Here is a 288358-nt window from a genome sequence, read left to right as displayed (position 1 = left end):
AAAGGAACTTTGTACCGGTTGGGCAATTCTGGTGTAAAACAATGATACTGGTGCTGGGTATTTTCCCTGACACTGGTGAGAGGCCCTCGACTGACATGAGGATTTCCTCTCAACTCGAGGTTTCACCTGAATTTCGGACTTGGAAGCCTTTGATTTTGTTTTTTTGGTTTACTTGTTTGTTGTTCTTGTTCATGTTCTGGTTAGCATGGGTGATGTTGCACAAAGGACCACAGACTGAAAAAGTTATATGCATCATCGGGAAAAAAAATAATCAAGTTAAACGTAAATGGGCTACATAATCCGATTAAAAGGGGCAAAATAATAGCCAAAATGAAACGTGAGAAGCTGCATATAATTTTTTGGCAGGAGACACATTTATCTTCTTTAGAACATGAAAAATTGAAAAAACTTGGATTCCAGAATACCTATTACTCGTCACATAAATCAGGCCGCAAAAGAGGAGTAGCCATACTGATCCCCAATGCTGTTAACTTTGAATTGTATTCAGAGGTAAAGGACAAAGAAGGGATGTTCATTTTGGTAAAGGGTAAATTACAAGAGGAGGAAGTAACATTATTTAATGTATATGCCCCGCCAGGAAGCTCCAAATCCTTCTATAAGAAGCTATTTGATTTAGTGGTTTTGGAAACACGGGGAGTTTTGATTTTTGGTGGAGACCTTAATGTTCAACTCCAGCCAAAACTAGATTCATCCAACCACCGGCAAAATAAAAGTTTGAACGCTATTATGGTCCAACACATGCTTACAGAACTGGGTTTGATTGATGTGTGGAGAGCCTCTCATCCAGGGGATAAACAGTTTACCTATTATTCTGCGTGCCATTCAGTATATACTTGTATTGACTATTTTTTTATGTACAAATCAGACTGGCATAAGGTTGAGGAATGTAAAATAGGGGTCAGAGATTTATCTGATCATTCAGGTGTGTACCTAACCCTGCACCGTGCTAAACAGCGGACAAATACACTTTGGAGACTCAATACCAGTATTCTGAATGAGAAATCAGTACAAACACAAATCCAACAGGAATTTTAAACTTATCTACAAAATAACGACAATGGCAAGGTATCTCCAAATACTCTATGGGACGCAGCAAAAGTTGTCATTAGAGGTAAGATTATTGCCCTCACAGCTCACAGGAAAAAAGAAAATCAGAAAAGACTTGAGAAGCTACAGGAGGAATTGAAATCACTAGAGACTAGACATATTGACCAAAAAGATCCCCAGATATTGGCGAGAATGAACAAAATTAAACAAGATATAAACAATATAAACCCCTCAAATTTACAAAACAAAAGTATTATGAGACGGGATCTAGGGCGATGAAGCTTCTGTCGTGGAGGTTGCGAAAACAACAGGAAAAGAACAGAATTCATAACATCAGGAACCCTGAGTCACAAATTATTTGCAGTAAACTGGATGATATTCAACAGGCATTTGAACAGTATTACAAAGACCTATATACCCAACCTCCCATAGTAGAAAATACAATGATAAATGCCTTTCTAAACTCATTAGACTTACCATCTATAGGAGAATTGCAAAATAAAAAACTCATGACTGAGATAACTGCTGAAGAGCTGCATAAAGCCATTTCAAGGCTGAAGGCGAATAAGGCACCAGGCACAGACGGTTATCCGTCCGAATGGTATAAAGTATTTAGGACACCACACCAGTGCTGCTTAATTGCTTTAATCACACATTAAGAACAGGAGTAGCCCCACAATCTTGGAGAGAAGCAGTTATCTCAATTATCCCAAAAGACGGCAAAGATAAAAAAGAATGCAGCTCGTATAGGCCAATTTCCATCCTTAACGTGGACTATAAATTATTTGCTTCAATATTAGCTAAGAGACTGGAATCAATTATTCTGGAGCTGATAGACTTAGATCAGACAGGCTTTGTCTCAAATAGACAGACTCAAGATAACTTAAGGAGAACACTACAAGTGATGAATCATATAACATCAGAAAATATTAGTGCAATGTTGGTCAGCTTAGATGCCGAAAAGGCTTTCGATTCGGAGGGTTGGGAATATCTATTTAGGGTACTAGCAAGATTCGGATTCAAAGATGGCTTCATTAAATGTATTGAGGCACTGTATTACTCTCCAACAGCCAGGATCAGGATTAATGGACACCTGTCTCAAAATATTAACTTAGAATAGAATAGAATAGAATAATCCTTTAATTGTCCCACAAGGGGGAAATTTGGTACTTGAAGCGAGGGACACGCCAGGGCTGTCCCTTGAGCCCGTCCCTGTTTGCCTTGTACATTGAGCCTCTGGCTCAGGCTATTAGAGAAAACTCTGAAATACAAGGAATTATGATCAGGGGAGAAGAACACAAGACTTGTATGTTTGCAGATGATGTTCTTCTTTTTATTACAAATCCTGAATCAAGTTTGTTCCAATTGATGACCTTACTAAAAGCCTATAATCACTACTCTGGCTATAAACTAAATATTCAAAAAACTCAATCAATTATGGCCCCCTCAACAAAGAGATCAAATCTGACCTGACTCTGTGGTCTCTCCTCCCCATGGATATGAGTAATAGAATATAAATAATTAAAATGAACATTCTGCCTCAAATTCTCTATCTCTTCCAGTCACTGCCCCTGGAGATACCCCAAAAACAATTTGACGAATGGGATAGATGGATCTCACGGTTCATCTGGAACAGCAGAAGACCGAGGGTCCAGTACAAAACGTTACAACTGAAAAAAGAAGGAGGGAGAGCTTTGCCGTGCTTACAAGATTACTATTATGCCGCACAACTGAAACCCCTGGTAAACTGGTGTTCCCCAAATTATGAAGCTAAATGGAAAAATATGGAAATTGCTCAATTAGACCTCCCATTACAGTCTCTTTTAGGAAATAAAAACCAAGCTGAAAAATTTTACAAAGATTTGAACCATTTGACCCGGTTGACCCTGAAACTATGGTTCAGGGTAGTGAGGAAACTACAAATAGAAAAGCAGGCTAGGACCTTATGGATAGCTTATGACCTGGAATTTGTGCCTGCCAGGCTGGATGGGACCTTTAAACAGTGGACTCTGAGAGGAATTACTTCTTTTTGTTCACTAGCAACAAACAGGGGATTTCAAAGTTATAAAACTATTTCAGATACATACGGATTGGCAAAGCATGACTTCTATAGATACTTGCAAGTTAGAGACTATTACAACAAGACGTTACTATTCAGAGATGAAAACGAATACAACCTAATTCATATCTTTCAAGAGGCATACAAAAAAAAGGACTCTAAAAAGTTGGTCTCAAAAATATACGGCAGTATACAAGCCTCTAAAAATCACTCTCTACATTGTATATTAAGCAAAACTGGGAGAGGGAATCAGGCTCACAAATATCAGAGGACAGCTGGTGGAGAATATGTGAGTCTCAGGCTACCACTGCAAATTCAAGGTCCTTAAGAGAGTTTGGTTGGAAAAATGTTGAGAGACTTTATCACTCCTAAACTCACAGCTCGGCAAACAGGCTCACAGAGCCAGGGCCTATGTTGGAGAGGTTGTGGTACCCCCATGGCAAACCATTTCCATGTCTTCTGGGCCTGCCCAAGGATCCAGACATATTGGGGGGAGGTGGCCATTGAGATAAACAAAATAATCGGGATAAAAATAGACTATTCATTTGATACGTTGTATCTTGGCAATTTACCTAAGGCACTTCCACACAAAGATAATTATTTATTGAAAATACTTTTGACTAGCAGCAGAAAGGCCATAACCCGAAGATGGCTAAAGGCAGACCCTCCAACTCGGGCCCAGTTGCATGGGATAGTGGAAGAAAATTTTGGAATGGAAAGACTTACCTTTGTCCTTAGACTTGAGCTTGAGAAATTCAAGAAGCTCTGGGAAAAATGGATTGTGTACTCCCTTTGTACTGAACAATTGAATATTACCATGATGTAAGTAGATACTAATGTTGGGAATGTGTATGTCTTCCATACTGACCTAAAGTTTTGTATTCTCATACTGTAAATTGATTAATAAAAAGTTATAAAAAAAAAAGAAACTTAAAACAACCCAGGGCCGATGACATGTTGGATTTTATTTCTTTACTAACTCAACTAACTGAATGGTTAATTTTGTAAATGCATCATGTTTGATTATATTTTTAGTTGCAACTTAACAGCTGATAAGTGCAATGTGTCACCAGATATAACATCAAAACAACAAGAAGAAGTCTTGAAATTCAGCGATGAACGTTACCACCAATAGTTGAAGTTTAGTTGGTTGAATGTTTGGGGAGGAGTTCCTACAAAAGACGGGATTATCTGAATGCCTCTCATTAATAAAAAGACTGCAGCCCATTAGTAGAGTCAGAAAAACTCTTAAATAGCATCAGGTCTGATGAACTTAACTGGATTAGCGGTCTGTTCATTCATGAAGCATACGCCTTTCAAATCTTATCACTGAGAGGGATCAAGACTTGCTGCCAGCTTAATTGTAAAGGGAGGAGTGTTATCTGGATAAAAACAATCTACTGTGATTATATACTAAGTTAATTAAAAGCAATCCCCCTCGTTGCTCAGCCATGGAAATCATAATCTTTAAATATGAAAAAAGAAATACAGGCTGCTATTTTTTATTGCAAGGAAGGCCTGCTGCCTTCCACTAATAAAAGGATCCAAACTCTTAAGCCTCTAATTGCAGGACTGCTGCCCCGCCCACCCTTTGTGATGCGTGACATTCTGCAGAATTAATTGGACGGCTTTAACGGTAATAGAATAGCCAGAAGGCTCTGACAGCAGCCCTAACATGCTCCATTAATATAGAAAATGAGCTCAGAAAATATTTAAGTCAGATCTATGTCGGCATTGAGACTGGGAGAAATTAACACTGTGTCACACCAAACTCACCAGCCTGCAGCTCCACCCTCCTCAGGATGGAGCCTCAGCCTGTGTCTCAGAGTTATATCACTGAAATCAGCAAATGAAGTGATGTTGCCATGCAACAGAACCAACGGGCCAATCGGTCAATGAGGAATGATTTAGCAGGAAGGTCTTTAGGCTGTTTCACTGGGTACAAAAAAGCTTTTAGATCCAGAACGCTTCTCCACTGCTCAAGAGTCCAGTGTCGGCATGCTTTGCACTGCTGCATCAGTGCTTTGCATTGTACTTGGTAATGTAAGGCTTGGATGCAGCTGGTTGCCATGGAAACCCATTCCCTAAAGCTCTCCACACACTGAAGTTTGGAGGTCTGCAGCTATTCAGTGGAAAACGTTGGTGATCTCTTCACACTACGTGTCACAGCATTCACAGACCCCAGGCTGAGTTGGTGTCATTCCCAATCACTTCCACTTTGTTATAATCCCACTAACAATGGACTGGATTTGTTGCACAGGTGGCATTCTATCACGGTACCACACTGGAATTCACTGAGTGCCTGAGAGCACTTCTTTCACAGACGTGTGCACAAGCAGTCTGGATGCCTAGATGCTGATTTTATACACCTGTGACACCTATGGAAGTGATTGGAACACCTGAATTCAATGATTCAGATGGGTGAGTGAATACTTTTGGCAATATAGTGCATAATAGATGGAGAAAACCACAATGACATTACCCTTTCTGTTTTGGAGCCTCAGCCTGAGCCTTTTTGCTATGAAATAGTGATGGGATTTCCGGCTCTTTTTAGAGAACCCGCTCTTTCGGCTCGGCTCACTAACAAGAGCCGGCTCTTTTGACTCCCAACCGGCTCTTCAGGTTGTTTTGTTGTTTTAATTGATTTATTATTATGCACAAAACAGAGCTACCTAGATCACTTACACAATTGAAAGCATATGTGTATTGTTTGTGTATTTATACACAGACACTCATATATATTCAAATAATTAAAAAAAAAAAGTTCATTTACCTGTTACTACCACACACCACATCCGGTCATTGGTACTTCCTGGCTTGTGTAGCCACTAACAAAAGCTCAACACTGGGCCTAGCATTCTGGAGCACTTCTGTTGTGTTTTGTACGTGGTTTTGTAGTTTTTACGTGTTTTGTAGTTTTTACATGTTTTGTAGTTTTTACGTGTTTTGGAGTGAATATACTTTTATTTATTCACTCCACATAAAATGTAATAAATAAATCATATAATACAAAAACCAACTAGTCACTGTTCAACTTTTAACTATTTAAATTTTCAGTTTTTTCCTTTTAAACAAATTTAAAGTGAAACAACACAAAACACTGCAAACCACAACACAATTCAATATAAATTAAAATATGAAAACAAAAAGAACATGCACATTCTCTGTCATATGGGCCTGCTTGAATATACTTTCTGAATCCTTTATCATCCACAACTGAAAATAGTTGTGGATGATTACTATACCTTTCTATTTTTTTTATTGACATTTTGGAATCACTATACAATACCATCAAGTATCAGTCAGTACATATGTTTTTTTCTTTTTTTTTTTTATATTTAAACAACTAAAATATCCATACAATAAGAATGAAAGAAGAAGAAGAAAAGAAAAAGAAGCAAAACAGGAAACAAAAAACAAATAAATAAAAAATACATAAGGAAAAAGAAAAAAGAAAGAAAAATAAATAAATAAATAAATGTAGGGAGTGTGTTTTTGTTTCCATTAATGTAACTAATATTTCCTCTAGTCTTCTAGTAGAGTCAAAATCTAAAGCAAAAGCAAAAACTGGCCTGCGTTTTTTTAATGTAGTCCATCCATTTCTTCCATCGTGATACAAACAGGTCCCTCTTGTAGTTGCTGTGCTGTCATTTTCTCCATTCTGTAAATGTCCATTGTGATGTTCATCCACATGTTCATAGTTGGGATCTCTGAAGAAAGCCATTTTTGTGATGGCTTTTTTGCCTGTTGCCAGTAAAATATTAAACAAGTATTTATCGTTCTTTGTCCATCCTTCTGGCATAAGTCCAAAAAATAGAGTTTTACTTTCCAAAGGAAAAGCAGCACGGTGGCACGGTGGTTAGCACTGTTGCCGCACAGCAAGAAGGTCCTGAGTTCAATTCCAACATCAGGCCGGGGTCTTTCTGTGTGGAGTTTGCATGTTCTCCCCGTGTTTGCATGGGTTCCCTCCAGGTACTCCGGCTTCCTCTCACCGTCCAAAGACATGCAGCTTGTGGGGATAGGTTAATTGGATAATCCAAATTGTCACTAGGTATGAATGTGAGTGCGAATGGTTGTCTGTCCCTGTGTGTTGGCCCTGCGACAGACTGGCGACCTGTCCAGGGTGTACCCCGCCTCTCGCCCTATGACAGGTGGGATAGGCTCCAGCGCCCCCCTGCAACCCTGAAAAGGATAAGTGGAAGCGAATGGATGGATGGAGGTAAATATCTTCCAAATGTCTCTTGTATTGCTGCATGTATTTCCTTCCAATAAGTTTTAATAACATGACAGTCCCAGAAAATATGATAGTAATTTGCATTTGTATTTCCACAATTTCTCCAGCAAGCGGGAGGGTTACCTTCATAGTGAGATTTTTGGTGAGGTGTAATAAAATATCTTATCAGGCATTTCCACCCAAATTCCCTCCAGCTCTGTGAGCTGCTACATTTCCATTGATATGCCCATATTGTTGTCCATTCTACCTCCTTTATCTCTATTCCTCCCTCCATTTCCCATTTTGTTTTGATATATAAGGTTGAGTGTAATTTCATATTTGTTAATCCTTTATAGAGGTCACCTATAATACCTCTATTTTTATTTGAACTATATGCCCTTTTAAATATGTCTAGCAGCTGTTTACTTAATTCAGCCTTAGCTTTTATCTTTTTATTGACAAAATGCCTCATCTGTAGATATCTATAAAAATCCTGTGTTTCTAATAAATATTTATCTTTCATTTTATCAAAACTAATTAGTCTCCCTTCCTCCATTACCATACATAAAGCTGTTAATCCTTTATATGTCCAATCTTTGAATCTGGTGTCCAATTTATTTGGAGCAAAATGTGTGTCATATGCACACCACTTAAGAACTGCTATATCCTCTTCTAGTTTATATTATTTTATTACTGTTTCCCACATTTTAAAAGTCAACTTTATCCATGGATTTTCAATACTTTTTATTAAATCTTGCAGGCTGCTGTCTGCTATAATAGCTTGTATGGGGATGGAAGTCAGACCCTCCTCAATGACTTTCCATTGAGCATCGTATGAAGGATTACACCAGCATATCATAGGCCTTAATTGTGCTGCCCAATAATATTCCCTAAGAGAAGGTATACTATACCTTTCTAATGTGACGTTGTTGTCCCTGGCTCTCTGTCTCTCCCTCCCGCTCTGTTCCTGTGCTACTGAGAGTGTAACTACTAGTGATGTGCGGATCCCTCCGATACCAGTCATTTATGTTCTAGAATCGATTCTCATATTAAAATATCGACATTTTAGTAATGTAGGGTAAGTTTGTAGTTTATCATTAACAGGAACAGAGTGGAAAGAAACTATATCATTTGGAGGATTGGAAATTATACAGTTGGAAGGAGCTACTTCCTCTTCCGCCTTTAATAGTCATGTGCGAAATACAGCTGTATAATGTGTAGCAGCCCCTTGGCATGCGCACTCACAACAATGGCTGGGCGTAAATGGAGTAATGTGCGGACGTATTTTACCTCCACAAACAGCAAAAATGCGGTTTGCAATACATGTGGCAAGAAAGTGAGGTGTTATGGCAACACCATTTACCTCGTCAAACACCTCAGAGTAAATCATATCACAGAATATGAGGAGCGTATGTTGAGGCGAACTGAAGACGAGGAGAGGGACAGGTGCTGCTAGGGCGAGACAGACGTATCTCGAGGAGTCCTTTAGTGCTGCAGGCAGGCAACATGCTCAAATGGCACACAACTTCAGTTTTCTGTATGATAATTCTGCATTATTAAGTGATAAGAACAAGTAATCTGACGTCCTGTAATCATTATGAAGCTATAATTTGAGACACAATAAAAGATACACCTGAATTTTACTTGGTATCGGATCGGAAAGCAAATCAGTGGTATCGCACATCACTAGTAACTACCGCCCCTCCACCCTCTTCCCAGTGCAAAGCACAAGGCTTGCACTGAAGTGAAGCAGAAAAAAAGTGTGAGAGAGAGGATGAGAGAAGGACAAAAAAAAAAAACACGGCTCACAATAAGGAGCCGGCTCGTCATTCACGTCAAAGACCCGGCTCTAAGAGCCATTTCGTTCGCAACCGACACATCACTACATGCTTCGTGGTTTGTGTTTTGGAGTTTGTACGTGCTTTGTTTTTAGGGGCCACCGTAAATGTACTTTTATTTATTCACTCCACATAAAATGTAATAAACAAATCATATAATACAAAAACCAACTATTCGCAGTTCAACTTTTAACTTTTTAAATTTTTAGCTTTTTCCTTTTAAACAAATTTCAAGTGAAACAGCACAAAACACTGCAAACCACAACACAATTAAATATAAATATGAAAAAAATATTAGAACAAAAAGAACATGCACATTCTCTGTCATATGGACCTGCATGAATAAACTTTCTGAATCCTTTATCATCCGCAACTGAAAATAGTTGTGGATGATTACTATACCTTTCTAATGTGACGTTGTTGTCCCTGGCTCTCTTTCTCTCTCTTTCCCTCCCGCTCTGTTCCGGTGCTACTGCCAGTGTAACTACCGCCGCTCCCCCCTCTGCCCAGCACAAAGCACAAGGCTCGTGTGCGGAGTGAAAAAAGTGCGAGAGAGAGGGTGAGAGAAAGAAAAAAAAAACCACGGCTCCCAATAAGGAGTCGAATCGTTCACTTCAAAGACCTGGCTCTAACAGCCGTTTCGTTCGCGACTGACACATCACTACCATGAAAGTAAATTCAATGGAACAGAGCAGATGCAGGAAGACCTTTTTCACTGTAACAGGGACCATTATTAAAAACAGTTCCAGAGTCTAATCATTAGTCTAATCTGTAGACAGAAAGTCGGAACAATGTGCCTAGTATTTTTCAATTGGTAGTGGTATACATGCAATATGTGCTCAAATGGGGGGGGGGGGGGGGGGGGAGGGGCTTTTTTGGGAATAACAAAAGAAAAACAAAAGTGTTTCTATGAAAACCTTAAATAAGGTTTGGATGCATCAGAGTGGCTGACAAAAAAACAGATAAAACACTATTATAGGAAAAATATGAACAGTTAAACACATGATAGAGACTGAAAACACCGAAGCAAACAGCAGTTTCTGTAGTAAATAATGGGAAAAAGGGGACTATTCTGTCATTTAATTGTTTATCTATTACTTAACTTCTTTGTGTAGCATGAACAGCAATGCAGGTGAAATTTGTCAGCAAGTGCAAATAGGTGCTGTGCCTGTTGCATAAAGATTGATATATGACCATAAAACAGTTTTTAAAGCTGCAGTGCAGACAACTGTAAGCTGATGTGTTCAGACATTTTTGATAGCGCTGCTACAGTGTTACCACTGTCACATCACACCGAGAAGGTTCCTGGTTCAAAGCTCCAACTTAAGCTGGTAAACTTGATAAATGCAAAAACAAATGAACAGAGAGGTGGATGGTGATGGCCACTGGATATCTAAATCTTTTTTATCTCTATCTTGGAAGCAGTCACATTTACAAAATTACTAAGAAAAACGCCAACTCTATTCAATGGTTTTTAAAAAGAAACACTCTAATACATATCCACGTACAGCAGACACAGACTATCAGGAAAGAGTTGATAAAAAACATCGGGCTTAAGAAGCATCTTCTTTAGACCAGAGCGCAAAGCAGAGTGAATATTTATCTAATTGAATGTATTCAAAGTGGTCAAAAAATCTGACTCTGAATTTGCTACATGAGGATGTAAACTGGTTGCATTGTGTTCTGTATTGTCAACATATACAAAGTACAGCATAAAAATTTAACATATCATGTCACATTTGACCTCAGATTCTAACTGTTTAAGATAAGATAAGATAAAACTTTATTAATCCCTCGGGTGGGTTCCTCTGGGAAATTTGGTTTCCAAAAAAGCACAGCACCGACAGAAGTTTAAACACATTGCAGTATGAATACATGTATGATCTCACTGAAACAGAATTAGTTTTTAGAACAAAAAATAAACTTTTGTCATGTTGTATTTATTACTGATTTCACTAAACAATGAAAAGAAAGCTACATGTACATTATCCACATAAATAAAAAAATACAACATTAATAATCTCAAAATGACTTGTATTAAAATAGGTTTCAACAAGGCGTGCAGTTTGAAGAGAGTGAGCCGCCTTGGTTGAGGTTTCCGTTTGCTGACTGCTTTGTATTTTCTAATGTTTCTGACTTAAAATCAAAATGTGATGAAATGTTTTTTTCAACATGTAGGAAATGTGAGTCCCACAAAGCCTTCGTTGTCAGGCTGCACGACCACTGATACGATACGCTTTCACTACAGAGGCAAAAAAACTCGTGTAGTTGTGGCAGTGAATCCAGAGAGATAGTGGTGGGAAGGCTCTACACTACAGGAGCTGATTCATCAGTCAGACTGGGTTTGTCTTTAAAAACTAGTTGTGAGGGAGCGCATTAAATGACTAACAAAAAGAGTGTGTCATGTCGTGAAGCTGTTCTTTGACTCATGATGGATGGAAGGGCAGAACTAATGAAGGCAACTTTGATATGACAGTTTGGACTCAGGGGATCACCTCCTTACCACATCAAGGGCTTTTGTTCATGCGCACGAAATGCAGGAGGCAGACATGACACTGATTAATGACACAAGAATCAATTAGCTCTACAACATCAGTTTTTGTCCCGTTTGGTTACCGGCGCTCCGGCGATCAGACGTCAGAAGTAACTTTGAAATGTAAACGAGGCACCTCAGAAAAGCTCATGGAACCACTGAGGGCATGTCAAAACACGGCTGACATCTCTGCTAGTCATACGAGCTGCGGCATCAGCTGCTGTTATGCTCGATCTAGCTACAGTTAGCTCATTATTAATGGACCTCGCTCCATGAGTGTGCAGGCAGCAGATGGCAAACTCTTCACAAATCGTGAGTGTACAAGGCAAGCATCGATGTGCAAGGAGGAGGAGAAGAAGCAAAAGGCCCTCCTGGCTGCTTCGAGGGATTCCAAACGTGATGTCACGGCTAATCCCATCAGGAAAACACAGCTAAATCTGCTGCCACTGGGCCACAGTCATGCAGATTAGCCATGGCAGCAGCTACGGAAGGGATAGGCCTATAAATAGGACTGCAGAGCAGCAGCCTCTGGTGCTGTCAATGGGGACTGGGTGGCAGACGACTTTTATCCGATGGGGTGATCGCAGAGAGAGAGAGGAGTGGAGAGGATTCCCCCTGTGACTCAATGCCAAAATGCTCTTCCCCAATGTCATGCGCTCGCCCCAACATGCTCAGGCTGAGTGGCCGCGAGGTGCAGTGGCAGCAAACACGATGCTGGTTGGCTGTGACTTTGCAGGCTGTGAGGCTGCTGAGCTGAGAGTCGGCACACAACATCATTTTTTTCTCCTACTCTTCATACACAGTGTTGTAGGGATGCTAGTGTACAGTCAGTCTGTTGGCTTGCTGCGGGTAAAAATGTTGAGAGCAGGTTGTAATATCACAGTTAAACTTATGGAATCTATCCTGCATCTATGTTGCACTTACATTTTTCTGTAACATGTAAATTTAGCTGGAAGAACTGGCAAGAAATGCATGATGCATGATGGCTATTTGATTCTATAACTTTTTTTTTCCAAAGAAAGAAAAAAATGATTTTGAGGGAATATACTGCTCAAACCTACCTGGACCCTACAGAGGTTGCACAGGTAGTCCAACTCCTGGTAGTGGTACATTTCGATGTGCCATCCTGGAGAAGGTTTGTTGTGTCTCCCAGCACAGTCTCAAGACCACAGAGGAGATTCCAGGAGACAGGCAGTTACTCTAGGAGAGCTGAATAGGGCCCTGGAAGATCCTCAACCCAACAGGAGGATCTGAATCTGCTAGTTTGTGCAAAGAGGAACAACATTCATAAGTTTTATTTTTGGCTGATTCTAGTCACAGTCATAAAGGTAGCTGGCTGGTCAGAAGGTCAGGTCAGGACAATATATATCAACAATATAATGAATAAAATCTGATGGTCCATATGTAGAAAGTTCAAATCAGTCTTGTGGAGCTTCATGCAAACAGCTGCGGTTCAGATGGATGCTCAGGTCCTGAGAATATTTTGGCTTCTACTGTCAAAAAGCTGCCTTCTCTTTTCCGAAGTGAACTTCCACAACAACAACACAAAATGAAACAGCTGATTAGGAAGTCAGAATTCAGAGCTAAACAGCTTTTCCACCTAGTTGCAACTTTTTCTTAGTGACAGCACTGAATCCTCAGTGTGTTTAAGAACTTCCAGAAGACGGATTATGCAGATTCAGAACCATGCATCACAAATGTGAGTCTGCACACATTTGTGATGCCCTGCATACATTTATGTATGACTGCAGCCACACATGACTAAGTTACTAAATGGATTATTCACATGCGGGCATATGTGATTGAATAAGCTTGCTCTGGGAAACTCACACATGAAAGTGTTGAGAGATTATGTTCTTTGGTGGGGAAATCACCCCTGAAAATACTGCACACTGCTGCCATCCTGCAGAAATCCTACAGAGAATACACTGAAGGCACTAATACAAAACTGTCTTAGTAATTCATACTAATATGATACAAGAGCCACAATCTGAGGGCTGACTGGCACCGTTCAAGAAAACCTCATCATGAGCCCCTTTTTTTCTGTTTAACAGAAGATGGTTTAATTAATATTCTGATAAAGCAAATAAATAGAAACATGCATTGAGTCATACGCTCTTCTTTATGTTTTTTTCTTGAAACATATTTCAAATGTGCAGGTACAGGGTTATTTGTTAGTTTTGCCTTTAGCAACACATCGTATTTGTTCTCCTGTGTCCTGTGATCTGGCTGCAGGGTTACTGTGGTACTACAAAGAGCACTGAATGGAGCCCTCCCACTAAACACCGGATGTCAGTGTCAGTGGGTCAGTTGGTCAGTGACCAATTCTGGATATCTATGCGACGTCCAAACTACGTCCACTGGTTGGATATCCAACAATGGCCAAACTTGGAGGTCAACATGACGTTCAACATTTGAAGTTTGGACTGGGTCATTTTTTTGCATGTCATGTGGACGTCTATGACAGGGGCAGGGAATTTACATGATTAATAATTGTAATATTTTTATTTACAAATATCAACATTGTTGTTTTTAACATGACACATATGAAGGCAGATTATTTATAAACACACACAATTTATTATGTGTCAGCCTTTTGGTTTATTCTGTATATGCGGGTAATTTTTTTTGTCATTTTACATTTTCCTGTTTTTATTTAACTAGTTTACTTTTTTCAATTAATAAACTTCTATTATTTGTTTGTAACCAGGTTAAAGAGTGTTTGCATTATATATGGTTATATTTTTACTAGTAATCTGTTTTACTGTGAAGAGCTCAATAGTTGAATGTGATTTTGTGTATTCTCTCACCCCAACCAGTCTTGGCAGATGGACACCCCTCCCTGAGCCTGGTTCTGCCAGTGGTTTCTTTCTGTTATAAGGGAGATTTTCCTTCCCACTGTCGCCAAAGTGCTTGCTCATAGTGGGTCATGTGATTGTTGGGTTTTTCTCTGTATGTGTTATTGTAGAGTCTATGTTACAGTATAAAGCGCCTTGAGGTGACTGCTGTTGTGATTTGGTGGTGTATAAATAAAATTGAATTAAATTGAATGTGTTTGTGATCGGTAGCTACATTAAGTCTAAATTTAACATTGAAAAGACGTCCACAACAACCACATCTGGACTATAAATAGCCCGTATACGGAGGTCCTACGGACGTCAACACTAGAGGTGCAGTAGACATTTAAAAAAACACGACACCTGGCTTTACAAAACAACCCCATCAATGGACCAAAATTGGACATCCAAAAATGACATCATTCGGATGTAACTTTGACGAGGCACCATGCTGCTCCTAAACCAACAAACTCACTGTGTAGAGCTGGTGAACTTTTAAATTTCACTTATGAAAAATGACATATCTAACTGACCTCAGTTGCTGTTTGACACACTGATTGTGATGCCAGCAGGAGGCAGAATGGTTAAAATCAGAGCCCAAACAGCAGCTTTTTGTTCTCAGATTGTACATGCTGAACTCAAGATTCAAATTTCCTAACTGTGACAGGTGCATACATATACATGATACATACAGACATCATTGCAGTCTTATGATACTCCAGTCTTTGAACAATCTGGATGAATAAATGATTTTTAGAAGCACTTCCACAGACACACAAACAAAATGCAAAATGATGAAGAGTTGTGTGTTCTCATTAGTCTGAGGTTGAGCTGCTAATTTGTTTGCTGATTCCTGAATATTGCAGAAAAGGCTTTAATGAGTGCTAGGTCTTCAATGGCATCTTCCCCGGAGGACTTTATAACTTTGTAAGCTACAAAACAACAAATAAACGCTTATACTGCACTTCCTGTTGTTTCTACCACTAGTGGTTCATCATTTTTGACATGCATATTGTCTTAGCAGAACAAGCCAGATGTCACCCACATTAAGAACTCCGTGTCAGGAATACATGGACAACGACTGATAACATGAGACTGATGCAATACTACTATACAAGCTGTAGTATTGCATATAACTGGCAAACAGCCTGAAAGACTTGACAAACAAAACTGTTATGGTAAGATGAGAAGGTCAAAGCGTCTGTGAATTCGGAGAGCTTGTCATGCACCAGTCGGTAGTGCTAAGAGCCACCACACCCGCCAACAGACCTGTTTTCCCAGGTTTTGTCATCATTCCAAGGCCATGATTCCATTTTAGTTCTTCTGGGAAAACCTATGTAATTATGTAAATGTATTCATAAGTTTGGGAAACTTGCTGAAGCTACGCACATGGACAGAGTGTCTGAAACACCAAATGCAAAGAGAAGCAAATGGTGCAGCGTGATGCCATCTCCCAAACTCCTTACTGCCACCCAAAGAAAAATAATACGTTAAATTTTTATTAAAAATTCATTAAATTATCTAAACTTTGGTGGCTCCAAGTGTGAGTGCACTGTTTGCAGCAGATATTAGCCAGGGAATATGATAATATGCAGTACTGCATGAAACACTATTGCACTTTAGCCTTCATCAGCATAATAAATATACACTGTGCAATTAAAATTCACACTGATAATATCCGTTCCCATCTTCTTCCAAATTGTGCCGTTAGTGTGCTGTTCTTGCCTGTGCAGGCAAGCTGTATTTTCTGCATTCATATGGTGGCGTTTCTGTTCTCTCCTACTCTTTGAGACCTCTCTCTGCTCCCACAGCTTGTCGCCATAAAAACAGATGGCTCTCCTGCAGACTAGCATTCCTATTGCTTCTGCAGAGGATCGTAAATTGAGCCGCAGTGGATACAACACAGTTTCATCAGGGCCACAATATCTTGTCATGCGAACAGAACGTGGAGCTGAATAATAATACAACACAATGTCAGGCAATGACAGACACCTCTCCAGGGACCGGTCGTGTGACCCAGGAGATAGAGTGTGTTTATGTGAGTGTGTGGAGGGAAAAGTGTTTCACTGTCAGAGATAAACAGAAGGAAAGTAAACAAAAATGTTGATCTTAGTCTCTTTATACACACTAATGCTAATAAAGGTAAATGGAAATTAAAGCGAAGGCATAAAGCAGCATCTCACCTGTGCGCTATACTGCATAGCGCCCCTGTAAAAATCAATAGAGACACCAGATCTGAGCAGAATTCAGATGTTTAGTTTATTATTTTAAAGATATTTGACATTGTCAATAACAATGTGGCATATAGAATAGAATAGAATAGCCTTTATTGTCATTGTACAAAGTACAACGAAATTGGAGTGCCACTCCCTTGGTGCAAAATGCAAAATAAATATAAATGTAAAATATAAAAAGTACAATAAAACAACCGTAGTACTCAGACAATAATAAGTACAATATATACAGGATAGCAGCATAATGTAATGATAGTATGAATAGCAGCATAGTATAGTGACAATGGCAAGTATAGTTAAGCAGGTTTAATTGTCTTGTGCTTATTTACTACGGTGATAGCTCTGGGAAAGAAGCTATCCCTGAATCTGTTTGTCCTGGTTTTATGTGACCTGTATCGTCGGCCTGACGGTAATAGTTCAAACAGTTGATTACTGGGGTGAGAGTAGTCCTTAATGATATTGCCAGCTCTGCTGAGGTATCGGGAGTTCGCAATGGCCTCCAGGCTGGGCAGAGAGCAGCCGGTGATCTTCTGGGCTGTGTTGATGACCCTCTGCAGTCCTTTCCTGTCTGCAACTGAGCACCCTGCATACCATGTTGTTATGCCGTACGTTAGGATGCTCTCTATGGTGGCTCTATAGAATGTCACCAGCAGCCTCTCCTCCAGGTTGTTCCTCCTGAGCACTCTCAAAAAATGGAGACGCTGCTGGGCCTTTTTTACCACCGCCGTGGTATTTGCAGTCCAGGAGAGATCATCAGAGATCTGCACGCCCAGAAACCTCATGGAGTGTACCCTCTCCACACAGTTCCCGTGAATGTAGAGTGGGGCCGGGTCTGCTCTGCCCTTCCTGAAGTCCAAAATAAGTTCTTTAGTTTTTGTGGTGTTCAGTTAGAGGTTGTTAACTGAACACCACTCAGTCAATCTGTTAACCTCATCTCTGTAGTCCGACTCATCCCCCCTTGAGATGAGTCCAACCACTGTGGTGTCATCCGCAAACTTTATGATGGTGTTTGAGAGATGGGTAGGGGAGCAGTCGGATGTGTAGAGCGTAAACAAGAGGGGACTCAGAACACATCCTTGTGGAGACCCGGTGCTGAGTGTGATGGTGCTGGACAGGTGGGGGCCGAGTCTGACAGACTGTGGTCTATTTGTCAGGAAGTCCTTGATCCAGAGACAGATGGAGGTGGAGAGTCCCAGGTGAGACAGTTTCTGGACCAGGATCTCCGGGATGATGTGATTGAATGCTGAGCTGAAGTCCAGGAAGAGCATTCTCACATAGCTTCCTCGGTGCTCCAGGTGACTCAGCGCAGTGTGGAGCGCTATGGTGATGGCGTCCTCGGTGGATCGATTTGTCCTGTAGGCAAATTGGTGGGGGTCCAGAGTGGAAGGCAGACCGGCCCTGATGTGCTGACAGACCAGTCTCTCAAAGCACTTCATCACTACAGGCGTAAGTGCAACAGGCCTGTAGTCATTTGGGCTGTCCACAGCCGTCTTCTTAGCGATGGGGATGATGATTGAGGTTTTGAGGCAGGGTGGGACGGTGTTTAATGACAAGGAAAGGTTGAAGATTTTAGTGAAGACTCCGGTCAGTTCGTCAGCACATGCTCTGAGAACCTTTCCATGTATTCCATCAGGACCTGCCGCCTTCCTGGGATTCACTGACCTTAGAACACGCCTCACTTGATGCTCTCCAAATGTTAGTGTGCCGGTGCTAGAGGCGGGTGGAAGTGGTGTAACAGCTGAGGGCCTGGTCGTCTCAAAGCGGTCGAAGAAACGGTTTAGATCCTCAGCCAGCGAGGCATCAGTCCTAGATATCGCCTGGTTATTGCTTCTGTAGTAGGTAATGTGATTGATCTCCTGCCACATTTTTCTGGGGTCGTTGTCGACAGCAAAGTGATCTTCAATCCTCCTCCTATAGGCAGCCTTGGCTTTCTTGATGCCTCTACTCAGGTCTGCCCTGGCCGCCCTATACGCAGCCCTGTCCCCTGACTTGAAGGCAGTGTTACGGCTTTTTAGGGGGGATTGCACTTCGCTATTCATCCAGGGTTTTTGATTTGGAAACACCCTGACCCTTTTGTTAACGGTGACATTGTCAACACAGTTCCTGGTGTACGAGAGTACAGTGTCCGTGTACTCCTGGAGGTTGAGGCTGGAGAATAAATCCCGTACAGTTGTTGAGAAGCAGTCCTGCAGTTGAGAGAGGGCTCCTTCAGGCCAGGCTTTTATTGTCTTTGTCTGGGGCTTTGTTTTTCTCAGCAGGGGGGTGTAGGTGGGGGTGAGGGACATGCAGAGGTGGTCAGATCCAGCCAGATGGGGGAGGGGTGTCGCTCTGAAGGCATGCCTGATGTTTGAATAGACATGGTCCAAGGTGTTTTCTCCTCTCGTAGCAAAGTCCACAAACTGGACAAATTTGGGAAGCACAGTCTTTAGGCACGCTTTGTTAAAGTCGCCGGCGACAATAAAAACCCCATCGGGGTGGGCAAGCTGTTGTTTATTTATGGTGTTGAGCAAGAGGCTGAGAGCCATGCCCACGTTAGCATCCGGCGGTATATAAACAGCTATCACAATAACTACTGTAAACTCCCTCGGGATATAAAAAGGTCTGCACGAGACTGCCAGAACCTCCAAATCAGGAGAACAGTGTGTGTGAATGATCCTGCTGTTACAACACCATTCGTTATGCACGTAAACACATAGCCCCCCTCCTCTGCTTTTACCTCAGTTGCTGTTTCTGTCATGCCGGTGTAGCGTGCGGCCTGCTAACTCAACTGCAGCGTCGGGAATCAGCGGGTGAAGCCACGACTCCGTGATTAGAATAATGCTGCAGTTACGTGCAAAGCTCGTGGTGGCTATCTGTAGCTCCAGTTCGTCCAATTTGTGGGTGATGGATCTGGCGTTCGATAGGAAGAGGCTCGGAAGAGCTGGCCGGTATGGTTGTTTACGTAGCCTAGCATCTGGGCCCGACCGGCATCCTCTCTTTTGCTTTCTCTCCCTTCGTCGCCTCCTACGCTTGCTGGGCGGGCAGACCATCCACGGTGACCCTGGCGGTCTCGCTATCTCCCCCGGGATGTTGTGTGTTCGTTGATAGTCGCCAGAGACAGACAAACTATATTTGAAACCTAGGTCAATTAGGTTCTGGCGACTGTAAGAGATGGCGGCGTTGCAAACATTAAAAAATATACACAGTAAAAGTAAAAACAAGCACCAAACTGGAGAGCTAAGAGCCGCTGCACCCGAGCGCGCCGCCATCTTGCAAAACTTGCAAAACTTTTATATCTGGAAATCTCCTTCTGGGAGCTCTGACAATGGAACTGTTCGGGGGCAAAGCTGCACTGACAACAATATGACAGTAGTTTAAACTCCATACAAGTAACCTGATCATTGTTTGATAGAACACAATCTACAGCTCCCTGGATAACAATTTGTGACAGTATTAATATGTTATTCCTGTTATATACATGCAGAGAAAAGCACTGTGTGATTAATGTGCATGCACCATTGAGAAATAACATGTTTTCTTCATCACAGCTGCAAAGAGCATTTTAATGAACTTTATAAGACTTGCCAGACTTTCTGCTAGCAGATGGTCCTTACCAACTACAGCCAGTTTATTGCTATAGTTTTTGCATCGCTCCTACATCTCATATGAGAAGTTGACTGGATGGTGGCCTCCAGCTGTAAACCCTGAACGCTGAAGCAATGGGAAAGTGTCGGGTGACATAAGCCACAACTTGGCCACAGGGAAAAAGCAGACAGGGCCAAACAAAGGCAACAAGATTTCAGATCCAAGTAATGAAGATCGTAAAATCAGCAGTCGTGTGGGAAATGTACCTGTGTGGAGGGATTAAAGCCAAAAACAGCTCCATACAGTCAGAGGACACGGCAAGACCAGAGAGAGGAATCATTTGAACAGTGACACACACACATTTGGTATTGACTTTGTTCTGTTACTGTTATGTTTTTTTCTTTTCCCATTTTCAAAATGTTTGAAAAATATTTCAAAATATACCAAAATATAATACAAATGATTATTCTTAACCAAAATGACAAAGGTGGCACAAAAACACACTGATTTTACCACGGGTCATTTTTGACCCACTTATGGAAGCCTGTCTGGTCCAGTCACTCATGCATCTAAGGGTTCAATTTAATGCCAGTGTGTCATGCATCTATATGGACACTCACTACTGCTGAAACCCAGTTGTGCGACACTATGAGTAACAATACTCATGCAAAAAGTAACAACATTTTTGTTTGGTCAAATATTTCTTTGTTGTAACAATGCTTCTTAGTAAAAAAAAAAAAAAAAAAAAACTTATACCATTGGAATGTCTTCCTTTTAAGTGACATATTTGTAAGGAAAATGCATTGCCCTTACAAATGTGGATTGCATTTGCAACTCCAGATTGAAAACCGAGTTTAATATAACAGAGGATGTCAGAGACAGGTCACAAAGTAGGCGTCCCAAAAAGACGACACCACGACACAACCATTTCCTCACCCTGTCAGCACACAGGAAACGCAGGCAGTCTTCTACACATATGCAGTCAGGTGTGCAGGACAATATGGCCGACAGCTCTCTGTCCACACTGAACAGACTCCACAGCCAATCTCCAGTGTGAGCCACGACCACCCTTCACCATCAAAATCTCAAATTTATGCAAAAATGCAGAATTCAAGCAACACGTAAGTGGCATAATTTCTTATTTATTTCTGTGAAATGAATTGCTGAGATTAACATGTTTATTTACTAACATGGGTGAAGACCCTTTGTGCCGTTTTTACCTCTGCACCAGAAGTCACGGATATGCAGCAGCAAGCCTTCTGACTCTAAGCTAACACGGTTCGACAAGTATTAGGCAATCACTTCCTTTTCCTTGCAGAGGAGCTGTAATGTGTTTTGAAGGCTGTGAGTAAACTGATGGGATCATATCAAAGGCACAAAGCTGCTCGAAAGAAGCCTGTGAGCGAAACAAAGGCCCTCTGGTCCCCAAAGAAGCAAAGCTGCAGTGCTGTGACAACCCAGAGAAGGACAAGTCAAAATGAATTCCCCTCTCTGTGATTGACCTGCTGCAGAACTTGTCAGAGCTTGGCTATTGCAACCTTAAGACAGCATGGATCAGACATGGCTGGGAAAAAGACATCTAATCATTTGCTAAAAGAAGAAAGGAATATGGAAAAATGTGCAAGACAGAGAAAAGACGGTTTGATTTATGGAGCTTGATGGAGCTTATCAGCAGCAGACAAACAGTGAGGAGACATCAAGTTGACAAAGTAAAATTCAAACTGGGAGTCTCGTAGGAACGAATTGACAGTTAATTCCCGTAAGCTCTGGAGAATGAACATTTTGGACGGTGTGGAAAATCTCAAAGATGAAGCTGAAAGCTGAACTTGTTCCAACACTGTAAGGCGAGTTCTGTTGTGAACTGGATCTATAGAAACACAGTCAAACCGAGCTGAACTGCATCAAAATATAACGGGGTCGTTGGATTATGGGATGGTGACAGGATGGACAAGGAAGGTGAGACAGACGCCAGTCTATGAAATTAATATTTTAGTTGTACAAAACAATCATTTCTTTTTCTCTTTGGATGAAACATTCAGTAGTACAACAAATTTCAATTTACTTGTGTAACACTCAATATTTTTGGTATGGCAGGAAGGCAGAACACAGCACTAACATTAACAATGGATGAATATTAGTTTAATGACCCTGGTTTAGCAACAAAAAGACATTTTCATTTGTCAAAGCTGAAAAAAAAAAACACACACAGAAGGAACTAATGACATCATTGAGGGCTCAGCTCCATTCAAATGGTCCCCAACAGAAAATGAATGAAATCACTACTGTAGCACTGTGGGGCAGCAAAAGTGTCAGGATCAGCAGGGTGAAAGACACATGGAGTATAAAGGAAATTGGAAATCACTTAAAACCACATGTGTGAACGGGTTTTCTTTGGCTACACATTCATTGTCGTGAATAGCCGTGTGATGAATGCAGGAGAGGACCAAAGCGCAGGTTCACAGAGGCAAAAATAAACAAAAAATAGCAGCTTTATTGCTGGATGACAGAAAGACACGACAAGACAGAGGAAGCAAAACTAAACACACTGAACATGGAATGCGAGACTGTCGAAATAAAACAAGAACTTAGTGAGATATGAAACACATGACGGACTGGGGAGACAGGATGAAACACGGGAACAGGTAAGGGAGACAAAATAGAGATACTGCTAAAAGTGCGAGGGAAAGCGAGATGGGAACACAAAGGCGAGAGAGAACAAGGAACCTAGAAAGTCAAGAGAGCACAAGAGGGACATGTAGGGCTGGGGAAATGTGGGATAAACATGATAGATGGGGGAACATGGAATGAAACACACACGCAAACCCACATAAAGCCACAACCACAGAGAGGGATGCAGAGGACAAAGACACAGGGGGACCTAAGAACCAAGAAGCTAAAGAGAACAACCTAGGCATTAAAGAATACACTGAAGACTAAAAAAATTAACTTAAACATAAACCAAAATACAAAAATGACATCAACATACAAAAATACTCCGATCGCTGGGTCAAATGACCTAGGACCATGACACTCATACACAATATGAGGACAGTAAGAGCCACTGTGGAGGACATGCAGGGCAGCAAATGTGTGAATTTGATCAAAAACATTCACAGATCATGTATCAGTAGGCTTGCAGCGATGCATCATGTCTTTCCACTCTCCCTCTTGCAGTACTCTTTGTTTTGCATGTGTATGATCATGTTTCATGTCCCTCCCTTAATAAGATGGCCCTTGTAATCCCATCAGGACCTCCCCCACCTCCCATCCCCTTCTCCTGTCGCAGTAATGCACCGGATTGATCAGGGCAGATCCATACAATTATCCAGGCGTCAAAGCTTTTAAGTTAGTGTCCTTCATGTCGACTAATGCTGACTCAGTGTGCGCGCTCTGCCTTCAGCTGCACTGATGACAAACCAGCCAATGAGGCTGTATAAAAGACTCTGAGACTTTATTATTCCTGCAAGATTGTTTGAGATGGAGTTGCGGGAAATGACGTAGGCAGAAGTTTGAGGTACTGCGCTGTTACTCCAGAAGGGGAGATTGTATTTGCGGGTTAGGTCTGTGTTCACCTCATCGTGTGAGTTGCGCTCCTGTTCGCCATCCTTCACAGTGATGCTCCAAGTGCTAAGTTCATGACTCAAAACTGCTGGCAACACTGAGCATCTAGGTGGCAATAAAACAGCTGGCGGTGACAATCCAGCAAAGTGGAAGCCTCCTCCTTCCTGTATCCTAACCGATACACCATCTTGTTAGCTGCTGAACCTAAAGGAACTAGCCCTCACCTAATACTCCTGAACAGAGGCCATTTTTTCTTTGGCTTAACAGTTTTCTGTTTACAGATTTATTTCTCAGATGGATTATTATTTTACTTATTTGAATTCTTTGCAAGACTTGTTGTCAGTATTTGTATATGAAAGCACTGCTTCCAGTTGGCTAACAAAACTCACACTGGAAAGAGCTGGCCTGGCTGTAATGGGCAACAAAAGTGCCAACCAGGACAAAAAAGTACAAATCTCAAGATATAGCTTGTTTGTTTATACCAACCCATGGAAGCAGGAAATGCACATCTGGATATCTATGTGTGCATGGCTTCTTTCACTTCAGAAATCAGAGTTTCTTGGCACAGCCGGTGTTGGAGGCGTTGGCTTCATCTAGCAGTGACCTTGACCTCACACTGGGGTGGTTTGCAGTCGAGTGGCTGGAATGACAAGTAGCAGTTCAAAGTCTGAGGACGCGATTCTCAGCTGGAAAAGGTTGGAGTGTCCGCTCAAAGTTGGTATGAAAATGAAGCTGTTGATTTACATTCCTCCCCTCACTTGTGGTCATGAGCTCTGAGAAGTACCAGAAGACCACAGATACAGATGGTGGGACTGAAGCTTCCACCGAAGGGTGCTGAGGCTCAGCCTTAGAGCTAGACTGAGGCGCTTGGTGTGAGTCAAGCTGCTGCTCCTCCACCTCAAAAGGAGCCAGTGGTTTATCTGATCTGGTTTATTTATTTGAAATCAACCAATGGTTAAATGGCAATTTCCTCCAACTAAACTCTGATAAAACAGAAACTCTAATTATTGCTCCAGACCACATGGTCCCAGAAATCAGGCAGTATATGAGCTTCTTAGACCCCTATGTAAAATCGAGCCTTAGAAACCTCGGTGTCGTATTTGACAGCTCGATGTCACTCGAGCAGCATTCTAAGCAGCTGGACCAAAACTGTTTTTATCATTTACGGAATATTTCTAAACTCAGACTAATGGTATCAAAGCTTGAACTTGAGATGATTATTAATGCTTTTATTTCCTCTCGTTTAGACTACTGTTACGGCCTTTTTACTTGTTTTAACAAATCAGCCTTAAATCGTCTTCAGACTGTGCAGAATGCTGCAGCACGTCTCTTAACAGGCACCAAGAGAAGATCACATATTACTCCAGTTTTGGCCTCCCTTCACTGGTTGCCTGTAAGTTTTAGGTTTCATTTTAAAATTTTAGTTCTAACCTTTAGGGCCCTACATGGTCAAGCTCCTCAATATTTATCTGACCTTCTGAAACCACATTCATCTTTTCGAGCTTTAAGGTTATTAGATCAGAGACTGCTGGTGGTACCACACACTTGTTTTAAAACTCGTGGTGATCGGGCCTTTCAGACGGTGGCACCGCGGTTGTGGAATTCTCTTCCACTGTCTCTACGCTGCACGGACTCCATTGATTCTTTTAAAAAACAGCTGAAGACATTTTTATTTAGAAAAGCATTTGATTAATTTCCTCTTATGCTGTTTTTATAGTTTACATTGTTTTATTTGCTGTTTTATTTACCGTTATATTGTTTTATATTTCCATTTTCTGTGTTGTAAAGCACTTTGTGATTTTTTTATCTCTGAAAAGCACTATATAAATAAATTTTACTTACTTACTTTTACTTACCACAATGCCTCCTAGATGGCTTCTAGGAGAAATTACATTAAACCTCTCAGAATAGCTGGAGGAGGTGGCCGGGCTTAAACTGCTGCCTCCATGACCTGGACCTAAATAATGGTTGGATTAAACAGGTTTTTAGTGAAAAGAAGGCAATAAATTTTATTTTTTTAAAGCAACCCAAAAGACCATAAACAATGATATTTCTATCAATACTTTTTTTTTTTTACTATAATAGCTTCCCATTGGCTGACTGCAATTAAAAATCTTTAAAAAATCTAGTCCTTAAACAGCAAGCCAGAAATGACTCAGTGTATATGTTTATGGTAATCCTTTCATGCATTTCAGTTTTTTAGCTCTATTTCACAAAGGATTACACCGTCTGAGACACACATGAGATGTGTTCGTGACTATGACGTAATAAACAGGAAGTGAAGAACGCCCCGCAGGAAGCGAGAGCAGAGCAGAGAATGAAACGAAAGAGGGCAAATGAGGAGAGAGCAAAATACATTCATGTAAATGGCCTGAACTGCAACACCGACTGATCTGTTTAGAGTTAGATTTTATTTTGCTCCACGGTGAATCGTCAACATCCATCATCTGCTGCTGCTTTCAAACAATTTGCAAAGCTTTTAGTGTTTGACTCAGCTATTAAAACCCTTTCTCGAACAGGAATCAGTCACTTGAGGTTCATCTTGTATTCAAACACTGAGCTAACAAAATGAAAGGCTTGGGGAAAAAGCACATTTGGCCCTAAACAGCTTTTTGTAATATGTACATTAGAAGGAGCTTTTTAATACATTAGTGTTTATCATCTGGGCACAGATTTGAAAATATTTTTACCTCTGTCCAAATACAGAAAGACAAGCAGCAAACTCTGATTTATGTGAACAAAGCTGTAGATTTATCAGTGGTAGTAACACTTTACTGTAATGAATTTGTTCTGGGAACAGCCTAAGGAGCTTGGACTGTGAATCTGTCATCTGTTAAATTACTTTTTTCACTTCACTTTACTTCATGTCCTTTATGACTTTTCTGTATTTACTGATTATAGTTTCTATTTAGTGATTCTAACCACTGTCTGAAAATTATGGCCTTTTTTAAAAAATGTTCAAACTTTTAAATTGCATTCTTTTTTTTAATATTAAATCACTCGGTCACTGTCTTGATGTGTCGTTTGTGTTAATTACATAAATCAAGGACTACAGTTACAAATGAATTCTGGTCTCACTTGCTGTTGTTATTCATTTTCTAAGCAGTAAGGAAATAAGGAAGCAGTACAGCTGGGAAAGAAAAGCTTAAAACAGCAGATTTCATGTTTTTGTCTTCAGGAAGATTTGATGTCTGTTATTTGTTATTTAATCATTTTCTGGGAGTCTGATTTCTGATGGTTTACAGATAAATTCAGTAACACTAAGCAAATGTCCTGTCTTCAGATTCCTCATCTGTAATCGTCAATACCCTCACTGCTAAGATCAGAGGCGAGGTTTAAGGGCTTCTGTATCGCCACCTTTGAGGCTCACTGCTTGTTCAGCTGACTGATCTCTAACTCCCCAGTGAAACACTGCAGTGTGACAATCAGCACTACAGATCCATTTAGCATTTGTGTCATTACAGAAGAGTCTTAGTCATCAGTACAGTACACTCGAGTGTGCGTGTGTGTGTAAAAGCCCCAGCTCTCCGTCTCTCCAACCACACTTTACTTATCTTTACAAAGACATTGTAAGTGCAATGCAATCATGTCACCATCAGGCAGAGTAAATTACTTCTGAAGGCGGTCATTTTTCAGTTACACTGATATTTGGCAGCAGTCTGAGCTCTGCACTGCTGCTGCTCACAGAGAGGAGGTGAAATCCTCTACTGAAGCTGTGAAAACAGGTCATCAGAGCACAGAGAAACATTCAAAGTGGACTGTTTGTTTGTTTTGCATCTTCAGTCTGAATGCGGCCACTTATGCTGATGTAAGATTTTAGGAAAGCATCTTAATCTGCTTTCTTTCCTTTTCTTAGATTTGACCAAAGTCAAATATCATGTTTATTATTGAAACCATAAAAGAGGAAACATGAAAAATCATTTGACTGACTGATGTGCAGCTTTTTTCTTTTGTTGTTGTTGTTTGAAATCACCTTGTACAAATGTTAGTAAAAGATGTGTCTGTGCTTTCCTGTATGGAGCTTTGTGATGTGGACAGATGGATCCTAGTAGTTTTACTAGTTTTGTTGTTGCTAGGCAATGATAATGAAAAATGCAAGGTTGAGATGTGATTTGAAAGCAGGCATGAATGCAGATGTGCAAGACCCCAGAATGTTCAAAGTAAACTTCATTTTCATGAAACTTTAGATTAAGAATATTTTAGATTAATAATACAGACAGCTTATAATATGTTTTTTTTTTTTTTTTTTTACAAATCTTTAAACTAGAAACACTAAAACTGAGTATCGGTCTAGACTCAAGAGTTACTGACCGTCTCCGGGTCATTGTGAGCTTCGCTGGAATATTTGGCTTCATATGGCCATTGTGGCTCAGGAGCTTTAGTGAGGCATCTGTTGATCGGAAGGTCGGCGATTCGATTCCTGTCTGCTCCTTTCTGCATGCCAAATATCCTTGGGCAAGATACTAACGCCAAGTTGCTCTCTGATGCATCCATTAGAGTATGAATCTGTGGGATTGTTAAAGCACTTACATAGGAAACACATTTAATAAGACACTTTTACATGTTTGTGTTTGTTTCACTGCACTTCCATTACTTTATTGTTAGGCTGGGTTTTGATTTCATTATCATCTTAATCATTTTGGGTTGTAGCACATAGATGGTGTCTGTAGCTTGAAAATCTGCCTGTTGACTAAAACAAGAAACACTAAAAAATCATGTAACTGTAAATGGAAACAGGATCTTACAATGCATTTTTTTAGCATCTTGTAGCTTTTAGTCATCGCTTGGCTCAAAATTCAATAAAAATGCTCTCTGTGCAATAACATATAGGGAGAATCACTAATCATTTTCAGTTTAGCTACCACTGATGGATAGATTGCCATACCAAAGTACTCTCATTTAATCTTGCTGGCCACTTGAAACACTTGAGGCTACAAGTCACATTTTAACCGAACACTTAGCACATATCCTTACATGCATGTCTTTAGACTGTAGGAGGACACGGAGAGGCCTCAGCTGGGATTTGAACCAGGAGCCTTTCCCTTGTAAGGCGAGAGTCTTAAACATAGTGACACCTGAAAGATGAAGAACTTCATGCAATCTGTGCCAAGTTCCAGGTTTTTAACTTACTAGTACCCAGGCATGCACACACACAAACACACACACAGTGTTTCTGTTTTTCTCTTCCTTCTCCTGGATGAAAATATCGGGGGAACTCAATCAGTGTGCTGATAGTGAAATGCCGCCGAGCAAGGCTGGAGGGAATGCACCTGAGAGGCTCAGTGATTTATTGCAAGGCAAAGCTGAAGCCAAGTCGCCAACTCTAATTAGAAAATCCTGTGCAGGCAGCTGAGTGCAGCAGCCAGCCTTAAATCTCAGAGCCGTCAGCCTCACACTGCAGCACCATCCCGACTCAGTGTATAGGAAAGATCAGGTCCTCGCACCACAGAAAATGTTTGCCTGCTGCATTTAAACGTGAACATGGACAATGTTCTCGTGTGTGTGTGTGTGTGTGTGTGTGTGTGGAGGGGGCGTTACAGTACATTTGCATCTTCATACAAACGTGTCAATGCACAAGTGCTTCAATAAATGTGTGTGTTTGTGTTAGCTCTTATTGTGCTAGCCCTGAAAGGCAGATGACACTGAAGCTCCCTCATACACCAGGCCATCATGTACATAGACTCTCTCCTGTGCTTGGCATGCACTGTGCTGTCCTGCAGTGGACAAAGTTAACATGAGTCAGAATTTCTAGGTGTGCATCACAATCATAAAGGAAAAAAAATGAATAAAAATCTGGAGACCTGAATAGAAAAGAGCTGCTAAGATTATGTAATTATGAAAAAAGGTTAATGGGGTTATTAATCATAGTAAGGAAAAGAGCAATGGTGGACTTAATGTCATATCTATGAGCTTAAATATCATTATCTCCACTTGTCCAAACTGGTACTAGAAACAGGAAGGGTAATGATTCTGTTGGATTAGAGGAGTTTTTGTACCCTGAACTTTAGTTTCAGTTTATTTTCATTTGTCTTCTGGTTAGACTGGTTAGTTTTCTGGTTAGTTTCTGGGAACTGGTAAAGTGCAGACAAAGTAAAGTAGACTCTTCTTGAATTGTTTTAATTCCACCACACTGGAGGGTTTTCCAGCACCAACAATCTGTTTATGGTCATTCGCGCATCTCAGTCTGATTCGGCTAACCTCGGTTTTATTATTAGGGCTGTTCAGAGGTGGACCTCCTGTTGTGTTTTGGATCATTCCTTAGGGGCGGACAATGGCGCTCACCGTAGTTCACTGGAGTCCAGTTTCCAGACAGACAGATGTCAGTCTGTCTGTGATGTTTCTTTATTTCATTGTCAGTTGTTATAGTTGACATTACTATGAATTTAATGTTGAGGTTTTGTATGTTTATGACCGTGAACTTTACAATGAATTCAGTTTGGGTTAAAAAAAGAGCAATGTGTGTGCTGTCTGTTGTTAGATTTTTATAATCAGCTGTTAAATCTCATTCAGGGGAAGTTTCAGTAATTCTAAGACATCAATATTAAATAATTTTTTTCTCTTCTTTATTGAAGCTTTATCTCATAAAACCTTATCTCAACACTTCTGTAAGAATTAATATAAAAAATATATCAGTTGAAAATTGTGAGGGCAGGTTTTTTTGTATCTGATATTTTTAATTTAATATGACTACATAAATGTTTATATAGTAAATTTAGGGCAAAGACAGTGACAGATATTTCCTGCTCTGGTCAGGGTCATGCAGACTTCAGCTATTTTCACACATTCAAGGTTCAAGGTTCAAGGTTCTTTATTTGTCACATGCATAGTTATACTAGTATAACACACAGTGAAATGTAACCTGACACGCTCCTCGACATGTGCAAAAATGGGGGGGAGGAAGAACATTATATATATATATATAGTATATACACAGGAGTAGCATGGGTAATATAGTACGCTGGTGACGTGGCTGCCTCCATTTTTATCCAGGCAGGTCTCTCACATAAGAGAGTTTATGTTTCCAAAGGTCTGAACACGCATATGTGTGAAAAGGTCTGTAGGAAGATTTTGGAAATTGGACATTTATATTCAGTATTCTGTATTTATATTCTTTGGTTGCTAGCAGCGTGTCGTGGTTGCCTCTAGTTTGCATGGATGACACACTACTCCCCTTCAGAGTAAAAGTTCCACCTTTTGAAACATGTTGGTTTGAGTGGAAGGCACAGCTTTTACTTTGGAAGCAGATGTTCTTCATTTCCAGTTTCTATCACACTTTTTCAGGTTTCAGGGTGGTCAGTTATCCAGAGACAAGTCGGTGTCTTCCATTCAAACTACAGGTGACCACAGCAAGCAGTTAGTGACCAAAGCAATCACAGGAAGGTTTTTAGTGCAGACTTCTCTTTGCAACAGCCAGCAACCACTCACCAGCCAGTCAGGGAACACAGCCTGCCAGACGATTACCAACCAGCCTCTACACCTGTGTGACTGTGACATCTCCATAGACATAAGGTCAAAGAATGAAGTCTGAATGTGTGTTTGGGAGCTTATGTGTTTGTATGAATGAACACGTAAATGTACCTGCACGTGTAAGCTTCGTGTGTTTATCCTGCACATGCGTGCACATCATCGCGTGATTGTAAGCACCTGTGTCTAAATGGTGAAAGGTGTGTTTTCCAACCCGGATTGCAAAAGCCAAAGAAAAGGCAACGCAAAAGGTGACACATGTGACGTGTTTCATTGTCGGGCCTCCCTCTACTGCACACACACACACACACAAATCCACACACAATCACAAAAGATTCTCACTGAAGCAGAGCCGAGACTTCCGTTGTCTCGCTGAATGGCAGGAACGCTGGCAACTTGGCAAGTCTGTGAAATTATATTTAGATATGTCCTGACGCACACTCACACAGACACACACAAACACTCAGACACATGGCTGACAGCTCCTGTTCTCGCTAAAAAAACAGCAGTATCAATGGAAGCGCGCCGCGTCTGCTGAATTGTGTTTTGATGTCTGCTGCCGCGCAGAGAATACATTTAAACGTCTGTCCCAGTGCAGATAGAGCATGCACGCACGCACACACACACCAGTATTGTCAAATAATGGTCCACCAAATGCAAATTACCGACATTTTTCTCCATTCGGAGCTGTGCTTATCGGGACTCCTCACATATTTACACCTCAGGATCAGAATAATGTTTATTCAGCATGAGACTCCAGCCACCCAAATTACCTTATTCATTATTCTGAGGATTAATTTCACTTGTATTATGTTGCTGGAAGGGTGGTGGTGTAGGGAAGGGGCGGGGGTGTGTGTGTGTGTGTGGGGGGGGGGGGGCTGCACAGGAGAAACATGCCTGCCTAAAAGAGCAAATATTATCTACACATATTGGCTGGTTTCATAACAGTGCGGTGCATTGATTACTGTTTTCATGTGTGACCCATATTTTTTAAGTTAACCTTTTAATGTTTTGATGTTGTAATTTCCAGTACTGCTCACTCTATATTACTCTTTTTCTTATTAAGCTTTTATTGATGTTTGTTTTCTCTCTTGTGGTTTTTGGTCTTTCCCATTCTTTTTTCCGTCTCTCTCTCCTGCTCTCTTCTCTTATTCCTATCACAACCCCAAACAGTCATAGCCGACAGCATCTCCTCCCTGAGCCCAATTCTCCCAGATATCTCCTCTTCTCATAGCACATTCTTCCTCCCCACCGTTGCCAAGTGATGCTCATAGGAGATCCTTTGGCTCATAGTGGAAGCTCCTGGTAACATTTGCTGCTCCCGAGTAAAAAAACAAAGAATCAGTGCTCTTCCAAGCATTTTATTCATTTACAGCTAATGTTATGCTACACAACGCAACAGGAGACCAAGGGAGTATTCACTATATTCACAGCTGTTCTAGTCTTAGACTAAACTGCTGGCAAAAACACCAGTGCTTTAAAAATATATCAGTGTAATCCATCGTCTTCGCACAGTCATTACAAACAATGACTTGAATGTGTGCAGCCCTCAGTCACGCTGCCTCACCATCAACTCATCAAGACTTCTCTTATGAACTGCAGATATAGACTAATGTTTCTTTCCTAAATAAGTTACTGAAGGAGTCTGAAGGAGGATGTCATGGTCTTGGACCCAAAGTTTTGGGTTTTGTGTTGTTCTTAGCACAGCGTTCCCAGGTTCGTATTTTTACCGGTTTGGCTTCTGTACATGGATTCGATTTGTATTTTATTCGTTGTGTCTCTCTGTATTCCTGCCTCCCCTATGCTTCCATGTCCCTGTGTTTGTCTTTTTGTCCTTCTCTCTGTGTCAGCGATGATCCGTTGTTTAGTTATTTCCTGTTTTATTTTTTGTAACCTTTGTCTTGTGCATTTGCTTTTTCATATCCTTCCATGGTCTTATGTTTTATGATTAGTTTCAGCTGTGTTCCCCCCTTGTTTCCTCTTCCCTCATTACCTCTCTTTACCATATTTATTGTCTCCCCTTGTCCTTTGTCCAGTTGTCTCAAATAAAGTAGCTGTGCTTTCCCTGGGATCTCTTGTAGGTGTTGGAATTTGGTTTCCTGTTTCTGGAATGTGAGTTACTTTTGTCAATTGCCCAATAAACACTCACCCTTACATTTTTCTCCAAGTACTGCTTTCTGCATTTGGGTCTGCAAGCAACCACCACACTCTGCACCGCAAAACCTGACGATCTCACAAAGTAATAACTTTGCAGTTTGTCAACTACTGACAATCAATGGAGGTGAAAATCCACCTTTCCAAACCTTACCAGCATCATTTTGTTGTGGATCAGTTGTTGAACCAAGTCTGACAAACTACTTCATGAATGTAGATCCTGATACATTCATGGAGGCTACTTTCTGCTTAGAAAACTTAGCATCCAATAAAGTTTTGGAGATTCTTGCATCTCCAAAGCTCTGTTACATGGGTATCATGTTGAAATTCAGAAGGAGCAATTGAATGAAAGTGGCCAGATTAATGGAAAACACACCAGGTTTCATTTCCCCGCATTCCACCCTCACTGCTGAGCGTGCAGCAGAACCTCTTCTGCATTCAGATGCCGTATCACTACATATGGCTGCCATACAGGTTACTCTGAAGCCACTTGGGAAACACGAGGCGGTACATGAGGTGACCTCTGACCTTCATACACCTGGCAGCTTGTAATATTGCTAATCTAGAAAGTTCAACATGTTTTACTGTTGCACTTGTCGCGATTCACCGTGTGAGCTAAACACCTGAGACAGATGAGGCCATTTTAAAAATGCAAATGCTCACCTTGGATCAGCCTGTTAACAAATTCCCTCTCATCTGCATTCATCCAGCAGGCGGCTCACCTGACACAGGGCCGATTATATCTTTATTGTCTGCCACAGTGTGACCTCTACAAAGGTAATTCATAGGCGATTATGCTCTTTCCCCTGCTGTCTTGGTTAATTATTATAAAGACTAATGTAAAAGCTCCATTTCAATTGTTTCTCCTGCTTCTGTCCTGTATCATCACTACTGGCACGTCTTATCTTTAATATGACACGACAGAGATCAGCGGGTATGTCTGCATTGCAAATTAATATTACAGTTTTTCTTGTGTGTGTGTGCTGCTGAGGTGTTTGTACATATACACCTGAGACACTTGGATTTTCTCTTGGTTGTATGTGTTTTAGTTTTGTAGCTGAATCAAACCTTTCAATCTACAGTAACTATGGCTACCATCCTTTATAATCCTTCATATTTTACATACTCAATGTCCCAGTCGTAACCACGTGGCAGCTTTAAGGAATATTGATTTAAAATTAAAATTTCAGAAACAGCTCAGAGTTGAGAGACATGACCACATGCGTCTTGTGATGAGGCCTGTGTGTGTGGACAGAGTTCAGGAGGAATGTAATTAAAATGTGACTTTGATGGCTCTGTCTCTGTTATTGCAGCTCCCGCTGTGCTTTTTCCATCTGCTGTTTGTACATAATGTAATTAGGAACTTTAGTTAAAGACAGAATTCAGAATATTGCTTGTTGTAGATATGCAAAATTCATCTGAATAATTCAAGATCAACATGCATACTGTCTCATGCCTTTTCAGAGGAGGCTGTTTGACTTTTCACATAAATTTTTATATTTTTCAAGGGATTAAATATAAACGATACCTTTCTGCTGTTTTTTTTAAACAAGTTGGGCTGTAAAACAAGCCTCACTCACTCTAAAGACAGGCTTTACGCAAAAGTACAAAACACTCATAACAACACAAGCATCCAGCATTTAAATGTTTTAATAATTGCATTTATATAGCACTTTTCAAGACCCTCAAGGCATTTTACTCTCACATTCACACACTGGTAGAGGCAAGCTGCAGTTGTAGTTGTAGCCACAGCTGCCCTGGGGCAGACTGACAGAAGCGAGGCTGCCACATCGCACCAACACCAGTAGGCGGTAGGTAAAGTGTCTTGCCCAAGGACACAACGACCGAGACTGTCCAAGCCGGGGCTCGAACCGGCAACCTTTCGGTTACAAGACAAACTGCCAACTCTTTGAGCCACAATCGCCCCATGCATGTGTATCTAATGTAGCTGTGCTGTGTCTTTAGTTGGCTTGGATAATTTTTTTCTGTTTCAGAAATACATTTTTTCTAACTACAGTTGTGAAGATTATTTTATTTATACCAGAAGGAACAGAAGGATGCTCCAGCTTCCTCCCAAAGACATGCAGTTAGTGTCACGATTTACTGGGTACGACTCAAATGCAGGACTCTGAGCTGTGCAAGCAGAAAGGGGTTTATTTACTGCACCAGGTGAGATATGTACATATATACAGTGAATGTTGGGACAGGGTTCCAGGGGTCCCGAGAGAAGGTCCAGAGCTGGGGGACAGTCCATGATAATTAACACACCTGGTAGAGTCCAGTAAGGTCTGTACTAAGGAGATGGAGAATACAGGACAGATAAGGCCATAAGATAAGATAAGATAAGATAAGATAAGATAAGATAAGATAAGATAAGATAAGATAAGATAAGATGAGTAATGAGCGGAGGTAAGCTGCAGGTGAGTAGAGCGTGGGAGTGGAATCCAGGATGGCACAAATACCCAGTCGCCGCCCTGGTGGAGAAGGTGATGACAGCAACCAAGCTCATCCACATCCTCAAATGTGTTTTTTCTTTTTCTCAGCTAAGCAGAGGTGACAAAACACATTAGCTGAGAACCTCTTCAAATACCCACAAAGAGAATGGGAAGCAAGGTTGTCAGCTGCCAAAAGGCAAATGGTACCATAAGGCAAATGCAGCTGACCTTTGATGTCAACTTCAGTACCTTGACTTTCCAGACATATGATGTCTCCTTCCAGCAGCTGTGGTTTAAGTCTCTTTGTCTATGACAGTATAACGGAGGCAAACAGGGATGCTTAGAGGAAATGAGTTTTACTCTGGAATAAGGTTCCTTTAAAAATAAATAGATGAAATATCAGCATGGTTTTTGTATATTGGTCTGTAAGGTATGTGGATATCAACTCGACAGAGGATGTGCAGTAAACTGTCGACACCACATCAGTAATCCTGCATGTCACAACCCATTCTCCTGCTGACTCCATGTAGGCTTTGGAAATTTCACAGCTAAAAAGAAACCTGATGGTGAAACCTGGACTATGACTCATTCTCTACCGGACAATGTCCCTGCTCTGACTCTTGTTGCACATTAGTGAGTGAGATGGATGACAAATATATTTACAGCAGTGAGAACTATCCTGGTGAATCTGCCCTAAATCCTGAGCTAAGATCACCTCAACTTCTACTAAATTACTAGTAGAAATACTATATTTCATAACAGTACTCTTTGTCCCTGACCACTTGAATCATTATAAAATGCCAGCATCAGTTTTTCTTGTCTCTGTTGTTTAGTTTAGAAGTTTAGAATAACGTGAAAGTCTCGTAAATCTGATCAGGCATGTAAACCCAGTCACATGAGCTTCCGGACTTCTCCAATTACATGCTTACTGTGGGCTGAGTATGTACATTGCTTATTATGACATAGCCTAGAGGGTCAAGATATGCTCCAACAACCTGAGATCTGTTTGTAGAGGAAACAGGCATCCTATAAATATGCTCCAGGAAAGAGAAACAGACTGAAATTTTGAATAGGATGGGCTGCAAATCCAGCACAGCCTCAACAGTGAATGTCTGAGGCTGAGGATGTAAGGGAGGTGGGACTAGGAACAGCAAGCTTCAGAATATTTTCTACTGGGATTGAGTAATTAAATGTAATGCAGTCCTTAAGCCTAAAAAACGTCACAGTGTGGTCCAGGTCAGGTTTGACCCAGGCCAAGCATTTCCTCTTAGTGTGAATGCCATGAACTTTGAATTACAGATCTATATCTGACATCAATAAAGAGATGATCATCTCTTAATGTCTCAAAGAACAGGGAGAGTGTACAGAAATATTTTACATGAAAAATATTTACATGAAAACATAACAGCCGCAATGATTTAAATACATTTTATTGAAAGTTAATATTTAAAGAGTATTCTGGAATTGCTTCATTACATCTGTTAAATGCTGTCCTCACTACATCATGAAAACATTCTTATATATTTAAGCAAGCAAGCAATTTATTTATGTAGCACTTTCAGACAACCACCAGCTGAAAACAAAGTGCTGTGCACTTAACATGACAAACAAATGAATGATTCTGTTAGGAGACCTGGGCCGTCGACTCAGAGTTTTGAGTCTTTGATTTGCCTTTACTTATCATTTCTAGTCTTTTAGTTTCTTTGTCAGAGTTCTGCCTTCTGGTTACTGTTTTGTGTTCCATAGTTGCTCTTTCTCCCCTCTCTGCTGTATCCCCTTGTCAAGTCCACGTCTCTGTATTATGTTTCCTGTTTTACTTTGAAAGTCCATGCTTCAAGTTAATGTATCTGGTTTTGCTTCCCTTGTCTCGTTAGCCCTGATTTGTCCCAGGTGTGTTTCCCTCCTGTTTCCCATTCCCTGATTGCTCTCTATTTAAGCCCTGTGTTTTCTTTTCTTTCTTGTGTCATGATCTTCATCATCCCTTGCTGTGTGTTCCGCCCGCCCGCCCGCCCGCCCGCCCGCCTGCCTGCCTGCCTGCCTGCCTGCCTGCCTGCCTGCCTGCCTGCCTGCCTGCCTGCCAGCCTGCCAGTTTAGTTATCTTTATTCTCTGTTTATTTACTTTACTGTTCTGTTCTGCCATCCAGCAGTAAATGCTGAGTTTGAGTTCACGTTTGCCCCCATGAGTTTGCACTTTGGGTCCTCCTATCCTGCCTATACATAACCTTCACATGACAGACACATAAAATAAAACAAAATAAAAATAAAATAAATATAGTTTATTATCATTTTCAGTCTGCTTAAAATGTGCATTTAGAAATCGTATTATATTTCTCCTCTAAATTCGGCCTACAGCATTCTGGATTACGTGCCAGTCTCAACCAAAAGACTGAATTTAACTGCACAGGCCAAATATTGATCTGTCCCAAAGTGACAAATCCAGACTGTGATAACAGCTTTATGTTTACTTCAACAAGCGGGGACATGTTAGAACAGATTTAACACCACAGACCAAAAAAATAAAGTAAATACAAATATTTGAATTTTTTGTTTTTAGGCAGAGGTAGGAAAAACGTGTGGTGATATTTTAAGAGCTTATTTTTCAGTTTTGACAGTTTTGCAGATAAATCTCCAACAGTGCAGACTGACAAGCACAAAAACATTTTTATTAAACGAGCCATTTCTGAATCCAGGATGAAAAGTCCTTTGAGAAACCAACGTTATCGTACTGATGATGCATCAACTGTAAACTCAGACTGAAGGTGAATGAAAGGTTCATTTTCTGCCTTTGACTTTGTGTGAACGTCCACGTGATATTATCACGTCTCTAAACGGGCAGAAAGAGATTTCCTCACCTGTGCTGTGATCTCTACTCCTTCTGATGATAAGCACTCCTCACAGTGCTGATGATGACAAGGGAGCCAGAAAGTGACCTCATGTCAATGCAGTGACCTCACATATTCATGTGGTTGCGATTGTGATCCAGCATTTCAGAGCAGAACTAAAAGATTCTTCACCATATGACATAAGAGCAGTCCTCATTCGCCCGCGAGCATACGAGGGGAAAGAGCAGCAGAGACTCTGTTCTCTCCGTCGCTCTGTGTGTGTATGTGTGTGTCTTTTGCTGAGAACACACTGAAACGTCAGCTATTTCCGAGCGTCCAATATTTTCCGCCACAGTCAACAGTTGCCTCGAGGCACAGAGGAAGCTCCCGTTTGGCTCTGAGTCTCTGCTCCCCCCTTCATAGCCCTCCAACTGCAGACACACACAAACAAATAAAACCACACACATTCATGCACACACACAGCCTCACCTCCTTGGGTATAATTAAGTATTTGAAGAAAGTGCAGTCAATAACAGAGAACAGCCGTCTCTTAACTTTGATGGAGGCGCCGACACAGTACTCTTATTTTATTGGAAAGGTTAAAAAGAAAGGAGGATACACTCTACACAACAATATAAACAAAAAGGCTTCACTGTCTCCTCTGAAACAATTCTTCAAGCATACAACAGCAAACAAAACCTACGTTTAATCATTTGCAACCTGCTAAAAGCTAAAAGGAGGGGAAATTATAGATTTAATTGTTCTGTAATTGAAAATAGATTTTTTGGATTTTAAATTTAATCACAGGTTCTGAAACTCTACCAGCAAAATATCAAAAACCAGAATCTCCTCTCAAAGGTCACGTCCTCGTGCACCTCTGGGCCTCTTCCAGCATTACTGGTTTGCTGCTTCACTCACTCCCAGGCCCATTCTGACTGCTTGCACTTGTGTTCCTGCCATTTTACTATAGAACTCAAACTTGTACAGAGAGCATCAACCTCTGAACAATTTTCAGTGGGCAAGTCAAGGGCAGCGCTTTGTTCTTCTAGCTGTGCACTGTCATACAGTTAACACGGGCAGTTATTATTTAACACCTGAGGAGATGCAGTCATGAGAAAGTGAGGTGCACACCATGATGGCGTTGTACCCTCCTGTTCATGCACAGACTCATTAAAACCCACCAGTTCAGCACAACAGTTTAACTCACCAGATTTTGCTCCCTGCCACTTCTTCCACTTTCACCAAAATTAAATTCAAGGTGGAAAGCTGCTTGTTGACAGGACAAGGCCAGTCTGCATTGCAAACACATGAGCGCAAATGTACAGAATAGCAATGCCGGGAGCTTTTCCTGGGAAGACTAACTGTAGACGGAGACCAGCCAAATTTAAACTGCGTATGTTTTTTGAATGTGAAATAAACCTGGTGTAATGACAGAGTATAGCGTTTGGTGTAAGTCTTGCTCCAGCTGACTCATTCTCCTGCTCTCTCTGAAAGGTCAGGCTGAATAAGTAGCTAAACCCACTGACCCGACCTCAGCACAACATGGCTCCACATGCACAATCTTAATTGAATTTATCCATCTTGAATTATTCATAAGCCAAACCACCTCAGTGCAAACCATTTTTACGTGGTTTGCTCTGTTATTAACTCTGTCGTAATCTATCATAACTGTTACATCAGCATATGAATCCATTTCTATATTACGATGTTTTAGAAGACTTTTGGTGCCAAATGGTCTCCTTTCAGCCCCATCCCTCAGAATTGCTATTCTAACTACTTCTTCACTATTAAATCAGTTACAGATATCTAATAAATTGAAAGTAACATCTGTGGATTAAGGACTTGTTCACTCAAATAGTTATATCAGCCCACCCCCACATATCAAAAATGTTTTATATTTTAATATCTGTGTTTTTGTGAACGTGGGCCCCAAAAAAGCAGGAACAGAGGTTTTAAAAGACAACAGAGGCTTAAATCTACTGCAGACATTATGATTCAGGATGTAACTGAGCGAACAACCTGTGACTCTGTGTGGTGGCCACTGTCGTGTGTGGACATCTGTTTGACTTTTCCTGCAGCTTATATGAACAGATGTAGAGTGTCGGCCTCTCCGACCGATACGCCTCCTTTATGGAGATTGATACCAGGAGTTTTGCAGCAGCTGCAGAAAGCATGACCTGCACTGCATCTGCATAAGGCTTATTCGTGCTGGGCCACACAGGTCACACCGACTAATGAGGCCACAACGGAAAGTTAGAGAAGCTGCATACAGTGATCTCTGCTGTTCCTTTTACTATAAAAATAATCATGCCCACAAAAACAAAGCTGAGATTTTGACTCTTTATTTAAACCCATGTTTGGGCCCATCAAATTCTGATCATTCACCCAAGAAGATAAAAGTCCAAGCAAACATTCAGCATTTATTGGTGAATTACTGTCGGCTGCACGTCTTTTCTTGATGTTAAGTCTTGGTGAAAAAAAACATTCCAAAAAGAAAACGCTGATGTTACACTTTCAAGTATGAGAAAGGTTCTGTTGAAGAATAATTTTCTACTGTTTCCACATTAATTTAAAATTAAAAAATAAACAAAAAGATAGATGATTTATACGTCACTAATTGAATTAAGATCAAACAAAGAGTCTATGATGACAATGCTCGTCTCATAAAAAAGCTTCAGTAGCACCTGAAATCATTCTGTGGAAGTCTGTTCACCGTTGCATACTAACAATATTTTAAATTGTTTTTTATGTTTATATTTGTTTGCTTGTTTTAAAGAAAAAATAAATGTTTGTCTTTGGGTCAGTTTTTGCCATCGTGATCGATTTTAACCTGAGAGATTGTCAATTTGTTCATTCATCACAAACTTTCATCATATTTTTGATCAGAATCTGAATCTCGAGATATTTACGTGCCAATATTCAGTCACTCGTGGTGCCAGCTAGTGGCAACAAAGTAAATATTGTTTGGTCAATATTATCGAGTATAGAAACAATTGTAATTGTGGGTCTACATCAGCATGAGCTGTAGTTGGTGAATAGAAAGTGGTAAGTATTAAGTTCATGTCCAATCACAGCCAATTACAATCCTCAAATTAACATGTCCACTGACAGGAACCACCTCAGCTCAAGCGCATCTCAAAAGGTGCTAGGGCATGACCAAAGGTTTAACTTTAAACTGAAGCTTCCTCAGTACAAGAGCACAGCTTTCTAAGCTTGGCTATAGAAGTCCTTAATAAGCTCTTGACTGAATCATTGAAATCAATGAGAATTTTCAGAATGCTGTCTTATATGAAGTAAGTGTTGCCTTTGTCTCTGGCCAATAATAAAAACTGAGAATGAAGTGTAGAGCAACACAGCTGTAATTTGCACTTTTTGTTTGGTTGTGATCAAACATGAGCAAAAATCTAAGAAAAGAAGATGTTTTATTCCCACTTGTCTTATTTGCTGGTTGGTTAGTGTAGTTTCATAATTTAAAAAAAAAAAAAGCAGTATGCATATTACCCTCTCAATTGTGAACTTACAGATGCTGAAAGTGCACAACTTTTGTTACCCGCAGAGCTGGAATCAAACTTTGAATGTCATCCTGCAATGTTTGTGGAGCCAGCGCTTACATGAGACACCTCTTAATAATTATCTCCTGCAGACAGCCGTCTACCAGGCAGCACTTGCTGGCTCAAGTTGAAGAAACAGGCAGCAGCACAGCAATGCAGCAGCAGACCTCAGAGCAGCTCTATCTGATATGACTGCAGCTTCAATATCAGTTATTAGTTTTTACCAGTGACCTGATAATTGTACTGCAGTGTTGGGGAGTAACGGAATACATGTACCGCCGTTACGTATTTAAAATACAAAATATGAGTAACTGTATTCCGTTACAGTTACCGTTTAAAAAGGTGGTATTTAGAATACAGTTACTTTGTTGAAATAAATGGATTACACGGCAGTATTTTCCTGTTTCATATTGTGGCGGGTCAGGACTGTTTGGGTTTTGTTTGACAGCTACGTTCTGTTGTTCCAGGCGGCAGCGTTACGGTTGCCATGGTTACAGGGTGACGCTCTCTCTGCGACTTTGTATTTCCTGGGTGAGAGAGCGCCTTTTTGTTGTTGTTGTTGTTGTGCTAAGCTAATAGGCAGAATGCTACAGGCATAGCCCTAAAGAATGTAGCCTCATGGGCAGTGTAGTCCGTGCTGCAGGGAGAATGGACTGCCATACCTGTTATGTGTCTGTCTGTGAGCATGAGGAGGGAGAAAAAGGAGAGTGGAAAAGTATGAGTTGTCATTGAGCAGAAACGGGAGCTGGAAGTATGTAAATATAATAATAACCACTGCAGCCAAGAAGAGAGCCTGACGAGCCCAGTTGTAAGTAAGCTGTTAAGACTCGACTGTACACCGTGTTCATGTTTTCCTCCGAAACAATAAGTTCCGTTGGAGCAGCCTTTCAACACCTCTCTCTGTCTCTCGCTAGCAAAGTTGACCCAGACAAAGAAGTAAAGCTATTTTTCGGCTACAAACCCGACATATTAGCCACAGGTCCCTTTACTATGGTTAGGAGCCGCGGACCTCCAGTAATAGTAATAAATGTAGTTGTAAAACGCATGATAATATATTAAGTAATCCAAAGTATTCAGAATACTTTGGATTCAGAATATTGAGTAACGTAACGGAATACATTACAAAATACATTTTGGCGCATGTATTCTGTAATCTGTAGTGGAATACATTTTAAAAGTAACCTTCCCAACACTGTTGTACTGCTTCTTGACAATTCAAAGTAGATGGAGACTACACGGGTGGTTTTTACATGTTCAAGTTCTTTCACACAAACTGTATTTGTTATATTTCATTTTCAGTCATTTCACTTCAGCATTTAAAGAAGCCAGAATACTACAAAGACACAAACAGTGACAGAAAAATGGACCGGGGAAATAAAAACAGAAAAACAATCAGAACATAAAGTCGTATTTCAGGAAGTGATTTAAAAGGTGTCACCGTTTTCTCTCGGTCATGAAGACGCATGTTTAATACAAGACAGCACACAATTACATTCATTTCCCTCTGTTTGCTGTTTGTCCTTGATACGTTTTTATCTGAATGGACCAGCTGGGATTTTATTTTATTGTTATGGATTACCTCACATTCTCCGATAATGGCAGACAAATAATGACCTGCTCGGTACAGACGCACGACTTTATAGTTGTACCGTAACCACTTTTTCTGTCAATATTTCAGCTGATATTTTTAAATTTGATGTCAACCATGGATGAAACAAAGAAAATAACAAAACTTGCAAGCCGTCACATCACTGCTAGGAAGACGTTTAAACCAAGGACAGTCTTGTAAAGGTTGAATAAAAGAGCTGAGTGCAGCTCAGGAGCACACGTGAATGTTCACACGTGTCCTTCTAACCACATTAATCGCAAAGCCCTCGGCTCTTTGTCAGTCGGCCACTCAGTGCATTCAGTCGACCTCTGGCCTCTCCCTTCCAGATTCTTCCAGATCACACAAAAGAGGAGGAGGAGGAGTATAGTGATGACCAGAGGCCATATTACAGGAAAAAGAGGGAAAAAAAAGAATCATCCTCTATTGATGGCTCAGACTCTATAAACATCAAATCCTCCAGATGCTCAAGCCACGACACACCAGCTGAGGTCATGCGAATTCTGTCACAGTTAGCGCTCAGTGTTCGCACTGCACTAACTTCACAGGAGGAGGTGTTTCCAACGCGCAGCTCAACAGGCTGTGAGAACCATCATTTGGTTCTTACAACCAATAATAAAAAGTAAAATAACTCCTCCAGAGGTTCCATGGAGATCTTCCCAGGTAAAAAGACTTCAGTCTTTTCAGTGCTGCAGTTAGCAGACAGTTAGAGATAAGCATGTTTGGATTCAAGCTTCAGACCTTACTGCTGTTCATCTCTACAGCACACTCTGTTTGAACTCATCTGCCTTTAAGGCAACCTTTTTCTGGTCCTTAAATCACAAGGTTTAAACAGCCAAAGCCGTTGAGCCTAGAATGACCACATCAGGGATATCCTCTCTCTCTGACATCACAGAGATCCAAGGGTCGGAAAAACTGTCTCGGAGCTTTTCCTAAGGAAGGATTACCTGGTCGTAAGATGACCTCCTCATTTATATGGCAGAAAATAAGGAAAAGCATCATCAGAGCTAGAGCTGGGTGATAGAACGATAACGATATGTATTGCGAAATTACTTTTTCTCGATAGAAAAATGAAACTATTGCGATGGACCTCATCTCTGTCTTTCTTCCTCGCTTATAAAAAAAATGAATAGACAATACAAATTAAGCAGCACAGAGCCAAACCAATCACAGCCACAGCGTCATGTCACGTAACTTGTTACGTACAGCTCAAGTGCCAAGCCGCACATGTGTATTTGTTTGGGAAGCAGCCAGCCGCCGTGCAGCCGGGTAATGGAGGAAATGAGTGTGCCAACTAGAGAAAAATCAACCGAGAGTTTGGGTGACCAGGTTACCGAAGAGAACACAGATGACGGTTCCAATGCCGGAGAGATTGTCGATTGATTGATTGATTGATTGAATCTTTATTTTGAACATGTTAAAAAAGTACAACAGCATAAAATTAAAAGAGACAAATAAACAAAGCAAAACAAAAAGAAAACGAGCAACCACAACTACAAATAACTTTCATGTTCAAAAAGGAGCAGGAAGAAGCATGACCTTATTTAATCCCACCCCTTTTCCACTATCTAGTAATCTATAGACTACAGAAATACCTCCTTGCAATTACATTATATGTCATGTGTATTTTTTTTTAATTATTATTCTTTTATATACATATATATATATATATATATGTATATATATATATGTTTCTATCTATCCATACATACGTATATACACATACGCACATATACACATTTTCAATAACCCCATTAACACCTCAAAGGATACACAACCTACAAATATATATATACCCATACCAACATACCCGTGCACCCGCACACACATGAAAATATTAGACAAGAACACCCTATCAAATCTCTACCTCTTCCCTGTACCCTGTAAAAACCATCTCCTTAAACCGCTTTTTAAACTGCGCCATGCTCGGACATTGCTTTATATCTCGAAAGGAAAGGCCAGAGAAGTTCCGTAGTGTGGAGACATTTTGGCTATTTGAAGTCTGACAAAAAACAGAGTAACGCGCACTGTAAATTGTGCCGAAAGCATGTTCCCACAAAGTCTGGAAATACGACAAACCTTTTTTATCACCTGTAGCAGTGCCACCCACTAGAGCACGCTCAATCTCTGACTTGAAAGCGCTAATTCATCGTCGAAAACAAGCAGGGGAATCCCTGCGAAGCAGCAACAGTCAATTGAGTCGGCTTTCTCCAGCGTCTTACGATATGACAAAAAAGCTAAGAGACATGGCAACATAGCGAATGCCATAGCTTACTGTCTTGCTAAAGACATGCTACCAATAAACACGGTCGACAATGAAGGATTCAAGCAGCTAATTAAGGTAATGGATCCTTGTTACCAACTCCTTGGACATAAATATATCTCTCAGACAGCGCTTCCAAAGCAATATTATATAAGTTAGTCAATTTTGTCTCTTCTTCTGTAAAATAAACTAAGATTTATTTTTAGAATTAATATTTTGTTTTTAAGTGGAACTGACAATTTAGTAGTCTGTTTTGTTTGTTCTATTTTGAAACTTAAATGCTTTAGCGGCTACCTTTTGTGTAGTTTGTAATATTTGCCTTTATTTTGCCTAAACTGAAGCCTCATTTTAAGTACATGTGCCCTGTTGAATTTATGGGAAATAAATATTTAAATCAAAACAAGCTGCTGATTATTTCACATTTTACTTGTGAGCAACGGCACATTTAAATCGTACAAATATAGTTATTTGGCTTATATCGTGATATATATCGTTATCGCCTGAAATGAAAAAAGCATATTGTGATATGAAAAAATCTTATATCACCCAGCTCTTATCAGAGCACATCACCTGACATCTTAGTCGCTTCACTGAAAACATGCAAGCTGCTGTTTGTAACCTTCTCTGGAGAACACACTGATTTTACTGCGTTCTACATTTGTCATCCTAATTATTGGTGGGCGATGATCCACAATCAGTGGCTCGTATGCAACATTTCTCTGCCTGAATTCTGAGTTGAATGATTGAACTGAAAATCATCGACTCAGCGATGTACGACACGCAGCAGAAGAGGCAAAATGTAAGCAGCACCAGGAGGACGAGGAGAAGATGAAGCGCCATGACAAGCGCGTCACCCTCGCAGCATAATTAACAAAGGCTCGTGTCTGTGCCATTCACCTGTGGGATGATACGCTCACTATGCCTCATGTTCTCTCTTCCTCCTCCCTTTTTAATTTTCTTTTATCTACTGCAGATTTTGTTGCGATCTTTGTTGCTGCTCCCTTGACTGTCCTCTTTGAATCATGCCATTCATATTTCAGGATCTCTGTCTTTGTTTGACTCATGGCAGCTTTTTTTTCTCCGTCCAGCACTTTATTTTCTGTCGTTCAGTTTCACATTTATCTGATTTTCTCTGTCCATCTCTGTTTCTGCCAGCCGTTTAGAGTTCATAACACCACAGAGCTCAATTTTCCTCGTTTCTAAGAATCATTTCAGTGATTTTTCTTTATTTTCTTCTCATGTATTCTGTCCACTCGGCTTGTGTTTATATCTCCTTTGTGAATTCACTGATTGTTCGTTCTTCTTCTTCATCTCGTCTCTGCAGTTTTTGATCTTGCTTGTTGCACTTTTCCTTGTTATTCTCGGCTCTCGCACTCCCCTCTGCATTATTCTCTGTTTTTGTCTTGTTTTTTTTACACGTCTGTGTATTTCTCCATTTTGTTTTTTTTCTCTCATTTATTCACTGATTTCTCTCTAATCACACTTTACCTCCTGATGTCTTCTTTGTCCCCGTCTTTTCCTCCGTTCCTCATCATCTACCTTCACCAGTCATCCCTCTCTTTTCTGTGATCCAAGTGTTATTTCCCTCGAGGCGAGCACTCACCTGAGCCCATGAACGGCTGCTCTTCTCCTGCCTCATTGCATTAAAGCAAGAATGGTGCTAACCACCTCCTTCTTCCTGAGCTTTCCACAAATGCAGCGTACTCTTTCCTCTTTAGATGCTTTTAAGCATTTTTATAAATGTTTTGTTTGAGCTATTTTTCAGGCTTTGGCAGCACATGCAGCTGAAAACAAGAATTTACTGGCAGGATAAAAAAAAGAGGTGAACAACTTGAAATTTGATCCATTTTGCATGTTGTGGCACTTGTTAAATTGTGTTTCATATTTATATACAGTACTGTGCAAAGGTTTTAGGCAGGTGAGGAAAAATGCTGTAAACAAAGAATGCTTTCAAAAATGTAAGTGTTAATCATTTATTTTAATCAATCAACAAAATGCAGTGAATGAGCAAAAGAGAAATCTAAATCAAATCAGTATTTGCTGGGACCACCCTTTGCCTACTTCTGGGCACACTTGCACACAGTTTTTGAAGGAACTGTGCTGGTAGGTTGTTCCAAACATCTTGGAGAACTAACCACAGATTTTCTGTGGATGTAGGCTTCCTCACATCCTTCTCTCTCTTCTTGTAATCCCAGACACACTTGATGATGTTGAGACCTGCAGGGGTCGTACCATCACTTCCAGTATTTCTTGTTCTTCTTTACACTGAAGATAGTTCTTGATGACATTGGCTGTGTGTTTGTCCTGCTGCAGAATACATTTGGGGCCAATAAATAATCATTTATATTTCTGAACACATTCTTTGTTTACAGCATTTTTTTCACACCTGCCTAAAATTTTGGCACAGTACTGTATATAAATATGAAACACAATTTAACGAGTGCCACAACATGCAAAATGGATCAAATTTCGGGTTTAGGGTTACTGAAGTTGGGCTAGCTGGTACTGAATGATGCGCTAAGTGGTGGCTCGCTACACAGCTATGTTAGCATAACATAAACAAAGTAAAGCTGGAGGATGAACGCTAACTTTTTTCCACTCGATAAAAGTTAATGTGAGGGTTCCTGATGGTTAGGGACAAATGCAATGGCATGGCAGGATGCTGTAAACAGACCAAACTTCAGTCAGGAGAACAACTGAGATAATCCATCCACAATACGAGGTTTGTAATTAGTATACTGCTGCATGGTGTCACGTTCCTGGGTCTGCTGACCCAGCGTTTTGAGTTTTAGTTTATTTGGATGTTATGTTTAAGTTCTTTAGGGTAGCTAAGTTCATTTGCTTATTAGATTCCCTTTGTGTTTTCTACCCTTGTATTTAAGTTTCCCTCTCCCTTTATGTGTTTCATGCTGCGTGTCTTATGTTGTCAAGTTTATATTGTCATGTCTGTGTCTCATGTTTCCTGTTTTATTTTGAAGGTCTGCGTCCTATTTCAGTGTAGTAAAAATGCTTCCTTTGTCTCGTTATGTCAGACTAGTGTCAGCTGTTTCCCCATGTGTTTCCACTTCCCCTAATCACCCTTGTGTGTAGTTAGTCTGTGTGTTTCTGTTCATTCCTTGTCAAGTCATCTGTTGTCCTTTGTGCCACGTTTCCATGTTCTATGCTCCAGGTTTTAGGTATCCTTGTGTCCATGTTGAGTTTTATATTTAAGTTTTTTATGCTTTAGTTTCCCCAGTTTAGGTTCTCATTTAGCTTCATCTCTGCCTTTTGTTTTGTGTAGTGTTTACCAGCCTTAATAAACGGCTCGCTTTCTGTTAACATTCAAGTGTAATTCACGTTCCTTGGTGTCTGCGTTTTGGGTCCTTTTCGTCAATCCATACAGTCTGCCTCTGCCAGACTGTGACACATGGGCTGGGCTGTAGTTACATCGTAAGGTTTTAAAAACTGAGCTGCAAAACAAACAGTGGTAATAACAACTGAGAGAGGCCAGCAGTGATCACTGACTGTTTTTAGAGGCTTGTTCAGATTAAACGAGATACAAAGCATTAAAACATGTTAAACACAGAGTAGTTTGGATCCGGAAGCAGGGTTCATACGTCATCACTTAAAGACTGGATTTTTAAAGTTTGTCTGAAGGTATTCTAAATTTTTGTCCTTAAGTACCATAAACACATACACAGTAGTACTTGTACTCAAAGGTGACCACCGAAAATAGTCTCCTCACCCATCCCTGTGTTTGAGGTGCACGTTAATAGTTACAGCGCCCTCTGTCTCATTATCTGTGGACTTTGATTTTTAAAAATATGAAACTACAAAGTTATGACGCTTATTTAACGGTGGAATTGGTTGAAACATAATTTCTCTTAAAAAAAAAAGAAAACAAACAAACCGGATGACAGTTTACATTGAAGTCCTGTAAGTTGGTGCAACCAGTTCTATTTTTGTGCAGTTTGTTATTTCTCAGGAACCGCTCGACTCAGGCACAAATGAGAACGTTCCAAGTCTGCACCCTAAAATCTATTTTCAGCATCAGTTTGCCAAGCCAGGCTTTAAATCCTGTCCTAAAGGTTGGACTGAAGTGAAGTTTTACTTTAAGAAGAAAAAAATGTCAAAGAAACAAAGATTATAAGTTATAATATGGAGGTTTCATCACGTTAGCTGCAGTTTGATGTTGGGGACACATTTACGCCTAAAGTTCTTTTTAATCCCAGACTTACATTAACATTCAGCCTACTATAATCTCTGTTATCCTATTAGTGAGCATGGCACTTGGAATTGCTGCCAGTCTAATCTCAACTTTAATTTAAAACTTAGCAAACAGAGAAACCCCGCTGGTCTAATCTAATCATGATCTCATCCTGTTTGGGAATAACTGGATGGGTCATAAATGGTTTAAACCCAAGTCTGGGTCCCAACAATATCTTCAAACGACTGCAAAAAGTCGGTTCATCTCTAGTTTGAGGATAAACTTAAGTTTGGGTAAGCTTGAGCTCATTTGACCTTCACAGTCCAGTTCTTCTGACATCTGGCACATGCTGTGCCCTGGCCTGCTTGTAGAGTTAGTAACACTTGCTAGTAGCTGCCACCATGAAGATCACTGTGCTGTGTAACAGATACATTTATAAGACATGTGAGAGAAAAGTCTGTTACCACAGCCAAAGTCACAATTAATTTCACAATTAATCCATAAAATGCATAAATTTGTCTCTGTGCTCTGCTTACAGAAAGGAGCCACTGCACATTGAAGATATGGACTCCGGATCCACACAGTTTGTTTTGCTAACGGTTATTTCACCTGTCATCACATGGTTGCTACTCTCTTCCTGCTTGTACAGCCTGTGTGTGTGCGTGTGTGTGAAAGAGAGAGAGAGGTGTTACGTGTAAACACAGGCCAGCCGAGGATCTGGAGACAACTACGCTCAAGCATGGTAGCAACAGCCACCAAGGTGAATTAAAGGTTATTTTATCCAATATAAATCCAATAAATGGATGAGACACTTCTTACTCTGGAAAAAAAAAGGCATTGTTTAAAAAAAAAGAAAAAGAAGAATCATTTAACATGTGCAAAGTTGCAGGTATTGGTGCTGAGATTGGCTCTGCTGGGGGTTTTCCCACTGTTGCCAAGTGCTTGCTCACATGGGTTCATCTGATTGAAGTGCATCGGTATAACAAACAGGTGCAGGTAGATGTGTTTGATTATTTATTTATTTAATACAGAGGGCTAATGTTGTGAATTAGCAACTCTGAATTAAAACTATGAGGTTTTCCAAAACCCAACCAAGTGCTTTGTGCCTGTACTTAATGAAGAGGCTTGTAAAAGTAAAGTAAATCTCCAGTAAAAACAAAGCAAATTACAAAGTTCCTGAACTCCCATCCTCTGACTACAGACTGATAAATCTCAGCATTTATTGGGTAGTTTGCCATAAAATTGTTGAGTGCAGCACATAATTTGGCCCCAAACACAAAAAACAGGAAGTCGAACACACAAAAGGCAACTTTATAAAAACTGAGACGGGACTGTGCAGCACATGATGAGTGAACAGAAACTAACACACAGGGCTGAATGGTCACACAGAAACAGATAGGGCACATAAGGCCAAGGCAGGAAACAAGGTAACAGGAACGCATGAAACAGTTTCAAAATAAAACAAGAAACTGGGAACATCTTAAACTTCACAAAATCAATTTACGTTTTCAACATAATTTTATTTATGTTGCATCAAATCACAACAGTTGCCTATGGGTGCTTTGATTGTAAAGGTAAAGCCCTACAATAATACAGAGAAAAGCCCAACAGTCAGATGACAGCCTATGAGCAAGCTCTTTGGCAACAGTGGGAAGGAAAAACTGCCTTTTAACAGGAAGAAACCTCCAGCAGAACCAGGCTCAGGGAGGGGCGGCCATCTGCCGCCTCCAGCTGGTCGTGAGTGGAGGAAAACAGAGGGGAGAATTAGAAAATGTCTTTCATGAATTTCTGTTGATGATTACATTAAAAGTACAAAAAAATACAGAAAATTGTCTTTTTAATGATGAAATGAGTTTGGTTGTAACAGCTATAACTTACTAAATGCAAACCCATTATGGTATTTATTAACAATTATGTAAGAGAAAAATAAGAGACAGGCTGAAGAAGAGGTGAAAATGAAGAAGAGGACCAGAGGATCCTTGAAAGTGTTTGATGAACAACTGCAGCCTATTTTCAGCTTGAGACTCTTCACGGCTCATAAACTCACAGGAAGAGCAGAAACCATGTCTGTGTTCTCACTCAGGCCATCCCGTCGTCCCTCAGACATGCCCACTGTCTGTGCCCACCGACGTTTTCTTCCTTTTATTTTTTTGGATAAAAGAAGTGAGATGGCCTTCGTTTCATTCTTTTATTTTATTACTTTCATTTTCTTGTTTTTATGCGTTCTTTTCTCAGAGGAGTGCGATTCATCACGATGGAGGAGAGCAACAACAAAACGTAAACCGGGATGGTGGAGGATGATTTATCACTTCCCCTGCTCTCTCTCTCTCTCTCTCTCTCTCTCCTACCATTGCTTTCCTGTTCCCCAACCCCTTCCCTTTCTTGATTGTTCCAATAGAAAGAAAGCACGCACCCTGGAAGTGTGGTAAATGAGCTCAGCATAGTAAATGTAGATAGAGAAGCTAAAGCAATAGAGACACTTCACATTTCGATGCCAGTAGGGGTGGCTGCAAAGTTTACATTTACACCTACATTTTGGGGTTGATCATGTGCTGTGATTTATGAGGTGAAACAACAAAAGAGGCAGAGGGCTTTCTTTTTAACAGAGCACATCTGGTCTAATGTAGTAATACAGATAAATATACTGTTTCCCTGCTTTCTCCTCTCTGCAAGTCACTCTGAACCTCCCAGCCTTACACGGAGGCTGGGCTTTGTTGCGAGGTCAGAGAAACCTGGTTGATGTAATGCAGATGGTGTCATGAATGAGGCGGTGCAGAGATGGTAAAAAACATTGACTGTTTGGATTCAGTGACTGAAGCTTTGTGAAAAATGTGTTTATTAGTGCTGATGATGCTGTTGTTGATATTTCATTGAGCTGGAGAGCATGCTTGTGCCCATGTGCACAGAGATTTCTTTCTTCATCCTGTCTCAGAGTGATGCCCCTCCCTGATCCTGGTTCTGCTGGAGGTTTCTTCCTGTTAAAAGGGAGTTTTTCCTTCCCACTGTCGCCAAAGCGCTTGCTCATAGGGTGTCATCTGATTGTTGGGTTTTTCTCTGTATTATTGTAGAGTCTTTAGATTTAATAACATTTAATAGATTTTTTTAAATTTATTTACATTTTCAGGGTTTATTTGGAGATACCACCTCACCAGTTTGTGTGTGGAGCTTTACTCTCAGCCAGTCATCCTATCTCTAAGGATGAACCTAGACATCCTTCATAGGAAACACATTCTGAAGGAATATTTTCCATGTTTACAAGAAGGAAAGACTTTCTCTTTGACATGTCTAACATCACATATCTGTTTGAATCGTGTAGGAGGGACACTCAGTTTGGTTTTGGGGATTTTTTTGTTTTGTTTTATTGTTCACTGCAGAAGCTAGCAAGTAAAAGAGACAAATGATTGTGATACCAGAGGCTTACAGAAACATTGGAGTTGTCATCACTTTAAACAATAGGTTTTTCAAATGATTTATGAGGTAGAACATGTAGGATAACCACTCTACATTTTTGTCACACACTTTAAACTCTCCTCCAGTGCTGAAAATTAACAGCAAGCTTTCTGTAAGAGCATACCTGCCACCCTTGAAAATAATATGAATGATTTGTTCTCCCTTGTTTTTAATTTAGCAGACATATTATGAACTTTCAAGGAGATTTTTGCCCGGAGACCCTGCTAATTCCTGTCCCTGATTCAGTACATGCTTATGCACAAAGTACAGTATGAGATATCAGTGCCCATCTCTGGAGGGCCATTGTCCTTAATTAGAAGTGTGGTTATCTCCTTCGTTCTGCCCTTCATCATTAGCAGCTCCTCTGCTTCACACAGAGGCTATGGTTCACTTTCAGTTCAGTCCATTCAGCTGAAGATGCAAAAAAAATCTCCTTTAGTTCAGCTGCTGATTTGTTGGTGGTAGCAAAACCCCGGGTAGCTCATAAGAAGTGTTAGCAAACTGCTGTGTACCTGCAGTGTTTTGTAACGGAAAAGCAGCGTGAGGCCTACTCGCTGTCAAATAAATATTCATAAACACAGAGACGTGAGAATATACCGGACTATTCAAACAGGACCAGGACACACCATTAATCTCATCATTACACACCACACTGTGACTTTATGTGCTGATTGAGCTACCAAGTGTCTGCAGATGTCTCTCTGAGGCTTCTACCATGAGCTGCACAGCCAGCGTCCAAACGCTGTACCGCACCTGTGACCTTAACATACCTGCACAGGTCACAGGTGTTTCCAGTTACTCTGGCTAATTAAACCCCTCCTGAGGCCGACGTTGACTGAAGCTGTGATGGAAACTGGATGAACAAGCATTTTGTTTCATGCTAGTCGGACCAGAAGACACAGTGTGGACAGCACCACAGTTCGACTGTGGAGGACCGCGTGACGTGAAGTTCAGGTTTTGACTTTGTGAACCTGAATACACAAATTTGTGCTGCTGTCACTTTGAAAACATCTTTACAGTATAGAGCAATGCCGGCAGAACTCTCCTCTTTAAAATGTACCACAAAGCTCTGTTAGTGTGTGGTACAGTGTGTGTGGCAGTTCAGGGGCAAAACTATCCTGACCTGTTAAACACAGGGAACTGAAACTACAGTTAACTAGCACCTTCTCCTTGACATGCAAGCTATCATTAGGGAGCATTATATTTTCAGCTCATAGAGCCTATAAGTTTATCTAAATGTCAGACCATACACATTTAAGACCAAATATAGTTCTTCAGAATCAGGCTACGTACACGGGTATTTTTGAAAACAGAGATTTTCCGTTTACGTTTTAAAAAATAATCCCGTCCACACGTAAACGCAGAAATGAAGAAAAACGCTGCTAGGAACATGCCAAAGCAGCAGGTGGCGTGTAGAAATGTTGGCCAATCAGAAGTCTAAAAGCCTCGGTGGGAAATAGTAAACAAAGATGGGGCATAGAAGCAGAACCGAGTCGTATGTGTGGAGGGACAGTAACTGTGTGTGTATATGTAAGCATTTAAACACTGCAGAGAGAACAATTAACAGTATTGTAGAAATTCATTTCACCGAAACAATAACGTGGCGCACAGTTTGACATCAAAAAAGGCGCATATACGGTGGCCCTGAGAGGCCAAACGCACTGCAACTTCAGAAAACACTTGCAAAAAGAAAAATGCTGCAAAAAGAAAAAACACTTGCAAAAAGAAAAATGTTGCAAACAGAAAAATGCTGCAAAAAGAAAAATGCTGCAAAAAGAAAAAACACTTGCAAAAAGAAAAATGTTGCAAAAAGAAAAACACTTGCAAAAAGAAAAATGCTGCAAAAAGAAAAAAGCTGCAAAAGGAAAAATGCTGCAAAAAGAAAAACGCTGCAAAAAGAAAAATGCTACAAAAAGAAAAACGCTGCAAAAAGAAAAACGCTGCAAAAGCACACACAACACAACGGAAATAGGAAAAAAGACAACCTAAATGTTTCTGGGGAGACAATAACCGGACGGACCAGTTGCACGAACCAAAACATGCTAACAAGTGCACTGGGACTGGGAGACACTTCAAAGAAGTGGAAGCGGAGCGGCCAAAGAGTAAACTTTCAAAAGTAAGTTCAGAATATTATGTCACTTATTTATGTGCAAGTGTTTAATAATGAGGAACATTAAAACATTACTGTTGACCACATGCCGGCAAAGTTATGTGACATTAGCGATGTTTGTACTTTCACTGTTTACTTTGTTTTAAAGTCTTTACTTTATACGCCGTTCGATAGTCGACCTTAATCTTACAGAGTAGTGATGGGTCGTTCGCGAACGAAATGGCTCTTAGAGCCGGCTCTTTGACGTGAACGAAGCGAGCCGGCTCCTTATCGCGAGCCGTCACGTGGGTTTTTTTTTTTTTTTCTTTCTCTCAGCCTCTCTCTCGCACTTTTTTCCCGTACTCCGCACGCAGCCTTGTGCTTTACGCTGGGCAGAGGGGGGAGGGGCGGTAGTTACACTCAGTAGCACAGGAACAGAGGGAGAGAGAGAGAAAGAGAGCCAGGGACAACAACGTCACATTAGAAAGGTATAGTAATCATCCACAACTATTTTCAGTTGCAGATGATAAAGGATTCAGAAAGTTTTTTCATGCAGGCCCATATGACAGAGAATATGCATCTTCTTTTTGTTTTCATATTTTAATTTATATTTAATTGTGTTGTGGTTTGCAGTGTTTTGTGTTGTTTCACTTTAAATTTGTAAAAGGAAAAAGCTGAAAATTTAAATAGTTAAAATTTGAAATGTGAATAGTTGGTTTTTGTATTATATGATTTATTTATTAAATTTTATGTGGAGTGAATAAATAAAAGTATATTTACGGTGGCCCCTAGAGACAAAGCACATACAAACTCCAAAACACGTAAAAACACGTACAAACTTCAAAGCACGTACAAACTCCGAAGCACGTAAAAACTCAAAACACGTACAAAAGACAACAGAAGTGCTCCAGGATGCTGGCCGCAGTGTTGAGCTTTTGTTACCTAGTGGCTACACAAGCCAGCAAGTACCAACGGATTTGGTGTGTGGTAGTAACAGGTAAATGAACTTTTTTTTAAATTATTTGAATATATATGAGTGCCTGTGTATAAATACACAAACAGTACACACATGCTTTCAATTGTGTAATTTAAGTGATCTAGTAGCTCTGCTTTGGAAGTTCAGTTCATGCTAGAAATGTGTCTTGGAGTTTGTACGTATTTTGTCTCTAGGGGCCACCGCATATATTTATATATAAACATATATAAATAAAACCACTTTTTTTAACGTTAGTAATTCCTTTTGTGCATAATTTTATATTGTTGTTAATAATAAATTAATTAAAGCAACAAAACAACCTGAAGAGCCGGTTCGGAGCTGAAAGAGCCGGCTCTTTTTAGTGAGCCGAACCGAAAGAGCCGGATCTCTAAAAAGAGCCGGAAATCCCATCACTATTACAGAGAATGTGATGATTTTGTGGATAATAAAAGTCATTCATATATCCACAAACACAACAGGCTGAAAGTCAGTGATGCTGCTCGGTTTGCAGTCCTGAATATCACGGCACAAGCAGAATTCACTGCCCTGTTAATGTTAACTAAGTTATATTGCTGCCTCTGTTCGGTGGTGTTGAGCCAAACGGACTTTAAGGTGTGTTTGAACGAGCTGACGGTTCACTTGTTAAGCTGAAAGAAAGATGCTTTAATCACAGCAGTCACACATGTGTCCACTGTACCAGCTGGGAACTCTTCTTGTTCAGCACTCGTAATAACACAAACACTAAATCCTCCTGTTTGTAGCAGTGTGTACACCTGAGACTGTCACCTGTGTGTCTGTCCTGCACTCTCTCTCTGTTTCTTTCTCTCTGATTGTGGAATAAAAGTATGAACATGTATTTATAAGTTACACTTGTGTTTGAATCCTACAGCTTATCACACATTTGATTTCCATGTGTGACGATTGCAAGTGTCCAGAGTGAGGACAGACTGAGGGACCCACTGCTGCACATCATCTGTGAGGCTTTGCACCCCCAATGATCCACCAGGAGAAACTCAGCAGTGTGTGAGGAAGAGGAGGAGGAAGAGCCAGCAGCAGCTGACAGATGGAGAGAATAGACAGACTGTTCCCTGTTTGTGAAGGACTGCTAGGAAAGTTTAACATAACTAATTGTCTGTCCTGAATCAGTCTTATTAGGTAATGTTCAAATAATTTGATCATCCCAGTGTTTTCAGTGTGGGAGAAAGTACTCAGGGCCTTCAAGTTACACACTATGAAAGGCAGCAACAATAGAATAGAATAATCCTTTAAGTGTCCCACAAGGGGGAAATTTGGTAACAAGTTTAATGTTCAGAAACCTAAAGTATGTATCAGCAGCAGAATGGAGCTAAAAATAATTGTTTGTTTCAGTTCTATGAAGCTTTGAGTATTTTGGATTAGTAGTACTGCTGTGTTTGTTGCATCATATCGCTGTAATTGTTTATATGCTTTATATATTCTGAGGTAAGTTGATCTATAGTGTTACATCATATTCTATAAGGATGTTATGTGTTTGTTTACTTTCTGCCCAGTTTGACCCATTTAACAGAAGTCAGCCTGTTTAAGGCACTGATATCTATTCTGTAAGACTTAAAGCAGTTATGACATGGTCTGATTTTCTCACCCAATAAAGGAATATTCAATATATCAGTCTACTCTTCATTCTATCAGAAACAGTTATCACAGCTCGTACATTTGCTTCTTCCACACATATATAAGCATTGAGCCAAATTTAGTAATAATGCCAACATATTAAAAGAACAATATTTGTCTCTTATATATAATACATCTATATATACACTGTCACAGATACTTGAGTGTCTTTAAGGGAAGATTTAAGGTGATAGGAAATATAAATAAATGCAACTTGAATCTTTACTGAAGCTCAGTGTTTGACACAGAGTATACAAACACATAACATCCTTATAGAATATGATGTAACACTTCTTTTTGTAGCGTTTTTCTTTTTGCAGTGTTTTTCTTTTTGCAAGTTTTTTCCTTTTGCAGCATTTTTCTTTTTGCAGCATTTTTCTTTTTGCAAGTGTTTTCTGAAGTTGCAGTCCATTTGGCCTCTCAGGGCCACCATACGCACACCTTTGACGCTGCGTTTTCTCCGTTTTTCTAAAGTTTTCAAAAATATCCACCCTGGCCGGAGTTTTTAAAAATCTCTGTTTTCAGTGACCGAAAACGGCGTTTACACGTGGACGAAAGGTGCAAACGCATAGAAAAATCTGCGTTTTCAAAAATACAGTGGGGCAAAAAAGTATTTAGTCAGCCACCGATTGTGCAAGTTCCCCCACTTAAAATGATGACAGAGGTCAGTAATTTGCACCAGAGGTACACTTCAACTGTGAGAGACAGAATGTGAAACAAAAATCCATGAATTCACATGGTAGGATTTGTAAAGAATTTATTCGTAAATCAGGGTGGAAAATAAGTATTTGGTCACCTCAAACAAGGAAAATCCCTGGCTCTCACAGACCTGTAACGTCTTCTGTAAGAAGCTTTTCTGTCCCCCACTCGTTACCTGTATGAATGGCACCTGTTTGACCTCATCACCTGTATAAAAGACACCTGTCCACAGCCTCAACCAGTCAGACTCCAAACTCCGCCATGGCCAAGACCAAAGAGCTTTCGAAGGACACCAGGAAAAGAATTGTAGACCTGCACCAGACTGGGAAGAGTGAATCTACAATAGGCAAGCAGCTTGGTGTGAAAAAATCAACTGTGGGAGCAATCATCAGAAAATGGAAGACATACAAGACCACTGATAATCTCCCTCGATCTGGGGCTCCACGCAAGATCTCATCCCGTGGGGTCAAAATGATCATGAGAACGGTGAGCAAAGATCCCAGAACCACACGGGGGGACCTGGTGAATGACCTGCAGAGAGCTGGGACCAAAGTAACAAAGGTCACCATCAGTAACACACTACAACGGCAGGGAATCAAATCCCGCAGTGCCAGACGTGTTCCGCTGCTGAAGCCAGTGCATGTCCAGGCCCGTCTGAAGTTTGCCAGAGAGCACATGGATGATACAGCAGAGGATTGGGAGAATGTCATGTGGTCAGATGAAACCAAAGTAGAACTTTTTGGTATAAACTCAACTCGTCGTGTTTGGAGGAAGAAGAATACTGAGTTGCATCCCAAGAACACCATACCTACTGTGAAGCATGGGGGTGGAAACATCATGCTATGGGGCTGTTTTTCTGCCAAGGGGACAGGACGACTGATCCGTGTTAAGGACAGAATGAATGGGGCCAAGTATCGTGAGATTTTGAGCCAAAACCTCCTTCCATCAGTGAGAACTTTGAAGATGAAACGAGGCTGGGTCTTCCAACATGACAATGATCCAAAACACACCGCCCGGGCAACAAAGGAGTGGCTCCGTAAGAAGCATTTGAAAGTCCTGGAGTGGCCTAGCCAGTCTCCAGACCTCAACCCCATAGAAAATCTGTGGCGGGAGTTGAAAGTCCGTGTTGCTCGGCGACAGCCCCAAAACATCACTGCTCTTGAGAAGATCTGCATGGAGGAATGGGCCAAAATACCAGCTACTGTGTGTGCAAACCTGGTAAAGACCTATAGTAAACGTTTGACCTCTGTTATTGCCAACAAAGGTTATGTTACAAAGTATTGAGTTGTATTTTTGTTATTGACCAAATACTTATTTTCCACCCTGATTTACGAATAAATTCTTTACAAATCCTACCATGTGAATTCATGGATTTTTTTTTCACATTCTGTCTCTCACAGTTGAAGTGTACCTCTGGTGCAAATTACTGACCTCTGTCATCATTTTAAGTGGGGGAACTTGCACAATCGGTGGCTGACTAAATACTTTTTTGCCCCACTGTACGTGTGGACGTAGCCTCAGATACCATTTTTGGAAACTACTGTTTTTCTCAAATGTAATCAGTAAACTGAGCTGAAAGGGAGTACATGAGCTGAGATAGATACTCTGTTTGTACCCAACTGAGACGAATAACTCATCAACAATAGATGGCGTCTCTCAGGGAAAAGCCACTCCAGCGTTGTAGTTATACTGTAGGAGGAGCACAGCCTAGTCAACCAATCACTGCTCTTGGTTTCCCATAGTCCCATAGTCTGTGATGAAGCCATTAAAATGCCTGGCTGAGGCCAGATGGTCTGTCATTGTTGAGAGAGACAGAGGAGGATGGAAGGAAGGTGTGGAAGGAAGAAATCTCAGCTGGGAGAAATCAAAGGAGGGAGAGGGGGAATGAAAAAAGAAGGAATAAAGGGGGAAACAAAAGAGGTCATGTTTGAAGAGGGATGTCAACAATGGGGGATGAAGAGGAAAAAAGAAAATAAGGACATTTAGTATAGATGGAAGTATAAAAGTTGTATATGAGATTGGGAAAAACAGCTGGAGATGGAAATGTAAGGAAAAAGAGAAACTGAATTGCAGAGCGGGGGAAAGGGGAAGAAGAGGAAACAAAAAGAGTAAAATGGAAGAAAGAGGGAGAAAAGTTCCAAGATGAAAAATGTGTATGTAGAGGAAAACCAGCAGCATGTAGTTTAGTAAAACGGCTATTAATCAACATTTGTTAGTTTTGTACTAGATATATTTCTTCAGTTTTTCATAAAAGAAGACAAACTGTACATGGGTGACTAAATAAATAAATAAGAAAATAACCAAAGAAAATTGCTCCACCTGCATTTCTTTGTAAAGTTTATCGGTATAATAATGAAATATGCTCAGAAAAGCAGGAGAAAATGCAATCACTGTTAAATATCACAAAGAAAACATGAGGAACTGTTTAGAAAACCATTGTGGGATAGAGAATTTTACACTGGCCGTCTCCTGCACTGAGGAGAACCCACAGTCATCAAAAAATACACTACACCAGTGTAAATCACGCGGCACACGTCCAAACAAAAATATCACAAAAAGCATATTGATCATTTTTCCCCATGCAGCAGCCATTGTGAAATTGGCTTGGTTTGTCTCCAGTGTACATTTTTGCTTTCTTCTGACCACTACTCATGCTATGGCCTTCACGTGGGTCGGAGTTTTCTCCAGGACCCAGGTCAGACTGGCTACTTATTCTTTTCAAATATGTATCTATTGCTATTATGCACTGTTGTCTTACAGCATCACTATTATGTAATTTCTTCTTTGTCTTCTTCTGTTTTACTGGCAGTTGGCAACCCATTTAATTAGAGCAGGTAGTTGTACTGCCCTCTACGCGACCGGCATGAGTAATGGGCAGTACAGAGTACTAATCAGGTGAAAACCAGATAACCTTCCACAGCACACAGGTTGGGAAACACTGCACTATACTGCGAAAAGTATTTGCTCGCCTGCCTTCACACGTATTTGAACTTGAGTGACATCCAATTCTTAATCCACAGGGTTTAACGTGATGTCGGCCCACCCTTTGCAGCTTTAACAGCTACGTCTCTTCTTGGAAGGCTTTTCAAAATGTTTTGGCGTGATTATTGGAATTTTTGACCATTCTTCCAGAAATGGTAAAAAATGGTAAATGGCCTGTATTTATATAGCGCCTTACTAGTCCCTAAGGACCCCAAAGCGCTTTACATATCCAGTCATTCACCCATTCACACACTGGTGATGGCAAGCTACATTGTAGCCACAGCCACCCTGGGACGCACTGACAGAGGCGAGGCTGCCGGACACTGGCGCCACCGGGCCCTCTGACCACCACCAGTAGGCAACGGGTGAAGTGTCTCGCCCAAGGACACAACGACCGAGACTGTCCAAGCCGGGCCTCGAACCGGCAACCTTCCGATTACAAGGCGAACTCCCAACTCTTGAGCCACGATCGCCCAGAAGTACATCGTGAATCCTGACACTGATGTTGGAAAAGAAACACACACACAGACACGCAGAATATAAATACAAATCTGTGTACACAAATACACACTGTCTGGTGTATTTGTACGTGTATACTGGTGTTTGTGTGACTCATCACTCTGATGCATTGCATTGAGCTTGATAATGTAAGGCTTTGATGCAGTTGGTCCATTCCATGATGCGATTTATGCACTGTTCTTGAGCTAATCTGAAGACCACGTGAAATGTGGAGGTCTGTAGCTACTGCCTTTGTAGAAAGTTGGTGTTGTATTCACACTACGTGTCTCAGCATCAACTATTGTAATACCACTAACAGCTGACTGTGGAATATTCAGTAGTGGGTAAATTTCACAACTGGAATTGTTGCACAGGTGGCATCCTATCACGGTACCACACTGGAATTCACTGAGCTTCTGAAAGTGAGGATCTACCTGACAATTTAAGGCGACTTGTTGTGATTTAGTGCTGTATAAATAAAATTGAATTCAAATGAAATTGAATTGAAATAGAAGCAGTCTGCATGTCTAGGTGCTTGATTTCATACAACTGTGGACATGGAGGTGACTGGAACACCTGAATTCAATGATTTGGATGAGTGAGTGAATACTTTTGGCAGTATAATGTATGCCCCATTACCCTAATTTTAATATTAATAATAAAAATAAAAAACCTTAAAGATTAAAAGCACTATTTACTTCCTTTTGTGGTTTAAACTGGCATCTTCATTCAGCTTAGCATCTGTCTTTTTAAAGGTTTTTGATTGGCTCAATGGTTTGCTCCATTTTCTTCATTAGCTCAATGTGAACAAAAGAGGAAGAAAGCTGTTTTTCATTCACTGCTGTTCACTGAGTGAACACACACACACACACACACACACACACACACGGTTTATTTAGCATGCATGGATACATGGTAACTGATGGGGCTTTGCACTGCGGTCTGTTTAGCTGTCTGAGTGTGTAAACAGCAGAAAATATAGCCCTGCATCACAGATATGACAGCAGCTTCATATTACAAGCATGAAAGGATTAACAAGAGACTGCGTGAGTCAATGAAGTTACATTAATGATTTAGAAAAAAAAGCTTAATGATTGCTGTAGGGGAGGATGGAGTGTGTGTAAATGAAGGAACTGAGGTCTGATGGATTGAATGATTAGAGGTGTGTGTTGGACATCAGCTGACCTACAGAGTGAGGTACTTCATGTTTGTGTTCGAGCAAACAAATCAGTTCATGTGTTAGTGAACTGATGAATAAGCTGAGATATAAATTAATGAAAAAAGAAATGAATGGGGATGCAAATAATAAACTGCTGTAACAGGTAGCTGCTGTTCAAAAGCAAGAGAATTATGAGTCTCTAAGTGGTTAGAACGATGATTTAAATCAATAAACCGAGCCATCGGAGGACTGATGTATGACTGATGCTCGAGCAGCATCACTAAAAGTCTTTATTTGAATGTAAGGTGGAAGCTGAGTTCAGCTGGAGATTAGTGAAATTGGAAGTGGAGCAGAGGTCTGTGTGCCCGCTGTCAGCAGGGCCAGATGATGCTTTGCTGTATCAGGCAGGTCTGCAGGGAAAGGTGATTCAAGATGGGTGAAAAATTATTCTTTTAACCTCCTGTTAACTTTTCTCCACCTAGGCAGGGGCGGAGGTCTCATCTGCCGCCAACCTGGGGCTTCTGCTATCGCACCCTGACATGTATATATGTCAGCACTCTCTGTGTCCCCACATGAATGTGACCCGGATACATACCTAATCTGCTGTGGATCCACGAGGTTGAATCATGTGGAAATGATGTTACTGAGGTTACTGTGCTGTAATATTCCTGGGTAAGTGTGAAATAAGATGCCCTGTTTCACATACAAATAAACTCTAAATTTGTCTTTTAGAGTTTATGTGGATAGATTTATTAGTGCTGGACCCCCAAGAAGTTGATTCTGTTTATCTGGACAGTTCATCCAATGTTCGACTCTCCTTTCCAGCATCCTGACGTGTCAGTAGGATTAAGGAGGTCCTCGAAGTATTCCTTCCACCGCCCAACAATATCCTCAGTCGAAGTCAGCAGCACTCCATGTGCACTATACACAGGGTAGAGCACCACTTTCCCCTCCTGAGTCGCCTCACAGTTTTCCAGAATCTTCTTGAGGCAGTCCGCAAGTCTTTTTCCATGGCCTCGCCGAACACCTGCCACACCTGTGTTTTTGGTTCTCTTCACCTCTGGTGTCCATCATCTTGGGGGTTACCATCACACAAACACCTTGCGGTGGTTCAACAGCTTCAGCAATGGAAGTGCTGGACATGGTCCATTCGGACTCAATGTCCCCAGTCTCCCTCGGAATGCTTTCGGAGCTCTGGCGGAGGCGGGACGACCTCCTCATCTACAATCTTTTTGTGTTTTCTCTTTTAGCATCATACTGCAGTAATATAAAAAATACATCAACCATCTTTTTTTACAGAAAACTGGAGGAGATGACACAGCTGTTTTAAGCTTTTTGAGCTGCAATACTGTGCAAAAGTCTTCAGCCACCTCATTTCTTCATCACATTCCTTAAGCGGATCCATCTACTGTGATGGAGTATTAGAGCCACATTAAGAGAATAAAGCCATAATGTGGACATTAAAGCTGTTCTTTCAAGTCAAACAACTGCTGTGGCTGCTACATACTCCACGATGGCTTGAGTAAACGAGTTAGTGAAACAACTTGATGTTGAGCTGTCTTATTGTGTCCTTATACAACATCATACCCCCTCTGTACTGCATGAGAGTGTAACCATGGATATCCTTGCATCTGTCCATTACCAGCTGTTTCATTTTGTACAAATCTGGCCAACTCCTCAAAGTTTCTGTTGTTTTTCCTTCTGTCTTTATCACCACACTGTGTTCATGCGCTAAAAGGGAAATCATTTCCTCGATACTAAAAACAATTCTAAAGTTTAATTTCACTACACGAGGCATTAGTGAGATATAGCAGGCCCGACTGTTGTTTAGACTGAAATGCCAACTTTAATCTCTACATTTTGACTTTATTCTTAAAATAAACAATAATAATGAAGAAAATCCTTCTATTTTCATTTTCTTTATATAGCCCTAATTATCTGTTGTTATCTACTGTTCACTGAAGCTTTATCATACATGGTCCCAGTGACTGTCAAGAAGCCATTCTTAATTAAGGGAAACAGGGAGAAAAGGCTGAGATATAAAAATTACACACAAACTGGACTGATGGAGTGATGAATCCAAGTCATGGTCAGCATGTATGGAGGAGGTCTACATCTGTAAAACACGTTGGAGCTCTGTCATGGTATGGGCTGATTTCAGCCCGTGGTGTTGGAGATCGTGTCAAAATTGATGGAATTATGAATGCAGAAAGTCTTTAGTCTGTATGTGATCATTAGACTTTTGGTCTTTTCAGCATGTCTTTGATCTGTTATGTAGAAGGCACTCTGACATTCGAATATCCAGTATCCAAATATATCCAAAGACCCCACACTCTGGGATCTTCATCAAAATCAAAACCAAGATGCAACATCTGCAGATCCTCTAAGCGTGTGCTCCAAAAGCTTTTTTGGTTCTCCTCTTTGGTGCAGAATATTGCTACAAGTTACTGTTTATAATCTCTGACTAAAAGAGAACCGGGAACTATGCGACACACAGGACACTCAGCAGATGGCCAATTAGGTTGCCATTCAGTTGGACCCACGACTCAGACTGCTGTCACATTTCACTTTCATTTTCTATTCTCTTCAAGTCAAATATATGCAGAGGACTGGAAAGAGCAATTTAAAAAGAAACCATCCTCACCTCAATCTCCATACTTTCCATCTCTGTAAGCACAACTTTCAAGTTTCATTTCATTGTAAATTTATCTTAGGTTCACTTTAAATCTTTGAAAAAGCTGCACATCACTCTGGATGGTGGTCTGTTAAGTCCACTGCTAAAGAGAAATCCCATCTAAACCTGGATCCTCTGTTAGTTTTTGACTTTGCTTTCATTTTAATTCTCATGAATCTGCCTACAGCAGGCATCCACCTTCTGTGGCAGTGACATATATCCAATGGCAATTTAGGAGGCACTCAGACTCTAACTGTCATCCCACCACAAGGAGCCAGCTGAGATGGTTCTCTATCAGGCCCCGAGGCAGATCCAGGGTACAATGGAGAGATCATCTCTTGGCTAGCTTGGGAACACCATGGAAGAGAAGGCTGGGGTGCAGTAAGTGTGGTTAGCATATTGCCCCCGTGGCAGTCTAACCACCAACAATCAATAAAGCCCATAAACAAATATAGTTGACCTTCTATAACTTTGTCTCTAAAAAACCTGATTCTGTATATAAATCCATGGAAATTCAAGGCAAGGGAGTGTTTGTGCAGAATTTGGTGACATGGAAGTGGGTGGAAAGAGGACAACAACAGTTGTCTCAAGGCGCTTTATCACAGATTGGCAAAAGTCTATCAGATACTGTCTGCCAGAGATTGCTCTCTTTTAACCAAATGTTCTAAAATGTCTGTAGTTTTTGAAAAACTGTCCACTGCCCAGACTGACGGTGATTAAAGAAACAGCTAGTATGTGCTAAAGCAAACAATGCTTCTACAAACCCTTTGTTGTTTGTCATTCGGGACATCCGCCACAGCCACTGATTGTTTATCAAGCCTGGAATGATGGTGGAATCTCAAATGGCCTGGAGACCTTCAAAACCTTCAAAGGACAAAAGAGCCCATTGGAAGAAAAGGTGTGATTGGATCTTACTTATGAATCCGATTAAGACCAGCAACCTGTGATGAAGTTCAACTCATTTTCCCATCACCTCTTCAAATCTCACCCTGAGTGATCAGCTTTTATGCTTTGCATACAAAGCAGCTAGGCATGCTAGGAAGGATAGGATGAATTATGACCTCGTGAAAAAATATTTTGCAGAGCAATAACTTATTGATGAGTGTTTGTGTGGATTTCTGTTTATGTGAGTATTCACGATTAAACTGACCTTTCATGCATGTACACTTGAATATTTATATAGTTTAAAAAATGTGTGTTTTCACTACACAGGTCTGTTTGAATAAGTCTGAGGCTGCACACAAAGTAGGATATGAATAAAAAGAAAGTACGAAATACTGTAGGGTATGCTAATGGGATCGTCTGTTTATGAAGGAAATATGTATTCAGCGAAAGCAGAAAAGACTCTTTGCATCTATAAATTACTTTGGGGGCTCAGCAGCCTCTCTCAGGGATGCTGATACATCAGACAGAGATGGGGAGAGAGGGTTTGTGCAGAGAAAATGATAGATAAATTGAGAAAACAAGGCAGCCAATGATGTTAAATAGCGTGTTTCTAAGCGATTTGAAGAAAAAGAGCGAACATGTGTAGATTGAGTCCATACGGTTCTCATATTTCCTCATTTTCCGAGGTCGTCATTTAGGAACGCGGTGGGTAGCCGAAAACGTAATATGTTGACGATTTGTCACCTAGCGTAAAATGTTACGCTGTGGGAGTGAGAACGTGTTGCGTCAGCAGGGAGCAGAGGAGGAAACCGGCTTGTGTACAAAGGAGGAGGTCGGGGTGGATGGTTGGGTTAACCAGGAACAGACATGAACGTGAGAGAATGGTGTTCTCTTCTTGTTGCCTAAGAACATTTAGCACTCACTAATGAAGTAATAAACATGATCCAAGCCAAAAAAATTCACACTTTTTGATCAAAGTTTTACCTTCTCAACTTTCTATTTTGGTTTCAAACTGTGGTGCTCTGCATACCGTATCCATAAAGTCTTCTTCACACTTTTCCACATTCACAATTTCCAACATCTTGTCCTGCTTTACCTGCTGTGCTGTTCACTCCTCTGGAGCTCCAGATGACCGAGTCATGTGCCCGCTCAATCACACTGACATGTCAGCAGATGTTTCAGCCTCACAAGGACGGATAAGAACAGTCTTACTTTCACTTTTGAAAAAGCTGGTGGTGTTTGAGCTCCAGCCAACTCCAGGATTAACGTGGTAGAGTGGATGTGCAACAGCTGGCTATCAACTCATTTATTACAGCTGTTTCCCACCCACATGTAGGTCATGATCTTACATTCTTCAGTAGGAATGGGAGCTAATAATATTGCAGTGATTACTGAATATTGCACTAATGCTTTATAATGTATACAGTTTCAGACACAGCTGGTTCTGTGTTTCTCTGAGCACATACTGTCCTGAGTCGCTGTACTAAAGCCTGTCCCCGACTCTGGCCCAAGTCAATAACTTTCTCTACCTCTCAGAGAGATGCTGTGTTGATTTTAGAGCATTAGAATTTTCCACATTTGGTCTATTTTTTTCCTCTTTGTCTATATATTTCTATTTGTCTATCTAATATATAATATGTTGTCACAGTCCTACAGTGCTCCTGGTCTGAGTCACCTTTTTATGTGTTTGGCCTCTTTAACGCTCTGTGTGTGTGTGTGTGTGTGTGTGTGTGTGTGTGTGTGTTTTACCACACCTCTGTTTTCAGGGGCATGATCCTTTTGGGATTCCCGCTCTTCATTCTAGCGCACCTGGAGTTAATAAGCACACCTGAGCTTCATCGTCTCATTCCACTGCCTCTTCTTATACAGAGGAAGGTCTTTGCACAGCATTTGATTGTTGAACTAACACTGTTAGTCCAGTCTGCTCTAACCTGAACCTTTTTTCTTTAAGATATTGTTGCACATTTCCTGTCTGTAAATAAACTGTTGTGCTTTTATTCTAAGACTTCTGCAATTGAGTCCATGTGCACCATTCCTCTTGACAATGTATAATCATCATCGTCGTCGTCGTCGTCGTCATCATCATCATCATCATCGTTTATTTATATAGCACTTTAAAAACACCTGGTAGACCAAAGTGCTGAACAATACAACTATAAATAATAATAATAATAATATAAGAACTAAACAAAACAATAAAATTAATAAAAATGTCAGTCACCCACAGAGTTAAAAGCCAGAGAATAAAAATAAGTTTTTAATCTGGATTTGAAAACCGGTACACATGTAGCTTGTCTAATATGAAGAGGAAGATTGTTCCAAAGCAACGGGGCCACAGTAGAGAACGCCTATGGCGTTATTTTTGTGCCACTATTCTGAGCGCACGTAAAAAAAATTTGAGCACACGTAAAAAAAAATTGTAGGTGCAAGTATTGCATTTTGAGCGAAGAAAAGATAAATTTGAGTGAACAAAATTCATTGCTGCATGCAAAAAATGTATGTTCGCTATGTCATGTTTGCTATTATCCACACACACACACACAATAGCTGCCCCTCTCGCTCAGTTTTTGCATTTGCACTTGCTCGTAATGTGTTGCTTGCGCTCTCAACATTTCTGCCCGTGCGCGCTCAACTCTTTCTGTACACCGTTATATTTGTGCCACAAAACCAGCCAATCACAGACTTGGATGCAAAAAAATCTGATTGGCTGTTTTGGTCTCCAATCAGCTCGAAATGACAAAATGCAATATCCCAGAATCCATTTCATCCAAAACTCAAAGAGGCAGTGGCGGAGTTTGAAATATTACTCTTTCTGGGTCACAGAATAAACTTTTAAGATATTTTCATGCGAGAATGGTGCTGTGTAAACTTCAAATATCTGCTCGATTTATCAAGACATCAGATATTTGCAAAAGTGCTCTAACGTTTTCGGAGATGCCTGTTACCCACCAGCTGACCGGGTGGTCACTCGGGTTAAACATAATGTTTTTTATGTTTTTATCTGAAGAGTATGTAAATATCTGGTTTCAACTGTATATTTGATGATGTTGGTGTTTGGCTTGATTGTCAGCACGAAGAGGGAGAGAGAGGAACAGAGAGGAAGATGGAGATGGAGAGGAGAATGAGGACAATAACAGAGATGGAACAAGAGCCAGGTGAGACACATATGTTAGTCAAATGGTTGTTTGCCAAAACTCATCAGAACATATATCTAGTACCTAGTGTATCTTTTTAGATACATTTGTTACTTTTCAAATTCTATATTTATTAAGTTATGCAGGCTTGTTTGCACAACAAGGCTAAATAATTATATAAACTTTTCTGAATCTAAATAGTGTACTTTGGTAGAATTAAAAAATAAGTGTAGTGCAGGTCTATGATGATTTTTAGTGCTACTATCATCTAGTTTTGATTCTGGTTCTGTCTTGGTTAAGTCCTAAGTAGTCCTGATTTTGAACTGTTGTAGTCCTGTTTTAATTCTGGATCAGTTCTGGGTCTGGTAGAATTGCCGTTTAGTCCGCTTGTCTTGATACAGCCCTGATTTTGTTCTGCCTTGCTGCTTAATTAAAAAACTAAAAAACTAGTTTAAGGTGTCCTGCATATGCGATATATATTTTTGAACAAAACTCAAAACACAGCCTAATAAATAAATCTTTCAGTCATTTCCACACAGTGGCTCAGCTATGCTCCAATCCCTCCATATTATGGCCAATCACATGCGAGGATATAAGATAATATCATTATGTGAAAAACAGAGAGGGTGAGAGACGCGACAGTCAAGTGGAGCGTGCGTTTGTCCTCTCAGTAAGTGAGTGAGACAGTAGACAGCAGTGAGGAGGGCTGTGCGAGTGCATCACAAAAACACATAAATATGCCTGACACCCGTAAACGAAGCAGCATCTGGCTGCAGTTTGGTCTCAATACCCCCTGGTCTTGGTACTGTCTTGGTCTTGGTTTAGGCAGTCTTGACTACAAGTCTAGCAGTTCCTCAGCTGACAGGAGGGAAGGAGTGGGAACATAAGGCTTCAACAAATCGGACAAATAAACGGGTGCCAAACCATTTAAAGATTTAAAAACCAATAAAAGAACTTTAAAACGGATCCTAAATTCAATCGGAACCCAATGTGGAGAGGCCAAAACCGGAGTGATGTGGTTGTATTTCCTTCTATCAGTTAAAAATTGAGCCGCCCAGCCCCGATTAAAATGGAATTACAGTAATCCAGGCGTGAAGTAATAAAAGCATGAATTACAGTTTCAAAGTTACATTTGGAGAGAATAGGCGTCTGAAGTGGTAGAATGCTGATTTTACCACCCCATTCACGTGGTCATCAAAGGTAAGTGCTGAATCAATCTTTACTCCAAGATTTGTGATTGAACTCTTCAAATGAGGGGTCAGAACAGCGAAATCAACATCTGGAGGGTTGGAAAATCGATTTGGGCCAAATAAAATCGCTTCCGTTTTAAGATCATTAAAGTGTAAAAAATTTTTAGCCATCCATGACTTAACATCACTAAGACAGTCAAGGAGAGGTTGAATTGGGAGGGTATCTACATGACTAAAAGGAAAATAAAGCTGGCAGTCATCAGCATATAAATGAAATGACACTTTATGTTTTCGGGAAAGCTCGCCAAGTTGGAGAAGATATAGCGAAAATAAAATTGGCCCAAGAATAGATCCCTGCGACACACCCCAACGCAGAGGGGCCACAGAGGATGAAGTGGACCCCAACATAACGCGAAAACTCCTGTTAGACAAGTATGATTTAAACCACAACAGTGCCAAGTCAGAAATTCCCACACAATCGTGAAGGCGGGAGATCAATAGATCGTGATGCACTGTGTCGAAGGCAGCGGTCATGTCCAATAAGTCCAGCACTGCATATCTACCACGATCAGTAGCTACCAGAACATAATTTAAAACTCTTACAAGGGCTGTCTCCGTGCTGTGAAATGACTTAAAACCTGATTGAAATATTTCAGACAATTGGAAGTCATTCAAGTAGTCCATCAACTGAGTATAAACAATCCTTTCCAAGATCTTACTTAGAAAAGGAAGCTTAGAGATAGGTCTAAAATTTGACAAGACTGAGGTATCTAAGCCAGGTTTCTTAAGCAAGGGATGTATAACTGCGTGCTTAAACTCACTAGGTACTTGACCAGACAGAAAACTAGTGTTAATAATGTTCAGAATGTGAGGTCCAATAATAGGAAATACTTTTCGGAGAAAGCGGGGAGGAACCACATCGTTCGGAGAACCACGCGGTTTAGCATTTAACACCAGTTTCTCTAAATCAGGCAGAGCAATTGGTAGGAAGGCAGAAAGCAAACATGAGCAGTAAACATGCATAGAAGGGTCAGGTATAGAAAGAGTTTGAGATCTTAGGCTAGCAACCTTGTCCACAAAGAAATTAATAAACTTATTGCACAAAGCCTCAGAGGACGGCAAGAAGCATAGCCCTCAATATTAAGTACAGAATTTATAGTGTTATACAGAACACAAGGGCTATGTGAGCTAACGGCAATAAGTTGAGAGAAGCAGGAGTGTTTGGCGGCCTTTACTGCTCTCTGATAACCTTTCCACCTTGCTTTGAGGGCTTCTAGAGAGACACAAAGCCTGTCTTTTTTCCACCGTCTTTCACATCTCCTACATTCTTTTCTATTCGCTCGGGTAAGATCAGTTAACCAGGGACAAGCCTTGGGCTTGCACTGCCTGAGTCTTAAAGGAGCAACAACATCGAGGACACATTTACGAACAGAATCAAAATAAGAAAGTAAATCATCCGAGGTGGACAAATCAGGAGGATAAGACATGACTTGATCAAACAGTAAGAAAAACCGCTGGGAAGAATCTGAGACAAAAGCACGAACATAACAAACAGGAACAGCCTGTTTAACAATAGAATTAAGAAGAAGAATGTCGCATAAAATAGGCATATGGTCAGAGAATACAGGATCCTCAACACGTACATTACAAATAGTTAGTCCATATGATAAAACCAAGTCCAATGTAGCACCTTTGACAGATTGAACAAAATTAAGAGTTCACTAAGTCCAGAAAGTCCTTGGCCAAGGGCTTCCCAGGGCAGCAAATATGTATATTAAAATCACCAAGCAGAAGGATCATAGCGTGAAAACTCAGCTAAGAACTCCTTATTATATTTAGGGGGCAGATAAACAATCGCACACAGCAACGAGGGCGAGCGGCCCAGCTCACACAAATAGAGTTTGAAGCTGGTGTGGGGACTCAATGGGGATAGCTGCTTAAAGTCAAAATGTGTCTTAAAAACAACAGCTAGTCCTCCTCCACAACCAGAGACTCTCGAAACATTAAAAAAGTCACAGCCAGCCTGCAATAGCTCAGTGAAGGCACTTAACTCACCGTTTGGAATCCAAGTTTCAGTCAGAAAAAGAAAATCCAGCGCATGGGAAGTGAAAAATTCTTTCAAAATGAAGGTCTTATTTGTCACAGATCTGCCATTAATTAAACATAACCTGAGGCGAAATGGGTCAGAAACTTCCGAAGCAGCGGCATCCAGATCCACCGATCAAAGGTTAGTCTGCTCCACTCCGCGCCAACGCAGATGCTGAAAAGAAGGGGATTTTGCAGGACTCCTCTCGAAAGTTCCAACAACAGGAAGCAGCCAGGGGTCCACCGGGTCTAAGGCACGCATTGGCACCAAGAGTCGCAGATAAGATCGACAAATGGAGAAAACGAGAAATCCAAATCCTCAGCTTGACGAGGTGGCCACTACGGTTACCCCGTCTCCTGCGTCTCTTCCGCAAATCCGGTGGCAGTGGTAAGGAGCGCCACTGCGGTGGTGTTACTTCAGGGAGGCAGAAAGCCTTGGTTCTTGTTTCCAGTCCTATCTAAGATCTGCGTTGATAAACCTATTTCCAGTAATGTCTGGCAATCATAAGACAATGTTGGGCTGACACGTTGCATTAAGTTAGCTAAGAACAATAAAATAAAACAAATAAAAGAGCGATAGACAGCTTGCCAAACACACAGGTGCCATCTTAGCCAAAGCATAAGCATCCTCCACATATATAATATAAATAAATATGTATGCCCATTACTGTGAATGCTTTTGTATCATGTCTTTTATCCTGTCTTCCTTCTCTCACCCAAACCGGTCGCAGCAGATGGCAGCCCCTACCTGCTCCTGGTTCTGCCATAGGTTACTTCCTGTTAAAACTGAGTTTTTCCTTCCCACTGTCGCCAAAGTGCTTGCTTTGTTGGGCTTATTGGGTAAAGTCATCATGGGGGTCAATATCACACCGGAGTGAAACACTTCAAGACAGTCCTGTTGCTGAAGATGTGTAATTCATTTTTCAACTGTGGCTTCTCATCTTAGATTGGAAGTGTTGGATTTTGAAGTCACACAAAATTAAACAAAAAAGTCACACAAATCCAAGCACACACACATTTTTTGTAATTTGTCTTTGTTTATTTCTGCAAGCACACTGTAGTGCGTATCAGCACAAAACAAGAGCAGAATAGAAGGAAAGCAGCTCTTGCATGCGTTTCTTTGAATGTGAGAGGAAGCCTAAGGAAGAGACACAGGGGTCCAGGTAGACTAGAGATGGAGCTGCCATTCTCCTTTGTGAGAGATTTCTTATTCCTATTGTTGCTTGTACTCTCATTTCGTAAGCACATTTCAGACGTGGGATTCTCACTCTGATGCTGTCGCGTTGACAGTAAAGAGAACAAGTTTTTGCTGCGACCTATTTTGCCACCTATTTCTCATTTGGCTCACAAAATTAGTTTTGAGGGGGTTGATGTATCTTGCAAGATTTCCATGATCATCAAAATGGAATCAGTAAAGCTGACTAATGCATTTTTTTTGTATTTCAACTCAGAAAGGGTTAGTAAGGCAGAACAAAGTTTAGTTAGGTAGAACAAAGCATTATAGCAGTTTTCTTTTATTCCATTGATAAGTGAATTAAAATAAAAATAAAAAACAAAAAATGAAATAAAATTGAAATTAAAAGGTTTTATGTTTTTTTATAGCATGCTGCTGATGCTCTCATTTAAGACTGAGACAGCAATTATCGCCAGATTGGTAATTTGATTACACTGATTCCTCGAGTGCTGATGGTTGGTTAGGTGTCTAAACCCAGTGTGATGCTCCTCCTGATCTATTTTACCTCTTGTTGTTGTCTGATGAGTGAAATCACTGCTTTGTTTGTAGTCTTCAGACTCATTAAGTTAAGTGGAAGCTACAAAGGTAAAAACTCATGTATCTTTTCACCTGAAGGATTCAGCTGAGTTCAGGGTCCTGAAGCATGCTGTTCTCTTTGACTTACTGTTGTGTCACAGGATCAAGCCTTCCTGTGCTGCCCTCATCCACATGAATACACACACACAAAAAAAACCCCACACACACAAGCACTACCGAAGGCAACAAATTTCAGAAAAATAAAGACAATGTTTTTTTGAACTCGAGAACAGACTGGCCACACCAAGACACAGTACCAACCAAACTGTCTTCCATCTAACAGACAAGAAACAAAATAGGTTTTGATTTGTCTGAATGTGGCCTTTGGCCTTGTTACTCTGTATCAGGAACTCTGTGACAGGCTGCTGAAAGAAAGAGACATTTCATCATGCTGTAGCTGACTGCCAGGGACAATGTGACACAGCAAGATAGACCAAAGGATTTTAGAAAGTTACTACTGGTTTCTTAAATGGCTTTGGGAGTCATCTGAAACTCTACTATAGTAAAGTCAAACAGAAGTTCTACTTTAAAAAGTGCTGTGTCCCAAACCCTTACCTAGTACAGTGCATCTGGGAAGCATTCACAGCCCTTCACTTGTTCGACATTTTGTCATGTTACAGATAGAACTGTATCGAGGCACAGATACAGAAACACTTCTGCAGCAGTGGCCGCCATCATCCATTAATGGAAGAAGGTTGTATTCACAGCCTTTGCTCATTACTTTGTTGAAGCACCTTTGGCAGCAACAGCAGCCTCCAGCCTGAGGCCTCAGTTTCTCCCGTTCTTCCTTCCAGATGCTCTCAATGCTCCATCCAGTTGGATGGAGAGCATCTGTGCACAGCCATTTTCAGCTCTTTGCAGAGATGTTCATTCGGGTTCAGGCCTGGCCTCTGGCTGGGCCACTCAAGGACATTCACAGAGCGGTCCCAAAGCCACTCCTTTGCTGTCCTGGGTGTTTGCTTAGGGTCATTCTCCTGTTGAAAGATGAACCTTTGCCCAGTCTGGGGTCCAGAGTTCTCGTGGTCTGAAAGTCCTTCCACTGCCTTTTGACAAACTCCAGGCAAGCTGTCATCTGCCTTTTACTGAGGAGGGGCTTATATCTGGTGACTATGCCATAAGTTTTGATTGGTAGAGTTGTGCAGAACTTTCTAGAAGGTTCTCCTCTCTGCGCAGAGCAACACTGGGGCTCGGTCAGAGTGATGATTAGCTTATTGGTCACCTCCCTGACTGGGGTCCTTCTACCCCAATCAATGTTGGAGGTCACTGTGCTCGCTGGGACCTTCAATACTGCAGAAATGTTTCTGTACCCTTCCTCAGATCTGTGGTACAATCCTGTCCCGGAGATCTACAGACAATTCCTGGACTTCATGGCTCGGTTTGTGCTCTGATATAAATTGTCAACTCTGGGACTTTATATAGAAAGCTGTGTGCCTTTCCAAATCATGTCTAATCAACTGAAATTACCACAGGTGGACTCCAATCAGGTTGTAGAAATATCTGACAGCTAATTGGTTGAAACAGGATGTACCCAACCTCAATTTTGAGATTCGTGGTAAAGGCTGTAAATACTTGTGTGCTTGATATACAGGGTGGGCCATTTATATGGATACACCGTAATAAAATGGGAATGGTTGGTGATATTAAAGTCCTGTTTGTGGCACATTAGTATATGTGAGGGGGAAAACTCCTCAAGATGGGTGATGACCATGGTGGCCAATTAGAAGTCGGCCATCTTGGATACAACTTTTGTTTTTTCAATAGGAAGAGGGCCATGTGACACATCAAACTTATTGGTAATGTCACAAGAAAAACAATAGTGTGCTTGGTATCCACGTAACTTTATTCTACACATGGTGGTAAATGGGTTGTTGCTTATAGAGCATTCAAAGAGCTTTATACAACATGTCTCATTCACACAGGCACCTTTTTCTAAATCTAAGAGTTTGGATATAATATTCACACTCTGCACTGGGAGCAGGGATGCTTTGCCACGCAGACTGGAGCAGTTGGGGATCGAACCACCAACCTACCAATTAGTAGATGCTCTACCTCCTGAGGCACAGTCACACCCAGTGTCGTTGGCATAGGAGAAGAGGAATGCTTTGATACCACAAAATGGTTTCCCCATGTCTGCTGGATTAAGTACAGAATAAAAATTGTTACGGATCATTCCAGCCCACCTTAACCCATGGATGTTACCAGAGACTGGTAAAGAATGAATGTTCCCTTAAAAAGGTGAAAAATCCATGAAAATAGATGGATGCAAATGTAACCTTAACCACTTTACATCCACCAGATTACATGTGAGTTTTAAAGCACATCATTCAATTCCACACCTGCACTGAACTAAACAGCTTGATAGTATTTCCACTTCTTTTGTTGGTGCTTCTTATAAATATTAGTTATTCCACCATGTCTTGTCATGTCACCATAATGTAGACAACTTGCTGTTTTTTGGGGGGCATCAGGTGATACTTTATTTTTATTCTTCACAGCAATGTTAAAGCCAGAGAAGGAGGTTTCTAAATATCAGGTGCTTCTCATATCCAGCTTCTTACAGATGTGAAACACGAGAGCATACTCCTGAAAACACTCAGCTCTTTTACAAATAAGTTAATTTAAATGTTAATACTGCATGTAAATAAGTAAAGCCTGAATACAACTCCACCTCCACGGGGTAAACATTGCTCATGTTTGAGCTTTCCACCTGCCGGAGGTTTCACCCTGCTAACGTGCAGAGAAGAAATTACATGTCAGCCACAGTGTCAGAATGATTAATTTGCCTCTGCATCACGGCATAGTAATCCTCCTCGCAACGGTGCGATCAATCACACAACACCCGGCGGGTCGCCATGGCACATGCCGCACAGCCCAACTGAATGCTGAACTGAGATGGGTTCCTTCCATAATACAGTCACAACAAACAGCTTGATAGAGTGTGGCTGCCTGGTAGGAACAGCATCAGAGAGAGCCACGATTTGTATTTTTAGCTGGTTTCTGTTTCATCATACGTATAAAAGGGAAAGTTGAAAACAAGTGTCTCAAGATGGAAGGAGCTAGAATAACACCTGTCTGATATCTGAAATCATAATGAAGAAAGATGAGGAGGTACAGTGAGGAAAAACTGGCAACAGCTGAGAACTAAAGTGTATTTCTTGCTTGGAAAAGCAGAATACAGCCAAATGCTATATGACTACATAAGGAACAAATTACCAACAGGGAAAAACATCCAATATTTGATGAAAAAATACTGTTGGCTCTCAACCTCTTAGTAGATGCTTAGATGGTTTAAATGTGAAAATCCTAGCTGACTTCCTCCTTGAATTATCACAATTCTGAAAATGACCTTGAGGTCAATGTCACTGAAATTTGGACTTGTCTGAGATTATCATTTTTGATGTTGCCTCATTCTCAATCTGTCGTATTCACAAACCTAAGTGTCCATGCCGCCCGGCCACACACCAGCCCGGCAAGGTCACATCAACCTTTTAGGACTGAGGGGTAAACATCGTTTATCATGAATCCCTCTGTTTTGCATGTAAAGTGTCGGTCTTGCAAGAGCCTGACAAAAATGTTAGTCCGCTGTTTGTTTCTGAACACCAGAGAATGAATCAGAATTAGAAATTCTGAATCAGCTTGGGGCACAGTGACAATGGTAATACTTTATGATGGTAACCTTTTAGTGACTTCTGTTCACAACACACAAACTCTGGAATTAAAACAATAATAATAATTGGGACTGAATCCATCAGTGTGAACATTTCTGACTTGTTGCATTTTTAAGTATTTTCCTAATTTTATTAGCATCTCGGTTTGATGGATTAATGAGATCTTCATTACACTGAAATGTTGCTCCATGTCAAAATGGTTGTACCTATGACTATAGAAAACAGTCATTGGGTTGTACTTGTGCCAACATGAACAGGCAGGTAAACTGGTGTTGCCAGAAAGTGAAGGGGTTCTGTGAGTGTTTGTATGACAAAAAAAAAGCCCCTTCGTTTTCCTGAAGTTGAACAGTGGAATGGTTAGTTGGTAATTCAAACCAATTTATAGAGATCTAATAAATCAGCTTTCTCTGGCTGATGAATAGCTTGCTAAGCAATAACTACACAGCAATAGCAAACTCATTTACAAGTGGGTCAATAAGTAGCTGTTAGAGTCGCACTTTTTCCATTTTGACTCATTTATCTTGTAAAACAAAAATGTAATGATTTAACTAATTTGACCTTTTCAGCAGAACACTTCTAAGACTGGTCCAAAAATAAAACTTCTGTCAAACTAAATTATAACAAACATAAAAAGAGTTAAAGTGTGTTTGGATCAGGCTGTAAGCTCACAGCACACCCCCATTATTTAGGAGCGCAGGGCATCACACTGCTAACACATTCATTCACAGTACCTGCCCGTGTCTGTGCTATGACATACCAACACACACACACACTCACACACACACACACACACACACACACACACACAGAGAGAGAGGAAAACACATCCCAGCTTGCACTAACCAGCCCAAGGCAATACTCAGCTTTACCACCAATAAATGGCATATTGATCTGACCGTGTGGATGGGGGACTGGGGAATAAACAGGGGGGAAAGCAGCTGAACTGACTATTAAGTTTCTGCAAGAAGAGATGATCGAATCCCTGCTGCTCTTCTCCACCTATACAGGAATATTTCTGCGAGTTTTCAAGAGAAGCACTGAAGTATTTATTTCAATAAAGTGTAATTCACTGGCAGAAGATACATTTAGATTAAAGTTAAAGTAGAGTATGTGCTTGTATTGGATTCTGCTGCAAAAAACCCCAAACAAACAGCCAAAATGTTCTGCATGTAAACCTTGGTGTTGTCCCCGTACAGCCTACTTTACAGTGTTGATGATTAAACTGGTATTTTCTTCATTAGACTCTGAAACACATTTAAACACATTTGCGGAATAAGCTACGCCTAACTGTCAGAGGTGCCTCTGCTGCAGTGTGAGGTTCAGACTGCTTCGGTGTTGGTTGTAAATCTTAAGATTATTAGTGAAATGGCGAGTCTCGGTTTTGCCTTTTCGTTGAGGTTCCACAAAATGTTACGTGAATAACACTAGTTGTCATTTCATGCAGGGCTTGTTTTCCTCGGTGTCTTCATTGGACCTGCATGAGAACACCAAAGAGTTGCAGTAAGATTTAATCGTCACACAGCAAATCCAGCATGTCCAGATTAACACTGTCAGATTTGATTTCAACACTTTTAAAGTGTCTATATGGGTCCACACCAGAGAGTGTTAATTTAACTCTTTTTGGAGAGTTGGTACGTTAACTCTGATTTAGTGTTAAACACCAAATCTGTCTGGAGTTGATAATTTAACACTTGGTGTTAAGAGTTTATATATTAACTCTCAAAGAGTATTTTAGTTTAACTACGTAAGAGTTATCTTCTAATTAATTCTAAAAAGCGGGAATTTTACTGTTCTGAACTTCTAGAAATTTCTTTTGGAAATAAACATTTACTAAAAAGATGCAATGGTTTTTGAAAAACATTTATTCTGAACTGTGCACCACAATTTCAAAACATTTTCTGAAAGATGTAACAGTGTACATGTTCTCACTTTCATTAGAATTTTGTTTATCAAAAGGTCTGACATAGGTGAGCTGGTAAATGCAAATAACAGCATTCTCATCACTTATTTCAATAAATACAAAATACAATATGCATGTCCTTCATTCATCACTTTGTGGAACTGCAACGCACTTCTGCTCTCCCCCATATTCCATCTTCACAAGCATATCCTATGTGGAGATTGAATAAAAATTAGTTGACACTAATTAATGGCACAAATCAATTGCAGCACAGAAAAAAAAAGGAATCCTTTTTGAGCCATTACTTGTGTAAAGTATTTTCCCAAAAGACAAGGACACAGGCAACAGGTAATACTGAACTAAATGTAAAACCTCAACCTTTTTCATTTTTTCCTAAACCGTGTGCACAAAACTCTGGAGGGATCTAAATGCTAACGTAGAACCCAGTCAGGACGTCTGCTACTGCTGTTTGCTCGTTTTTTATGGGAGATCGTTTTCAGGCTTCAAGTAGCACCATTATACCAACATTTCACATTGTAGACATTGTTTTAAGTGTATTTGACCAAGAAATTTGATTGAAAATTCACATGCAAGCTTTTTTTCAAGGCTGTGGTATTTGCCGCAAACAATACCTTTCAGCTAGCTAAAACAGCGAGCGGTGCTATCAGCGAGCAACACGGCTAATGCCTTTCACACAGCTTTGTCTCAACTCCAAAGAGCCACAGAAGTAAAAGCTAATAATAATAATTGAAACAATCTTTGAAAAAATGACTTACCAAGCATGGCAAACAACTCAAATATGTAGAGCAAAATGTTCTGAAACGGCTTCACTTCAGCTTCGATTGGAGCCGTGCTGGGGGCGGAGTCTGTGAATTTACTCTATTAGTGTCATAGCCCCTGTAGGAGTTCAGAGTTAAGAGGTCAAGAGTTAATGTTTCCATTGTAACACCTCCAGATTTGAAATAGAAACACTCATTTTTAACACTCGATTTTAACTACTATCATTTTACACCTCAGAGTTACATTAAAAGAATGTGACTCTACTTAGAGTAAAATTAACTCTAAGACTACTAACACCAAAACATTTAACACTTTTGAATTTGCTGTGCACGAAAACATAAAATAGTCTTCACTGAGATTCAAATTTCAATTATTGAAAATAAAAAATGCAGAAACAAACAGCATCTGCACTCCTGTCTGTATCTCAAATGAATCAGAAGTTTGCACTTAGCTTGTTCACAGTCATGAGTTAACTTCTAAGTGAAATACTTATTGATCTATGCTTTCTGTAAAATGAACTAACTTGTGGGATTGCTTCTATGATGCCGCAACACTGAGGCACTTGTGTTCAGCACATGGTTAACATGGCTGCCATGCATTTTCTTTAAAAAAAAGGAAGTGGCAATGTCATGTGATACCTATAAATAAAGCTGCTTTTTACAAAAAAAAAAAACGTCAATTTTTTCCGTTAAATAGGATACGCCATTCCAACAAAACAATTATTTAATTCTTAAATAATGAATGGATGGATCTACATAAACCTTTCCTCAGATGATTTGCTGTAGATGAACATGGTGTTTCCATGTCCTCCACATTTTGGTTGAGTAGCTTAGATCAGCGGTCATCAACCCCCGGGCCGCGGACCGGTACCGGGCCACGAGAGTTGAGGCTCATACCGCACAGAAAAAATAAATAACTTACATTATTTCCATTTTATTTATTATCCGACTCTGAGCAGTGTTTTATTTTGAAAAAGACTGAATTCTCTCAGTTACTTCCATCTATGACTGACTCTTGACGCATGTCAAGACACATTAGCTAATATTAAACCCACAAGCTAGCAAAATGAGTAAAAAACAGATGTCTTTGGAGGGTTTCTTTGCAAAGGGAAAAAGGCCCAGTGAGGAGACAGAAGAAGAGTCTATGACAACCACTAAGAAAAAGAAAGCTGCATTTAACAGACAATACCAAAAGACCTAATTGGAATATGGATTTATCGCAACAGGTGATTCCCACGCACCAAGCCTACTCTGCATAATATGCGGCCACCGGCTCTCCAATGAGGCAATGAAGCCTTCAAAACTGCTTTGTCACTTGGAGACCAAGAACCCAACATTTAAAAACAAACCTTTGGAGTATTTTGAAAGAAAACAACAACAGGGACAGAAGCAATTACTGAGGGCCTCCACAACAACAAATGCAAGTGCACTGAGAGCATCATACTAGCACCGTTACTCGTTGCATTTAGGAAATACCAGAGGACATTGAGACACAGTTGTTGGAGAGAATTAATATATCACCGTGGTACGCTTTGCAGGTTGACGAGTCTACAGATGTGGACAATAAGGCAATACTACTTGTTTATGTGCGATACCTTTATCAGGAGGATGTGCATGAGGATATGTTGTGTGCACTATCGTTGACAACCAAAACCACAGCTGCAGAACTATTCAGGTCACTGGATGATTAAGTATCAGGAAAACTTAAATGGTCTTTTTTTGTCGGCATATGTACAGACGGAGCTGCTGCCATGACCGGACGGCTGTCTGGTTTGACTACTCGGATTAAGGAGGTTGCACCTGAATGTGAATCTACACATTGTGTCATTCACAGAGAAATACTGGCTAGCCAAAAAGTGCAACCAGAACTTAACAGCATATTGAATGATGTTGTTGGAGTTATTAACCACATCAAAGCACACGCCCTCAACTCATGCCTGGCGCCTTCTCTTGCACACAGAAATAAGGTGGTTAACCCGAGGGAGATCACTGGCCAGAGTTTTTGAATTACGAGAGATGCTGCAGAGATTTTTCTCAGAAAAGAAGTCACCGCTCGCAGCACATTTCAGTGACAAGGAGTGGGTCGCAAAACTCGCTTACTTATGCGACGTTCGGCCTACTAAATGAACTCAATCTGTCCCTTCAGGGGAAAATGACAACTGTCTTCAAGTTGGCAGATAAGGTAGTTGTATTTAAAGCCAAACTGGACTTGTGGAGATGACACGTAAACAGAGACATATTTGACATGTTTCAAACATTGGCTGGATTTTTGGAAGAGACTCAGCCTGAGCAATCATTCTCCCAGCTAGTGCACGATCACCTGTCATTGCTTTTAAAAGAGTTCAAGCGCTACTTCCCAATCACAAAAGACCCACGAACTGACAAGGAATGGATCCGCGACCCATTTGTCAATAAACCGGGTGAGTCCAGCTTGTCTTTGCAAGAAGAAGATCAGCTGTTGGAAATCACAAATGACGGCGGCCTTAAAAGTATGTTCAAGACATCAGCTTTGCCGGTGTTCTGACAAAACGTCCTACCCATCAAGCTGCCCTACTTGTTGTTACTGCGGCTATGTTTCCGGTGTAAATAGTACACGCCTATTATTTCATCCTACCCCGATCTTGTGCCGATCTCGTTGCTTTCGAAAAAAGGTTTGTATTATAAGTTTTACTTCTTTATTACAGATGATAATTGTTTACCTTAAGCTGCTCAGTCGAAGTCATATTCCAAGTGTTTATTTGGTGCTTTTAAACTTCTGCAAACCTTCTCAATTTATTTTAGTCCTCCTGCAGTTACTGGACACCACGCTCTGTTGTTATGTTGAATAAACGCTCCGTTGTTATGTCGAAGAAAGTACTATTGCACCACATACTTGTTAATTGCGTGATAACGTTGTGTAGTCATTTTATTTACTGTATGGATTCCGAAGCCATGTTGAAATTGTCCAATTTTCTCCTTAGTTATGGAGAACAAATACGAGGAACTGCTCATGTTTCTGTCTGTTGGGTCCTACCCATCTGAATACAATAAGTCCCAGAGACAAACCCTTAGGAGATACGCCGAAAAATTCAGGCTGAAGGGTCAGTATTGTAATGTAAATAAATAACTAAATGTAATTATTGGTTAAATACATGTTATAATTAATTTACATTTTTTAAATATAGGCGGAGTGCTCTTGTTTGGAAACAGGAGAGTGATAAAAACAAAAGAAGAAGCCATGGGACTATTCCAAGAGTTTCATTCAAGTCCCATCGGTGGACACACTGGTTTACTCTAGACTCGAACTGCAATGTGTTCCAGATTTTACTGGTATGGCATGTCGGTTGACATTGGGAATTGGGTATGTATTTTTAAAGTTGTCATTTATGTATAGTATGTTAACAGTGCTCCAATAGAATGCATAGTTATCTTGAAGACCTGTACCAGATTTCAGGATGATGTACAGTAATTAACACTGTTTCGCCACTTGATCGAGTATTTTTTATAGAACATTTGCAATTTTGTTGTTTAATTAATTGTGATTGTTGGATAATATAAAGATCATTCAATATGTTTAAGGTCCTGGCTTGTGACCAGTGTCAAAAAATGGGAAAACCATTGGCTGCTGTGCAACCACTGCGGTGTATAAAGGTAAATATCAGTAGCATTTTAGTAGAAAATAGTAATGTTATCATGTACATTATGCATTAATGTGATTATTTTATCATTGACAGGTGTCACATGTCTGGGAGCTAATCGGAATAGATCTAACTTGACCTCTTCCAAAAACGTCTAGTGGCTTCCAGTACATTATGACTGCAACAGACTATTTTTCAAAATGGGTTGAGGCTTTTCCATTAAAAAGCAAAAGTGCTGCTGGGGTAGCTCATCAGTTGTGCTCACTCATATATAGACATGGCTGCCCAAAACGAATTTTATCCGACCAAGGAAGAGAATTTGTTAACGAGGTAAGTGTTAAGTTTACTTTTCCATACCTCTTTTGTTAGGATGCCTGGGTTGTTGACTTTTCTATTCTTTGGTTTCTTTAGAGTTATGTCTTATGGTTTGTGTATGTGTAATCCTTAGTTGCTGTCTCCCCTGTTTGCTATATCCCCGTGTCCAGTCAGTGTCTGTGTCTGCCCTGGTCCCACGTCTCTGTTCCCTCTGTTGCAGTGTGTGTTAGTCTGTGTCTTTAGTTCAGTCTGTGTCATGTTTCCTGTTTTATTTTGAAGGTCCTTGTCTGATGTTAATATATCTGGTTTCGCTTCCCCTTGTCTCGTTAGGCCTGATTTGCCCCAGCTGTGTTTCCCTCCTGTTACCCATTCCCTGATTGCTCCCTCTGTGTATTTAAGCCCTGTGTTTCTCTCTGTCCGTGTTGTGATCTACCCTCATCTTGCTGTGTAAGTTTATTTTGGATACTCAGTTTTGTTACTTTTTCGAGTTTAGCAATTAAAGCTGTTTTGAGTTACTTTCTGTCTCCGGAGTCTGCACTTTGGGTCCACTTGCCTGCCTGCCTGCACACAGCCCTAACCTGACATCTTTAGGTAAATACTTGGCCAAGTAGCTGCCAGGCCAAAGGTTTTGTGTGATTGTTTTAAAAAAACAACTTTCTTTTTTTCTTTGAAGATCAACTCAAGACTTTGCAGCTTAATGAAAATAGAAAGAAGTGTCACAGCAGCGTATCACCCTCAGACAAATGGCCTAGACGAAAAGACAAATGACAACATAAAAAGGTATGTTTTATTTGTATGTAACATTTCATTTGCTTTTAAGACACTGTCACTATTGTGGGTTTTTTATGTCCACATGTAGAGCCCTGAGAAAATTAGTCAACAGTCAACAGAATGACTGGGATGTGTATCTGGATGCTTCACTGTTTTCTTTGAGGTCCAAGGTCCACACCACAACCAAATACACACCATTCCATTTAATGTTTGGGAGAGAAGCTACATAGCCTTCTGAAGTTCCTGTTGAAGTCCCAGTAAGTGTTATTAAGGAATTCTATTTATGCAACAACTATGATAATGCATAAATTAAATGTAATTAAGTGTAATAATTGATATTGGCTGCAGCTTTAATCTTCTCTGCTTAACTTCTATATGCAAGATACATTTAAAACGTAAAGTAAGTGACTAGTTATGTTTGTATCTTTATGTAAAGTAATAAATGTTGAGGAGACCTTTAAGTATGTGTTCACCTATGGAAGTGTATCAAGGGGAAAAATTACTTTACAAAAAATGATATGAGTCTATCTTTGTGGCCTTCTGTGCTCAAAGCTTTATAATAGTATATTTACTTTTAAACATGAGTTATTATAGTTAGAATTTTCAGTTCATGTTTCACATGCATTATTTGTCTTTATGATTTTAATTGTAATTTAAAATGTGAAAATTTTAGCTGTCCTCCATCATTCTCCCTGAGGAGTTGAGTTGCGGTGACTTTGTATCTTCTACAAGAGACGCACAAGAGCAAGTTAAAAAAACTGTAGAGGAAAATATGGCAAAGTCCCAAGACTTACAAAAGGAAGCCTATGCCAGACGAGTCCAGAAGAAGTACAGAAACCTTGTGTACAGCGTTAGAGATGAAGTTCTTCTGTTGAACATGAGGAAACGTGGAAGGGAGGAAGGTTTGATCCAGATTTTTCAGGACCCTACACCATTCAAGACATCGCTGGCAAATGTGTGAGATTAAAAAACACGGAAGGAGCAACTTTAAAAAATCAATTTCTGAGGACAGAGTTCAGTTCCTTTAAGCAACACTATATTCGAAAACACCCTGAGACGCATGGTACCCAAGTAAATCAAAATTACTCTGCACTTCCAATCCCACAGATGAAGTTCCCAGTTGAAGACATGTGGCTGTGCCCTGTGAACTTTTGTACACACTGGATTCTTGTGGTATGTGTTAATTTAGTTATTAATTTGTTGTGAAGCAGTTTCTTGCTCAAAGTGTTATTCTTAAATAGGTTTTCAGTGGCAAAAACTATTGTAATTTTTAACTTATTAACTTGCACCCTGGACCCAGTACAGGTGGTGGGAGACAGAAGGACTCTGGCCAAAATAACATCTCTGATGGACAGAGTCTCCCACCCCATGCATGTAGATGTTGCTGAACTGCAGAGCTCCTTCAGTGACAGACTGCTGCATCCTAGATGCATGAAGGAGCGTTTCCGCAGGTCCTTCCTCCCCTGCAGCTGTCAGACTGTACAATCTGAACTGCTCCCAACAAACATAGATGTTTACATCAGCGCTGTAACTGCAATAAATTAGTTAATTAACCAATTCGCACTACAACCTGGTTTGCCTCTTACCTGTAATTATTTTTATTTAATAACTGTACAGTACTCTCTGTATATAGTAACCACTGTCCTTAATGTAAATATGTAAGAAACTGTTTCTGTTCTGTGTACGGTTTGTTTGTATATTTGTCTTTTTGGCTGCTGTTACAACCAAATTTCCCCTTGTGGGACAATTAAAGGATTCTTTCTTTTCTTTAGATTGTCAACATTTCTGCTCATAGACCCCATGGGAAATGAAGGTGTTTATGACAGGAAAATTCTGCGCAACTGGAGGTATGCATGATACTGACGTATTATTCTTAGAAAAAACATTAGTTTCATTAAAAACATTTTTGTTCAACTAGGAATTTTCTGAGAATGAGAGGGCATGAAGACATCATGGAGTGGCAGTTACAGACTGTGCAACACAACAAGCAACAGGATTCCAGCAGTTGCGGAGTTTTGCTGTTAAAGGTAAATAATTCCATTTATTGTTAGCTACAATTAGGATTTTACATTATAATAATGAGAAATCTCAGTTTGCAGAACACTGCCTTGCTTTTGGAGAGGTCAGTGACGTATTAACCACTACAGAAGCAGTTGTGCTGGAGCGACTGCAGATAGCTTGCACCCTACTTGATCATCGAGGTAAGTCCAGTAAAGTCCTTATCACGTTAGAGTGTGTACTTCCAATTTAAATAGTGCTTTTTAAACAGCACAGTACAAATAGTGTTTTTCAAACCCTTTCAGATAAGACCCTTCTTTAAGTCTAATTAAAAAAAATTCAGGGGACTAATTTGCCATGAAGTATTTGTGGAAAAAATGTACTTTTTTTTTTTTTTTTTTTTTTAAATTAATCAATAATGTTTGATTAAAACCTAACCATAAATGTGTTTCAGGGACCGCTGAGGATTACTGTATTGTTTGCTCTGTTAGATGCTGACGCTGACCGCAGCATGCTTGAAATGGTAAAGCAAAAGAAACAAGTCTTAGTATCATTGCTTGCTAATCATGTTAAAAATATTGACTAATAGTATTCCCCAAACATAATATGAGCTATTTATTTTTCCTTTCCAGGTGCAGTGTGAATCTTGCCAAAGATGGGTACATTTTGCATGTGCAAAATATAAAGAGAGCAACCAAGAATATAAATGTAAGGAAAACGCATAACAACTTCAAATAAAAACAGCTGTCTTTTCCCCTCCATGTCTCTTTGCATTCTTTGTCAACATTAGATGATTGTGTGCTGGAGGCACGTTTTAATAGTGTGATTTGGCCATCTGAACGTCCTAGCTATACGACGGAGCTATTAACCACGTAAGGTAGCATATTCTGATAAGGTAGCACGGATTGATAGACAAGACCATAAATTTACGCTATGGTAGGATGTTTTGTCAGAACACCGGTATTCTGGATAAAAGTCATGGCAGAATACCCCGAGATTGCCACAACAGCATTTAAAAACCCTGTTGCCATTTCTGACATCACATCTATGTGAAGCGGAGTTTTCTGCAGTAACAGCGACGAAAACAAAATTGAGGAGCAGACTAAACAAAAGCAACACACTTCGGGTGTCATTGTCCCCCATTACGCCCAGGTGGGACTGTCTCGTTGCAGAGAAACCAGCACAGGGCTCTCACTGAGCGTTATAGTGAGTTATACATTTTCTTGTACTATTATATTTCTTGTGTAGTTGTGTTTCTTATTTTGAAAGAAATGTTTACGCGTTACCATAGCGACCAAAGAGCATTAAGGGGGAGAGAGGAGGATGTTACTCTAAATGTTGTTGGTGCATTTCAGGAGGACGCTGCTAATAAAGTTACACGATTACACAATGAATTCGCGTGTAATATATTTACAAAATACCACAGTTTTTGTCGTGGTCAAATCATTTTATTTTGTTTTTATCCGTGACACCTGCCAGTCCGTGAAAATATTGTCTGACTTTAAACCAGTCCGTGGCACAAAAAAGGTTGAGGACCGCTGGCTTAGGCTACGTCCACACGTATTTTTGAAAACTGAGATTTTCCGCTTTCGTTTAAAAAATAATAATAATAATCCCGTCCACACGTAAACGCAGAAATAACGCTGCTAGGAACATGCCAAAGCAGCAGGTGGCATATATTCCTAACCGTGTAGAAATGTTGGCCAATCAGAAGCCTAGAAGCCTCGGTGGGAAATAGTAAACAAGGATGGGGCATAGAAGCAGAACAGAGTTGTATGTGTGGAGGGACAGTAACTGTGTGTGTATATGTAAGCATTTCAACACTGCAGAGAGTACAATTAACAGTAACAGTATTGTAGAAATTCATTTCACTGAAACAATAACGTGGCGCACAGTGTAACGTCAAAAAAGGCGCACACCTTTGACGCTGCGTTTTCTGCGTTTTCTCTGTTTTTCTCGTCCACACGTAAATGCAAAAACTGAGTTTTCAAAAATATCCACCCTGGCTGGAGTTTTTAAAAATCTCTGTTTTCAGTGACCAAAAACGCCGTTTACGTGTGGACGAAAGGTGCAAACGCATAGAAAAATCTGCGTTTTCAAAAATATGTGTGGACGTAGCCTTAGATTACTGATCAGTCTGTTGGGTATGCAGTGAGTCCTGCCAGCACGTGAGCCAAGTGAGATAACTATTTCTATTAGCAGAGCGGAAATTATGAACAGAAATGTGTTTCACTGATGTTCAGGTAAACATTTACATTTTGAAAGAAAAGTAACAGTTGATCTAAAAAAGCTTTATTTTGGGGTAGCTTTATTTGAAGATGCTGCAAAACATTGATTTTTTTTTTCCTCATTCACTGAAAAAGCCCCAAAACTCCTCCAAACTGAGACCTTGAATGTTACTCTATCAAAGTCAACAGTGTGTGTGTAGGTGTGTGTTGCTGCATTAATAGCCACACATTTATGTGTGTTGCTGCGTAAAAGTGTGTCTATGTATGTGTGCATGTGTGGCTTAATGTGCTGTGCGTATAATTATGACCCACCTTGCCAAAGTGTACTTAAGGCATCATGCTGCTCACCTCATTCGCAGGGATAATATGATTAAGAGCCACCTATGGCGCCTTGTGAGTGAGTGTGCTTGTGTGTCTGTGTGAAGGGGAACTGGTCAGCAGCCAAAAACACCATCTTAATACGAGCTTCCCGCTCGTGCCCCTGCAGGGCTGAAGCAACATTGCGCCTGCGCCACACCGAGCCTGGCCTCCAACACGAGCCAAATCATCAGCCGACTATCACCCTGTACAAGGTTACATTAACACTCTCAGGCGTCCAATCACATATTAGACTTCACACACTCCGGGGCCTGAGATTTCATGTTCTTGTAGGACAGAGATTGCCTTGCAGTCTGCTACATGGCATTTCCCTCTGTGTCCCCTCCCTGCATGCTTCTGTGACACTCATGAGGTGAATCTGCATAAAGCCATCAACACTGGTACTTTTAATTCATTTGCAGGGATATAAAACATGAACAGTTTAATATGAAATACCGTAATACTAAAGATGATATATCAGCATATAAAATATTCAAGACATTTAGTTGGTTAAGAGCCCTAATGGTAGAGAGCTCGGTGTGAGCCATTCCTCCTAATAGATTTTAATCATTAAAGCTTTAATGAGAGACAAGGAGGAGGTGGAGCGTCAGAAGGCGTTTTAACACAGCAGTTTCATATTATTAAACAAGGAACAAGAATCAGCCACTAATCATCAAACACAAAACATGTTTTCTTCAACTTTTTCCGTTTTGAGAATATCTTTGCAGTCTTGAGGAGACTTAGACATCCCTTGAATCTTTTGCTATGATGTTGCTATGATGGTGGAGTGATTAAATTGAATGGAGCTTTATTTATATAGCACCAAATCCCAACAACTGTCACCTCAAGACACTTTACACTACTGTAAAGTAAAGACAATAAAACATGTGCAAACATGAATGAAAATAAAATGGAGTTTGTACTGTTCTGACAAACTGCATGATGGATCAAATTCTCATGGTGTTTTTCTTCTGTTCTCATAATTTCTGCGGTTTTAACAGAATCTCCAACACCACCAAACCATGACACAGCCTCAATCGCGTTTCACAGATGGCTGTACACACTCACTGTTCTTCCTCTTTCATGACCTCCTCTGGGCATACTGATGAGGATTTGGACAAAAAATGTAATTGTCATGGCCTGGAGGTTCAGCTGGTCGCTGATCAGCTGTTTCTCTCTATCTCTCTAGTTCTCTCTCTCTCTCGCCCTCTCTCACTCATTATGGGTTCACGCCCTTAGCCCACGCCCTTGGAGGAGGAAACACCTGTGCCTCATCAGTGTGGATGGCATTTAAGCCAGGAAGCAACAGCTGTTCTTCGCTGGATCGTTGTGAGAATTGCGTCAGTGAAAGTCAAGCGTCTAGCAAGTGGTTTTTCATGTAGTTGCGTGTTTGGAATCTAACGAGTGTTTCTTTGTGTGCAGACCCTCTGGACTGTTTTCCCTGAGTGACGAGTGTTCGAGTGGATTCGTGTTTGGATTGTTTGGAGAGAGACGAGAGTGTTCACCTGGAATTCCCCGGAACCCTGCCCCTCTCACCTTTTGTATATAGAACTGCCCCGCACCTTTTGTATATACACTCACTGGACATTCTCTTGTGTGCATCAATCCCCGGAGTCCAGCACGTGAGTCCACGTTGTACACCGTGACAGTAGTTCTGATTTACAGTCCAGTGTTTTTGGAATTTGGGTGCAGATTGATCAACTGAAAGCTCCAATGCATCTGTCAAGTCTTTGCTGATTCTTTTTTTTTTCCTACTTCTTAAGGATGGACTTTCAGCCACTGTCCATCACACCACAGGCAGCTAGTAATTAAGTGCCTTGTTTAAAACAGGTGCATTGCTGGTTTGTCCCATGAATTAGACTTTTTAATGACTGATGCAAATTATTAATTATAGTAGTAATTATTATAATTAGAAGTAATAAAATAAAGAATAAAAGGTGAATCAAATGGACCATTACGGCAAAGCTGGGATGGTCAATTTGGTAAAGAAAATCCGTTGGGCATCTTTCTTCGCCTTTAGACAATAATTCTGATGGCAAAAGAGCCAAACGGGACAGGCAAAAAAAAAATAAATAATAATAATAATAATAATAATAATAATAATTAGAAGTAATTATTGAAGTTAACTCAGAAAGATCAATTGGAGAAAAAGAGTCTAACTTAACATCAATGGTAAGAGTAGCTGTAGATAATATTACATCTGTGGGATGATTATTGGTAATTTTTTTTCTAATGATAAAAATTTTATTTGTGAAGAAGTTCATGAAGTCATTACTAGTTAACGTTAAAGGGATGGTTGGCTCAAAAGAGCTCTGACTTTTTGTCAGCCTGGCTACAGTGCTGAAGAGAAACCTGGGGTTGTTCTTATTTTCTTCAATCAGTGACGAATACTAAGATGTTCTGGCTTTGCGGAGGGCTTTCTTATAAAGCAACAAACCATTTCTCCAGGCTAAATGATGATCCTCTAAATTTGTGACACGCCATTTCCTCTCCAGATTACGAGTCATCTGCTTTAGAGTACGTGTTTGAGAATTATACCACGGGGTCAGGTACTTCTGATTAGAGACCTTAGTTTTCACTGGAGCTACAGTATCCAGAGTCGTACGTAGTGAGGAGGTGAAATTATTAACAAGATAATCAACCTCTGTTGGGGTAGCGTTCAGATAGCTGCTCTGCTCTGTGTTGGTACAGGGCATTGACGATGATAACAGTGGCTGGATTATATTCTTAAACTTAGTAACAGCGCTTTCAGAAAGACATCTACTTTGATAAAGTCCACTCTCCACTGCTGTGTAATCAATTATTGTAAATGTAAATGTTATCAGGAAATGATCCGACAGGAGAGGGTTTTCAGGAAACACTGTTAAATGTTCAGTTTCTATGCCATATGTTAAAACAAGATCTAGAGTGTGATTAAAGTGGTGGGTGGGTTCTTTTAAATTTTGAGAGAAACCAATTGAGTCTAACAACAGATTAAATGCCATGTTGAGGCTGTCATTTTTATCATCTACATGGATGTTAAAATCACCCACAATAATTATTTTATCTGAGCTCAGAACTAAATTAGATATAAAGTCTGAGAAATCAGACAGAAACTCTGTGTAAGGCCCAGGTGGACGATAGATGATAACAAGTAAGACTGGTTTCTGAGTTTCACAGCTGGGGTGGACAATGTTAAGCATCAGGCTTTCAAATGAATTAAAAGTCTGTCTTGGTCTTTCATTAATTAATAGACTGGTGTGAAAAATTGCTGCCACACCGCCCCCTCGACCTGTGCTTCGAGATTTCTGGTAGTTAGAATGACTCGGGGGTGTTGATTCATTTAAATTAACATAATCATCCTGCTGCAACCAGGTTTCTGTAAGGCAGAGTAAATCAATTTGTTGATCAATTATTAAGTCATGTACTAACAGAGACTTGGAGGAAAGAGACGTAATATTTAATAATCCACATTTCACTGTTTTACTCTTTGGTTCAGATGTGGATACTGTATTATTCTTTCTTTGTAATTGTTTATGTTTAAGTTGTTTGTTGCTGGTTTTTAGTTTGTTTTTTGTCTTTTTGGAAGCTGACACAGTCTCTATGGAGATGGGTTATTTGGGGGGGGGGGGGGGGGGGGGGGTGTAACAGGAGGAGAGAAGCTGCAAAGAGGCGTGTAAGACTGCAACTCTGCTTCCTGGTCCTAACTCTGGATAGTCATGTTTTGAGGGGTTTAATAAATTTGTCCATATTTCTAGAAATGAGAGCTGCTCCATCCAAAGTGGGATGGATGCCATCTCTCCTAACAAGACCAGGTTTCCTCCAGAAGGTTTGCCAATTATCTATGAAGCCCACATCGTTTCTGGGACACCACTCAGACAGCCAGCAATTTAACCCTTTAAAACCGGTAGGAGCGGGCACGCTCTGTTTTGCATAACTATTTTTAAATCCCGGTAGCTCTGCAACCACGTGAGCTAGCGCAATATTTTTTTTTTTGCATATGAAACCTGAGGAGTTGTACTTACATCTTATGCCATCAGCTTGTCCTCGGTCACACTTTCCTTCCACATATAGCTTTGCAAAAACTGCATAAAAAGCGCTTGCAGCAACAAAAACATAATATTCCAGAAACGGGCTTTGTCGATCCGATCAGCTGTTTGTAACACTTCCTACATTGGATTAGACAGCAGCGCGAACTATCGCATGTCCGCCATGACCTGCCCGAAACCGGAAGTGACGTCATTTTCGCGGAAATGTAGTTTTTTACGGTCCGGGCCTCAATGAGCTTATACTGGTGTTTTTAAAAGTTATGTTTGACTTTATGACTTTCTGTATCGTTTCTGGGATGCTTAAAACTCAAATTGCACTGCTGGCAATAGTTTGTTTTGATGCACATGCAGTTTTTTTTGCAAATTTGCATTTTAATATTGTTTTTCATTCTTCCTGTATTTCAAAAATAAAACTATGAAGACACTCAAAATAAATTCCCTGTGGTGGGAAACTATTTTATGCAACATTTCTGTATTTACAGATTTGAGGGATAAACCTCTTATATTTCTCTAACTAGAGATGTATGTGAAAATAAAAACAAACTATTTTCAATTGTTTTGTAGTTTATTGCACTTTTTTGCAATTTATGTAGTTACTATGCACTTAATGCATACATATTATTAAAATGGGCCATAATGGTTGTATTGATGTATAGCAACTTGGAATGCTCCCAAAAATGGCACTACAGCATCTAGAAATATAAAGATAAGCTCTGGCGGACTTGGTTCTGTGGTAGGTCTTAAAGGGTTAAGACCCATTACAGCTAAGGAGAGAGTTTTGGCCATTAAATGCATGTACAGAGTACATGAAGAGTCTGAAGCGAGTCCTTGTAGCTTAGGATTCATCATATGGACCTGACAACCTCCTCCCCTGTAGACTGGTATTTTTCTCTGCACTGTCACTCTAAGACAAAGGTATGGTTTCTCCTTTTTCTTTTTGTGAACCATGAGCTGGAGTCTTGGTTGGTCACTTTGGCTGCTGTAACTCCTGTCAGCCTAACAGACTCAAACCGTGAAGTCACCTCCTGTCAACTATAGAACACAAGACTGTGCACCATTACATATCCAAAGGACACTTTTGTGTTAGCCAACTATTAAAAATTGGAGCCTTTTCTTGTGAAAATTGTGAATCTTGTGATATTTGTGACACAGTGTTAACCATTCTAGAGGGGGAAGTGAATTAATATCATCATAAGACTTTTGGGGTTTAAAGAGGGGTTTCATGTGGTTTGGTTCCTGTTCTGTTTGTGCTCTGAGAAGAATCCAGTCTTTAAGTCTGACGTCATTAGCTGTTTATGGGTCCAAAGTCTACTTCAGATCCCAAAGTCAATTGAACACTGAGAGTTACTAAATTTTTTCATCTTTAATAAAATGATCAGTTTGTAACAATTAAGTTTAACATCCAGGGTTCCATTAAAAAAAAATTCTGAAGTTTAACTGAGTTAGAAGTTAGCAGGGAGTTAGCTCGCTAGTTTCCATCTAAAGATGGTACACCATGTTCTGATGAGGGATTTCTGAAAAATGAAAGCTCTATTAGTTCCGACATGAATGAAAACAGAAAACTAAACAGCAGTGATGTTTGTAGGGTAATAATGATGTGCTACATGGTGGCTAGCTACACAGCTATGGTTAAGCTGGAGGATTAACGCTAACTTTTTTTCCACTCGATAAACGTTAATGCGAGGTCTTCCAATGGTTAGGGACAAATGCAGTCGCATGGCAGGATGCTGTAAAGAGTCCAAACTTCAGTAGAACAGGAGAACAATTAAAATAATCCATCCACAATACGAAGTTAGTCATTAATATACTGCTGCATGCCTGTAGTTACACTGTAAGGTTTTAAAAAACTGAGCTTTAAAATGAACAGTGGTAATAAAACCGAGAGAGGCCGACAGTGATCACTGACTTTTTAGGGGCTTGTTCAAATTAAATAGAACAAGATACAACACATTAAAACCTGTTTAAAAACACAACAGCCTTAATAAACAGTAGTTTGGACCCAGAAGCAGGGTTCATACATCATCACTTAACAACTGGATTGGCATCCCGCCCGTGTGGTTTAGCAAAGAAAATCATATGATTGTGTCAGACTAGATTTCTGTCTGACAGCACAGTGCCCTCCAGGCAGCCACTGTATCTCACACTGAAATCCTGGAGCCCCTCGTCCATACCCGCAGCAGTCGGATAGTGGTAGGAACCAGGATCAATTGCACTAGCGAGGTCACGAACCCAGATCCTATAATCTTTCAGTCATTCAGGGTAGCTTGTACCTTCCCACAATCTTACATAGTGGGAAGGATAGGTCCTACATAAGCACTGTTGCAGACCATGTACACCCTTTTGTGGACACTGTACTCCCTGGTGGCTGCGGCCTCTTTCGGCATGGTTTAACGAGCATATCAGTCAGTTTGAGGTGTTGACTGGGCCTCCTCAATCCAGTCAATGATCTGTGGGATGTGCTGGACAAACAAGTGTGATCCACGGAGGCTCCACATCAGTTTTGCAGGACTTAAAGCATCTGTTGATAAACATCTTGGTGCAGATACCACAGCACAAAATCAGGGGTCCAACAGAGTCTTAGATGAGTCAGGCCTGTTTTGGTAGCAAAAGTGTGACCAACACATTATTAGGCAGGTGTTCATAATGTTGCACCTGATCTGAATAATATAAAAATATTATTAAACATAATTTTAGAATATCTGACAAAGGTCAGGTATGTGAACATAACCATGTCCAAACCTGAAAGCAAGAGAGGGTAATGATTATTGTTCATAAAAGCAAAATGCTATAATATGTCCAGCCACAGAAGTCTGTGTTCTGACTCTGCATGCACGTCAAGCTGTGAAGCTTAAAGAGGAGACTTTGAATTTGTGAGCTGAAGTTTGTACGCTTGCCCTGACTAAGAGAGAGTCTGCATTGTGCTTTGATATAAAGGCGTGTTTATGTATAAAAGGCTGAGACTCCAAAGTAGAATTACAGAAATCATCTTCCAGAGAGATGCTGCTCATTAATCACAGATGGAATGACCCAAAAAAACCCAACATTTAGTGAGAAGAGAGCGTGCTTGTACACAATAACCAAGGAACAAAAATGGAAGCAGCCGCTGAATTTCTCAAGGTTACGGTCAAAGAAAAATGCTGTTCTATTTCTGTGGCATCCTTGTGCTCAGAGTGGATCAAGAACATTAGAAAAGACAAGAGTCCTTGTCTCGTTTATTACGAAAGCTTTTTTGTCTGAAAGCGTCTCGTCTGACTTTATGTTCCGCCTTCATGCTGCCATTGTCCTCTAACTCGTGCCTACGTCAGTTAAAGGGCGACACTATTCCATGTAGTCATTTTGTGATGTTCACTTTCTACATTTAGCTTCAAGGATATTCCAGGATGTCTACTATCAGTTTGATGTGTCACTTTAACAATGTGTCTCTCTCTTTGTCAACTAGCAGTAGTAGCACGTTTGTGTCAGAAGGGTCATTCCATATAAAATCAGTCAAACCTGATCCACCGAATCTGCTGAGGGTTTGTTGTGCAGACAAAGACAAATAACTGAAATCCATCTTCAAGAAACAAAAAAGGTCCAGCATGATCATTTCAGTAGATTAGACAGAATCTAAAATTATCAGACACCTACCAAAGGCTGCAACTTCACAAGTGTTATACAACACTAGATGTCAGTTTTCAAACATAAGGAATCACGGCTAGAGGCTGAAGCTGAGGCTGATAACTAAATGGAGGGGAAAACGAAACGTTTCATAAGCTATTACTTGTTTGAAATCCTACAAAGTGATATGACCATTTAAAAGTTACCCACAAGACAAATCTCATGCTTATGATAACAATAATAATAGAAAAACAAAAAGACAAACGATGACAATTAAATCATACCTTCCTTTTTTTTTTTTTTTTTTTTTTTTTTTTTTTTTTTTATTGCCGTATTGGTCCATTTGATCGACCTTTGTTTTTATTATTTATTTTATTTTCAGTTGTTACAGACGGGACAGACATGAGTGAGGGATAGGAGAGGGAGAAAGAAAGAGGAAGGAAAAGAAAAACAGAAGGGGAGAGGGACAGTGAGAAAGGGGGGAAGAAAAAATATCTCCGGGATCACCTGTTGAGAGAAAAAGAATAGAAAACAAGCAAAAAACAAAACAAAACAATGCAACATACTATACACAACACCATCGCATTAATCTAGCTAAGTGTAAACAGCAGTAAATACTAAATATTGAATGTTGTTGTGCAGCACGCAGGACAGACAGCGCACAATGTGCTTTGAAGTAGCAGCCAAGAAAGGTGTGATTTAAGTCTACGAACAGTGAACACCCATGTGCACACCTGTGTGGATCGGCGCGCTTGTATTCAAATGGTTTCCCCATGTAATGGTCTGCTAGAGGATGTAGAGAGCCATAGCCCCGTCCCCCAGGGCATGAAGCAGGCATGGAGGAGATCCAGGCCCCAGACATCCAGAGGCCCCAGAGTGCAAGAGCCCAAGGAGGACCACCGGAGGGGCATCCGTGCCACCTTCATGGGAAGGGCTGAGGATCCCCAGATGAGGGGTCACCCAGTAGCCACCGGGCAGAAGCTAGAGGGGGCATACCTTCATACCTTCCTGAGGTTCTGTGCCTTTATGCCAGGTCTGAAAAATGACAGAGGGACATGGCTAGTTACTAGCTGACAAACATGGTGAAGCCTTTAGCTGCTGAAGAGCTGGAGATTTCCCTCAGGATTCAGCAGGAACCAAAGTTGAGACCAAAACATCTGAAAGAGAACTCCGGTGTGTCCGTATCGTGATTACAACCTGCTTTTGTGAAAGAAAGAATGAGACTAATTTTCAAAAGCAACTTTTTCCCAGATGTTCCTGCTGTCAGGTGGCAGGCTTTCTCACAGTTTGTGTTAAACGAGTCTGTGTGGTTGAACACCACTAAAAGAGAGAAGGCAGGAAAAACGGATGTAAATGAGTCTTGATGCATGCTCAATCATCCATATAAGTAAATCCCCAAAAGCTGCTTCTGTTCATCTGGATCAGTCAATGAGCTTTGATTTTGGTTGTTGATCAATGGTCATGAGAATTTGCATATTAATGATGATACTGACCTCCCAGCCCATTGTTCCTTCAGTGGTGCTGGTTTCATCCATTATGCCAATGTACTGTTTATTGGTTTTTGTTATCGATTTTCCAATTAAAATCGATTCTAGCTTGAATAACGCGAGATCGAGTCATTAAAATCCTGAATCGATTTTTTTAAATATAAATTTATTTTGCCAGAATCTCAGGTTTAACCTCACAAAACTTCGACAACCACCAAACAGCTAAAACAGTAAATGAGAGTAGGTACATGGATTCCGCAGAAAGACGTATATAAAAAGCGCAGCCCGCATCAGAATCTGTGAGATGTCTGCTTTCTCACTCGACGGCACATCGACAGGGACACGCTGTCGGGGCTGATCGTCGGCTGGTCCGCGCTTTTTATTTACGTCTTGTTTTTGTGCAAGATTCTCAGCTGCAGTTTCATCACTCTCCAACCAAAATTGATTGAACCAGCAGCAAAAGAAGATCCAAACTACGCTTCACATAAACATCATCATGAATTCCCTCTTACTTTTGCTGTATTGCTTCCACCACATTAAAATGACACGTCATGCACAGCTCTCTCTTTCTGTGTGTGTACTTTAAGAACACTTTCCCATCTAAAAACCTCAGTTTTCTGCATTATTCGCTTGCTTATTACGCACAGGTCTACAGTTATGTACAGCGCTGTCGGCCGTTTGGTTTTTTTTAATTTAACTGACTTCCGAAAAGAAAATGTCATTGCTGTTGAATACTGAAGAAATTAAAACTTTTTAAAATTATGCAAAATTGCAAAATGCTGTGTCTCTAAAACTCTGTAACTTTGCTCTGCTTCACTTCAGCAGCACCAGGTAAAGTTCATATGTTGACTCATTTCTTCAGTTTTGGTTCTACAGCAGAATATTTTTAAGGTGGTTATCTGCTTTAAAAACCCAGGCCAGGAAGAAATCCTTCATGTTTTTCTGTGTTTTATGCTCAGTTACTTTAACACAAAGGTATCTGCTGTGATGCTTACCTTTGATAAAGTCTCACAAGTGTCAGTACTGATAAATGATCAGAATTATGATATTTCTGACTGTCTGAGGCAAAATTTCAAAATTCAAAAAGAATCAATCGAATCGAATTGTGGATCGAATCATTTCATTCTAGAAATCAGTGACGATACCCAGCCCTACTGTTTATAAGATTGGGGAAATTGTGTTATTGATAGAAATGACTTTATTTCTCATTTAATATCGTCTTTGCTGAGTCAGCACACATACAGACAGGTTTTCTTTCCATTTTCCTGTTTGTAGAAGTGAGCCAAAGTTTAATTGGTTGATAATTCTGTCTGAGATCACATGTTTGGTTACACTTCTAAAAAAAAAAAACGTTATTTAAATGTATCAGACACTGGATGTTAATATCTCAGATATAACTCATGTTCAGAACTTTGCACATTTAGAACATTTGTACATTTCTGTTTTGGGAGGATTTTTCAGGACTCATGTTCTCACCTTGTTTAATAAGGGTGTTTAACAAGGAAGAGAAACTTTATCTTAGTTTAGAAGTCAGCATATAAATGAACTAAACTCAAAAATACAGTCCATACAATCCAGTAGCTCACAACATTCTTGTTTTTTCAGATGTTGTTAGAAAAAATGTTCTAATATCAGACCTCCTCCTGCTTTTCCTTCTGGCTCCTCTATGGCTATCAACCTGCCTGCGAGCTCACAGCGCCAGAGGAAATGCTGTGCAGCTGCTGACTGAGATCACAACAGTGTGTGTGTTGGAGATAATTATGTTTACCACACAAGATTCATAGGCTATATGAACTCATAATTCATATTTTGGGACAAAAAAAGCCCCATTGCTGGAGAAAAAGTACCGACCCCTGTTGGTGTGATTTCTCACCGAGTAATATTATAGTTTTTTTCTGCTGCCTTCATGCTTTCACTGGGTGACACATACTGAGGCAGCAAATGTCCTTTGTGTCCACACTTGCACATGTGGGCTGACCTGTAGTGTGTGATGTTTGCAGTTTAGAGAAATTGTAAACTAATGCTGCAAATGACTGTAAATGATGCCTTGGTATAAATGAAGATATATGTATATTTGTTTCACTCAGGAGAGACTGGCTTCAGAATTCTGCTCATAACAGGATTCTTATAACGGAATAACAGAGGAGAGCAGCAGAAGTTTAGTACGCAGCAGCTCGCTGTAAGTCTGCATTTTGTTATATCTGAACTGAGGAAGTCTGCAGACTTGTGGTCTGAAATTAGGAAGAAATGAGTTTATCCTACTGTAAATAAAAAGTTAAAAAAAATACAGTGCGTAAGTAAACCGCCCATCATTGTTATCGGAGTGAGTTACTAATGTTTTCAGTACCAGTCAATATCTAAACTGACCTTTGTATGGAGGACAGATTATCAAAGCACAATGAAAACAATGCATTATGCAAAGAATAATGAAGACCAGTTTTTTCCATTTGAAGATCACCCTAAGGCCAAAACAGCAATGTGATAAATAGTTTTGATTTGGTCAATTTGGCATATATCCCATTGTTCATTTGCATGCATGTTACTATTTCCATCTCAGTTTGTATATTGCAGGATATTCTTTTTATCTCCTGTGGACTGGATTCAATTGATGCTTTTTCTTGTCGAATACAGTTTCACCCTCTGGGTAACTGATTGCTTTATCTATCCCTGCTTTGTGCTGACTGATGATGACATTACCTGAACTTGTGGTTTTTTCTTTCTTGCATTTTTCATTCACTTTGTGCAATAAAGTCTCATAAACCTGTGTTGTAGATTTATGTTATGGTTTCTCCTTCCGTCCTTGAAGCTCACACTGAGGCCAGCATGGAGTGGACATCAGGAGTGTTACTATCATGTGTGTCATGGACAGTTATCTGCCTTTTTGACAGCAGATGGGCATCAAACAGGAAAAGACAGGAGAAATAAAACTGTTGGAGTTTTAGGGCCCCAACTGCTGCTGAAGTCAGGAGAGAAATTGTAGAGTTGCCATGTCAACAAATGCATTCTTAATTAGCATTTTTACTCAAGCACCAGATGAGTGCCATTTGGTGGAGACATTTTTAAAACATGTGTGACTCCCAGACAACATAAATGCACTCATATTCACTGCAGTTCTTTCTTTCCACAGCAAAAATCGTCCTGTTTAATTTGGAAGTCTGATTTGGGAAACACTTCACACCTCACATCACACATCCATCCAGCTTCACACAAACATGAAGCTGTTCATTCGGGGCCACATTCAACTGTTAAACTGACCTCTGCATGATCACAAAAACATACTTATTCATGCACCAATGATTTACTACTAAAATCAGTAATCACATTACTGTTACAATCATGTTACGTGTGTTACAAGCCTTCTTCAGTTATCTGAAGTTCATGTGCATAGATATTAATATTACTTACTTATTTCCTACAAAAACTGAGAAACACAACTACATCCTGCACAGGACACCTGCACTATACAGCTAACACAACATCAACTCTTTGCAAACATCTGCACAGAGAGCATGCTAACACAAAGCTGAGTACATGCAGACCCCAGCCCAGCAGCCAGAGCCTTTGTTTCTACAGTAGAATCACCATGATGACCACTGTGAAGTCTCTGGTTTTCATCTTTGTTTTGCATCACATGTAAACACTAATAGATCATATGTGACCTCATTAAGATATTAGGATCAGTGTGTGCAACTGTAGGATAAGATTTATATTAATAAACTATTAATTATGTTATAGTAATTATTAGAGATGGACCAATCCGATATTATGAATCGGTATTGGTCCGATACTGACGTAAATTACTGGATCAGATATCAGAGAGAAATAAAAAAAAATGTAATCCGATCCATTAAATATAAAAAAAGCACCTCACAAAACTTGCTACACGGCGTAACTCGGCTCATAACCGTAGCACTCGTGATAGAGCGGCTGTGTGTATTTGTAGCCTCGCTAGCAATCCAGCATTTCATCTCCAAGGCAGTTATCCCAGAGAGAAGTAAAGCAAGTGTGTAAGTTCATCTCTGAATGTTTGTAAAGCATTCCCGCGTTAAGCTTAACAACCGATACCTAGAGCGACTGCCTCTTCTTGCTGCTACTTCAATCGTGAAACTGCTTAATGATCAGCTGATCGGCTTTTCTGTTGCAACTCCGTCTCTCTTGTTTGTTTATCGCCCACTTCGCGCCAGAAAGAGGAAACCAGCGGCTGAACAACAGCAGCACGTTTAAGCTTGATAAGCTGTTGTTAGAATTTATTTATTAATACTTTCTACACCAGGATCTTTTTCTACGTAGCTGACGGCTGGTAACTTTGCAGGGGCGGATCTAGCAAAGTTTAGCCAGGGGGGCCGATAGGGCATGAACAGGGAAAAGGGGGCACAAAGACATACTTTTCTTTCTTATTCTCATATAAAATGTCGAGCTTTTAATAAATAATTATCTGAATATTACACCCAAAGTTTTAATCTTATGTAAAATATATAGAAGTCCATTACTGTATATAGTAACTGTTAAGTCTAATATACCCTAGTAAGCTATACTACTTTTTCCTTTGGGAAGATACCATCTGTGCAGTCTGCAGTTCTGTTGAAGGAAGATGTTGAATCTATTTAATTATTCTTGAAAAATAATTTATTTCTGTGCATTTTTTTTCCACACTGCATCAAATTAAAGTTGATTATGTCGATTAAGCATCATGAGGTGGAGGTTGGGGGGTGATTCCCTATTTATTTATTTTTTGCTGGGAGTTTGCAACCCTATTAGTTAGGTTGCTTAATATTTCTGCTAAGTACTCTTTAAAATACCAGAATAGGAAGGATTGAGTAGGTTTAAGTTTATTAGATTGATCAGTGTTGCTGAACTATGAAATATTTTGGGTGCAGTATATTTTTTGCATACAGGTATAACAGAATAGCTTTAGTGTTATTGTTTATTTAAACTTGAGTATGAACTTATACAAAATGCAGCAAGATATTAAAAAAACAGTTTTATTGATTAAAAAACACACTATATCGGATTCATATCGGCAGATATCCAAATTTATGATATCGGTATCGGACATAAAAAAGTGGTATCGTGCCATCTCTAGTAATTATGACACCAACAATGCTAATGATACGGTCGCTCCTTCAACTCCTCAAAGTTTTAATGTCACAATGAAGGTGCATGTTTGCATTGTAAACACACATTGAAATACAGAGCTGTCCTCTGATTGGATCACTTTTAATTTTACCTCCTCATGTACGTACGACTCTGGATACTGTAGCTCCTGTGAAAACTAAGGCCTCAAATCAGAAGTACCGGACTCCGTGGTGTAATTCTCAAACACGTAGCCTAAAGCAGATAACTCGTAAGCTGGAGAAATAGCATGTCACTAATTTAGAAGATCATCATTTAGCCTGGAGAAATAGTTTGTTGCTTTATAAGAAAGCTAACAAAAAGTCAGAGCACTGAAGATGACGTTTTTTAATTATGTGACTGTTGTTTCCCAGCTTCTTCCAGGTTTTCACAAATAAGACACATGAAGTAATAATGCAGGACACACAGTAGAAAAGGGAACTGTGGCTGTTCTTGTTGTTGGAGGAGGAATGAGTTGGTAAAATATAAAAATAGTGAGTTTAGGATTGCATCCGTCAGGCCTTCTTTAGCATAGATACAGTATTTGAAGAAGAAATATAGTCAAATCCCTTTGAGCATTTCATTCCAAGGGATATTTAACAGTATGGTCATGTGCTGTCATCTCTTTGCTTTCTCTCCTTTTTTCCTCCCTCTTGAAATTGTCAGGCTTCTATTGCTCGCTTTATGTCCTCCAAAAAGCAAATCCAGAGCCATAAAAGGGAACAACAGCAGCATTTTACAACGCAGCAGATGTCACTGTGTTTCTGGGATGTGTCCTCATTTGGCAGCTCTGAGCACAGAAACTCTGCAGTGTCATTCTGTCCATCACTCGCTGTCTGCGAAACAAATGAGCAGGCACATTTCACACATCTAAAGCTCGACACTGTGATGGCTCCATTTACAAAATCCCTGCTGACATATAAAGTAAAAAAGATGGCTGTAGCTGGCACTAGAGGCTTGTCTTGCTCTTAGTTGGTTGCACCATATTACATCGTAGGATGTTTTTTTACTGGCATGAGGAACGCAAAAGCAACACGGATCATTAATGGTAATAAAAGCAGCAGAAGGTTTCCTTTAAACACTATTAAGAAGTGTTTAAAGAAGAATGGGCAAGAATTTCAGTCTTTAGATGTGCAGAGCTGGTAGAGACATACCCTAAAACAGACCTTCCCAAAGTGTGGGGCCCGCCCCCTAGGGGGGGCGCGGAATGAAAAGGGGGGGAAAAAAACAAAACGCTTGGACACTGCTAGCACGGGGCGCCCACAACGCAAAGCAGGAGATGAAGCATCGCTGAATATGTTTCCAAACCAACTTCATTCTAAGCCAAAGACTAGAAAATATGGTGAAGCAAATCTTCCCTTTGGCTTCACCTGCACAAGTGCCGAGGTAGGTCTCCCCTGCAAAATTGGTTTTCCCTGTGTCGGGAACAGCGCTGGGCTGTTCAAATCACGGACAAACAGTATCCCACAGCTGTTTATGTTTTTAAACCCATTTTGCACAGAGAGGCATTTTTTGAAAAATGTATTGATAGCAATATTGAATATTATAACACATGAAAAAAAATATATATGTAAAATAATCACACCGTGATGCCTCTTCCTTTGTAAATGGGGGGACAGTAACTGCATGTGTAAATGTAAGCATGTAAAACCTGAGGATAGTCAGATTAACAGTATTTGTCTCTATCTGCCATTCTGCAATTCATCTTATGTAAACAATAACGTGGCGCACAGCGTGACGTGAAAAAGGCACACACCATTGATGTTGTGTGACCAACTCTGTAGTCCTCATCCACACGTAAACGGAAAAAAGGAAAACAGATGCGTTTTCAAAAATACCCGTGTAGGTTCGGACGTGGCGTAAAAGAGTTAGTAGTTCATTTTATTACTATCTGTAATTTATTGCAGATTACTTGTATTTGCTTAATTGTTTACTAAATGTTTGAGGTGTGAAATAAACTGCAATGGAGCAAAATATGGGTGTGTGTGGTTGGAGGATGTGCATGCACGCGCGAGAAGGGAGGGCGTGAACATTCTTCTTGTAAAACAAGGGGGGCCCAGCAAAAAAAGTTTGGGAACCCCCGCCCTAAAAGACTGGCAGCTGTAATTGTAGCAAAAGATGGTTCTACAAAGTATTGACTCAAGGGGCTGAATAATTACGCACACCCCACTTTTCAGTTATTTATTTGTAAAAAATGTTTGGAATCATGTATGATTTTCGTTCCACTTCTCACGTGTGCACCACTTTGTGTTGGTCTTTCACATGGAATTCCAATAAAATTGATTCATTTTTGTGGCTGTAATGTGGGAAAGTTTAAGGGGGCCGAATACTTTTGCAAGCCATTGTAAGTTCTTAGATATCTCCAGACATTAAAAAAATATACCACAGCTGAGGATGATGTTGTATTTTATATTCAGGCCTGCAAGTTTTTGGATACAACACATATTGTGATTTTGCCTCTGTGCAACACAACAGTGGATTTTATGTCATATAATAAAGACGTGTTCGCAGTGCAGACTTTCAGCTTTAATTCAGGGGTTTTAGCATTATTTAACATGTTTGGAATTATAGACTTATGGAATTACATTTTATATTATACCCATTTTCAGAGGTCCACGGGCGATTAAGTATTGGTAAATAAAAATGGGCTTAGTGTAAAAGGTCAAATGATCTGCTTAAGTAGTTTCTAGTTAAATATATAACATTGTTTAAATGTATTTAAAAGCATTCATTTTCAGCACCACGGACAGCTCAATAATTGCTGCGCGAGTGCGCTTGAAGTGCTTTATGTTTACCAGAGAACCAATCGTCTCTGTTTCTATGTATGTTTCATGAAATTGCTGGACTTATCTCCTAGTTTCCTTCAAAATAAATAAAGAAATGAGGGCTGGCTCAAGAGTTTTGTAAAATACTGTATTTCCACATAACAACAAACTGAGATTGTAAAAAAAAAAATGTTTAAATGGAAATAAAATCTGGTCCCTGGATCAAATGTTGACGAGACACCACCACGAGAACCACAGGTGCTGATTCACATGAGTTAGAGCTGTAAATATTCATTGTGATGTAGTCGACAGTCAAACTGCTTTTGGAAGATTTTGAAAACATTCCCGTTTTTTCCCAGAAATGCCAACTCAAATTGAGTTTTAGATCACTGATGACAAACATTCATCTGTCATGCAAAAATACTAAGAAGTGTTTTAAAAAAGGTTTTTTGTTCAGAGAAGCAAATGTAGGTATTTACAGACAGTTTTGTGTATTCTAAGCAAAGCTCTGTCTATCTCTCAGCTCTCATCTGAACAGCCGTGTGCGGTTTGTAAAGTCTTGGCTCGGACTTCGTGCACGACTAGTTCTTCCAACCTCAACATTTTATGAATATACCATCACGGGTGCAAAGGGACTATTGTTATACATCCAGCATTCATAACAAACTGCCAGGGTAAGGTCTCAGACGGTTTATCATGGCTAATACTTTTCTCCTTCTTCAGCAGTGCTGCTCACCATGCATAATTCAATTAGTGTCTCCAGCAGATTTTCCATATGTTTGATTCATGTCTTTTTTCTGCCTTTCTGGTTCTTTTCTACCGTCTTCCTTCTGTTTCTTTTTTAAATTTCTTCTGGTTTTCACAGCACAAGAACAAGTACCTGGGTTTTGACATCTTTCTTGGGGTTTTAGATGCATCCACATACCATGACATGGTATGTGGATGCAGACAGCTGTTTGTACAATGTACAATTTTCCAGCAGACGAGTCCGAGCCACAGCGGCGGCTAACAGGGTACCCACTTGGCAGAGCTGATTGTGGTGTAATTCACTGTAAAAGTGTGGCGATAAGAAGAAGAGAGAAGCATCAGCCCCTCAGACTTTGTCCTTTCCGTGTATCTCAGCTAGCTTGTTTTTCAGTGAAGAATTCCCACCCTGCTGCTTGCATCCATATCACGGCATCAGCTCCTTCTTTTACCTTTTTACTGTTTGTTCTACAGCAACATCAAAGGAAAACATGGAGATGTCTTGTTGGATGCAGGTCATCTGCAGAGCGCAGATTCGAGTTTGTTTGCTGGTAACAGCTGCCTGACTTGTTTAGACCAGTGATTAACCTCAGCCATGGGTTAAATAAAGCACTTCACATCCATTTTTGATTATCCACGGGGGGAGTCTTCCCCAGCTGTCAAAGGGTGAGAGGTGGGTTATGCCATGGACAGGTCACCAGCCCATCACCAGGCTAACAGAGAGACAGACAACCACCTACATATAATTTAGAACCACTAATTAACCTCCCATAGAGTACATGTCTTTACACGTTCGCCCTTTATGTGTGTGGGTTCTCTCAGGCTTCCTCCCACAGTCCAAACTACGCACAGAGGTCCACTTTAAAATAGCAAATGTGAAAAAATTAAAGAAAAACTTGGAAAACACATCAGATTTAATGGAAAAAACTCATGCTGGTTGTCTGTACTGCTATTGACTGGGTAATGTGTTAGGAACAAAAGGATGCCAAATCAACTGATGGAAATGAATCATCCTACAAAGGGCTGAATTGAAGTCAAAAATGAAAAAATTAGCAACAGGCTAAAAATTTCACTGCAGGATGGTGCTCAGTAGTTTGCACAGTCCCTGTGAGCTTGTATGCTATATATTTTTTGAATCCTGTCCTGTTTGACAGCTTCAGCTATCAGAATTGTGATCTGGATGCTCTTTGGTGCCAAACACATTTTCCTTTTGCAAGAACAGCTATATAGAATCTCTGTAGGCTCCTACTGTTCATGTGAATCTTTTATCTGTTTATTTATTAATTTCTGTTTGTTTTATTTTAGGTATTACATTATATGAGGTATAGCATGACGATGTCTAAGGCAGGGGAAAATAAACAAGGGGTTGAGGGGATTGGGAGAATTCTAGGAAAAGGATAGAGTACAAATAGAAATGCACAATGTATCACCAACTGTTGCACCTGTAAGAAAAAACCAACATACAGCACCTGTATGGGGTGGGGTCACCGCGCAGTACAGCCAGCAAAGCCACATGAATGGCCTTACACACTGTGACCTATGTGACCTGTGCAAGAGTAGACTGGCGTGTGCACCACAGTAGACATCGTTCCAACAGACACACACGTTAAAGGGACGAGCCAAACTGGTCTGGGTCTGAGACAAGCTAACCCTAACCCAGCAGTTGTTCCCTCATCTCGACGCCCCACCCCAACCAATAGGCTTAAAGCCACCCACAAGCCCCGGAGGCACAGACTGTTGAACTGCTTTCAAGTTCAATATTTCTTTGTGTTTCTTGATAATGTTCTGTAAACAACATTTTACTTGTTTCTGATATTGTTTTTTTCTTTGACTCTTTGTCACTTCTCTTTTTGCCTGAAAGCTTTGACGTATGTGATCCATTTGGATTAACTATTAACTAAGCTTCGTGTCCAGGGTTTGGGTCCTGTGCACCAGGGGTAATGTGTATATGGTAAATGGTAAATGGCCTGTATTTGTATAGCGCTTTTCTAGTCCCTAAGGACCCCAAAGCGCTTTACACAACCTGTCATCCACCCATTCACACACACATTCACACACTGGTGATGGCAAGCTACATTGTAGCCACAGCCACCCTGGGGCGCACTGACAGAGGCGAGGCTGCCGGACACTGGCGCCACCGGGCCCTCTGACCACCACCAGTAGGCAACGGGTGAAGTATCTTGCCCAAGGCCACAACGACCAGGACTGTCCAAGCTGGGGCTCGAACCGGTACCCTTCCGATTACAAGGCGAACTCCCAACTTTTGAGCCACGATCGCCCCGATATATCAGACCCACACCATCCACCCCATCCACCTTAACCAACCCTAACCCTATTCATAACTCTATTCATTTATGCCGTCCTTTTGGTTCCTCTTGACGAGCTTCAATTAAGTTGCTTGTTGTAATCTTGGTGGTTGGAGCATGTGAGCCAAAGTTCATCATCAGATTATGATGCATTGTGATGTTGCCAGGAGACACTGGAACATGTCATCACCTTCTGCCGCTCTCTGTGTGTTACTGTCTGTGTTTCAGACTTCTGGCTTCACACTGACTCGTGTTTTATTCATGTGTATCACTAACTGTATGTACACTTTTGTTCCATATGAGTTGTAATTTTCTTAGATGTTTTTGTCATTTTTTATTGTTTTTCTTTTAAAGAAAGAAATGATTAAGAGTTACATCTCCCCTGCAGCCTCTGCCCTCGTACAATTGATTCCTGTGAGAGAAACAAAGCTCACTGTTTTGGGCAAATTTAGAGAGAAACATGAATAAGTGCAATCTGCAGGAAAGAAAAATGTACCATATGTAGATGTCTGTATCATTGTCCACATATTTAACTATTAAGTTCAGGATAGATAATAGCCTAATGCAATAAATAAATAATACCAGATCAAAAAAAAAGCCAATGAACCTTGAGAGAGAAAAACTGAGCTTTATTTATATTCCCTTTAATTCATGCACACTGTTATGTTGTTAGATCATTCCATCCCTGTACTACAATTCCATTTTCAAAGAGCTTTTTCTTTTGAATGTTATCAGGAGCCAAACTGTGGACTCAGAGAGCAGTGACGGTAATTCAAAAAGTCTGTTAGTTGCTTAGCTACTACTGTTTTAACCACTTAATACTGGAAGTAATTTTAGTGTCCTGCAATTAGCTAAATCAGACTGAGCTCATCTCTGGAAAATAATATAATTACTGCAGCTTTCATTCCATCAAGGAAAAATGCTTCCATTTATCAGCTGTATAAAAGGGTTATGGTATTATTCTCCATCAAGAGTCCATCCCAGGAACTACTGAATTCTGTAGTCAAGGATGAGAAATTGTACTGATGATGAAGACGTGATCCTCAACACCACACAGACTTCTTAGGACACATTAAAATACTCTGAAATGTTCGCAAAGTAGTGACACTTTAAAAACTTGGATTTTGCACCATGAATCACTCAATAATCATTTGTGTATACCTACAGGCCAATTTATTAGGTACATCTTGCTACAGCTGCTTTAATTCTTCATGTCAAACTTAAGACGCTGCTGGAAACATTCATCTGAGACTTTAGCCCATGTTGATGTGACATCGTCACACAGTTGTTGGCAGCATCCACGATGACAATCTCCCATTTCACCGCATCCCAAAGATGCTCTGTTGGACTCAAAAAGGTTTCTTGAATATGACAGTGAGTTTGCTGTACTCTGATGTCACCAGATCTGACATGTTCTGAGATTTCTGACATGGTCAGAAATCCTAAAAATGATCCTGAAAATCTCCCCCACCATCATACTAGCAACATGTTTTAAATGGATCGAGTTGTTGCCGTAGGATTGGCTGATTAAATATAGGTGTTAACAAGCAGTTGAAAGAGTGTACCTAACAAAGTGTCCAGTGAGTGCATATTATATTTCCATGTAATTTAAATAATTTTTTGTCCTTTGAGTAACTCAAACAGTCCAGGTTCTCTTTTGCATTTCGCAGAGCTGTTGCTATCTGAAATATAGATGTAATGTGTGTTTCAAAGGAGCCACGAACACACAGCTCAAGAGCCAGCGTCATCTGTCAGCTGTCATCAGCTTCACTGTGTCCAGTCCTGCATCAGACGTTTTACTTTCTTTATATCTACGATAATGCAAAGAAACAAAAGCTTGTTTCCAGAAAGATGGAGCCTGTGTTTATCTTCCTGTGAGGAGCCACAGAGTGCATTTCCCTGTAAACATGCCTCATCCTTCTCTGAGCAACATATGGCTATTACTCAGAGGCTCCCATTGCTTAAGCTGAATAGACAGCAAGAATTACATAACAGGTTAACTCACTGTTTGTGTGTTTTATATAATTTTACATCTGAAATGCCACACATACACACACACATATATGTAAGGGAATTGTGTTTGTATTTCTGAAGGAGGATATAAGACGCTCATAAGCTGAAATGTATCCTAACTTTTGCCCCTGACAGCTGTGTTTAACAAGCAGAGTGGATTTAATAATTTGTGCTAACAAATGGCTCCGCCGTCCGTTGCTGGCAGCTCTCCTCTGAAGAACAGCTCAGGGTTTGCCTGCAAGATAACAGCTGTTAGACAGTGTACTCATCTAACAGGACATTAACACAGTAAAACACAAGACATCCTTTAGACCTTCTGTGTGTGTGTGTGTGTGTGTGTGTGTGTGTGTGTGTGTGTGTGTGTGTGTGTGTGTGTGTGTGTGCGCGCGCGTGCGTGTGTGTGTGTGTGTCAGTGTGTCAGTTTCACTTAATCACTCGTCTCTATAAAGAAGACACACTGCATGATGACAAATAAATGTCTGCATTTACAGTTTTCTCTCTGTGTACCTCTGGACTGGTCACCCTTGGTAGACAGAGAGAGGGGAGTGAGAGCAGCCTGATGAACACCCCTCCGACTAATTCACAAGAGACAGACCTCAACCAATCAGTGCCAAGGGACCAAGGAGGAAAAGAACTCCCATCATGCAGCACAAGACTTTGGCTGAGGAGCAGTGTTGGACAAGTTACTTTGAAAAAGTAATTATTTATAGTTACTAGTTACTTCTTCAAAAAAGTAACTGAGTTAGTAACTGAGTTACAAGATTCAGATTAATTACTTGAAAAGTCACTATTGCGTTACTTTAAAAAAATGTTTAATCCTCTGGGGTCCAGGGTATAATTGGCTATTTTTTTACTTTTGATTTTACTTCTACATTTCACCTTTAAAAACTATTTACTTTGCCTTGTTTGGTATCATCCTTTTCAGCACAACCTCACGTGTCTGAATTTACAGTTATGTTTTCATTTTAACATACTGTATTAACTCAATTGATCTAAAATCAGACAGAAAACATAAAATCAGAGTAGAAAAAATTATATTTTTACTGTAGCAACCACAAACATTAATGAATCATATTTCATAACTTTAAATGCAAATATAAATTGTCAATTTTAAAATCATATGGAGTTTGCAAACAGAAGAAGTTTTGCAAACAACAAAGTTGTTTGCCATTACCTTTTACCCCCTTTTTTAAAAAAAAACATTTCAAACTATTTACATAACAATCAGGTTTTCTGCATTCAAAAAGATGCCACACAAATTATTTGTGCCACAAAATTTCTGTCCACTATAAAGGAGAACATCACAGCCTGATACCTGCAGGTCTGACAGCAGGAGGTGTATCACTCATGTTTTCTACCTGAAGACAGCAGTCACCTCATTGTTCTGACACACAACACAAAACTATCCACAACACTACACATTACACTAACACACTAAACGTCACAAATCTCTCACTTCTCAAAACTTGCTCTCCCACTTTTTCTGCTGTCTTTCTCTCTCTCTCTCTCTCTCTCTCTCTCTCTCTCTCTCTCTCACCGTCACTCCTAAAACTTCCCCCTCTTCCTAAAGTTTTTTGGTGATAAGCAGAGAGTGCTTGTGTAACCCAGAGTTAAATCCTGCACTTATTTCCCGCCATTGAACGCATCGCAGGTACATGACTCCAACCACATCACTTTGCTCAGCCAATCGGATGGCATGTGGGATCCTTATTGGTTAAATATACTGTTTGTTTATTTATTTATTTATTTGTGTACACAGAAACAAGAATAACTTAATGTTTTAGCTTAATTGGCTGACATTTTTGTATTATTCTTGTGATTTCCTATTGGCCTTGTTTATTTAATGCAGGCCAGGTGAACCCTTTTCGGGTATGAAAAAGGATGGCGAGCCAATGAACGGCTAGGAGCAGGACTCATTCTGCAATTGAAGCTTCCACTGGTTGGGTAGGAAGCTATCAAAGACGACGCTCTGTCCCCATTTTCCAAATACACTGATTTCCACACTCATACACACCATTCCCCCCATTTATGGACAATAGCGCTTGGACATCTCTCATGGACATTCAGATAAAACTCATGGACTTCAGTGTGGATCAGTGTTTTTGATGTTAACATGTGTTGTTTATGGGGAACTGTTTTCTATATTGCTTGGTATAAGCCAGGAGAATTTGCTTAGTTGTTTTTGTGCACCCCCACTGGGTTTTTGATTAATTGAATAGCTGCAGCAGGAGTGATTATTTAAGTTTTCCTTTTCTTTTCTTGTTATTTTTCTTTGGGGTTTGGTTAAATACATGTTACCTGCAAAAGCATTTTGTGTTGTGTGTATTTATTAATTACTGCCCATCAGCTCCAGTAGCATTCCTAAATCTTCTGATTAATAATAACCATAATATTTCACTCAATGCCTAGCCTGTATTGATTCATTGGCGCTTCATCAGTGTTACATTTGCTAGCGCTGTCCTTAGACAAACGTGATGAAACGATTCAGGAAAAAACATTGCATATATAATGTTTAACATATGTGGCCTATCAACACAATTTAAAAACTGGTATATATCACCTTGTTGATTTGGCTCCTTCAAGTGGTCGTGTGATTGGCTTACCACAACTACTTTATTCTTCCTCAGCCAAACAGCAGCAATCATGCAATTGTTTTGCCCCCCTAGCTTCAGGTGTTGTGCCAAAAAGTGATCGTCAGCCAGAAAGTGATTGCCGTCCGCGGGAGTGCGCAGCTGCTGAAAGCTGTAGCACGCAGATTACTTACGTAGATCGCTACTTTCGTGCAACTGATATAAGATGCGGTAAACTGAACACAGCTTCAACCGTCTGTTTGTTGAAAAATAGTAACGCGACCGCACCGCATTTTCTTGTTAGTAACAGTAACTGTGTTGTAACGATAGAAATAGTAATTAGTAATAGAAATTTTCAGTAACGAGTTAGATTACTCGTTACTGAAAAAAGTAACGCCGTTAGTAATGCCGTGACTTGTAACGCCGTTATTCCCATCACTGCTGAGGAGGGATTACCTCCCCCTGCCAGCCACCCCAACCTCTGGTGGAGTAGAGCAGCAAGGTGTTGGATCGAACGGAGGGATAATCCAACACCTTAGAAACCATTTGGGGGCAAAACCGTTTGGGGGCAAAACAACAGAAGTGTCCCAACCGCCTTAACTTTTAATTGATTTTTATGTCTGACTTGTGAAGGGAGCACATGAGTCTTTCAACCACTGGAAGATTTAAAATTTTAATAAATTAAAATTTATGTGTAGAAATTAGTTGTAGTTGTCAAAATTAACGTGTTAACGCAAATTAATCTACCATCACGGTCAATGCAATTAAAAGGTTTTAACGCATCTGGAGTGCAGAATGACTCAAAAGCCCTGAAATGTTTCTGGCAACACATTTCGGGCAGTTTGCCCAAGTAGAGTTACCTTCGTACATGCGCAAATGGGCAGTTGATCTGGTAATGACGGGCAGCTGAACCAATCAACTCAATATGGAAGATGATTAACGCACATTGGCCCTATTGATGGGAAATTTGAGTATTAAAAAAATAACAAGACGGAATAATCGACCAACAAAGTATTATAGTCATTCTGCCAGAGAGAATTTTCTTTTCACCGAAGCACTTCCAGCTTAAACTATCACATTGATGTGAAGCATACGTTAGCCAGGCATGGTGCTAGCACTTTGGCTAATGCGTCACCCAGCTTGCGACAAACCATTCACGGAGGATTGGAAACTCAGTAAGTCTACTTGGAAATACCGACTGACGCCAAGTGGATTGCAACAAACTGCAGACCTATTAATATCGTTGAGAACAGGCGGTTTACATAGCTTTGGTTCCTCATTTCAAGGACTTGAAGTGCTTCCCCAAGAGTGACAAAGAGAGAGTGGAAAAATGTTTACAGAGTTCTTTGTTAACATAAATGTTCAAGATGTTCAATAAACATGTTAAGTGTGTATATTTTCTATTTTTTTCTTGAGTCTGTTTGCTAATGCAAAATGAAATGCGATTAATATAGATTAAAAATGAATGCCTACCCGACCGCTTTGTTACCGCAACTCCAAGTGCTCTACCGCAACTCCAGTTGTTGCGTCCGAACAGAAAACGGCATCACAGAATATTTTAACATCGATATGGGTGTGCGACAAGACTGCGTCCTATCGCCATTCCTCTTCAACATCGCCATTGACCATGTCATGCGCCGAACAACTGGACTGAACACGATGGGCGTCGCCGGACGCGATCCCCTGCAGCAGTTCAAAGATTTGGACTTTTCGGACAATATAGCCTGACTCGCACCAATGCTTCGGGCTCTTCAGCAAACAACCTCATCTTTGGAAGGCGAAGCAGCCCTGACGGGACTCAGGATCAGTAGTGAGAAGTCGAAGATTATGCGACTTGGTTACGCTGCACCATCAAACATAGAGGTCACTGTGAATCAGCAGCAGCAGCAGCTAGAAGAGGTGGACAGGTTCGTGTACCTGGGTTGCACTTTCAGCAGTGATGGGGACGCGGAGCTTGACGTCAAGTGCCAAATTGGGAAAGCATGGGCAGCCTTTCAACGATTACGACCTATACCAAGTTGCAGCTCCTGAAGACCATTGTTATACCGACGGCACTGTACGCAGCGGAGACTTGGAAATCGAATGCAAAGATCAAGCGCCATCTCAACGTCTTCCAACAGTGTTGCCTTCAACGGCTGCTCAAGGTCACATATCGGGATTGCGTTACCAACGAGGAAGTATATTGTCATGCGGGAGTAGAGCCGCTCCACGTCCAAGTCACCAAGCGTCAGTTCAGTTTTGCCGGTCACATCCTTTGGCTACCGGACCTGAGACCCGCCTGCGTCCTGGTTCTGTGGAACCCAAGGAATGGAAAGAGACGTCAAGGAAGACCCAAAATAACGTGGAGGAGTACATTCCTTGAAGATTTATGCTCGGCCAAATTATCATGGGATGAAGCAGCAACCGCCGCGATTGACCTGAGTTCGATGGCGTTCTCTTGTTGCCCAATACGCAACAGGGAGGATCTAAATCTAAAAAAATAATAAAAATGAATTATATTTAATTGTGATTAATCAAAATTAATCCACAGTAACAGTAAAGTGATGAATCTGATTAAACATTTCAATTGTTTGACAGCACTAATAAATATTATGTATTAGTGTATACTAACCCATTAGTATATAGGGTTTTTTTAAAAGTTGTATCTCACAGGAGAGAATCTATGTTAAAAGACTGAAGAAAACTATTCAAATTCTCTTTGAATTTAAGCATTTAACATTCTTTGTGTTTATTCTGCATTTACTTCATTATATTGCATAAATGTCTGTTACTAGCTTAAATATAAAGTTGAAAAAATGTAATTGCAACCAGGCTATTGATCAAGTAATTGCTATTAATTGTGATTAATTACAGAAAATTGTGAGATCAATTAGTTGATTTTTTAAATCTATTGACAGCACTAGTAGAAATATAAAACAGTGGGTGAAGTCTGCTGGCGTTTAAGTCATATGGTCGACTACATGAACAGGAAACACGATCAATAACTCATAATTTGAACATTACGGGCAGCATCTATGGCTCATGTGAAACTTGAAAGCAGGATTTCAGCTCTGATTTATGCGAAAGGATGATTTCTCACATGTCTTAGACCATCACCAGGATTTGGTTTGTTATTTGCTTGGCGTCTGCGCTGTTGGCTACTAGTTGGGAAAAGATTGCAAAGTTGTGATGTGAAAGAGCAGCTAATAAATTGTAATGGAGAGACGGAACAGACCAAATGATTCAGCCGTGTGGGGGTGACCACCGCCTGAGCTGCAGCACAAAGAAGCAGAAAACAAATTCCAAATGATTCTGCCAGTAACGCAGAGAGGCAATTCAGCAGAACTATCTTTAGCCTGCGAGAGGCTTACTGTACAGTTTTGCTACTGTAAACATGTTGAGTGTATGTGTGTGTGTGTGTGTGTTTCCATGAATGCCTTATTTCTTTCTTTCCTTTTTTTGTTCCCGACCATTCAGCAGTCACAGCCCTCTGTGCAACAACCGAGCCTCGAATTATAATTAAGGTGATACCTGTGGGGGTGTTTGTGTGTGTTTGTGAAAGTGTTTGTGTTTGTGTGTGTGTGTGTGTTTGTTTTTGTGTTTGTGTGTGTGTGTGTGTGAGGTAGAGGGAGGTAGGAGAGAGTGAACAAGAGAAATTGCTGCATAATTGTGTGCAGAAAATGTGTGCTTTTGTGTGTGAGTTGATAGCTTAGAGATATGGAAGGAGGGAAAGTGAACACTCATGTGCAGATTGCCTTTTCAAAACTATGCGTGTGTGTGTGTGTGTTTGTTGTTGTTTGTGTGTGTGTGTTGGCATCGCAGCATAGGGGAATCCATCATCGTCAGGCTTCTATTGATGTGAATGTCGGACTCGGTGAGGACCAATCACACTGAGACGTTCCACAAAGCACTCACTATAATTAGGCACACACACACACACACACATACACAAACATGAACTGTATCCAGAATTTTGAACAATGTGCGCATGTACAAAATTGTTCAAATACACACACACACACACACACACACACACAAACAGGTCCTGGGTACACAGCAGTGACATCATTCATGTCAGAGTGACTCAGAGTAATTCGTCATTTTAACTAAAATAAACTCAGAGCTGCATCCAAAGTCACTCTCTGCTTGTTATTTAGAAGCATTCTGTTCACCTTCCAGCTCTCCTTTTTTGGTTTAAAAAATGTTTTATGATATATTCATAACCTGTAGGTCGTCTCTGATATCATCAAACAGGTCTGATCAAAAGGTTGCGTCTGTTGAGCACAAAAGGAGCAAAGCAGGATCATGCTACAGACTGTACATGAAAGATGGAAGACCTTGCTCTTACTGACAAATTGAGGGATGCTCGTACTGTAGCAGCTTGGCAGTCATGCAGTAAGTTGTACCCTGCTTTATCAACCTTCTGGAAGCTGATGGAGACTGTAGTTTACAAAATGAAGCTCACGATGAATCCAGTGAGATCTGAAACGAGCGACTGATAATGAACTCACCAGGAAAGTGTTACCGTGGAGACAAAGTGTCATTTTTCCACTGATTTTTACACAAGCACAGACACAGGCGTCATTGGTCAGTCTTCTGGTCAATAGAGACAAATAGAAGTTTCAGAAACTTCCACATTGGCAAAAAAGCTACGTCCCTCTTTTGTATACAGTCACATGTGCCAGTGTTAACCTTTGAGCCAGGATTACACATCTGAGAATGATCAACATCTGGACCTGTGTTACACACGTTTCCATTCAGACTGTGATCTGGAGCTCGACTGTAACATCCTGAGGGAGTTATCTCTGCAGGGCTGTGAGTCACAGAGGCATGGCTACTCTGAAAAAAGTCCTGAATTATTTGACTGAGTGTGTCATTTCATTTTCAAGGAATTTTAAAAAAGTTAGGGTTAAAAATGTAAAATACTGTAAAATACTTAACTCTCACATGAGTCACCTCAAGTGCTCTGGCCAGTGTTTAGTTAGTGTCAGTCATATCCCAGTTTATTCATATGAGCAGAGAGTACAAACATGCTGGTTAGTTCAGTGAGAGAGTCAAAAACGAATGTGTACACTCATGTCTGCAGTTTGATTTTGTTAAATATGAACAGAATGATAGCAGAAGTGCTGCCACGTGTTTGGACAGACAGAGAGGACCAATGTGTTTATTTGGTACGTCAATGAAAGGCTTCAGTCAGTTAAAATCTGTGTTCATGTTTGCGGTTTTGTTTTGTTATACAATATTTGAAATTAAAAAAACAAACAAAACGCTACATTTTCAGAAACATTTGTAGGTGTTTTCTTGTTTGTACTATTTGAACACTAAAGTGGCTAGAAGATGCTTGTATTTTCTCTTTCTGTTGAAGTTTTATGGAACCGTAGAAAACATTCAACAAAAGGGAAAATCATTTGTTTCCAAACATGCGACTGTTGTTGTGTCATTTCTCTTTACACACAGACAGAAAACTGCAGGGAAGCGACTTTTAAAGACCCCCTCTCCCAATCTTGATCGATTATTATGAATGCTCATGCTCAGTAAAAGACTTTGTGCTTTGTTCATGAGGACAGTTTTAACCACTAACTGTTCCACTGTTCAGCGTTCAGTGGCTCTTCCTCTCTTCTGACATATTGTTATTCTCTGTCTGCAGGTCAGAGCACATTCACACACTACACACTTACAGACATCCACGACTGTTCTAAATGTTTTCCACAGTTTTAAAGTTTGTTTCTGTGTGTGTACTCACATCACTCTCACTGCGGGGGACATTATTCTTTTTGCAATTTTGATGCCAAGATAAGTCTGCAGGAAATGACTGTACTCTAATATCATCTGAGGTGATGGAAACATAGTGTGTGCGTCTCCATGTGTTTAATTTCATTCATATGATTATTGGGGTTGTCTTTGTATTATTGTAGGGTCTAAAAGTGCCTTGAGGCAGCTGTTGTTGTGATTTGAGTCGATATAATTAAACTGAATTAACAGTTCCTTACATCACAAAGGAGATCCCATTTTTTTTTAAAAAACACCAGCAGTCAAATGAATATTAACACAGTTGACAGACATCTGAGAGTTTAAAAACACAATGAACTCTTTTTACTCTTGAATCAGTTCAACACGATGATGCTCCATCTCTCCAGGGGAAGTATTAGCATACGAAGCTCAATACTGAAACATACAAAATGTCTTGTGGAGCATAAAGCAAATAAAGAGGTGGAGGGAAGTGACTCATAACATCATAACATGCACAATGAGTATTTGTTTTTATGTTTTATATATTTCCTCATTTTCCTACTTTTTTTTTTTGTAATTTGAGAGTCAAATTTGCAGGAGGCAGCCGGGCTTTGCTTGTTCATGTGAGCCTTTTCCTCTGCACTGCCTACATCTGTTCGCTTTGCCCCACGGGAATACAGCTGGGCTTCAGCCTCCAAAGGACAATACGGAGAGAGGGAGGCACGGAATGACAAGACAGAGGGAGGCAGCAGGAGGATGTGGAGCTGAAGTGCATGAAGAGGAAAGAGAATAATTTCTGCTTTCATAAACGTCATCTATCCTGTACAAAGTCCCAGAAGTCAGTGCGCTAATACTGTGGTAACTTAGATAAACACACCACAGAGCTGGATGGATGTTTGCTCAGATAAACTGAGCTCAGTGTGATTATTTTAACCAGGAGTTGGAGAAACTGGCTTTAAATGGAAAAGTGGAACAATTACAAACCCATGATCAGCAGCTGTCACTCAATTAAAGAAAAACAAGTATCGTAATGAATAAAAGTCTTAAAATCACTTTAGTCATCATATGCAGAGCTACCTTCGTGCTCCTTCATGGGTAACATTCGGTGATGCTGGATGCACAAACTTCAAAGTGTTGTCATGTTGTCACGGAGCACTTGTATCGCCTGCAGAGGATGTTTGATTCCAGCTCCTCGGTTTTCAAAGCATAAACTTTTATCCTCGTGGCACCGCAGGTACAAGGACGCTTCACTTCTTCTTTGGCTCAGAGAGCAAACTGAGCAGAAAATGCTTACAACAAGATGAACTGCTGGTCGCTACAGTTCATGCACGAGGTCCTCAAAGTTTTGACTTAATCTGCCAAATGTGCACAGGAAGGAGAACCACACTAGACAAACAATCTTACGGTTATAGATATGGCTTCAAGAAATTTTTATAATGGCTTTTAATTCATATATAACTGCTCACAGCTCTTCTGCTGGTGCTGACCTCCTCTTAAATCCATACGAAGTGATGGTGCTGATGACTTTCACCATCATCATGACCGCTGATTTTTTCTCTAAGCTACTGCACACTTACACCACTGCATCAGAAATCATGATCACAGGGGGAGGTGATGAGGACGACGCTGAGCAGCCTTTGGAACGTGAGCGCAAATGACATCAAAACACAACACAGCATGCAAATATTGTAAATATGACATGGCCTTTCAGTCATCAAACAGCAGCCGTTTTCAAAGGTCCTCATTATAACTTGATAATAAAAAAATAAAAAGATGGAAAAACAACGATCTCTAGTTTTTTTAAATTAAAATACAGAAAATGTTTGGGTTTTACATGATGGCCAATTAAAAGTTGCTATTTTTTTAATTTGTGAAATTATGTTAATATTGTGACTTTAGTTTTACAGTTTTTAAAAAATAGAAATCATGGTTATGTTAAGTTCATTGATAAATAGGTTGAATGACATTTTTCATTTGTCATATGCTGACAGCTGATCAACAGGTGAGATTCAGATACTCACACGGTTCTCACAGTTAGTGTGAACGTCGCCCACGTCCTTTCTACTAGAACGACTTTTGTCCGTGAGAGTCACAGTGATTCGGAGAGCAGCTCATCTGGGCTGGACTGAGATTTCAGTCCACAGGATGTGATGTAACTCCTCGCTGAGCTATTTCGGATGAGCCTCAAGGAAGAAAACCTGGCCCGCATGTGGAGGGAAAAGTAGATGAGCGGGGATGTGAGCGTATATAGCATTTTTATAACTTCTGCTGTAATTTGCATTTATTCAGCTTGATGTCATTGGATAATAAAGACAGTGTGTTGAGCCTTTGTGTCATGTCTTATTATCATCTCACTGTGTTTCAGCCAAAGCAGATATTCTAAAGAGGGTAGCATGATGTTTTTCTACCATATGACTCATGGGGTATATGTTGTTTGTCGGCCTCCTATTTCATTCTGTGAGTAGCACTGACCCCTTCTGTGTTTGCAATCAGCAGCAGGTTTGCATGCAGCCCTGCAGCACAAAGTTGGCGTGCTCTGACAGTGATGAGGTCAAAGTTCACTTCTCACTGTTCAGTTGTTTGTCTCCATCCAAAGAAAAAAATCTCAGTTCTGTTCTGATTTTTAGTCTTTCAGCTGAAGGTTAATAGGTGTTCTGTGAAATGTTGGAAGTGTAAAGTGATGTGCAGGAAAAAAAACGGCTAATTAGAAATCAATAAAATTAAAAATGTATTTCAGCTCATGCATGCTGCTGTTCTCTATAACAGTACCGCTTAGTATAAGGTCACATAACACAACAGGTTCATATTTATTTATTTATTTATTACATTAAATATTATCTTATTTTTCCTGTTTAGGCATCTTTGCACAAGCTGTCAGTGCATTTCGGGAATGGTTTTAAGATTAAGGCATCTTCAAACTTTCTGATCTATAACTCTTCACATTCACCCAGGAGCTCAGCTGTAGTGAGAAACACATAAAAGCTGGTCATAACCACAACAGCTATGGTGAGGGCAGTGTGCCACTGCCCCAGAGTGCACGCTCAGTGAGGGCCTCCTGCTGAGCTGCTGTTTGCTGAACCACAGACCTGTGCTGTTTGTGACGCTGACTGTGTGTGAAGTTCAGCTGAATCCCAGGAGTGATGGTCTGTTAGGTGGTAAGTAGAAGGTGACACACTGCTGCAACAGTTAGCACTGTTGCTTCGTAGCAAGAAGAGCCGCTGGTGTCTGCCTCCTCCTCCTGCAGTGTGCCAGCCTCCTTCTGCAGTTCCAGTCTGTGTGTGACCTGTCCAGGTGTACCTCAGCTCTCACTCTACGACACCTGGGATAGGGTTAGGTGTGATACACTGGGAAGTAACGAGGGGGAATGAGACACCAGTGTGCTAAAGAAAGTTGATATGATACTAACATGGAAACAGTTTAAAAAGTGATGGACGCACATCCAGAAACTCATTTTTGTGAAACTTGACTTAATGTTTAAATATGAAACATTAAGAACAAAAGCAACACAAACAAAATGCTTTAAATGTTAACCCTTTAATAACTGATGATTGATTCAGTTTTCTGACATGTGACGAGGTCAGTGACGTGCAGCGATGCATTCTGACATAGAAAAACATTATAATTAATGATTATGTATGTGAACATTGGCTTCCTACTAAATGATACCAGGCCTTTTAAATTCCAAAGCTCATGTGTTGCACAGAGGCATAGCTGAAGGTACAAACACACTATTATCACCATGTTCCACAAAAGCACAAAACATTTGCAGCTATAAAGGTCACAATAAAAACTTACAATCTGTTTTAATTAAGTCCTTATCAAGCTGTGCAATAACTTCACCCTGCAGTGTTGGAGTGTGTAAGCAAGAAAACAGCCACACAATTACCGAGCAGAGATAAGATTTGTTCCCCAGACAGCCAACAAACTGCACATTCATCCGGCTTCATATATTTATTTATTTTAATCGTGTAGGCTTTTTTCTTCTTCCTTCCTTTGCTTTACCTTTCAGCTCTCGAGCACCTGAGGGAAATGTAATTGCACCCTCCTCTTGGCAATAATACAAGCAGACCAGGTTTATGCATAATTCATGCTGTCTAACATGGCTCGTTGGATTTTTAAATTAGAGGTCATCGCGTGTTTTGACTCTGTGGGAATAACCTGCTCCACACATGCGCGTGTGTGTGCGCGTATGCACAACATATCAGTGTATTTATATGTGTTGATGTGTCCAAACTATAGTGTGTGCGTATTTATATTTTTGTGTGCGTGCTGTTTGTTATCTCCCCAGTGGGACTGAAGGTTCCCTGAGACTGCACCTTGCAGCAGATGGCTCTGTGACCCGACTTCTGCCAGAGTTTGATGTCGGGTCATGTTCTGCTAATCTGAGCAGTCTGGCCAGACCAAGATTTAAATATTGGTGAATAGATCATCTTCTTTAATATACTTTTAATTAAAAATAACTTAACTGCGTACTATTAAGACTGCATTTCAAGATCTACTGCTGTGGAGGACACTGATAATTCAGGTCCAGTTTAAAAGAGAAAAGCTCACCGCAATCATTCAGGTGTTTTATGCAAGTTGAAGGTGGATAAGACAATGAACTGATATTTTTGTTCTTTATTTTACAGCTTGTTGTATTTGCTCACTGCAGCATCAACACTGAATAAAAAGGATTTACTTCATTTTGTGACAAAGAATTTCATGTTAAAAATACTCTCCATGTTTTCTTTTTAAGTACGTATAATTGTCACGGTCCTGGGTCAGTGACCCAGTGTTTTGAGTTTCTTGTGCCTCTGAGTTTTTTGTATTATGTTCTTAGTTCTCTTTGTTGTCCCAGCTTATTCTTTAGTGTCTTAGTTTGGTTTTCTTGTATTCTGTTTAGTTCTCTGAGTATTTAGTAGCTCCCCTCTGTGTCTCTTTGTTGTTGGTATTGTCTGTGTTTCTTAGTTGCTCTGTCTCCCCTAGTCTAGTTTGCGTCTTCCTGTTTTACTTTGAAGGTCTGTGTCTCATGTGAGTGTATCCTACTTTGTTCCCTTGTCTCGTCAGTTCTGATTTCTCCCAGCTGTGCTCTCCTTCTGTGTCTCATTCCCCTCGTTACTTCCCAGTGTATTTAAACCCTGTGTTTCTCTGATTCAGTGTCGCGTCGTCCCTCTTGCTGTGTGGATCTCCCTGTGAGTTTTAGTTCATTGTTTCCCAGTTTAGCTTAGTTTACTTTGTATGCTCGTTTTTCTGTAACCAGCAAATAAAGCTGTGATTTTGAGTTCATCCCCTGAGTCTGAGTCCTGCACTTTGAGTCCTCATCTCCTGCCTGCCACACAGCGTTTCATGACAATAATATATAGAGAGATAAATAACATTCAGAAATTGTCATTAACTGTTGTCATATGAACTTTTTTTAATAGTGTGTGCTCAGATATGGGACTTTAAGGACAGCTTTCAATGTTTTAACATTTCCACCAGACCTTACTCAGACATGTTTGGAACCTACAAATTACAGCTCTTGATTCACTTTGATGGTAAGAAAAACCTGAAAGCTTCCGGCTTTTATCTTTTACATATTCATGTTCAAACATTGTCGCAGGTTTCAGTGTGCTAAAAAAATGGTCTGAAAGTTGGTTGATGGACAGCATTTATTCTCTGTGTCCAATCTTTAGACAATAAAGTTTTTATACATGCTGTCGTTTTCCTCAGGCACGCCAACCTTCACAAGCAAGACACTGTCAGACATAGTTTCACATATTGCAACAACACAATGGATTCATGGTAAAAGGATCCAACTAACAACATCTGGTGCATTATTTTAGAGAAATACAACAGAACTGCAAATAAAAATAATACAACTTCTAATATTTGTGCATAATTTGTGTTTGTGTGGCTTTCCTTTAAATAACGCGGAGCTGGGTGTTTGATGTGCTGCTGATAGAAAAGCAGAACTCAGGTGTGAGCATACATGGGCTTTTTGCAGGAAATTCAACCATACAGACAAAAAATGTATATTGTATTCCAAACATTCAGTGTAAAATCTATATTTTAATGGAGCATTGCAGTTCTTCCCAATCTTAGATGCGGTCTGAAGTAGTCTGTGTGTCCCTGTCAGTCCGTGTCACTGTTTAGAACTAAACTGAGCATTGTGAAGCCAGCAAACACACAAAACGTAGCATGAATGTACATCAGCCTTCATTCCTGCTCTGCATGAATTCACACAGATATCAGCGCAGGCGCTGTTCAGTGAGTACCTCAACCCTGGATCTCACTGTCCATCCTGAAAAGTGAAACCACAACAGTGAGCATGTAGCACCGCAGGGTGCAGAGATACCTTTACGCTCCCCCTCAGCTTCTCCTGTGTCTCAGCTCACCTGGCGAGACAGCAGGTTTTCATGCCAGGCCTACAAATTGAGTCCTGCTCTAATAATTTATTGAAACTTTCAACTTAGCATTAAGAACCCAGTAAGTGAGCACATACACACACGACAAAGGAAAATAAAGGTTTTGATCTCCTGCAGTAAGGAGTCTGCTGGATCTGATGGGGCATTTTTACTGCTATGGCGATGGACAGTCTCAGGACAGTGAAGCCCTCAAACACAGTGAAAGATTTGTGCATGAAAATTATGTGAATGTATTTTTAACCCAACATGTCTCTCTACCACCAGCATCACGTCCCAAAATATAGGAATATCTTTTAGAAGAACGATGTTCATCTGCTCAGTGAAGTTCCAGAAACTAGTCATGCTCACTTTACAATCAGCCGAGTCCCTGCAGGCTGTCATATCCAGTAAGTTTTTCCCTGCTTAGAAACGCAGCATCATTACTCTCTCGTGTATACAATTTGCCTATGAAACAAATAGCCACATTTCAGTGGTCATAATTGAGTTACCAGGAATAAACCAATTAAAATGTTGAAATTGTGCACACATATTGTGATGAGCACTAACTGTGGTATACTGGTATTTCAAACCTTTCTTGTTCTGTTTTGTCTTTTTGTTGTTGGCTTCTTCTGTTACAGTTAAAATTGCAGAATAAATGAAAGCGTCTGACTGGTCATCTGCAGCTGAACGGCTAAAAACACATGTCACAGATAAAAAAAAAACTAAACTTAAATTTTAAATCGGTTAATCTGTTTTTCTTCATTTGCATCCACAGACATATGGATTCCATCTCTTTAATGCTGCACTCTTCCTCCATCCCTGTTTTCCTCTCTCGTCCCTCTCCCTTCTCCCCCATGGAGCAGCCACTGTGCGAACCATGTCAGGCCCTCCTGCTGCTCGTCGATCATGATTTTCCTGGTAGAGCTCTCAATAACTCAGCGGGCCCTCATGCACCATGAGAGTGCAATTAGGTCGACTGACAACTGCATTTTTCTCCTCAGGAATAAAGTGCCTCGACCCGTTGGCATTAATCTCAATGGAGATTTTGACTGATGTAATGAAAGGATGGTTTCCTGCTGAGCTGGTGCTGCTGTACAGGCACCTGCTTCTCTTTAACCTAAAGGGGGGGGAGAGGATCTTAAGAGGTTGCTTTATTTCTTTTTTAAGAAAGAAAAATGTTAAAACTGGGTCAGCTGTACTTAAGGCTAGCTCCACAGAGAAGTAAAGGTCACACCTTCTTTTTTTAAAAATGTCCATGACATGAAGGCAGACGATGAGAAATGAGACCGTAGTGAAGGTGCTGCTGTGGAAAAGAGAACCTTCACCATGTTCCCTTTCAACTACATGTGCATTAAAATGCTGATTCTGCAGTTTTCACAATGCTTGTTTCCAGACCTAATGCTATAACCAGTATATATCTTAGCTAAACTATATGTCTTTTTTCTGTATATGTTAGTGTGGTCACAGTTACAGCCACGAGGCACGTTCTACTTCTGTTTTCTATTTTCAGAAGTTCATTTCAGGGTTGTGATGGCAACTAGGGAAAACAGAGCTAACCGGGCCCCCTGTCTCCAACAGCAGGGAGAAGGTGTTCAGCGGGCATCTTTATCAGGTATCCTGCAGAAGCTCCACCCAGCTGACCATCAGTCTCACTGTCCATTTTCTTTTCCAGGATTATTAGACAGTTGAACTCCTCCACCCGGGACCGGCCGTCCTTCAGCTGAAAAGGGCATGCCATCATTTTCTGGGATAGAACTATGCCCTCAGCTTTAATAGTGATGACTCTCTTTCTGGCTGCCTCACACTCAGCACTCTCGTACATGAAAATCCCAAACAGGAGGTCCAGCTTTAGCAAAACCCAGCACCCATCCTGAGCTGGTTGGAGTCAGAGCTATGTTTGCATGCTCAGCACTAAGAGTACAGGGAACTAACGGCACACAGAAGCAGCCCTGGGACCTGATACTCCCAAAGCACCTTCCACAGTATCCCAAGGGTACCAGTCCCAGAGCCCCCTTTGGTCAGAACGTAAGAGCGTAAAACTCACTATCCTAGAGTCTGGACTGAGCTTGTGTTGTTCCTCCTGCATCAAGGCTCGATAGTATTGATAATATTGTTTTCAGCCACTCGGGCATTGGTCACAGGGCCTTCCAAATTAAATAACTGGCAATACCCCCTTCTTAAAAATCCACTCCCATCCTTGAGGTCCATGATATGTTGCAGAGGTGTGTGCAACATATCATTGGCTCTCATCTCGTCAGGTCCTAGTTTCAGTTTGTCTTTCCTGGGTCTGGTCTCCATGTTTGTTAACCTTTCTGTCTCCAGTTCAAGCTTCTGGTTCCATGGCAGTCTGTCAAATGTTCTGTTACTTGCCGTCTTCATTTTGTGGCCCCTTGTCTTCATGTGTCCCCTGTGGAAGTCTGTCTTATCTCCATGTCTGTTTATCTGTCCCATGTCTTAGTCCAGTGGTTCCCAAACTTTTTTTGCTAGCCCCCCCCCCCCCCCCTTGGTTTTACAAGACCCCCCACCCACCCCAAACCTTTTGTAAACAATTAAACAAATAAAAGTAAACTGCAATAAATTACAGGTTGCAATATAATAAACCACTACCTCTTTTAAATAACAGAAAAACAATCCATCTTTATGGTGTAATTATTTTACTTAGGATTTTTTTTTTTCAAAAAAGAATTTCTCTCTGTGCAAAATGGATTTAAAAACATAACACAGCAGCGGGATACTGTTGTGTCCCAAATTGTGGCAGGATCAGTGTTGTGCAGGTGAAGCCAAAGGCAAGATATGCATCATCATATGTTCTGGTCTTTGGCTTGGAAGGAAGTTGGTTCGGAAGCATATTTGGCGATGCTTCAACCTCTGCTTTATTTTTGTGTGGGAGCCCCGTCAAAAAAAAAACCTGTCCATTATGCTAGTAGTGTCCGAGCATCAAGCATTCTTTTTTTTCTTTTTTTCCCATACCATTCCCACCTGTGATTGTGATGTGCCATGCCATTTCACCATTAACAACATACACCATAGCAACAATAAGGCATACTCAGTTGGGTTTGACAATACCTTCCTATTGCTTCCAAATCACTGACAAAGGTTGTTGCCCTGGTGGTGCTAGATTAGGCTTACACAAATTCTACATCCTACAGAAACTACCTCAGGTATTTCTGAAGATGACTAAGACAGAACCAAAACGCTCTAAATTGGCATAAACTCAGTGTTGGTGAAAAAGTTCCCTGTTATGTTCCCTGAAAAAGTCCAGGAAATGTGGGAAAGTAAGAAAAAGGTTGAAAATAAAACAAAGAAAAACTGTTACATGACCAACAGCCTCCTCTCCACAGAGTGCACAGCCACACTGAAGTTCCCGAAAGAACAATGGAGTCTTGGTTAGATCCTCTGAGTGTCCTGCTCTCTTAACTACAAACAGTTTGTGTTTGCAGTCCAAACAAGGATGAACAGAAGCGATGTCTTTCTGATTTCTAATCTAAACTTCTTCTCGGCCATTGTTCTCCATCCCCTCCAGAGGACATTTGGCTTTTGATGCTGTTCACATGCTGCTCAGGCTGTAGCCGCTGTACTTGTTGTATTTTAAAGAGAACATTTTCAGCATCTCAATGATGTGAGCCCAGAGGCGGTGTTTAGTCTTTTAGTTTTACAAACTGCACACTATGTAAAAACAAACTATGATTTCACACTGTCTGTGCATGTTTGATGTTAGTTACAAATTCATTTGCACTGTTCTCAGCCTTGATTTGATTTTGCTTTGTTTAGATAAATCAAAGTTTGGAAAGAGGAATATATTAATGTGTATTTTCTAACTCTTTGAGCCAAAAGCCACCAGGAAACAACACCTACACCAACCAAAAGGTGTGTTACATTAAAACTGTGTTGTGTAATTGCAGTTAATGTGCAGATTTAGCACAGATTCTTCTGTTCAGCCTTTAAGTGGGGATTAAGTATCGGAATTTTAGGACCACGCCTCCAAACACGCTCCTTCCGGTTCTCATCTATATAGGTTCCCCCAGTTCTACAAGCTGTCCGTTCTCGTTTAACTTTGTCACTTCTATTTAGTACATGGGGATCTGACAGGCCCGGGAGCCGCCGCCAGTCCCCTTCAAGGCTTTCCCCAAACCGCAGCTCAATTCATGTCCAAGCCATTCACCTTTACCTACTAAAATGCTGTCAAACTTAAAATAGCTAGTGAAACTTGTCAGCCTCCAGAATAATGTGCTTGAATGCAGGTTTGAGTATCACAAACTGAACTTGAAGTTGAGCAGCTTTTTTTAACCAAGATGTACATTTGATTATTAAATAATAATCAAACGACTTCCGAGTTTATTGAAGTGACTTCTGATAAGAGGATACTAACACAAATGCAAAGCAGGTAGTATCATCAAAGAGGTTCAGAGTTGATCTGTGGCGGCAGTGAGCAGCTGCTGCTTGTCAGTAATTAGCAGCTTCACTCAGCTTCGCTGGAGGAGCCAACGCTGCCAGAGAAATGTTCTCAGTGACCAGTTTTACTCAAAAAAGGGAACAAAACTGGGCAGGTATCGTCACTTTTATTACTTTAATATGTCTAACCCTTCTCCCAGAATATGCAACAGAAACAAGGAAAGATTTTCAGTGAGCCTGTGAAGAAATGTAGCTGTCTGATATAGCCTACTACTTTTATCCTGTAAAAGTGAGAAATGATGGATTAATACTTTTAATTTTCTTAACCTTTAGGTTTTGTACTAATTACTTTCACTCTTTTCACTCACTTTAAATTCATTTCAGTGTTCCTGTTCTGGGTTCTTTTTGAAATTATAAGATGTTCCTGTAATGTGTGGTGTTATTAAAAACAGATCTCTGTCTAAACTAAAAGCTGTGTAGTATAGAATAAAAACATAAAAAATAACAGAACATAAATGATCTCATTTTCTGAGTTTATTTGCTAAAAAAATGGTAAACCAGGGTTATATTAAGAACCTGCACAAATGGTAAATGGTCTGTATTTGTATAGCGCTTTTTACTAGTCCCCCCCTAGGGACCCCAAAGAGGTTTACTTTTCAAGGCTTTTTTTAAATTTTGTTTTGGGTTTGTTTGTTTTTGTAAGTGAAGCCAGTTTATCAAAAATGATGGGGGACATGCTTTTAATCAGATCAGAATAAGGAAGGATCCCTAAAACAGAGATCATTCAAGAAAAGTCCTTTTTAGTCATTTGATCATTTTAATTCAACATAAGTGAAAATTAATACACAGTAGCAGACTTGCAGGCTAAACAAATCTGGCATACATTTCATTATTAATAATCCATCCATCTTTAGCCGCTTATCTGGGGCCAGGTCGTGGGGGCAGCAGCCTAAACAGAGATGCCCAGACCTCCCTCTCCCAGGCTACCTCCTCCAGCTTGTCCGGGGGAACACAGAGGCGTTCCCAGGCCAGCTGAGAGATATCTCTCCAGCGTGTCCTGGGTCTGCCCCGGGGCCTCCTTCCAGTGGGACATGCCTGGAACACCTCACCCAGGAGGCATCCTTATCAGATGCCCGATCCACCTCAACTGGCTCCTTTCGATGTGGAGGAGCAGCAGCTCTACTCTGAGCCCCTCCTGGATGGCTGAACCTCTCACCCTATCTCTAAGAGAGAGGCCAGCCACCCTTTGGAAGAAGCCCATTTCTGCCGCTTGTTCTTTCGGTCACTGCCTACAGCTCGTGACAATAGGTGAGGGTAGGGACATAGCTCAACCGGTAAATTGAGAGCTTCGCTTTTACACTCAGCTTTCTCTTCACCACGACGGACTGGTACAGCGTCCTCATCACTGCAGCCGCAGCACCAATCCGCTCGGCCAGGAGCAGAGGCCCTGGCGGACCAATCCCCAGCTACCAAGACTAATCTATTTATAATATTTTACTGTCATATCACATAGGATTTGTGCTGATGAGTATAAGAGGATGGATGAGTGAATGATTATTCTCGGTGTGTCACTGTAGAAATATAAACTCATACTGAAGTTTGTCCACAATCATGTCGCCTGCATGAAACCTGGTAAAGCACATGGGCTGAAATATCTACAATGTGATGTTGTGTCTTTGGAACATTGATTCTTCACTTGTTTCCTGGACTTTGTGAAGATGTCCTGGAAAAGAGACAATGTAACTGTGGTCAGGCAAAGGGTATCTGCAGAACATTCAGAGACAAAAACAAAAAAGACAAGAAGACACAAATCTGAAGGGGTCAGGGAGAAAAAGAGAGAGGGGTGAGAGAGGTAGGCTGAAGGTGCTGAAGAGAGAGCAAAGCAGGACAATTCATCAGCCTGGCTAAATTAAGCAAATTACTGAGTGTGGTCCCCTGTGTGGATATGAAGGAACGCACCTCCCAATGTGATTGCCAGTGGCGGCCGCGTTGTAACTCAAGGTTGAGTTTGGATGATGAGAAGGGGGTTGTGGAGGATTATACGAGGACATTTACAACATGATGATTCCAGGAAGACATTGAAAGGCGAAGCTCAGCTGGTCAGCAGCTTCACCTGAAGGCAGAGGAGTTGGACGAGCTAACGGCTAATAGCAGGAGCAGCTTCTGGGATCTGCCTGCAGAAAACATTCAGTTTATAGCACCACTCGGTTAAAGTTATATTTCCATCCGTGTTCTTGCTGCAGCACCCAGCGTGCTGTTTCTGGGTAGCAGCACAGCCTTGGTCTGTGGCCCCCCCCTTAACTTTGAAGCCAATATTAGACTTGACACGAGAGCATAGACGAACACTTCTGAGTGATCCTTGTTCATCATCCATGGATAACACCGCGGCAACTCCTGCTAAGCAGGCAAAACTTGATTTTACTTCAGTAGCACAGAAGGTGCTTAAAAAGGTGAGCTTAAAAAATCATTGCAGGCTACTTTGTGGAAGAGATGCTACCGCTGCGTACTGTAGTCTCTGTCTTTAAAAAAAATAATTTATTATTTAAAGAGTTTAATTTCTATTTGTTGTCCACTCATGATTTATAGGGATTTTAAGAAGTATTTAGTTTAATTACTTTAGTAATTAAGTTACTTTTTTGACACAGTAATTAGATAAGTATTATAAATACAATATTGACTAAGTAATTAGTAATTAGTAATTAATTACTTTAAAGTAACTTACCCAACACTGGTTATATGTTAATTCATTCTGTGTGATGTGAGCTTTTCTAGCTGTAAATACACTAAAAGTCATTTAAGGTTGAACTACATCAGGTCTGTGACTTCCAAGTGTCTCTCTACTGTTAAGCTTAAGCTGAGAACTCTGGTTTTCTGATAAAGCTCAGCGTTGGCTCTGATGACCTTTAATCATCTTTTAGTGTGCTTTTGTAGGCCTCGGGCTGCTGCTGGACCCATCGCCATGCTCTAAGCACCTCTCCTCTAATCCCCTCTCTTACACTCTTCATGCATTCATGTGCAGCTCTTGCATGCCAGTAACTGTCTCAGTGTTGTTTCCCTTCACATTTCTGCAGGTTCTGTGAGCTGCCTGTTTCTGATCTGTGGTTGCCGCTGTGCTGACCTGTGTCTGTTTGTTCCCGCTCGCATCTTTTCTCTCTGCTCTCTTTTGTGATCTCGGGGATCAAGACAGATGACCCACCCGCCCTGAGGCAGTCCTGTTGGATGTTTCTTCTTGTTAAAAAGGAGTTTTTCTCCTTGCTGTTGCTAAATGCTTGCACGAGGGAATCGCTGGGGTTCTTTCCGTGATACCATACAGTCGTCTCTTTACTGTGTAAAATGCTTTAAGACGGGAACATCTATAAAAAGGATGAAATTTATAGAATTCTCATCAAATAAAATTGTAACATTTTTTTATTAACATAATGAGAAAACATTATTAAACAACTTTGGCAAATCCAAAGTCTATCATTAGAGTACGAAGCACCTTGAGGTGAGCGTTGGTGCTATATGAATAAAACTGATTGAAATGAACTTAAACTTCAGGCCAGCCAAAATGTTTTTTCACACTTAGGCCTTCTGTGTTGCACCAAAGTTGTTATATAAAATAGATTAAAACATATTTTGAATGTTTGTTTTTCATTAGAAATGTAGAGTAATCTAATTTAGAAAAGGTTTGGGGCAGGCAATTTAAACTTGTTTTAGAGTGTGGGCCATATCTAAATATTTTAATCTAAGAAAAATGCCATTTGAGCAGTACACCTCAGTTTTACTATATGATAAAGAAATACTGCTGTAGTAAACAAAGGTGTCACGTCTGCAGAAAGTAATACAAAGGAACCTGAGAGGAGACGTGTAACATGGGACATGGACGCCTGAGACGAGGAACATGGCCGAAACACAACAAACAGAGAAAGACAGGGCTTAAATACACAGAGGAATAACGAGGGAGCGAGACACAGGAGGAGAGCACAGGAACTACATCCACACACTTTCATACGGCCTACGTTTATCAGAATTTGTCTGATAATTGTCCAGAACTAGCGACTTTTTAATAAGTCACGAAGCTGTGGACTTCTTTTCCAATCAAAGGAAAAACCGTTTTCTGTTCTAGCTTTGAAAATATTTTAGCCCTCATTCATCCACTGTTCTGTCATCTTCTGATCAACGGAAGCAATGCTTTGAGCCACCAAACTTACCTGGAGTTATGATTCAGACATCTCTGCCACCTCGTTGCCTGATTTACGATGAGTAATTAAGAGGAATGAGCGCATGTTGCTCTTTAAAGCACTAACAGTGTTTTGTCGTTGTGGACTCCACCTCACCTTTCGGTCATGGTTAGCCTCTGTTATCAGAAAGGAAAAATGAACAGCAGAGATTTTCACGAGTTCTTACACCCTGATAAGACTGTCTCCCCCTGAAAAGCTTGACATCGTATAGTGAGTCAAAACTAAAAATAATATAGGGATCTATGATGTGATGATCATTTTAAAGAAGGCTTTGCCTCATTTCTCTCTTCTTGCTCTTCTCCTTTATCAATAATTTCCTTTCTGTCTGTGGGTATGCTCGTGGTGCACACCCACCCACATCACCAACAGCTGGAGAAACTTTAAGGTGAACCTCAAACATGAAAACAAATTTGGGGAAGGACGTGCTGAGTTGTGGAGGTAATGCAGGCGCGCTGGTCATGATGTAAGTCTGCTGAGTCCTGTGATGTCTTCTGTTGCATCCACAGCTGCAGGCTTTTCAGTGTATTCACCACAGGCTGTTCAGAACATGTGTGTGTGTGTGTGTGAGAGAGAGAGAGAGAGCTGCAAAGCGAACACTGCACCCTGCCAGATAAAATGTCTCTGCATAACTATTTTTTCATTATCTCTCATTAAAGAGAAGTACGTTACCCCTCAGAAGCTCTCAGCCTGTGTTTTCTTTATTTACTCTCCATAAAAATATGCAACGGAAAGATATCTCAGATATAAAAGGAAGAAGAACTCCATGGCTTTAAAATCTGTTTGCAAGCTGTAAATAAATAAAACTTTGTTTCATGATGAAACAGTCAAACATAAGCCTGAAATAATTTTATACTGGTTGAATTTTTTTAAATTTATGATTAGTTTTTGTACAATACCTTTTTCTGTTTAATGAAGGTATTGAACATTTTTTAATTAATGACACATTTTTCCCAGATCAATTCCACATCATCTATAACATCTTCTGCCATTAATAGACATGCTATTGTTGTTCTACTCAGTGCAGTCCAATCACTTTTGTTTTGTAACTTCCTGTTAATCTTAATTACTAACTTTATTACCATTTGCATTGAAAGCTTGAACTTGACCTGTTGTATTTAATTAATGTGTATGATGTGGATGAACATAAACAAGTTGACTTTCTGATCATTTGCTGAAGAAAACTTAAAAACTGCATTTTCTTTGAATACCCTGAAGCAGAAGTGGCAGAGGTGACTGCTCAAAACTAGTTAGAGCTTATAAAACGTCTCCTTTTTGCTTTTTACATTTTGATACCAGCCCGATCTTCCATTTGTTTCTAAATAATTTTCTTTCTGGGTTAAAAACTGATGTGGTTACAGTTTCTAATGGAGCTTAAATGTGTTTTTGTTTCAGCCCTGAAAGTTTAATGCACATACTTCCTGTCAAAAGGTGTGAAATTTCAACCTGTCTCTAAATACATACAGAAAATGTTCATTATAAGTTATTACACATTGTATTGATGATCTTTCTAAATTAACTTCAGTAATTAGTTCCTCCAAACCATGAATGTGTCTTTTAGACCCCATTCCTACAAGACTGCTTAAAAAAGTTGTTAACACAAACTTAACAATGTAGTTTATGCTGTACAGTGCAGCGAGGAATGCCCAAACCTCTACATTGGAGAGGTTTGGGGAAACAGCCACTTCATAAACGCATGGCACAACACAGAAGAGCCACCTCGACAGGACAGGACTCAGCTGTCCATCTGCATTTAAAGGACCATGGTCACTTTTTCGAGGATGCCAATGTTTACATTTTGGACAGGGAAGACAGATAGTTTGAAAGAGGAGTAAAAGAAGCCATCTATGTCCACTGTGAACGACCATCTTTGAACAGAGGTGGTGGCTGCGACACCAACTGTCTGCCATCTATAATCCAATTCTGAGATCCCTTCCCAGATGCCTTAATGCCCACTCACATCCTGGGCCATCTGACCTCCGGAAATCACATGATTAGGGTGGGGCTAGGTTTCACAGTGGGTTCACCCGAAACCTTGGCTGATTGTGACTTACATCCATTTTCACACCTTGGCTCATGTGATTAGGTAGAGCAGCGGTCTCCAACCTTTTTTGCGCCACGGACCGGTTTATGCCCGACAATATTTTCATGGACCGGCCTTTAAGGTGTCGTGGATAAATACAATAAAATAAAACTAGTACCGGTACCGAAAAAAAGAAAATTTATTCATAACACATGTGAAAAGACCCAGGAAAACCGAGTAAACGATAAAAACAATAACAAAATAACGCTGAAAACCGATAAAAACCCTGAAAACTATACATTTCACACCTGAGCCTCAACTCTCGCGGCCCGGTACCAAACGACTCACGGACCGGTACCAGTCCGAGGCCCGGGGGTTGGGGACCGCTGAGGTAGAGGATCATTTGTGTCTATTGTCCCTCTTGGGGGGAAACTCCCACAGGACTTAAATCTGGGACTCTCCACCCACCCACAGACCTGAACTTGCTTCCTCCACAGTTTGAGGTTGTGAGAGCTCACATCTATCTTCCCGCTATCCTTCTTGCATTTAGCAGGGTTATTGCTGTTGTTTTTTTTTTACAGAGGACAAAATTTCTTCTGGCAATCTTGTTGTTTATCCTTGTTGTTTTATTTCATCCATATTTAAGTTCCCATCCAAATGTAATGAATTGAGAAAATTGGCAAAATAAATTGAATGCACATTTCCATCAACTACTGTTATGGAAATATTAGGAGCCGGCTTGTTGAAGTTAGCAGTTGTTGACACAATAATTTTCCAGCTGGGTGCCATTAAATCATTTTATAATAAAAAAAAGCGCAGTAAGATGACTTCATTAGGAGCAAACCAGTCAAACCCCAAACTGTGAAAAATTATATAAAATGAGAAAACATGATTGAAATTATGTACACCAATCAGCCACAACATTAAAACTACTGACAGAAAAAGTGAATAAAAATAATTAAATTGTAATTATAATACACTGCTTTTTGATCCAGGCATTGGGGCAGTAAACCCCCCCCCTCCCCCCCATGATATAAAGAACTCAAGAAAAGACACCAACATTTAGACCCAGACCTCCAACCTCCCCACATCCCAGACCGATCAAGCACTCATGAGATGCAGTGGATGGGCTAAAACCATATACTGGACCATTAGAGGATAATGACTTCATCTTGTACAGTTTTTTTTCCCCATGTCCTCCCGCTGTGGATGTTAAAGTCACATGATTCATGTACATCATCACTGATTTTAAAAAAAAGTGGTTTCCATTATAGTTTGTCACATTTTGCGTTTACATACTGTCAGGGTTCCTGGGTCTTTGACCCAGTGTTTTCAGTTTTGTCACGTTTAGGTTATGTTGCCACATCAATGTTCTCACTTCCTGCTTTTCCTGTGTCAGCTCGTCTCTTGTGTTATTAGCCAGATCATGTTCAGCTGTGTACTCACCGGTCTCTCATTATCATCCTCATCAGTCTGTGTATTTAAGTCCTCTGTTTCCACTCGTTCACTGTCGTGTCATTAATGTTGATGTTGTTTCCGTCGCGTGTTCAGTTCAGTCAGCCAGTTAGTCTACCAGTCCATTGAATTTAATATTTCTTTGTACATTAAATTCTGTGTAAACCATCTTGATATCACAAAGCTAATACTTGTGAGCCTCTCTGAGCGTCACAGCAGATGTCATCGTATCCAAGTAACTGGCGATGGAACATATTTTATTTCTATTTTATTGCCTTTGACCCCTTCTGCAGTTCTGCAGTAGACCAGAAACTCCAGAAAACCATAAATCAACATTTGGACATTACTGGTGTCTGTTTACACCAGAAACAGAGCAAAGTTACAGAGGTTCCAATAAAGACATATGTGTTCTGCAGTTTGCCACTTTTTGGCACCATCTGTGCAGGTTGAAAGTTCTTAGATAAATAAAGCGGAGAACAACACTGTACACCACGGCAGATGAAACCAGCAAACGAGACAGAAAACTGATTTTTTAAATTAATTTTTTCGATGGGAAACTGCTCTCAAAGCAAGCAGGGACATGGAGTTGGAGTTGTTATCCTTGTGGGTTTAAGTTTTGGAGGCAAGACAGCAAAAGAAGGAAGAATTCATGACAACGTGTTTCAAACAAAAAGAATGGTTTTAGTCTTCTTTTGCTGGTTAAGATCATTTTGGTTTGAAAATGATGAAGGTTCAGCAGGTTAAAACTCTGCATCTCTCCATCTAATACACTGTACACACTGCAGTAGTCACACCTGTTGCAAATGCTCTAGAGTAAAATAACAAATGACAAAGTTAGAGTTAAATGCCAATCATATATATTTCACCTCCGTGATATTCTTGATATTTATATATTTAATATATTTATCGTGTTATTTAATTAGTTTAGTCTGTTACTGTCTTGGAGCAACTGTAACCACATAATTTCCTTAGGGATAATTAAAGTATTCTGATTCTGCAGTTACAAAAGTGTTTAATGAGATCCGGTGTGCAGGTTGTGACCAGCCCATGTTTGATGAACGCACTATCCTGAGTTTGAGGCCAACGGCGTTCTCTAAAGGATTGACAGTCAGCGTCAACAACTGTTTTTTTTTTCCCCCTTTTCCTATTTATTCGGTTTTTGATCTAATATGCTGTATGTCCCCCTTAAAGTTTCTGCCTTGTCCAATGTGACTTTGTTGACTGGCCCAAGATATGCATCTCATAAATACAAATCAAATATTCTCATTTTATATGGAAATGATGCAATGTAGGTGATTACTTTCACTGCAGTCTTTTATTTTGTAATGTATTTTAAGGATAAAAATGTAAATGGAAACATGCCCTACGATCTGAGGACAAGATCAGTTGCACAAAAGAGCAGCAATTAACCAAGTTAAAGAAAGATCATTGTCATGGATAAAATAAATCAATGTTGACTTAGTTTGTATGCTAACCATTCAGCTGGACCTCATCTCTGAAAGGATCTTTATGCATACACTGCATACAAGGTCAATTCAAAGAGATGATTCAAACATTCCCATTTCCCAAACTGCCTCCTCTCACCTAGCAGGATGGCTTCTGTGTAATCTCTACTTTAAATATAAAGAACTGGAGAGCTGATGGTGAGTGGATAAGCCTGTCACACTGTGGGAAGCTACCAAGCTTTTGTGGGTTACATGGTAGAAGAAGTGCCGTCAAAATAAAGTACCTATGCAATGAGGTTAGCCCACTGCTTCCCTTCACACTTCTCAAACTGCTCATCCTCATGTCCTCTCCTCTCCTTGTGTCTCCTCCTCACGTCCTCTGGAGGGAGGAGCTTAGACGTGAGGAGTCTAGGCAGCAGACACTACACAGAATGAAACATCTTTGCCTCAGAGCCTCATTTTAAAATTATGCCAATTAAAAATGACCTGTGGCTCCGCTGGGTCATAAATAGCTTTGTCAAAGCCGCATTATTTTATGGTGGTTATGGCATGTTTCATATTTAGGGCCACTGAAATAAATCTGAAGCAGTGTGGCAGATATTGGACTAGTTCTTAATCACTGACAGGCAAAAAGAACAACTTCTGAATCCAAACCAGAAGTTATTTAATTTTTTACCCCTGAACGCCTACTGGGAGAAACTATTGAAGCACTTTTCTGCACTGAATGGTTTCTGTCATATTTTAGGCCTGTTTGTAGGACAAAATGCCTGGGTTTGCATCAGAGGTTAGCAAAGGTAGTCTACACCTGTGCAGATACCTTTGGAAAAGCCCAGAAACTAAAACCAAAACTTTACTGATATATGCTAAGATATCAAAGGTCATCATTAACATCAGAAAATGTCATCTTTATGGAGGAAAGAGTTACAGAGTCCTCTCTCCAACACCTGAGCGTCTTCCACTCTGAGACTCTGAGACTGAGACTAATGCTGACTCACAGCAACGTACGGTGATGGGGATAATCAGACACAAGTAAATTCAGCCAAGAGGAAGACAAAAAAGCATGAATGACACAAGGAACCTAAAGCTGCATAACAGGACACAGGTATCAGTAATTTTAATACTTAACCTAATATTTAACTTCAATAAAAATCGTCACTGGTAACCAGTGTTGGGGAGTAACGGAATACATGTACCGCCGTTACGTATTTAAAATACAAAATATGAGTAACTGTATTCCGTTACAGTTACCGTTTAAAAAGGTGGTATTTAGAATACAGTTACTTTGTTGAAATAAATGGATTACACGGCGGTACTTCCCTGTTTCATATTGTGGCGGGTCAGGACTGTTTGGGTTTTGTTTGACAGCTACGTTCTGTTGTTCCAGGTGGCAGCGTTACGGTTGCCATGGTTACAGGGTGCCGCTCTCTCTCTGCGTCTTTCCTGGGTGAGAGAGCGCCTTTTTGTTGTTGTTGTGCTAAGCTAATAGGCAGAATGCTACAGGCATAGCTCTAAAGAATGTAGCATCATAGGCAGTGTAGTCCGTGCTGCAGGGAGAATGGACTGCCATACCCGTTATGTGTCTGTGAGCGAGGGAGGGTACGAGTACGAGCTGTCATCGAGCAAAAACGGGAGCTGGAAGCATGTAAATATAATAATAACCGCTGCAGCCAAGAAGAGTGCCTGACGAGCCCAGTTGTAAGTAAGCTATTAAGACTTGACTGTACACCGTGTTCGTGTTTTCCTCCAAAAACAATAAGTTCCGTTGGAGCAGCCTTTCAACGCCTCTCTCTGTCTCTCGCTAGCAAAGTTGACCCAGACAACAAAGTAAAGCTAGTTTTCAGCTACGAGCCCGACACAGAACCCATCGTATTAGCCAGAGGTCCCTTTACTACGGTTCGGAGCCGCGGACCTTCAGTAACAGTAATAAATCACAGCAATAGTACATTCATGTAGTTCTAAACAGCATGATAATATATTAAGTAATCCAAAGTATTCAGAATACATTACTCTCATTGAGTAACGTAACGGAATACGTTACAGATGTCACGATCCTGGGTCTTATGACCCAGCGTTTTGAGTTTTAGTTCATTTTGATGTTTTTAGTTTAGGTTTAAGCTCATTAGATTTCTATGTTCATTTGCTTATTATATTCCCCTTGTGTTTTCAACCCTTGTGTTAAGTCTCCTTTATTCTTCATGTGTTTCATGTCTGTTTCTTATGTTGTCAAGTTTATGTAGTCAGTGTTTCATTGCTTCCTATTTTATTTTGAAAGAGGTCCTGTGCTTTGGTGGTCTGTTTTGCTCTTTCCCTGTGGGCGTCGTTATGTTCATGTTGTGTCTACCTTGCCTTTCTGTCCCATGTTTCAGCTTCCTATGTTCTGTCTCAGTTGCTGTTAAGTTTACATGTTTTGAGTTCAGTCAGTGTGTTTCCTGTTTTACTTTGAAGGTCCACGTCTCATGTCAGTGTTTCTAGTTTTGCTTCCCTTGTCTCGTCCAGCCTGATTACTCCCAGCTGTGCTCTCCTTCTGTGTCTCATTCCCTCGTTATCCCTCTGTGTATTTAAGCCCTGTGTTTCTCTTTGTCAGTGTCGTAGTCTCCCTCATGGCTGTGTTTCCCTGTGTGTCAGGTTATCCATGCCCCAGTTTAGTTTTGTTATATTTTTCGGTCCATTCTGCAATAAAGCAGCTTTTTTTGAGTTTAATTTCATTGTCGTGAGTTTTGCGTTTGGGTCCTTCTCCTGCCTGTACACTGCCGAAACATGACAACAGAATACATTTTGGGGCATGTATTCTGTATTCTGTAATGGAATACATTTTAAAAGTAACCTTCCCAACACTGCTGGTAACACATGCAAGCTCATTCATGGTGATGGAGTGTGCAGCTTCTGACTTCTGAAAAAATGAGATGCATGCAACATTTGCAAAGTGATATTTTTAAGAACTCCTTTTCTACCTTTTCCCATTGCACTGATGCATGGTTTGCTGAGCTGCTGTTTGTGCACTGGATTTCAGTCCAACTTCTTAAGAGATGATTGAAAAATGAAATATAAAACTTTCTGGGCAAAGTTTAGTTCTGAAGCTAAAACAATTTATGGCGATACAAAGATAGAAAGTTGGTGTTGAAAATGATGAAATAATGGGGAGAAACACTGTACAACATGTTTGGTTTTTTTGGGGGTTTTTTGTGCATTAGAATCTGACAGATGTAGGTGCAGGTTTGGACACATGCTCTCGTGGAGGTCTAATACTGTGATGTTAAATCCTAACTCGAGTTTTTGGAACATTTTTACTATAACTGCAGAGAAATCTGTTTCCCATTGGGTCATTTTGTGTATCTTCACCGTATCCTCCACTCGTCCTGTGACACCGGCTGTTGTCATTGAATATCTGCTCTGATATCAAGAATCCTCGAGTTTCAACCTTTCTACAAGTCTCCATTCAGGCTGCCTGAATGACATAATGACCTTTAGTAAAGGATAAATGTTACGATGCTTTCAAATAAAAAAAAAACCCAATCAAAATCAAAATTTATTTATAAGCACATTTAAAAACAACACGGGTTGAGCCAAAGTGCTGCACATAGTAGAGATAAAATAGTAAACATACATAGTAATTACTATAAAAGACTAGTCATAATTGAAAGCTAGAGAGTACAAATGTGTTTTCAGTCGGGTTGTAAAAATGTCGAGTGTTGGCAATGACCTAATGTGAAGGGGCAGACTGTTCCTGAGTTTAGGTGCAGCGATCGCAAAAGCTCGGTCATCCCTGTTTTTTTGGGGATAGTCAGAAGCAACTTATCTGCAGACCTAAGGGCTCTACTTGGATTATCTTTTGTTAAAAACCTTTAGAGGGAAACTGGAGCTACTGATCCGTCCTGCTGCTGAACATCAGCCTCACCTGTTCAGCTTGCAGAAGAAACAGTTAATGTGCTAAATGAAGGCCTTTGGGGATGGTAAAAGAGCACAGTGAACTCACAGCAAACAGCAAATATCAAATATCAGCAAATATCAAAGTATAGCATATTGTACCTTGTAGAGTACAGCTGTTCTTGGGCTGCTGCTGTCAGACTCTTCACGTTTCTCAGTGAATCAGAACAACTCCTGGACTTCAAAAATACGACTCAACCGTGAACCTTTGCCACTATGGCCTTTGAATCGAGAGACGTCTTGTTTTTCCTGCAGTAACTTCACCTGCCAACACTGAACACCGGCTCCTTCTAACCAGGTGCTGAAGTTTGACAGGCCAAATTATATCCAGTCTCTTTAAATTGGGAGGTTTTCTGTTGCACTAAAGGATGTCTCGGTTCTAGCGGTGAGTTCTTATCTCAGGGGATCAAATTCTGCTGTTTTGTCAGAAGTGCTGTTGCAGAGATACACACAAGATGGGCTTCAGTGTTGGAATATATATCACAAGTTTTTTTTAGTCTTCTGTCAATTTTAGGACCTTTTTTGCTTTTTTTGATTCACTTTTTACTCTCCTGTTTGTGGTTGGTTTTGCAGTCTACTGCACATCATCAGCCCTGCATGCTGGACAATTATGCCAACTGTGTGTTTAATCATGGCACCAGGGTTCTTTATGTCGCTGGTTACAAAGTGAGAACCATCTCACTACTGCCACAACCAAAGGACAACTTGGCCTTATCTGTGAAAGGCAGGCAGCAGGTGAAATAGCAGTACTTGCCACCCACGAATGACAACACGCTAAGTATGTAAATACTTAAGATGTAGTGAAACACAACCATCAGGCGACTGGCATGACAGAGGGAGTCAGAGGAGAGGAAAACATGATCTACTGAAGGAGCAGCCATGCACAGAAGAACAATTATATGTTTTATATTCAGTTTAAAACAAATGCAAATGAAATCAAATTTCTTTGAGCCAGTCAGAAATAGTTGTAAATGTTGGCTGTGACTGAGCAAACACTGCTGGGAGACTTTGGCTCCTGAGGTTAAATGTTTGAAGAGTTGATTAACTCTTTATTAAGAGTTCATCAGTGAGGGATTTAAACCTGCAACCTTCCAGCAGCACAGCTGTGAGCCATCTTCTGCAGGGACGGGTCAGCTGGGTTGGTCCACACACTCCAAATAAGAACAGGAGCCAATTACAGCCTGCTGTGACTATAAATAACCACCACAGCACTTTACTCTACATTTACATAAAGAGCTATAATGGCTGTGTAATGCTTTAAATATTCATCATGCTTCCTTTGCATTCCACATACTGCTGAATTATAAAAGGAAAACTGTACTGAAGTGAAGCCCAAAGATGTTCTGCAGAAAATCTACAGTATGGACAATAAAAACAAACAAACCTACATGAAGAAATTCTATTTCTTCATGTTCAGCCTCCAGTCAAGACCACACTTGAGTCTGCCTGATGTGCCGCAGCACATTTTAGGAGTGTCCGCAAGTAGCTCTCCTCTCTGCTTAACTTAAAGCAGCAGTATTATTACTGCTATAGCTTCAGTTTTTATAGAAGGCACATGACACAGAACAGATGAGATCAACAGGAAGTCAGACACAGAAAATTCAAAATAAAAGACCCTATGCAGACTAAATGAGGTGACACCAACTGAAGGCGAGAATAAAACATCAAAAACAAGTAGTAAATATTGCCACGATCATTGCAATAATAATGAGACAATTGGCAGTAAATGAAGACCGGCTGATCTTTGCTATAATCTCTGCATAATTCTGTCAGACTCATGTCTCACATCTCAGCACACTCAGTGTGAGTCTGAGCTTTGTTTGCTGTATACATCATTCATACTCATATTTAGTACAAAGTCCTGTGTTCCAACCTGTGCGACACATCTGTCTATCTGTCTGTTTCCTTTATTTAGTCAGAAATGAGCCTGAGGTAGGAGCCCTGCAGACCGAGCAATTTTCCCTTTACACTAATGAAGACATCATATTCTTGTCTGTGTGTGTGTGTGTGTGTGTCTGCTCTTCAGTCACAGTATCGCTAAGCCTTGTGATTCCTTCAGTGCCTGCAGACATTAGAATCACAGTCACGTTCCAGCGGACATTTCGGACAAAATGGTCCTGAGGAGAGAGACTGTGTGTGTGTGTGTGTGTGTGCGTGTGTGTGTGTGTGTGTGTGTGTGTGTGTGTGCGTGTGTGTGTGTGTGTGTGTGTGTGTGTGTGTGTGTGTGTGTGTTACTCTAAAATCACAGAATACGTTTTTGGAGTGACAACATTACAGTATTACACTGCACAAGATTAAAAACACAATCTTACTGACTGTATGACCACCCAGGCAGGCCTGCACTGTCTCTGCTGGTAAATTACAAGATCATTCTGAAAAATCCTCTAATTTATAATAATTCTTATGTAAAACAAAGTGCCAATACCATGAGATGCACCATGTCATAAAAATCACAGGTGGTAAACAACCTGCTTCTAATGAAGACTCGCTACAAGCAGTATTTAAGTGGTTGAATAATAATAATACTAATAATACTAAAAATAACAACAACAACAACAACAACAACAACAACAATAATAATAATAATAATAATAATAATAATAATAATAATTGGTAATTTACTAACCCTAAGTGGAATTCATTGCATCCCATTTGTGTAGGAATTTGGTGTATACAGGCAGACAGGCTTGCGTGCAGTCCTCTAAAAATAAACTTGTTGTGTATTCTGACTGCGGTTTTCTCTGAGGCAGGAAGAAAGCTACGTTTGGAAGCTTTCCATTAGCATCTGAAGATGTTTTGAGGGTCAACAACTGGCTGGGACTGAGTCCCTGCAGCTCATTTATAGGTATTAAATTCTAATTTGGTGGCATCTTACTCAAGGCTTCATATAAAGGGGATCGTCTACAAAGCCTCAAAATCTTTGTTTGGTCCTCCTGGTATCTGAATGAAAACAGACATAAGTGAATAACCACCTTAGAAAAAGAAAAAAGTAACACATATTACAGTCAGCCCATAAAAAAGATGATCCCACGATGCCCCTTCACAGTTGCCTCCTCATGCACCTCCAAACTTCAAATCTCTCCAATTTCATCTCGAGTTGCATCAAAGCCACGTCACAGGATCAATTTCATCTAAAAGGGTGAAGAGGAGTTCACCAAAGCTGCAGCACTTTATGACAAATAAAGAAACACTAAACAAAGACATGTATTTGGTACCAAAGTGTCATATAATAAGTCATATTCAGACATGACTCCATTCAATTCAATTTGATTTATACAGCACCAAATCACAACAATAGTCACCTCAAGGTTTATATTGTAAGGTAGACCCTACAATAATACATACAGAGAAAAACCCAACAATCATATGACCCCCTATGAGCAGCACTTTGGCGACAGTGGGAAGGAAAAACTCTCTTTTAACAGGAAAAAACCTCTGGCAGAAACAGGCTTGGGGAGGGGCGGCCATCTGTCGCGGCCGGTTGGGGAGAGGAAAGTTAATCCTTTTGAACAGTGAAACGGATGCACTATGAAGGCCCTTCGATCATGATAAGATCATAAAAATGAATCAGATTAAAACTTTGATCTCTTCTGCTCACATATTTGTTCCATTGATTTGTGAAATCAGACAGTGTGAGCTTTTGCCTCCTCCCTCAGCTCAGCAGGAGCAGCTCGGTGTGTTTTAGTGAGGGCTCCTCTCCTTCCCGTAACTCAGATCACAGACACGTGATTTATCACTTTTACGAATATTAAAGGTCTGCGCGCTCAGTCTTTAGTAAGTTCGCTGATATTTCCTCAGGGTATCCGCGTATGAGGGGCAGAAGCTCATGCCCAGCTAGTGACACCTCCCCCAGCCAATCATCGGCGTCCTTCAGCCCCGCACAGCCCAATGGGGCAGGCTGTGGGCGTGGCCGTGCGCGGTGAGGGGCTTTTTCGGAGTTTGGTAAATGACTGCAGCAAGAAAGCAGACCGGAGCGCACGAGTCTGTGTCCGCCTCCGTGTTTCACCTCCGTGCACGTGTGTGCGCGCTCTCTTCCGCCATGGAACGGGTCCACACGAGTCGGCGAGCACGTTAACGACACTCCGACGGGATTGCTTTTTGTTCTTTCTCTCGGTTTAGCGGAGCTGGTGTTCCGGTGCTGGTACTGGGGCGGGAGCGCAGCGGCAGCCGCCGGTGAGTCTCCAAGTTGAGCGGCAGCGGACAATGGGAGCAGCCGAGCCGGGCTGCTGCAGAGACCGCTACTACTACTGCTCACCCCGGGGAGCCGCCGCCGAGCAGCAGGAGGAGGAGGAGGAGAGGGAGAAGAGGAGACACACCTGCTCCACCTGCAGACCCCCCTCTCCGAGCAGCAGCCCCGTACGGGTCCGGGACGTGTGTAGGATGTGGGTAAGGAAAGCTGCGGCTCTGTTCTCGCGCTGGATTTGGGGAATATAAAGCGCACGTGCACTCTTCTGGAGCCCTCCTGAGAGCGCGAGCCTCGCGCAGACCCACAGCTGAAGGAACCGGAGGGGATGTGTTTCGTTCCCGCTGTCGGCGCCGCGGACCGCACGCGCTGGACTTTAGAGTGATTGGATGTAACTGTGGCTCAGTTGACAGGATCGCGCGATCTCGTCTGGAGACCCCCACCCACCCCCTCCTCTCCCCCCTATTCTTCCCCCTTTTCCCTCCCCTCCCGAACCAGAACCCGGACGAGCTCCGTACCCGCTGCCCGCCTCTGTCCGTGGTCCTGAACACAGTCTCCTGGCGGATTTAGTGGATTGTTCCCCCCAAAAAACCCTCCTGCGTGGAGGCGTGAGAGCGGACATCAGCATGATTTCATGGAGACTGAGGTCATGAGCATCCCGCGGCTCGGCACCGGCGACTCCGGGATCTGAAACCCCCACACACAGAGACACACACACAGAGACACACACACACACAAAAGGTGGAACATTTTCGGTTCACCTTGGAGGTCATAAACCAGAACCGCGACCCCCCCTCCCCTCTCACCCTCATCTTCCTCCTTCTCTTCTTCCACTAAAGGCTTTTTTTGGTCCTTTTTTTTTTTTTTTGGAGGGGACTTCATCCTCTCCAGAGCGTGACCCCCCTCCTCCCCTTCCCACCACCTCCACACACTCCCCCTCCCCTCTAAACAAAATGAGACTGGCAAAAATGTGCCGACTAAACGTGCTGGGGATCTATTTGTGGCAAACGGTTGTGTTTTTCAGGTAAGCAGAAGCATGAAATGGACTTCATGAGTGCAAAATAACGACGTGTGTCATTGCTTTTCAGAAAATGGAAAATATGAATTTGCATTTTTATTGCTTTGCAGCCCTACTGTTGGGCGGGGGGAGGGGGGGCGTTCATGTGCAAACTTATGAAAGTTGTGTTTGGGTTGCGTGTCTCATTGCTCGTGAGCATGTAAAGGAAGTTGAATTAAGTTGCAGTGAATCCAGACAGGACTGTAAAAGAGGAAACAGCGACCACTAGCGGGCGATGTGTGTTTATGGTGTCAGCGGTCATGTTTGGGGGAAAGGAGCCTGTCAGAATCACGTGCTCTCTGACAGTCACGTTAAAGCAGGTGTTGCTCATAGCAGACAGTATGTGGAGGGGACATGGTGAGGTTTGTGAATACCTCAAACGGCTCGGAGCAGCCTTGTATCCTGGAAATCCACATTCCCATTTGTCTCACTGGTTCAATAAGATAATCGCTTATTGCGAGTTTTCTTCTTTCATTAACAGACATCCAGTAATCGAGCTCCTTGTACATAATACAGCCAAAGAGGAAAAATGCAGGCACACTGTTTCTGTTGATGGGATAAAACATATTCAGAGACAGTACTTTGTCAGCCATTCAATGCAAACATATTTTTTCATGTAGATCTCCAGGTCATCTCCAGGCCAGCTCCCTGTTTGTCATTGTCCCCCTTTCACAAACCTGCTAAATGATCCTGTACCTGACCAGAACAGGAAGTGGCAGCCATTGTTTTGGTGATGCAGATGATGACACTCTGTCAGCTGATGACATGGAGGTGACGATGCTCAGATGGTTTTTTTTTAGATTGTTCAGTTTTACTGGGGCTGAAAAACTTCAAACCAGTCTTTACCCTCCATTATATAATCATTATTATTTGAATTACTGCTTTGGAAGTATTGTTGACCAGATGACCAACACAGATTTGTTTTTTAGGTTGCCAAGATGAGTCCAATTGTATAGAAGTCTATGAGAAACGAGCCCACTGCTCTGTGAGCTCAGTAACAATGGTCTCAGCGGCTGGTTTCAAGTCTTTTTCAATGCAACTAGATATTCATTCTCCAAATCCTGTAGGTGATACAGTAGTTTCTGCAGACAGTTGTGCAGAGCAGAAGTATGAAGCGCCTTAACTGCTGGAAAACATAAGAAGTGCTTCAAACTGCACTCTACTTTCCAATGTCACAGTTAAACGAGCCGGCTTTCTGATTCTGCGCAGCATGTTGGAAACTGAAAAGGAGCCTATTTATAGTTACCAGCTGTTTCTTCCAATTTACACTGAATGCAATATTATCTCTCAATATTATTTGCTAACGTGTTTGGGTCCTGTGCGCGTTCCCAGCCTGCAGGTTCCTGCACGTTTCGTTTTATTGCATCACACGTGGATCTCATTTCCCTGCACGTCGTCGGGATTTCATTATGTCGAGTATCACTAGTGTTTTTCTACCTGCTGCAGTGACTACTTTCCAGTGAATAAGGCGGCCATTTACCGTGAGGGACATGGTGCTTTTGTAGGAGGGGGCTGCAGGAGTTTTGCATTCAGTGCACACTGTTTAGTTAATGAAGCAGAGTTGGGATATTGCCGTCTCAGCTCCTCACGCCTGAACTCTGCAGTTCCCTGCTTAATTGATATCTCTTTCCTCCATCCTGACCCCCCCCCCCCCCCCCCCCCCCACACACACACACACACACCTCATTCCACATTCAGCCTCATTACTAAACATTGATTAGCCCGTCAATGGCTGGGGCCAGACCTGATGAATACACATTTAATGCCTGCACATATCTCGCTCACTCACTGGCTCTGTCCACACTCGTAGTATTCATCAAACAGGCAGCAGAGGAGAGCTAGGAATTTAGATTGGACCTGCAGGAAACATTCATCTCACGACCTGTTTCATCTTGCATTAGGCTCAAATCTGAGATAATGTCCTTTTTCCCTGAAAAAGTCTCCTTTTTAAAAAGTTGACGTTTTTAAGAAAATCGGGACTAAAATGTTTTGGAAAAAACTATTTTACTTTATCAGTGGCAACAGCAGCTACAACTGTAAACCCGTGAAGGTTTGTCCAGTCTAAGATTCAGTCATTCCTCATCTCATGAACAATTTGTTGTTTATATTAGGAAGGTTCTAGAAATGACAGTCAGTACCAACACAGCGTAGCTCGGATATTAATGTGGACAGTCGGCACGAAATTTATGATAGAAAAATTATTAAAAAAAAAAAAAAAGGATTAAAGACTCAATCAATAAACACATTTTAAATAAAAGTATAGACAGTCTGTTTAAAGTGCACAGGAACATTTGCTGTCCAAGTTTCCTACATGAAGAGCAAATTCATGCAAAAAAAGCTATATTTAAAATAATAAATGATACTATTAGTCTATACTTCATCCAGAGCAGCTTCAGTTTATTCACATTAATTGAACTGCTACTGTGGATGAGAAGGTGCAGTGCTACATTATCAGCCAACGCTCGTTATCTCATTGCTTCAATAAACTGTGCAGGTGCAGCGCATGAACAAATACCTATTAATTAACATTATCATTAGTAATAAAGTCATGCTTCAGTTATACTAGAGCAGAGTCAAAGAGCCTATTCATTGGCTACAGCTGTCAATCAAACCTTAAAAATAATGTAAACTAGTAAGTTATTGTTTGTATATGTATGGTGTCTGCATAGTTGTTATGAAGGAGAGATGTATGGAACTGAGTCACTGCTGGAGCCCCAGCTGGACGTTTGAGAAACTGCAGTTTAAAGGTAGCAGTTTAAATAGCTTATGTAGTAAAAGTACAACATACTGTAAATGTCCACAGTAAGGCTGACATTTCAATCTGTTATTCTGTCTCTTGAGTTACAGGTTTATCAAAATCATTTAAGGTTCGCTTTCTGTCATCACAGTAATCTCATAGAGATGCTGAGCTACTGGTGAAAGCTCATTCATAATTTCTTGCAGCACATTTTAGGACAAACTGCATGAAGTGAGCTGTAAATTTTGGATTCAAGCAAAGAGATTTATGCCCGGGGTATGTTCTTAATATTAAATAGCAGAAAAGAAAATGCCAACAAACTGATAAACAAGATTCTCACGTATAACCCTCAAAAAATACTTGTATTTTTATTCTTCTATCAGCATCAGTCTGTCATTTAACCCCAATAACAAAAATATATTTCCCTTTAATTTCTTGATTTCTGTATGGAAATGAGCTCAGAACCTCCAGCAATGTTGCTGTGCGTTACCCATGAACGATCACACCGTATCTGAGCCTGAATCGCTGGAACAGACTTAAAGTGCACGAGCTGAACATCACGTGCTCCTCAGTCCTGCGGCACATCGTCTGCTTCTATTGACCGCTCGAGCAGGAACGATTAATCAAACGGGTCAGTGCTGCATTTAGAGAATGCCAACGCACAAACCAGCAGGGAATGCCAATCAGCCACCCACAGTGATTGACAGGCATCGAAACAGCCGCCGACATGTCTGCCGTATCGGTTTTCTACCAGGTGGGAGGTCGTTGGAACAGCAGAATCTTATAGGAAGCTCTGGGGACGGCTGTCCTCTGTCCACACATATCGATGTGTTTATTTTTACAAAAGGAGAAGCCAATCATCCTAAAACTGGAACATGTGCACAGTTTGTCATGAAGTCTTCTCGAGGGAAATTTATTTATATTTGGTTTCAGATGCAGTTATACAGTTATTTGTGATCTTAAAGGTGTGCTGGAGCAGGAAAAGAGAATTAGATGCCTCTCTGTTGACAGTTTAGTTATTTCAAGCCAATGAAGCATCGGGGGTGATTTGCAGGAAGGGTCGCTCTGTTTTTTTATGGCTTCATTTGCTGAATCGCTGCTGCAACAAATAAAGCACCTTTAGGTTTTCAGCTTCTTAGAGAAACAAACTGCATCCCTTTATTTTTTTGATCAGCTGCACATCTGCCTCCCTGTGATAACACAGACTGATCACCTCCGTCGTTTGCGGGTGCTTGCACGTGTCATTATTATGTACAAAAGCGCCAGCCTTCAGTCTCTATCCTGAATGAAATGTGCAGAGTGACCTTTTCCTCTGTACATTTCTATTTTCAATAAAAATCTTTTTTAAATGGAAACAACGAGCAGTGGATTTAAGCATGAGTGGAAACAGTCACCTGCTGCTTGAAGGTAACCTTGAGCTGGCCTTGACGAGGCGGCCGTATGTCGGAATCTCTCCTCTTTGGGAGCGGGACGTACTCCGACCTGCTCACCTCCTTCATGTCTCAGAGTAAATTAAATCTGACTCTGTCAGTTCATGAAATAAATTGATGTTGAAATCTGGCAATTTAGAGGAGGTCATTCGATGTCTTTCTTAAGTGATTTCAGGCAGCGGATGTCAGACTGATATTAAATTGAAGTATTTTAAAGGGGTAGAGTGGAAACTAGGAGAGGAGGGACATTTTAAAGAGGACAGACTGACCTCGGTGGTTTGTTCATTAAATGAAAGGTCAGCTTTCACGTAGATGGCCAGAAAAACAAAGCCGTGACAGAATGACTTGCACGAATGTCATGTTACCTGGAGTGATATTTCACTTCAGTCTAGTTCTGGCTTTCATTAGCTGTGTAAGTGTTGTGACTCAGTGCCGGCTGTCATCTGTATTTACAGTCACATTACAGACCTCCCTGCGAGTTCCTATAACAAATTCTGATTCTGTCTAAGAACTTAAAGCATGAAGAGAAAATGAACGTCTGCCTGGGTTCAAGTTCTAGGTGGAACTTGAAGTGAAAAAGACGAGATGTACCGTTCATGAATATAATGTACATTTAAGTGGATACTTAACCTGATAAATGTGAATTAGATGCAGTTTTGACTCTCACTAAAATTCTGATGCAAATACATTTAGACCATTGAGACCTATTTTATTTTCTAATATTCCAGCAAAAGCACGTCTTTGTGCTGATGATACTGTAAACATTATAAACAATATAATATAAACACATGCTCCCTCCAAGTTCTTGTGCACAAGAACTTCAGACTGCATTTCACTCATTTAATTAACTGCTTTGCTGCAGTTAATTAATTATTTAAAATTCATGATCTTCATGTATCCATGCCCACCACTGATGCTATTATGTTAAAAACTTGTGTTTAAAAAAAGGAGAAACATTACATATAGGCTGTTCTGCTGCAGAAAAAAAGTGCAAAGCAAAAATCCAACCTTACCATGTCATGTTGATCAATATTATTCCAAAGAACACAACATTGACTGGTTAAGAAGACTTGGTTTTTTTCTTGCTTATTCCTAATGATTACAGATTTGGTTTAAATAAATCAGTGAACGGTGTTGGAACGCTCTGAAAAATTAAAAGGATTAAAGAGTCAATCAATAAAAACATTTTAAATAAAATTACAGAAACTATGTGAAATATATTAATTGGAGGTCCTAACAGCCTGTTTAAATGAACATTTAATGTCTAACTCCAATTTTCCTACATGCAAAGCAAATTCATGCAACTTTAGACCGTTGGTCGTTAAGTAAAACCAAAAATGCAAAAGATATATTTAAAGTAGTAAATAATACCTTTAGTCTATACTTCATCCAGAGCAACTTCGGATTAGGATTAGGATTCAACTTTATTGTCATTACACATGTATAAATACAGGGCAATGAAATACAGTGATTATTCACATTAATTGAACTACTAACATGGATGAGATGGTGCAGTGCAACGTTATCAGCCAAAGAGTATGCAAAACAAAAATCCAGCCTCACCATGTCATTTTGATTGATATTATTTAAAGAAATACGTCATTGACTGGTTAAGAAGACTTGATTTTTTAAAACTTATTCCTAATTCTTTCCTAATTCCTAATTTTTTGGTTTAAAGAAGTCGGTGAATGGTGTTGGAGCACTCTGAAGTAAAGACAAAGCTTCATATTTATCAAACAGATTTTTGTATCATTACAGGATTTTATCAAAATATTGTAGACTGCACTGCAACTCAGAATGTTCCCCTCATGCTTCCTTTTGTACTTAAGAAAGAATTCTGTGAAAGATAAATAATAAACTACCAGAGAAAGCAGATGTGTGACACTCTGAGTCATTTCAAGCATAAAATAAAGCGTGTTTCCACTTTTTACCTAGAATTGTTGTCCAGGATCTCCCAGGGGTTCCTTCTGATTTGACTTCCACAGCAGATCCAAAGCCGGGGAAAGATGAAGCAAATTAGTCTGCTGACATATCAAAAGCACAAAAGCCTCAAATTGCCTCTGAATGTTGCAAACTGCAAAATTGGACATCAAAAACTGAACCTTGCTGTCACTCACACAATAAAATGTCCTCCATCCTGATTATTTTCACCTTCATTCTACAAGCTAACAGTAACACAAAATGAAGGGATCAAACTATTTGATGGCACACCGTTGGGCTTTCTTTTCCGAGTTGTAAATGCTCCCATAAAATCTATTGGGTGTATTAAACATCAGCAATTGATAGTGAAGGATGGGAGTGAACAAAGGAGATTATCAGCTTTAGCTGCTGCAAACTGCTGCACATAATTCAGGATTCAATAATCCTCTTTTGATCCCTAGAGGGACAAAGATGTCTTTTATGCCTTCCTGCTGTGAACTTGGTCGTTGGGGTTCGCAGTTCAGGGATGGGGTCAGACCTGGAGCAGAGCAGGCGGGGTGAGATTTGCACTAGAGCACTACAGAAAGCAGTCCTAGAAATCATCCCTTGTCAGTTAGCATACTCACTGCTCAGCCGAATTAAAGCAACTGTTTCATTTATGCGTCTGCCCTCAGGCTGTTTCTTTGTTCGTAGCCGATATTTATTACTTGCATCTCCTTTCATAACAAATCATAACATATACATTTTTCTCCTGTGATCAATTTCCCTGAGTCGTCTAACGAAAAACAATCGACTTCTCTAGTGGAGTTCACCATCATCTGCAATAATTAACTTCTGGGCAGGTTCATTTCCAAAACTTGATATATGATAATACATTATTGATCAGCAGACAGTGACAGATTTTCGCCATAACTAACAGAGTACATTATCAATGGCCTCTCAGAGCTGTAACTGAGTTAAAGCAAAGGTGAATTCCTGGAAATGTCGGGAGCTGCTGTGCACTTCTGAAATTAAAGTGCTGCTGGACGATGGTAGAAGCTGTTGATGCAAGAGGAGCGTTTCTGAAGAGTTTTTTCTGACTTAGAACTCGGTTTAACGACCACTTCGGCAAACACTGCTCGTTCCTTTTGCGATGGGTTTAGTAGACGGAGAATATATGACAACCAGGATGTGTTTTCAAAACCTTCAGATCTGAAAATGAAATCCTGTATTTATTTTAAATTTTAAATAAAAAAAAGGAAGATGAGCATTTTACAGTCTTGCTGAATGGAGCATTAAAGTTCTATATCTTGTTTAAAACATAAAAATGACTTGAATGTGATAGTAAGATAGTAAGAGATAATGTAAAGGAAAAAAACCAAAATATTAAGAAAAGCACCGATAAGGCTTCTTTCTGTAGTAGTTATGTGCAAGTTATGTCCAAAGTACCATGACTACATGCATTTTAAACACAGCAGCTCCTGATGGGAATCAAACTCACAACCTTGCTTTGCCTTTGCTCAACTTTAACACATTCTCGTACATTTGTGAATGTCAAACACAGACTGCTGCATGCAGCCACAGAATCCTCAAACCTGACTGTTCACAAGCACATGGCCTGAAACCAGAACACGTCAGTACCAACAGCCTAGTGCTGTCTTCACATCCTTCATCCTAGACCAGGGGTGTCCAACTCCAGGCCTCGAGGGCCCGTGTCCTGCAGGTTTTAGACGTGTGAGCTGATTTAAATGGCTAAATGACCTCCTCAACATGTCTCGTAGATCCCAGAGGGCTGGTAATGACCTAATCGTTTGATTCAGGTGTACTGACCCAGGGTGAGAACTAAAACCTGCAGAACACCGGCCCCTGAGGCCTGGAGTTCCCCACCCCTGTCCTAGACTAAAAAATGAACTCCATGCAAGTGGGAAAACCACACGTTTAAAAGTGTTACAGTGACGACATCACTATCAGTCTGATGTTGTTTGATATGAACATTAAAATGCTGAATGCTTAAACATCTAGGGTACGACTTGTTTGCTGGGCGAGGCAGCCTATCTGTTCGCGCCAGGGAAGCGAGCAGCCCTTTGCTTTCCCGAGTGTTACTAAACGCCAGGATGAGATCAATTAGGGATTCGGGTCTTCAGAGGCTTTAAGAACATAATGAGGAACACTTAGGGCTAATGATTGGAGTCTTGCATTAGCCCACACCTCTCCTTTGCTCTGGCTTTCTCTCTGCTCGCTGTGTGCATATGAGACACCGACGCTGGGCAACTCAGCTGTTTTTCCTTCTCCTCTGCTGCCTCAGCATTGGCCGCAGCTCTCCACAGCAGCACGGGCCAGCGCTGATCTGAAATAATTAAAGCAAATCCCGACTTTGATCACGGAGAGCCGGAGAAGATTAGGCGCGGGTTGTGTGCCACTTATATCAGCTGACTGTGAGCCTCTTCGGTCCTCGTGGCCCTGTTCCAACTATAGACGTGTGTGTGTTTACATATCAAACAGCCGTGACAGAAAGAACCTCTGAGGCTGAAATAATAGTACTTACAGTAGAGATACAGTCTGTGGTATTTGACCACTGTTTACTGTGGTACTGTTAATATCAGAGTAAATGCCTTGGACATGATTTTTTGTTTCCTTTAGAACTTTGTAGAGGACACTTTCTGGTGATGCTTACGTTATGGGAAATGCACGAAGTGTGCATGTTGCTCATCTGTTACTGCAAGTTTCAAATGCTTGTGATAACTGTGCTGAATATCAGTTATATTTTTATTGTAATTTCTGGTGCTGTTTTTGCCAGGACTCTCTCGAAAAGTGAGACTTTTACCTGGATAAAAAAGTGAAATATACATATATACATATATATATTTATATATATGTATGTATGTATTAGTCTGAGAGGTGAAAGGATCCGTTTTTAAGTTAAATGCAGCTGAAAGATATCAAATCAAATGTTATATATCAAATAACACTTTTATTGCTGTTGACAAAATAGCTTTTATTTTGGAAAGCCATTTCTCTGTAATAAACTCTCTTTTCCACAGATAAGTGATTTCTCCATCGGATACATTTATTTTATTTTTATTTTGATGTTTCAGCAACATTTAATTTAGAAACTGTACTTTTGAGTTAAAAGAAATATTTATAATTTTAATAACTTAAAATAGGCATGAACATTTTTTTGTATCAAAAAAATATCGAACCGTGACACCAAAGTATCGAAATGAAATGAACCGAACTGTGAATTATGTGTATTGTTGCACCCCTATATATATATATATATATATATATATATATATATATATATATATATCTTTTATACTTTTATAACAAAATTACATAGCATACATGTAAACATGTAAATACTGAATACTCAAATAAATGATAAATAAATACTGTAAAATACTCAAAACCATTATTTATTTGAGTAGAGCTCTCAGTTTATACAACAAATACCAAAAACTATTAAAACAAACGTATGAATGTATCTAGAGTGTCACCCTGTTGCTGTGCTCGTTGTCTCAGTGCAGGGCTGTCGGTGTTGTGGAGCTATAAAAAACAGATGCACCTGTGCATGTCTTCCTTCTTCTGTGGTGCTGAATCTGTCACACAGTCCAGCAGGAGGACTTTTACAAGCCAGGCAGACAATATTATGTAGATATTATTAGAAAAGGCGCTCCATGGTAGCTCACAGCTGGAGTCTCTGTCTCCAACATGAGAAATTAAGGCCAAAATAGTCAAGCGTCCACAGCAGAGCTTGCTTCTAATTGTGTGTGTGCTGTATTATCCTCGTGCCAGGCTGTAGTGGCTGTGCCTGGTGAGATGTCAAGTGTCCACAGACATCGACGCCGGCTCCTCGAGCCTTAATGCATTTTTCCTGATTCTGCCTGCAGTTCAGTCAGTCAGACAGGTAGGTGGAACATTACGTTTGCTGGGTTATTCATAGAAACAGAATATCTACACATTCAGTGTGAAGAGCCTGTAATGACATTAAAGCAGGTGGGTTTTTAAAAGGACTCATCTGATCTGTTCGCCCAAGCGTTTATGCAAATGGAGCAGACACCTGGCAGATGTTTGGACTTGATGAATATGTATTTTGTGGAGCAGCAGAAAAAGACATATTCAAAACGCAGCTTTTCTCTCAGTGTGTTTGGGAAACGGGTCAGTTTGACTCAGTTTGAGTCACTGTTCACTGTTTTTCAGTGACACACGTAACTTGCATAACTTTTCATATTAAAATTTTGGGGTTTGAGCTGAATAATAATTATATAATTGAGCAGACTCAAACAAATGGTGAGCATAGTGTGTGCTGAGAACACAAGAATACTGAGATGAAGGGTCCAGTTGTTGATCTCTGGCGTTTTACGCCCATCATCAGGTTTTAATTTCAGTTTTGCAATAAAAATGGCATGCATGGGAGAAGTGCTGATTGTCTTACACAGAGACACAGAGAGGTATGTTGCACAGCTGCACTGGGATCAGACAGAGGTAAGGGGAAAATGGGGACAAAGAGGACAGAATTACATAAAGGGGGACAACTCACTGCCTGTAAGGCTCAAATAAGGGAGCAAGTGTCCCGCTGAGTTTGGATTACAACCATAGCTGCTATGAGTCTGGACCTTTAAACATCAGGTTCCAGCTGTGTGATAACTGCTGATTATTCTTTTCTCCCCTGCGGATCATCCAGGGATTTAATGAAACCTTTGTTTATTCACATATTTCAAAAGCTGAGGGCTCAGCAGTCTCAGAAAACTGAGCTTAGGCAGCCATTTAAGGAGGCAGCTAGTGTCTTTATCTACGGGGAGGGGGCTGGTTTGATCCCTGGCTCCTCCAGTCTGCATGTCAGAGTGTCCTCAGGCAAGATACTGAGCCTCTAGTTGCCCCTGATGCATCCATCACAGTGTGTGTGAATGTTCGGGAGGCACTTAGGCATAGATATGGGTGTGGGTGTGTGTGTGTGACTAAGTGAATGAGGCTGGTACTAAAAAGCACTTTTAGGGCTCAATTAGAAAAGTGCTGTATGCGTAAGAGTCCATCTCTTTAAGTAAGGAGAAGCAAACAAACATGAATCAAAAGGGGACGGTCCACAGACTTCCAAAATTGTTCCACAAAACCAAAAGTTCATTAGTTAGGAACTTTATTGTTGACCTGCTTTTCACATTTAATTTCATGTCATGCAGGAAACACTAATCCTGCCTGTAAAATGTGTAGACGCGATAATGCAAATCAATCAAACTCTTTATCCCTCAGGGGGAAATTCAGAGCACAGCATCAGCACATTAACCCTCACAGCACCGAGCTGACATCCCACTAAAATCACAGACTCTGCCATTCAGCTCCTCAAGTTTTCTACAGGGATCACGTTTTGAGTGTCTCATACGTGTGTTTCCTTTATCAATAACAAATATTTCTACATTTCTAAAATGTTATATTGTCAGTGGTATTGGTTTTCAAATATTTGTATGCAAAAATGACTTTAAAATCACAAACTGTACAAACCAAGTTACATTTATTACTTTTTCTATGATTTAAAAACTAAAAAATGTAAAAGTTCACATATATACAGCACATAATGTGGATTTTAACTGCTCTGTGATCACCAACAAATTCATTGTGTTTTTTTTCATACTTTGTTACAATTTAACAAACATTTGAAAATATGCAATATTTGTGCAGAAACGAATGAAATCAAATGAAATAATACTGAAAAATCTGAAAACAAGAGGCCTAATTATGGAATAATTAACAGCAGAATGATCATTGAAATCAAAGCCTATAATTTAATACACATACATATGTCTTCAGGATCAGAAATGACACTTATGTTAAAGCATTGGACAGTGATACACTTTAGATTCTAGCCAATCATTTTATGTTTCCGAGGATAGTAGGCGGGTCCAGGTACGTACGTTCTTTTAGAGCAGAGCTACAGATTAAAAATGCCCAAGGTGAAGCGGTCAAAAGTCTGGCTGTACTTCACAGCACAATATGCAAACTCAGCAGCCTGCAACAAGTGCTTTAAGCTAATACTCTGATACTGTACAGGGAGGTAACACCTCAAATCCGATGAAACACCTGGCGACGCATAGCGTTTTTTTTGAAAGCCGAGAAATGCGCCGTATTTGATAGCTTGCTGCGAGACCTCACACCGTGCACATCTACTGCGGGTGTGGTGCCTGTTATCTGACCCGGAGTTAGCAACATCCCCCAAAAACCCGAAGAGGAGAGTCCTGGCCCCTAGCCCTGCCAGTGTAGCAGAAATGATGACGGATGATGATGCAGCAGCAGCCGTTCTTCTCTGAGTGAGTAGCTTAATGTTGTTCGTGTATAATTTACGTTGTGTAATGGCACGCGGTGTAATCTGTGACTAATCTGGTTGTCATCAGCCGAGCTCTGTGCGCGTTCACCGCTAATTTGGAAGCATTTCACACAAGTCTTACGCTTTTATTGTATCATCTGTGCAACGAGGGCCATGCCCAACAACAGAAATTTGTTTTTCTCTAAGAGCTTGATCCGATCTCACTCCCACCGGCCATTGTTGTAAAGAGGATTAAGCGCCGATTTGTCACGTTGCTGCAGGAATTATCGGCACAGAGATAATCTTTGATCCACCTAATTTGTTGTCACTGAGAACAGAACTGGATGTGTGACGGGTCTCAGAGTCCTGATGTCTTCTTATTGATTGGCATTGCTTCATTACAGTTTTTGGGAGATGCCATTATCGTCGTTGTCCACAGGCGTTCTGACGCGTTCTCTGAACTGTCGACACGATCATCAGCTGACCGCACATGCTTTGTCATTCACTCATGTGACTATTTCAACAGGAAAGCAACTTTTAAAAAAGACAATAAGCACAACAGGGTGGAGAATTAGTGTAATTTGAGCTCAGCAGTCACAGTAATCTCAGATCATGATATCAGGTATCATAATTATACAATCATACGTATTCATTTTAACAAGAGGTATTTAATTAAAGGGGGATTTCACAGAGTTTCACCAGCAAGTGTGAGATCACATTCTTGTACCAAGTGCTAAGTTCAGGGCCCATTATATTTATACAGCACAAATCACAAGTCACTTTATACTGTAAGGTAAAGACCCAACAATGTTCATGGGCTTAAAAATGTCAGCACTTTAAAATGTGATCAATGTGTAAACAAAAAGGAAATATACTGTGGCACTGCCTAAATAAGCTAAATCGCACCAACTTGTGGGGTCGGTTATGTTGACTTGTTTAAGAGTAGGTGAGGAGGATGAGTCATATTAAATGTACTTTATATAGATTCTGTCATGGCCGGCGGGAGCTGACTGTGTGTTGCCTAAATGATGGACGTGGAGCGTAACTTGGAAAAGATTAGTCATAAATAGTCAACATGGACAAGAAACATGAACATAACCTGAGCAGAATCGTGAAAGGTTGAATCATGATGTGATGTGGTGGGTAAATACACAGACGATCCAACAAGGACAGAATGAAAACACACTGACTAAATACACCCAGGAGGTGATCAGGGGAAGTAGAAACACATGGGGAAAGAGCTGACACAAATTGATATCATGACGATGATGAAAAGTAACACTAAGCACAATGAACATAGAAACAAGACTTCCTACCGGGACATAACGGAACGCCGACATGACATGAGCTTGACAACATGAAACATTACAGGTTTAGAAGCACAAAAGAGAGACCTAAACACAGGGGTACTGAAAGTAAAACACTGAGGACAAGACAGACCCTATAATACAGAGAACAGGAGCACACTCATAACTAAGAATACACAGAAAAACCTAAACTAGAATTAAAAGTTAAGGCGACCTGATAATAGTACTAGAACTTAACATCCTTTCAATATGCCTAAGAAATCACAAATACAACAACAAAGTCAAAATGCTGGGTCACAAACCCCTGACAGATTCAGATTTACTGACCAAGTGTGTGTACACATACAATGAATTGAGCTCCCACTATTTCTTTGCTCTCGGTGTAAATAACAACATGTACAGCTTATTTATGGTTCAGAGTGCAAAGATGTTGGAATATATGGATAATTAGTTACTATATGTCCACTATATGTAACCTGCAGTTTGGCACATTTTACCATAAAAAAGGTTCTAAACCTTAATCTAAACCTAAAAATTAATTTTGCGTACTGTTATGTGTCGAGAGCCGTCTCAGGTTTTGTGCTCCATACACCACAGTTTACAGCAACGCTGTTTTCTGGCATCAGATCCACAAACCTGAACGTCAACACTGACCCGAGCCTTTAATGATGACAAGACACTCAGCCGTGCTGTCTCTTTACTGGCCAAGCTTTTACATTAACGATCCTGTGAGTCTCTGAATAAAATCTGTTAAATAACACAAGCATGCACAGAGTTACTCAGCAGTACGTGAGCCAAAAATACAGATGGATCAGTAGAAGTAAGAAAACTTAAAATGGTATAGATTAAGATAAAGCAGTAATTTAAATTAGTCCACTGAGTTGGTGCGCAGCATCAAATGTCAGTATGGAAATTAGATTCCACATCATCACTTTGAGCGCAGTGGCATCTTATCGTTGATGAAGTGAAAGGTGACAAAAATGCCTCGGATAAGAGTTTGACTGAGGACAGTGTTGTTCCCATGGAGTTTTCTTCTACTGTCATACAATTCCACAGAGATAATCACATTTACACAAGTGTAAGAATCACAGCCTTAAATCTCAGTTTTGCCTACACTGTGTGCTCAGCCACAATTAGACACAAATATCACTGACAGATAATTAAAGTCAGCTAGGAGATATATTTGTAGATTAAAAGTTTGTACACTGGATTTAAAATAACCTTCATTAAAAAAAAATATAATCAACGTTTGCCATTCTTAAGAAGACTTCACTGTCTTGGCAGTGCAAAAAACTGCTGCTGTATGATTTTTCATATTACTGAGGTTTGCCAAAAATTGTACTTGGTGCCCCTGAAAATCTTTAATTTGGCTGAAACAAAAGCAATAAAACTTTAAACTGTTATTTATTGGAAACGTTTACTATGCAGGCAATGAATAACCAATAAATGTTAGAGAAGAGGCTGTTGAACCATAAACCATACTTTTATTTTCTATATCAATTTTGATTACACTTATTTCACATGGTTTAAATATGCTCTATTGCATATAAAATATTATAAATATTATCATATTTAATTGGAATACTCTGTAGAGAAAGCACAGACCACTTTACCTTTTAAGAACTTTTTCAGATTCTCTGCAGATTTGTACTTTTCTTTGCTTTCCATGTCTCAAACATCAGATTCTGTCATGCGGCATGTTTGGACAAATATTCATTTTATAAACTTGGTGTCTGTGTGAAGTTCTTCAACATGCGTGTCCGAGTGTTTCAGATGTGTCATTTCTGCTGTATGAGGCATAACCTTTAAAACAGACTTTTAAATAAGTGAAAATGTCTTAGTGTTATTGGTTATTGATGACTAACAGGCCTGCAGCGCTTTTCCAAAGTCTGACGTATGCTGCAGGTGACTCGTGAATCATATGCCAATTCAGAAAGACAGCCATCCCTCTGCCTGCTATAACTGCCCTTAAAAAATGATCATTATTGTCTCTTTGATCTGATCTGATGTGTTTCTCATATATTTCTGTGCATCACATCATTTCTCTTTTGAATTTCTTTATAAACCGGAGCTTCTGTCAGCATTTTTTCTCAAACGTGACATTTCAGCCATCTGAGACTTTCTTCTGATCAGACTGTAAGGTGTGACACATGTCGGCTCTGTGCACTGGCATTTAAAAATTGCAGGCTGGCCAAATTCCAGGGTTTGCAACTAAAGGTCAAAATTCCAGACTTTGAAAGGCCACAGATTGCACAAATTCTTCATGTATCCTGTTCCTAACTGGCCCAAAGTAAGCCTCCATCAAGATTTGCTCCCAGTGTAAAACTGTGCAGTCTGAATCACGAGGCAGCAGACCGAGTCAAAATCCCCCCACTCAGCCTGCAGGAGATGTCATTCAGTCCCTCCAACTGTAACCGCTGCCTCTGTGTGACTGACGTGTGTCCAGCTAAACCAGGGTGGACACACAGCTTACATAAACCGATGCAGGTTATGTGAGGAAAGGCCAAAAATAAGTTATTTTGTATGTCACGGTGATATTTCCCTTCCCCAAATCATCCTTTTAAATATTTAAATAAACATTCAACATCTTACAGGGAAAGATTTCAAACCTTACAAGTCAACAAAATACCAAGAAAGACAGATAAACCTAAAGCTAACAGGCTCGCAGGCTAACACAGCGACATGTCAGGTTAATCAGAAGCCTGGACAAGACTCATAATGTGACGCTTACTTAAACGTTTCACTCTGATCATCATCAGTCATGATTCTTCTAATATAATTATCTGTGTTGTGATTTACGATCATTATAATGTCGTCAGCCTCGCCGTCATTTAACAGCAAAACCTGTCAGAAAGGAAACACGGCCTCATCCTTCATGTATGGGCAGTGTGGAAAATCATTAGGACAAAAAGAACATCAGTGAGGGGACTTTCATACAGTGCCAACGTTTCACATCGCAATTTTTATTTTTTACAATTGTGTTTGATTCATAAACACTCGATTAATACATTTTTATATTCACGTTCCTATAATATTTCTTTTCATTCATTAATTTATTTGTTAACTTCCTGTTTGCATAAAATCACCTGATCACAGTCATGTGACCACCGTGATTCTCTTTAGCTCAGTCACTCTGCAGGTGCTAGCTCTTCAGTCTTTGTAAGTACACCTGTTCCGCCCTGCTTACAGCTCCCAGTCACCTGACACACAGAGGGTAGGAGCTTCTAACAGATAGTAGCAGAAAACTCTGCCTCCACCTGATCTTCCTTTTAGCCATTCGATTAGCAATCAGCTCTTAAGTTTCACATCAGCAGAAACAGAGTTGGTCTCTTTTGATCCTTCGTTGTAGGTGTTTAACTTTTTCCTCGGCTAACTCTGTGTGCAGTTTGGTTGTGGACATTAGTGTCCAGTGCTCAGGTCCACCTGCTTGGATGTGGTGGTCTGGCAGTTGAACGTGTGCAAAAACATGTTTGTGAACTGAGACTCACCTGTGCAGTAAACCTGATCCAGAGAAAGAACAGTGACAGTGCTAAATCTGTAATCACGTCGGCTAAGCTGACCGCATGGAGACGCTGAATAACTGTTAGCAAAGGCATCATTAGTCTTCGGTTGGGGGGTTTCCCGTGTTTATGTGGTTAGGTTTCTTCATCACGGTGATTATCATTCATCAGGCCAACTTATTTCCATCCCTGTCATTAATACTCAGTTATGATCATTATAATGTCATTATCACCGTGAAGATTTATGATTATCAACAACACCGTGAACTACTGTCAGCAATTAACACCACAGACTGATGGAGACTGTGTGTGTGTGTGTGTGTGTGTGTGTGTGTCATGTGACTCTGCAGGCAGCTTGGCCGGTTACCTAACAGGACAGGATGACCTTAGTGGCTGGTAGCAGTGTAGATGGAGACAGTGTCCAAACTTCCCTTACTGGTCCTTGTCCTAAACACACGAACATTTACAGACACAACCACACACTCACACACACTGCCCTCCTAACCCTAACCCCCACCCCCGCATGATTTGTTTTCCAGTGTTTTCACTGATGTGGGCAAGCTGGTTTGTGTGTGTGTGTATGTATTTACTTCATCGTCATGCTTGTGTACACATGAGACAAGAACTAGTAAGAGATTTGTCCCTTTCTGTTTTGTTTTCCAATCACGGCTCCATCATAATTCCCGTCTTCTCCGGGCGGACTGCGATTCTGATCAGCAGTTTCCTGATAAAGCGACAGCGCCGGCCGCATTACATGTTTATGAATTGCTAATGCCACTATTTATCAAGCTGCACGACACGATTTACCATATTGAAAGTCACGGTTTGCAGTTTTACATTTAGAAGGTGAGCGTGATCGACTGTATCATCTGTCATTTTAATTTATGAGAGATTAATGCAGCGGCGGCGCACTCCTCCCACACACTCATCAGGAGCTCACACTCATCAGGAGGTTAAATAATCATCAATCTCACATTTACTGTTCAAACTGTAAGTTTGGAAACAGGAAAGTCACAACAGACCGGCTACTTTAATGACCCTTTGAACTCAGCTAACTCTGAAATGACAAGAAAACAGCCCAAAAAGTCCTGTTGCTGCTGCCCCACTTTGTCGTCTGGACTCGAGTTTCTGAGGAAATAATTTTGTCTATATTCAATCATTGATATCCTGAGCTGGGATAAAGTCATGGTGGCTGAAAACGACCGCTGAATGTTTGAGTGCTATAAAGTGGGAATGTTCCAGCACCAAAATGAATTATTCCTCAGAAAATCCATAACATCTACTCACTCTGAGAAGGTTTGGTCCGAGTCGATCCGTCATAAAACATGCATGTCATTAAAATTCCCATTAGGCCCTGATTTTATTTATGACCTGTGTTTAGGTTCAGACGTTCAAAGAGGAGTTCGGTCAGCTTGATTGGATACTTGAAATAAAAATAAAATTTAAAAGAACAAGTCATTAACATTTATTTTTCAGGGACCGGGTACAAAAAACAAAGATGAAACATTGCATGCTCCCCGTGCAACAGCATGAATCGTATTCACCGTTTTTAACTATTTATATAGTAACGGTTATATAGTGTTTGTTTATTTATTCATTAAATATTCAGGAATCTTTTTTTCTTTTTTTTTGTAGCAATAATATGATCATTAGAGCGAGTCATGGACCGCTGCTGAACCTGGCCTTAAAACCAGGTTTATGTGCACACATTGCGCTGATATGATGGATTAAATGAAGCTGAAGGACACTTTTCTACACTTTGAGTGAAAATTAAGAACATTTTTAAGCAAAAAGACCAAATAAAGAAAATAATAAGTTTAAAATGACAGAGATACACACGGGACCAAAGAGAAGCAAAACAATCCAATTAGTCTATAAAACTAAAAACAAAGAATGAGTTGATGTACTGATAGAAAGAGAAAGAATACATGAATTAACAAGTAAAGATTATAAGAGGAACTATTAAATAAAACCTAACTAAGGCGTGACTCTTTGTAGAGCTATGATGTAACTACGACATCGTTGTTTTTCAAGTCTAGATAGAAGCGCCTTAGATGCGGGGACCTTTTCCCTCCTGGGTACTTGCTCTTTGTTCTGGGCATTCTTTCCGGGGGGCGGACGTCTTTGTCCCTCACGTTTCTAAACTTCTTTGTACACTGTGAAAGTTTCAGCAATCTCCCTACAGGAACTTTCTGACATGTTTCAGTCCTTATATTGATGCTATGATTATTGTTCCTTCTGTTGAAATGATGATGGCTTTTCTCTTACTGATAAACTTAAAAACTGCAGGGAAAAGGTAGAAATGCACAGGAGGAATCAACTGTGCTGAACAGACGTGCAGTCCCATTTCCAGGGAGGTGCACATCAGGTTGCGGGCTATGGTTTCAGAGGGGCTTGCAGTTATGGCGTAGATTTTAGTTTGAAAGCACAAAGCCCCGCGGTTCTGCACATCCTTTACTGTTGGTACCTTAATTTCAACTACATAGTTTATATTTCTTTTGTGTATTATATCAGGGATATTTTTATATTTGAGCTATTTACTTTAACTGTAGTACTTTAACTTGTTTGCTTTTTTTGTCATGGAGCAACAGTGACCACATACTTTCCTCTGGGATTAATAAAGTATTCTGATTATGATGTTCAGTAGTTAACCCCTTTACTGTCATGACAGGTGCTAGAAAAATGCTCACATGCTTTTATCTACTTTCTTAGGGACACTGACATGGAAGAAAGTGTATTTGTAGAATTTAATTAAACTAATTACACTTTTAAAAAAATCCAAAAAATATGAATGAGAATGAAGAACAGAAACTAATAGTTACCCAGTCCTCATTCAGTCCTCATTGCTGATTAATTCATCGACTCATTAGGACAAAGCTGGCACGGTGAAAGGTTTTCAGAGTTCTTCTCATGTCTTCCTGGATAACAAAGCTCATCGTGGAGCTGTGGTCAGATGAAGTGGGTCAGCTCAGCAGCGTATTTATAGCTCGGATCGCACTGCTGTCCGTGCTGTCTCTGGACCCAGCAGGAAATGATGCAATGAAATACAAACTGTACTACAAGTGGCCACTAATGCACCTCCACTGTCGGGCCACGGGTCAGTTCAGAGTCACTGTCAGTTCACTTTCCATCCAACTGAAGCAGCCAAGCATTTCATTCCAAATTCAGAGGCGTACATTACCACAGTGTTTAAACAGGCTGTGGCACACGAACTAAAAGCCACATCAATAACTAATAATCAGCTCGGAGTCACGACAGCTGGAAAAGCTGCAGAAGCTTGCAGTTGGTGCTCAGATCTGAAATATCCAAAGTTTTGGAGATATGTTGTTTTATAAAGTAAGGATGTTTGGGAAGGCTTCAAGAATGGGAAACAGATTTTTGGAATCTATTAGGATGTAATTATGATTTTTTACATGTACGAGTTTCAGATAGTCCTATTCTAAATACAGATTTTTCTTTCCAGGTGAGAAGCTCTTTACCTTACACTATAAATTACCCTGAGGCAACTGTTGTTGTGGTTTGATGCCATATAAATTGAAGTGAGATTTTGCAGACTGACTCACTTTGATGGTCTGTGCCTCTCAGTTCATCCTCTGCCTCCCTTTAAATCCAGCTTTCCTCTGATTGGCCTCCTCTTGCAAACAGAGGTTTGAACAGCAGTGTGTTCACAGAACTTTGTGTCTGATAATCATATGAAGAGTTTTTACTGCAGCCTGCAGCTTTTTGTACCAGTGCCTGAGGCAACTGTTTATTTTTTTTTTTAAATTTGATGCTATATAAATAAAATTGAATTGAACTGAACTTGTACAGACGCTGACCTCATCATTAGAAATTTCCTCACCACCATTATGAGAGAACTAATATGACAGAAAATAACAGAAAGCATAATAGGCCCCTTGTTGTTTAGCTTTAAGCTCTGAGTTAGGAATGCTCCCCTGCAGTAAAATGCTGAGTATATTTTCAGGCCTCGCAGTGGGAAGTTTAATGACTTGGACTTTTTGCCACAGTTGTAGGTAATGAACACAGCTCATCTTCATTTCAATAAATGCAGGAGCGTTTATGTCCCAAGCTGCACTGACATTTACTATATCTGTCAAGACCAATATTTTCAGCTGGGTCACCACTGTGATCCTCATGGCAGCAGGAGAGCCGCTTTGTGCCTGTTTGTCTTTCTTTGATGTGCCGTAGCTGTTTGCTTTGTTTTTTAGCGCAGTCCATCATCGTCTGTGTGTTCAGCGTTATTGACTGTTTGCTCTGGACTCGTTGTATGTCTGTGGGCTCAAGGCTGTGCTGGGGATTTGGCATTATGCAGAGAGCATCTAATGAGCATGATGAACTTAATAAGGTAAAGAACTGAACTGCAAAATCAATGGGAGCTGGTTAAGTGAATCACAGCATTTGAGTAACAACTTCATGAAAAGAAAAAAGCATGTTTCTTGTAGCCAGGCGTTAAATTCACAGACTGTGAAGTTTTAATCAGTTTTAGTCAGTTTTTAATTAAAATAGATAAAACGAAATGAAATCAAATGAGGATAAATTTAATTTGATTTGAATCTGTGGTGTGGACGGGAGCTGCTTTATGCCAGCAGGGATAACCTCCAAAGGACCAAAGGTGATTTTTAAGATATTTGATTTACTGTAATCATTTATTAGTGTGAGCTACCTCTTTGTTAAAATGAACAACAACAGCAAAGAATCTGCCTGTCAGCTTTTTCTCACACGGGTACATTGTTTTTGTAGATTAGAATCACAAATGAACGTGTTTTGTTACCAAATTTGTTTAAACTAGAGTAAAAGATGTGCTCTCAGGCCATCGACAGCTCAGACTTACATGTGAGTACGTACGCTGTGGCTTTTCGTACACTTCAGCCATGCTCTGGTTCTTTCGTCAGATTTCCTTGTAACACATGACGGCCTGTGTTCATGGCATAATGACTCGTGATGGCTGCTTTTCATCTGTGTTTGAGAAACATCATGTTTGGGTGAAAGTGCACCAACTTGTGATTTTAGCTCTGTAATTCTTTTATGGTGATGTGGCTAAGGACCTTGGAAAGAAAAGTGTCCGGACTACTGTAAATTTCTTGAAGACACTTCATCTGAGAAGCTTCTTCAGTTCTTAGAGCAACTGGTGGAGAATCCCAGATTTTAAGCATTTTGGACAGAGAACACAGATGGTTTGAAAGAGGAGTGAAAGAAGCCAGTTATCTCCACTGTGAATGATCATCTTTGAACAGAGGACAGGGCTTATGACACTGACTCTCTGCCATCTATAATCCAGTTTTGAGATCTCTTCCCAGATGCCTTAATGCCCACTCACATCCTGGGCCATTTGACCTCAGTAAATTACATGATAGGGTGGGACTAGGCTTCACTATGGATTCACCCGAAACTTGGCTGATTGTGACCTACACCCGTTTTCACACCTTGGCTCATGTAGAGGTAGAGGATCAATCCATGACCCTCTTGGGGGGACATTCCCATAGGGCTTAAAATCTGGGACTCTCCACCATTTGCTCTTGGAACTGAAGGAGCTTCTCAGATGAAATATCCTCAAGCAACTTAAAGAAGTCCAGATGCCTTACTTTCCAAGCTCCTTAGACAACGATGACCTGGATGACTAAGAACCTTCACAGACATGTCTGTCAGTTAAAGGTTTGAATGGGAGGGTTTATGTAATCTTTGGGGTTAATCAGGTCTTTTTTGGATCATTTACATGAAATGTAACTGTTTGTTTGTTTGTAACACTGCCAGGCTGCATAAATCTGTTGGGATCCACCATTCCTCTCTTGCTGACCATGTCTACCTTTCTCTCTTCTAGCTTGGCAGCATCCAAAGAAGCTGCAGCGAGGAAAGCTGCCTCCCCGATGCCACCGTCTGAATTTCTGGACAAGCTCATGGGCAAGGTTTCGGGGTACGATGCCAGAATCCGACCAAATTTTAAAGGTAGGCGTTGCCACCAAGACTCAGTCGGATAAAACAGGAATGTAGCCAAACGTACCCTGAAAAGACCTGCGCTATGTCTGCATTTTATTACCTTTTCTAAATGCCTGTTTAGCCAAGAATGTCACCAAAGAAAAAAAGGTTTGTATTTATTAGCTTCACTGAAAAAAGGAAAATAACATGTTTAGACATCGATGTTGCTGAAACTTTGTTGCTGTATATTTAATCACTTCAATGTCTTTGTCTGTTCTCAATTTGTCGATCTCTGTATTTGCCCTTTGCAGTGTGGAACAAAGGTAATTCTTCCCACGGCTCAGTTTAGGTGTCAGACCCCAAACCCCCTCCCACCCACCTTTTTTTCCCCTAACACGAGTCCAGCCTTGCACTTTTACCCACAATCATATGGTAAGACGACAAAATCCCCAGTAAAGACTAAGCTAGTTGGCTACATTCCTTGGTATCCACACAGTATCCTGAGTGCTTGTTTTGGTGGTCAAGGTAATGTGCCTCTCTCCCATGAGTGTGCTGCTGACCATGACTTCATGATGATGATGATGACGATATAGTTTTAAGTGACCTCCCTGAATGTAAGCCCCCATAAAGACACATGTCAGAGGTTTCTACTTTAAACCTTCTTGCATTAGGAACACAGACTGGACATGAGAGAACTGGGGCAGCCCTCCGTATCCACCAAAGTCTATGACTAATGCAATGGGTTAAAAATACATTTACAGCATCTTTAAGTATCTGAACAGACAGACAAACTGATTTCCCCTCGTGCTTTTCTGACATTTAAGCCTTGCTGCATGTTTAAAACTGCCAGAACTGAGATTTTATAAAGTGGATGTGAGAAATTTCTAATGTCTTCCGTTTAGTTTGTCGGGTCATGTGTACAAAATATTGGTACCCCGGTGATATTTATCAACACGTCTTCTTTAAGCATTAACCTTTAATCACCTGTTACAACATGTGCCTTACTTGTTTTTTTTTATATATATACGGCTGCCAAAGCATTGCTATCCTTGGCACCTTGCAGTCCAGACAGTAAATCTTGTCCTACTGTCGTCACTTAAAGGATGAAGATTGGTTCAAATGTTAGTGAGAGGTACGCTCAGTTCCCCTCCAAGTCTGATCAGAAGCAGATCAGTGGGATGTGTAAGGAGTTCGAGTCTTACCTGGCAGCAGTTTGGTCTGCAGGAGGTTTAACATGAACCTCAAAAGCACACGGGAACCCATCCACCAATCACCGCACGTTTTAGGCGCTGTCCAAGTTTTAGTGAAAAGTGAACCTTTTCAGGTTATTATCAAGATTTGCCAAACCATTAATTCATAATTATAAATATCTAAATGGCCCTTACACTTGGCTCAATTTGATCTGATCTGTTTCATGTAAAATGGTTGTGATAAGATCAGTGTGTGTGTGTGTGTGTGTGTGTGTGTGTGTGTGTGTGTGTACAGAGCTTCACAAACGTATGAGACCATCTGTCAAATATTTTAGAAATGTAAAATAAAAATAACTAAAACTCATTTTTACTGTTCAGGGATGCAAAATAATAATGTGCTTCACTGCTTTTTCATAAAACTGTAAACTTTAAAATTCATGGATAAGATGTTACATGATTATATTTTTAATTAAAGAGCTTGTGCATTCGGATTAATGAGAAACATTAAAAAACAGGAAGCTCTCAGGCTCTGAGGCGGCTCTCATTTTTTTCTTTCTTCTTTTAAACATACTTTAATAAACCCACGGAAACACATTTTAATACTAAAATTTTTGTATATTTTTTTATTTATATGAATATAGTACATGTGTAGTATTTATTTCATGATTTATTCATATTTTAAATGTTTTGTAATAAACACCAAGTGTATTTTGGTTTATAATAAAAATATATTAATAAGATAAAGCATCGTCCTAGTATAAGAATTGTGGTTATGACCTGTTAGATGAAAAATATACATAAAAAAGTCCTAATAAAATAAATGTTTCCAACACAAACAAGATTGACATTGAAAAGATGGGAGTAAGAAACATAGTTTTAAATAACTCCATAAATCATTATTATAACTTTGACCTTCACATCAGTTTGTTGACCTTGAAGGAGAGGTCAGAGGTCAAATGTGACGCGACGTCTTAAAACTTGCTAGATGTTAAGATGAGAATATTTTAAGTTATTAGACTTTTTGTCAGTTTCCCACCAATAAATCATGAAGCTGACCTTGAAAATGTGTTTTTTAACATGAGATTTTATCCGAATTCATTCTAGACAGAAACACAAAAACGCTGCGGCACACAGAACCTTCCTGGTCCATTCAGGTCAGCCGTGGCATAAACCACTAATTTGTTGGTGGTCTAATATATTTGTTAAGCACTCTGCTTGTGTGTGTGTGTGTGTGTGTGTAATATAGTAAGTGGCATGTTATCTGCTGGGGTAGAAAGGTTTGCATTTCGTCTTTTCAATAACCTGAAAAGATTTCTGCCGTTCACTTCTCACCCAGATGTTTTCTGGGATCTCTGGCGGTGATCAAACCTGGAGGGATGACGTACATTACCTAACGCTGCCTGCGTCAGGTCAGCATGCGATGCTATTTGTCTGCTGCTCTGCATCTGCCCGTCGTCTCTAAATCAAAAACAGGTGAAACTTAAAGGTGTTGCTAATATTTTGTACACTGAGCACACAGGTACACAGAATGTGCACAAGTGAATCACAGCTTTGTTTCTGAATGCTGCCATGGAGCTTCTCTCTTCTTCTGTTTTTTCTTTGCTGAGCCCATAATGGTACAACCCATTATATGGTGAGCAGGATATCTCGGTTCACGCAGGACAGAGTTGAGAGGAGCGGAGGGTTTTCGCTGTGACTAAGTGCGCATTATTAAACCTGCCGTGGCTACAGAATGGCCAACCAGCAGAGGGTTTGCTCAGGTGTTTGTCGCGAGTCGATTTTGGAGATCATTTCTGTTTTTTAAATTTGATTTCTCCTCAGCTCTGCTCGGCAACACTCCCGCGCGATTTACTGAAGCTAGCACTGCACTGACCTTTACAAATCAGGATTTAAACAGGCCTGTGTGGCAGTTATTTGAATTTATAGCTTTAATCTTTTTTTCCTTCTTCTAATGCGATGTAATAAAAAATTTTAATGCAGATGAAATTACTCTCCGGCGCTGTGCCGCACACGCACAGAATAATAAGAGTCCCAATGTCCCCTGTAACACAGACACGTTTGTTTAAATGAGCTCAGATGTCAGATACTTTCTGTTTTGGGGTACATTTGTAACGAGCGCAGATCTGTAATGAAGATACGTATGGACGAGGAGGAGGAGCCCATCTTTTATATAATGTGCTCAGCTAATTGTGTCAGGGGCCATCGTTACCAGACAGCCCGACGTGAACTTCCAGATTCCGTCATGGTTGTCAGGTCGACAGAGTAACACAGCGTGATCTCTCCGACTTGCTCATTCATGCAGTCTTTTGTGTGTAAGTGTGTGTGTTTGTGTGCGTCCCCTACCAGCCGACTACACCCCTGCATTAATCACACCCATGAAATAAACAGCTTGACAGCTCGGCGGCCTCGTAAACTCGGGGGGAAAGAAACAACAACAAAAAAATATGTACTTGCACAGTAGGGGAGTCAGGCAGGGAGCAAAAAAAGGAAGAACTAGAATAGCATGGCGGTATTATAATAAAAATAATCATCACCATAAAATGCTAAGTGGGAACACTTTAATAAGTGACGTGTCTGTAATGATGTGACATTCAGCACACGGATCGCTCGAACGTGTTTCCTTAGAAGCTTTTTAAGGAAGGGATCCTTCAACTAGCATGCTTCTCTGCTGCTGTAGTGGAAACGTCACCGTCACCTGTGCACATTCTCCAACACGGTGAAGACACACTGATAACTGTGTATTACCCTGAGAACACACCGGCGCGTCACACAGTTTCATTTTGTCTTTTGCACAATTTCCAATTTAGACCAGAACAAAGTTGTTGTTGTTTTAACTAAAACCAGCAGAAGTGAACACATGCAGAGCCCCACAGCTACGAAACAAGCTGCCCGAGGAAGTCGGGTCAGTGCCTGGGGCAACTATGGCTCAGGAAGCAGAGTGGGGTGGCCACCATTTGAAAGATGAGTGGTTCAAACCCCGGGACCATCCAGGTGACATCAGGCGGTCAACACAGTGAACCCCAAACTGGCCCTGAAGCATCCATCAGAGTGAGAGTGAGAAGGATTTGTGTGGTGCAGGATGGATGGACGAGCCTTGTAGTGTGAAGCACTTGGAGTGGAAACACAATAGATTTAGCTTCACTGTTATATTATTTATATAAATCCATTTTGGTGTCGTTTTGGTGTCTTTTTTTAATATTGACCTGCTTTTCAAATATTTTTTTGTTTCTTGTTGTGTACCACCGTTATTTTACTGGATGGAACGCCTCCCACGTGCTGTTTGAGATATTCTGTCTACAGTGAAACTAATGTCTATTTTATGATGGGGAACATAGCAAATGTAAATCTAAATTCACAACAAACTGAGTGTATTGTACTCTGGATGGCGTTACCTTAGTCTCCAGTAACACTGTGAGGAACCCCAGGATATGTCCTTCAGTGCACATATTAAACAAAAATGTAGGACTGTTTTCTTCCATTTGTGCAATATCTCTAAAATGAGAAACATCCTGTCTCAGAGTGATGCTGAAAAACTAGTTCATGCATTTATTACTCCTAGGCTGGACTACTGCAATTTCTTAGTATTTACAGGGATAAAAAAAGAGATATTTATCTTCCCTTTGTTGACCTTGCTGATCTTGGTTGTTTCCAGAAATACATTTAAATTCCTTCTCACATGCAAAGTCCTGAAAGCATCATATCCCTTCAGAGCCTTCAGTTTTCAGGCCCCTCTTCTGTGGAACCAGCTTCCAGTTTGGATTCAGGAGACAGACACTATCTCTACTTTAAAGATTAGGCTTCAAACCTTCTTTTTTGCTAAAGCACATAGTTAGGGCTGGATCAGGTGACCCTGAATCCTCCCTTAGTTATGCTGCAAAAGGCGTAGGCTGCTGGGGAATTCCCATGATGCACTGGGTGTTTCTTCTTCATTCACCACTGCTGCATGTCATAAATAGTCTTTTCCCTCGTTTTTTTCTTGTGTTTTTGTTTGTGAGCTCCCTGTGCTCCTCTTTTTCTCTCCTACACATCATTCATGCTCATCCAATTAGCACCAGCCTTGCTAATTTTGCCACAGTAGATGGAGGGCGGGAGGGGACAGGATGGAGAAGTGATGAGATCTGCCCCAAGCTATGACTATGGCAGCACGAGAAGAAATTCCAGTGATCCGGTGCAGGGGTCCAGTGTATGGGCAAAAAAAAGCTTCCGGTTGATTTAGTTAGTTCCTCTGCTGGAGAGAGGAGAGCAAGCACTCGTGACACATTCAGGACGAGCTGTTTATAATCCATGACTTCATCCTACGTTCATTTCTCTTTTCCTGCTTTCTCAGTTTTTACAGTGTTTCATCCAAACCTCACATCTGTCTTTGCCTTTTCTTTATTCTGTCTGCTGCTTATAGCTGCGTTCTTAATTTTTGCTTCCTTATTAGTTTCCTTGCTCATCACACATCATTTGGTCTTATTTATTTCTGCATAGTGATCAGATCTTTTATTTTATTCTCTTATATTTTAATCTTCATTTTTCTTCCCTCTTCCTTTTATTTTCCTCATCTCTTCCTGCATATCCATTTTCCTTATCGGTGGTTGAAAGACAAGTTCATTAATAAAGAAATTGTCCCCTATTTATCTGTTTAGCCCTCCTTTATTTTAGCATCTGGCTCTTGAAACATTTGCTTAGGTGAGCAGGTAGCAGGCGAGGTCATACAGGAGTTTTTTTTACTTCCTCAGACAGCAGCACCGAGCCCTTCTGATGCACTACCCGGTAATGAATGGCACACAGCACTGTGGAGATAAAGGAGTGTGTATGGAGGGAGAGATGGGGGGTTAGCGAGGGAACCAATGAGGGAGAGGAGGGTTTGTGTAATTCTTCTTGTGTCCAAGTGTGTGTCTTCGTGCACGCTTGATGAATGGCGCCGACTACAACTGCGACTCTCCTCTCCCTCTCCACCATAACCTTGTCCTTCTCATCCTCAAGCCGAGCAGCAGCAAGGCCAATGACTCGGACCAAGCTCCTGGTTTCAGTCTCGACCTGAACAGGCCGCTGGCGAACCAAACCCCCCCCACCCCCCTCCCCCCCCCCCCCCCACCCCCCCCCCCCCCCCCCCCCCCCCCCCCCCCCCCCCCCCCCCCCCCCCCCCCCCCCCCCCCCCCCCCCCCCCCCCCCCCCCCCCCCCCCCCCCCCCCCCCCCCCCCCCCCCCCCCCCCCCCCCCCCCCCCCCCCCCCCCCCCCCCGTGTTTGCAAGGCAGGGCTTTTTGCCTGAGAAGACACTGAGTGTGTCACCAGCTTTAAGATCTGTGCTTCAGCAGGTTTTCATCTTCTGCACTCTTGAGCGGCCCCCGTTGTTGCTCATAGCTCGTGTTTGCTCCTTGAAACAGTCCTTTTATTTTGTTTGGCAAAGCTCCCTCCTCCTGATATCAAAGACCTCTCACTGAAAATTCATCACTGCGTCACTTTGCTTCGGTGGACCTGAGTAAATATGCACAGAGGACGAGAGATTCTTTTCCTTCTCCTTCTCACTTTGTCCTTGCACAGCTGGAGGAGCTGTTGCTGCACAAAGCTACACAACTCTTTGCTTCTCTTGTGTTGTGCGACTCCCTCCTCCTCCTTCTCTCCTTGCTGGAGTTGAACGTGCCGAGGTGGGACTTTAGTTATTAGCTGTCGGAGCTTGACGTTCATTTGGTGTTATCAGCACTTGTTTAATGGCTACTTAATGGGATTAATGGGCATAAGGTAATGAGCGTAGGATGGAGGAATGGCTGCAGGGGGAAAAATGGATGGGAGAGCGAGTGGGGGGAGAGAAAGACAAAGAGAAAGACACAAATGGCCGACCAAGTTGGAGGGATTTTGCCCACGATGGGAGATTAGGAAGAAGTGCAGGTGGCAGAAGTGAAATGCAGGGTGTCGCACTGCACACAGAACAGATTTGTGCTCGCTCAGAGCTGGAACGCTGATGCTAACACAGTTCCCAGCGGACCCAGTGTTCCTCAGTTATGTATTACACTTGCAGCAGTCTTGAATAAGCAGCTCTGGGACGCAAACTACAATATCTACACCCTCCTCTTTTTTTCACAACTCTACAAGGATGCAAGCGCTGAAATCTGCTCGGGTGAGTGGGCATTCTCGCCCAGAGGAAGGTCTTGTGGCTCTCTTAGTATTCAAGGTAACGGCCCTCTCCTTTCCAAGCCAGGAAATTTGGATGAGGGATATATTGCAAGGAGAGAGGAATTTTAATGTCATCACAGAGGTGGCTCTCCCCAGAGTTATGACAAAAATATTGATCACAGTTGAGCGTCTAGCAGGAGGAGGCAGAATGGCAAGGGCAGCGAAGAGAGGAATATTGAATAGGATGGTGAGGGCACCAAAACGGACCGAGAGGAGTCTAAGAGGTGGAGGAAAGAGGCGAATGAGAGTGCTCGGACTAATTTCTGCAGTCAAAAGTTTAAATCTGTTCATTATTGTGAGCCAAACAGGAAATGATCAAGCTGGTAATTAGAGCACTGTCAAATGAGCCATGTTGTCGAAATGAATGAATTCCCCTCCTCTTCTGTTTGCTTTAAATAGCTCACATAGTTATTGTTTCCTCTTGATCCTCAGATAGCAAAAACCTTCTTTAGCTTCAGGCTGCACACAGCCACTCTGAGATGTGTAAAAGGAGTTGACGGGTACATTACTCTGTCTTCCTCCCTCTGCAGTCCACCGGTCCGTGGCTAATAAGTTTATAAGGAGGGGAATACTGCCTTATAAAGGGCCATTCGGTCCTCCTGCGCCATCCCGTCGCACCTCTAATTACTAGCCAGAGGAAAAAAGGTTTAAGCCCACCAAATCCATTTAAATAGCCTGATGGAGAGGTTGGCGTGTAATTGTTCACTTCCGCCACACAATCAGGCCGCGGGCTGCTGTTCTCGGGCTTTACGTGGCAGATGCGTCCAACATTCAGCTGATGGAGGGACCCTGGGGTATAAGTAGAGAGAAAAGCATTCGGGGGAAACCCTGTATTTGTCTGACAAAGCATCTTTGCTTCGAAGGCAGAGGCGAGCTTTTTTCTTTTCCTCTGGTTTCATTTCTGTACCTTTGCTGCTACAGGAGAATTGATTGTGCACAGTGCTAGTAATTAGCTTGCGTTACGAGATCCCCTCTGCTGGAAAAGCAAAAGTCCAAAAAAACCAAAGCTGCTGTGGTATTAATGCCAGGATCAGGTCCTCAGATGTTCGACAGGCCGCCTGGCCGCGAGGCTAAGCCCAAGCTTAGTCCTGACACGGAGAGACTGTCGTGCACAGAGGAGGGAGGAAAAATTGCCTTTGGTGGATTCGGGCAGATTATAGAGTTTAAGTCACCTGTCTACAACAGTTCATGGTCACGACGAATACTTTCCATCTATCTTAGAAGCCGTTTCCCTTTTTTTTCCAGGCTGACAGTGACAGATTACAATATCGCTTGCAGACTTCTACTGGGTGTAGTTGCCATCCTTCACATTGGCAGTTGTCAAGTACAGCAAAGCAGGATGGGCCCGGTTTTCTTAGTTCAGTGCAGTTCGAAGACAAAATACGACATCGATCAACAAACATGAGCTACGAAAGGAAGACAGTCTCCTCGGCGTGTATCGATAGGACATTTTGTTGGCCTCTGTTCATAATTCTGAGTAACTGGAAGAGAAAATTTTAATAGCTTGAAAGAAATGTGTTTGCTGTTGAGTGCATGAGAACCGTTTAATACCTGAAGGTCGACTCTGACGTTATGTCTGATTTGGAAGTCTTTGATTTGCAGAAAATTAGACGGCTGGTGTTAAATCACAGTTTAGCTGTGAGCATGTGCTGATGAAGAAAATCTCTACTTGTTTCCTTCTTAAACTTTTTTTAGGACCAATCCGATGAGCCGCTGACGTTCAGTGGCACATCGGGCTAAGTCTTTATCTTTTCAAGGCGAACGGGGGAAAGGACCTCAGAGCAAATGAATCGTTCGGCTTTAACTTCTGATTCCTTGAATTAGCAGGTTGGCATTTTGTCCACTATCAATCAGCCTTGTGCAGACTAAAAGTTCTCTTTTCTCAGCTACGATATAATGTGGCCCGTTTGTGAGAGGCTGTACTTTCTTGGGGTTGAGTAGGACCTTTTGTCATCAGATGGGCTCCATTTCAGCCAAATGACTTCATATTAATCGGAAGGAATTGGAATCACATCTCAGATTGGCGACATTTACCGTCCTTTTGGGGTTAGTGCCATTTCTGCTGCCAGTCGAAATATCGATGGGGACCGAGAATCGGCTGCTTTGTTTTATTTGAGTTGTTGTGAAATGTGTAAGTCACCGTCTACCCTTTGCCCAAAATGACCGAGGTCAAAACAGTCCAGATAAGGGAAAAATCTAAATGAAGCCAGTTTGACATGTAGTCTTTGCACCTCCCCGCCCTCCTCCTCTTCCTCCTCTTTCTCTCTGGCCTCTTGCATCTCCTGTAGTGCATTTTGCTAGTTTTACTTCAGCTCCTCTTGACAGAACTGCATTGCAACTCTCCTCTTCATCTCAGCGCATCGCCTCTCCTGTCCTGCCCGCTGCAGTATGGCAGTAGATTGTTTCTCTACAGTCTCATGCATCCCTCCTTCCTGCTATTGCCTTCACAGTATGTTGCCCCCCTCCTCCCGCCCCTCCCCAAGTCTCCCCCGCTGCCACACACTCACCCCGGCCGAGTGTTGGCAGAGTGTTGCGACACCGTAGATAATCGAGCCTTGCTGTCTTGTTCGCTCCTTGATAGACAACGCGGTTGTTTTCCTTAACGAGGACAAACAACGTGTAGTTGGTAACGTGTTGTTAGTATATGCTGTGTTTAATTCTCATCTTTTTTTTATTAGACCCCAAAGGCTCCAAAAATGAAGCTACTCACAAGAAAGGTACTTTCCCTTTTCCTGTTTCTTTTTCCCTTTTTTCTATTTTCTACTTCTGCTCTTCCCTCACCACCGTTTGTGATCATTTGTCTTTAATGCAACGACGAGGCATTTTCCAGATGTTGACACCATTAGGAACATGAGGGAAATGCTTTTTGGTTAAAATGTTTTGCTGGAGGTTTTACCAGAAAATGTCTAGAAATAACTAAGAAAACTGCATTTCAGTATATTTGAAATATTTTAGGCGTGCACTTTTGACCTGACAGATGTTTTTCCTTTAGTGTCAGCCATGATTGTTTGCAGACAGTTGTGTCTGACAATAGAAAACCTTTTTTTCCCTCCCTGACACAGACAAATGTAGACACTTTGGTGATCACACCAGCAAACCTGTCCTTCGCCTAGTGTTTAAACTGCATTCATCACAGCACTATAAGAACAGTTTGTACTAAATGACAAAGACATGGAGCCACTCAAAAAATGGACTTTGTCTAAGACAAGAAAACTGTCAGTTTTTAATATTATGTGAGCTTTCAAACTTGTGTTTTCATATCAGTGAACTTGACGTTCTGGTTCATTCAGATACACAACCAGCATTAAAATTTCACACAGAACATTTTTAAAGTGTTTTTCCAAACTCAGCTATAAGAATGATTTATTTTGTCATCCTTGTGACTCATTTAATGGCACATGTAGTAGGGTGTGTAGCAGTGTTGTATTCTACCCGCCGTCCTTATGTAATGCAGGAATGTGCAGTACTGCACAGCAGCCTGTGTCCTGGTAATTTTCTGCCATTATGTTGTTTTTACAGAGGTTTATGTAAATTGTAAAATTCATTATCAGAAAAACAGTTCCTTCATTTTACAGATTTTTTATTGTGTACCTTTAGTGTGCAGAAAATAAAAAGTAAAATGAAGTCTAGAGTAGAGCACGGACTACAACAGCTTTGTAACCTTTCTCCCCGTTTGCCCTGCGTTAAAGGATCGCTCTCATCTCATTTGTCCTCCTAGCTGAAGATGCTAATTCTGGTAGCACAGCAGGCCCTTTAACACAGTGGCTCCTGTCAGTTGTAACTAATATCTGCGTGGCCCTAATTTGCATGCACAGACTCTAAGCGGTGATAGAAAGCCACATACACAATCCGCTCACAGGGTCCGTCCTACAAATTACTGCTGCAGGACTTTCCAGACAATTACAGTTGGCGGTGGAGCAAACAGCAGAGGTTACGCACTGGGTAATCTTATTGCTCGATGCTGCCAGACGGAGTCTGCAGAGTGCAGCGCAGGTTAAAGAAACGTCATTATTTTTCAGCTGGATATTCCTGATCGCTATAGCAACAAGACCGAGGAAATAAGGCCGAGGTCCTATTCCTCCAAAAAGTTAACCGGCCATCTAACGACGAGCGCGGCAAAACACGACCTCGGCAGTGGACAGCAGATGCGACCCTCTTGCGTCTGATTTCTCTGGGTGAATAACGCCATTGAGAGAGACGCCATTTGCAGACTAAAGACCCCAATTACCTCCTTCCAGTACTGTCAGCGTCACAGGAGACAGCGTTTATATTAGCAGGCAGCAGCCTGTCTGCCTCCGGGCTGCTGAGATGCATAACTTACACTCTGGCTTGGTGCTAAAAATAAATAAAATGAATATATAAAAGTGCAGAGCTGATAAGAAATCATTTCTCTTTTTATTGTTCAAATAGCAGGAGAAAAATTCCAGTTCACAGACGTGCTGGACAGGAAATCAAAGAATGTAGGTCGGACATTAACTTGGGTCCGAGCTGCAGTCATATTTTAATGTCTTATTCATGCTGCAGCTGCTTCGTTTGTAATTTTTGTGAGTCAGCCATGAGCTGCTTGCCCACTTCAGTCTCTAAATGATGGGATTTCCCCCTTTTTGGACGCACAGACCCTCCTCCACCTGTAGGTTATCCTTCATTTTAATCGCTAATCAACATAAAGCAGCACGGTCATGTAGAAGACCTACAGCAGTGCTGTGAAGACATGTCGTGCATTTTTGCTACAAAGGCGTATGTAGCGGTGATTTTTTTGGCTGCAGACAGAATTGGTGGAAATGTCAGTTTTAGAAGAAAAATGATTAATGTCAAAGCGAGAGGAGAATATTAGAAGAACAGAAGAAAGGGATAGGATTGGAAGAATATGTCAGAGGAAAAATTAAATGATTTAGAAAGAGACACTAAATAATAAGTAGTAAAATAATATGATAGTAGGAGTGGACAGACTAAATGAAAGGAGAGCAAAGAGGAGGGAAGGAAAGGATGATTAGAGGAAGAGACAAGAATGCTATAGAAGAGACAGCAAAGAAGGAAGTCTGTGTACAAGGGAACAAAGAGGAGGTGATGACGGCAGAGGAAAGAAGGAGTCTAACAAAGCCGAGCACACGGAGGAGATGGAGGCGGAGGGGAAGACTAGAGACCAGATAGGATGGAGAAAGAGGAGGAAGATGGCGGGTGGGGACGTTTTACTTCCAGCGTGTTCAGCAGAATCGAGTCAGCAGGTTGGGGCTCGTGCCTCTCCACGGCCACCATCAGATTGGAGGCTCTGCTCTGCTCCTTCTGTTGTGGGATGTTGAGTTTCCACAGGAGCCACCTCCTTGCAGATACTTTATGCAGATTACTGTTAGGCCAGGTTCTGGGCTCTCCGTCCTCCCACAGATTCAGTCCATCTCCGCAGATTTACGTCCATGCGAGCGCCCGTTTTCACGGAGGACGGCTCGTAATATGATTGCACAGTGCTTCAGAGAGGTGACACTTTAATGTGACGACTGCAGGTCGGAGCATATTGCGGTTATTTAACTTTTTTATTGAGGGCAAAAAATTGCTGCTATGTAGATTTATGCTTATCCGAGTGGCCTGTCTTATGAAGAACACCTTTCTAATGTGATTGCACAGTGCTGCAGAAAGCCAACGCTGCAGAATGATTACTGCAGGCTGGAGCACAGCGCATCGTTTTACTGAACGTAAAGCTGAATATCCCCCTACACACAGTCGTTCCCATTCATGTGGCCTATTTTAAAGAGTATGGCATCACTGCACTGTGGTTTACAAAGAACACTTTAACTGCAGGGCTTTCCAAAACCATACGAATCACGAGTGCTTTGATCAAAATGACCAGAGGTTCGTTTCACGGTTACAAAAGTTTTCTTTACGAGTCAGAAATCCTTTTAATGCTTTAAATCCATGTTAACCTTCAGAAGAACAACATACAGGCATGTATATTTGTGTGAAGCACTGAAAGTCTTATAAAGCACACTATTGAAGTGTTGTATGATTTATTATCTCCATGTGAGGAAACAAAGAAGAACTTTGGTGTCTCCTTCTGTGGCCAAAGCAGCTCGTTTAATCTCTATTTAATATATTACCAGCTCCTGTGTTTGGTGTTCTGGGGTCATTTGAGTGAAAGTAATTTCAGACTTTGCAGGATCAGTCTGCCAGGGCCTCCGCTCTGGAGTAACTTATTCATACTGCCAAAATAAGTATTTCACAACAAAAGCACCAGAGAGGAAAGCCTCAGATGATGGAACATGAAGGACTGAAGCATTTTCTCTGTCACAGGCACTTCATGTGAGAGCTCATAATATTGTTAATTACACACATAAATCACATAAAATTAACCCTAACTCTTTGTATATATTTTCACATATATTTCATATTTTTCTATCCAAGTATTAACATTAAGTAGTGAAAATATGCTTTTTTTGTGATAAATTAAATAATAAATAATGCAAGGAAACAGTTTTTTTTTTTTTTTTTACTGCAGTTAAAACAATAAAAAAAAGTGTCAAAACATTTCTTTGATTTTAATGTTAACACAACGGCCTCCGTCTTTAATCCACACAGAAATAAAAAAAAAACAATCTTAGAAAACGTTCTGAATATGAAGAAAAAAACGTTTTAAAGGTGAAGCCGTGATGGAAAAGTGTTTTTTAATAAAACTGAATCGACCTGTTTTAACAGTGTGTGTGTGTGTGTGTGTGTGTGCGCGCGTGTGTGTCCACTAATCTCAAATGACTATCTACATTTCCCTCAAGATGATTAAAAGTGTCAAGCTAACGGCAGCACATCACAACACGCCATTAAATCACACGCCGATTTATTGAGGAGATGACCATCTCTGTCTTGCACGCGCGCGCGCACGCACACACACACACTCTGCAAACACTCCATCTGCACGAGGGCAGCAAACAGGAAAGATCACGCACAGAACACACACAGGAACTGAAACACGCACGTTGCTGCTCACATTTTTATTTTCCTCCCTTTTTAATCTCTTTCACATTTTCATCGCTACCTCTCACTAATCCATTGATATAAAGCCCGAGTCACCTCGTCTCCGTCGCCATTGCAGACCTGCTATTGATTTCTGTCTCCCTGCGGGCAGCCGGCTGCCAGCCTGTCATGTTCTCCTGTCAGTCAAAAGCTGGCAAAGAAAGCCCTGAAAGGTCCAGCGACTCATTTACTGCAGACTTAATTCACTGTCTGCCTATAATTAGACAAGATGATACATTTTTTGGTAAAGCAATTAATGTCACATTTGGAGTGGGTCCCCCTGAAATCAGAGCGCCGTTAGGTGTGGAGGTGTTTCTCCTCCACCTTTTAAGATGGCTCCTGCATGAACTTTCTTCTTCAGGCGTCTTTGAGGTCGTCTTCAGCTGTGTGTCAAAGTGTGCAGCAGCCTCTTTCATTTGAATGAGGTCGTTAAATCAATGCAGCGGGGATGTTGCAGAGAAATCCAGTGAAAGAGGATGACAGGCCAACATGACATCGTTTTGGTTTTATAATATATCCTCTAATGATTTCTGGGTGTTTGATCAAAAAAAAGAAGGCTTTCTGCAGTGATTACAAAAGTGTCTGCATATTTCTGTGCACATAGTTCTTATTGCTCTGCAAACTCTACTTTCCAACACACTGGTGCTCCCCCCCCTGTGCTGACTGCGGGACGTCACCGGTGACTCAAATGTTCAGAGGACAGACTGCAGGAGTGTGACTGAAATCATGGTCAGGCTCTGAACAATAGCGGCTACTGAAGATGAAGCATCCAGTGCTCTTCCAGCAAACGCAAACTGTCAAACTCAGTGGCTGTTTTTCATCTTTGGAAAGGCCAGCCTCCTACATAATTTACAACAACTGGCATTTCAAAACGTGACGTCATTACTCAGGAAGCACCTACGTTCACTCATAATGAAGAAAAAAGTATTTCAGCAAACTTTACCCATTAAAACAGATTAATTTAAACCCAATAAGATTCAATAATGTTTCATTAATTTCTCCTTTACATAGCATTGAGGTCAAGTGTGAGTCTTACTGATTTCATCCCAAACTGCGTCAGTGTCTGCCCTTTGTGCAGTCACTTTATTAAAATCACATATTGGTGTTTTATGCTGCATTTCAACAAATGACCCAAAATAGCAGAGATTATGTTCAAGTGAGGAGGATGGAGGGGTTAGCAAAATATATTTCCCTGAGGCCACTGTGCTTATTTAATCATTTACAGTGGAACACAGCAATGGTCAAGAAGTTCTTCCAGCCTCTACCAGCTATCATCCCCAAAATATATCCCACCTCTGATGCCTCTAGCTGGTCATTTTCTAGGAGACAGAAAAAAACTTTAATGTGCTTGTTCAATATCAGATTTGAACTCGTTAAGTGTAATTATTCAGATCACAGATTTAGCACAACCACACAAAAAGTAAAAAGAACAAGTGAAACGTCCACACACAGCAGCTTTGACGAAATGAAAGCCGTCGACTCGTCTCTGACCACAGCGTCCAGTCATTTTTTCTTATGACCTCATCCCACAAGAAGCTCCTCAAACATGAAAATGACACCGAGGTGTCAAGAAGATCAAAATGTGACACCCTGACTGAAAACCAGATTTATGAATAGGCGCAAATTAAGCACAACAGCCAAAAACATCAGGGTGACTGACTGAAGGGTCACTGCAGGGTCTGAGCATCCACCTGCACCGACTACACACCTGTCCTGAGAACATCTCCCCCGTTATTCCAAATAAATAAGTGCTTCCAGCAGCAATAACACACACGCGTTATCCTGCACAAAATTTTGTGCAATTTCTCACTAATTCTCACAATTATAAATAATAATTGACTGGATAAATATAGAATGATATCTATATATATTTCCTTTTTACGGGCGTGTGTTATAAAACACACGCTCATCATATTAGGTATTTGTAATCAGGTGGCCTGATTACAAATGCATAATATTTGTAATCAGGTCACCTGTTCAGTCACAAAACTGATGCTGCGCCACTTTACTCATTTGGACATGGATATTCTAGGTACTTTCAATGAGGAGAAGAGGAACAAGAAAACTAAAACACCTCCTTATGCTGTCTTATAGAGAACACTCTATGGCATTTATTACAACACAACACATAACAGTCTCATCAGCAACTTCAATAATATGCAGAATGTTAACAACACTTATGAGACAAAAACCCAATATAATCCCCCCTTCAATCAGTCAGTTCAGTTTCCATATTAGTATTAGTCCATTTATGTCTCTTGTCACAGTTCTACCTCCACCAACCACTCTGGTTTGGTGAGGAAAGGAAAAAAAAGTAAAATATGGTGTTGAAGTAAAAAAGAATAATAATAAAATAAATTCAGAGCTCTGAGAAAAACTTTGTCAATCTACCCGGGTAGTGTGTGTGTGTGTGGATAAGCCCAGTGCTTATCTGCAAAGATGAGTAAAATCCTCGTTCGCCGTCCTTCTGGGTGGAGCGATACGTCTCTGGAAAAAACCCCACTGGATTCGCCTTCCAATCGCCGATCGAGTATCCAGCAACTGTCTCTCGCACTATGTCCCAACACAGTAAAAAACAATTGGAAAAAAAGGATGCGTGGTAAGCAAATCCTAATAGTCTGTAACGATAAAAACCTTAACACTTAGAAAAAAGGTTCGTATTCTCTTCCGATACACCATGCGCTCGGTGTGTTCTTCTTCTAGCTTGCTGGCTATCTGCTCCGCTGCAGCTCTTCTTCTTGCCGCATAACGCAGCGCAGGACAACTATAGCGCCATCACTGCCCCCTGTTGGACAGAATTAGTACTACATACATTAAACATTAAATCATTGGCTTAAACAGCAGTGGATAACCTTGAGAGGGTTACATTCTCCCCCCTTTAAGCCGCATGTATCCTTGCATGTGGAACTTTACACTGTTTCAGCAGTCCCGGGCATTAGTTGATCTACGCTGGGTACACTGTCAAGGGTGAATGCTTGGGTGAAAGCTTGGTCTAACCCAGAGAGAATGGAGTGCATGACTGTCACCAAAGGATTTCCCAACGTTGGATAAGTTAGCTTCTTTGGAGCTGATCTCTCCCTTGATGACCTCCTTAGTCCCACACCCTCTTCATGATTAGGGACATCTTTAGAGAGATTTGGCTGTCTTCAGCCGAACTGATCTCATGCAGCAGTGACCCCTGAACCTGGTCCTTCTCATCATCTCCGTTCTGGGTTGTCACTGGCTGGAATTCGTGAGCATCTGGATTTAGAGTAGAGCGCTCTGGACTCAACTCAGATTCAACAGTGTGAAGCTGATCTATCTGTCCCAAAATGTCTTCTGTAGCTGACTTTTCGTGGACTTTTACTCCAGCCAGTCTGTCTGTGACTGCAATCTGGTCGGCTTCTTGGAGTCCATCTTGCAATACATTAGGCTCATTACAGGGTAGAGAATGAAGAGAGTAATACTCAACTTCATCTTCAGTGCTCTCCTCATTGCTGGTTCCTGAAGAATCAGTCTCAAATGTGTCAACTGGTGGTGAGTTTGCAGGTTTAGACCGTGACACTGTTACTTTGGGTGCTGTCTCTTCAACAGTGGGTGGGAGAAACCCACAAGGTAAGAGCAGATCTCTGTGTAGCACTCTTTCAGGCCCATCTGCTCCTTCAGGCACCACCACAAAAACAGGCGAGTCCTGAATCTGTCTGATCACAGTGAACACGGTTCGGCTCCACTGATCAGCGATTTTGTGCTTTCCCCTGATGCCAACATTCCTTAAAAGGACTCTATCTCCCTTGGCAAGGGTGGATTCCCGCACTTTGCTGTCAAACCTCTGTTTGTTCCGGAAAGCACTCTTTTGACTGTGCTCAATGGCTAACTGCTAGCTTTCTGCGAGACTCTCTCTCAACTTTTTGATATATTCAGATTGAGAGAGGCTGCTGGATCTTTCAGGGCATAGGCCAAATGCTATGTCGATTGGGAGCCTCGGTTGTCTGCCAAACATCAACTGGTAGGGAGTGAAACCTGTGGTATCATTCCTTGTACAGTTGTATGCGTGTACTAAAGGCTGCACAAAATCTCTCCACCGAACTTTATCTTCTTCCTCCAGCGTCCCTAGCATTTGAAGAAGGGTTCTATTGAACCGCTCGACAGGATTGCCGCGGGGATGGTAGGGCATGGTCCTCGTCTTTTTTATCCCAAGCAGCGAGCAAAGATCTTTGATCAAGGCAGACTCAAAATCACGACCCTGGTCGCTGTGCAACCTCTCAGGAAATCCATAATGGATTAAAAAATTGCTCCACAAGGCCTTTGCCACAGTCTTTGCTTTTTGATCAGGAGTCAGAACTGCAACTGCGTATTTAGTAAAATGGTCTGTTATGACCAAGATGTTTTTAGTCCCTCTCTCATCTGGTTCCAATGTAAGGTAGTCCATACAGACCAACTGCAAGGGACGATTAGTTTTTATGTTCACCAAAGGAGCACTCCTTTCAACTTGTGCCTTTCTTCTGAGACACCTTTCACATGTCCTGACCTTGTCATTTACATCGATGGTCATGCGGGGCCAATAGAACCGAGCTCGGACTAAGTCCAGAGTCCTATCAACACCCAGATGGCCCACAGCATTGTGGAGCTGGTCAAGGGCAACTTCTCTGTAACTTTGCGGAAGAACGAGCTGATACATGGGTTCCCCTTGAATGATGCATTTTCGGTATAAGACCTCATCCATTACAACTAACTGATCCATTATTCTTGTCATTAACTGAACTTCTCTGTCTTCGTTCCTTCTTGCCTTGTAGGTGAGACGTTTTCCGGCAAGTACAAGAGTCATTACTCTGCTGACGACTGGATCTGATTTCTGCTCACGCGCCCAATCGGGAAGAGACATTTGCGGCAGGGGGCACGAACCAGCTACATCAGTTTGACAGAAATCTGCTGGTATTGCAGAGGTTCCAATAGCCAAACATTCTACTCGTGCAGGCGATGGCACCGCTGCCTCCTCCTCGAGAGTTGAAGAACACTGATGTCTCTCGCATACTGCCTTTACTGCCTCAGTTGGAAAATCAGGCCCTTTGTTGCGGCGTAAGAGCTGTGCAATAAAGCTTTCAATGCGATTTTCCTCATCAGTAGAACTCTGATCAGAGGCATCACAGTCATGTGGATGCGGACGTCTGGAAAGCCCGTCAGCATCTTGGTTGTTCTTCCCAGCTCTATACTGGATGTCAAAATCAAAACTGGAAAGAGCTGCCAACCAACGATGACCTACTGCGTCCAATTTTGCAGAGGTTAAGACATATGTGAGTGGGTTATTGTCTGTCACCACTGTAAATTTTGCTCCATAGAGATAGTCCAAAAACTTCTCGGTGACGGCCCACTTCAGAGACAAGAACTCAAGCTTATGTGCAGGGTACCTTTGCTCGGACCTGGAGAGGCCCCTACTGGCATAGGCAATGACCCTTAACTTGCTCTCCTGTTCTTGATATAAGGCTGCACCGAGTCCATGGGTGCTTGCATCAGTATGCACAATATAATGTTTCTTAGGATCGGCAAACCCAAGAACAGGGGCTGTTGTGAGCTTGTGAATCAATGTCTCAAAAGCATCTTCACAGGCTGGGGTCCAATTGTCATTAAATGGCTTTTTGAGATCCACACTTGTAGAAACCTTATGGTTTCGGCCAGACAGACTGGATTTTCTCTTTGGTGGGAGGTAACCAGCTGTTAAGTCATTAAGGGGTCTTGCGATCTTGGAATAGTCTTTTATAAACCTCCTATAATATCCAGCGAACCCAAGGAAAGACTTGAGCTCCTTGATGTTAGCTGGTCTTGGCCAGGTAGTGAGGGCAGTTATTTTTGCTGGATCTGTTTTGACCCCTTCTGAGGATACAACATGGCCGAGATATTGGACAGATGTCCTGAAGAACTGGCATTTTTCTGGCGACAACTTTAAACCAAATTCTTTCATCCTGTGGAGGACCTTCAGCAGTCGTTCCTCATGCTCCTCAAGTGTCGCAGAGAAAACGATGACATCATCAAGAAAAACCAAGACTTCACTCAAATTCATGCTGCCCATACACTTTTCCATGACTCTCTGAAAGGTACTGGGAGCATTTGTCACTCCTTGGGGCATTCTGTTAAACTCCCAGAATCCCATGGGTGTCACGAAAGCAGTCTTACATTTGTCTTCTTCCTCGACTTCCACTTGATAATAGCCGGATTTCAGATCCAGGATGGAGAACCACTTGGACCCAGTCAAAGCTGAGAAAGATTCCTCAATGTTGGGCAAAGCGTAGGCGTCTTTGATGGTCTTACTGTTCAGTTTGCGATAATCTACGCATAATCTGATGTTGCCATTTCTTTTCTTGACCACAACAATGGGAGAGGCATAGGGGCTCTCTGACTCACGTTCGCATCTTGAAGCTCTTTTAAATGTAGTCTGACTGCCTCGTAGTCGGAAGGATGGATGGGTCTGGGCCTTTGTTTAAATGGAGATGGGTCTGAGAGTCGAATTCTGTGCTTAATCTGAGTAGTGTGGCCATAGTCGAGATCGTGAAGAGCAAAAACTTCAGAAACTGAGTTTAATTTCTTTGTTATTCTCTCTTTCCACTCCTCAGATAAGCTTGACTCAGCAAAGTCAAAGGTGAGTGTTCCTGTGTCAGACACAGATACAGAGTTGCATGCAGCTGTAGCTGGAACCGATGGATATTGGTCACCTGACAGAGTTTTGACAGTTCTTTCAGTCAAGGATGACACAGCTTTTGGAAGGATGAGTTCTGCAATAACCTGGCCAGCAGGTATTTTAATATCATGTGCTGTGTCATTTTTAACTAGAACGGGGACCTTAAATGATGAACATGAAGGCCGTGTCATTACAAAACTGCAAAACAAGAGCCCACCAGGCAAGGTTGACTCTAGAGGCTCAACCATCAGAGTTGTGTCAGATGTTGTTGTGACCTTCCTTGCATATTCATTCAAGGCCATTTTTTTCCCTGCAGGAACAGTAATGCACTTTTTGCTCTGCAGCTTCACTTTCCCCACTCTGCCATTGTCTTGACGGGTTTTGAACCTGTGATAGAGATGCTTCACCAGTGGAGAGTGATGGATGTTTTTTTCCTGTAAGACATGATTTGGCTGAGCTTTTCCTAAGCCAACTGTTTCATACAAAATATCCAGGGTATTAGTCCCTATCAGCAAGGGCACTTCCATGTTTGTCCTGTGATCAGGAACTACAAGAGTAAGCGTGTCAACTTCAGCTGATTTCCCCATGACACTTTTAGGGAAATGGATGGTTGTGGATATGTATCCCAGATAAGGCACTTCCTGACCACCAGCACCTTCAATGTCCAGCAGATCCTGGATGGCAAAGATTTTCTGACTGGAAAGGTTCCTGTCATAAAATGACTTGGATACTGTGGTTACTTGGGAACCTGAATCAAGTAGACTGTTACACTGACTCCCTTCAATGGAGACTGCTGCAGTACACTTTGGGCCAATAAGCTTTTTTGGAAGACAGTCAAAGAGTAATTGGGCTTGGGAATGGCTTTCACATGTGACTTTTTCTTTGTCCTGAAATCTTATGGGACATCCTCGCTCATTCTTGGGTGCAGTCAGTCCCTCCACTGCGACCCGGTCCAGTTTAAATGACCATATTTGGCTTCCCACTCTCTTTGCCTCTCCCTCAACTCCTTGTATTTCTGATCAACCAAGATCTTATTTGGAGGACCTTCACACTCTCTGGCTATATGTCCATCATTACCACACTTGAAACAGAACCAAGGTTTTGGTCTGGGTTTAGGTGCCATTTGTTGGGCTTGTACTGCAACTGGAGTTATACTAGCGGAGGCATTTAGGGTGGGATTTCTGTTTTCAGCATGTTTTGGTTTCCTTTGCTCTTTCTTTTTGTTAAGTTGCATTTTTAACTCAGTTACCTGCCTCCTCAAATCCTCTGTTTCAGTGATGTATGTCTGAAGTACACTGGTATTCTCATCATGCGTGGAAGACATGTCTGGGACCAGCTGCATGCGTACGAATGATTTAGCTTTTGCACCCCCTAAATGACGGTTCATTCGATCAAATTTTGCAGCCCTTCTATCTTCTTCAGTCCGTAACTGTAGAAGAAAATCAGAGAAATCAGGAGCTGTATCTGAATTCAGTTCAGACTGCAATGCTAAGATGAGGGACTGATCCCAGCAGCCACAGCGAAACTGTCTCAGCAAGTGTTTCCCAGTCTCTGAACTCCTCACACCACCCCTCTGTGCAGCTGTGGTGAGCAACACCTGCAACCGCTGAAGATACTCAGATGCCTTTTCCCCTGTGTTCTGGTGGGTATTCAGAAACCTTGCGAAAATTTCCTCCCCATCCTCAACTAATCCATAAGCTGAGCCAAGAAGCTTGACATATTCACGAGGAGCCGCATGTGGGCCAAGCTGCCTCACCAAGTCAGAAGCTGGGGGGAGTAAGCTCTCAAGAATCTTACGGCGTTGTACATCAAGTGGAAGATTATCTTGAATCATGAGTTCCACATGAAGTGACCACGTCTCAAAATCTACTTCATTTTGGGGTTTAGGAACTCTTCCTGAAAATGGGCGAAGACCTTTAGAGCCCTGACTTGGAGTGGGAGGGGCATCGCTTTTGATGACATGCTCCACGATTATCTTTTGGACTTCAGGAGGGTTGTACACATCACTGTCTAATGTTAGTTGAGAGACAGGGTGAGTTGGCTTGGAGACCGTTCTCTGTCCTTTTACTTTAGAAGTGGTTTCAGCTACAACCTCTTCAATCTCTTTATTCTTTGCAGTCTGTCTACGTAGCAGGGGTGTCCAACTATTATCAGAATCTGGTTCATTTTCTGAGCCAGAACTGTCACTTTGTTGGCGTGGGAAAAGTGTGGGTGACATTGTCTTTGAAGACTGAGCAGTTTTACAGGCACCATCTACACGCCACATAATGTCTGGGTTTGAAAAGCTGGGAAGATACAGAGGGAGGGTGGAAGCCAACTTTATGACAGTTTCTTCAGATTCAAACTCCACCAGGGCTTTAACACCAGTACCTTGCCCTGTCTGTCTTACTCTAAGAACTTTGTCAACACAGCCAAATTGCATACAAAATTCAGTAATTTGATCATCAGTAGTTGTTGCTGTAATTCCTTCAATGTATAGACACTTCTTCATATCAGTACCATATTCCTGTTCTGCATACATTGTGAAAAACGGTAATACTCAATAACCAACAGCTGTGAAATTTTAAACAAAGACTAACAAAAATCAGCTAAATGGAAGTGTTTTCAAACTAATTTTCCATCTACTCCTCCTGGCTGGCACGCCAACTTTTGTAATCGATCCCTTAATTGATTAACTTAGGGACATGGATATTCTAGGTACTTTCAATGAGGAGAAGAGGAACAAGAAAACTAAAACACCTCCTTATGCTGTCTTATAGAGAACACTCTATGGCATTTATTACAACACAACACATAACAGTCTCATCAGCAACTTCAATAATATGCAGAATGTTAACAACACTTATGAGACAAAAACCCAATATAATCCCCCCTTCAATCAGTCAGTTCAGTTTCCATATTAGTATTAGTCCATTTATGTCTCTTGTCACAGTTCTACCTCCACCAACCACTCTGGTTTGGTGAGGAAAGGAAAAAAAGTAAAATATGGTGTTGAAGTAAAAAAGAATAATAATAAAATAAATTCAGAGCTCTGAGAAAAACTTTGTCAATCTACCCGGGTAGTGTGTGTGTGTGTGGATAAGCCCAGTGCTTTTCTGCAAAGATGAGTAAAATCCTCGTTCGCCGTCCTTCTGGGTGGAGCGATACGTCTCTGGAAGAAACCCCACTGGATTCGCCTTCCAATCGCCGATCGAGTATCCAGCAACTGTCTCTCGCACTATGTCCCAACACAGTAAAAAACAATTGGAAAAAAAGGATGCGTGGTAAGCAAATCCTAATAGTCTGTAACGATGAAAACCTTAACACTTAGAAAAAAAGGTTCGTATTCTCTTCCGATACACCATGCGCTCGGTGTGTTCTTCTTCTAGCTTGCTGGCTATCTGCTCCGCTGCAGCTCTTCTTCTTGCCGCATAACGCAGCGCAGGACAACTATAGCGCCATCACTGCCCCCTGTTGGACAGAATTAGTACTACATACATTAAACATTAAATCATTGGCTTAAACAGCAGTGGATAACCTTGAGAGGGTTACAAACAGAAGTATATGTTACAGAAGAATCATGACGCTAAATGTCCTCTAACCTTCAAAAAGCTTGTTTTTATTTTGTGCTTAAACTGAAATGACTCTGTGTGTGTGTGTGTGTGTGTTTGTTCAGATAGTACGCATAAACAGCTGGAATATTGGAGAGAGGAGTGTTCACATGCAAACACATGCTGCTGGCAAACAAACACATTCACACACATTCTCACTGTAAACATATAGGACACACACACACACACACACACACACACATCCTGTCACACAGAGAAACGGGAAATGCTCACAGGCACAAATGCCAATTTTTAGTAAATATGCATAGATAAACACAGTTGTTCTCTCACTACATCACACACACATGCACACACACACACACACACGCACACACACAGAGCCTCAGGTGTTTTCTGACCAGGCTGCTATGCATCCATCCATCTCTCCATCCTCTCCCCTCCGCCTGCCTCCCACTTTGAATACATTTTATCTCGTAATGAAACTTGAACGCCCCGTGGCTGAAAGAGAGAATATGAATGAGAGGAAGAAGCAAAGTGACAAGAGACAGGAGAAAGTATCAGGAGAAAAGAAGAAATGGAATTGTGAAAAAAAAAACAAGGGGCAGAAGGAGAAAATGGAGGTGGAGGAAGAGGAAGAGTAAAACACATTATAATGGCATTTCTCCGCCCTCACTGGGGAGGAAAATTAAGTTTTCCCTAAAGTTCACTCCATGGAAGAGGCAATGATGGATGACTGAATATGACATCAGTAGAAAACGCCATTCCTCATCTCACCACTGCAATTAAAATGTGACAGGAAGTGGGGTTTTTTCCCCCTGTTGCTGATCTATTTACTTGCTCACCTAAAGGAAACCATGCTCTATAAAAGAGCCAGGGCTCCGGCTTGTATGTAGGACAATAATGAGAGCTGTCTGTTCAGCGCGTACGAGCACACTGCATCTGCATGGGAGTAAAGGCAGAATAAACCAGACAGAGGAGCAGACAGGTGCTTTGGTGTTCGAAACAGCTTTAAAGCAAATCGACATAATGAAGAGAAAAAAGTCTTTCATTGTTGATAGCCAAGACGGACGATGCTTGATGTCTGAAAGCCTTCCAGCGTTTTTTGTCTCTTCCCCACGGCGGTTTGCAGCCTTGATGTTTGTCTCCTCCTCATTGTCATGTCTGGATGTAATGGAGGGAAAAATGGTTAAAGAAGTAGCAGCAGGGAGCTGAAAGTTACCTATTTTACTTACAAAAAGTCGGGATAACCCTCCAAAGTCTGCTGATTTGAGGGAAAATACTGCCTGGATACATATATATTAGGGGTGCAACGATACACAAAATTCACGGTTCGGTTTGGTTCGATACTTTGGTGTCACGGTTCAATATTTTTTCGATACAAAAAAAAAATGTTCATGCCTTTTTAATTTGTCATTTATTAAATTTTCACGGCACATTCTGCACCACATCTCTGTGTGTTCATCATTTGTTTGAAGCCAGCTCACCTCCTGCAACCACTTTTCTGAGAATACGCGCTTCTTTTGTGGTTCAGACTCCTTCTGACATTTCTTTGGAGGTGGAGGAACACCAAAGTAATTGCTTAAAGGAGCTTCTTTGACATCTTTAAGAGTTCTAAACAAATGTCTGTCCTCCTCCTGAAAATCTTATGTACGCAAACACGCGTTGCAACTTCTTATCTTGTGCACGTTTTTTATTTTGACAGCGAATGCGGACCTGCGGACCACTTATGTGTAGCCCTGGTTATTTATCTCGTCATATTGCAGCCACAGAAATTCTTTTGTCCATGAAACCATAAAGCTGCACTTTCTTTTTGCCTTATAGTCTGATTTGTCATAACTTTTCCGTTTTGTGGTAAGCTTTTCTTTGGCTGTCACTTCTTCACCCTGACCTGTCTTATTTGGCTCAGCAGAACTAAAATATATATCCTGCTGCTTTTACACGCACTCACATAACGCTCAGCGATTCTCTGCGCGATCAACCTCTCACATGTTTAAGCTGCGGGAGATTTCACTTGTCATGTTTGCATAGTAAGCTAACGATTGATAAGACGATGTCAGAGGAATTGGTGCGCAAATTATTATCACTCACCAATCAGTGCTGTCGCTCTCTATACACAGTTCACGCGATTGCAAAGTGACAGCAAAAAACAAGCGCAAATTCAAACGCGATTTCAATATGTCACATATTGACATGGCTCACCGATGCCAATGACATAATTACCCAGCTACATTTCCGAAAGAATGCAAAAGCATTGACATATATTTTTCCTTCCTACGATAGGCTGACGGGCAGGGCAGAGATAGATTTTGGTAGCCCGACTGGAAAAATCGCTAGTCCCGGGACGTCGGGCTAGCGATTTTGCGAGCCCTGTATCTGATTGAGGAATCACTCATCTTTGGAAAAGAGAGTTTATTACAGAGAAATGTCTCTTTCCAAAATAAAAGCTATACTATACGCTTCTTCTGGGCTATATTCTTAGCAGCATATTAAACATATCAGGTCCCCATAAGGAGAATCATGTGCTAACGGCTGTATAAATGACTCGGGTAAAGTTTGTAGCATGCGTGCTTGTTGTTTTTGTCTGCTTCCACTTGTCTTTGCACTAGGATGATGTCGGAGTAAATGTGCAGTCATATTCGTTGTGTTCCCACTAGTGCTGTCAGCGAAAATCTCGTTGAAATGACGTTAACGCCACAACACGGCAAATCTCCGTTAACGAGCTACCGCGGATCGCACATGTTAATGAGCTAACTGCGCTAACACACTAGTTCCCACCAATGTAATTGAGCATTGCTGGCACATCCAACATACTGTTTTACTTTTGTCCATGACGCGCTTACCTTCAGGGTCATACGTCACATGAAAACCAAAATAGTTCCAAACGCCACATCTGAATGAGGGTGGGGGAGGTTCAATTTGCCATGTTGCAAGGAGAGCTTAACTTCTGTCTCGCTAGCTTGCCCTGCGCTCAGTGAATCTGCGTTCGACTACTCCGCCTAGGCTGCACTGTCGAGCACAGATCCACTGAGCGCTCAACACAGACAGCACCGTCAGAAGGAAAGTTGATAAAATAAATTAAAAATTTTGTATTGTTCGATACATATGTGTACCGAACCGAAAGGACTGTATCGAACGGTTCAATATCGATACGAGTATCGTTGCACCCCTAATATATTTTCCTGTTTCATATGTTCGGTTACGCCTCTAATTTTGGTTTCCACGCCCCAAACAAAACATGCATTAAAAGGCTCTAATGCCTGTGTCTCAATCTCGCGGCCCATGTCACCTCTACTTGCATAATGGCGTGAAGAAATATTTTTAAAAATTATTCACAAAAATGATTTAATATGAAGGCAACAGGCAGAATGCTACAGGCATAGCCCTGAAGAATGTAGCTTCATGGGCAGTGTAGTCCGTGCTGCAGAGAGAATGGACTGCCATACTCGTTATGTGTCTGTAAGCGCGAGGAGGGAGAAAAAGGAGAGTGGAAAAGTACGAGCTGTCACTGAGCAGAAACGGAGCTGGAAGCATGTAAATATAATAATAACCATGCAGCCAAGAAGAGTGCCTGACGAGCCCAGTTGTAAGTAAGCTATTAAGACTCGGCTCTACACTTTTTTTGTGTTTTTCTTCGAAACAATAAGTTTTGTTGGAGCAGCCTTTCAACGCCTCTCTCTGTCTCTCACTAGCAAAGTTGACCCAGACAACAAAGTTTTCGGCTACGAGCCCGACACGGAACCCGACGTATTAGCCAGAGGTCCCTTTACTACGGTTCGGAGCCGCGGACCTGTTTTATATACACGCGGAATAGTTTTCTATATGAGATCGCTGCAGTGCAGCCTTACTAATGTCCACCCTACTGTTACTCATTTTATATTAAGATTTAAAAATCTAGTCGGTATTGGTATGGCGAGTAACCTTCAGTAATAGTAATAATTCACATAACAATAGTACATTTATGTAGTTGTAAAAAGCACGATAATATATTAGGTAATCCAAAGTATTCAGAATACGTTACTCTCATTGAGTAACGTAACGAAATGTGTTACAAAATACATTTTGGGGCATGTATTCTGTAATCTGTAGTGGAATACATTTTAAAAGTAACCTTCCCAATACTGTCAAATCAGGATGATTTGATCAGCAGATACTGACTTACCAGGGTCCTCGAGTATTTTAGGACTCCTAACTGGTTCTTAACATTAGAGTCAGACCTCTCTAATGGTCTGGTTGCTGAAAGGGAGCGACAGCTTTCTCCCCAAATCTTGTGGAAAATCTGAAACTATAAAAGTGGAGGAAAAGATCCACCTAAAAGGTTTGGAACAGCAGTGAAAAATATATTTTATATATATCTCTATATATTTTGTATTTGTTTTTCATAAATAAATGAATAAAAAGAGAAAAAAGACTCCCAGAGGAAAATGGGAACTGAGCCTTTAATGTTCACATTATTCACCCTGGAGTTTCCTCCTCCTCGTTGGATTCCTCTGGCAGCCAGTCAAGGTTCAACGGATGTATTTCTGACCTTTGTTTGGATTTAAAACGTCATCGTTGCATGACATGAGTTATTTCTGATAATCATTCCTGAGTTCTGGTCAGGGAACATGGTGACTTTGTTGTAAACAACAAAGGCGAAACATGGTCGGAGGGACAGCGCGGCTGTTGAAGTTGTGCAGATACGTCGGTCCCGCCGCAGCACCGACACCATGTTTGAAGATCGTTTTTTCAGAAGTGCAAAATCTTTTCGTGACTTTTAGCGAACTTTCTTCGAAGTTGTGCTGAGCAACTTTCAGGAATATAAAGCTCTCGGGGTTTGATAAAATGTTCATTATTTCTCTGTTTCACTATCGAGTCAGGGGATTTATGATGCTTTCAAGTTCCCGGGGAAACTCTTTTTTTCCCTCTAGCTGGCATTTCGGCTCTGATGTTTATGCACGGTGGATGAGAACGAGATGATCACTTCCTCAGCTGTTGCGTTCGGACGTAATGGAAGAAAATCAGCGATCGGAAAAGAAAAACAACCTTCTGGCTCTCTCCGTTTTCTCACTTTTCCCTCAGTCCTGCTCTTCAGCTTGCACGGGCATGTGTAGGGAATATATATTAGTTCAATAAAAGAGTGAAACTGCTTTCCCCGGACCATATAGCCTCGAGACGACGCCTTATAAATATTTAACGTCTCGCAGCCATTGTGGGATTTTTTTTGCTGAAGGCAGCTCAATTGCAAAAGAGGCGATACTGTGTAATTCAGAGTATTATTCATTTAATTTGTAGCCTGTGACTTTTCTTCTCCCCCCGCCGCCTTTGCTTTGTTTAGCTCGATGCCATTTGTTGCTGGAAATAAATTCAGGCAGACCGCTGGGGTGTTGAGGTGTCACTTAGAGGACTGCAAATTGGGCATCAGGAGAAGAGAGAGTTAAATAAAGCACAGGAGAGCAGGGCCAAGGCAATCCTCCAGATACCTGTGTTTTACAACTCTCCGAAGGCCTGATAATGGAGCGTAGCCCACTATACCACCTATACTCTTCCCTCTTGTAAAAGCACGGCATGTGCTTGATTTATGCCGCTTCATTAGTTCCACTTGGCGGTCCAGGTATGCCGCAGTAGGGAGGTGCTGTAAAATGAAGATGTCAGCGAGGAAAGCTGATAGATTGACTGGTTAATTGGTCCCTGTAAACACCACACTGATGATTAGAGGTTCGGAGGACAAGGGTTAGGATGAGTCCCCAGAGACCGATCTGTCAGCACCGGTGGCTCGATAAATACGTTGAAAATAAAGGATGCTGCAGTGGAAAGAGAATTTTGTCTCTCGGACGAGGCAAGAACAGGACGGGCGGCGTGTCGCTGGAGAGCACGACGGCAGTATGAAACGAGGAAAGAAGTGCAGCAGAGAGAAAGCTCTGGAAGATGTGTCTGCAGAGAGCTCGGCTTCTTCCTCGGTGTCGTCCTTCATCCCAGTTTTCCATAGTGATCATTTACTTTTGATTGCATGATAGTTGTGACGATGGTAACTGAAGTGAGGGTGTTACGAAGGCACAGGAGGTGGAGAACGGTGGTGTGTTGTTGGAGCTGGGTGAATAATTGAATAGGACTCGTGACTTCATACAGGCTGTGATTGCACAGTGAGTGTCAGTGATTTTCAGCACTGGAAAAGAAACACAGGCTGTAGCTGAAGCTCATATTACAGCTGTCAGCTGCTGAGGAACCCGTCATTAAGACTGTGACAGCTTCATGGCTGTGACAGCTTCTCCTGAAACACTCCGGGATGTCTTTTTTTCCGTGACGGAGGACTGTGGGTAGAGTACAGATGATAAAAAAATGACAGCGGAAAATGTGCACTGCTGTTTGGTTGTTGCAACTGTTAACGTGTTGCCATTACTACGAGCAGGAGAGATCTTGCTGCCTCTGAAACGGTTGCGTCGCAGATGCAATCGGTCCCTGTTTTCAAAGCAACTTCAAATCTGTTGCTGTCTATATTCACAGAAATGCACGAGTTTGCTACCTACACTCATTCCTGCCAGAAGCTCATAGATCTGAAACAGAAATCCTCCACAGAGAGTGACCATGCACGCCCGCAGCTCAACAGCAAAATGGCACAGGTGCTGAGCAAGCTTGCGTTTATAAAAGAAAACAACCAAAATGTAACCAGCTGAGTCAACCCGTCTACTGCAAAGAGATGAGTTGCAACAGTCGCACTGCAGTTGTTTGGAGGTTGCCTCCTACCTATAAAAATTTCTTTGTGATTGAAAGTGGTCACTGCAACTAGTTACAGTCAATCAACAAAAAAACATCAATGCGATGTTTGCTAGTAGGGTTTAGCTACACTGTGACTAAACTGATCCCCTCCCAGGAGATTACCATGCAGCGTTAACCTGATAGATAATGTATGATTTGCATTTAGCTCCACATCACTCTTTGCGAATGAATCCACAGTAGGGATCACTGGATTTAACCTCCACTCTTCCACTTCAAATCAAAGCGTAAATCTGCTCCTGAGACTGAGCCGTGCCTGCTTTACGGCACCACCGTCTTTTGAACAAGGTGGAGGACTGGCTGTCGTCATCGCAGTCATTGTCAGCAGATGGGGATTGAGACCCCTCGAGACCCCTCGAGAGGCTTGACTACACTGCGAGGACTGATGCAAGACCTCAGAGTGTCACTGGAGGTTGATTAAGAGGGCAGGGATGTCATGTTTGTCGGCCAACATCATCTCTGAAGCCTGCGCCAAGCTGCTTGGATTCACTTGATAACCACGTATGAAATATGCATCTTTTTTGTTGCTGTACATTCAGCTACATAAAAAACGATTTGGCAGAAGAACCGCAGAATGAGGCTGACAGAAGGCTGTGATGGAGAGTTCAATGATGCCAAATCCAGTTCCTTAATGTCTGAATAAACTGGTTTTCTTCGTCTGTGAACAGCAACAGAGGACAGAACTTCAGTGGAAGAATGACACCTGATTTGGATTTCTACTTCTTAGTTTTTGAAATAGATGGAAAATCAGCAAAGGCGATAATTCTTTGAATGTGTAATGTGTAAACAGAGCTGGGCTGTGTGTTACTGGACTGGAGCTTCACTGCTTGTGTCCTGTAGTCTTTCACATATGGCACATGGAGGACGTGACATACCATGCTGTGCAGCGGATGCTTTGCCACGATGGAAGTGGGAAGCCTTGTCTTGGGGTTGCGATGAGAAAAATCAGGCCAAGCGGTCGTGTTTTCGGCCATCTTTAAACTTCCCCTCAAGACATGCTGACGCAGAAATGCTCCCACGGGCTCATTCTACTATCCACAGCTCCTAGCGTCAGTTGGCAGCAAAGTGTTTGTTTCTAGCATCAGTTTAAAAATCACAGTGAGGGTGAAATGTTAAGTTGGCTCCAGTCTGCCGAGGGAATGGTGCTGAACTATTAATCATTAAAAAAGCAATTACATGCGCTTCCCCGGCAGGTTTATCAGGCTGCCATCTTCATGTTATCTCTATTTAGACCCATCTACTTCCTGGATCACCACCAAGCTCTTCTTCCCCTGTCAGTTCTGATTCACAGTGAAAAATGAGCAGACGATGATGACCGGCAAGTACAACACAAATGAAAGATGCTTGAAAGAACCAATACGGTTCACATCTGGCACCAAGCTAAGTGGAGTATTTCTCATCTGTTGAATGAGGAAACTGACTTTTTTAAATGTAGGTACACGTGTTCATTCATTCATTTTTCTGCAAGAATTCATGGTGACCTCTGAAGCATGTTGTGGTTGTTGCAGACTGAGGTATTCTGAGATTATCAGTGTTTATCATTTGTATTTAACGTATTTTGTTGGTATGGAATATGCTGGTGTGCCACAGGAGTTTTTTTTCTACCTTACTGACTACAGATAACTTTATTCCTCTTAAACACCCCAATAAACATCAATAATCAGCCAAACCACTGAAGCAAGTTTACATCAGCTTCCCTGAAGTCACTGACCCATACACCGCGCGTAACCAAATCTGACCATGACCGGGGCAGCTGGTGCTCGGGTTGGTGAGCAGGTCATCTACCGATCAAAAGCTTGGTGGAGCAGTCCCCGCCCCCTTCAGTCCATGTGTTGAAGCACCATTGGGTAAGATACTCAACTCTGATTTCTCCCGAATCATTCCTTAGATAAATATGCACATAAAAGTACTTTGATATAGAGGATGAATGAGACTTATAGTAGAAAGTACTGTATGAGTACCAGCCTGTTTACCATAACTTGGCTCAGATCAGCAGAGCGTCTCAATCAAGGAAGCACAGCAATTATAATCCTCATATTTAAATTATTTTTAAAAATAAAATAACTGGATGAATTTATTAAAACATTAAATTTGTCCAATCATTTTTGAGCATCTGATAAAACAATGACTGTGTTTTATCAAACTGTTTTAACAATTTGATTTAAAACCCGCGGTCATTTTCAAAAACCTATGAAAACGACAGGAAAATCCTAACGAGTCCTCTTTAAGCTTGTGTGTGTGGCATGATGGGGAATCACACACACACACACACACACACACACAGAGAGAGCTGTGTTTACAGCATCTCTGCAGGAAATGGCTGCGGCAGCTGCAGTTAGTAGAAGTGCTGAGAGGCCGAGCTGGGCCGGTTGTTTCGTCCTGCTTTATTAATGCTGTCACTTGTTTTTCATGGACATGGAGTTCACCTGAAAGAGAGCGGGATTATTCGAGCCGCTCCACCTCAGCAGACTAGCATAGTCGCTAGCCTCGATTAGCCTGTTTGTGTGTGTGTGTGTGTGTGTGTGTGTGTTAACTTTACTGAGGGCCAGTGGACATGAATAATTGTAAAAGCATTCACAGAAATAAAAAAAATTCAAATTTTGTTCAAACTTCAGGCACTTTTACGAAATGTAGCCTAATTACTTACACATTCATTATTAAGAGAGTTTTATTAGTTTAAAAGAAAAGTTCCACATCTCCTTGCATTAATCTGACATTTCAAATTTGCTTCCATTTCACTGAGCTTTGTGTGATGTTCTGTAGCCAGCAGGGATGAAGATGTGATCAAACTTTATCAGCTGCAACAGTCGTGTGTGTAGGTGCTGCTAAATCTATATTAATGGTTGTTGTGTGTTTGTGTGTTCATGCATGCCTCAGTGCACCTTCATGTCTGTGCACTGTAGCATATGCTAAGTGTGGTTGTGTTTATTTTAGCATATGTGTAATTGTGTGTTTTGTGCTTGATAAGTGACGTTTGTGTATTCTGGTATTCGAGGTTATTGTAGTAAAAACTAAAACGAGATGTGAAAAACATTTTAATGACCTAAAATAAAAATTCGACTTCAAACTAACTGAAACAATTGTGTGAAACTAAAAAAAAAGTAATTTAAAACGAATAAAAACATGTGTGTGGTGCTGTCTTTACGCAACTGAACACAGACGTCCAAAGAGCTGAGACTCACATTGTTTTCAACATTAATATTCCCCTTTGACGGTATTTCAGCCACAGCTGGACAGATCATTAACACCAGCATGACCATCAACATCAGCATGTGTGTGAGGATGGAAGCCTTACACCACCGCCGACACCGCTTAGAAACATCCACGACGAATTTTTTAACATCCTGTATAACCAAAGTTAAAAAAGGTCGTTCAGGTTTAGGTTTCTGAACAGTGTTTACATAAAATCTGCATAAGAACAGGTAGTTCCGTTAATTGAAATTGTTCACATGCATTTTAACGAGCACTAATTAAAAGAGTCTGCACTCAGAAATATGCCAGCACGTGATGAGATTCTGAAACTGATTCTGTCTGCAGCTGAAAGCAGACGGTTTAATTGAGAAATCTCCCTTTCATTCACGATGCAGAGAGCGCGTTACGTAACCGTTCTCGTGCCTGTAGAAGCGCACTCACGTCTGCTCTCAGCGCTTGGCTCGCACGCTGAGGCCGATATAAGCTACAGGATCCTGTGACTCGGTGCCAACCCGTCCTCTGTGACACTTAACGAGCTGCTGCTTCTTCCTCTCGTCTCTGTCTTCAGTGGGAAGCAATAATGGAAAACTGTCTCTCTCTCTTTCACTGCATGGTTATTAAATGAACCGCTGTGGTGGAAAAGAAGGAGAAGGAGGAGGTTTTCAGTGGGTATTAGCTTCTCCTTCTCCTCCTCAGATTTTTGCGTCACGTGCTCTGAGGGACGTCAAGAAGAAAAGACAAATTGCGATATCCTCCCCTCACCACCCTCCCACCACAGAGCGAGAGGACTTTGAAGGAGGGATTGTGAACAAAGCTGGGATGCTGAGGAAACGTGTCAGAGGACTCGAGTTAGGCCTGAAAAGCCATTCTGAGAGAAATCACGGTGATAATGTAATTCCAGCCGCTTTATGGATAAACCCTGTGATGCACTCAGAGCCTGCGCTCACCTCGTATTACGTGGGTGCAGTCGGGCAGGGATGATAGTTTACCAGGAGCCCACTTGTCTTACAAACAAGTTTTGCTACACTAAAATATGCAGATTTTAACAAAATGCACAATATTAAAATATGGATACAGAAAAAATGAACGCGCTGCATAATTTATATCAGTGCTTGAATTAATCTTACACGTGACAAAATGCACAGACATTGTTACAGACATTTTCATTCAGTGTATTTAATTACAGACTCAGTAGGCTTTATATTAAAGTGTACACACATTACATAAACTATTACCCAGTAGCTTTCTCTGAATCATATGTGTGTGTGTGATATTTCATCATATATTCCTCCAAAATCCTCTGCTCTACACAGATACAGGCTGGAAAACATATTTCGATCATTCAGGCACGTTAATGTATCTTTGGTTTGATGAAGTAAACCATGAAACTATTAACATTAGAAAAATAGAAACGCTCCCTTTCATAAGACAGACTGCAGTAAAACAATATTTTAAACTTGTGGAAATGAGAGAAGCCTGAAAGCCGACGGCTCTGATCTTCTTCTTCTCGCATTTTAAAGTTTGCATTTAACATCAAGGGTGTAAATCTGAAGCATACCAAACACATAAGCTGTATATTTACATGGTTGGAGAGCTCTGGGTACCGTGCAGAAGACAGATGACAGATGCAGAACAAACAGAAACACAGCAGAGTCGGTGAGTGTTAGACGTGACTGTAACCAGCATTAATCTTCCACAGTTCCCACGGGTCTACTTCGAGCATCCCTTATCTATCACATCTGAAGTAAATGAACCCCAAATGCTGGCAGGTTAAATGTCTTCCTCTCCTCCTCCACCTGCAGAATGCGGTGATTTCTCTTTGCTACAGTGGAACAAACTCATTTCGCGTGCAGCCACTTTCTTTTGCCACAGTGGAAACCAACTAGGTTCATTTAATATCTCCGTTTCTCAGTCGCTCTTTCTGCTTCGCCTTCGTTTCCTCACACGGCCGCGTCACTAATCTGTCATTTGCATAAATATGATGCTGTACATGTCACATGACCATCCATCGCCTGTGCCAGGCTCTGATGATCTTTTACCTTTTAACCATACGTCGTCAATCTGGTGACTTAACCGCAGCTGTCTGTGTGTATGCCTCCGGCACTCCTCACACTGTGACAGAGAGCGTAATTGGCCTTCAAAATAATCCAGACCCCTTCCTTCATTTCCAGCTAGCCGCCAGCAGTTAGAATTAGACATCGAGTTTAACCAGGGACATTAAAGGCAGACTGTGTGTGTGTGAGAGAGACCTTAACTTACATCAACATGTGTGATTCAGCCATTTGACTCATTAAAAATCAAATACATTTTTTTCTAAGATCTCTAATGGGAAATGGATTAAAAATAATCGGATTACAGTAATCTGTTTACAAAAATGTATTTGAAATATGTAGGCAGTTATTAGTGTAATTATCTCACAGACAAAGAACTGATCATACTGTGTCTGCAGACTTAAATCCAATACAAGGAAAATGCTTCATTTGAGGATCATCCTGCTCCTACTGGAGCTGTGAAGTTCTTTGAGCCTGATGAATGGAAACATGCAGACTGAGATGATACTGTGATAAAGCATGATATCAGAGCTGACGAGGCCTCTGTGATTGGTTCTACTGGGAGGATTTTTATTGGTGTAGTACACCAGCGAGCGTGATGTGCTAAAAAATGTTTATAAGGAAGGTCAGAGGGGAGAACGCTCAAAGGAGTGATTTTTTTGAAACCAGGTGTCTGCAGTGGAGATGTGTATGTGAAGACTTGAGTTCAATCAGCCGTTTAACAGAGAAGGTTCCCCAAAACTGTTTCAATGAGGCCAAATTATTAGAGGCGGCCTGAAGAATCACAGACCTGCAGGTTCAAGCTGAAACTAGACACAAAACCTTTCGTCTTATTAATCCTCACATCTAATGTTTTTAATAAATGTCTTATTTAGTCATTTCAGTGGTGTTTTGTTGAATCTGTGTTTCAGTATTTAGTTTTATTCCTTGCACCAGCCATTATCACGCCACCTGCTCTTTCATCGCTCATGCAATAATCTGACTGACTGACTGAGGCTACAAGGATTTATTATAGTGTCAACCTTTAGCATATTAAACGTTAGTTTCATATTTGAAAACTGACTTTTTATTCTACATTCATTGATGCAGCTTGACTTGGTTTTCAGAGTTCAGACAGATTATAATGAGTGAAAGGAAAGAGAAAAGAGAAAAAACAGGAACTCTGAAGCCATTTAGCCATTTAAATCAGCTGTGTTGGACCAAGGACACATCTGAAACCTGCAGGAAACCTGCCCTCGGGGCCTGAAGTTCGACACCTGTGCTTTAGAGGAAGCTGGGGTTGGTTCAGTGTGATTGGAACAGAGGAGAGCTGAACTGCTGGGTCGGTGTCCGTGCATCTTACTGCATTTGTGTTTGTAGAATCCAGTGAGACAAAGAATCGTGGAGCCGTGCACGAGGCTGCTGACTCTCACCTCAACTAACTCATCAACCTTGGACGCGGCGTCTCGTCTCTGAGAGGAGAGAGGGCAGACTGTCTTGGTTGTTATGATTCCCTTTGAAAGACACTGTGGGTTTATTGACACCACTCGAGTTTGACCAAAGGGCTTTTCAAGGCTCGGGGGGATGTGTAATTGGTTTTCTCGTTTGTAGTTTTCTCGAGTTGTAATGAGAGGTTTGCGCATTTCCTCGTCTCAGCGGCTCTGGGACAAACTTCCTGCTGTTGTCAGGCAGTAGGACGCCGTCAGAACGTTTAAGTCTGGAAAAGCGAGTTGTTTATTCAGCCAGTGTTTGAAGCCAACTTTCCCGCAGCAGAAGGTTTCTTTCAGTTTGTTTACTTCCTGCAGTCTGCCATCAACTCGCTTCAGCTTTAATCTTCTCTGCTGCTTTAATATCCGGCAACACGCAGACTGATACACGCAAACACATCCACTCAGCTTACATCGATTCAGAAGACAAGAAAAATCTTACACTGTAAACCAACCCCGACAAAGTGCAGCAATTATCAGCAGCGAGGAGAATGTAAAGCAGGAGGCTGCAGACACCGACCAGGCCCAGCATTCTGAGTAACACTGATTACCTGTCCATCATGGCACCTGTTAGTGGGCAGGAGATATCAGGTGGTCATCAGAGTCGATGTTGGAAGCTGGAAATATGTGTGAGCGTGAGTATTTGGCTCAGGGCTCACTGATGATGCACGTGGGAAACGAAGGCTGGTCCGTGTGGTCCGATCCAACAGAGTGGTTGCTGTAGTTCACTCTGCAGGTAATGTTCATGCTGGTTCTGATAGAAAGGAGTCAGGATACACAGAGCGTCACAGTTTGTTGTGCATGAAGCTGCAGATCAGTCAGAGTGTCCATGCTGACCGCTGACTCTGCTAGCAATCCGGTTATTAAGTGATGACATATGAACACTGCTTCTGGGTCCAAACTACTCTGTGTTTTTAAGGTTGTTGTGTTTTTAACATGTTTTAATGATTTGTATCTTGTGCTGTTTAATTTCAACAAACCCCATAAAAAAAGTCAGTGATCACTGTCAGCCTCGCTCGGTTTTTATCATGTTTTCATGCCTAAGTTTAATTAATTTCCTCAGAAATTCAACATGTCCTCAGTGAAAGTAGTCAAATCAATGAAAGCTCTTTTAGAAGTGGAACAACATCTAAAGGCTCATCAGAAATTATTACCCACAATGCACACATTCACTCTTTACAGCTTCTATACCGACTCAAATTCAAGCTGCTTGCAGTGTTGATGCAGTGTTGAGCTCTGCAGTCAGCTCTCACGAGCAGGTTTCCACGTTCTGTGATGACGAACACGTCTCCACGTCTTCTGTCTGCATAAATATTCTGAACTCTAACTTCTCGTGTCTCTCTGCTCCCTCTCTCCAGGTCCGCCTGTCAACGTAACCTGCAACATTTTCATCAACAGCTTCGGGTCCATCGCCGAAACAACAATGGTGAGCTGATTTATTCTCCATATCACACCTTGGTGTAAAGACTTTCACATCATTTATTTGTCACTTTTGTCTGAGTGGATTCGGACGGTCGGGCAACTAATAGAAACTGTCACGTCTCGTCGCGGCTGTGTTTCAGCTCGGGTAACTCCGCCCTGAAAAATTCAATTAATTTAAACGAAAGCTTCACCGATATTCAGCACATCCAAAAGTTTCACTTTTATTTCCCTTTAAAAATTAAAAGCGTTCTGCCCTGTGAGCGTTTCGAAATTTCTCTGCCTCATTGACCCCGTCTCCCATTTGCTACACTTCATTTGTTAGAGCGCATCACTGCCGCGACCATTTGCATAACAACGTAGCAGCTCCGTGCCTGTTTGTACGCAGTGGAGTGGAAATTTACGCTCAATCATTACACAGAAAACCCATTAGTGCTAATATAACTGAACCAGCAACCTTCACAGAGCAACAAGGCTCAGAGCCGATATGACACCAACCAACCTTTGTGTGTCTTCGCATGTGTGTGACAACAGAGGCTATTTCAGCATCCGCTGCCTCTGTAAGTGTTTGTAAAAACGAGGCACGCTCGTGCCGCTAACCTTCAAAACATACATGAATCACTTCTTCATCCAATGAGAGCTCTGAACTTGTCAGCTGTGTGAACCTTCTGCAGGGCCTCGGGCACATTCGCAGATTAAACATCGTTCAGCGTGCACACGTGTAATGTGGTGTTGTGTTTTTTTACTTTGAGGAATTTTGCATCTAGTAGTAAAAGGCTGTTTTGATCAGCGTGACCAAGCACCCCAGAAAAGTCCTTATTTTCCTCCCTGTTTGCTTTTGCCCTAGCAGCTTTAGAATTTAACAAACACACAAACACTCCTGTGAAACAGCCCACAGCTCCCTGTCTCTGGCAGGTAGTACTGTTTGAAAAACTGGTTTTCAAGGCCCTAAAAGTTGAAGGTCAAAGGAAGGTTTTATGTTCTGCCATCCTGTTAGCAAAGAAAACATTGTAAAAACACCAAAACAAAAGTGCATTTTTCCTGCGAGTCAGATCTAAAGTCTTTCAGTTTACCTGTGTGCCAGCGAGCCCATTAAGTTGACTCAGTCTGACACGCTGTACACGTTCCTGCTGCTGCAGGAAATACTGACAGTAGTGTTCAACAGCGTGCCGTTTCCCACTCTTTGACTACTGTTCCAAACAGAAACACAGTGTCCTGCTGCTAGGGGAAATTGCGTAGCCCATTTTGAAAAAATATATGACATTTATCTCATCCGAGTGAAAGAGCTCGGGTAATAGAGAGAGTCCAGAAAGTTGTGAAAGACAAAAACTGTATTGTTTCTGGCGTTTAGCTTTAATCCAAAGTGAGGCCGCAGTGTCAGCAAAACTCAAAGAGACAGCATCAAGGAATCCCAGTGAGATGCATCCGTTGACCATTCATGACATCACCTCACTCCCAAACTACAGGAAGTAACCCAGGATTTTCCTTGATCTCAGATTTGGAGGCCTCAGGTCTGCTCTTGCGGTTGCTACTTCACAGCAAACCACACCAGAGTGTGCAGAGTGGTTCTCACAAAGCCACACACGGATCGTTACCAATGAGCATACACCATATGGACAAAAGTACTGGGCTACACCACTTCATCTGTGAATTCAAATCAAGTGCCTGGCCATGCAGTCTGCCTCTACCAACATCTGTGACACAGTGAGAGGAGTTCACTGAGCACAAGACAAAACAAGAAATGTGTGTCCTGTTAGATATTCCACAATCAGCTGTATGTGGAAGCATTTAGTAACCACAGCAGCTCAGAGCGGGCTCGCAGCTGAGGCTTGTAGTGCAAAGACGCTGCAGAGCTCCTCTGGCATTAACATCAGCACAGAAAATGTGCGTCAGGAACTTCGTGGCTGAGGGGCTCCTGTAGGTGTAATTTGAAGGTGCCCAGTGCTTTGCCTCATATTACATTATTCCTTTAAAAATAAACATAAGACCAGGTAAAGAGGGAAACACGTGGGAGAATAGAAATGATAAAAGAATAATGTGTTTGGAAGAAGAAAGGATGGAGGAAGGAGAAAAAAGCAGAGAAATGGTAGAAAGGAAGGAGGAAGGAGCAAAGAAAGACTGAGGCAGAGCCGAGCAGCAAAGGTAGACTTGAAACAAACATACTTCTACAAAGTAAACCAGAGTATCCCAGCATGAACATCCCACAGTACACACACACACACACACACACACGCATACACTGAATCTGGTGGCTTCTACAGATCCTCAACATGCAGAAAAAAAATCCAGATTTTCTCTCTCACAGAAGCAAAATCAATGGAAAAACTGAAGAAAAGAACACTTTGTGGCAGTATTATTCATTAAAATGATGAGCAGAAGAACACAGAGAAACCTTTAATACCTGTTCAGCTGATGTCCGCACCCCACCTGCTTCAGTAAAGCTCACTGGGTTAAACAGGTGACCTACTGCACAGGCCTGAGCTTGAATCCACCCTCCTCCTCTCTCTCCCACCTTTCTTATCCACTCTCACTTGCCCTGTCATAACAGGAGCTAAAAAGTTATGTCATAGACGTAGACCACACATGGAAATGCTTCACGCTCTGGACGCACCATCTATAGACCAACGAGACCAATTTGTGGTGGTTTCCAGTGCTCAGATAAAGTTCTGTGAGAAAATGAAATATGTTGAAGATCCAATGTGAAACAGAGACCTGAATGAGTGTTTTGATGATGATATAGAAGCCAAATATAACAGACCATAGAGTCAGTCCACACACTGCAGACCACAGTCAGTGCTGGTGCTCTAATCTCTCAAATGGTGGATTATAGGAAAAAGCAAAGTACTGATATAATTGGATTTATCAGCTTTTATCAAAGCAGAAAATCCATTTTAAACCTCAGGAGGCGAAACACAGAGCGAGCAGCAGCAAGGACGCTGCTCACTGCAGTGTGTAACTACACTCCATGCTCAGCACACACACACACACACGCACACACACGTCTAGCTATGTTTGTGAGAAGTATATTTTGTGTTCCTTACCCAGAACAATCACAAAACCAAAAAATGTCTAAACCTCTAAAATGTCCTCGACGGGTCCTCACAAAGACATAAGTGCACACATGCATGTATCCACCGAGTTGCTGGGGCGGGTTGCTGATAGATGGAGTGAGTAGAATGGCTCAGTGCTCGCTAAAGTCCCACCGGTACGCGGCTTTATTCCTGTTTCAGCGCTCTTCCCACTCACTCTCTCTCTCACACGCACACACACACACACACAATCTCTCTTCATTCTTTCACACTTTCTTTGTAGCACATGTGCACTTACAGCGTGTAAAACACACACACTGAAACCTTAAACATCTGATTATTGATTATTAGAATATTCCAAAATCATAACTCAGACATGTATTACATTAAAAAGTGTTGAGCTGCTGTTTCTTTTTTTCTTAACACAGTTCATACATTTTGATATAATTTAAAAGAGGATGAAACAACTTTTAATTAAAGAAAGAGCCTAGCCTGGTCCTGGGATTTCAAGTCAGGTGTGATTTAATTCAGCTCAGGTCTGGGACAAAGTTTAATAATCACAAGTGTGAAAGCAAAAAAGTAGATGTGAATCCATGCAGCATGACAAACAGCTGGGTTTATATTTTAATCGCGATATTCCTGCACAGTGAACTCAGCCTGTTAATACCCAGAGTACACGTTTCTAATACCAAAGCATATGACAGAAAATATAAACCATGTGATCATAGTATGAGAGTGAGCTTCAAGCTTTTCTTTCATATATATGTCAGGTTATCTAAAATGTTATCCTCATGTGCACTAATGAGTTTTATCTCATTAATTTGGACTCGTGTGCATAAATGTGCACTATGTGTGTTTGTGAGTCATCGAGGGAGGAAATCTTACAGTAAAGTAATCTGCCGTGTTTTTGTCTGTGGAGTCAGAATAAAGGAATGAACTTTGTGAAGTTTTGTCAGTGAAAATGCATCAAAAGATTCATTTTGTGCTCATATTTCATACAGCGCTGATCTAAATGTTACCCCGGGACAGAAAACCAGATTCATTTCAGATATATAACCGCTGTCTTCCACTGATGAGCTGCAGCTCTGTGCCTCCCACTTTTCTTTCTCACATGTCTACAAAATCATCATTTTACAGTTTTTGATTTGCGACTTCACATTCATGGGAAACTGTAACCATCTCAAGGCAAAAGTTTCTCATCATCAAACAGGTTTCAGGTGGGTGATTTAATTAGAAGTTTAAATTGGGCACGCCAAGCTTGAACGGTCCAGGTCGGCACCCTCCTCGCCTCTTTCGAGATCTGGGCAGAGGCTTGCTTCCTGGATTTCTCGTAAACTGTTTCGACATCTCACAGAGCTGCAGGCGCAGCTTTGGCTTTTTCCCAGGCCGCATGCTGAAGACAGCATGTTTCCCTCTCCACGCGCAGATGTGCCACCATAATGTGCGAGCCTCCGTGACCTCCTACCTCCTCCTGAGCGCCATCCAAGGAGACGGCAGGATGTTATGACAGGCATGGAAGCAGAATGTGACTGCCGCTGTAGTTGTTGTTGTTGTTGCTGCAGGAAGAAGAGGAGGAAGAGTATTGCGTCCTTTCATGCGTGGTTTACTGCCTGAGTTTAATACATGCTGAAATGAGCAAGGTATTGTGTAAGTACAGCAGTTCCTCTGCTGATGGTTTCATAACAGCACATCGACGGTAGATGGTAATGTCAGGGTAGCACTTAGCAGTCCGACGGCCTCATGTCTCGTTCTCAGATAGGAGGGTTTAATATGAAGCTGCCTCAGTATAAACGTTTTTAATAAATGAGTCATCTGCTCTCCTAACACTGAACTATTCCCTGAAATGAATCATTTGTGCATTCAAATTACTTTCCCCTCATTTTGGTCCGAGACAGATTTGATGTCCGCTTGCTGATTTCTGCATTTTAATGTTTGTCCATCTGCAGCCACGAGGAGCCTCTGACCCATAATGATGAGGTTTTATAGACCAAATGAATGTGCAGTGTGACCACTTTTTCCAGTGAAACAATTAAATGCTTGCAGGGCATTTCAAAATAAAATATCTTTGCAGATAGAACATTAACTGCAGGGTGTCCATGTCTCTCAGGCTGAGAAAGCTCATAGTCAAAAATGCAAGTAAACCTCATTTATCCATTTTGAAAAAAAAAAAAAATTTAGTTCATGAATTGAAAGGAAAAGCTGCTCGCTCTGCTCACTTTCAGAATTAAAATCACAGAGTGGATTCTGTTAGGACTCTGAAGCTCATTTACACACAATAAATCAGGTTTAACCTTTACTATTGCAAACTAAGACATGCATTTTCATTTTTGGGCACTTTTAATGTTTTTCTTTGCAAATGTATATAAGCATGGTTTAATCCTTTGTAGACTGTGAGGAGTAGGCTCAAAGAGTTAGGGTTAGAGTCATATTAGTAATAGTATTCAGTCTGATAAATGATCATAAACGTACCCTACCATTGGAAACTCGGCGCTGCGACCTCACGTCAACGTGTTGAACCTGAACCGCATGTTGTTACCAGTGCTTCTGAGAGCAGTTGGACGAACACACTGGTACGAGTTTGTTTATGTCTCATATTTGTTAAAAGGAAATGGACATGTGCATTATTCAATGTGACCACGTAGATCCAGTGAGTACATGTTTTAGATTTACTCACACAAACTGGCTGCAGGTTAGAGATGTTTATAAACATTCAACAGCAAACAAACAAAATGAGAGCAAATACAAACATCAGGAGCACAAACAGGACTGGACAGTGACATAACCATAACCATCTAAGGAGCTTGGAAATAAAAGTGTCTGGACTTCTTTAAGTTTCTTGAAGACGTTTCATCCGAGAAGCGTTTTAAGCTCAGGTATTTAACCCTAGTGGGAGTGTCCCTTAAGAGGGTTGTTGACCCACTATTGATCATCTGCACCATCACATGAGCCAAGGTGTGAAAAAGGTGTGGGTCATTATCAGCAGAGGTTTCAGGTAAAACCATTGTGAGACCTTACCTCACCCCATCATGTGACTTACTGAGATCAAGATGTGAGTGGGTGCCTGGGGAGGTTCTCAGACTGTGGCAGACAGCTGGCAGACAGTTGGTGTTGTAAGCCCCACCCTCAGTTTCTCTGATGACAGGGATGACAGTGTTGTTCTGTTTGTGCTTCTGTTTCTCCATAGTTGGTTTCTGACCTTTTTCCTGTGTGCCTTTGCTAATTTGATGATAACCACATGTTTTAAGAGCTTCCTTTACAAGTGTGTGTTCCCTCTTTTTCCCTTCAGGCTTAGAGGGAACATTTTCTGCCTGGTGTTGTAGTGTCCTGATTACTCCAAGTTTGTGTTCCACAGGGTGGTGGGAGTCAAAGAGGAGAAATTGGTCTGTGTGTGTGGGCTTCAGGTAAACTTGAGTGTTGAGGTTTCCATCCTCCTCCATGCACACAGCACAGTCCAGAAACAGCAAACTGTTAACCTATGTGTCTTCCCTGATGAACTTTATGTTTCAATCCACTGAGTTGATGTGAGCAGTGAAGGCTTCTACTTCTTGGGTTTGGATTTTGACCCAGGTGTCATCCACGTATCTGTACCAGTGGTTAGGTGGTGTCTCTTTAAACAAGCCCAGAGCCTTTCTTTCCACTTCCTCGATGTAAAGGTTGGCTATAATAGGTGACATGGGGAGCCCATAGCACATCCACGTTTTGGTCTGTAGAAACCCTCGTTGTGTTTAAAATATGTGGTGGTGAGGCCGAGGTTTAACAGTGTGCAGGTCTGATCGGAGTGAAGCTGGTTCTGCAGTCTACACCGCCCAAGTTGTAGGTATGCCAGTGAAGAGAGAGACCACATCAATGGACACTATGGTTTCACCTGGATCCAGAGTAAGTTTCTGGAAATTGTTGGTGAAGTCAGAGGAGTTTTTAATGTGATTGGGTGTGTTCCCCGCAGGGGGCACGAGGATGGTGGCGAGGGGCTTGGAAATGTTGTAGGTGGCTGAGTTTATGCTGCTAATGGGTCTGAGTGGGACTCCTTCTTTGTGGATCTTCAGAAGTCTGTAAATAGAGGGTATATCACCCCCTGGGTACAGACTGGGTACAGATTCACAAAGCTCATAAACGGTTGAATACAGACGATCAGTACAATGACCCTGAGTTTGAGACTTTTTTTTTCGAGTTTATTTTTTTTAAAAAGGGTGAGTGTTAGCACAGTTCAATAACCTCATGTAGCATACAATATTAACACCGTTTGAGTGTGGCGTGTTAGCGGGACACAGAACTGAGGGGAAATCAGGACCACCAGTGGCGGGACATAGGAGGGAGAGGAGTGTGGCCAATGCTACAAAGACTGTGGATTCACTGAGATGACACTGAGCTGCAATTCACTCAACACATACATAATAAAGTTAGCAACAAAGGCAAATGAATATAAATAAACAGTGTAAGACTAATTCACAGTGGTAAACCAAAACATTGAGAGGCCATTTGTTTCCATTGAATTTGACCATGTAGCATTTTCCGACCTACTGCAGCTACAGTTGCTGCAAATCGTCAAGCAGCTTTGCAACCCCCCTTTACTGCAACATTTCATTAATGTGTTGACTTCTACTCTGCTCATAGAACGCCATACCACTGGATATATATTACTGCAGATGGATACAGTAATCTTCTTTTGACTGCAGAGAAGCCGACTGACCTGACATGTGCATGATGACTGAACGTTGATTACGTCTGCCAGGTTTGGGTGTTTTTACCCATTTGATTGTGGTGTAGAACACCACAATGGGGCACCGGTTCTAGTGGAGTCCTGTGATCTCTGAGTGCCCTTCTAGTTATCTTTGTTTTGAGAAACTTCATCAGGTTCCTGTCTGCCCAGCTTTTGCCCTTTCCAAGCTGATATCAAACCGTAGGCCCGTCAGTGACTGATGGTCCTGGCATATACTCGCTCTGCTCCTCTGTATTTCCTCGTTGGCTCACTGCATCAACAGACGCTCCTCATCTCGGCTTCATTTCAGGATATTCATCATATTCTCAAGCAGAAGAAAAGGCGACTCGTTTGAAAGGTCAGGCTCATTTGTTTCATGTGAGATATTCAGTGTAATAAACAGTGATAAACGGCGACTGGGGCTCACTGGGCCTGATTGCCATGTGACTGCATTTCACACACATACACACATGTATGGCACTGTGGCTCATTGCTCCTTTAAATGCCACCCGCCGGGGCTGCTGGCACGCCGTACCTCGTCCCTGCGATGCTTTTCTGCTACGCCATACCACTTAATGATGGCTCCAGCCTGGCCGGAGTGGCTCCATGTTCTGAGAATAATTGACAATTAGGGAGATGGAGGGGCAAGCTAAATGCCATCCCACACTCAATACAGAGACTCCATCTCTGATTGTGAAACAGGAAATGGAGAATGGGTGGTGGAGGGGTTATACAACAAAGCTTTGCGGGAGCAGCGGTTCATATCTTCTACCTGGATCGATTGCACTGCACATGCAGAGAATTTACAGAGCAGTGTGAGAAGGGGGGAGACACGGGACAGAGGCAGAAATGTGTCGATACAGGTGATAAAATACAGGGAAACCAGTGTAAAGGCTAGTTCTACTCTAACGCATAGAAGAAGGGAACGATCTGAGGGACAGAAAAAATCAGATGATCCTTTAAATGCTCAATGATTTACTTTAGTACAGCCACTAATTACAGAGATTCAGACAGCATCTACTGGAGACTCTCCACCCATCCCTAACCTTCAACCAAACCATGGTCTTTATGTGATCTCAGTCAAATTATTTTTATACCTAAACCTAAATCAGTTGTCCGTGTTGTCATACTGCAACCACGTTTCCCACACCGCGTTTTAATTTTGAGGTGAAATGAAGTAAAATGCCTTTTGAGTCTAAGGCAGACGGACTGTCGTGTTCAGTCAGGTCTGACTGCGAGAGACGGTGGAGGTTAATTTCTGTGCTCTGTTTTTGATCTGACATCCATTGATTCAGACTGCAGCTGGATAAAACCTATTGAAACCAAAAATGAACATTCCAATATGTGATCCAGATGAGCCATAATCAGCAGCACTCATGAGCACTGTGTGCTGACAGATCCAATCAGAGGAAAAACTGAAAGTGAACATTCAGAGCCGCCTGAATGCAGAGCTCCTTGTTTAAAATATTGTCCATATTTGGTGAGGAAGAACATTTAAGTTGAGAATTGTAGGAGGCTGTATACACTAACAAAACTTAACTAACTCCTGATGGTCCTTTGTGGCTAGGATGTGTACTCATGTGTCATGAATAACACTTTTTTGTCTTTTAATCAAATGTAATAAAAAAAATATTCTCTTCTTTTGATTGGCCATTAAGCACAACATTTCCATTTGTGTTCTTCATCGTATCACTCCACATCCATCTAGCTATGATTTCTGGCAACACACAACCCCAAGAACAAGTGCAGAAATACAAATAGAGATTGTGAAAACAAAAGCACAAAGCCGAGTAGTTTGAATACCCCGAGGCTGAGCAGGATCTGAGAGATCACACAGGTTCACAGACAGGAAACAGATCTGTGCTGTAGCTCAAGGCTACAAGTCACCACCATCAGTAAAATCTCTTACATTCACATAAAGGAGGAAATGACATATGGATAAAGACCCATAACCACCCGCTCAGCTCTGTCCATCACTCCGTTGCTGCGTCTGCCTGTATCTGTCGATCCGGTCCTCCATATGGAGTTACAGCTTCGTGAGTCAGCAGTGCGGTGACCCTTGACGAGCCTTTTTTTTCCCTTTTCCACATTTTTTTTCTTATTTTTTAAAGACAACATTTCCCCGTGGATATATTTTAACATCCTTCTGTTCAAGGTGTGTCAGTTGTGCTTTACAGCTTTTGCTGTTACATGTTAATTTAAGGCTGAAGTAGGCAAAAAAACAAAAAAACAGAACAACATTACAGCGTCTTTCCTACTGCTCTCTGCCCTCAGCACGTGTGTCAACATACGACACCAACACATCGTAACAAACCACTACAACACACTTACATGTTCAAGGAAAATTAAGTTAACAGATTATCCACACAGAACAAGAACAGCAAGTCTGAAATCCAGCTGTTACCAACTGTGTAACTACGGTTTTATGAATATGCTTCATCCATATGAAGACGCTTTTTTAATATTCATTATCAGACTCTCCTTTTAATGAGTTTTCTTGCTTTTCTGGGTTGCTCTACAAGGCTGGAAAAACACCTTTTCTTGCAGTATTTTCTGGCATTTATTACACTTTCTACTAGAGATGGACCGATCCGATATATCGGTATCGGTCTTACTGACGTAAATTACTGGATCGGATATCGGAGAGAAATAAAAAATGTAATCCGATCCATTAAATATCAAAAAAGCACCTCACAAAACTTGTTACACGGGGTAACTCGGCTCATAACCGTAGCATGTGGGAGCAGTGTGCCTCATGTGATAGAGCAGCTGTGTGTATTTGTAGCCACGCTACCAAACCGGCATTTCATCTCCGAGGAAGTTTTCCCAGAGAGAAGTAAAGCAAGTGTGTAAGTTCATCTCTGAATGTTTGTAAAGCATTCCAGCGTTAAGCTTAACAACCGATATATGGAGCGACTGCCTCTTCTCTCTCCCTCCCTCACCTGCTGCTTCAACAGAATGAGTCTACAATTCTGTTGAAGAAAGATGTTGAATCTATTTAATTATTCTTGAAAAATAATTTATTTCTGTGCATTTTTTTTCCACACTGCATCAAATTAAAGTTGATTACGTCGATTAAGCATCATGAGGCAGAGGGTGGGGGTGGTTCCCTACTTTTTCTTTGCTGGGAGTTTGCAACCCTTTTAGTTAGGTTGCTTAATATTTCTGCTAAGTACTCTTTAAAATACCAGAATAGGGAGGATGGTGCAGGTTTAAGTTTATTAGATTGATCAGTGTTGCTGAACTATGAATTATTTTGGGTGCAGTGTATTTTTTACATACAGGTATAACAGAATAGCTTTAGTGTTGATGTTTATTTAAACTTGAGTATGAACTTATACAAAATGCAGCAAGATATTTAAAAAACAGTTTTATTTATTAAAAAACACTATATCGGATTCACATCGGTATCGGCAGATATCCAAATTTATGATATCGGAATCGGAAATAAAAAAGTGGTATCGTGCCATCTCTACTTTCTACTACCAGCAGCCACATGCACACAGATCTGCATTTGTAAAACGTCCAATGGAAACTTCAGCTCTGTAAAAACACTTGGCCAAAGTGTCGCTTATTGCCTAGATTTTGTATTCAAACCAGGTGCAGTCTAGTTTCCTCTCAAACTACTTTATCTATAAGACACAGAATTGTTTGGTTTTTTTTAAGTTTTGCCCAATCATTCCCCAAAATTACCACCCACTGAAGCCTTTTCTCTGCCAAAGCAGTTTCCTTCCCACCTGCCTCGTCCAATTCAGGAAGAATTTGGACCTCCAAAGAATGCAACAGTGAACATGAGGATAACATGAGAGAAAATATAGGACTGCCAGGCTGTGAATGTGATAGTAATGTGGACCGTTGTGTATTCCACCAGGACTAACTATAGTGGCATGCAATAATATAATAAGAGCTTCAGACCAAGCCAGATGTTTGAAGATATTCAGTAGAAACTGTTGGATGCTGCTCAACAGTCCCTTCTGCCTTCTTGCCCATACCTCTAACACTTCCATATCCTCTGTGTCTCCTTGCAGGACTACAGAGTGAACATCTTCTTGAGACAGCAGTGGAACGACCCTCGGCTGGCCTACAGCGAATATCCAGACGACTCGCTGGACCTCGACCCCTCCATGTTGGACTCCATCTGGAAACCTGACTTGTTCTTTGCCAACGAGAAGGGGGCCAACTTTCATGAGGTCACCACCGACAACAAGCTGCTACGCATCTCTAAAAACGGCAACGTGCTCTACAGCATACGGTGAGTGGAGGATTGTTTTATATTCCAACTGTGAGAGAGAGTGGTTATTAAACGGCTCACAGCAGCATCTTTGTTAAGATTTCTGACTGTCTCCTGCTGACAGAAACTGAGAGCAGTGACCTCACACGTGAAGGAAATGTTGGGGTTAAGAGCTCAGCAAGTTGGGAGGGGCTCAGAGTAGAAAAGGAGCACATTAATGTGGTTTGAACATTGATTGATTGAATCTTTATTTTGAACATGTTGAAAAAGTACAACAACATAGAATTAAAAGAGACAAATGAACAAAGCAGAACAAAAGGAAAACGAGCAACCACAACTACAAATAACTTTCATGTTCAAAAAGGAGCAGGAAGAAGCATAAGCTTATTTAATCCCACCCCTTTTCCACTATCTAGTAATCAATAGACTACAGAAATACCTCACATTATATGTCATGTGTATTTTTTTTATTCATTTTTTTATATATATATATACATATAGTTTCTATCTATCCCTACATACGTATATACACATACGCACATATACACATTTTCAATAACTCCAGTAACACCTCAAAGGATACACAACCTACAGATATATATATACCCATACCAACATACCCGTGCACCCGCACACACATGAAAATATTAGACAAGAACACCCTATCAAATCTCTACCTCTTCCCTGTACCCTGTAAAAACCATATCCTTAAACTGCTTTTTAAACTGCGCCATGCTCGGACATTGCTTTATATCTTTACTTAGTCTGTTCCACAGCTTCACTCCACACACAGAGATGCAAAAACTTTTTAATGTTGTACGGATGCGAGGATGTTTTAAATTTAATTCCCCCCTCAAATTGTATCCCCGTTCCCTTTTAGAAAACACTTTTAGAATATTGTTAGGAAGCAGGTTATTTATTGCTTTATATGTAATTTGTGCAGTGAGAAAATGAACCAGATCTGTGAATTTTAGAATTTTTGATTTTAAGAATAGTGGATTTGTATGATCTCTGTAACCAGTTTTATGGATTATCCTTATGGCCCTTTTTTGTAATAGAAAGATTGATGATAGCGAACATTTGTAAGTATTGCCCCACACCTCTGCACAGTAATTCAAATACGGTGCAATCAGGGAACAATAGAGAATGTGGAGTGATTTGTGGTCCAGAATTTGTTTTACTTTAACACTTCTTGAAATTTTGTTATGTATATGATTTATATGAGACTTCCAGTTTAACTGATCATCTATAATCACACCAAGAAACTTATGTTCAAGTACTCTTTCAATTTCCACACCATCTATATGAATCTGCACTTGTGCATTTCTAAGGGAATTCCCAAATAAGATTATTTTAGTTTTACTTAGATTTAGCGATAGTTTGTTCCTGTTAAACCATTTTTTAATTTTGCACATTTCTGAAGTAATTGTATCCAGGAGCTCCTTTAGATTCCCCCAGAACAAAAAATATTTGTGTCATCTGCAAATAATACTAATTTTAATATATCAGATGCCTTACAAATAAGGCCTTACTTACATTTATATAAATAATAAATAATTTTGGACCCAGTACAGAGCCTTGTGGAACACCACAAGCAATGTCCAAGCATGATGAGGAATGGACACCCAGCTTCACAAATTGTTTCCTGTCACTTAAATAATTTTTCACCCAGTGCAGTACAACCCCCCTGATCCCGTACCGTTCCAGTTTATTAATTAATATGTCATGATTGATTGTGTCGAATGCTTTCTTGAGATCCAGAAATACTCCAGCTGCATACTGTTTCTGATCTATAGCATTCGTAATCTCCTCAATTGATTCGATTAATGCCAGAGATGTTGATCTTTTTGATCTGAATCCATATTGACTGTCAGAGAGTAATTTATATTTATCTAAGAATTTGTCTAATCGTTTATTAAACAGGTTTTCTAGGATTTTGGAGAATTGTGGTAGTAAAGAAACAGGCCTGTAGTTTGTGAAGTGGCGTCTATCCCCAGTTTTATACAGCGGCACAGCTATTTTCATTTTGTTTGGCACTTTTCCCATCTGAAATGATAAGTTGCAAATATATGTTAGAGGTCCTACAATTCCTTCAATGACCTTCTTGATGATTTTCATGTCAATATCATTACAATCAGTAGATGTTTTATATTTACACATATGTACAATGTCAATTATTTCTTTTTCCTCCACTGATGTGAGGAACATTGATTTAGGGTTCCTATCAATCAGGTTTACGCTACAGTCTACTGATGGCAGTGACTCAGGAATTTGTTCTGCCAGTTTTGGTCCAATATTTACAAAATAATGATTAAAGCTGTTGACCTTATCAGCAGTGTTTTCCATAATATTGCCATTGTCAATAAAGTATTGAGGATAACTTTGTTGTCCAGAATTATTTTTAATGATACCGTTTAAAACATCCCATATTCCCTTCATATTATGTTTATTGTTGTTCAATGTTTTACTATATATAATATATATATATTATATTATAAGTATATATTATAAGTATATATATATACTTCTGTCCTTACACGTCTGTATCACAGTTGTTCTTCATGCTGATTTTTCTTATAATTAGTGTCATAAACTGCAAAAACTGGTAGGTGATCACTGATGTCATTAATTAATATTCCGCTCACAATGTTGTTTTCCATATTGTTAGTGAAAATATTGTCAAGTAAGGTGGCACAATGTGGTGTAATTCTGCTAGGCCTGGTTATTTTAGGATGTAAACTCAAACTGTACATAGTGTTTAAGAATTTGTCGGTCATTTTATGCTTTTTCGGATTCAACAGGTCAATATTAAAATCACCACAGATAAACATGACTTTTTGATTTGTTTTAGAGAATATTTCCTCTATGAAGTCATTAAATACTTGAATACTAGAGCCAGGTGTTCTATATATACAGCTAATTATTACATTTTTCTCTTTTTCCTTATAAATTTCAATTGTTATACATTCCAATAAATTATCAATTACAGTTGTCATACTTTCTACCACCTTGTAATTTAGGTTTTTATCCACATACACAGCTACTCCCCCTCCACTCTTGTTCCTTCTATTTACAAAATTCACTTCATATCCCTCCAGTCCAAAGTCCAGTCCTTTCTCCGCATTGATCCATGTTTCAGAAATGGCAATAATTCCAAATGGATTTGTCAACTCATTTAGATATTCCTTTATATTGTTGAAGTTGGCATACAGACTTCTGCTATTAAAATGGATTATTGATAATTTATTGTCCGTGTTCATGGTGTGCTTAAACTGTTCATCAGTGAAGTAGCAGCAGTTACTGCTGATGTTGTAGAAGAAGTTATTTTCCGGGTCTATATCTTTTTCTAAGTCTAGAACATTATGGTCTGTGTATCGAAATGTTCTCAGTTCCAGATTATCATAAAGAGAATTCCAATGAGTTATGTTGATATTGTTGCCGGATGCAGATGAAGTTCTTTTGGACTGTGCCATGTGTTGTGTTGTGTGTCACGTCACATGTGTATTCATACCTCCAGAGTAAGTTGAACCTCAGTATTTGTCCACCTCCTCCATATTTCTGATGGCCAACACTTTGGCTTGTTCCGGTGTTCCATTGAGTTTAATGAATATTTTGCAGTTGGTGGTCCATGTATTTTGAATTTTTCCCTGTTTCTTCAAGTAACGTGCTTTCCTGGCAATGTCCGCTGTCCGATGTTCATTCATGAAGACATCGGATCCTTTCAGTTTCTTTCCTTGTTTTAACAGTGCTGTTTTGTGTTTTGTGTTTGCAAATCTCACAATGATGGCTGGTTTGTCACTGTCATTTTTTCGGGGTAGAGTGTGGCAAGCCTCAATGTTGTTATAATCCACTTCCACACCTTTGGACCGTAGAAAGGTAACCACTTGATGCTCCGTGGAGTTGACATCTTCCTCTCCTGGCCCTCCTACATTGTCAGCGGCGACCGCCCGGGCGTATGACCGGGGTTTGATGCGAAGCCCCGTGATGATGACATCGTTCATCCGGGTGTACTGCTCCAAATCCGCCACTCTGTTCTCCAGGTACGCCAGCCGGCGATCCTTCTAGGCGTTCTGGATGCGGAGAGCCTTAACTTCCTCGACCAGGTCCAGGATGGCTTTCTGCTGCAGTTTGACAGCAGAAATCTCCTCTGTCATAAACTCCAGCGACTTCTTAATATCGTCACCTTCCTCGGCTGACAGAACTTTTTTCGGGCCCATGCTGAGAGACGCTCTTGTAGCATTGCCGTGACGACCGGCTAGCTAGTTGATGCTAGTCCTTCTTCTCTCTCACCGCTACAGTTCAAAAACATCAACTTCTGAGTTTTCGAGAGGTCGCAAATGACGAGCCACCACTTCTGGACGGTTTCCCACACACGCTCTCAAAGTGTAGTATCTGCGGAGAGCTGCCGTTTTCAGGAGATATGTTAAGTTTGCCAACATTTCTGCTCAGAGAACCTGTTGCTGACAGCTGTGTCACTTCTGTCTAGGATGCCTCCAGGATGCTTCTTGGGCTGTCTTGGCTCTTTAGGAACACCCAAGTATCAGCTAGTGGAGCAGGAGGAAGTCTAAGCCTCTCTGCTTAGACTGTACAACAAAGCCTGGGCTCGGATGGAGTGATAGTGAGCTCCTTGCTCCTACAGATAGATCACACCTGTACGTGAACAAATGTGTTTGGCACAACAAAGCATTCAGACTATCTTTCTGCTTACTACAACTGCTGGACAAGACGGGTAAAAGAGCACATCAGGAACTTTATAATTTAGAGAAGAGCGATAAAGAAAAGTTTCACACCGGGATGAAGAAGAGTGTTTATAGGATGGGATGTTGTACTGAAACAATCAGTTATAAAACTGTGATAGGAAATAAAAAGTGACTGTCCTGCTCTGACTTCCTGTTTATTGCATTTCACATACCTCCCTCCTCTGCTTCAGAATTCTATTATTGCGTCAAAGTTGGAGGTTTTTATTTCCTCTACTTGCTCACTTTTTTTCTCTTTTCATCTCCAAGACATTCTTTTCAAGGCTTTCAGAGTTATAGCCTCCTTCAGCTGACAAACCTTTTAGCCTGCCGGAGCCTCCTCCTTGCTTTTATTGCGTTTGCTTGGGGGCAAATGAAAAAACGCAGCAGCCGTGGTAATCTACTCTGCCTGTTAGTATTCCAGCAGTGTGCCTGATCCATTATCAACCTCAGTTTTCACCTTCATGTCCAGCAGCAGGAGGAGGAGTGAGATTGGCCCTTCTGCACTCTGCCTCCTCTGCTGCTTTCATTTTTTTAAACTTGACAACATCAGAATGAACCCTCGGTTGATCAGCTTGATCTCAGAGGCGACAACACGACTCGGGATATTAAACCATCCCGGGGGAAGGGGGAAAAGTGGGTGCTGTAAATGCTGTTTTCTTTTTTCTATCGTCATCACTCATCGGCAGAGCAGCACAAGGGGAAGTCATGACTGATGGTTGCTTCTCCTCCGGCATGAAAGCAAAGTTTCTGAGACTGGATGGCCAGATTCGCATGTAGTGCAATCTCCCGCTGCACTTCAGACACAAGCACATGCTAGCACTGAAGTAATATAGAGTCCCATTCGTGCATGGGGGGTACTTTATCAAAAGGGAGACCCCCAAAGATCAGACCCCATTAGCAGCACTCGGCCACAGTAGAGACAAACTCTGTTTCAACAGGAGGAGACCGCCAGCACCAGGATCTGGGTGGGGGAGAGCACAAATGGCAAACCTGAGACCCAGCAGCTGCAGAGAGCACTCACTTTCACAGACAGTGACGTTAAGAGTGTCAGAACTGTCAGGTGTGGGTTTGATCATTTCTTCCCTCACTGAAGAAGAAATTTGATGGTTTCTTTTTGACACAATCTCTGTAACCTCATGCCTGTTCATTTCCACACCACCGCCGCCGAGGCTCATTCTTCCTTCCAAGAATAAATGATGCTTCAGATACCCTCTATTCCACTCTAACTGGGGCCTGGCAATCTCACTCCTCTTTCCATTAGATCTGCTCAGGCTGTTCCATCCCAGCCGTTGCTATCTAGGCAAGCTGCAGACAGATCTCAGAGACTCTGAGAGAAAATAACTTAAACCTGGAGATTTTATGGACCTCATTGAATCTCCTATTAGGCATTTGCCTCCAGCTTAACTTCAGCAAAAATGGAATTTTTCCATTACAAAATCCGCCTGCTCCATGCACTAGGAAATTATTTTCCACCCTGTCCTCCTTCACTGGTGACATCTCTCTACCTCATGACTTTGCTTGCTTCTTTACTAAGAAGGTAACAGACGTTAGAGGTCAAGTCAGTGAATCTCCTCCCACTGATGATGTGTCACCGCTTTCCTGATCAGGATGTCTCCAGTTATCAACTCTTGAGTTATCGCCTAGAATTTTTCCCATTCATGCTCTTTTAAGGCATCTCACCCCGGGTCGTACCAAACATCCTCCATCCATACATCTTGCTCCTTTCACACGTATGTTTTTAGCCATGTTTGAGAGGGTGTAGATCCTGACTCGTGAGAGCTGATCCATCAACTGTTCACTGAAGCCTCGCCAGAAATGGATCAGTGGAAGGGCGGCTGTAAGGAAGACATTCTTAATGAAGAGAAGCATTTTTCAGCAGGACAATGATCCCAAACACCTGGATAGAAGCACACAAAGCAGTGTGGGATCATCCTGGCAGAGAGCAGAACAAAAGGCAGAAACATCCATTCAGCTTTGAATGTCCTTCAAGAAGCCTGCAGAACTTTTTATAAAAATGGTTACACCAATCATTCACTGTCAAGCTTGTTACAGTTGCACAAACTCTGTTTTTGCCTCATGTGCTGTATGTCCATGTATGTTTCAATAAATTGCTGCAGCTGTTTCCCATTTTCCCAGCAACATGGAGGTGCACCCCCAAAAATACAGATACACAATCTTCACATTTACCATCAGTAGTGCAGAAAAAAGATTTTTCCATGTCATCCATCTTGTAATTAATTTGAAGTCCAGCTTCGTTTTACAGTCTCGGAGAACAATGTAAAGCACTTCCTCTGTCAGCATTTAGGTGTCACAGAGCAGCAGAAACCACCGAGCTGAGTCCGTCCCTGAGAAAGTGGGACATCGGTGAAAGCTGCATCTCGTATGTAGCACGAACTCAGCATCCAGTGAGGCACTTGTAACAATGTGCAGATGAGGCAAAGATTATCTGGAGCATCGGGCGGACTGGACGTGTGTCGTAGCAGAAGGACTGAGCGTGTGCAGTGAAATCACCTCCTGCACTTCACAACAGCTCGCTCAGCTCACACTCTGCACACACCAAACTGAACTTGGTGCTTTTTCCAGGTTTTCTCCCTGAAATTTAAACTGCAGTGTAACATTTGATGCAGATAATGCTTTGATGTTTATCATTATCTGGCAGGAAGCATGTCACCTGGATGTACGTGCTCTGAGTTTTGAGGTTAAGATTAAATGAAATTAGCAAAACTGTTATTTGTCATTTTTGACAGTCTGCCAATTTATCAATTACTTGAAAGACTGAAACAGTGGATTGTAGTAGTGATAGACTCTATTGAGTTCAGTCTATAATTCCAAGGAGTAGATTTAAGTAGTTTTCAACAGCTTCTCTCATTAAAAAAAATCCTCAAACAAGTTTTATGGATGGATGGATGGAATTGCATGTTTAAATTCACTAATGGTTCTTTTTACTTATAAAATTGCTTTTTGCATTCATTTCTGGGATTCATTTCTGACTTTTTCCAGAGATGCTCTGCTCCCCATTCTACTTTTAAATACTCTAGGAACAACAAGTAAGCACTCTAATAGTGCTCTAATAGTGCTCTAATAGGGTGATATGGTACTACAAGGTCATTAAGATAAGATGGGGCCTGATTATTTAAGACCTTGTATGTGAGGAGCAGGATTTTGAATTCAATTCTGGATTTAACAGGGAGGCAGTGAAGGGAAGCCAAAACAGGAGAAATATGCTCTCTCTTTCTAGTCCCTGTCAGTACTCTTGCTGCAGCATTTTGGATTAGCTGAAGGCTTTTCAGGGAGTTTTAGGACTTCCTGATAATAATGAATTGCAGTAGTCCAGCCTGGAAGTAATAAATGCAACTAGTTTTCCAGCATCACTCTGAGACAGGATATTTCTAATTTTAGAGATGTTGCGCAAATGGAATAAAGCAGTCTTACATATTTGTTTAATATGTGTGTTGAAGGACATGTCTTGTTCAAAAATGAGTCCAAGGTTCCTCACAGTGTTACTGGAGGCCAAGGTAATGCCATCCAGAGGAAGAATCTGGTTAGATACCATATTTCTAAGCTTTTCAGCGCCGAGTACAATGACCTCAGTTTTATCTGAATTAAGAAGCAGAAAGTTAGTGGCCATCCAGGTCTTTATGTCTTTAAGACATTCCTGCAGTTTAACTAATTGGTGTGTGTTATCTGGCTTCATGGACAGATAGAGCTGGGTGTCATCTGCATAGCAGTGAAAATGTATGCTATGTCTTCTAATGATGCTGCCTAGGGGAAGCATGTATAATGTAAACAGAATTGGTCCTAGCACCGAACCCTGTGGAACTCCATAATTAACCTCAGTGTGTGAAGAGGACTCTCCATTTACATGTACAAATTGGAGTCTATTAGATAGATATGATACAAACCACTGCAGCACAGTACCTGTAATACCTACAGCATGTTCTAATCGCTCTAATGGGATATTATGGTCAACAGTATCGAATGCTGCACTGAGGTCTAGCAGGACAAGCACAGAGATGAGTCCACTGTCAGAGGCCATAAGAAGATCATTTGTAACCTTCACTAAAGCTGTTTCTGTGCTGTGATGAGCTCTGAAACCTGACTGAAACTCTTCAAATAAACCATTCCTCTGCAGATGATCAGTTAGCTGTTTTATAATTAGCTAAGACTGCTGGGTCTAGAGATGGCTTTTTGAGTAAAGGTTTAACTACATCTAGCTTGAAAATACTGTCGGCATGACCAATCTACACAAATCAGCCTCCTACTGCTAATTATTGGTCCTAAAGGTTTCCTTTTCACAGCCAACAAGCTGCATTTATATTTTTCTAGTTTCTTGTAGTATCAGGAGCCGTCTCTTGTGTTGCCCATACATAAAAAGTTCTCACTGTTTATATAAAATGTGAGCATCAGTGTTAGCACTGTCAAACCTGCCTTTGGGTGATCAGTAAGACTTTTTTTTCCTAGTTTCTGAATTATTAAAATAAAAGTAAATTAATTAATGTCTCATACAGCATAGTTTTTTAATTAACATTCATTTAACCTTTACATTAAAGTTCCATACTGTCAGGAGAAGTTTGAGACTAGTCTCCAAAACATGCAAACCACAAAGGTACATGTGTACTTTATTTTGTGAGCCCAGAATTTCTTCTCTCCTATTCAGTCATAACAGGTCGCATTTATTTAAATATTCTTCAAACTGAAGGTGAGAGACTGTTTGTTGGGGATTATTTCCAGTCTGGATTAATCCACAGTCGGTGCTCCAGCTCAGTTTGGGGCAGCAGGAAGGTGTCATAGTAAACTGCAGAGTGTGCGCTCAGGGAGACGAGAGGAACGTGGTGCAGTCATTAAATAGACGGCTATGTTTATTCAGTGAGTTATTCAGTGAACCACGCCACCAAACAAAAAGATAAAGCAGACTCAATAAAAGAAGGATAAAACAAAGTTCAAATTGTTCAGGGAGTGTGGAAAGTTTCCTTTGGCAGTAAAGGCGCCAGTGACCCTTTCTGCAGACCGATTTGCAATTGTCATCAAAATTCAGTGTCAGTGACATAAAAACACGTTTGTGTTTAAATAGTTTCATATGAAAAACCTGAAAATGGCACCCGTCATCAGACACTGTTTTTAATGCTGTGCTGCTCCGTTAAATCCAGAGGAAGGAGCTTCAGACGAGCTCAGCTACTTTCATCTCCAGTCGAAATTAATGACGTTCCCACACAGGAGGGGAAGACTGGTGTTTCTCATTTATGCTTACTAAATGAATCTATTGATTGGATCACGTATCAAACTTGTTGCAATTGGTAATCAATTAAAGAACTAATTGCTCTGGCTTTCAGTTCATTCACACTTTCATGTGTTTGATGTTTTAATTGGTTTGGCTCAAATGAAGTGAATTTTCTATCATCTCTGCAGAGCTCATTTATTATTTCTGCTGCTTTTATCTTAGCATAAAGAAAGTTGTTTATCTTTTGTAAACTAATAATGATTCATTTAATCAGTTTTTCCACTGATGATTATTTCAGTCTGAAATTTCAAACCTTCTGAGGTGTCGATGTGGCGATCTGATAAAACCCGAGGTAATCCTCTTACTGTAAAAGTGTGTGTGTGTGTGTTTGCAGAATAACGCTGGTCCTGGCCTGCCCCATGGATCTGAAGAACTTTCCAATGGACGTCCAGACCTGCATCATGCAGCTGGAGAGCTGTGAGTAATTACACACACACACACATGCACAGACACACACATCATTCGATCAGTAACAGCAGCTGGCAGAGTGAGAGATATGGTATAGATTTTTGTTGTGGTCTTATTGTTGAGCAGACGTGAGAGGAATCTCAGGAGCGAGTGTGAAGTACATCTGCAGAGGGTCAGTGATCGTAAATCAAAGACAGAACAATGCAGTCGTCTCTGAGTTTGTGAAACAGACACCAAAACATCATAAAGTCGCTTTTTACCGCTGTTTATAAATAACACGTTTACTAGTTAAGCCACCGGTTAGTCTTAAGGCATAAAGTAATTCCCTGTATATATTACTGATATTTACACTCCCCAGACACTTTATTAGGCACACCTGTTCATTAATGTTCATTAATCTAATCAGCCAATCACACGGCAGCAGCTCAGCGGTGAAGATGAGCTGCTGAAAGAATGTGGCATGGTTGTTGGTCTGAGTGTTTCTGTTGGGTCTAAACTCAGACCCAGCTGTATCCAGGACTTATTCCCGTGAAAGAAAAACAAGGCAACAGCGATCCATCGTTTCACTTGCAAGGGAGGCCTCGTTGATGTCTACCACGAAATGACCCCAAATCTAGCCTCCTTTTATTGAGAGACAGCTCACACAAAACACATCACAGCGAAGCAACGCCCACATGGTTCTAAGACAAGGCATTGTATGTATATGTGTGAACTTCTGTAAGAATGTTTGTGTGTGTGTGTGTGTGTGTGTGTGTGTTACCTCCTGCTGACCAAAGGGTCATAAAAGCAGGAGCAACATCACAAGAAACAGAACTTCCAGATAGGATGTATCTGCAATAAAACACTACAAAGTCTGCAGAAGAGCATCTCTGAACCTTGAAGCAGATGGGCTCCAGCAGCAGAAGACCACACCAGTGTCACTGCTGTCAGTAAGAACAGGAAACTGAGGCTACGGCTAACACAGACTCTCAAACCTGGACAACAGAAGTTGGAGAAACGTTTCCTGGTCTGACAAGTTCAAAGCATGGATCCATCCTGCCTGTGTCCGTGTTCAGGCTGCTGCTGGTGTGACTCTCAGTACCATCCTTTAAACTCCACAGCTTTCCCGAGTGCTGCTTTGGTCTTTTTTGCTTGATTTTCTTCTTTTTTGTGTTCCCTCTGTCCTCTTTCCTTTCTTCGTCTTCTCTTCCTTTCGTCCTATTTTCTTTCTTCCTTCCATTCTTTTGCTTCTTTAATTGAAAACACAGAAACCTTTAAAGTTTCCCAAACACTGAGCTCAGGCTTTCTCCCTCACTACTTCAGTGGATTTTATTGCCAATACAGATTGTGATTGTTGTGCTGAACTTGCCTTTTAACCACTAAAACTGCAGGGTGTGACTTTGCACCCCTGCCAGATACAGAGAGGTCCAGTTCCTCCTCAGAGAATGAGAACTGACCTCTGCAGTGATGAAATAGTCTAACCTCCCGCTCATTGCTCTCTCCTCCAGTCGGCTACACCATGAACGACCTCATATTCGAATGGGACAAGAAGGGGGCCGTGCAGGTGGCCGACGGGCTGACGCTACCTCAGTTCATTCTGAAAGAAGAGAAGGACCTGCGCTACTGCACCAAGCACTACAACACAGGTGAGAGAAACTGATGCAGAATGATGTTCACCAAACTTTTTTACTGCTTGTTGTAGGAGGAAGGTTGGTATAAAGAGGTCTGAACCTGGAGACCTGCCCCTGGTCTTCATCTTCACTTTTAGATGCTGTTTTCTCTCATGTTCATTCCTTGGTTGGGTTCATAAAAATAATGTGGCTTGGCTGTATGCACAGTTCTGCATGTTACAGGTGGAGTGAGAAACACATGGAGCAGCCAGGAATATGCTCGTTTGTGCTGCGGTTGGTTCGTTAGCGGAGCTACGGTGCAGCCAGAAAGGACCGCATACATACAGCATCTCTGTAGTGGCGTGAAGCCATCTTATCTTAATGACCTTATAGTACTATATCACCCCATTAGAGCTCTCACACTGCAGGTTTACTTGTTGTTCCTAGAGTATTTAAAAGTAGAAGAGGAGGCAGAGCCTTCAGTTTTCAGGCCCCTCTTCTGTGGAACCAGCTTCTAGTTTGGATTCAGGAGAGAGACACTATCTCTACTTTTAAGACTTTTCTTTTTGCTAAAGCATATAGTTAAGGCTGGATCAGGTGACCCTGAATCCTCCCTTAGTTATGCTGCATAGGCGTAGGCTGCGGGGGGATTCTTCTGAGGTTTCTTCCTGTTAAAAGGGAGTTTTTCCTTTCCTCTATCGCCAAAGTGCTTGCTCATAGGGGGTCATATGATTGTGGGGTTTTTCTCTGTATGCATTATTGTAAGGTCTACCTTACAATATAAAGCGCTTTGAGGCGACTGTTGTTGTGATTTGGCGCTATATAAATAAAATTGAATTGAACTCATCTGAGCCACACAGGTTCCCCGGACAGAATCAGCGATCCACTAATGCGATGGGACATCTGCATAGGCTGCATACCCATGATCCTTTGCTCTGCACAGCCAGAACAACCCAAACAAATACAGAATCCTTTCTCTTCCACTTATCTAATTCAGGGTCGATGGCAGGGCTAAACAGAGAGAACTATTCATCAATATCAACGATTACTTAAACATTTCAGTTTCCATGAGAACAACGGGATAAAACCATCTCAGAGCTGGGCTGTGATGCTGATATTATAAGCAGAGAGGTCTTTTTATTCTCCTCCTGCTGCCTCAGAATTCATTTTCTGTTCATGCACTGACAGATTTTCTTTACATATTCAGGTGATCTTCTCGGTTCCAACTGAAAGCTTTTGGAAGAGCAAATAATTGGATTTAATCAGCAGGAGGTTAACTGATCGCTATCCCAGCTTTCCTGAGACGTTACGCCAAACAGCTGCATTCTGATACTCTCTCTCCGTTGCTCGGTGAAATACCGAGCTTAGCTCAGCGGGAGCACCGGTAATGATTTCGGTTACCAGCTGCAGGTAAAATGTGCCTCTCTGAGCTACCTTAACATCAAACCGCTGTAATGCTGTGTGCATAGGAAATGTGATGAAGTTGACTTGGATATTTTTAGTTTTGAGGACCAAACCCGCCTCAAGCTTCAGGTTGAATTTTACGGTTTCTCACTCCTCCTCGCTGCGCCTCAGCCTTCCTCCGTCTCTTTGTCTGGTTCCTCCTCCTTCTTTCTGTTTGTCTCTGGTTCAGGAAGGAGGGGGTGATATCTCACAATTTACTGAGAGAGATATTCTAAAATCATGTAAACAGGAGAAATGTGCTGAAATCTTGCATGAGTCAGAGACAGGTCTTCACTTTTATTTTATTCTGTGAAATATGGAAATAAGTGGACTGAAAGTTTGTTTTCCTGGTGTCATGAAGCCCTCAGTGAAGGGAAAACACTGTAGGCAGCAGAGCTAGTTTGAAATGACCGGGGGGTTGGATTTAAATATTTTGTCTGGTTTCATAACCAGAAAACTGTGAAATTAAAAAGCATCATGTGCAAAAATATAAAGAGGGAAATTCTAAATAGGAAAAGATAAACAGGAAGAGAACTTTGAATCGACACAACACCGATCGTGCACGTGGACAAGACGTCAGGTAACGTTTTTTACAGCACACATAAAAACATGAGGAGGTGACCCAAAGTGCTTTTCAGTCATCGAGCATCAAACAAACACGGCCGTATAAAAATATACAGACAGACAGTGACAGCACTGAGCAGGCAGCGAGAGAAACATGAAATCACGAAGCCAAAAAATCAAATACAAGAAATCCCGAAGAAGAGAAACCACAGAGGAGCTGCTGGAGACGATTGAGGACGGGGGCGGCTGCCGCTCTCCGTTTCTCCCTCCAGGTCCTCCAAGCGTGGCTGAAAACCATCTGTCCGGTCCACACAGCGAGCCCACGATCCTTACACTCCAGAAAAAACACCAAATATAAAAATATAAATCTGTGTTATCTGCATGAGCCAGCAGCCTAAAATAGAAAAGCATACATAGCTATAATAATAATAATAATAGCTTAGATTAAACAGAAACATTAGAAGTTGAAGAGTATGTGAGATGTGAGGGGGCGCAGTGATGGGGCATCATGGAGCTGAGGGTGGAGGAATCACAATTCAGCGTTTGTATTTTGGGTCTAAATGATAAAGAAGAACGATCAGAATGACAAACAAATTCCTCCGTATAATAACTGAATAATCATTTACGTACTTTTACTTCTATGTCAGACAGTATATCAGAATGCAGCTGCCCTTTACTGTTCTCACCAAAGCAACACAAAGACAGTGAGTCACAATCTGAGGGACACATAATTCAACAAAAACACAAACGTGACAGGTCCATTTCTGTGTGTGTGTGTGTGTGTGTGTGTGTGTGTGTAGCAGGCTGATTAGTTTCCATTCAGAGGCATCACTCACACAGAGGTTGACATCTGCTGTCGACACTCAGGAGATGAATGATCCTCCTCCAGACGAAAGGCCTTGACACAACTCTGCACACACCCACACACACACACTCTTCCTCATACACACACACACAAAGACAATGAAGTGATGATAATCCACAGCTTTGGTACATGAATACATATCAGCTGTTTCCAGGATCTTCCCCGAATCACTGTAGATAAGAAAAAAAAAAGTGGTTCAGCTGCTGTGTGGACATCAAATACTGATAGAATTTCAGTAAACTGAAGTTAGAGTCTTTTTTGAAGTGAACTATTGATGAAAGACAGCAGAAGAAATTTACACCAGAATCAACATAACTTGCTGTTATAAACTGGCTGTGCTGGCAAGCAGAGAGTGGAGGATTCAGGAAACAGTGATGAACTTAAAAAGAGCATTTGTAGAGCACGAAACCCAGAACAAGGAGGCTCAGGAAAAACTCACACTCAGGAGGGACAACACACTGATCTCAGACAGCGAGGGCACAGGTGAGGTAAAGACAACACACAGAGAACAGCAGTCACCGAAATAAAACAGGAAGAGAGCCACGATACAGAGACAAGACCAGAGAAACAGACTGAGAACACAGAGGAATGTAAGGACCTCCATAACTCTGTGCTTCTCGAATATTTCCTGTTACGCCCCCCTTAGGAAGAAGAAAACATTTCACGCCCCCCCCCCCCCCATAAATAATATAATTTGTCTATAAAATTGTTATTATAAGTCCATCTTTTAAAGATGTCCTTTTTTAAAGAAAAAAAATAAAAAAATAAATATAGATTAACCTAAAACATAGTACATGCAGTAGTACTGCACCTCTCTAAACTACTACTACATTTTAAAGTGCATTCATTTGTCTCAAATAAAATAAATCCTTATTTAAAATGTAAAATTTTGACCAACTTGAACCAACTTTTATTCTGAAAAATTAAATTAAACAAAATCAATCAATAAATTTAAACTGATCAGCAACATTAACTATTCAAGTACAGATCCCCAAAACTCAAACTCAGCCCTTCTCAAATATACAAAGTCAGAGTGAAGCCGAGCACTACAAACACTCCGTTACATTTCCTTGTCTTAGCTTTTGGGAGACTTTCGTTTGTCCCAGTATCTCCGTCTCATTGTCACTGTTAAATATTTTTTAAATATGGAATAACTGAAGCTGACAACTGAAAGCACCATAAGACACTTATGTCAAGCATCTTTATCAGGAAGTAAACACAACACATAACACAAAAGAAATAGTGGGAATATAACCCACAGCATAGAACCCTAATCCCAACATAACCCCAAATATAAAACTACAAAGACCTAGAACCCAAAAACTTGTTTCTTTTTAAGGAGGGTAACATCGCTAATCTGCTGTAACTTATTTCTTTCTTTAATCACAAATTTAAATAAGCACGCGTACTCGGGGTTGAGAGGAGGAAGACACACCAAGACACGCTGTTGGAGAGAGTCAGAGGTGATTAATAACTAATTCCTCCACTGTTTAATTTTTTTAAACTGTGGCTACGTCCACACGTACCCGGGTATTTTTGAAAATGCAGATTTTTCTATGCGTTTGCACCTTTCGTCCACACGTAAACAGCGTTTTTGGTCACTGAAAACGGAGATTTTTAAAAACTCCAGCCAGGGTGGATATTTTTGAAAACTCAGTGTTTGCATTTACGTGTGGACGAGAAAAACGGAGAAAACGCAGCGTCAAAGCATTTTTTGACGTCACACTGTGCGCCACGTTATTGTTTCGGTGAAATGAATTTCTACAATACTATTACTGTTAATTATAGTCTCTGCAGTGTTTAAATGCTTACATATACACACACAGTTACTGTCCCTCCACACATACGACTCGGTTCTGCTTCTATGCCCCAGCTTTGTTTACTTTTTCCCACCGAGGCTTCTAGACTTCTGATTGGCCAACTTTTCTACACGGTTAGGAATATATCGCCACCTGTTGCTTTGGCATGTTCCTAGCAGCGTTTTCCTTCATTTCTGCCTTTACGTGTGGACGGGATTATTTTTTAAAACGAAAACGGAAAATCTCAGTTTTCAAAAATACCCGTGTACGTGTGGACGTAGCCTGTATTTCAAACAGTTTGAAATTCTGAGTGCATTTAAATGCGTCATACATCGTCCGCACAGTTAATGGATCGTCGGTATCAATATTTAATTCAAAGACTCAAAGAAAGCTTTAAGGACTAAAGATTAAACCCAGAGCCAAGAGAAACAGTACTTCTCATACTCAGATTCACCTGAGTCCATTTTACTGGAGAGAGGCTCAGAGGGGCATTTCATGTTAGAACAGCAGAGACCAACAGCAGACTTCAACAATTATTCGGGCTTCCTTAAAGATTCTGAACAGATTTCCTGCCTCCATGAAGATGCTTTAGGTGAGCCGGCGTTTTAGCCACACCCCCAGTGGTTGGCGAGTAGTAAGGCTGAACGTGGCACTACCAAAACAATTAGCTAAAAAGATCTGTGTGGAGCCTCTGTGCACCTGTGTGGCTCGCGTCTGCATTTTCACATGAATTGTTCAAGGACAACATTCTGCCCCGCCCTCCCTCCTCTCTATCTCCTCTGTAACAATCTCTGCCTGCGCTCGCGTACGCGTGCGTGCTGCCACGAGCGTGTGTTGGCGTGTGTTTGCGTCGCGTCTTCCCAATCAAGCATTAAGAGGGAATTAAGGTGTCATTGTTCCTCAGATTTATTAGCTGCAGTCTATTGTGACTCCAGGAGCGAGGGAGCTCCCCCCTCCCTCCGTCCACTCCAGCACACACAGAAAAAGCCCTGTTTGAAATACTAATTACGCTTTCTGCTGCATTGCAGGGCACTTTGTTTCTGGCTAACAATATGTTCGTGGTACGCTTTCGTGAGGTAGCTGTTAATAGCCTAACGCCTGCAGAGTGGCTTCTCTCAGCCTTCACCTGGTTCTTAATTGACATCGACATGAAGAATCCCCACCGTCAGCCTGTCCTTATTCCACTTCGTCTCCTGTTGAAAGTGGTAATGCAACACACAAGCAAGCACCTCATATCATTTTTTCAGTACAACCTGAGATGTGTGGACACACAGCTTCATCTCATCCCGGGGGTGTCAATTAGTGCTGGCCTGGCTCATTGACCCAGCCCGTGTCCTTCCTGTGTTACAGCATCAGTAGAAGAACAGGGTTACTGTTGTTAAGGGGCGTGTTTTAAACCAAACTAACAGAAGCCTAACCAGGTATTTATAGTGCCTGAACCAACGAGCGAAGTAGTGATGGGATTTCCGGCTCTTTTTAAAGAACCGGCTCTTTCGGTTCGGCTCACTAAAAAGAGCTCTTTCGGCTCCGAACCGGCTCTTCAGATTGTTTTGTTGCTTTAATTAATTTATTATTAACAATAATATAAAATTATGCACAAAAGGAATTACTAATGTAAAAAAAGTGGTTTTATTTATATATGTTTATCTATAAATATATGCGGTGGCCCCAAGAGACAAAACACGTACAAACTCCAAAACACATTTCTAGCATGAACTGAACTTCCAAAACACAGCTACCTAGATCACTTAAATTACACAATTATAAAGCATGAAAGCATGTGTGTATTGTTTGTGTATTTATACACAAGCATTCATATATAGTCAAATAATTTAAAAAAATGTTCATTTACCTGTTACTACCACACACCAAATCCGGTCGTTGGTACTTGCTGGCTTGTGTAACCACTAGGTAACAAAAGTTCAATACTGCCCCCTAGCGTCCTGGAGCACTTCTGTTGTCTTTTGTACGTGTTTTGAGATTTTATGTGCTTCTGAGTTTGTACGTGTTTTGGAGTTTGTACGTGTTTTGGAGTTTTTACATGTTTTTACGTGTTTTTTATGTGTTTTGGAGTTTGTACGTGCTTCAGGGTTCGCATATGTTTTGGAGTTTGTACGTGCTTCAGGGTTCGCATATGTTTTGGAGTTTGTATGTGCTTTGTCTGTAGGGGCCACCGTAAATATACTTTTATTTATTCACTCCACATAAAATGTAATAAATAAATCATATAATACAAAAATCAACTATTCACATTTCAACTTTTAACTATTTAAATTTTCAGCTTTTTCCTTTTACAAATTTAAAGTGAAACAACACAAAACACTGCAAACCACAACACAATTAAATATAAATTATAATATGAAAACAAAAAGAACATGCATATTCTCTGTCATATGGACCTGCATGAATAAACTTTCTGAATCCTGAATCATCTGCAACTGAAAATAGTTGTGGATGATTACTATACCTTTCTAATGTGACGTTGTTGTCCCTGGCTCTCTTTCTCTCTCTCCCTCCTGCTCTGTTCCTGTGCTACTGAGTGTAACTACCGCCCCTCCCCCGTCTGCCCAGCGTAAAGCACAAGGCTCACATGCTGAGTGAAGCGGAAAAAAAGTGCGAGAGAGAGGGTGAGAGAAAGAAAACAAAAAACGTCTCGCGATAAGGAGCCGGCTCGCGTCGTTCACGTCAAAGAACCGGCTCTAAGAGCCATTTCGTTCGCAACTGACCCATCACTAGAGCGAAAGAACAAGAACAAAAGCGAGTCAGCCTAACAAAGCAGCAGGCTGACGAGCTGAAAGACTCGAGCTCGTTACTTTAACCCTTCCTACCTGTGAGACCTTTGTCCCCACCGGCAGCGGCTGTCATTAAAACACAAGCTGAGCAGGTTTCAGTGTGTGGAACAACGTCTTGGTTATGGGTCTCAAAATCTGTACAGTTCAAATCAGTGTTTGAAGATGTGTTCCTGGCTCATAGTTTAAAGACTGTTTGTAAGACGGACTGGACTGTAAGACAGTAGGTCAAGGTCACATCAAATGTGAAAATCGGTAAACCTTCACATTTACAACTGGGTGAAATAAAAGGTGTGCTGGAGGTCTGGGCTCTGTCCATGGAGCTTGAGACTTGAACTGTAACTGGATGTTGATTATTAGCAGTGTTCGGGTCGATACTGAAGAACAGTCACGTTTTACGTTGCTTGTTTTATACTACAGTAACACGTTTTAGCAACTGAGCTGTCTGCTTTTACTCGTCACTGTTTCCTCTATAAACAGGAAGTCTCGGTGTATTTGTGGCTTTTGTGAGAGGTGGGTAGTATATAATTACATTTACTCAGTTACATTTACTTGAGTACAATTTTTGGCTACTCTCCCCACCTCTGGTTTTTGTGCATGTCTGTCTTGAAAAAGAGATCTCCATCTCAGTGAGATGACCTGTTTCAATACAGGATTTAATGGTAACAGTAATAATAATAATATTAATAATAATAACTTGCCACAAAGTTAAGAGTGGTTAGTTTGACTCTTTACAGGCTCGTTGCTGCCACGTCGCTCTGCGCGTCTTCCCTCGCAGCTTCAGCTTTGGCTGAATGAATGTGGCTGTTTATCATAGCAGACATTCCTAAAACTAAAACTCTGAACGAGGACCTGACAGAATCTTCCCCTTTAGCATAGCTGTCTTCACCGTTAAATTGCCTTAACTGTTCAGGAACAATGCATTTTCACTTTTGATATTTCCACATTTGCAGTTTATAGAGGCAGACAGGAAACAGCGAAGCAGGTAGAGCGCAGTTAAGGAAATGCGAGCCAATCAGAATGAGTTCTGAGCAGGTGTTTAAAACAGGTTGCAGGTTGGTTTTTGTGATCGATACGAGTTTTGAAATATTTAAAGAGCGGGCGTACTGGTTCTTCTTTGTTGGGGTGTCTCTGATTCTCAGTCAGGCCGAGAAGACGGAGCGTGACGTAGTACAGAAACATGTAAACCTACATACATGCCACCTTTGTTGCAGGGGATGAGTCAATTTACAGATTTAAACACACACACATGAATGGTGTGAGTTCATGTACAGTGTTAAGTACAGCAGACACACACACATCTTCCACACAGTGAGATATGGGCCCGGCTGAATAATTTCAATCTTCTTATCAGATAGAAAATATGGACAGCACTTAAAAGCTCTGAAGTGTATCACAGCTATAAATCAAGTCCACCCCCCTCCTCCTCCTGCTGTCGTCATTCTCTTCTTCCCTCTTGTATCTTCCACTCCTCCTCATCCCTCTCTCCTCTCGCTCTATCCTCAAGTTTCTCCGACTTTCCACTTGACATGCTTCTTCTCCTCGGTCACTCCCTCCTTTCACTCTTCCTCTCCTCCTCTCTCCAGTCTTTTAGGGTTAACTCTAACTGATGAGGCCACCATGCATTGATCGTCTTTGATTAAATGGATCTTCGGCCATCTCGCTCTCTGTGGTTTATTATGAGACCCAGTGTGCTCATTACATTACAGAGAGGCAGAGGGACATGGTTACTGTTGCTACAGTGCTGCAATGCAAATAAACCCACTGCAGTCTGCATTTTAAATGCTAGAATTTCAGATTTGAAAATAATGTTTAACCTTTAACAGACCATATATAACAACCAGCCTGTTTACCATTTACTGCCATCCAGAGATGAAAACCAAAGCATTACAGCTATTACTGTTGGGACCCCGGCGTGGCTAACTAGCATAACCATAATGCTTAGCATACCATTACTTATCCATCCATCTTCTACTGCTCATCTGGGTCCGGGTCCCAGGGGCAGCAGACTTAGCAGAGGGGCACAGCACTAGGACATCCTGAAACACCTCATGTCAGAGACAAGGCATCCTGGTCAGTGTGGAGAAGCAGCAGATATCCTATGGAAGGTGTATCTACACAGAGCTCATGGTAGCATGTGAGGACAGCAGATTAACCATTAAGGCTTTAGTTTCACACTCAGCTTCACCACAGCACACCAGTACAACCAGTCCACATCACCACAGAAAATAAACCTTTACATTTGATTTACAAGTTGTGCTAACAAAAATGTTTAATTAGCTAACTTCAGGTGTCGGTAAGGTATCACAGAGGCATTCAAACTGATATTAGATGATGTCTCTGTATGTGTTTACAAGCAAAGACACTTTTCAGATGATAAGGGTTAGGGTTAGGGAAAATATTCCCAAATCTCGTGCAGTGATGTGGTGATGTGGACTGGCTGTACTGGTCTGCTGTGGTGAAGAGAGAGCCGAGTGTGGAAGTAAAGCTGTGCTGCTATGCTGCTGTGACCAAAAGAATGAGATACAAGTGCAGCAGACTCACTGTGAGCCAGTTTTGACAGGATTGGACAGATAACTGGTCTCAATGATCCTGTTTGTTGGAGTCAGTTTTTACTGCAGGAAACCACAAAAACAGCAGCTTCACAGTTTTGCTGTTGATTTCAAACATTTCATTTAAGAATTGTTATGATGAACTTACAATAAGAGGTTTGTCATGGAAACGAATCATGTCACATCTGTCAAATCAGTTCTGATGATGTTTCATCTGGACACACCTTCTTCTTCCCGAGACTCCGTCAATGTCAAACCCAGAAAATGTAGTTTGCTCTCACGAACAGTAGAAATGAATGCAGTGTTCATCTATGATCTACAGTGAGAGTGGACCGCATCTTTTTCTGGAACAAAGCACCACACGTCAGATAACTGAGTGAAAATATAACCTTGATAAAAAAAAACACAAACAGGAACCGAGACCGAAATTTCTCAACTTTTAAGGGTGTTTGCTTCCAGGTTTGTACAAAGTAAGGATGATGTCAGAAATAATGTCATGAATACTTTTTTATTTATTCCAAATAAACTCCAGACTGCCTCCTGTAAACAGAAAAAGATGAATGACTGTCTCATGTAAAACCAGACTGACTCTGTGATTTTTGAGATCAGGCCTCTGGGGGGGTTCTCGCCATCTGCTGTAGGATTTACACGTTTTCTTGTGTCTGCAGAAGCTTCTTTCTGTCGGGCTCTATGTTCGGGACCACAGTGATGCTGCACAATGAATTCTTATAAGCATCTAAAAATCTAAAGTGCCTAAAACTAAAGCACAGTGTGTACTTGTACTGCTGTGCAGTCTAGTACAGCATGAGCAAAGGGATTAGGAGAAGTAGGTCCTGACTCTGTTCTTCCTAATCTCTGCACTCCCTTTTCACGGTAGCATGCTGTGAGCATAAACATCCAGAGCTTCCCCTCAAAAGGATGAGCAGTGCTTCTGGCAGGTACAACAAGGGAAACGCATCAGCAGGCTTTTAACAGCACACTGCTTGTAGTGCGCTGACTTAAGAAGGCAACAAAGTCAAGTTAAAGTGCTGCTTTGTGAGGCGATGTGGGACAAAAACATCCAGTTCACGGTCCTACGTTTCGACAAAGACAAATTCATTTTTCTACACAGACACAACAAGCGTGCCGGAGAAACACTCAGACGGATAAGATGGACGTGACTGTTTGATCACTGATTTATGAAGATGTGTCCAACTCTGAGCCTCCTGAATGAGTGAAAAAAGGCAGAGTGCTTGTGCCTGTTGGGGAATAATAGAGTGGGTCATGATTGTGGGAGTTATTCACAGATGTACTTTTCCAAAACCAACAATCCAGCAAACTGGCCTGCTTCAGTCAGCATTTAGACAGATGTACAGAGAAGAAAATGCAAACGTCTCAATGGAGCCGTCTTCATTTGGAGTGGAACCATCTGAGAGTACGCACCGTTACTCCCCATAGTTAAATAATTAGTGCTTTCCCTCCTCTGTCATACAGTTGTCGGGTTTCGGCTGACCGCTTTAGCCTTTTATAAAATAAAACTGAACAGCCAAAAGCAGCAGGACGCTGCAGGACATAAAGCTCATGTAAAGATGAGCACAACGCTGATGCAGCCGTTATAACAGCTGTGTCTTCAGTGCAGCTGACATGAAGCTTGGCTCAGGTCACCAGATACTTTCAGAGCATCTTTTCTTTACACTTTAAACTCCAGAGGTGACCTCCAGGCTGCAAATGAAGCTAGCAGCTGCAATTCCTCTACCTTCCACTAGAGGCTCCAGCAGTGAGTCAGTCTCCATAGACTCCCATGTTGAACCTTTGCAGCAGAAATAAGCATGTTTACAGCCTAATGCTGTTTTTGTCTTTATAGATAATTTCTTTCATCACGACACCTGCAGAGGGGCAGAACTCACCTGTTTAACTTGGACGTAAACAGGATATTTTGAATATTTTTATTGAGCTGCTGGTCTTGATAAACCTGATTATTCCTGGTTGTGTTTAGCTGCTGATGGATTCGTGTGTTAAACACAATGCCTCATCTTCTCTTTCTTAGACTAAAATAAACTGTGCACTTTGTCCTCTTAGAGTGATGAAAAACACTGCTGTGCTGTGAAGATGGAAATGATTCGCTCCTCTTCACACTCTGTGAGTGGCAGGCTGAATCCCAAACCTCCTCCTGGGTTTGTTTTCAGATATACCACATGTTTGGCTTCCTTTGATATTTGGCGAGCCCCCGTACGTCTCTCTGATTTTCTGCTTTGGCTTAGCGTGAGCGCTGAAGGAAGATGACATTTTGTCTCAAAGACGTCAGCATCGTCTCTGTGGCTCATCCTTTTTTCAGTCTGAGAGCTCCTTCCTTCCTTCTCTTACTCTCCCCCTCACTCTTGTTTCCTTGCTTCCTCCAATCTGTGCTTGTTGTTCTTTTAATTTACCCTCCGTCTCATCATTTCCACCTGTTCTTCAAGGAGATGTGCCTTTGCCATTGTTTAATGTGCCCTTTCAAATGAAGATAATCGAGAATTCAGTAACACTCTTTGGTGATAATGGAACCGCACTGCCTCGGGGAAACTGATAAAAGAACATTTTGCTTTTGTTTAAACATTGACCAGCGTCGTTTCTTTTTCCTGGAATCAGCGCTGTGTGCTTTATGTGTTGCAAGTTCAATCATTCTCCAAATGAGATTTCCGTGTGAAAATAGAACACCTACCGACACAAAATGACTGGCTCCATGAATATAAAGCTGTGGAGAGAAAATCTTATGTGTGTCGTAAGCCATCTCATTAAAAACCAAACCAGTTGCTTTAAAAAATGCTAAAGATAAGGACAGCAAAAATGGGCACTGTTACTTTTACATGCCATGATCTGTGACCACCATCTCTTGCTCTGAAACTGAACTCAGGGCTCGTGGTTAATTTGGTGATTCTTTGGGTTTTCTCTCTGTTATTGACACAGAACTTAAAGTTAATTGCTTAATTCCATAATCCCTGATGACGCCGATGTTTAAACTGCACCATGCACTGCCCATCTGCAAGCCACTTTGCAACCCACCTCCTCCCTCTGAAACACACTGAAGTAGAATACACGAGACAAGGTTGCAGGACTCTTCACAACGATAAAGAAGATGATTAGTGTTGTGAGAGAGTGTACTTAATAATCAGGCCCCATCTTATCTTAATGACCTTATAGTACCATATCACTCCATTTGACCACTAAGGGGTGGCTGTAGCTCAGGCGGTAGAGCAGGTCATCTACTGATCGAAAGGTTGGTGGTTCAATTCCTGGCTTCCCCTAGTCTGCATGCCAAATATCCTTGGGCAAGATATTAACCCCAAATTGCTCTCTGGTGCATCCATCAGAGTGTGAATGTTACTTAGAAAGCACTTACAACAATGTGCTTGTACGAATGGGTGAATGCACAAGTTGTGTAAAGCGCTTTGAGTGCTTAGAAGAGTAGAAAACCGCTATATAAGAACCAGTCCATTTACCATCACTTTGCTCTCACACTGCAGGCTTACTTGTTGTTCCTAGAGTATTTAAAAGTAGAATGGGAGGCCGAGCCTTCAGTTTTCAGGCCCCTCTTCTGTGGAACCAGCTTCCAGTTTGGATTCGGGAGGCAGACGCTATTTCTACTTTTAAGATTAGACTTCCCTGACCACCCTGGCATCTTTCCTGCATGCGCCCTCACATCAACAGCACGAGCTAAAGGGTCCACACAGTTCTATAAAATACAACACCAGTGGGTTTTGATGTGTTAGTATGTGATCAGCTGAGACAACAATGTGTTAATAGTAAATAAGCTGGTGTGCTCACTCAAAGCAACAGTAACAGGACATTTGTCACCCTCACCCTTCTCTTTCTTCTCATTCGACAGGACGAGCCCAAAGAAACTGCGTTCCTTTCTCATATCTTCTGCTCTCTCTGTTGTCTCATATCTATCATATTGTCTGGGGGCGATCGTGAGTTGGGAGTTCGCCTTGTAATCGGAAGGTTGCCGGTTCGAGCCCCGGCTTGGACAGTCTCGGTCGTTGTGTTCTTGGGCAAGACAATTCACCCGTTGCCTACTGGTGGTGGTCAGAGGGCCCGGTGGCGCCAGTGTCCGGCAGCCTCGCCTCTGTCAGTGCGCCCCAGGGTGGCTGTGGCTACAATGTAGCTTGCCATCACCAGTGTGTGAATGGGTGGATGACTGGATATGTAAAGCGCTTTGGGGTCCTTAGGGACTAGTAAAGCGCTATATAAATACAGGCCATTTACCATTTACCATATCTCTTCGCCCACAAACTCCGACCTCATCAAAGACACTTCTTTGTCTCCCACCTCCCAGGTAAATTCACCTGTATCGAGGCTCGTTTCCACCTGGAGCGTCAGATGGGTTACTACCTGATCCAGATGTACATCCCCTCTCTGCTCATAGTCATCCTGTCCTGGGTTTCCTTCTGGATCAACATGGACGCCGCACCTGCCCGGGTGGGCCTGGGCATCACCACCGTGCTGACCATGACCACGCAGAGCTCCGGTTCAAGAGCCTCTCTGCCCAAGGTGAGGACAAATCACTCGTTATTGTAGTCTGCTTGGACTTCATAAACATACCTTATTTCTAATTCATTTATTCCTGGACTCTTAGAGAGCAGCTTTGCATGACTCACAGTTTAAAATAATCCTTTCTCAGTGCTTGTCTGAAATGAGCTGTTTTAGCTCCTCCCCCTTACAATGACCTTCCATCTGATTGGCTCCCCCTCCCAAATGGAAGGTATTAACAGCAGGACGGTGCAGCTTTTACTCTCATAGCCAGGTGCCTGAGAATATAATAATATCATATAAGGATATCATACAGAGCTACGAGTAGAAAGAAACTGTAACGCTCGAGGTTTTGGCTCATTATTGGAAACTGGAACAGCAGACAGGAAATAAGAAACAGCAGAACGGAGCCACGTTAAAGGTTTGTATTCCTTAACCCTGTAACATTTCACAGGGTTGTGTGATTTTTTGAGACCTCTGTGTCATTAATTATTATTTTTCCCTAAAAACTGCAAAAATACATAAAAATAAAAATAAATAAAAACATTTAAAAAAAACCCCATAAAACTCCTATATCAAGACTTTTATTCATATGATAGCTTGTAATGATAAGATACAAGAAAGCCACAGGATAATTACAGAATTAGCTATTTTATGCCTTTTATGATCCAGTCCAGTGTTTATAATAAGCTTATCTTCTACTGCTTCTTCTTCAGTACTTAGCTTTGTATAAAGACAGAAACAAAATCATCTTATTCCTGTGATGAACTTTCAGGTTTGAGCTGATAGTTTATCCGTAAGCTTATTTTCACATCTGTTGACTTTTACCTTTACAGATATTGCTTTTCATCCGTCACACCCCAAAAACACCAAAACAAAGTAAAATATGAAGCAATGGCAGGAAGAATTTGTATCTATGACGTGCCGTTTAATGACAGATGTCTTTTCATCCCTGTTGGAAGGAAGGCCTACAGCTTTTTCTGATAATTAAGGGACATAAATGACAGAGGCAGTGACAAAGACGATGTAGACAGAGAGGAATTAATTGCAGAAAAGTTGGAATGAAGGGAAAAGATAAATCAATGGGAGGGAAAGAAAAATTTCCTTTTCCCTGACAAATTAGAGACAGATTGGAGGGAAGACGAGAGGCAGACAGATGGAGGGATGAAAGAAGGAAGAATTTAAAAAAAGACCTTTAACAAAGAAGGTTCAAGGAGACAAAAATGGAGACAATATGTTTTAGAAAGCAAGAGGAATCTTTTACTGTCAGGGATTTTCAGATTAAAGTGAAAAAATGGTCAGGGTCTGCGTGAGCTAGTAGGATTGTATAATTACGTCCAGGAAAGCTGTAATCCCCAACACAAACACACACACACACACATATACACACTCTGTTTGTTGACATTAGGTGCTTCATGCGCTCTAAAAATTGAACAAGTGAACCATGATTCCTCTGCAGTTCAGCTGTCACAATAATGATCACACAGCACAGCTGAGCTTAGGTGGGCATGCTGCTCCCTCTCTCACACACACACAGACACACAGTGTTCTGTGAGTGTTCTCACAGTGTTCTGTGTGCGATTGATAGCAGACACACACACACACATATGGCTCTCTTCAGATGTTTCTGCTGCAGCTTGTCAGATCAGAGCAGATGGAAGTGGACACGAGGCGAGATCTCTGCTCAGCTGATCATGCTGTCCACATACAGCACGGTACACACACAGTATGACTCTCTCCACATCTACTTATCGTACCATTATTGGGACACATGTTGTCGTACCCTCTAAGCTCCAGCCACAGACCTGGGGCAGCTGCAGTTCACCTGTAGCAGTGGACTTGTGCTTTTATGATTCCTGCCTTTCAGAGAGGGGCTGACTTCACCGATTCAGATCAGGGCGCTCTCATCTCAGGGCTGCAGATCCTTTTTGTGAGAAAGTACAGACGTCGCAGAAATATGCAGACGTTTCCTTCGGTGCTGCTGCTGCCAGGATACAAACAGCGGCTATGAGCGTTACGGCCCCAACCGAAAGACAAGGAACCAGGAGACGTGGGGTCGGCGTAAGCTTCTCAGCAAAACTGTTTGCACGCCTCTGTCTCCACGTCTTCACTTTTATTTCCTTTGCCTTCACTCCCTCTCTGCTCAGTTAGTTTTAAGCCCCTGAAAAATGTCTGATCAGGTTTAGGAACAGCTTGAATACATAATAACCCAGCGTGTTGTGAGATGTGTGTTTAAATTTCTGAACAAGCATCCCTCTGTGGGGAGCCAGGGCCGAGACCTCAGTACCAGGTTATGAAAACTTTGAGCCCCTTCTCTGACACATCAGGGATGATAACTGGCTGTGTGGAAACTACATCCTTCTTTAGTATTTATGATGATATTTATTTTCTGTCTCTCAGTGAAGAAAGGATCGATGCATTGATCTTCTGACAGGGAGCTCAGTTGCGTGTTGCTGCATGCATGAACAGCCGATGCCCCGTCAGAAACCTTCAGTCCAGTCGTGACTCGATGCTGAGGAAGCCCCTCTCAGAGTTCTCAGAGTGCTTCTGAGTCAGCAGAACTGTGCTGGAAATCTGAACAGGTGAAGGATGACTGCAGGGAGATCTGTTATTAATCCAAAGTTTAATGTCAACTTTGGTGAAATTAAAAAAGAAGGATGGTCAGATTAGCTTACATTACAGATTAGCACAGAAAAAAACATCATCTGCTCAGTACTGAAAAATGATCTATCCATCCATCATTCCCACATTTTCCCGTTCCATGCATGTTGTGTTCCACTAGCCCACTTCTCAGTTTGTCCTCTCATCCTGAAGACTTGATATGGAGCTTGCTGATCGGGCCACATATGAACCGGTATGCTTCAGTTATCTGTCGCTTTTATTAGGATGAGGTTAGCCTGGAGACATTTTGTAGATGCGTGAAAGGATTGAAACTCCAATCTGTTGTTCCCAAGTGTTCACACTAGACTATCCAGCTACTCTACTCACGTGCCCCAAACAATTTCCAAGCTACCCCATGCCTTGAATCCCTCTGTGAGTGGGTCACACAAAGACGGGTAGAAGCTAGGCGTCGCCTCCACCCACACGGGTTACGTCAGCAGTACATCACTGTGCTGTGCTGACCACGTTCCTCTCACGCTGATGTCACAGCAATGGAGGGTGCTATCTGGGCCAAAACAACCATGTCTGATGCCTGAGTTTTAGGCTCCTGTGGATTATTCTTACACACATTTTTACCTCATTATTTCAACCTGTGGAATCATTCAATGCAATATGATTATGGCAGAAAATAAGGGAAAATCCCCCCTTAGTATTCCAGACACTTGCTCAGTCTGTCAGCACTTTCAGCTCACGGCTCGCCACTTCTTCTTCTTCTTCTTTTTTGATCGTTGCCCTGTGAAGCATGAGTACAGTAACGCCGCCTAAGCTGCTCAGCAGGTCACTACTGCTCAGTTTGTCTGTCAGGAGCTTTCAGCCTCACACAGATCATACTGCAGCACCGAGCTAACAGTCGCCTGTGGACTCAGTAAAAACACACGAGTCACTCTCAGGATGTAGAGCGTGAGTTTGGTGCCAGATTTCATAGCTAAGCACAGTCTGCGAGAGCTAATTTGAGAAATCTGTACCAGCAGCATAAGGAAAACTGTGGTCACTCATAACGCTTCATGTTGGCAGTAAAACAAAAACAGCATCAGGAAATAAAGTGTTGTCCAACAGTGTGGTGCAGCCTCTCTCTCTCCATCTGCTTCATTTACCTCGCTTAATGCTCTGCCTTCCCAGAATCAGCACCAGAGAAGGCACTATTTTAGAGAAGGGGTCATTCAAAACCTTCGTTTACTTCTGGATCTGCACAAGTTTATGAACATAACCATACAGTCCAAAATAAAGCAGCACAGGAACCAAAGCTGACCTCTAAAATCGTCCATGCTGATTTTATGAGCATGTATGAAAAGGTAACGTGTGTGCTGGGCAGGATTTGAAGATTGTTTCTACTGCTTCACACAAAGGAGGAAAGGCTTCTTTCAGTGCCTGTGAAATCATTTTTGTGGGAGAGTTATCCCCGTCTCTCTGGCTGGATGACCATCACCACTGAGCGTGCCCACTGAGCGTTGAGGCCTCTCGGCAGCTCGGGGAGGGAGTCGCTCAGGCGTTCGAAGATAAACGTTTTCATGAACGGCACAAACGAGCACGAATCACAGCGAGGTCGAGCGGCGATGATAAGCACTCTGTGTTTGTGTAAAGTGATCCAAAGTCATAGTTTAATTGGATTTTAAACGGCTGATTGTGGGCTTCCTCTCTGCGAGACGGACCAGGTTCTCCCTCTCAGGCTGCACGCTGTAATTGCGTTTGGAGATGAAGAGTTGTAATGACAGGCCGGGCGAATGCACTCGAATAAAGGTACTTGGCGGGTAGATAGCAATCATACAATGATCCAACCAGACTTCATTTAGCCCGTGTTATCTAGACAGTCCTCGCCCTGGCCGTCTTGCTGTAATTTCACCGGTTCTGTGAGCTAGTTGGGCCCAGTGTTGTGTTTTACGTGCACCTGGCTGTGCATGCAGTCAGGTAAATTTAATAATGTAGTGAAAGCACCTCGTAGTCTAAGCTCAAGACAGTGGAAATACCTTTACATGTATGCCTTTACTGCGATAAAGATACAGAGCATCACTCATTCCTGTGCACTCAGATATTGCAGACCAATGTATAAATGAGTACAGATTATCAGACCACTATGAAATTAAAGTATTTTAATGTATTTGGATGCTTAGATTATTTTACTTTTGCACACAGAAATCAAATTATTTTGCAAAAAACAAAAACTACCAGGGTAATGATTACCTCTGAAGCTAACAGTCCATTTAGCTGGATAACAGCCTGCAGTCATCTACTGCAGTCTTCACTCCTCTCCTCAGTAATCCCAGCCTGTTCTTCATGTAAGAACCTCTCGGGCTCCTCCAGATGTGAGGATCTTCTGGTGTGGACCTTTTTCTCCAGTTCGGCCCACATTCAGGGCTTTGTGCAGGCCAGTCATGTAACGCTCACTTTGGTCTTCTGGAGGTCGTTCTTCACCAGGAGCGACATATGTTTTGGGTCGTTGTTGCGTTGGAAGACAAAGTGATGACTCAGGCCCAGTTTAGACTGACTGTGAGCGTCAGTGATTCTGTTTCTCAGGTCTGGACTGGTGATGCTCAGTTACAGCTTGAACCCTGCTCAAGTTTTTATACCAAGTGTAAACTGGAAGATAACCGTCAGTTTGAACTGGATTTTACAGCTTTGAGTGTTACAGAGTTAAAGCACATCATTGCACAGTAGTGCTTTGTGCTGTGTCTCAATGAAAAAGTCAGTTTTTCAGGAGTAATAATATTCACCCTGTTCACTGTTGTTTTTTCTGAAATCATTCTGTTATTGTGTGCAAACTGGAAACATTTATGCTTTCTGAAGGAAACCAGTATGTTTATAAAATCCTTTTCCTCTGTTAAAAAGCACTTCGCCAAAATCTGCACATTTCATTGGGGAAACAGATTATTTGGTTGACCCTTTAGAGTGACCAGAGGAAGCTCTATAAGAACAGCGTATTGCTTCAACAATAGCTTACACTGATCGGTAACACTGACTAAAGTCCCAGTGCCCTGCTGCCAGATAAAAACATACACCAACCATAACGTGACTGCCATAATTCAGTTCAGTTTTATTTATACAGCGCCAAATACAAGCGACAACAACAGTCACCTCAAGGCGCTTTATCCTGTAAGGTAGACCCTACAATAATACATACAGAGAAAAACCCAACAATCATATGACCCCCTATGAGCAAGCACTTTGGCGACAGTGGGAAGGAAAAACTCCCTTTTAACAAGAAGAAACCTCCGACAGAGCCAGGCTCAGGGAGGGGCGACTGGTTGGGGTGAGAGAAGGAAGACATGATAAAAGACATGCTGTGGAAGATAACTCTGAATATTAACGGCCCCACAAATTGTTGCAGTCTTTGATTTAACCTCCTAAGACCCGAAGTCTTCCGTAGCATGCCTTTTTAATTTCTCTTTGATCTTTGGGCATATTGGGACCCGATGAATGTAAAAGCAAATAATTACCAGATTTTTTTTTTACCTGATTTTTGTTTCTAAAAGAGATGAGATCCACATATGAGGGTATTCGTTTAAAATTTTGATAGAACAGTGGCAGTATATTGTCCTCGTAAGTGGATATCAGGCCCCTGTAGGGCAAGATTTAGTATTTTGGTCTAGACAACCCAAATGTGATGTCCACATATGTGGATGGCAGGTCCTAGGAGGTTAAATACACACTGTCACCCATCAGTCAGTGAACATCTGTTGTGAAACCTCGAGTTTCACAACAGATGCTGAAAATAAAAAATAATGTATTTGTTCCCACATATATCATGTGATTTATGCACTCATTGTACTGTACTTATCTGCATCAGTTACAGCAATAAATGTTCCTTTATGAACGCTTATTTTCATGTCGCAGGAGCATCATTTGGTGTAAATTGGTCATTTGAGAAAACATTTGGAGTTTAAAGTCATGAACTGAAAATGAAGCCGACTTTACAAACTTTCTCTAATCGACTGCCTCCAGCCTCAAACCAAACAGGGTGAAATGATCTTTAGATGCTCGTTAGATTTTATTAGGGTTTCTTTTTTTTATCAGCAAGTCAGACACGACGCACAGAGACCCTCTGACGGACTCTTCTTTCCCGTCTCCACTAACAGGTGTCGTACGTAAAAGCCATCGATATCTGGATGGCCGTCTGTCTGCTGTTTGTGTTCTCGGCCCTGCTCGAGTACGCTGCCGTCAACTTCATCGCCCGCCAGCACAAGGAGCTGCTGCGCTTCAGACGGAGGCGACGACACATGAAGGTGAGCCGCCTTGAGCGTCCATGGCATGGCCTCACCTTTAAATTCATGCATTTTTACATCTCCGCACCGAGTCTGTCCTTCATGCAGAACTCTGATGAGTTATATTCAAGAATTAGAATTTGTTCATATCACAGAGGTGTCTCTGAATAATCATAAAATGAATACGAATCATTTTGGGCTTCTGCTTTTTGTTCTTCACCTGATTTGGATTAACCGAAAGGGATCTTTGGAGAGGAAATAGGAAACCAAAGTTGTTTTATTGATGGTCAGTTATTTCACCAGTCCCAACACGAACCGAAGCACGAGATAAACTAATAGTTTAGATCCACAAATGTGCAGTTTTTACAGGTAAAAATGGAAACTCACTTTCAACGCAAGAAAACAGTGTGTGTGTGTGTGTGTGTGTGTGTGTGTGTGTCTGTGTGTGTCTGTGAGAACACCAAAATCCCAGCTCTCCTCCATCCTCAGGCCTTCTGAAAAATTCACGCCGTGTTTGATATTAGCTTTTTCGCAGGCAACGCTCGTCATCACCGGGCAGAAACACAAAGCATCAATGTTTGATGGGCAGAGAGCCGAGAATGATTAAAGGCTGAGCCGCGGAGCAAACACAGACGAGGCTCATAATGGATCCACGATGTAAAAGAGAAGAAAGCACACATTAAAAAAGAAACTCTGCTCAGCTCTCAAACTTTTGTTTGTGGAAATGCAGCAGTCAGAACAAACAGTGCCGAGTGTGCTGCAGGGTTTTTGTGTGTTTGTGACATCACGTCCTTTTCATCCAGGTAGTCTTGAAAAAAATCACCCCAGCGTGTTTCATTGATTTCTGCTCAAATTAAACACGTGTGGTCAATAATCAGTCAGGAAACCACATCCTCTGCTTACAGATGTTCATAGACAGATGTTCCATTAGTTAATCTGAAGAAAGTCAAACCTTTAACAAGTATGCTAACAAACATTACAGACGTGAGGCTTTTCTGTATTTTTGTTTTTGATTTATTAAAACAGTAAGCCACGTAGAATAAACAAACTATTGTTTATTTTTACGTCTGAGTATTAATCCATCCATTCACAGCTTCCTGGTGTTGTTAAAAAATAAAATGTTGAGCTCTTGTAGGAAGTGACACGTACAAAATCTGCCCCAGGAGCTGGCTACGATTTGGGAGAGCCTGTTAAAAACATACAACACTGATTAGATGTTTTTATCACTAAGAGGTGGATAATCACATCAGCAGCCTTCGTCTTTCTTTGTTCTGACATCACTGTGAAGTCAAAAACAAATAACTCCCAAAACAGCCTCCATTTTCTCATTAACTGTCAAACTGCCTAAAAACATCTCTTCTGATGAAACGAGTGGAGACCTGAAAATGTGTCGCTTTATTTAATTCCTCAACACTGTTTTTGGATATTTGGTTAAAATGACAACGCACAAAGTCAAATTTCCCCCGGAGGACAGTTCAGACGTATCGGAGCCTTTCTTTCTTCTTTGCCTTCTTTCTGCTACTTTCTTAGGTTAGCTTTTATCTTTGCAGCATTTAATCAATCAATCCTATATGTCCAGTTGGATTTATCAGCGCCCGGCTGCTGTATTGAATAAAGAGTAAAGCTGTCAGGCCTGCGGGGAGCTGAAGTGCTGCTTGACAGTGAAACTGGTGGTTTGTGTGGGTGAAGGGCAGGGAAACGCAAACGCCCACAAGAAATGCAACATCGTGCCTGCAGTAAACAATCCATACAGCGCCCTTTGTGTGTGTGTGAGAGAGAGAGATTGTATCGTTATAGCTGGTGAGCATGCATGAATGCATCCGTGGGGGCTGTCGTGCATTTTGCTGTGTTTGTGCTCGCTACTCCTGGAGCCGCCTGATTGAGTCTGACATGCTTTAGCGTGTGAGCGTGCGGTCATGTATTTATGAGGACCTTGTGTCCTCGCGGGGTGACGGAGGTCCTGCCCAGTGAGGCCGTTGCATTGTAGACATAAGATCAAGATTAGACTGTCAGTTTCAGAATGAATGTAATCACGATTTAGGCTGGACATGCAGAAAAAGGCGGGTTTAAGAAGTTTGCATTAAAAAAAGTTAATGTTATTAGTGATCATTATTATTAATACTAAAGAGCCTTAATGCATGTTTTTGTGGGTCGGTTCAGTTTTATTTAAATACCACCAAATAACAACAATAGTCGCCTCAGTCGCCTTGTGCTGTAGAATAAAGGTCCTACGGTAATACAGAGAAAACCCAACAATCAGACGAACACCTATGAGCAAGTGCTCGGCAACAGAGGGAGGCAACTCCCTTTTAACAGGAAGAAACCTCCAGCAGAACCAGGCTCATGGAGGGGTGGCCATTTGCTGTGAAGGGTTGGGGGTGGGGGGATTCAATTCAATTCAGTTTTATTTATATAGCGCCAAATTACAACAACAGTTGCCTCGAGGCGATTTATATTGTAAGGTAGATCCTATAACAATACATACAGAGAAAAACCCAACAATAATATGACCCCCTATGAGCAATCACTTTGGGGTTCAGGGAGGGGCGCCCATCTGCTCTGAAGGGTTGGGGGTGAGGGAATGAAGACAGGACCTTGAAAAGATAAGATGACCTGAAGTGGGCCTGTTGTGTATTTCCTTGTTTTTTTTAATCATGTACCGACTGTTCTACAGGTTTCCAATGATAAAGCTTCTGTTTGAGTCTACATCCCTAAAGTTTTTCATTCTGATGAAAGTCTGCAGGGGTCATGTAAATCCATTAAAAACCATCATCGAGACCAGCACTCGTTTTTCCTACAGATTTCTTAAAATAGACAGTGAGCTGCCGTGGTGGAGGTTTAGGCTCACTGCCTCTATCAGATTCCAAGAATAAGAACATGAAGTAGGAAGTGACCATAATGTTTAACAAACATATGGAAACAGAGCTCTGAGGACTCTGACTGACCCACCTCTGCTCCAGGATCTCAGGCTGTAGTCAGAAGTCGGCCCCGAGTCAGAATGTAAAATCAGTATGAGACCTTTCTTTGAGCGCACCTGAAAGTGTGATGTCATCCCGTGATGTCACGCTTTCTACAAAAAAGCAAACAAATGTTTAACCCATAATCTCAGGAGCAAAAGTTCATATCATTCGACCTTCACGGAGGAGGATCGAAGGCTTGGGGGGGGCATATATATATATCAGCATATATAAAAATGTCTGACCCACGAGCAAACAGCGGTATTCCCAAATGAACCCCGCTAACGGAGTGTGATTGAATCCTCCCTCCACAGAAATCTCAGTCCACAAAGGCACAGTGAGGGAGAGAGAGAGGGACGGGAGGCCGGTCTGTGGGAATATAGAAAAATAATCCAAAATAAAATATATAAATCTTAAATCCCATTGTGGTAATCCCCAATCCCCCTGAGCAGCGATGGGAGGTGAAGAGGTAGATTAGCAGCCCGGCTGCCGCTGCACTTTCCAGGGAATCAGACACTCACCCCTCTCTCGGCCCTCGAGTCCACAGAGAGACAGTGAAAGAGGACCGCAGGCTCAGGACTGACCCACATCTGCAACACCAAACCTTTTGCATACGTTTTTTTTATCTCACACTCTCTGTGTGGCCCTGCGATGGAAGCGGGGTGAATGTAGGCCATCGGCCCGTTATGCAATTTGAGCCTTGTACATGGCGGCCCGTCTGTCGGTCTTCCTGCCTTTACATCTGGCCGTTTGGAATCCTTAATATTTATTTTAAGCTTGTATTACAAAATAGGTGAATTCATGTTCTGGGGTTCTTATATAACATCATTTGTTTTTCAGTTTTTGTGTCATGTTGTGTAGTCGAGTTTTTGTTGAGGTTGTCTGAGGTGACCCTTCAGTCACCAAAAATCCTCTAATGTCATTTAACAGTTGATGTCTCTGCAGTGAGCGCTGAGTTTTGTACTTTCTTATATAAAACAGTGTGTATTACATTCATCACCAACTAAATATAAGAATCAACAGGGAGAATGAATATCTGAATAAATCAGTTAGTGCTTTATTCAGAGCTCAAAGCTTTAGTGACAAACGGCTTGTTAAATACATCCGAACTGCTACCAAAGTAATGTTGGCGAGCTTTACAGAAAACAACTCCGGGATCAGTTGACTCATTTTTCGGGTACAGTAACCTGGGATACCACTGGTCGATATTTTCTGGATGTCTACCATCTATATTGTTTTAAACTCCATCCTGGAAGGATGAAGTTCAGTTCCTCCCAGATCTTGATCTCGTCTTATTGGCCTCTTGTTGAGTCAGCCCAACAGCCTGAACTCGGCGGCCTGAACTCGGCGGCAGCTGTAACCCAGTTGCCTTAACCTGGCATCCTGATCCCGACAGACAGCCTGAACCCAGCGACCTGAACCCGACATAAGAACCCTGCCTGAAATAAAAGGTGCTTACCTAAGTCAAATATTTCAGGAGTGCACTTATGTAAATCTACTTACTCTCCACCACTTGTGCACAACTCATCTCATCACAACACCTTAACAACAAGAGGCTACAAGGACTTCTAAGGACGCAAAGAAAACAGAGATCAATTTGAGGTATTTGCATTTAAAGCAGGATTTTGCCGAGAGGTCTGCATAATTTGGTGGAAATGGAGGAATTCTTCAAAAGTATAAAACAACTTAAAATTCAGCTCCTTGGGTCTTTTTACTTTATTTCAGGCACAATAAAAATGGAATAAAATGATCCCTTAATAAATGTATGAGCACCCTCAATAAGATCATCACCATTAATCCCGACCGCTGTGAAGGAAATCTGATGACAGCGAAACCCCGTCGGCACACAGCGAGTGAGAGGCGTTCAGTCCTTGGGCGTCACTCGTTCTTAATTAACCTCTCTGGCCAGTGCTTCTAATGTGAGTCTAATGTGATCCACAGCCCTCCATTACGGCTGCGAGAGGGCTATCAGTCAGGTTTAAGCTCGCTGCAGAGGAAACTGTCACCGCTGCGCTCCAGCACGCCTAAACCTCACAAACACAGGACTGCTCGGTCAAATCTAAATTCCAGCTGAGATGTAAAAATAACCGCAATCTAACCATGATTATAACCTGGTGTTTTAGAAGCCCAGTCATTAGCACAGTTAAGTCCTGTCCTCATATATTTACTGCATTTGCTGTCCCAGATATTGTGATGTGATTCGATGATAGGGTCTTTTGTATTACTGTAGTCTTTACCTTACAGTAAGAAGAACCTTGAGGCAACTGTCATGTGGATATAAATAAAACTGAATGAATGAAATGAAATGTACGATAGCTTCAGGTCATCACTGATGATCATATACACCTCAGGCTGTCTACTTCTCAGGAAGTGACTACAGCTGGATTAAAGGGTGAAGTGTTAAGTAATTAGCTAATGCTTCCTACCTGCATTAGACAGATAAGCCTGTTATGCTAAGACTTTAGGGAAAACAATGGTTGGAGTCTGCAGCACAGCCTAAATGATTGTGACTATGTGTGATGAACTTACCTGGTCACTTTGAGGATAGCAACCAGGTCTGCAACCAGATCTGTAACCACCACAATCAGAGTAACTTTGGCGATCCAATATGGCGACTTAAATAAGCTGGAGTCAGCCTGCTATCAGTTTATCTGTTATAAATCAGCGATTAACTGTGATAAATTAACAAAAATCACAAATCTGTTGAATTTCTGTTACATAGAAACGAACTACATTCAGAACCTCACAGAGAGAAACAGAAGTTCCTCCACAATAGTGACAAGAGAGTCCTTACTGCAGAACGGCCATCCAACTGACCTGAAAAAACTAGAACTCTCTGTGTCGGACTGAGATTGCTTGGAGACAGGTTGCCTCCCACTAGGTGTTATCCCACTTACAATTCTGAAAGTGTGACATGTTCCAGGGAAGGTGTTTGCCAACCAGTTACAGGAGAACACAAAACTCTGGTAAGATAAACGACTTCCTTACACCAAACAGAGGCTTTTAGTATTGCTGTTGTTGAGTTGTGGTGCAGTTTGTGATCACATTTATGCTTCAAAGAAAGCTGCATGAATGAGATGATCTTGTTAAACAAAGGTATAATATAACAGAGGTATAATATACTTTTATTTTGGACAGAGATTAATTTCCATGATAATCCAGAGCTGCTGGAAAACACTCTGTTAGCGCTAATTAATATACAAATGAAAGACTAGAATTTCACTAATGAAAACAAGAGTTAATAAAGGCAAGATCACTAAGAAAAAATAAAATGTAAAATGATTGGTTTAAAAATCCTTCTAAAGACATTACAATCCTCAGTTTCACCCATGTTTCTTCTATAGTTACCACAAACTGGTTGGAATTATCTACAGGGACCAAACCAGTTTGTGTATCAGGCTGTAAATGTTTATTTCTGCTGGAAGGTTTTAACATGGGAGTCTATGAGAGCTGACTCACTGCTGCCCCTTCTGGTCATTAGAGGTTTTGGCTTCTTAGTTTGATTAAACTTTGAGGTGTGACTGCCAAACAGGTGCCCTCGCTAGTCTAGAACTAGTTTTCTCTGAGCTTATTCGTGCAGATGTTCAGAGCATCTTGCTGCATTAGCATGAAAATTAGTGCATCACTTCCAAGCACTGACAGCAGCAGCTTATAAGGTCACGGTAACAACTTCACAATCAGCGGAGGGCCAGCTGGCACATACACAGAGGCACATATGTGACACCAGTGCACTCGTACGTGTGCTCACTCAGTGCCGTGACACTTGGGCTGGTCCAGAGCGAGAAGAAGCAGGATCCAGATGTCTCTCGCACATATAAACCTTCATATTGGGACACGTGAGGATCTGTGGTACGAGTTAAATATACTTCTTGAGGGGTTCCTGTCATCTAGTGGAGTGATTCCTTCCTGAAAGAGAAGAACCATCTGTGCTGACTTTAGCCCTAATATACATTAGCTGTGTTTTAAGGTAATTACAATGGTGAGCACATGCCTTCCTCTAAGTGTGGTAATTGTCATAGGACAGTACATTGTAATGGATTAGAGTAATTATTCCCCAGAGCGGTTTGTTTCCTGCCATTCTGGCTGCAGCAGAGATGAACCGCTATGAGCTGCAGCTGAGTACAGTTGGAAGCCACTGCAGTCGGAGTGAACAATGTCCTCGAGGACTTTGTGGCTGTTATGCAACTATTGAGATGCATGCTGTAAAGTGCTTTGAAGCATCAAGTGCACATATACAAAAGTGAGAGTGAAAGGAGAGCCAGCTTGTGCCTTGATTTCTTGGGGACTGGAAATCTTTGGCTGAAATCAGCAGGTATGCAAATCCAAGTGAAAGCCGCAGCCTTCTGTCGCTCTGCCCCCCGCCCCGGCTCGTATTTCAGCATCGGATGGAGCTGTGTTTGCGGCACAGGTAGCCGCAGCAGCAGCAGTTGGAGGAGTCCCAGTTGTGCTGATTTCTGTGGTTTCTACTCTGATGTTTTATTGATTTGTTAGTGACACTGATAGTTCGGGGACAACGAGACAGAGAAAGAGCAGAAGCAATTGGACTCAGGATACCTGCTTCAGAAGGACGTCTAATTAGAAAGACAGAGCAAGAGGGTATCAAATAGACAGATACCGCAGCCCTGAGAGAGCAAACGCTGCTGCCAACGTCCACGCAGAGAAACATCCCCCCCTGCTGGGCGAGCACAGCTACTGCATGGGGATCAGATCAATAGCGCCACTCATCCTTGAAGGATAGGCCCGCCTGGCAGCAGCTCGCTTGTTTAACACAGTCAAGCTCTCCAGACTGAAAACGAGAGCCTCTTTAGAAATCAAAGGGAAGTCAAACATTACTGCCTTTGCCTCCGCTTCAATCAGGACTGTCTGCAGTGCCTTCCCTTACAAATTCTAATTAGTATTAAGATGAAGAGAGGCCTTCGTTAAAAAATTATTTGTGAATTATCCACTGTGGAGTGGAGTGGCTCGCATCAGATGCATTAAAAGTGACTGCCCTGCGTTACATCCACAGTCAGAGTAACACAAACACTCAAGCACATCAAAGCAGCAAGCGACTAAAGCACACGACGGTCCTCTCCTGCGTCTCGCTCACCTTAAAAACACGAGAAAAGAAGGAGAGCAATGAGATGATGCTTCCTCCCCTGCAGCCCGGTCGGCCTTCTGGGAAGAGAGATGTGCATTTGCAGAAGAGGCCTGGGGGACATGACCTCCCCGCTGCAGCCTCCGTCCCACTGTTTTATAATGACAGCGCCGTATTAGGGAAACTGACATTCTGATTGATCGGCTATAATCAGCTCGTTAGCCATGATTAGGCGTTTGGGGGGGGTCGACATGCTGGTTTCTCTAAATGCCTTGATCTCACAGGCTGTTCGCCAGCTCTGAGAACAAAGGCAGATAAGAGAGCTCAGGGATTAGGAGGCCCAAAGAAGCGCGGTGTGAGCGATGAGCCATACGTGGCGGCTGAACCTCTGGATTGACAGGCCAGCTGTTGAGTGGCGTTCGGCATTCTTCCTGAGTCCTGATCAGGAAAATCAAGCAAAGTAGTGATTGAAAGTGCTTATAGTCCCTGTTGTCATCAAGCTGCTCAGTACAAGTACAGATTTGTACTGATCACACTACAACATCATGCAAATTTTTATTTAAATATCCATATTTATCTGCTGGACAGGGAAATGTGCCGACCTCTCGCCCTTATTGTAGTGCTGAAAGCCTCGGGATTAGTCAGACATGAATTTGCATGAGGCTCTCCATGTTTTCTCAAGAATAAAAGGATGACCTCTTGGCCAAGAGGCCATCCCGTACACTGTACTATCTACTGTGAGCTCCTCCTGAACTGGTTTCTACCAAAAAACCCAGCCTGTAAAAAGAATGAAACCAGAACAAGGACATGTAATCCTGATTAAACATGTAATAAAATGGAAATCAGCCAATCACACAGATAAGAACCTCATATGTAGATGACAATAAATGTGTGAGCTCATGGACCACCACGATGTCTCAAGCTCAAAATAACGCAGAAAACATTTTTACCATTTCTGTGGACGGTCAACCTTCAGCTTCAGAAACTGTCCTCACCTGCATTAAAAACTAAATTAATGCCAGCATGAACACTAACTGACACCAAAATGCAAACCTCAGATTGAGTGAAAAGGTGACGTGGCTTCCCCGAAAGATATTTATGTCACACACGGTTGAAGTGCAAAGAGAGGAGATACAGGAAGAGAGCAGCAGATCGTGTGGTTCATCATTCCAGGTCACACAGGGCACTCCAATATCATCACTGCCAAAGTTTTACAAAACATCATCAGGAACATCCATAAACTTTCCTCGTACGGCCTTCTGAAAAATTAATATAATGCTGCATGGGCTGGGCTGGGCTGTAGTTACATCGTAAGGTTTTAAAAACTAAGCTTTAAGATGATGATAGTGATAATAAAAACCGAGACAGGCCGACAGTGATCACTGGCTTTTTTTAGGGGCTTGTTCAGATTTAATAGAACAAGATATAAAGCATTAAAACATGTTAAAAACACATCATCCTTAATAAATGCAGAGTAGTTTAGACCTGGAAGCAGGGTTCATACGTCATCACTTAACAACGAGCTAGGGGTTCAAATTAGGACTTTTTAATTTGCCTCATTAGAGCATCAGTGTGACAGATCTGTCAGTCTGAAGAACTGCAGCAGTTTCATGTAATGTAGAGGAGCAGAAACCAGCAATCTGTCTGATGATTCGCTGCAGGAAATTTCAGCAAGGGCATTCTGGGTAAACTTCCAGGCTCATGTCACCATAACGAGCATATGAAGGACTGGTTTTTCCCTACCTTTGACACTGTGACTCCTCCTCCTGGGTCAGAATCACAATCTCTGATATATTTGGTTGCAGTTTTTTTACAAGTGTTTTTCATGGAGATATTTTCTGTGCCCAAACCCAGGATTTAGGGATGCACCGATACCGGTATCGGGTATCGGCCTCGATACCACATTTTCTAAAGTACTTGTACTCGTTAAAAGTCCCCCGATACCGAGGACCAATACCACGGTCTGAGACCTGTCTATGTTTGAGCGGCATGTAAGGGGTTAATCACAGGCGCCGAGTGCCCACCCCCAGGCTCCGAGTGCCCGCCCCCAGGCCCCGAGTGCCCGCCCCCAGGCCCCGGCTGCAGCTCAGAGCGGGGAGAAGGCGAGGAGAGACATATCAGCCGTGTGGAACTATTTCAAAGTGAACGAAGACGCGAAAACAAAGGCGGACTGCAAATTGTGCTCAGCGAAATTGTCCAGAGGAGGTTCTAAAGGTAGTGCATTTAACACAAGCAATTTAATCAAGCACCTAAAATCCCAACACAACAACGAGTACAAAGAGTTTACCCACGCTTATTTACCCACGCTTATTAGCACAGAGGAGCATAGCTGGTGCTATACTAGTGGGACGGAAAATAGTTGGGCATTTTAAACATTCCGCCTTAGCCTACTCCCGCCTCGAGGACATTCAGGGACAGCTCAACCAGCCAATAAAGAGACTGCAGCAGGACGTACAGACACGCTGGAACAGCACGTATTACATGCTCCAGTCCCTCATTGAGCAAAAGCGAGTGCTGGGGATGTCTGAGCATGAACTCCCTGACTATCTCACCGCTCACCAATGGGCTCTTATGGAGACGACTGTTGCCATCCTCGCCCCCTTTGAGGAACTAACTAAAAAATTGAGCAGCTACGACGCACTAGCCTCTGATGTCATCCCAGCTGTGACTGTGCTAGTGAGACTTCTAAACAGAGAAACAGACGAACGAATTTAAAATTAAATTTTGTTTTTTTATAATTATTTATTCTGTAATATGTTGCATACAACATGCTTTGCATTTTAAATAAATGTTCTTAATTCCAAACTAGTCCCTTGTTTGTTTGTTTTTTGTTAAATTATAGGACTAAAGCTGTTACCTGCAAATTTAAATCATGTTTTTATTAAGTACTCGGTATCGGTATCGGTATCGGCGAGTACTGAAATGCAAGTACTCGTACTCGTTTCCAAAAAAGTGGTATCGGTGCATCCCTACCAGGATTCATCCATGTTGGCAGGTTGTAGACAGCAAGCCTATACCTTAACCCTCCCCCACTAGCAGCTAAACGGATCAGCTGCTAGTGACAGACAGACACCCTGGTCTTTATGAGGAATTTCGTGAAATAACAGGACCAAATTATTTAACAGTTATCATAAATGTCAAGGTTAGCTGTTTAGCTATTAGCAGTTACCGATATTGCCGCTTGTGAAGCTATCATTAAGGTAGCAGCTAGCAGCTGTGTTTAATTTGGGAGCTGACCACAAACACGATCTGTCCAGCCCGTGTAACATCTGTAACATCATTATACAAAGCTCATTTAACAGAATCACAGTTAGTAGTGTCTACAGAGTCTAATCTCTGTTCTTTTAAAGTCTCAGACTGAAGTAGAAAAACGTCTGTGCCTCTTTTTTAATGAAAATGGTCTCAAGTGTTGGTATGGTAAATGACTCGCTTACAGAATGCAGTTGGAAATTATTAATGATCCACATAAAGTTTTACTTTTCTGCTCTGAAACTTCACTTATAAGTATGCACAAGGACACAGGTATTAATATGAATTAACTTAATGACTGAGTGTCAGTAGCTCACGAGTGTACTCTCTGCACTGCTGAAGATGAATGAACAACTGCAATTTAAATGTTCTGAACACCCATGCTCACACAACTCCTGTTTCGATATCTCATTGGCACAAATGCACACATTTGCACCTGTAACTACAGCAACTGAAAATAACATGTTTAAGATGGCTGATGTGGGCGTCGTGGGAGAGAATGTGGCTAATCAGAGCTGCAGATGATTGTTGAACAAGGTCTCACAGTTTCTCCCATCTGTGACAGATTTTAATAATAAAACTTCATCTTTGTTAGAAAACTGCTCAGGTATTTGTGGGAAGCTCATTTCCGCCACCTGAATGGGAAAATGACTTGAAACTGAGAAAAGAACTTGGAATATAGAGTTGAGGTGAAATGGCTAAAGGGTAGGCTGTGACGTGTGATCATTCAGTTTCATATAAAGCTTGGTTCCTTGTACTCGTACTGTGATGAGTCACAGGTAAAGAACGAGACCAAGCAACAGCTTCTAAATCATCATCAGTATCATTCATCAGGAGCGCAGCAAGCAGCAGCTTCCTGTTTTTTTTTCTCTGACATTCAAAGGGTTGTACATGATGAATTCCAGCCCAGGATCAGACTGGAAATGCAAAGACTCGATTATTGATTATTTGACAAAAACCAACCAACTGCAACTGTGGATTGCCATGTGTTCTACTCAGAGGCAGCTCCCACGACTTTACATTCCTCAGATTCAAGTTAAAGAGCTGCTGTTTAGTCACACTGCAGGAGATCCATCATGCAGAGCAGCGTGAGCAGTCAAAATAATTGAAAACAGCAACTAGTTTTTTAAAAGTGCAGTTGCCACACCCACACCTGATAACACCTCGCAGGTTTGATGTCTGTGAAATGGGATAGTCCAGCCTTCAGATTTGCGTTACCGCTGTCTTGGTGGAGTTTAATAAACTCAGCCGTCTGCTCCTTGCTATCTAAAATATAACACGACACTGGAGTAAATTCTCTACCATCTCACACTTCTGTTTAATCAGTTTTCTGTTTGACGTTTATTCAGCTGTGTGAAAACTATAACTTTAATCACAGCCAAAATGATTTACTCAGGAACACTGAAAACACTGAAAAAAGCCAAACAATAACATTTTTAAGTTATCTAAGTGACTTATATATCATGTTTAACTTGAGTAGCGAAAGACCGTGCGGGGTCTGAAAATGATGTGCTCCAGTGTTCTCGCCAACTCTAGTGAGCCTTGACTACCCGGTCAGCTATCGAGCTGGTGGGTAACAGACGTCAGAGCACTCTTGCAAATATGTGATGTCTTGATAAACCGAGCAGATATTTGAAGTTGACACAGCTGCATTCTCGCCTGAAAATATGTTAAAAGTTTATTTTGTGACCCAGAAAGAGTAATATTTCAAGCTCTTTAGCCGCCCTTCTCCGCCATTGATGCGTTTGAAAAGTATTTATATTATTATAAAGATATTATAAATACTAATTTAATGAATACAGTATAGCAAAGAGTAATACGAGTAATATTACAACTAAGTAGCTGCCGCCATTATTGGAAACTGGAATTGGCTGGGCCGCACTTTTAAATCGGGGATAGGTTGCGCCATGAAGGATACACCTGACCTATCCTTAAATTTGGGGAAATGAAGGACGCATTTGTCGCATCACTGTGATGTAATCGGCCTTCAAATGCGGCCTCAGGAGGATGTGGCCTATGAATTGAGACACAGCCTATACCTGCACACAGAGCAAAGGAGAAACAGGTGAGACTAATGAGGGCAGGCAGACACAGGTGGAAACGATCAGGAGGGAAGACGAAAACATGAAACAATAAATCAGGAAGTGGAAACAAGACAAAGGCAAGGAAACGTGGGAGAGAGCAGGAAAAGTCCAAATAAGCACCAAAATAGTTTAGATAATCCAGAACAACTAGATCACGTCCAGAGCTAATTTCTGACTGGATGACTCAGGCCACAAATGAAATGAAATAATGAAAAATATTTTGGAGCCCACATATATATATTTTTATATAAATATAAAAAGTGCCAAAGCAGCCTTAGAGCTGTGTGTGCTGACGTAACGGACCCACATTACCACAAACTGAATGACATGAAGAAGAAACTCAGGAATGCATTTGAAGCATCAAAAACCTCCCCTGCAGCTGCCGTGCTTCCTTCTGCCACACAAAACTATAAAAGTGGTGCACAGCAGCATCTTCGACAAACAGCCACACTAACCTTCTCGGGATGACAAATATGTTCCCGTGCCCGAGCGCAGTTATTTCACAGATAAAATCAAATCTATGCTGCGATGCAGAATCCAATCACAGGTGGCCAGACAGGAGACGGATCCTGGACGTATTTCCAGGTGTGAAGTGTACTCTGTCATAGCCGGATATCAGTCTCAACCTGCTGCTTATAACAAACTAAGTTGGGGTGAATTAAAGACACAAAATACCATAGGTACGAATGGAAAAGTTCACATTACTTGGATATTCCTGTCAGCACACCAGAATCCACTCAGCACTGACATATTGATGCTGAAATGTCCTAAAAAGCCTCAAATGGCCTTAATCGAGGCGAGAGGCAGAAGGGAGACAGGGAGAGGAGGTGAAGGGCGGTTTGAGATGGATCCACCGGAAAATGGATCGGCCGAGGCAAATGTATAATATATTTCCTTCCCCGGCGCTTGGCTGGAATTGCTTAGGGGCGAAATCATAAAGCGAAACGCAAGCCAAGAAATTCCTCCTCCAGCCTCTTTCAGCAGAGACTGATGCTGGCGTTAGTTGGGGCTGACACCTCTCTGAATCCTGTTTTATGTAAATGCAGGTCTCTAAAACAAGTATCCAAGGGTAATGTTAGCAGAGGAGACATGGAGGATGGCAGGCCTGATGCAGCTCGCTTTCAGCTTCCTGCTAATCTGCTCGATTAATCACATCAGCTGAGGCAGAGATAGAAACGCTTCAATCCAGAGATGAAAGTGTGATGGATGAGTGAGCTAAGAGGTCCTCTTGCTCTTTTTTCCACTCCTCTTTTAGCGTCTTCCCTCTCCTGCGCTGCCCCAGCTTCTTTCTGAGCATTCTACTTTTCAACATTATTTCATTCCCTTTTACCTTCTTTCATATTTTCTTTCCCTTTAACTGTCCTTGTTTTCTATCTGACTCTAGTCTTGTCTATTGTTTCTGTTCTGCTCGACTATCCCGTCTGTTTCATCCAGCAAAGTGTTCATCTACCAGGTACAGATTAAAGACGAGTCCAGTTATTATGATAAAATTTCATGTGACAAAACGACAAGATGATGCTGAGAAAATCACACAAGCTTCTCTGTCACCAGTACCAATACAAATCTGGGAACCTTCAGCCAGCTCTGAGTGCCGACTCTCAGCTTTGGTTCAAGGCGGTGAACAAAGAATATTCACTAGGAAATGACCATGTAGTCCCTGATTTCAGGAACATAAATCATACAGAAAGTGTCCATCCTTAACACTTTGTGGAGAGTTCCCCAAAACCGAAACTTCCCGCAGGAATCTGAGCAGCAAGTGTTGTTACACTGCTTCTGTCATCCAACAAAAACCAGGGGCACACTGGAAGCCATACATCACGCTGCCTCCACGTGGGAGACCTTCTTGGCTTTCTCTGTAATATGTTCTTCATGTGGTTCGTTTAAAGGCTGATGTTAGTTTTAGTTGCAGAGCTGGTCTGACGTCTTTCGATGTATTTACAAAATATAATATGGCCTCATTGGCCAATGATTGGTTTGCTGTAGAAAGGATCCAGTAATCATCCTGATTAGGATTATATTTTTATCACCACGCTGGCCTCGGGAGTATAGTTAGGCCACTCCTAGTGTTCCCTTGTTTAGCATGAGGCTAAAATATTAACCCTGACCTGAAGTGGTGGACATTAAGTTAGGGATGCACTTGCACCAAGAGCTCCTTTTCACTTGTTTACACAAACAGCTTGCAAATGTAATTGCCACAGTTGGAGTAGATACTACACTGAGTTTGGAGCAGACTTGTTATCTGCTTCATTTATGAAGAGAAGACCACCCTTTGAACTGGCTTTAACGGTCAATGTCATATTTGTTTTTGCCCCCCTCAGATTAAAGCAGAATCTACACTTGTGGTGGTGCAGAGACCAAACATCTCACGGTCCATAACTTTCCAGATTTCATATGTGTGTAAATATGTTAGGATTCGATTTTTGGGCTGTATCAGAGAAGAGACATTAGATGAGCTGGATCCTTTGAGGCTCCTTCGTAGAATCCAAAGGGCAAACCTTAATTCTCCTCCGCCCATCCATCCATCCGTGGACTGTGCGGGACCAGAGCTTGTGTGTTAATGGAGGACATTTTTATAATTAGGCATAAATGTAATGAATCACCTGGTCCATGCGGAGGCGTTCTTCGATGGGTTCCTTCAGGAACCTTGTGAGTTCTTTTCGCCAAGTCTGCAGGCTGCAGGTCTTCCTCCCTTGTCCCTTATTGTTCTCCTTCTCTGACTTCCTTTCTTTTCGTCATTACTCCACCTTTTCTTTCTCCCTCTGCCGTTCCTCTCATTGTGTCTCCTCCTCACGTTCCTCCGCCCTCCACATTAATCACATGGCAGGCAGAATAAAGCAGAGCATCTGTAATAGTTTAGCAGCGTCACTGAAGGACAGGCAGAGGTCGGCTAGCATCACAGCTAATGCATCGACATCTAGCGCGCACGGGCGTGTGTGAGTGTGTGTGCGTGCACATGTGTGTGTGTGTATATGTATTAACAGTAATAGATGGCTTGAAGTGCATGCAAGGACAGAACGGGGACATGAGGCACTAAAAATGGATCGTTACCTGGTGGTCTAACACTCACGCACGCACACACACTCACACACACTCTCAGTACATCTCCCTCACCCGGCTGCGCTGCTTTATTTGATTGGGTTTTTGGAGCATTTTTAACCATTTTCTCTGTGTTATTGATGATATCAAGACAAACAGGCTCATTATTGACTCTTTTTTAACTCCTCCCCCCTGCTAGAAACTGGAGGCTGGTCTAACTGAAGAGAACTGAGGCGCCTGTTTGGTTGGCAGCTTGATTTGTTGCTGCTGCAGAGGTTTTGCGTCACTTTGGTCCTTCTGCTGCCAACAGTTCCTCCTCCTGCTTTCGATTTTGCTCCTGCTTGTTTTCCGATCATAAAATGCTCTTTTTCTTTTCCTTTTCAGCCAAAATGAACTGGAAAGATTCCCTGCTGATAAGCTGCCACACAAACTCCCACCGTGGCCTGCGGGAACAAACAAACAAATGGCATTCAAGCGTGAACTTTACAACCTCGGCTTTTATCAAAAACGCCAAACAAAGACGACTCCTTATCATTGAAGCTAATTTTTAATTTCACGGGTGTTGTTTTAAGTTTGAAGGACATTCTGCACTGTTTATTTTCCTCGTTTAGTTTCCCCACACGCCCTCGCCGTCTCTCAGCCCATTTAGGCCTTTGTGTTCGAGTCCCTGAACCAGATAAGGAAGTCATTGTGTCTCCTGTAATGAAAAGGCAGGGTGAGTGTGGCGATAGGATTTTCAATATCTCGTCACGCTCGGGTGAAAGTGCCGTGCACGCGCCGTAACCTTGAGCACGGTGCACGTCAATCAATCCAAATCCATTTGGCCGCGTCCTCCCGCTCCCCTTGGCGGCTGAGATGAGCGTACGTGGCGTCTGGCGTCAGCTCCTATCGATGACTTCTGCATCTAGGCTGAGCGAGTGTGATCGGCAGCGAGCTTTGGGATTCGTCCCCCCTGCACGGCGCCGCTGGGCCATTCAGTCAAAATAACAATCGATGAGTCACAACCAACCACTGGAATAGCAACACAGGAAATATTATGATTTAGTGGTGCAGCTCTTAAAATTGCATCTTCTTTTCTCAAATACCTGACGGGAACTTGAATAGAAGACACCATGTTTCTCAAACACACTGCTGTTCATTAGATATATATATATATATGATATTTCTGTATTCATTGCTCATATTAATAAAGTTTAACACATTTCTATTTAATGCCATCAAAATCAAACATGGACACACCAATCAAACGTGTCATGATATTAAAGTTGTGCCCACCTACAATCGGTCAAACCTGCTGCCCGACCAAGAAATATCAGTCAGATTTATTATGGTTAAAAAAGCAAATCCAGGCTGCCTATCTATGAAAGAGATGATTGTTACATATCCATTTCATTATGGTGGCCTTTGAGGCTGGTTTGTTACAAGCGGTCAGATGATCCAAACTGGAGCAAAACTCTCATCAGTTGCCAAAGGTTTGGGGTTTTTTACGACTTCCCTCTCAAAGTCATCTTCTCATTTCTGCTTGAACCACTTTTAGCATTGCTGCTGATTTTAGATTTCTCCCTGAAGTCCCCGAATGCCTGTTTGCTCTTTGCCCAAAATGCTGGCCCTTCAACTTGATTTTCATTCTGGTCACACAGATGAAGTCAAAGGGCCATTTTCAGATATTCATTTCTGATGATCATCCACACAGTATTGGGCCCATTTACTGTCTGCACGTTTGAGGTCATGACAAAATGTAAGAGGTCAAAATGGGAACTGCACAGAGTGATCTAAAACTAGAGAGCAGTGGTCCAAGGGCAGTGTTGGTCAAGTTAATGAAAAAAGTAATCAGTAACTAATTACTGATTACTTCCCCAAAAAAGTAATCCGGTTACTTTACTGATTACTTATTTTCAAAAGTAATTAATTACTTAGTTACTTAGTTACTTTTTAAAAACACGATTTAGTACCTGAATAGGTGATAAAGTGATAGATCTTTCAGCCCAATTCTACTTTTTCTACATAATCTATCATACAAAATGTACGCAAATGGAAAAGTCTCTTTTTAAAACTTGTTTTATTAGTTTTAATCTTTTAACTTTATGTATCAAGCAAAAATTAAATTATCTGCAACATTCTCTGACTGGAAGAAATTTGTTTAATATTTAAACCTATTTTCTGCACATTCCAGCACATAAAATATATATATATATATTTTGTGTTTACATTCAGTCTTTCAAATAGATGCAAGTAAAACAGCAGAAAATAAATAAAGTCAAAGACTAAGTAAGTAAGTAAACTTTATTTATATAGCACTTTTCACAGACGTATGTCACAAAGTGCTTTACAAGGTAAAAACATAATACAGTCATAAAATACACCATGAAAACCCTGGTCTAATTAAAAGCTTTTTGAAATAAAAATGTCTTTAGCTGCTTTTTGAAGGTCTCCACTGAGTCCAAACCCCGTAGAAATAGGGGAAGTGCATTCCACAATCTGGGTGCAACAGCTTGGAAAGATCGGTCCCCTCGGGTTTTAAAACGAGTGTGGGGGACCACTACCCTGGTGCAGGTGTGCCGCAGCGGTCAGTGGAAGAATCCGCAAGTTTCTCTGTGAATTTCCCATTACGTCGTTGTGCACTCCGTGCTTGCTCGGAAGTTTAGGGGGGTTTTTTCGCTGTAAAAAGAAGTTTTCTTCCCACGCACAACGGACGCTAATGTTTTTGTCACTTTTTATGGAATCAAACTCAAAGTAAGGTCAGTACTTCCACGCTTTAAACGCTGCACGCTCATACTCTCTCCCGCACTCAATATATTATCCATTGTTGATCTGCACACAGCTGTTGTCACGAACGTCGCACTCCCTTACGTCACTGTCATGAGACATTCTCGCAAAAAAATCACGGTTTTAGTAACGCAGTAACGCAGCGTTCCTACGGGAAAGTAACGGTAATCTAATTACAGTTTTTGCAATAGTAATCCCTTACTTTACTCATTACTTGAAAAAAGTAATCGAATTACAGTAACGTTACTGCCCATCTCTGTCCAAGGGTGTGCAAGAAGATTAGCACGAAGGGAACATTCAGGGGTCAAACCAGGGGTAGTTTTTGCTTTTTTAACAGGATGGAATTGCACAGAGATGAATCAAATATTGTATATTCTCTCTCTCTCTACATACATACATTATATATATATATATATATATATATATATATATATATATATATATATATATATATATATATATATATATATATATATATATATTCTTTTTTTCCTCTTTATTTTAATTAAGACAGCCAGCTGAGAATGAGACGCTAATTCCACCTTAAATTTCTGGTTTATTCAGACACACGGTCATGTGATAAAGTACTTCACTTCCTCGCTTTTCATTTTCACGCCACGTCATCAGTTATTTGTTTTGCATGTCTGCACATCTCTGAAATTCACTCACACACACACCTCTCAACAGTAACGTCTTTCTCTGGTTCCTAACAGCCTGAGTCTTGGCCTGTGTTGCAGGAGGATGAGACGGGCGAGGGCCGCTTCAGTTTCCCCGGTTACGGCATGGGCCCCGCTTGCCTGCAGGCTAAGGACGGCATGGCCATCAAAGGCAACAACAACAATGCCCCGACCTCGGCCGCACCCGAAAAGAGCATCGAGGAGATGAAGAAGCTGTTCATCAGTCGGGCCAAGCGCATCGACACGGTGTCCCGCGTGGCCTTCCCGCTCGTCTTCCTCATTTTTAACATTTTCTACTGGATCATTTACAAGATCATCCGCAGCGAGGACATCCACAAGCAGTAGTGGAGAGCTGAGGAGGAGGACAAGGAGGAGAACGGTGCGGAGAGGAGAAGACAGAGAAAAGGAAACAGAACGCTGACTTCGGTACAAGATCTTTTGCCCCTTTTTCCACCGAGCGTTCTCTCCTCTTCCTCTTCCTTCGCCTTCATTTGGTCGAGGAAAGTCACTTTCTTTGTGGCGGTCGCTCACCATGGCACCACCTGACGCCTACAGACACGATTTCAAATATTTATTATTGCTTTATTTTTCCTTTAATCTCCTCTCCTACCCCGAAACCTGCCCCGTTCCCGTCTCCTTCCAGCTCCTGAATAATCTGGACCGGTGCAATAGCAATGCAGTAAAATGCATGATATATGAATGTGGCAATATATTCAAGAAACGAAAAGTTCAACTTTTGCAGGCATCCCAGCAAAAACTGTGTGGGAGCAGTCGGGCTGAACAAGCGAGGCTTGTAAAAGAAATGTTGTGTTTGATTTTAGCTTTTTGTGTGACGACAGATATAATGCTATGTGACGGGTGGGTTGTGCAAGAGCAGTGTAATATACTCATATATATTATCATAACTGGGAAAAAAATAGGATGTTTGTTTCCACAGGTGGGCGTCTGGATTTAAAGGATTTTTCACCCAAAAAAAAGAAAAGAAAAGAAGGCGGGCCGATCAGTGCTTCCATTGAACAAAGCGATGCAAAGGTCGCGCTTTCTGTATATCGAGATTTGCTTCAAACGTGTACTGCAAGCACTCCTCAAAGCTCCCCCTTCCTCCCGCTGCCATCAAGCACCGTGAAACTGAACCGACCTGTCAATCACACGACTGGACGACATGGGACAAACTATCTCATTTATCCGTGCTCAGCGTGTTCCTCTGCCTGTCCTTCATTTCTGTTTTTTCGGTTGTTTCTTAATGAATTTCTGTGCCGACTCAACGCGTGGCTCCTGCGGCACTCTGACACGCAGGAAGGAGGTGCGCTCTGATGTCAGCAGCTGATGTCGCCTCGCGGGCTCCTGGGTTTTTGAGATTTCGCTTTGTTTTGGTGAAAGCGGACAGAGAACTACTCGAGCGAGGACGTAGCAACACACACATACGTTTACATCTCCAGTAGTGCTTCCTTGCTTTGACCCCGCCTTAACGTAACGCCGCCCATCCCGCTCCCCAGCCGAGAGGACATATGTTACCTTAATTAACTGTATTCCCGCCTCATTCGTATGCACCGACTGTAGCTGCAAACCTCATAAAGCTACGCCGCCATCCACATGCAGAGGCTGTGATGAGTGGATTCGTCATTTGAGGCTTCATAAGTGTGACTAATGATTTTATTTGTTTCTTTTTTTTTCTTGTACTTTGCACCAGGCTTCTCTATGCAACGATCAGTATATGCAAATATGATTTTTCCCACGTCTTAGCACCCTCATCCACATCCCGCTGCAGACAGTGAGAAAAGGTCTTTCATGCTTATTGGTCAGAATGGAGACAAAGGTGTTGCAAACTGCCCAGGCACTTCTGCCCAATGCACACGGATCAGTAGATGGAGAAAAATATATATAAATATATATGTGTGTATGTGTTAAACTAGAAATCTGAAGGAAGGAGGTGGAAGGAGGAGATTGATGTGTGTGCAGTGAGAACTCTGACAGGCTGTGATGTGAAATGTTCTTTTTTTTTGCAAACATTTAATCAATCTCACACTATCTTTTTCTGCTTCTTACACAAAAACCTGCCTTTGCAGCCAAACCTCAAAGGAGCACGTCGACGATTCTTTGTGAGACACCGGGAGGCCTGGCTCAGCCGTACTGCCCAGTGCAGAACCATTTTATTAAATTCCAGCTTGTGCGCTGGTTAAATTAGCCCGATGTAGCTATTATATATTATAATTTGTGTTTCCTGGTTCTGTCCCAATCCTCAGACATACTGTAAGAGTCTTAGAGAGAGCAGATGAACATTTCCGATTATTCCTCTGATAAGCTCTGATCAGTGAGCCACCAGCTGAAAGTCAACCAGCCAGCTAGACCTTCCTCGCTCTGACAATAAAACATGGATTATTTGTTTTGGTCTAAATATCAGACACGGGGAGATTGGCACAAAGTGCATCTCCACTGTTAACTGAAACAAACATTTCGCTGTCCAACTCTGCATTGTGAGAAAAAATATGATTTAAGACGCTATAATTTCATATTCTTTTTATTCTCAGAGACAGAAATACAAAACAATATTTTCATTTGGATGATTTCTTCATTTCTCTCCTCCTGCTGTTTAATCCATGAATCCGCAGCAAAGGGATTCCTTAAAACTAATTTGGGTTTTGTGTCTTTTACAGAACATCTGATGTAGATTTTAATTTAATTAATTCACTTTGTCTCAAAGTACACTGCGAGCAATCCGAAGGGCTATGCTCCACCTCTCCCTCTGCTCACATGATCCCAGCCTGTTCTGACTTTAAAATGGAAGTGCCATAAAATCTGCTTCAGTCCAAACTATGCATCTCATTCACCGAATCATTCCCAGAAAAGGAAAACTGCTCAAAGCTGGAACCTCAGAGGTGCTTCGGTTACTCACAGAGGCCGTTTTATTTCCACATCCGCGGCTGTGTTTCCGTGAGCTCCGGTCGAATCCCCGCCTTCACCCTCTCACCCCTCTTATCGTTACACCTTCAGAGATGTGAGCACGGATTCAGATTCAGAGCAGATCAGACGGTTCAAGCAGGGAAAGTAAAAAGGTGGTGTTTTTTCTGAAAACCCACAAATATGCATGTTAAATGAAGACCTCACCTCAGGTCCAAAGTCGCACTTGTACTTCTCTGCTATTCATGTATGTGGGAGCAACGAAGCAAAACAAGCTCACTGGGCCTTTCAAAGGCTGCTGCGATACTTCTCACACAGCGTTCTTGGTTTGAACAAAGTTCTCCAGAAATCACCTTAAAGCTAATTCCAGGTAATAAACCCTTTCAGTTACACAGGTCAGTCAAGCAGGCGCAGTACTTAAAAAGTAAACCGTTTAGTGCTGCTGAAAGGAATATTTTATATTTGTGTACAGGGACAAATCAACGGCGTCTTAAATGGAAGTGTTCGACTTTTAGTCCACCTGGCTCAGTCGTGGTGAGGCACACAACAAACTTTAAAATAAATTTTATAATAGAGCTTGAGGTGCAGCTCTTCCCAGCAAATGAACTTATTGATCCGTGCACGCTCGCCAGGAAAATCATCTTGGCAGCTCCTCTGAGCGACACGTATGATGCAAACCGCCTCTGATGGCCTCTGTTTGCAGTGAAGCCTCCTCTGTGGTCACGGCCTGCACCCAGGTGGGAAACCTCAGCCGGCTCCGTCTGATTAGGACGGCTCCTTTTATCTTCTGTGCCAAAAACACAAGAACATCAGTCGCCTGTTTTACATACACATGTACATCTTCTCGTGCCATATGGGGGTTGAATATGCAACAAAAAAAGAGGACCTAGAAGCATATCGTGCATCCATTCAACCACCATTTCCCAGCATTTACGGCCCTCCCCTCAGGCGTGGGTCTCGTGCGTGTCATAGTTGTTGTAGAGCTTTTTGTCAGGCCTCATGCCGTCGTATTAATCATTGTTCTCTGTGGGTTTGGGGGGCGGGGGGGGGGGGGGGGGATACTGTGGGTTGGTTTTGCATCGCGATGTGATGCAAACTGACAGAAGGATGAGAGAGAGGGATGCATTTTTAGACGTTTATGGATTTTAAAGTAGCATGGTTTGATTTGCCGATGATTAACGATTCACAGGCTTTTGCAGGGTTTGTTTGATTATCTTGTATTCTATTGTATGTACTATACAACCCGATGACCCCGAGGCAGAAGGAGAAAAAAACAGAGACTCTCGAACTGCTGTGAACTAAAGGAAACATTATTATGACGATTCTTCTTCTTCTTATTTATTTATTTACTTTCTTTGCACAAGTTGGAATGGCCTTAATTTTGCTTTAGTTGCTTCTCTCGTGTATTGGCACAAAGTGCACCTGTTTCGTTTGCCGAACTTACGATTATGCTCATTATGACGCTTATAATCAGAACGTGCACATCAGAGCAGAATGAAAAAAAAAAGTTCAGCAAATCCTTTTTATTTTTCATTAATCTGAGAATCAATATTTTGCATGAATATAAATAAAATGGCAGATATTTTGGCTTGTATAAAAAAATGTGAAGCAATTTGAAGAGAAAAAAAAAGAATGTACCGTTTCTGCTGTATCTGTATATATCTAAATATTTACTGAAATATGTCATACTACTAATTCTATTAATGATTAAAGGTTTTCTGAACAAAAATCTCTTTACCTGTTTTTGAACATTGTCGAGGTTGTTGGAGTTGGATCTTCTGCTTTCTGTTACTCGACTCAAGGATCTGTGTAATTGTTCGAGAAAAAGTATTAAAAATTGCAAAGAAATCCCGGCTGCAGGTTGTTTTTATTTTAATAAAGGTCAGACTTCTTTGTTGTGTTTATCGTGCTTTCAGAATTTCTTTGTCCCACCTACTGCTCATGCAAAATTCCTGCAATTAGAGTGCTTCACGCTAAGCTGCAGACAAGGGAGCAGGTCAACCATGTGTCCTAAAAGTTGACGTTAGAAGTCGGAAAAATGCGTGAGTGTGAGGATTTCCTACAAAACTGCAGCTCTTGTGAAGTCTTCCTCTTACCATCAGTATTGGCGGTAAACCGGTGACGGGGTCGTGGGTGGAGCAGCAAAGGCTGAGTCATGTGCTCCGACCCAACAGACGAGCTGCTGTAGCTCAGACGGCCAGTGTCAGAACACACATAGCATCAGTGACCACCAGAGGAACACCTCGCACTAAGGTGCATTATGGGACGGTGGGCCGGGGTCCCTCTACGTGTCTGAAAAAGCAGTCGCACCTTTCCATCAAAACCTCTGATCCTGTTGAATCCAGGAATATGGCATGTGGCTATGTCAGGTACATGATGTACTCCAGGTAATGATGTTAGCACCTGGAAAAAGGCAGAGACCTCCAACGGGCTCAGGGAGGGGCTGCGGCCGCCTGAGAGCACAGAGGAGAGAGAAAAGAGAGTCTAACTAAGGGAGGATTTGGGGTCACCTGGTCCAGCACTAACTATATGCTTTAGCAAAAAAGGAAAGTTTGAAGTCTAATCTTAAAAGTAGAGATAGTGTCTGTCTCCTGAATCCAAACTGGAAGCTGGTTCCACAGAAGAGGGGCCTGAAAACTGAAGGCTCTGCCTCCCGTTCTACTTTTAAATACTCTAGGAACAACAAGTAACCTGTGAGAGGTAAGTGCTCTAATGGGGTGATATGGTACTGTAAGGTCATTAAAATAAGATGGGGCCTGATTATTTAAGACCTTGTATGTGAGAAGCAGGATTTAAATTCAGGGAGCCGATGAAGAGAAGTCAGTATGGAAGAAATCTGCTCTTTTGAATGAGACTTCCAGGGCAGGTCCTTTAATTATTTTATTCCCATTAACCTGTCTGCATGGCTCTTAATGTAAAACACAGCATTTACTTAGCAAGAGGAAAGTTGACGTCATCATTTGGACCTTATCTCCTGCTGTACTTTTTCACTGGTGTTTGGAGAAGGACCAAGTTGGATATAATATAAAAGGTGGATATAATGTATTTAATATAAAAGTGGAGGCAGCCAATATGGTCTGGACTGCACAAGTGCACACATATCATCAGTGTAAAGTTACAGATTTGTATAGGAATCCACGCCTGGAAGCAATTTAAATGTCTGCAGCAGGACCACAGGAGCTCCACCTGAGCTTTGTTTTTAATCCCTACACGTTTCAGATTTGGGGGGGTTTGTTTTTTTCCCCATCAGGATCTGAGATCCAGAAAGCTCCAGAGAAAGCTTCTAAGTTAGGTGTTCCCCATTTTCAAACAAAGGTGGTCACAGAAATAACATGACTGGTAAGTTAAACAGCAGCAGAGCCCGCACTTTCACCAGTTCACTTTCTTTCCAGACTGGACTTCAGGAGTGGATATTTACCTGACAGAAATCACCTGCATGCAAATCTTTAAAGCCACAGGGCCGTTGGGCTCATTGCTCATCTGTTAGTCAGCCTGCAGCCTGCACTCAGGTGGGAACTGCACTTTCAGTTTGACCTGGTTCTGAAGTTTATTGCAGCCATTCCCGTGGGTCAGACACTGAGTTTGGTTTCTTTTGGTTCTTCCTCTCTGTATCCGACATCCCAGCCAGTAGGAAACATTCCCACAGTGATGGCAAACTGGACCTCAGACAGAAGCTCATGTGTTCAGTAATGAAGCTATGTGATCACTCATCTGCCTGATGTTCTGTTCTTTGCTCCAAACCAACTGCCCTTTTCACTTTAATCTCACTCCTCTGATGTCATTCTTATTCATGCAGCCCACCTCCTCCCCATCTCCACCTCCTCCAGGTCCCTAGAGAACCATCCAAGCCTCCAACAACTGTCTACACTGCTGAGGATGCGGCTCTGCTTTGATGGCTCATCAGAGTCTTATCACACAGCTTAACTGAATTCTGTATCTCAGTGAATCATGTTCAGGCCTTAAAAAGGAGAAACTGTTTAGAAAGTTCTAATGATCGTTATAATGTTTGTGATAAAATGTTTTAATCAAATGTTCAAGGAACATTTTAAGCATCTTTATATTTTAAAAAAAAAACTTCCTGTAAACTGTCTTCTTGATCTCCAGTGTGAGTGAAAGCAGGATGTTCCCCCGGCAGCATGCAGAGCTGCATAGACTTGAGGTCAGGCCGAGTATGAAGGACCCCGAGTGTGGCAGACCCACAGCCGAGCGTCTGAAGGTCAACTTTTCACACTGTTATAGAAACTGTGCCTGGGAGGGAGGGGCTTGTTCTCAGGATCCCTCAGTCACAGGGACAGATGAAGTCTATACACTCCAGCTTCATGAAGTGTCAGGCGAGCTGGTTTCAACAGGAAATCGATGCTAATCATGTCGATGGGAGCACCTCTTATATGTCTCCAGACTCCACCCAGCACGGTGCTGAGAAATGATCCTCTGTGTGTGTGTCCAAAAATTGGACGTTTACTATACTTGTGGGGACTAACAGCCCTTATGGGGACCAAATGCCCAAGTTTGAAGGCATCTTTGAGGCTCAGAATGTGGCTTAGTGTCAGGGTTACAGTTATGGTTAGGTTTAGGCTCAGGGTTAGGATTAGGCATTCATTTTGTCAATTAATATGAAAGATATGAAAACACGACTGTGTGTGTGTGTGTGTGCAGTACGAGCTGTTAAATAACAGTGAGTGGATCTGCGTCAACACGACTGTTTTACTAACAGGACCAGAAACTGGGCACAGACATGGTTGTATACTCAGAGTCTGTTTCTGTTAAAGCTGCTCATAGGGGGCTTCCTGATTTTTTGGGGTTTTCTCTGTATTAATTCAATTCAACTTTATTTATACAGCACCAAATCACAACAACAGTCGCCTCAAGGTGCTTTATATTGTAAGGTAGACCCTACAATAATACATACAGACAAAAACCCAACAATCATATGACCCCCCTATGAGCAAGCACGACAGTGGGAAGGAAAAACTCCCTTTTAACAGGAAGAAACCTCCAGCAGAACCAGGCTCAGGGAGGGGCGGGGCCATCTGCCGTGACCAGAATCACTGTGGGTTCTTTACCTTTAAATATAAAGCATCTTGAGGTTACTGTTGCTGTGAATTGATGCTAAATAAATGAAATAAATTGAATTAAACTGAAGTTTCATGCTCAGTTGGATTTAAGTCAACTGATTTCAGCCCCCTTGTTTTGGCTTGGAGAAACGCTCTTGTTTCTCTTGTCCTGCTGCAAATTTAAATTCAGGGAGCCAATGACAGTCCGCGCATGAATAAAGCCCACCTGAGGAATCCCAAACAGAGAGATGGCCTGAATGATGGGGACTGTGTATGAGAGTGACTGACTTTAAAGTGAGGACTGTGTGTTTTAATGGTGTCTGCTAAGTGTGTTTGAGTGAAACCTCCACACTGTGAGCAGAGGGCTACCTCAAAGACAAACGTGTCTTTGTCCCAAACATCATGGAGGGACTGCACACACACACACACACACACACACACACTGACCCGATCCAAACCAGCTGAACTCAAGGTCTGTAATGATACCACACTGTAATATACAGTGTTGGGGAGTAACTGAATACATGTACCGCCGTTACGTATTTAAAATACAAAATATGAGTAACTGTATTCCGTTACAGTTACCGTTTAAAAAGGTGGTATTTAGAATACAGTTACCTTGTTGAAATAAATGGATTACACGGCGGTACTTCCCTGTTTCATATTGTGGCGGACTTTTGTTTGACAGCTATGTTCTGTTGTTCCAGGCGGCAGAGTTACGGTTGCCATGGTTACAGGGTGACGCTCTCTCTCTCTCTGCGCCTGTGCCTGACAAGCCCAGTTGTAAGTACGCTATTAAGACTCGGCTGTATGCTGTGTTCGTGTTTTCCTCTGAAACAAAAAGTTCTGTTGGAGCAGCCTTTCAACGCCTCTCTTTGTCTCTCGCAAGCAAAGTTGACCCAGACAAAGAAGTAAAGCTATTTTTCGGCTACGAGCCCGACACGAACCCGACGTATTAGCCAGAGGTCCCTTTACTACGGTTCGGAGCCGCGGACCTTCAGTAACAGTAATAAATCACAGCAATAGTACATTCAGGTAGTTGTAAAAAGCATGATTAAGTAATCCAAAATATTCAGAATAAGTTACTCTCATCGAGTAAGGTAACGGAATACGTTACAGAATACATTTTGGGGCATGTATTCTGTAATCTGTAATGGAATACATTTTAAAAGTAACCTTCCCAACACTGGTAATATATGAACTTAATCTGGTATCAGTAATGGCACCATTATTCCTTTAAAGCTCATGCAGGGTCATTAAAGACGTGTTGGTCACATTAATACTAAAACAAAGTTGTCAGAGTTTCATGAATGTGCAGCTCTGGCACATCAGGCTGTCTGATACACCACACTGGGTTTTAATGTCTCGGAATCAGTGGTGGTGGTGATGATGATGATTGCAATTTTTGTGCCAAGGGATGCAAACCTTTTTAAATAACCACCCATTAATGGACTCATTTATCTGGCCAGTCACTGATCTGCCAGCTCTACTGGGTAAAATCGAAATATGTGCTCTTGTTGATTGGTGCTTTGAAAGATTCTTTCAACAGACAGGTTTTGGACACGCTCAGATTTCCTGTTTTCTTACATGATGCGTGTCATGTATCGTTTAGATAAAAGGTGAATCTGCTCTCCTCCTAAAAGCAGCACAGCTCCACTCTGACTGCCTCAAATTAAAGACTGGCTTCCACAGAGAGGTCAGAGGTCAATGTCAGCAGCGGGACGACAACTCCACAGCTGCTCAGCTCTGGACCTCAGAGCGAGGAGGGCAGAAGTTTTGATAAGTGGCAAGAGGGCACGTCTCTGATGTATAATGCACGTCAGCTGGAGGGCGGCTGCAGAAGAAAGTCATGGGCACCCGGGATATAACATTTTGTGGCCGGCGGATTCAGATTTTCCGGGACCTACCACCTGAGGTGGCAAAGCGCCGAGCTACGTTCACCGCTGTGAGGAGGATGCTACACGACAAACCGGGAGTCAAATACGGACTTCTTTACCCAGCCAAACTACAAGTGTCTCACGACGGTGTTGAG

The 288358-nt window shown here is 41.4% G+C and overlaps 1 protein-coding gene and 2 long non-coding RNA genes across 6 annotated transcripts; all 3 read left to right on the top strand.

Annotated features, from left to right (window-relative positions):
- The first annotated feature begins 85731 nt into the window (after nucleotides 1–85731).
- LOC146523843 (uncharacterized) lies at nucleotides 85732–89067 on the top strand. The gene is made up of 5 exons (XR_014869439.1): nucleotides 85732–85963; nucleotides 86622–86728; nucleotides 86808–88566; nucleotides 88638–88746; nucleotides 88812–89067. It is a non-coding gene; the product is annotated as an uncharacterized LOC146523843 (long non-coding RNA).
- Nucleotides 89068–149385: 60318 nt separating this feature from the next.
- On the top strand, nucleotides 149386–284544 carry glra1 (glycine receptor, alpha 1). 4 transcript variants are annotated; one of them, XM_085182943.1, is made up of 11 exons: nucleotides 149386–150664; nucleotides 173684–173808; nucleotides 174090–174101; nucleotides 183806–183844; nucleotides 213141–213208; nucleotides 224955–225178; nucleotides 235509–235591; nucleotides 237070–237207; nucleotides 251478–251692; nucleotides 258403–258549; nucleotides 278411–284544. In XM_085182943.1, the coding sequence occupies exons 1-11, from the start codon at nucleotides 150594–150596 to the stop codon at nucleotides 278717–278719; spliced, it is 1431 nt and encodes a 476-aa protein (XP_085039069.1). In that variant the 5' UTR covers nucleotides 149386–150593; the 3' UTR covers nucleotides 278720–284544. The 4 variants fall into 4 exon arrangements, with proteins under 4 accessions (XP_085039069.1, XP_085039077.1, XP_085039081.1 ...); XM_085182951.1 differs by having other exon boundaries at nucleotides 149387–150664; nucleotides 278435–284543; XM_085182955.1 differs by lacking the exons at nucleotides 174090–174101; nucleotides 183806–183844 and having other exon boundaries at nucleotides 149387–150664.
- LOC146523842 (uncharacterized) lies at nucleotides 227677–235446 on the top strand. Its single transcript, XR_014877646.1, has 2 exons — nucleotides 227677–227860; nucleotides 228011–235446. It is a non-coding gene; the product is annotated as an uncharacterized LOC146523842 (long non-coding RNA).
- Nucleotides 284545–288358: the final 3814 nt, after the last annotated feature.

The sequence above is a fragment of the Neolamprologus multifasciatus genome, chromosome 2 (genome assembly GCF_963576455.1).
Source record: "Neolamprologus multifasciatus chromosome 2, fNeoMul1.2, whole genome shotgun sequence".
NCBI lineage: Eukaryota > Metazoa > Chordata > Actinopteri > Cichliformes > Cichlidae > Neolamprologus > Neolamprologus multifasciatus.
The sequence above is the reverse complement of the archived record's forward strand: the minus strand, read 5'-3'. Positions and strand labels throughout refer to the sequence as shown.

Coding starts and splice junctions, on each gene's coding strand:
- glra1 (XM_085182943.1), top strand. CDS start 150,594: ATGAGACTGGCAAAAATGTGCCGACTAAACGTGCTGGGGATCTATTTG. Junction 150,665..173,683: donor CAAACGGTTGTGTTTTTCAG/GTAAGCAGAAGC, acceptor TCTCTCTTCTAG/CTTGGCAGCATCCAAAGAAG. Junction 225,179..235,508: donor AACGTGCTCTACAGCATACG/GTGAGTGGAGGA, acceptor GTGTGTTTGCAG/AATAACGCTGGTCCTGGCCT.